Here is a 232,145-nt window from a genome sequence, read left to right on the forward strand (position 1 = left end):
AGAAGAGCTTCAACTGTGAGTCACATGAGTAACATTGTCTAAAGGAAAAATGAATGAGCCTTTTACTTCTGGAACGAGGGGAGCCCAAAATAGCTCTTCCCACTTTGCAACTCAATTGCACAACAGCTGGTGGCACTAGAGGAAAACTCAGTTGATCACCAAAGCAATTGGGATTCATCCTCTGGGCGCCCTTAAAACAAATAATGTCAACCTCATGGTGGGGAAGTCAGAGGATTACCAAAGTCAGTAGGCCTTTGGGGGACATGAAAGTTATTTAGATATTTCAGTCTGGACCGAAGTGGTGGACAGACCATCAGACTAACGCTTCATTCCCTAGAGCCACGCCACTAGCTAAAATAGTAGCCTATAGTACAGCTACAGCAGGAAACAACTTTGTTCCAGTACATCATTCAGAATAATAACTAGAGAGCATCATTAAAGTTATATCTTATATCTTGCTGTTGGTGGTGTCCTGGTGACTGAGCTTGTTAGTAAAACAGAAAAACACCCGAAAAAAATCAATTATTTGTTTTATATATATTTCTGATTACAAAGCTCTTTCCCTCAGGTTTGAGGACATTTTGTGACAAATATTAAAATTGCTTTCATTTTCTCCCAGGTAACTAATCTAATGAAATGGGGCCATTAGCGTGATCAGCAGCATAATGTCACAGACTCTTATTAATGTGTGTCAGTGTGCCTGATAATGCCCCTAAAGCTTCAGTGCATCAGTGCTGGTGTTGATGAAACCATATTAATAATGTGGCAAAAGCTTTTCAGGCTGATCACTTATTCTCTTGGCCTAATGCACAGCAGCATTAGCCTCATTGCATCTATTATAAAATGTCAAGTCAAATCTGTGCTATTCGCCTGCCGAATGTTATTAAGTGCAAATTGGAAAAAGCAGCCTGGAGCTTCACATCTCCGCATCAGGGTGATTTATCACATTAATTCCTCTGACGGCAGCGATTCATTTTGTGATGAACTCCAAACCACCGCCAACAAACATACTCTTAAAACATGTGTAATGGAGCATTAATTATTAAGCAGCCACATTATAAAGCAATAATTATGGTGCAGCCATAATAAGATTAGCTAATCTCATTTTCATATCAGAGTTTCATTTGTTCAAGTTTCTGATTTATGAGGCTTGTTTGGCTCAGACACGCTGCAGCGAGTAGATTATTTCTTTATATTGTTCTTTTGATTCACGTGTCTCATACTTTCCTCATGAGCTCCCCCAAAAAGTATTTTTATTTAAATTAAGTAAAATATAAATCCTTTCTAAAGGTCACCACTCACTCCGGTGTGACTGCTGCCTATGGAAGTCATGGAAACGTGGACATAACTTAGCAGCAAGTGACTCACCTAACAGACCACATCACTACCTCCATCTGTGTGGTGTGTCAGCGACTGTGTGCACCCATCTGTGGACGAGGGAGGGATCTTCGTCTGATGCACCCTAAAAAATATTATTAAAATACAGAACACGCTGAGCTGGAAGCATGGTGTCTGACCTATGAATGACATGTTTCGGAACAGACGAGCAGATCAGACTGCGAAGGCAGGCTGAATTATAAAACACTGTGGGAAATTTAACCCAACAGTTGGTCAGCCGCTCCATGAAGTGACTGTTATTAACATTTGTTGTTGAGAGCTCAGTAAAAAGTAGGATGTTTTTTTAATCCCCCAATCCTGATGCTGATACAAGTTCTGCTCATACTGAGTCTGATTATTTTTTATATTATTTTTCTCCTAATACATCTGTTTGTGTTGCTCCGATCACATCTGACGGGAGAAGTGTTTCTAACTGTTCCAGTCAGCTACAGTCAAAGGAGAGGTGACATTACGGAGCACATTAGCCAGGTTTCCATTTAAATTTAGGGCAAATTTTAGCCAAATTTGCAGAAAATGGGCAAAAGAAAATGCAAATGAATGTGCGTTCCATTCACTACTGTTATGCGAACATTAGGAGTTGGGTGCCTTCAAACCACTGCAGAATTAGAAGGTACAACGAAATAATGTAATTGAAAGAGCTCCAGTCAAACCTCAAATGGTGGAAAAAATGGAAATATGGAATTTATGTTTGTTTCATGTCTTAATTTGTGTTTCAGTTTCCTTATCACTCTATGTTTTCAAATGCCACCATGTTTTGTCTCTCCAGTGGATGTTTAAGTCAAATACTTCATGATTCGTCCATTTTTTGCGTTAATTCGATATTTTGAATTTCTAGAGTTTCCACTCAGTTTTTTTTCATCTATTGTCTTTCCCTAAAAGTATCAGACGTCAGAACGGTGTGGAGGTGGGAGGTTTCAAATGCTGTTCCGTATGTCACTAAAACAGACACAACTACAAACGGAGTGGGTGCTTTGAACCCGGGGTCCTTTTATGTGTAATTTATGTGTGTTTATGTGTTTGAGTGTCTTGTTTTACAAGAAATATCATCATAAAACCCCCAGAGACTTGTTCTATTGTTCTTTTCAGACAGACATCATTATTTTAGGCAGTCATCCAAGCATCATTTTTATGTGGAACTAGTTTAATATAATGCGATGGTGGCATGAAGACACATTTTAATAAAAGGTTAATATTGTATCTGTTTACACATTGAAATGAAGTAGCTTAATATAAAACTTTATTTGCACTTAAATTGAAAGACGTGAGAACCATCCTTTCCCCATATTAACTAGTGAATGAGAGAGGCAATTTTGATTTTAAATTTTTTTTTTAATTTAAATTTTAAATTATTTCATTTTCTCTAAGCAGTAAAAACAAAATTAAATCCACCGATTCAATAATACTTACAGCCAAACAAACTTAAAAGCAAGATTAAAAAGGTGAGTCTTAGCTGTGTCTTTACATATGGTGATTATTACATATGAGCAGACGTTTGTACAGGTTTAGTCCTTAAAAGAATGGGTTCCTATGTTTCTTTTTCTTGATTGTACATGTAAGACAAGGCAGTGGTTGGTGTATAAAAGGAGAAGCAGTTAGCTGAGGCTGTTAAACCATTAAGAGCTTTGTAAACTGGACAAGACTCAATTTCAAGAGGTCCGATTGTAATTAGTGTCATCCTTCTTGGAAAAAATGCTTCAGATTTTTTCCAGCATATATTAATGTCTGTGTCTGGAAATTGGTAATCACAATCATCTTTCCACTTGAAATGATTGACCAATAAATGTGATGAATGCTGGAGAGCCGAGGGTATTTCTCTGTAGTGTGGAGGAGGCATCTGTACATATTATAGGTGACTGATGTTTTCAGCAGTTTAAACCATCTGTTCCCATAACAGATCATCATCAAAGCCTAAACAGATACACACCTGATGCCAAATGTAAAAAGACACCATGTGTTACAGTATGTCATATAGCACATACCGTATATTATAAGTCAGTCCTGGATTGTGACTGAAATTATTTATTTCTGTATGTATTTAGTCAAAATTATCATTGTCAAATTGTATTTATTTTCCTGCAGATAAAGAACGCCCTATGTTGGTGTTCTGCTGTGGGTCTGTAGTTCTGATACTGACTGACTGATGGTAATTTATTGTGTGGGCAGGAACACTAAACTGTTCATAAAATCATTATTCTTTTTAAAGTAAATGATTATTTTACGCTTTCCAGTATTTGCTGTGAGTTTTGACAACCTGGACATTTGCCATCACTACATCTGGAGCCATGAATGAGAGACACCCTCCTTTCTATATTGCCAACATATTCCCAACAGTGAAGCGTGTGCAGGAGCTTGCCAATATCACTCATCAGCTGCTGAAATAACATGCATAAAAAGTAACATCTATTGGGAACTTGTGCTAACTATAGCACACATGGCCAGCTAGGTTGTACTTTCCCAGTGGAATACAGTTAAAAATGTGAAGTGTAAGTTATCATGTAAAAACAACAATTTCACACATAATATCACAGGTGAAACACAATACACGTGATAAATTCATATACAGGAACATGTGGTTTTATGACATTTCACTGTCTGAAAGCCACATATTTAACCATTTAATTATAGTGGTGTATTTTTCTCATTTCTGTAACAACATGCAAAACAGCATAATGTCGCATCATGGTGCTTCTTTGCCCGTAACTTTGCCCGTCTCAACAATAATTGTTCGGAGTGAAAAGGTGAAGACATTTTCTAGACGTAATTTGTACCAATGATCAACAATTGAGAGTCCCGCCCCCGTAGTTACTGTTGCTATGCCGGTCAAGCATTCCATTCCAGCACGGAATGTAGCATTACCATGACAACAGCAGATTTGTCTTAATATGGTTTTAAACCAGTGACCGCCATTTTTGTCAGCTGAAATGATAACTGTTGCTGGCAGATTTGATCAGCTGTGGCTAACTGGCTAACTGGGCTAACGGAAGCTCCATGAGTTGGTTGTCGCCAGCTTACTTTCTAATGCTCCAAGCTGATTGGGTTTTTAATATGCACTTGACTAGAGCAGACAAACACACTGTTAAATCCATTCCTTACACACTTGTTTTGGACAGGCTAAAATAAATAATAATAATACCACCCTTTAAATCCTTTAAATGCTGAGTATCACTCTCACTACATCTCCATGTACACTGTTTCGGCATGTGGAGAAATCCGACAGGCCTAGTCACGGTTACTAAGCTTTGATAGGACACTTTCCGGGGAAATAACCCTAACCAAATTACAGGAGGACATCTGCCTCAATAGACCAATTAGTGTAGTAGGTTACAGCAACGTGTCACATTTTGAGTGTGACTTTCACTTTTGTGCCACATTGGGAAACTGTTGCTAACGCATTGATTTCTCCAATTACACGTGCTGCCTGCTGAAAGTTCAGGATATTGAATATAAATATAAGAAATTACTAACAGAACCAAAAAGCAGGTTGAAGTGCCACAAAGTCCATTACAACACCTCCTCATCAAATACAGAAACTCCTGAACTGACTGTGAATATCAGCTGTGAATTTTAGCTTTCACTATGGTGTGTTGGCTACATTATGAATCATATATGCCCATTGATGTATTCAGTTTCACAGCAATCAATGCCAAGTCTGCTGAGAGCTGTATATGTGTTTGAATGCATGTGTGTGTGTATTTATGTGTGCATGGGGGGTAGCTCTGCTTGCATCGAGGGTGAAAATGTGTGTGAAGTGAAGCTGCTGAGATATGCATCAACGTGCCTATTGATCCTGTCTATTGACAGCTCTCACTTCTCATTAAGTAGCAGGCATCCATCAAAAAGCCAGCGGTTCCCCTGCTGACTGTTGGTGGAGGATCACAACGAGAAGCTTCAATGTACCGTGGAGGACGTGCAGCAGGGGCCGGGACACCTCGCACAGTCCTCGTTGCAGAATAGATCATGGATTATACCTGAGAGCATGAATAAAAGCTTAGTGAATGTGTGTATTTGTCTTTGTGTGTGTGTGTTTTTATGAAACACGTAGTAAACATAAACATAGCTGTGTCTGCAGGGAGTTTCCATACTGGCCGCTGCACTATGCTAGTTTTAAGACCAAGGGGCAAATCATTCAGTACAGAGAGCATGACGCTGTGAGACAGGAAGATTTCTACACGGTGTTTTCTCTGTGTAATATCAGGCTCCAGTGGGTTTGTGATCCGTCTCTTGATTAGATTTTTTTAATATATAGAATTGGATTATATTGACATGAGGACAGTGCTGTTCAACTCAATGCAAAGTCTGACAAAATAGAGTATTTTTTCACAGGGAAAAGAAAGTAGGGCTGTAATATTTTAATGTAATAAAACAGTTGGTAGCAGTTTTCATTATACTGGCATGACACCTACAATATTCTGTTTTCCTGTCACTTTTCTGGGGTTAAAGGACAGTTCCAGTTTATTACATCTTGGGTCTGATTTCATAGTTTTGGCCATCATTTCTATTTGTTATAATAACATTGTTCTCACCTAAGGAATGAGTCTGAACCAGAATTTTCCTTTAAATTCAGGAAAAACAAAAGTTGAGCTTAGGTTAAGTTCTTCTCTAATGTTACAGTATATGAAATAGGCCAGATTCAGTCTCAACAGTCTGCAGTTATACACTGGAAAAGTGAACATGATGCTTTTCAGAAGATTAAATACAAATTTCCCATGAGAACAGGTTGATTTCTGAACTTTTTATAACTCATACATACAGTTTTTCTCTGTCAGTAAAAGCCTCTCGTCCTCACCTCACCTTCCATCACTCCTGCCTCCTTCTCCAACTTTTTCACCACATCAACCCCTAAATTCTCCAACTTTCCCCCTCTCTCTCTTTGATGTAGAGAGCCGTCTGTGTGCGGTCCAATCCCTCGCCCATTGATTGTAAATGTCCCGCTCACTCTCACTGCACATTCAGCATTCTTGGAGATGATCGGCTGTTCCTCTGGGCCATCGATCAAAAGCAGTGTGCCCCGCTGGCTCCACACCTCAAGGTGGATCACATAAACACCCACAGTATGGATGTGCTTTAGGGGGACTTGCATCACATATCTGTATGCGTTTGATTAGAAAATATGATAAATACACCACCGATGTCCTGACAGTAAAACTCCTTCATCTCTTCTCTGTCTTGAACTAAACAAGTCTTATATATCTACATCTATATATCTGATTATATATACAACATTTTAACCAAGTTTTCTTTTTGTTACTTTGGTTGCAGCCACATTGTAAGTTTTCAATGAGGAGTGTTTCTGGTGTATTTACCGTACAGGGTTCAGGACTATAGCTACCAGGACACCAAGGTCATGTCCTCAGTTTTGTTTCTGAGAGTTGGGGTAGTGCTGCAACTTTTTATCAAAGCGTGATAAAACTCTTTTATGATTATGTTCGGGCTCCCAAAACACTTGGTTAAGATAAGGGAAAGGTGGTGGTCTTGGTTAAATACTGAGTGTAGGATGTGAACCTCAGGCCCACCATCCACCCCAACCTCCTCCTTAAAGTAAAAATAGTAACACTTTCTTACCTGACATAACGGTGCCTGTGAACATAATGCAGGCAGCAATTATGTCTGCCATCAAAACGCAATTGGAAAAACAATATTGTAGTGTATGAATATCATTTAAAGGAGACAGGCTTGTGTATGGAAATAACATGAACAGAACATTGAATAGTTAATGACAACAAGTCCTCCAGATTAGACAACAAAATACACAACTGCCCCATTTGTAACGACACATACAAGAGTTTTCTGATCTGATGCCCCCATCAACAGGACAACACCATTTGTTTGTGCCTTACAAAACTAATCGCTGTTGAAAAATAAATCTGTTTTATGATGTGAATACAATACGGTTAAGGTTTGGTTAGGTTTAGGCACTAAAGCAACTTGGTTAGGTTTAAGGAAAGATCATAGTTTGGGCTAAAATAAGTACGTCATGGTGTGACAGTCTAGTTAATGAATGTGTGGTTTTGTCACCAATGTCTTGTCGGCAGGTTTGTGTGGTGGTAATCAGGACTCATGACCTCAGTATTTCTAAAATCCTAGTAGCAAGGCCCTGACAGGACGATAATGGATCAGACTTTGCCTGATTTTTGTCTCCATATTGGGGAACAAAAAAGTTTAGATTTGCTGTGTTTGTTTGGGAAAGTTGAATCAAGGAAGAATGTAAAATCACAACTGTTTGCAGTCCTGGCTCCAAAATGTTGGAACGAGCTCAACATTGACATCAGAAACTCTACACATCTTCACAGTTAAGACTGCACTCTGTCTCTGTCTCTCATTGTTTCTAAATGTGGCACTTGAAGCAGTTCAGCATATTTGATGAAGTTGAGGTTCTAATTTTGGGGGTTTTATCCACATGGTTGAAATGCACTTTGGATGAAAGTATCAGCTAAATAAATGTAATGTAATGCATTTATTGAAATTCTAAAACAAAACAAGGTTGGGAGCAACACTCAACACATTTCAGTCCACTCAGTGACAGATCAGCCGGCTCATATTGAAGAACACAGCTTGCAAGACACAATTTATACCGTCATGTTCTCCTTGTGAGTTTAATTTCGACTTCAGGGATGGTGGAGTATTGATAGACTTTTTTGTTTTTTTCCAATGACACAATAGGGCTTCATTACCTCCTCCAGGTTGGGAGGAACTCTAGTAACTCACAGCAGCAGAACAACACGCTCACTTTCCCACATATACTGTTTGTAAAACCTCCAGCCTGAAATAGCTGCTCTCTCCTCCAAACCTACACATTTTCTCTGCCTCTCTGCCTCATGTTGCCAAGTGAAGCACTGTAGGTAGATGCTCAGTAATACACACAAAAAAGAGAGATCTGATGTGTTACCAAGCATAAAATAGTGATGAATCTTTATTTTTTTGTATCTGATGAGATGATTTAGAAAAAGATATGAATAAGAAAACACAGTGGGTTTGAAAAAACAAAGAAAATTTATTTGCATGCAATATAATGTCCACTATTCTTAATTTTTGAGTAGTTCCTATTTTAAATAGAATATGCAGATTATGTGAGACAAAAAAATAAGCATGCTGAGGTTGTTGAGTCTCTTTTTGGGGAAAGAGCTTCCATGCTTTAATTGGTCTGTCTCAGAAATCCTTTTAAACTATAACTGAATGAATATCAAGGCCGCAACATGTAAAGTTGTCGCTCTGCTGAATCATTTCAAGGACTGAACTTAAATTAGATCCCATATTCCTCTTTGACCCACTCACATCTCTGCGTGGGCGAACGAAACGCCAACATGTTGTGGCGTCCATCTGTCCTTTCATGCCTGTAAGTTCGGACAAAGCTGTGAAAGATACTCCACCGCCGGCCTCCCACACGTCCTCACAAAAGCTGCAAATTATGAGCAAACTGTTAATGTCATCATCTGCGTTGAACATTAGTAAACAGCAAGATCAATTATCTCTCCTGTCAGAAGTGGATCAATGCGTTTTCACACCACACAGTCTTGGTAGTTGGGTTAATAAAGATATCAATAAGTTGGAGGTATCATGCTGAAAGTACTTATTAGGATGGAGTCAATCATAATATTTACGGCTTGTATGGAGTGGTAATATTGTATTACGGTGGGATTTACTTTCTGTCCCTGATCAAAGCATCAAAAGAAATGCCTTGTTTCTGTAGTCGCTCTCAAAATAGCACAAAGCTAAAGTCACATCTGATGCTGTATGTTGGTGAGCACTGCCACAGACTTTCAAAGTAATCTTCTAAATCTATTTAATCCCTCGCTGTGGATATACACTTGAAAAATATACAGAGACTTGTGCAGAATTGTGTGTGTTCACATGTAGACACGTATCTTCCATAAGCTCGGCACAGTATTAGTCTGTGTGGAGGAAAGGGTGGGATTGAATAAGAATAGTAATTTGTTGTTTTGGTTCCTGTGGTGAAATTCTCTTGAGCTTGCTCCTCTACAGTGGGGGTCAGAGGTCAGGGCCAGTTGCAGAGCCAGGGTCCTGGAGGTAGTACAGAGGACTCTTCAGGAGGTTGTTTGCCAACACAGCTTGAACTGGATTTGTTTTGATGAATCAAGGTCTGATCTCTGGACAGATGTGTACAGATGATTAGAGGTCTACAGTAGATTAAAACAGAGATGTAGTTCTACAGCAACATTGTCAACAAGATTCAAACCTTAAATCCACATGTCAGTCTGTTATATAATTGTCACCAATGCAAGCAAATTCCAAAGTAAGTCAATGTGTCAACAGTTTGATGGATTGCTATGACATTTTGTACAAACATTCATGGTTTGGTGCTGACTTTTCCTCTAGCGCCACCATCAGGTTGACGTGTGTGCTATTAAAGAACTACTGGATACATTTAATTTGTTCACATCCCCCTCAAGATGAATTTCAATAACTGACTTTTTCTCTAGCACCACCATCAGGACAAAAAAATACAGTTACAGTTTTTCTGTTTATGACCAAATACCTGCTGACATTGCCATCACTTTTAGCTGTAAACAACTTTGTCTTTAGTGCTAACTAGCAAATGTTAGCATGCTACCTCGCAAAAGTAAGAGGATGAACATGGTAAACTGCCAAACATCCACATGTTAGCGTTGTCATTGTGAGCATGTTAATGCTAGCATTTAGCTCAAAGTACGGCCTCAAATAGCTGCTTGCTTACAACTTACAGTACATGCTCTTTATAATCAATTTAGAAAAATGCTTTATGTTCAAAGATTTAATCTTCTTGGTTCAATATGCACCCTGCGTGATGGCAGGTGGATCCTTGAAAATGTAGTTCTCAAATAATCTTTAATATAGGGTCACCTGTTTGTACACAGCAGATAGAAAATTACACAAAGCAAATTCATTTACCCCCTGATTCAAGGTAATGACTTAGAAGAGATATAAAACCAGCCACTCCATGGAAGACAAATCAAGTAATGACTTTGCGGAGTCATAAGATGCTAATTTTGAGCTGCCGCACCAAAATGAAGTTGTCTAATTAACATTCAGCACATTCAAAGATCAGTTCTCCGGTTTCTGGCTTTAGGAAGAACTTGCTGCCTCATTAGTTCAACAGTTTTGTTAAAAATTGTAACATTTATTGTTTCTAAATAAAATTAGCAACAATTAGTGTGGGTAGATATGAAAATATATATCTGTGGATACTTTCCCATTTCCTTAACTTGAATAACTTTGGCTCCAAGTAATTGACCTGATTGCTACACAGAGACATTTCTATATACACAGAGACTGTAAAGAAATGTAATGAAACCAGACGGAGCAGAAAGGATGAAAGCTCATTCATTACTTAGTTTGAGTCGCCAGCAAAACTGTTATTAAACTGTTATTATATAATTATGTTTTTTCTGCAATAATGACTTTTGACTTTTCATTGGTTTTTCTCCATATATTTACCATAATTACCGACAGAAGCTCACAAATTCATGGCTTCCCAAGAGCCTTGAGGAATCAGCAAATGAGACCTTTTTATATCCTCAGACATTAGCTTCGCTGTAGCAGATCGGTTACTTTGCCGACCGATGACATGCTGAGGATGAGTCACATTATGATCCACCATACATCACTGTTGCATAATGTTCACACAAAGCATCGCCCTCGTGCATCAAATGTAAACATTTGTGACTTTCTTATTTTTAGTCTGATTGTTTCATGTAACGCTGGAGTCAATGCAGCCTTAATGTCTGCTGTCTTTGATGCATGATATAATGTGATATAATGTAAAGTAATATAATATACAGGCTTCCAAAAGAGGAGAAGATGAAATGATGAACAAGACATAGAAGTGATAAAAAATACTCCTGCTTTCAGTGAAAATCAGTTGTATACAGATAGAAAAACTACGAAGAAGGTGACAGTAAACAACTTAACCCTTGTGTGTTGACATTGGCCATACTTCCTCATTGTTTGGGGTCCCACAGGCACACTGCTGCATGTCTAAAAATAATAGTAATAAAAAAACAACAACAATTCTTTTAATTGAATGTGGTATGTGGTTATATGGCAATGCATGAATATATATATATTCTTTTTGTTTGCTTAAAAACTCATTTACAGACAAAGAAGTCTACAGTATCAGTTATAGTTAGTAGTAGTATTGCCCCATATCATTTGATTTGTTATTGTCTTTTATCTATTTAAATGGTTTTTTTTGTATATTTTATTATTTCACTTTCATAATTTCTAGTTCTCATGTGCATTAGTCTCATTTTGTTTTGCTGTTTTGTGCTGTCTTATTATTAGCTTGTCAGTCGTCTGTAAAACACTTTGACTTGTATGAAAGGCGCTAAAGTTTGAGCCATCGATTGACTGATTATGAACAAAGTGTTATAAAACAGACAGGCAGACAGGGGCTCATTATTTATATTTTGTTATAGTGATGCATGCACATGTGTTGGTGTTGATGGACATCACTTTTTAGATGATGAGGCATGTTTGTTGAGCACACCTGGTGAGTCGATCGGTTTTCTCTTGCTGATGTTTTGTGGAAAAGACAGCAAGATCCTCAGCAAAGTCAAGATCTTCAGGCTGGCGAGAGAGGGTCCACTGGAGGCCTCTGTGTTTGTCAGCAGTTGTTCTTCGCATAATTCAATCGATGACAGTCAGGAAGAGAATGAGGGAGAGAATGCAGCCTTGGTTTAATTTTACAGGGAACCACTATGAGATGGTATAAAGCCATTAAAATCCATTATGTTTAACCATGTATGCGTTATTGTCAAGCAAATAAAACAGTGTGTTTTCTGAGCTGTTACAGAGGGACTCCAAACACAACATTAGGATGACAGTAGCTGGAGACAGATGCACCTCACACGTTTGTGCAACTCTGCCATCTAACATAACTTCACTGGCTATCATAATACTTAGTTCACCCAACAGCCTGTGGTGCCAGCATTGCAGGATAAAGGAGAGCTGTTTTCTTGGCACCCACACTGCAGGCGAAAGAAAACTGAGCTCAATACATCAGGCTGGGTAGCTTCAGAGTCTAAAACAACATTGTACGTATAAAGATATGTTTCTCTGCTCTCATGAGAGCATTTCTGAACGTGAACAAATTTGAAGAAGCTAAAAAATGATACAATGAACTGTAAAAATCAAGGGAATTAAAAGGCCATGTTAACAAATCAGCAAGATTGTGAGGTCTGAGGCTGAAGTGTATCAACTTTTACTGTCAAAATGGCTTAAAAGGTGAAATGATGGGTCATCCTGCTTGCTGGTTGGGTGGTTTGAATCTTGCTTGCACTGGACCTTGGTCATATATCATCTCCCTTCTGTCTTTCTACTGGATTCTCTCCACTGTCCACTAAAGCAGAAATACCTCGATATGTGCAGTGCTGTGTCCAGTGAAAGGTGGACCCTCCCCTCTGTCTCAGTCTCACCTCACCTCACCTCTAGTTTAACACACACAGAGAAAAATGCAAAAATTTAATAAGTTGCCACATTTCCATTAAAATTTGCAGCAGAAAATGTGTTCATTTGGCCTCCTGTGACACGAATCTAGATTTTTAGATTTTTAGACTTTTTACATTTTCCAATGCACAAATGGGGGATGTCTTGTTTAATGATGCTCAACAGTTTTTACTCCGCTGTGACATAAGATTGTGGGAAGCTGTGTGGCTGCCTGCAGGTTATTGTCATCGCTTTGTCATCTCGTATTTTGGGTGAAGGATGGCTGTTAAATGTGTGTGTGTGTGTGTGTGTGTGTGTGTGTGTGGTGGGTCGAGCCTGCAGCGCGCCACCTCTCCATCTGTGCGTGTGCACGAGTGTCCGCAAAGCCGCTGCTGCTCCTCTGCAGACGCGCAGAACCAGCCACAAACTTTGATGAGCTGCAAGCTTCACCAAGGCAACAAAACAACCTGAATCGTAACTGGGAGAATACATTGTTTTTAAAGATTTATCGTACATTGTGCGTCCGCTAATTCGGGTTGATCAAGGTGAGTAAACCTGCGGGCTTCAAATTGCAGTGATGTGTTTACAGTGCGCGTTTTTTTCCTGAAAGCCTGGAGCTGCTGTGTGTTTATTTCCTGTTTTGCATGATCTACAAGTGGCTCCGGAACCGAAGGGAAGTTTGTAAGGCTGACATGGTTTTGCAGTAAAGTGATGATATATTTTTTATCAATTTTAGTCAGGATTAAATTTTTTTCACGTGCGTTTTTCTGGCTCACACCGACGTTCATTTTAACAGCTACATAATTGAATGCCGTGTAAGCATTTCTTTTATTTATCCGCTTTAAAGTAACAAACAGGTGTCAAAATGGAAAGCACTCCGGTGGAAATTTTCAAAGAAGACAATAAGTGCCTGTCCACGCTGCTGGAGGACTGTCCGGTGAATTCTTCAGCCTGGGTGTCCGGATACTCCGAGAGCCGCAACGTGACCCACGATGATAGCTGGGAGCAGGAGGGCATGTCTCCCATCATCCCCATCATCACCGCCGTCTACTCCGTGGTGTTTGTGGTCGGCTTGTTGGGCAACTGCCTCGTCATGTATGTGATCATCAGGTAAGGTCACTTTAAAGTGAAATCCAAGAGAATGCAAACGTTTTCTCTCATATATGACCATAAAAACCCATACAGTAATTATATGGGGTGTTCACTGTGCCAGAAATACAGTGCAAGTTTATATAGCAATACAATAGGAACACTGTGGTGATTTAAAGTAGTTTGATTTTCTGACTAGACTTGTTAGAGGGACCTGATCTGTTTTGGCACAGACGAGGAAGCCTAATTGTGTTTTTGCAGAAAACAACAGAGGTCCAGACAGAGGAATGTGTTTCTCCACAATCACTGTAAATGTTATTACTTGTGGAGAAGACACTGGCACCAACTCTTGATTTCACAGTGACCTTTAGGCCATCTGGTCTATGTCATTGTTCTCCTTAATGCCTGCATTTTGTTCTTGGATGCTTCTCTAGTGACAGAATGAAGAAAGAAGGCATATTGAGCTAAAAGAGTTATAGTAACTCCAAAGAGTTAGCATGTAATTTGCATGTAAATGCCTGGGACAACATCTAAATATATATGGATTTTGTAGCTAGTAGGCACAATAGACAAAACAGGAGTTTAATTTGGCAAAGAAAGGGTTAAGTGTTAATGCTGCCATTCCTGATTCAACTTAAATGTGTAAAGCATTGCAATATAGAATTGATTCCGACTCCTTCAGTGGTTGAGAAGTGCCCGAAACCTTCAAAGTGGCCCATTTTATGAATCTAATAAACCCTCAAGACCCCCAAAGTGTAATAACAATATTCCATAAATCTCTCCTAGTCTGGTGGACATGATATTAATCACAGCTGAAACCAGCGGTACTTTATCAAGCTGATAGCTGTCTTGCACCTCATTGGGCGTTATTTATGGCGTGCAAGAGCAACAAATCTCCTCTGATCTAATGTGAAATGCAGCAGTGTCATCCAGAATGTTTCAGTTCATAGACAACAATTACCTCAAATCACATTGACTGCGTCGCCTGTCGGTGGAAGCCAATTTCATCATGTCAGTTCCAGAAAAGACGATACGTTTTACGGTTTAGTAGCTCCGTAGAAGACGATTCAACTGAAGTAAAAAGAGGCTTTATGTTGATTTAGTGTAAACAAATATCTGAAATTACAGTCATCCAATAAGGTAACATAGGACACACATTAGAGCTATAAACCATTAGTAGAAGTACCTAACATGGCAGTATACGTTTTAAGGCTTTAAATGGACAACTCCAAATGAATGTTTGCTAATGTGTTTGGCAAAACAACTTTATAAGGTCAAACATTTTCAACAAGAAAATTGTTTTTAAAAAATAATTGCTGCCCCAAAGTGGCCAAAATGGGAAGATCAATACCACTCTCATAGGCCTATCTGTGCATTAAATATTTAGCTACAGCTAGCAGCCTGTCACATTTACGGTTTTGTACGGATGAAACAAACAAAATGTGACGTGTTAATTAGTGAGTTTTAAAGGTGCTGGTAGGAATATAGCCAGGCTAGCTGTTTCTCCCTCTTTCTAGTCTTTATGCTAAGCTAAGCTAACCAGCTACTGGCAGTAGCTTGATATTTAACATACAGACATGAGAGTGGTATCAATCTTCTCACCTAACTCTTGGCAAGAAAGCCAATGATGAAATTTCCCAAAATGTCGAACCATTCCTTCAAGGCTTTCAACATATAAAAAATCTGTTACGTCATCAGTATGGCTTCATCCAAGGATTTTATCAATGGCAAGAGAAAGAATTTAGGTTTGATTCTGAGTCATCGTGTGATATGTCATAGCTTGGTACTCGCGCCAAGGACATAAATCATAATCCCAACTGGACTTTTATTGACAATAGACAATTAACATGCACATACTGCCTGGTGTTAACACTGGATCAAGAAACATGTGTGGCATGGTAACAACTTTGTTGTTTATTATAAACACAAAAAAATGCATCACTTCCTGTGAGCCATGACAATGTTGCCCAGTCACCATGAATCAGATCAGGCAAAAGCTCGTGTTTTAATCTCAATGCTTCATTACATCCTGTAGGCGTCACCAGTGGTAAAAATTAAAACTTTAAATTAAACTTTTAAAGTTAAACTTTGCAAAGGCTATCACATACTGCTTTAATGATAATTTAATGAAGTGAAAATAGACTACACATGGCCTGCAATCAGACGTATACTATACATAACAATGAAGTGTGAGTCAGAAAAATTACATTACGGATTCAAGGAAGCAGTGTGGACTAATGGACGATGTTTAATTCATAATGAGCCAAGAAGGAATGCTTTTAAAGAGTCAGCCAGGCAATATACGGCTGCCATGGCAGTCAGGATGGATGGTTAGCTCTGGTCATCTCTCTCCTCCTTGCTACTATAGGACAACCTTGTGTTCTGCATGTCTAACAGGTACACAAAGATGAAGACAGCCACCAACATTTACATCTTCAACTTAGCGCTCGCTGATGCCCTCGTCACCACCACAATGCCCTTCCAGAGCACGGACTACCTGTTGAATACCTGGCCCTTTGGTGAGGTGGTTTGCAAGGTCTTCATCTCCATCGACTACTACAACATGTTCACCAGCATCTTTACTCTCACCATGATGAGCGTGGATCGCTACGTGGCCGTGTGCCACCCGGTGAAAGCCCTGGACTTCCGCACTCCGATCAAAGCCAAGATGATCAATGTGTGCATCTGGATCCTGTCCTCGGCCGCGGGGATACCTGCTTTCATTCTGGGTGGCACCCAGACAAAGAGTGGTGAGGAAGTGCTTTCACCATCCCTGAATAAAGTTGACAACTTGCAGCCCATTTTTTAAGTATGGGAGACACACTTAAAGCACGTGCCGATAATATTTAAAGAGCAGAAATATATTCTATAAAGTCTGTCAGAGTTTTCCATTAGCCACACATGATGCGTCATCCTTCCTGAATATAGATTATCTTAAGAACGAAGCAGAGTTTAGAGCAAAATATTCCCTTTGAGTGCAGATTAGTTGTTCCATAACAGCTTGCTAAATTGATAGCAGAGTGGAACTTTATTTTATTTTATTTCATTTTAAGCACAAAGTGCACTTCATCTCTTAATTCACATCTTCTCCCTCCCTCTCTCTTTTGCTCCTGCAGACATAACTGAGTGTGCCTTACAGTTCCCAGAGCCGTACGTGTACTGGGACACACTGATGAAGATATGCGTGTTTGTCTTTGCCTTCATCGTGCCTGTGCTCATCATCACCGTGTGCTACTCCCTCATGGTCCTGAGGCTGAAGAGCGTCCGAATGTTGTCCGGCTCGCGGGAAAAGGACCGCAACCTGCGCCGGATCACGCGGCTGGTGGTGGTCGTGGTGGCTGTGTTCGTGGTCTGCTGGACGCCCATTCACATTTTCATCCTGGTCAAGGCGCTCGTGAGCGTGCCCGAAACCACCGCCATCATGGCCGCCTACTTCTTCTGCGTGGCTCTGGGCTACACGAACAGTAGCCTCAACCCCGTCCTCTATGCCTTTCTGGATGAGAATTTCAAACGCTGCTTCAAAGACTTCTGCCTCTCGGCCAAACTGAAGGGGGACAAGGTGTCAGGGAGCAAGAGGCTCCCCAGCACCGTGCGGGAGGCCGCTGTTCCCCTGGAGAACCCAGATGGGACTAAAAAGCCGACATGACTAGCAGTGGAACTGTCTTCAATTTCCCACATTGGAAAAGAAGACTCGCATGACCTGGGCCTAACCCATGTCACATCAGCAATGTAGACGAGTTCTGACTCTATTACAGAGCTTATTTTCATTATCACCTGGGGTTTAAGCAGTGCCAACACTGACATGATTTCATTTCAGAGATCAAATGAAAGTTGCATATTATACATTTTATTCCATCTTTTTCATAAATTCACATAGAATGACAACACCAAGCTCCTCTGCTTTTTTCCCCTCATGGCAGTTGTTATAAAGAGTGCATTTATTCTTTCAACATGCAGGTGGATGTGAACTTGAGGAGAATTTGGTTTAAGGAGGAAAAAAGACCATTTTCAAACCGTTCCCTGTCCCGCTAGAGAGTACATTATTAAGAAAGAGCTGCTCATTAATTATATCAGTGAGTGGGAAATCACTAAACCATGTGGCCCGTCCCAAACAATATTAAGAGGTAATGAGAATATAGATAAATATGCCAAGATTTCTCAGGTAAATTCTTGATTGTTTAATGGAAAAAAATAGAAAGAAACTGATGAAAATTGAAACATTATTGGCTCCTGTCAAGTTTCATACAGTATACTTATATCAGTGTTTCTATTATTTTATGCTAATTTAATTGCACTTTGTTTATTTATGCCTGTCATTTCCTCCCAGAATTTTTCTATTTCCAAATGTGCCTTAACACTTTAACAGTCCAGGATAACACATGTTTATTGCAGAGGAAAATTATTTCAGTAATGACTACTGAAAGGGGTCAAACAGCACTTCATGCATAACATTTTTTTATGCAGTCAACATGTCAATGGTAGTTGCATGAATCACTGACAGCAGATATGTGCCAAAATCCTATTCACCTCTGTGAAGAGTTTGAATTGTGCTGATTGACCGCAATGTGAGAGAACTGACTCATGATGGACTTTGAAGTCGCTGGGAGGTAAACAAACAAGCATCAAACAGCAAGTGCATCAATGAGGAGAGTCAGAGGCAAAATCCTGGACTTGAATGTGCATTTAAAATTTGACAGAGGGCTCTCTATCAGCTTTGACTCTGGAGCTGTTTCCAGTTTGATAAGTTGTTCAATATATGTTGTAAAACTCAATCACATGTGCTGTGTATGGCTTTTACCATGATACACATAGTCTTATTGACACACTCGTGTTATTATTGTAGAGAAATTTGAAAACATGAATAGCTGTTTAAACAAGTTGTGCACATGGTTAAATACAGTTTATTGTGTCAGCTGTACAGTATGATAGTATGTATACATCAATACATCATTTTGTATAGATAACAAAAAAAAACATTTGCACAGACATCATTGAAATATACTCTATTTGTAGCATGTCAGTGACCATTGCTATACGCTTGACGGACTGTGCTGTTATTTTGAATGTACTGCAAATAGACTCTGTATTATATGAACATATCGTTACCCATTCTCATCTATCTTATTAGAGCAGAATCCCAGCTAATATTTGAGTAATTCTGTGATAACATTCATTTCCATAAACACTCATGTACCTTTACCAGAGCTTTGTGGGTTTGGGGAAACTTTTTTTTTATTGTTGATAAATCTCTAGCCACAACATGTATACTGGCATATAAATAGATAAAACATAGCGCAGAAGTTCTTTTACTTAATAATAAGAGACATTATTCAAAGAAACTTCACTGTGACCAAGACATCACTGTTTTTTTCTTTTCAGTCTCTGTGCTTAATGTTTAAACCTGCTGCTGCTGCTGTATATTGGCTTTGTCTGCTGTCAGCCGAACAGGAGATGTATTGATCAAAACATCCTGTGTGTGAAGTGCTTAATATTAAAGCGAGTTTAACAAATCCATGTTGATTCTGTTCTCTTACAGTGACAAGCTCATCTTGTTGTCAGACAGTAGTGACAGTTTCCTGGGATGCTGCCAGAAATGTCTTACAATCTTTGCTGTGCATCATTACTTTTGAATATTTTATTTCAAAAGAGAACATGGTCCGTCACAGTGGCTTATTTGAATCACATTTTGATAATGTTTCTGAACAGAGATGAGTTTTAGTGGGAGGTCGCGAGTCCTCTGCTGGTGTAGAGTTTATGTTTTAATGAATGTCAGCGGCTCCCTCCAGAGGAAGGAAAATGTAATTACCAAAATACATGCAGCCTGGTTAAAATAAAATCCTGCAATGATTGATAGCTGCATGCACATAACTTGACATAAGCAGAAGGCTCACTACAGCCGTCTACATTAGCACTTACATTATTGGCTGATCATTGATGCAATCAAGACAAGAGAGAGAAGAGAAGGTAAGATCATGTAAATTAAAGTGTTTAAAGGTTTTTGGGGGGAGATTTTCCTTATCCGAATCAGCTGTACAGACTGTAAAGTCCCTTGAGGCAAATTTGAAATAAAATTGACAAGCATGTTGGCATGACTGTTATGGCTTTTCCCTGAAGTGAAGAGGTTCTGGAAAGATGTAGCTGGTTTCCTATCATTAATGTTAAATGTACATATTCCCTTCTGTTGCAGATATGTTTACACAGAAATCGACACAAAAAAGTGTCTTATTACAGCTGCATTTCTGGCAGTAAAACGGACAATCTTGATGAAGTGAAAAAAAGGACTGGTATAGTATGGATAACTGGACCAAAGAATATATGTAAGGGAATAAGGGAATTGACTATTCTCTTGAACTCCTTGAGGGGTGTTACCAGCCAGGACCAAAAGTCGATTCAATCCACATGTAAGAATAAAGTGAGCATTCACAAACTTCCTACATTTTTCTTTTTATTGTAACGCACATGCGTGTACGTGAAGGGTTGTTTATTAAAAATAAAAATGAATCAGAATCAGGTTTATTGCCAAGTAGGTTTTCACATAGTCAAATAATAAGAAAATATTACAGTAATATGATGTCCTTCAGTATCATGAGGTATGATACCTCTCAGTACTGATACCAAAATTATACCTGTTACAATAACATACTGCAAGAAATTATTTTATTTATTTTCTACAAAAATCTTTTTTATGTTATGATTATGACACTCTCAGCAAAGGAGAAAGCAGCTTATACCCTCCGACAGAAAAGAGAAATGTTTGTGGTAATGGACAGAAATAGAACATATGAATTGATTTAGGAAAAATAATATATGTTGTGTGTTGTATTATTTACCATCTGTTTTGTCGCTTACAGTTCAGAAAAATATCAATTAAGAAAATATTTTCTTTTTAGGAAATTTAAATAAATACAAGCAAACACAGCAGATGAAGAAAGGAAGAAGGAATTAAGATACAAACACAAACAAGTAATTACAAAAACATCAGAGCTGTTTGGAGGGCGCGGCTGAGCCAGGAATGATCACGTGGTTTATCTGACGTCATCTCACAGTCTCTTCCGGGTGTTTTCCTCCAGCCGGACGGTGGACGGTGACAGCGAACTAACGCAGCTTTCTTGAAGTGTTGAAGCCTTAATTTTGCCGAAATGAACCGTATATTTGGCAGCGGGAAGCCCAAAGCTCCACCGCCGAACCTTACGGACTGCATAGGAACTGTACGTATGATCCTGAAACAACTTTTTGAACGCTGTCTTGAACAAAGTAAACAAAGATGGATCCCTCCTCGGTTAGCTAACTGTTAGCTAACTTTTATGAGCAGAAAACAGGCCGGTGTTTGACACATATAACTGCCATGTTGTCATGATAAACGAGCATAATACTTAATAGATTAATAATTTGTGGCATTATTTATGGCAGACAGGATTATCCCATCGGGTGTTTTTACCCAACACAATGTATTGTTAGTATCAGTCCATAAGTATTAAAACAAAACAATCGGTTTGTCTGTTCAGATAATGAATCAGCATTAGATCAGTTTGAGCAGGAATTTGAGCTATTTAACTGAAACCATGTCAGTCTCTCAGTGAAATGGCTGACACCAACCAGTTATACAGGTTATTTCTCTGGACAGAGCTATTATTAGCTAACTGGAGTTAAGAAGAAACAAATGATACTGCATGTTTAATGTTACCAAATTAGCCTAAACTAAGCCACTGTATATGTCTACCTAAAGGAAATGCCTTCTATATAATTCATCAGTAAGTTAGAATTGACTGTATTTATTTTTGAAAGACCCCTATTAAGATTATCCTACAGGTATCGATCAGTCACTCAAAAGTTGATGTCCTCTTCTCTGTTTTTTACTTTCAGGTTGATTCTCGGACGGACTCGGTAGACAAGAAGGTCGCCAAACTAGATGCTGAACTTATGAAATACAAGGATCAGATGAAAAAGATGAGGGATGGGCCCTCAAAGGTGAGATTTATTGTCCAATGCTGCTGTAAAACAAAGAAGCGAATTGGCTCTTCTCCTGAAATCCTTGCTTATTAAAGCAATATGATATCCTTCTGTATCATGAGATATGATACCCCTCAGTACTGATACCAAAATTATACTTTTTCCAATAACATACTGCCAGAAATTAAAACATATTTTCTACAAAACTCTTTTTTATTTTACAAAAGAAGTCCAGAAACTCTGACATAGTATTTCTGACATATACTAAAAAAGCATTGTTGTTCAATATCCTGCCTTACTCATCACATACATGTGTCCAGTTAATGAATATACATGATACCAACTGATCATCAGTTGTTTGATGTTTAAGTATTCTCAATATTTTTTTCTTTCATTTTTTAGAACATGGTCAAGCAAAAGGCTATGAGAGTCCTGAAGCAGAAGAGAATGTAAGTGTTTATATTATTAAACATGTCAAGTTAACTTTATAAGCTTCAAATGTTTTTCTCATCGATCACAGTTATTCTCTATGTCAACTGCTGTGAAACTTCATTTCATCACTGTCTTCCAGGTATGAGGGCCAGAGAGATAACCTCATGCAGCAGTCGTTCAACATGGAACAAGCAAACTACACAATCCAGACCCTTAAAGACACTAAAACAACAGTAAGAGAGTAAATTATCTACCATATGATATGTAATAACATAATAACAGAAGGAAATGTGGCTTTCTGCTAACATTTGCTCTTCCTTTTAGGTTGATGCCATGGCAACTGGCCTGAAAGACATGAAGAAAGCATACAAGAACGTGAAAATCGATAAGATTGAGGTATCTGGTTCTTGACTACACATTTACTTCGATAGGGGAGCCACAATAGCCATCTATTGTTGGCTGTAACTAAGATAATTGATATCAGCAGATGGTGTCACAGTCAATAATTATGTATATATTTAAAGACAATGCATTTTTATTTCCTTATATGGAATTCACACTTTAAAAATATTGTCATGGACTCTTGTATACAAGTGTTGAGGGTTAGGGTCATCAATTGAGACAGAAGGTACCACACATTGTTTGAAGCTCACAACCAGAATTTTTTTTTTAGTTATTCAATTATTGTATTAGATACAATTATATGTTAGTTCAGCTCACTATAAGTCTTTGTGACCGTCTTATCGAGAAGATGGATGAAATACAAACGTATAACTTCTATTTTCTGTAATATTCAGGATCTTCAAGATCAGCTGGAGGACATGATGGAGGATGCCAATGACATCCAGGAGGCCCTGGGCAGAAGCTATGGCACCCCTGACATTGATGAAGACGACTTGGAAGCCGGTCAGTAAAATACTTATTGCCAGGATTTTTTTTTTATAGCAAATTAATTATAATACTGAGGTCACAGTAACTGGGGCACAGATAGCAACCAGTGTAGGGCTTATAAAGCGGTGATACTGTATATGGTAATATCATCCACTGAAGGTAATTGTTTCTCCAGTGTTCTCCCTCCCCAGGTGTTTATGAAAGACCCAACATACATTTGATTAATTGCTCATTACTCCAGATATGTTGCAGTGAAGACCCTAATTACATACAAGGTGAGAATTCTAATGATGGGTGTCTTTAACACAGAGCTGGACGCTTTGGGAGACGAGCTCCTGATGGATGACGACAGCTCCTACCTGGATGAGGCTTCAACAGCCCCTTCCATCCCAGAGGGCCTGCCTGGAGACAGGTCGACCAACAGGGTACTTCACGGTTTTAGGATTTTTCAGTTTCATCTCAGAGTTTTCTCATTAGTTTACAGAGCTTCCATTAACAGGCCTTCTTCTTTTTATGTTTCAGGATGGTGTTATGGTGGACGAGTTCGGCCTTCCTCAGATTCCTGCTACATAAAGAAGCAGTCACAACTCTCACACTAGTTTTACATGTTTCATAGCTTTTTTGTATTTATCCAACTGACACTCCCAGCCTTAGAGTGCAGCATCTAAGCTTCTTCTGTCCAATGAATGATGGAAACTATAAATCATCAGGCATCTTTAATTAAAAGCTGATTTATTATTCTATGAGTGAGCTCATGTCATATGTATCTGAGGTGATTGTTGAAATTGGGATTCTCTTAACTTTGTACAGTTTCTGCAGCGTTGAATTGCCAAGATCAAAATAAATTATATTTTTCAAACAATACTTAACTTTGTGTGATACACTGAAGTCATTCAAATGTCATTATTTATACCACTTTATTGTCAAGTTAAACAAGTGAAAGTGCGTAATCAATAACTTAAAACACATTAATTAGAAAAAATAAATAATGATTTCTTGAAGTAAGAAAAGGCCCAACAAAAGTAAAGGCCCCTGATGGCACATCCACAGCACACTCGCCATCATCACCAGCTCAGCCTGTAGGTGTGAGGGAAGATCTTCTGGTGCAGATACTCCACCACACTCCTCTTGTTTTGCAGTTTTTCAAATTCATAGTAAGGAACCTAGAAAAGAAAAAAAAATCCTTTTCATACATTCATCCATTTCATAAAACAGAAACAGAAAAAAATGTCCTAGGAGTGTATGTGCTATTTACCAATATAGACTATGAACATCCAAAGAACTAACTGCTGACCTCTAAAGCTTAAAAGTGAAGGTGAGGGTCTAACCTGGACAACTTCATATCCCAGAAGCCTCAGATGTCGCTGCTTGATGGCCTCTTTTCCAAGCAGCTGCCTCTTGTTTGCAGTGAACCTCTTCTGTCCATCAATACAAAGAGCTATCCTGCAACACACATCAAACAACCCTCCTGTTGTTAAATATGTCTGCTCGACCATCCAGCTCTCAAAGGTGAACTGTACATTTCTCACCACGTATGATACATAAAACCATTTACCTTTTGTATACATCATCAACATGACTGGCAGGCAGCACGTATCCCTCTTCATCAAGTTTTATCTCCACATCTACAAGAATGAAAACAAATGAGCCCCTGGTAGGTTGACTGTAGAAAACGTCAATAAACAGCTGTGTGTGTGTGTGTGTTACCTAGTGTGTAGCAGTATGGAGTCAGAACTTTAGACCCAAAATATGAACGAGCCCCGAGAAATTCCACCAGTCCAGTTTTCACAGAGTTGTACAGATGTGCGTCCACCGGCGTCTCCAGAGAGTGTCCAGACATGAGGAAAGACTTCACGCGGTACTTGGGAAGGAGCCGGGGACCCTGAGGAGTCGACAGAAGGTATGAAGGAACACAATAAAAGCAAACCATGTAGTAGATGTATAATGACTTAATTATTGCAGCTGGAACATTTCTGTATCCATTTACAAAACTGAACCAGCTGTTTTGTGTTGCTCTACAGTCAGTGTGGCAAATGTAGAAAGTCCCGTACAGGTTTTATCACGGATGACTGGAATGCACTGAACCTCAAATACAGATGACATGTTAAGTAAGAGGGTGTGTATTTAGGTTTCTGACTACATTATTCCGCTGCCACTCTGTTGGGCTGGCCTCATCTTAAACACATTCAACTGCTGACATATGTTACCTCATAGAAAGGACACTCCAACTTCAAAGTCATGTAGAGCTGGGTCAGCTGTGCCAGGATGATCCGGTCCATCCCTGTGCCCTGCTCTGGAACACAGTCGATTTTATTTGTTATTTTAGTATATTTTATTTATATAGTCCAATATCACAAATCACAAATTTGCATCAGGGGGCTTTACAATCTGTACAGCATACAGCACCCTCTATCCTTAGACCCTTGAATTGAATAAGGAAAAACTCCCTAAAAAAAAAAACCTTTAACAGGAAAAATGGAAGAAACATCAGGAAGAGAAACAGAGGAGTAATCCCTCTTCCAGGAGGGACAGATACAATAGCGTACAGAATAGATTGTAGAAGGATAAATACACAACGCAATACCTGCATAAATGTCAACATTACCATTATTTGTTTTAGTCACGTGTTCATGTAAAGGTTGTACATATTGCAGGTGTCTGACGGGATGCTTTACCTTGCAGTTGCTGGAGGAAGTAACTGCTGAAAACTTTGGCGACAAAGTTGACAGGGAACCTCTCCACCAGCGTACAGGAGTGGAGCAGGTTGAGCAGCGTTCGAGGCTGGAACTGTGAAAAGCGCGTGTGCAGGATGGTCTCAACTTTCCTGAATACCTCGCCAGCATTGGGAGGAAGGTAGCCGAGCTTTCCCAGAGCCATGATCTGCCTGGCCACCTGGCTGGTGCTGTAGTCGTCTGCTCGGTACACAAAGCTCTCTGCAACAGCGTCAAACACAGTCAGGGACAGGATGTTCCTCCGGCCAAAGAACTGGATCACCTTGGTAACTGTCTCTGGGTGGGAGGTGTAGGTCATTGTGGGCACATACCTCTCCATCGCCTCCACAAAGTAATGATCGCTGTGACCAAAGTGCATTAGAGCGCCAAGCACAACGGTGAGCTCCTCATCAGTGAAGTGAGGCACATGCCGTACAGCCTGCTTACACAGACTGATCACAAGAGGCATGGCCTGCGTCTGATTCAGGGTCACAAGAGCACTGAGCAGCCCACTGACAGCAGCAGGGTCCATGCGAGAAGTGACTGTCACAGCGTGGGTGTGCATTGCATTCAGCAGGTCCCGGTATTTACCATCTTGACACAAGCCACCCTGCAGAAATCTATAAACAGCAATGAGATCGGCAAGGCTCCACTTGGCAGGTTCCCGCTTCTGGATTTGCTCCATCACTTGCTCCAGCATCACACAGCCTGGACCCTCCATGGTCAGCATCGCTTGGCCCAGGGTGCACAGTTGCCCTACACTCATCTTCCCTCTGTCTAGTCTCTCCTGGCTCTCAGACACCAGCCGCACCATCAGCGTGCTCCAGGGATCCAAGAAGAGGCGTGTGCAAGCCAGGAGAGCTGACACCAGCCCAGCATCCATCAGCCGCCTAGAATCCTGCTCCAGCTGGAAGCACAGAGCTCTTATGGTGTCCTTCTCCAGCACGGTAGGATCCTTCAGAGAGTTGCCGTCCTGCTCCAGGTCGGCCACGCGGTGAAGTGCTGCTGCAGCCATGGTGTCAGACATGATCTCCACTGAGCGCAGCAGGTTGAAGACCTGCCGGGATGAGGAGCAGCTCCCTAGACGCTGCTGGAAAGCCTGCTCCTCTGCAGCTGAGGGTCGGTGCAGCTGGGTCAGACGGAACCGAGGTCCTGAATCTCTGTGGAGTCTTACAGAGCTGCTGGCGACGAAGGACGGCTCCTTGGCGATGGTGGTCAGGTTCCTTATCCCGCAGTCCGACTGGAGCTTCCTGCAGCCCTGTGTCCGGATGCAGCCGCCGGCTGAGGTACACAGGCAGGCTACACATAGGGGCTGACCTACACTGCTGATACTCAGGAGTCTGGTGGGGCAGACAGGTCCAACAGGGGGGTAATGTTGAATCCCGAACTGCCCGAGCAGCGGAAATCTCTGGATCAGCTTCAGAGCCATGACCCTGGACCAGGACTCCTCAGACCCAGCTGGTACAATGTAAAACGCAAAACAAGAACAAGTTTCAAGGGTCTGCTTAACACCACACACAGATGCACACTATGTATCTAGCTAAATCAGGGAACTACTAGAAGTGAGAGTACTCAGCCCCCTCCTTCGTGACCCGTTAACTAACCAACCTTGAGGTAGCTGTTAGCTAACATTAGCTACTTGGCTGCTAGCTTCATGGCTAACGTTAGCCTAGAAGAGTCTAACTACTCTGATTAGCGTGTTTTATGCCTGACACAGCGGCTCAGAGAGATACATAAACAACAACTGACGAGATGAAACCGGCAAAATTCATACCTGGACTTTCCGACAACTGAAAGACTCGCGGAGCTGCTGACAGGAAAGACGCCGTCCAAACGTGGCTCCGTCATCGACCGAGCCGTTCAGGGTACCTCGTAAGGATGACTTCCAACACGGTGATTCATGAGTTTTTTTGGTCGGAATTAAAATTGATCATGTATCAGAAATGCTGCAGGAAAACCAAGCAACGTAATGCTTCCACGAGGGCATAAGAAACCGTTAACATGTACTACGGGAGTTGTTTGATTCTTAATAACTTTGGGTGTAAAACACATATCTTTACCATAGCCTAAACTGCTCCCAAGATCTTCACACCTCAAATGTTACACCCCGATAAATTGAGATATCACAGAAAATTTCATACGACCACCACATCACTTTAACAAGTCATTTTAATAACCACTTGAAATTTAAGGGGCTTAAGACCTATCTTTTCGGACGGTATCTGAAGGTAGCACCATGCAGTTTGAAACTTTCTTTCAAACACTAGAGGGCGATATAATCCGTGAATACAAGTTTAAATGTTTACAATTGGTCAATTTTAATTTTAATTATTTGTACACAGTATACTCTTGTCAACATAAATCTTTTTAATTGTCACTCTCCACCAAAAATCAGTAATATATTAAAACGTATGTTAGTAATTTAGACTGCAATTTGACTGTGCTGTAATTCCAGCAGAGCACAGCTCTAATGAATTTGTCTACTACAAGGATCTGTTAACACCTCTGCTGGACTTCAAGGGCCTTCAAAGTTGAGACACGTCGTTCTCAACAGTGGTGAGAGTTCTCAGATCCTTTACTTAAATGAAAATAACACTATGACAGTGTAAAACCACTGTAACAAGTAAAAGTCATGCATTTGAACCTTATTAAATTGAAGCTGGGCAACAAAATTAAAAACACCTGAGGTTATCTATGCATCATATTTAATAAGTTGATCATAGTTTTTTTTATGTACAATCAAAGTAACGAGTAACTATAGCAGTTAAATAAATGTGGTGAATTAAAAAGTACAATATGTCCCTCTAAAATATAGTGGAGTAGAAGTATAAAGTAGCATAAATAGGATAGACTTAAGTACAAGTACCTCAAAATTGCAGTACTTGAATGAATGAATAGTAAATAAAGAACCCTTTTGGCATTCAGCAGTGTAAATTGTGTGCTCATGTACTGCTGCTAAATCAATTGTAAGCTGGAAGGCATAGGGCGGGATTAACGTTATCATGCTTGTCTGACAGCTCGGTGTCCTCACACGTCTGTTACATAAGGATTTTTATCACATACGTCACCATTATACGCAGGTGATCATTTCCCTTTCTCTTTATGGGGTTGATGCACCCTTGTTTTCAGTGTAGGTTGTGTTCATGTTAACTCTGCTTTTGCTCTTTTCCAGAAAGAATCCAGCTAGTTCTAGTCAGCACACGTTGAATGAATTCAGTGAGGAGGGAGAGCAGACTTGTCAAGACTTGACAAGGACCCGAGGAGGGAAAAGTGGTGCATAAGCATTCAAGTTATGCCATGAGAAAATAATGACAGAATAATGCAACACTTATTTCAGGTGTCATTTATGGAAGGGAAACAGTCAGCAAAATACAACTTGATAGAGGGCTTTATTTAAAAAGTTTATATTATAAAATGTAAAAATTCAGCTAAACCCGATCACATGAATTGCAAAGACTTATCCCTTAGAGCTTCCAAGGTGCTGCCACTTCACATCTTTACATGTCAGAAAAAAACATTTCACAACCTATTAGAAGTTTTTCTTTTCATTAGAGATGTGTACATTTGGCAATATTGGAAGTTTACAACAAACAAGAGTGGATAGTTATTGCTTTGGTTTGTTTAAAATGGGGTTTATACTGGAGAGTTGAGACATGCAGCACGGTGATCTAGCTGACGGAAGAGGCGAAGAGGGTGGAAAGGAAAATGCTGGTATGGCTCTTTAATCGTCCTTATCCTTGGCACCGTGCTTAAGGATGCGTGTGAACTCCACGTAGTTGAAGTTGCTTTTCTTGTCAATGGGGGCCTCCCTGAAGAGCTCGTCCACCTCTTCATCTGTAAACCGGTCACCCATTGTTGTGAGCAGCTCTCTGAGGTAATCCTCCTGGATGAAACCTGAGGGGAAGACAGTCAAATCAGATAAGACGGCCTGAAACAACATCAGAATCATCTGAAGAATTTCCTTTCACTTGCTGTGATACAATTACCATTTTAGGCAAGGGAACTTTATTTGTAAAACCTTTCAAAACACAGCTGCAAGTGCTTTATACAAAAGGTGAACAAAACTGAGAAGGAAATTACCCGGTATTTTTCTACGACAAACTAGGATTTTCTGTCTGTCAAAAGTAAAGAAATTACAACTGTCAGAATTTACCTGTCCCCTCCTCATCGAAGCAAGCAAATGCATTTCTGATCACATCCTCAGGGTCTGTGCCATTGAGCTTCTCCCCAAACATGGTGAGGAACATGGTGAAGTTAATGGGTCCAGGAGCTTCCATCATCATGGCCTCCAGGTACTCATCAGTTGGATTTTTCCCTATATAAAAAGACACGTAAAGAAGTCTGAAGGGTTTCAAGTACAGAAGTGGTTTTAAGTACAAGAGACATTAACAACAGATTAAAATATTTGCTTGTAGAACTAGTAGAACAGCAAACAGTGCAGGTGCACACCCAAATGAGTAAAGTGCAGAACTGTGTACAGCTTCTTAATGACATTTCGGTTCAGTTCATCCTGAAGTAAAAACAGGACTCAGAGACTCTCTAACTCACCCAGTGAGGCGAGCATGTCGTGGAGGTCCTCTTTGTCCACAAAGCCATCACGGTTCTGGTCAATCATGTTGAAGGCCTCCTTGAACTCCTGAATCTGAGACTGGTCAAACATGGCGAAGACATTGGAGGTGGCGCGCTGGGGGCGCTTCTTTGTGGTCTTTCCCTTAGCCCTTTTGCTCGACATTTTGACTGTTTTTTTAATACCTGTGGAAATAAATCAATATGTAAATGTTGTTAGATCATACACCCAGCAGCCAGGCATGGTGACAACCAGGAACTTACTCCTTAAAGAAGACAAACATAATTAAATGTCAGTGTAAATAACATTTTCATGTCTTGTCAAAGTTCAGTGAGAATGGGTGACATCCTTCCCATTGCTAGAAATAAGAGCTACTTTTATAGTTAATGTATAGACCGTCCTTCCTTGATCACAAAACACAGAACAACAACAGTGCAGAAGAAAAGAATAGGTTTGGCCTGATAAAACAGACAAAAGATGACAGACCCATGAAAAATCTGATCAAAGGTAAAGTGGATCATGCTGATACTCAAAATAAGATTTCATCATTCATGCCCACAACTCAGTGGCAGGGTATTTTAATTCTCTGGCAGTGAATCCCCAGTGTGGTGTCCCTCTCACTGAGCTATAAATGGAAATGTTCCTCATCTTTCTAGGTTGATCAGCTCACTGCCCTCACAGGAGGGCAGGAAAATTACTGATGTGAGGACAGATGCCCTTATCAGGCAATGTCTTGAAAGTAGACTTAAACTGTCCTACATTCACATCTTTATGTTAACAGATACTTATTGTTTTGCCACCGGGTATTGATAGAAAATGGTCTAAACCAGCTTGGGCAGCAAGTAATGTCTTGAGCTTGGCCATATGTTGCCACACTGTTAATATGGTGATATTGATAAACATTATCTAGGATACTGGTAATTATAAAAGGCTCCATGATCGTTAAGTGACATTAATTATAATGGACTGGGTTAGGGCTGCAACTAACTACTGCTGATCATCAACTGAACAGTCGACTATTTCAATACTTAATCATTTAGTGGATAAACGTCTTCAAATTGATTCGTTGTTCGACTAAAAGCGAAAAACCCACAAATATGCAGTTCACAATAAAAAGAAAAGCAACAAGACACTGATAACAGCAAATAGCGTTAATTGTCTTTTGCTTGAAAAAACATTTTTAGTAATCAATCAATTATCAAGATTGCTTCTTTGAAAGCACCAATTATCAGGTTTAAAATACCATCAAAGTATTGATAAAAATGTCATAAAAATGCTAACGTTTTCGTGACATTTGCATTAGCTTGTGTTGCGCACTTTACAAACCGTACAAACCAATAGTCAGCTTCTAACAAAACCAACATATCCTCTTGTGAATGTATTTTGGGACTTGATCTTATCACAACACATTTCGCATTAAGTACGTACAGTCCAAATTATTTGCGGCCTAGCTTGAGCACCATTACCGCTAATTAATCACTGCGCCTGCTTATCGCTGTTTGTCCACTACAAACACCGAGCAGCCGCTGAAGTTGTCCACGTTCACAGGTAGATTTTCAAATTCTATAAGTAATAATTAACTTTATAAGACTAAAATACCTCGCTTATTGGCAACCGATTTGGTGCCATTACGTTAGCTATCGCGTCATTAGCAGCGCAGCTAACACTTAAGCTAGCCGTGTTTTCACAGCAATCAACCGAACACTCAAAATGGCACAATAGCATGTTGTACAGATCTAGCTACGCCTTTAATATTGCCCATAGCTGTGTTGTATCCTGATAGCAAAGTATTTATAATGTAGCAAACTTGGTAGACAGAAAAGTAAGTGTTAAAACAGTCTTACCTGACAACAACCCGATACTTGTCAGCTAGCCCGATGCTGCTCTTTTTCTCAACCACCGCCCTTTACTTCCTGATAATGATGTTGGGTTCCGTACAGAACATTCAGAACAAACCAACTGAGGAAAGTAGGGGGGTTCATCAAGTGTAACACCATTATTACACGCTTGAAAAACAACGTATGCGTTGTTTCGGTCTGAATACTACAATTACTGAAATTAGTCACCGAACTATATTCGAAAACAGATCCTAATGTTTCATTATTAGTTGTTATAAAATACACAATGGACCTTCATACCCCCGGTGGAGTAAATGTAACTTCCACAAACACTCCTTTGGCTGCGTTGACATTCCTGGATATGCCCTTTTAAGGGAAGAAAGAATACAACGTCCTTTGCATTGTGCAGTTAAGGCAAAGTAAAACATGAATGATCCCGGTGGGAAAACAAATGGGCGTTGCCACCAATAAAACAAATATATGGTATATATATATCTAGTGTCATATTCAAAGTTTTTGTTATTTGATAAATTATTCCAGTCAGATGCAAATTATAGCAAATTGAGTTGATGCTGGAAAATAGTTTACTGCTTTATTGCTATCACTATTTGATCACTCAAATACCTGTATATGCATCTCAACTGGGCATTATTTATGCTCTTTTGTAGCATGTGGCAGTTGTCTCAGCCTGTTTATGTTGTTTGTATTGTATGTATTGCTGTAAAAATGTTTGTATGCTGCCTTCTTGAGCAGGTTCCTCTTAAAACAATACATTTTAAGCTCAATGAGACTTTGATCTGGTTAAATAAAGTGAAAGAAAATGAAAAATAAAAGGAGATTTATCCACTAAAACCAAAACAATAAAAGGAAAAATGTGATAGGATGGATAATTATAGATACTGACTGCCCAGTGTTGGCCAGACAACAGTTGTTACCCCGGTCATTGCTGTGAAGGGAGGCTTAGATATGGAACTGTTGACTCACAGGTTAAAACAAGCCACATCTGTCTTTTTTGTCCAGTTGTCATATCACTTTCAAAGTTGATAACAACATGGCTGAACATGTGTCACAAGTCACTTAGTCCTAGAGAAAAAAACCATAGCTAGTGTTAGTGATGGTTACAATAGGAGTCGAATGATTGAAAAAATGACGACAGATCTGACTGATGGTTGTCTGGACTTTCAAAGCAGCAGGCACAAACTAAAGACGGTATTATTAGTATTATTAGTAAAGGACAAACACAGAGTTCTCCAGACAGCAAAGCAAAATACGTTTTTGTCTCTGTTTCAAAACAGTTAACTTATTATTAATAGTTTAGTTGTTTGGGTTTTTTTGTTTTTTGCGCCACCTTGTGTTGTGATCTAACTTTAATGTCAAGCAAAAACCACTAGAGTGTGCTAGCTTCATATAAAACCTTTATTTTGCTCAGTGATATTTAGACTGTTTGCTTCAGCATGTTATCTAACACTGTGTGAGTGAGCCCATTTAATGTGTTCATGTCTAGAACTCTTAAACTTAAACATTCAAATAGCTTCAATGTGTGGGAACCATACAAGGCAGAACATAAAAATAGTCCAAAGAGATCCCATGAGATATCCAAACAGCTGGAATTTCCTGGACAGCTAAACCCAGTGGCATGCTGCTAACATAAATGTGATTCATTACAACCATCTTCACTCGGACAATCAAGCCACTCATGTATGTAAGTGAGGAATGGACCAAATATATGCCACATCATTCAATATAATGCAGTATAATACAACTCCACCACTACTTATGGCCATTACCATACATTTGAATGAACACCTTTCTGATAAATGTCAACAAAGCTGAATGTTATAGGCTTTACAGTTGCAGGGTCATTGTATTATACACAATATAGTACAGTAACTGAGTATAAATTTCACTGTTCCAGTTTTATAGGGTGATAAAAGTCACTGCTGACAATGGTTAAGCACTAATACTAAAATAGATTTATGTGACATATGATACCCTCTAAATACCATAGAGTACAATGGGATGAAGTCATTAGGCGACTCTGTTATCATGTTCCTGGGAAGAGACTTCTTCTGGAGAGTTTCAAAGAGAGTGGCAGCTGTTTGGTAATTGGGGTTTATAGTCAGATTAGATTGAAGCCCAGGATGTTTGTGATAAAAGCAACAGAGATGCTATTCTTTACGTTCAGTCATATTCACTCAACCTGGAGGTTACTGTACCTTTAGGTGTCTGACAGGGTACTAATACACATACTTTATGATATAAATATATACAATTTACTGTCATGTTATTGTTGCACAGTATAACATGAACAGAGGACAACGGGTCACTTTGACATTGTTTTGTTCAGGGTTTAATAACACAGGATAACTTTTTAGGAAGATACAAACCAATAACCATTTATTTACGATATATATACTATGAAAGGAGAAAAACTACTATCATCGACTGTACAACAAGAGAGGATATTTAAAGTAGGAGGCTAATATGAACGTTTTTTCCAACTCGTTTGCTCGTAATTATGGTCCAAACAATATGATGTGAACTCAGCATTAGTGGTGTTGGTAGTCAGATTTTGTTGCCTTTGGACAGACACAGGCTAGCTGTTTCCCCCGTCTTTATGCTATAATAAGCTAATCAGCTGCTATAGATTCCTATTTACCAAACAGACTTGAGAGTTGTCTCAGTCTTCTAATCTAACTCTCAGCAAGGAAGCGAATAAGCGTCGTTCCCAAAATGTCGAACAAAAATGTCGAATAAAAATGCATTTGTATCAGTGCACTAAAGGCTTGAACGTCAACTGGACACTCCAGCTGAGTGTAACAAGCTGCTCATATCACTGCTGCTTTTCTGATGATTAGTTAACTGTCTTGCATCTCCGTTAATCATAGCGGTTCAAAGCAGTCATGTTGGCAAATGACTTGTGGCTTGTGATATATTATATTACACTTGTAAAACCTATCCCATATTCATTAGACAGCATGTGGTGTTGTGACCCTGCTTAATGTCTTGTATTGTTCTCCTCAGTGTTGATCTCTTTTAATGGGTTTACACCCCAGATTGCTGCCATGACATTTGAGGTATGTTGCCATGCTGATTGTTGTGTAATGTGGGACAGTGGAGGGTGAGGGCCAAAATGGACAAATGTTCAACACAAAGGCCTCATTGACATTGCCATGGAAACTTACCAGGTGTTTTCCTGCCAAATGGCCTCTAACAAACTTTATTTAAACAGGAAAGCCCTTCACCATCTTTGATTTATTTAACCTTTTCTTTTAGTAGCTGTTAATGACTGGAGGGGACAAGAGGGGACATTTGTGTACTTCCACAAATGAGAGTGACACCGAAAGAGAGAGTGACGAAGAGATAGTAACTGGCATTTGTTGTATGTGAAGCTAGTAACAATAGCATAGCTAAAGTTAGCAACAGTCACAGCTGAGACTGCTGCGGTAAAAAGTCAAGACAAAAGCTGCTGGAGTTCAGCCAGCAATGGCAAACTGTAGGCTTACAGCCAGCAAGATCTTCACGTTTATGTGATAGACTAAAAAATATAAAAATAACAGATATTAAATTAAATATTAGGCGGCCACTGGGGGTCACTGGGCCTCGGGAAAAGTAGGACTGTGAGGTGCTTTTGTAGTGTGACATTAATTTAAAGTATGTCGGCGTATTAATAATGGTTCAATACTATGACTTATTCCCTTACTTCTGTAGAGTATAACAAACAAAATAATAAACAAACAAGCAAAAGTATGAACAGAAAGACATACTTACATATAAATATGTACATTCACTCTTACATACGGTACATACAGGCTTTTAGATTTTATACATTTCATACATGTATAAGCTGAATAAAGTAGGCTAAAATTCATATCAAAAGATTAAAGAATATAGATAAAACCTGAGTGTGAGCCTGTATTTACCTGCACATCAGGCAGTAATGCTCATCAGCAGAGACCTGCACCCATAAATGTGTTGCACTACTGGAGTTGACTTGCCCCCAGCACTCTGCTCTCCGCTATATTTATCTCCACCCTCACCATAAAAGGCTGTGACTGCTGCTTGGACACTCCGGCAAGGGCCAATATTATTTTTGTTGTGTAGACCGCAGCCCTGTACGCACCTACCTGTAGGTTGTCTGGGATATCAAGCTTTAAGTTTGGACTTGGAACCATCTTTTCAGTTAAAGTTTGGAGTTTGAGGCTTTTTGTCCAGGGTAAGTAAGCAAGCAGTGGTTGTGCAGGGATAAGATGTGATGATCCAGGTAGTTGTTGTATATGTCCGTCTAAGCATGCTGAGAAAGTGCCTGATTGCCTGATGGTTGAAAGACTTTTCCCTCTTGTTTTCTTTTTTGATCAAGGAAATATTACGCTTTTTGGCAAGAATATTTTTTAAATATACTTATATTGCCATCATGTGGATTAAATTTCTCCACAATGTTATTTTGTTTAAATGTTTTTCCATCGTGAGAGCTAGATTAACTATCCATGTTCAACTATAAAGAACATGTTGAAGTAAATGAAAGCATGGCCAGCTTGTTAATGCAGCCAGTTCAAGTCTGTAAAGTCTAAAATTCGGTGAAAGTTATGATGAACCTACAGTATATCATAACTGTTAATACACATGCTCTTCAACACTAACTAACCACACAGACAAACAGATAGGCAGCAAGAAACTCTGAAACTCAGGGCTCGTACCAGGAGGGGCCTGCAGCATGTCTGGATCTATACCGTTCTACCAGAAGCACCATCGCCACTATGACCGTGGCTACCGTAGCAGGGAGACGGAGTCTAAAGTGAGCCAGTACCAGGCCAGCAGCAGATATACTGCTGGCAGCAGCACCTCCGCCACCAGCAGGGGGTAAGGAGGAGGAAGAGGATCTTCGTCAATCCACTTCTTTGTCACAGGAAAGCCCTGCTGCTCCCCTTAACACCATCACCCAACCCAACTGATCAAGTTCACCTCCATCACTCGTGTTGGATCACTTCCCTGTCACAGCTTTGGGATCATCTTTGCTGCTTTGCTGCCATATTGAACCCAAAGTAACAATCCTTCCCTCCTCTGAGCTCTCTTTCACTTTGATCAACCCTCACACACACCTGAGGATCATTGCTCTTCATACTGTTTTGAATCCTGCATGAAGCTCTTCGCATGTAGGCTCAGTGATGCCCTGTTTGCTTTTACGCACGCTGACGAACTCTTACCTTTAACACACCTATTCCCAAATAACTAAAATTATTATGGGAAAAAAACTTTTTTCAGTTTTTGTCCAGTTTCTGCTCCATTCAGAGCAAAGCCCAGCGTTAGATAAGCTGTAATGAAATGCACAGTTATGTAATGGCAGAGTTATGGTATATGGCAAAGACTGAAATAGAATCTTGACCTGTGCATACCGTGTTGGAGGGAAAGTTACAAGTGGCAGTTTGTCGGTCTTGTCCACTTGAAATCTGAACTCCTGTGTTGTGGATTTAATATCTTTAAAGTCTAATAGCATTTACACTTATTGTCATGTCTTGGAAACTTAGCTGCTTCCCTTTATTTCCAATAGACACAAGGAGAGTTGTTGTTCATTAGTCGTCGTTTCAGTTGCCCAGATTTGTGCGGTCCCTGTTGAATGCATTGGATCCTTGTGTTTTTAATAGAGCATATACACGGGTCAAATTTGTTTTTGTCAGTGTGTGTGTCCGTTGTTAAATGTTTCTGTAATGCATTAATGGAAAAGCACTAATTTTGAAAGGAAAGAGTAAATACTTAAAAAAAAAACAAAAAAAAAAACAACAACAAATATTCCAACAAACATTATGGTAATGTCAAGTAGTTTGGTTTTATAGCTGATTCCCCAAACTCTGGAATGATGTGGATTCTACGTCTGTATAAAAGTGCTTTTTTTTTTTTTTTTTACCATTTGTCAATCCTTTTACATGATTTATCAGGATGGAGTGTATTGAACTTCCTTATCTTCAGAATAACAAAACACCCAGTTTATGGTGACCCTATCTTTTATAGTGCCTGGCAGATCTTTAAATACACTGGCCTGAAGAGTGTGAACAGGTCAGAGGGCTTAGGTTCTACTAACACCATCTGATCTTTGCCTTTACACTCACTGCTGGGCTGGAGGATTATGATGTGATGATGATTTAACAGTCAGGGTGGTAAGATAATGTTCTTATTGCAAAGATACAACTGCACATATGAATATTGTATTTGTCATATGAGATAACTGAAGCTCAACATGTTATGATTAATTTTAATGGGAGTTGTTGCTGCCCTGATCCTGGAAAGTCAAAAGAGTGTAAATGCTCAGAGCTAAAGGGACAGTGACCGAGATAGATACAGGAAATATGAGGGCAGTTGACCAGTCACCCTTTCTGACCCTGCCTCCTTATCAGGTTCCTGCTATCTCCCACCCCCAACTCTCCGGGTGATCATTTTTCAAAACGTTTCTGTTACTCCACTTGTCATCCCTTTCCTAAATATATCTTAATTGTAGTATGACTGTGGATTGTTGAACTGTACAAGGATTTGCAGGTGCTATGTGAGTTGTTTGGGTTATAATAGCCAGTGTACTCTCAGATTTGTGGCTCTGGTATGTGTTACCATCATATTAGATTGCAGAAAAGGTGTTGTTTGGGTTAATGATTGAATAATAGCTGTTTTCAGTGGACCTCAGTGGTGCTCATATTGTCTTTCGAATCAGATGGCCTCATCCTTTGTGGAAATTGTGAAAATGCTAAATATTCCAAACTAAACCATCTACACTACTTTCCCACTCAACCTTAATCTACAACTCATCTTCCCTCATCTTGGCTTCATCCCCACATGTTGATGTTGTGTTATTAGTTGCACTGTCTGGCCGGGCGCCAGGCTGATGGTATTCTATATGTCCCAGACTTAAAGTGTCCTCACATTCTGGGCTGGAGGCGAGCAGACTGAGCCCTGTACCCAAGAGAGCCAAGCCAACTTACTTGGCTGTGGATAGAGAGAACCAAATCATCGGCTATGTAGTGCCTATCTTCAGGGGCAGGTAATAAACTCTACAAGAATGTTTTGCAACATCTGAAATTAATTTCAGTTTTAATGGTATGCCTTACTCCCCACATCCCTGGCTCTGCTCTACAAACTCCTAGTCACGAGTTTGCAACAGGACTTTCGAATACAGAAGAAGCCAGGGTGAGGGACACTTCGGCATACATGGCTCGCAGGGATATGTTCACCAGTGGCCTGGAGATGGAGAGGTCAGAGCAGATCTCCAGGAGGGAGGCCACACGCGAGTCGGCCGAACGCATCTCTCTGAACAAAAGGGTCAGTGGGGAAATGCTACATGTGGCTGTTTTGAGGTCATACAGGAAGCCATAGACTTTTACAACAACATGGGTAACTGCTATATTTTGACATCACAGATCGTGACACTGTCATATCACTGTCCAGTATAGACCTTCGTGTTGTGTATTGGCTTTTCATACCCATGGCATCACTGCAGACAATTTTCCATCTTGACGTCACGGACTGGCTTTTGTTACTTTTGACATCACAGTAGACCATCCTCTTTAATAACATCGCAAAATGTCTTTTCTTAATTGAGACATCGCAGTGAAAAGAAATCCATCATGTAGACTTAATGTTGAGCTACATAACAGAATGATGTTATCTGCATAGTTGCATTACTGAGCATAATTAATTGCAGTACTGCTTAAGAACACCAAGCCTGTGGCTAAGTGGTTACTACTACTCTTTACACAAGGGAGTTATTTATGTCCCCGGGTGATTATGTGAAGTAGTACCAGACCATTCACTGAGCATCATAAAAGCCACAGAGACCCCCTCACTGTATCTGTCTCCACTCTGCCAGATAGCCTGGTGACAAATTCCTCAGGAGATCGTGTTTCTTGAGACACAGAGAAGCAGTGTCCCAATGGTGTTGTCATATTATGTGCTGAGTTACTGGATGCACAACTAGATGGGGCCTCAACACCCCTAACTATTCATAGTACATAGTGAACAACACACACTCAAAACATTTGACGTCGAAGTGCACATATCTTGCATGTTTAAAACAAATAAAGATGTGTTGGGATCTTGCTCAATTTGTGTATGTAAAAGCTTGGCTTTTGCTTCAACTGTGCATTGTGAATTTCGGGGTAAAATTATGGGTATTTTTTGGTTTGTTTGTTTGGTTTCACAGTTTACGGTTGTCAAAAGTACAATCGTCCTGAGTGATTTAATGCTTAAGGACTGTTCTGTTTGTAGATCCATGAACACGAGGAGCACTTTAAGCGCATGAACGAAGACAGCCTGATGCACCCCCCGGAGTTTGTGATTAAACCACGCTCCCACACCGTGTGGGAGAAGCAGTGTGTGCGGCTGCATTGCACTGTCAGTGGCTGGCCCGACCCACGGGTCGTCTGGTAGGTCACATATATCACCCATAAACCTCAAATCTGTCCTTTCTTTCCCCTCAACATCCTGCTTATTCCTTCAAGCTCCATAGCTTTATTATTTTGATTCAGTTTCAACCTTTTCAAGTTTCTTTCTGTTTCCTCTGGTCTGTCTTCTTCCATGTTTTCTGCCTCCCACTACAAGGTACAAAAACAATGTGGCAATTGACCCTCTTGCCAATGCTGGCAAGTATAAACTTGAGAGCAGATACAGCGTGCACTCACTGGAGATTAACAGGTAGGTGTAGCTTCTCCCATCCACACTTCTCAAAATAAACTCTTCTCAAAAAGCCACTGAAACATCTTGTACCATTAATATCTACAACATGTCACCACTGTAATGGGTTTTGTAGATCCAGGGGAAACTTTGCGGAAAGTCCTGGAATTTGCACACAGCTTAGCTTGTGTAGATTTCTTTTTCTTACATCAGCTTGGCTTGTTATTAGCTACAGCTGCCAGGAACACTTGCAGTTCTTTCACTTGAGTTTAAGGCAGCCAGTAAGATTATTTACCTTGATAACAGACCATAAACCAGCGATACTCAATTTATGGTCTGGGCCAAATCTGGATTTCTGCAAAAAAAGTGAATGTACACCTGATCTGCAGGGGACACGCGGGCTTTCTAACAGAAAGTCAACATTGACTTATTATTTAAACCCAAACCATGATCTTTTTCTAAACCTAACCAAGTAGTTTTGGTGCCTAAACTTAACCAAACTGCGACCGTTTCACAACGTTAATCACGTGTCAGAAAGGCTTTCTGGCAGAAAGGCCTATTAATGTTTGTTTAGTAACTGATCCCTGGCCTCCTGCCATTTTGCAAAAGTGGCCCCAGGGCAAAGCAAGTTGAGTATTCCTGCCATAGACTGTAGAATAGACATAGTGTCAATGACGCCTCCCATTGTGTTTAGATTTGGGTTTACTGCTGTCTGCCATCTTTAACACTAAGACGCTAGCTACCCACTAGCTAACGATCAAGTGCAGTTTTTTATATGATGGGCAGGGTTAGCTAGTCACCCCGAATCACATTTTATTGGATTAATTTATGTAACCTTTCATGTACCCACACCACCTGGTGCAGATGACATCACCAGTGGTGTCTATTTATTGCCAGAGTATTCCTGGCCAGGAGTTACGGGATGCTTTACAGTCGGGGCTCACATAGTTGGTATTACTTACATGGTTGAGAGGGCTGAGGTTGAGGTGGGGGAAGGGAACTGTACACGTGAATCCTTAAGCGATAGAATGTGCATATCATGGACATTGATCAGCTGATGCTCTCCTCTTTCAGATGTGATTTTGATGACACAGCACAGTATCGCGTCTCTGCCATGAACTCCAAGGGAGAGCTGTCTGCATTCGCCTCCGTCGTTGTTAAGAGTAGGTTTCACCAAGTCTTAAAACCATCACACCCCAACGCTCACGACACAAACAACCTCTCAAAACTGTTTTCTCATGATCACTAAATTATTTAAAATCACAAGAAAAAAAGCAGTAATTGTAGCTCATCATAAGTCAGTACTATCTGTGTGTAAAGTTTCCAAATGTAGTTTTAAAGGTTTTCTTGGTAATACCTTCTCATTAATTGTAATAAGCTTAATTTAAGTTTTAAGTGTCATGATAATTGTAGGCCCACTATCTTATGTATATGTGAAATGTGACATCTGTAAAGTCGCATGTGATATCTTGTCAGTATAATCCCTGTATGTATTAATAGCAAATGCTGCTATTGTTTATAGGGTTCAAAGGTGAATTTGATGAGTCCCTGCCAGCACCCAGACGTAAGTGTGAATTTAATGTTTATTTGTTTAAAATGTTGTTATGGCTAACGTCTTTGCAAACAGTTGCTTATTTACACATCCAGCAGATGCTGAGAAACATTAGCATTCATTTGGAGTAATGTTCCTAGCTACCCAATATAATATAATAATATAAGTCCTTAATTCACTCTCCTTATGGCTTTGTTTTGGTCTTCACCAACTCTTGAGAAAAACATCTCAGTCTTCACCGGCTAGTTGCTACTTTTGTCTGTCTGCTGTTTAGCGCTGTGCATGTACTGCACAGCTGCTTTATCAGAGCCTATTGGCTGAAAACATCTGCCCTCTGCTGCTGGAGGTCAAAGAGAGCAATAAGACTGAACAGCAAATTCTGGCTGTAAAACCAAAAGAATGAGCTAAAAGAGGCTAAAAAGCTCCAAAAAGCTAAACAGTTGTGTAATAATGCTATGTGGTTGTCATTTGATTCAATGTTAAAATAATGCAGCTTTAATGTTGTCATTATGCATTTATTTGTCATTCTAAAAATGTGATATTATTAACTACTCATGGTGGATAACTGCTCATACATGGGTCTGAAGACAGTGGGTGCTACTGCACTAACATCATTTCTGTTTCCTTAATGCTGCTGCGACAACACAGGGGCCAATAATGAAGGTAACAGGGTCAAAGGAATCTGGTTTGAAAACCTTTTTGGTGAACTTGATGTTTCCACTGAACACTGTGACTGCGTCCGTGCATGACCACTCTTGTCTGTATAGAAGTTCACAGTATTCTCTTTAAATAGTTAACCTGGAAAAATCAACAGATTTTTCAGCATTTTTGGTTGAAAACCAGCAATTTGTGTGCATCAACAATGTTGCAAGTATGCAACCTTGTAAGCGTCTGTTCTCATTAGGCAGAAGGACTGTGCTCTGAAGCATTTTTGCAATTCCTGGCTTATTTGTTTTACACAGCTGTACTGCTGTGAGGATGTTCTTCAGATGCATCATAGAGGACATGTTGTTGCCATTCGATAGTGTCTACCTCAATTAATAGAGCTGATTTTTTATTTTATCTGTATTTAAACATATATTTGTTGCAAATGTTTTTAAATGTGTAAAAGATCTTAATTGTATTTTCAACTAATTCAACAACTGAAATCACTGAATATTGAGTGTTTTTTAAGTATCACGTGTCTGTTGTGCTTTACTGTTTCATGCATGACAACAAGTTGTATATTTCCCAACTTGTTTTTGTGAGTGATTACTGACGTGATAGTATTCTGTCTCTTTTATAGTGTTTTTTTCTTCAACTTGATTTGGACACAGTAGTCTTTCCACTTGCCTGAATTTGCAAAATCCACTGTTATGTGTATGCAAACTTTTTGCACAACAATACCAGTCCAAGCTCTGACTCCACTGCCTCATGCTCTGTCTGTAGATGGCCCCGTGTCTGAGTACGGCATCACCTTCCAGACTCACATTGTTGATAAGTTTGGTGTATCGTTTGGAAGAGAGGGTGAGACCATGAGTCTGGGATGTACGGTCATCATTTACCCTGCCCTGCACCGCTACCAGCCAGAGGTCGAGTGGTACAGAGACGGTAAGCAGCTGTGGACTATTCCTTTCCAGACCTGACACCTGTATGAATATCACTGGGATCAAAGTCTTTATCTATCTGATCTGCAAGAAATATGCATGTATGTTGTATAAGTTAAGATTTTCCGTTTGCATGTCTCTGCTTGGTATATTGTTTTATAAAGAGGGATTATATTAATAATGCATGTACCTGAGACACCCTCCATCTTCTTTCCAGATGTTCTGCTGTCTCCCTCTAAATGGAACCACATGTGCTGGAGTGGAGATCGAGCCACACTGACGCTCACACACCTCAACAAAGAGGACGAGGGGCTCTACACCCTGCGTGTCACCACCAAGTCCGGATATGAAACCTACTCAGCCTATGTCTTTGTCAGAGGTGGGTGCCCCTCCCCTAAAAGTTCTCTTGTCATTACAAAGATGGCTGCTGCTGTACGTAAGATATCTCATTTGGGAGATTAGTCTTCATCCTACCTTTTTTATTATTTGGTGCTTTAGGTATTTGAAACAGGTCACTATGAATATGCCCCAAAACAACTGCTACTTTCCAAAATAACTTCTATGTTGCCTCCAAGCCTGAGACCCCTACAGAGGACTCTGACTCATTGGTGGCAACACTGACCATTGTTCAAATATCAACACATCAATGAAGCCTGTTCTAAAACCAAAGCTATAATCCTATTTAATTCTATAAAATGTTAAGTATCTAAGACGCTCACTGCAATCCAAGTCAACACAAGCTTAATGCCGCCTGAATCCCTCAACCTTGTTTTTGTCAAGTATGTCATCAGATCAAGGTCAAAGTCACAACGGCGCGCCCTCTGGCACCGGATGACAACACCACATTTAATAAGTGTTTGAATGTGCGTGAGTGGTTTTAAATAGGATATCTCTAATAGAGACACCACAGAGTGGCAGCTCCCTGGCATCTGTTTGAATCAGGTGGAAAAAGCTTTCGGTGAAGCTTATCTTTGCTGCCTTCAGAGACAATCTGACCTCTAAAGCTTCAGCTTCTACACAGGAACCATGTTGAGTATGAACATGCTGGAAAATAGACCCTGTTGTTCCCCTGTTGCAGCTCAGGGTCGCCCAGTAAAGAGGAGGCCCGGCACAAAACGCTATATGAGCCTGGCTGTAAGCGGGCTATTCTCAGAGAGCTCAGCTATGGAATGAGTCTGGCTGTGAACTCAGATAGATATTGTAAATATCTGCCTCAAGGGGAAACAATGGGCTGCCCAGTTTCCTCACTGCTCTTTGTGAGTAAACACATAACTTTCCATATCGCCCAGTATGCAGTAGGCCTCATCATGAGAAATCTCAAATATAGTGACCATTCAAGTTGCTGTATTAAGAAAACTCCTCTTTTGTAATTTTTTTGACCTATTACATTTTATAAAAGTATAATTTTGTTGAGTAAGACACTGCCATTATTGTGTTACATACATGCTACATACAGTATGTCCACATGCACCCAGTTAATACATGCTCTTATGTGATGATGCAACTCTTGTCTGTAGTGTAGACATCACTACTGTAGGTGGCCTGGCTTTACCCTAATGTTTCCCTTAAGAGTCACCTCTCTTATCACCTTTCACTCCGAGGCGGGTGGCTGCTAATTCTGTCTCTCATTGCTCTTGGCTTGTGTTTGACTCGAGGACCTGAAATGTTCCTGGCGTGAAGCCCTGCAGCTACACAGTTCAGCACAGGGCACGGCTCACTTTAACAACAACCAACTACAGTAGAATCAGACAAAATCTTTGGCTCAAAGGTAAATATGTGAAAGAATGTATACTGACAATCCTGACGGTGATGTTACTGTTTGTGTTAGATACTGATGCTGAGGTTGAAGGAGCTCCTGGTGCCCCTCTGGATGTGCGCTGTCTGGATGCCAATAAGGATTACATCATTGTCACCTGGAAGCAGCCAGCTGTCGATGGTGGCAACTCCATCTTGGGCTACTTCGTGGACAGGTGAGTCAATATGTTGCTGCCTGTTATCACTCTTACTGCTAAAAATGTGCGTCAGTCGTCTCAGAGCAGTCATCATCTGGATAGAAAACCCTTAAAGAGTTAAAGGAATGGGAGAACTACAGCTTTAAAGTAATGATCTGAGACATTTTGCTTTTCACTGTTGGTGTTTTCAAATTTCTGCTTGATTTTTTTTGCTGCTCTTAACGCAGTAGTTGGTACTGGATGGATACCACAAGAAGAGTTCCAACTACAGAACTTCCTATCAATAAAAACTCAGAGGGAAAAAGACAATACAGTATTGGTGAAGATATACCTAAAATAAAAAGAAAAGCAAGAATGTCACTCACTGATATTTTAAAATCAAACAGCAGTACTAAATCCCCCACGCTGGTAATTACTTGAAACATATGAATAAAAACCTCAATATGTAAGACTTGTATTGTGTGCAGATGTGAGGTAGGAACCACCCACTGGATCCAGTGCAATGACACTCCGGTTAAGTTTGCCCGTTTCCCCGTCACCGGCCTGGTGGAGGGCCGCTCCTACACCTTCCGTGTGCGCGCCGTCAACAAGAGTGGCATGAGCCGCCCGTCCCGAGTCTCTGAGCCGGTGGCGGCCATGGACCCAGCTGACCGCGCCCGCATGAGAGGTACAGCAGCCTTTATATGTCTGGTCAAACACAGCCTACCAGTCTTCTGTCCACATTTAACTCCACTACCACTACCTAGGATACGATTCTGGTCACAGTTTTTGATTTGAAAATGGACCGATTAAAAACTTTTGTAGCAAAATATAGAAATGTTGTAGAAAGAAAATCATAATCCACATCAGATCCATAACGTTTACATGAGGATCATGTACTTGCTGTCAGGTACCTCTGCTCCCTGGACCGGCCAGATCATTGTCACAGAGGAGGAGCCTGCAGGTATGATTTAAACCAGTCATGTCCACGACACCCGGTGACATGAAGGTCACATTTGCTGTGTTCAGGGACCTAATTCTTTATCTTTTGACCATCAGAGGGCATTGTTCCTGGCAGACCTCTTGATCTGCAGGTGACAGAGGCAACCAAGAACTATGTGGTGCTGAGCTGGAAGCCACCTGGAGAGAAAGGCCTTGAGGGTGTCATGTACTATGTGGAAAAGGTAAGTTATTTAACAACATACTCTTACATGTTAAAGGAAAAACCCACACTAAAACACATCACAACCTCGTGTCCTTGTTTGTCAGTGCGTCTCTGGCACAGACAGCTGGCAGAGGGTGAACACAGAGATCCCGGTCAAGTCTCCTCGCTTTGCGCTGTTTGATCTCGCCGAGGGGAAATCCTACAGCTTCCGTGTCCGCTGCTGCAACTCCGCCGGTGTCGGCGAGCCATCAAACCCAACTGAGGCCACCACTGTTGGCGACAAGCTTGGTCAGAAAACACAAACATACATGCATGCATCGTAAAAGCAGCAATGTTACATTCTCAGTTCATGACCCCAAAAAATGTCAAATGTTCTGGTCCACAGATATCCCATCTGCCCCAGGCAAAGTTGTCCCCACCAGAAACACAGACACATCAGTCGTTGTATCTTGGGAAGCGTCCCGTGAAGCCAAAGAGTTGGTGGGATACTACATCGAGGCGAGTGTTGTGGGCAGCAACGTGTGGGAGCCATGCAACAACAAGCCTGTAAACGCTACCAGGTAAAAAAAACTCTGCCTCCTTTTCATGGTTTATATAGGCCAGTTGTTTTATAGAAATGTATTGCCACTATCACATTTGATCAAAAATATTTGCAGGTTCATCTGCCACGGTCTGATGACAGGAGAGAAATACGTGTTCAAGGTGAGGGCAGTGAACGCAGCAGGGCTCAGCAACTTCTCCCAGGAGTCTGAGCCTGTGGAGGTGAAGGCAGCTATTGGTGAGTGAAACTGAGGGTTCAGTACAAGAAGCTAATGCAGGAGTCAGAGGATACTGAGAGTTACAGTTGTTTGTATAAAAGAAAATCCCTTAAATAATGTTTAAAAGTCAGCTGTCGGTGTCGTAGCTTGCATTTCTGAATTCATTTTGCTGTTAGTGTGAATTTTGTAACTTTTGTAATAACACACACAAGATGTGTTATGTTAAGATGTATTATGTTAGGATATTTCTACGATATTTAATTTCACAAGAAATATTTAAGCTATCTGTGGTGCTAACAGAAAAGGTAATTTGTTTAATATCAGTCCCTCAGGCTGAAAACAACAAAAGGCTTCTTTCTAGACTATTTTACATTAACTTTATCAGATACAACTCATCATAGCATTTTCACTTGGGAGAATGCAATGCAGCCAAAACCAATGTATTTTTCTTGTTTAAAAAGGTCAGCTTTAGAAGAGCTAAATTAGAAAGATTATATAAAAGACACCCATTTTCAAAAGGCATTCTGGGAAATGTAGGAGAACCGGACTGAAACCTGAAGTAGAGATGAGTGAAGCAGGTTTAGCTTAAAAGAGGACATTTCACCACAAAATGACTCCTGACATGCAGTGAACACCACAGACTGATGCTTAGTTTAAATACTGTCCCTAAAGGTGGAATTTTCCTTGAAAGTATGACTACATTTTTGGAGAAAAACGTTGTAAAAGGAATTGTCATTTCCCTGACACGTTAACATGATGTTGCTCTTTTGAGACATGTCTTCACTTCTTTATATCATCAGCATCTATACACCATGGTTCCACTCTGTCACCCTGTCACGTTATTCTGCACTGTTATGTGCCCCCACCTACCCACCACCCTGTCCAGCCACATCCACCCACCCACCCCCCACCCCTCCTCCTCCTCCTCCCTGCACAGCCTGGGTCAGGGTCAGGACTTGTAGACTTCCTCTAATTTGGGTCAGTGAGATCCAATTCAGTGGTCGTTACAAACCAGCCCAATATCACAGACCACCCCACATTCCCTCACCTATCCTGGGCACAAGATGTGTCGGCAACCCCACATGGTGCTAAAGGTACCAACACACACACCTCTCCCACCCCCCCGGTACCTTAAACTGCACTGAGTTTCTGTGTGTTAACCTCTCTCTCAGCAGCTAACCTGGCAGTGGTATTGTTCTGTTAAATAGTTGAATCATTTTTAAGAACTAGACTATAAATTATTCATGAAATCTGAGTTTAGTTAAAAATACACACTTACTGTACATCATACACACACAGATTGGACACTTTTTTTCCTATTTGAGAATATTATTTGGTCATAGCTCTGTGATAAAAGACTTTGTCCACATAAATTAATATTTTTTATGTTTAATGTAACGCTATTTGGATTTGCATAATTATACTTTCTTTTATTTTTCTACTTCTTCCTGCACTCATTTTCAGCTGCAAAACATAAAGAGGCTTGAGGCTCCATATATATGTTTGGCATGGACAAAAAATTTTTTTTTTTCTCGATCTAAGATATTTCGTGTCAGTCACATGCTGTGCAAAACGGACCAATGCTGCTGCTGTGATAATTGTCAGAGATGCTCTTTCTGATCTCCTGAATATGTTCCCTAAAGTCTCTCTGCATTATAACTAACATAACTTTCAGCCTTTGGATGTCACTTTGTGCTGAGCAGCATGCTCTGTTTTCCTTTATGAAACACACATGCTAGTGTATTTCTCTGCACTGTCATGCAGGCAGACATACTGGTAATGTACTCAGCATTTCTACTATGTTAAATTACAAAGAATTGGCTGTTATATTACTTCTACTACTACTACTAAACTTAATTTACAGAACATTTCATACGAAAAAAAGTTACAGCTCTACAGTAGTTTTTAATAAAAACAATTACACTACTTCATATGAATTAGATCATCTCAACCACACCAATTATTTCATCATCATTGGCATTGTTATGAAAGTAGAGTGTTTTTCCATAAAGGTTTGGTGCAAAGCCTGCACATCCACTCTCATTGGCTGTTCTACTTCACACGCCTGCATGCTCTCATAATCCCAAATGTAGCCTACTCACCTCCTCACACAGATGTCACTTGTTGGTCATCTTGTCTTCATTTTTCACTCCCAGTCAGATGAAGACATTTCACTGTATTTGATAGGCTGATGTACTGAATATTGCTTTCTGTCTTTCTGTTTCTGCTCGTCGTCTTTTTGCTCTCTAAATGTTGTGTGACTGAGAGGAGCTGTGAACTTGTGAAACAAATCTTTTGCCTGTTTTTAAAAAGCCTCTTTTGCTTTTCTCTGCTAACTCCTGTAGGGGGCGGCATCCCTCATGGTGTGTTGCCGGAGATGGGGCCGGGGGGTAACGTGGGCCAACTAACCGAGCACAGGCCACGCTGGACGGGCACGCATGAAACTGTCCAGTCCCCTCCTGACACAATGCAAAAACGCAATAAAGCTCAGGCTGACACTGAAGCCAGGGAGGGGGCCGGGGCTGCTAGCTCAGGCCTCGCAGAGCCCGATCCCGTGGAGAGTAAAAGCAAGGGGGGTAAGGGGGGCAAGAGAGGCAGCGTGTCCTGGGCCCCTGACCTGGCAAAAGACCTGGTCTCAGAGTCTGTGTCAGACTCAGTTTCGGACTCACTTACTGACAAAACCACAGCTGCACACTTAGACCCAGTCACCGCTGAGGTTCAGGATCAGGCTGCAGAGACAGTCAATGAGCCTGAGGCCAAACACGCACGTAAGTTCTCTGTAGGTGCTTCTGCTAAACGGGAAACCGCGAGGCCCAGGAGAGAGTCGGCAGGTGAGCACTGGTCAGAGATGGAAAAGTCAACTCCAAAACAAATCACAAAAAACTCATCAATTTCCCCTCCACATAGGATCCATGAAAATATTCAACTCTGACTTTACCGAGTAAAAAGAGGATTTCCCTTGTTACATCAGTTCTACAAGGTTCTACTTTTACATTCACATGCTTTTAATATAAGAATCAATAAACAGTAGGTGCTCTACTGGTATTCTTCTCTCTAAGGTAAGTCACTGTAAAACACCAAACTTTAACTCAACACAGTCACGCTTGTCAATAGTTTTGCTGGTCACCACTTTCCCACATCCTCCTCACTTGGTGGCTCGGCGTCAGTCGCCTGGCAGCTCAGGATCTGCCGTCACACTGAGTACTGAGAGCACTTTAACACACAAACACACACACACACACACACACACATAAGTATGTCATGGCAGGAGCCAGCTGATCACACCCTGTACTTGAAAAGTGGGTCATCCAACCAACACAAGAGCAGGACACTTGTGACCTGAGACCTTTTTCGTGGCTCACTGTGTACTTCTTCAGATGTCCACCTCTCAAACACTTTGACCAACTTCACACCCCTAAATAGGGGAGGGTGTCAAGTTCACGTGACTATTTGTGTACGACAGGCCAATTTATTATTGCCATGTCACATGATCCTGTTTATGGAGAGACCTTTTTCTCACAGTCGCTCCTTCATCCAGGTCCCAGAAATCACTGTGTCTTTTGTTGGTATTTCTGTACCACGAATTGTATGTAATATATAACTATTATATCCATTCTGATTACAAGTATGAAGGAATAGTTTGACATTTTGGAAAATATGCTTATTCGTGTCCTTGCTGAGAGTTCCATGAGAAGATGGATACCACTTGTCCGTTAAATATGAAGCTGCAGCTGATTAGCTTAGCTTAGCATAAAGAATGGAAACAGGGAGAAACTCTTTCCAAAGTTAAAAAGAAATCATCTACCAGCATCTTTAAAGCTCACTGATTAAAAAAAGTTTTAAGGGGGGGGGGGGGGGGGGTATTAGCCGCAACGGGTGATTAGCCATGTACAGTAACTCCCTCAAGGCTTCGCTGGTGCCTGTCTTGTCTGGTTTTTGTACTTCGGTTTTTTAACGGATTAAAAAAGCCTTAGTGAATTACCTTTGGACATAGGCTAAATATTTACCCCTCGTTTCCAGTCTTTATGCTAAGCTAAGCTAACCCATCTCATGGCTGTAGCTTCGTATTAAAGACAGAGACACGAGAGTGGTATCAATCTTGCTGTATAACTCTTAGCAAGAAAGCGAATAAGCATATTTCACAAAATCTCAACTGTTCCTTTTAAGCAAATCATAAAACAAAAGCCTGATACAAAAGGTTAAAGGTGCAACTGCGTTGTGGGTTTGATGACATTCTGTTACAGCAGGTATTCACCTACTATTAGTCTTTAAACTCATACACAATCCAGTGGTGAGCTCAGTCATTTTGGAAGAAAGTGAACTGTAATCCAGCCAATACCTGTTGTACATGGAAACATTTTCTGTAAAGGGACACTGAAGCTCAACAGCATCTACAAAATCATGTAATGCATTTTAATAAGAATTTCAAAGAACAAGGATTATAGATAAATTAGAGCAGCTGGTCGGAGGTGTAAAAGTGAGTTTGGGAATTAAAAGTATCACCTCATTTTGCTTCAGTTTCCCATTACTTCACCCTGTTCCCCTACTGAGGCATTATGGTGTTAATTTGAGTTCTCTGTCATCTCAGCCTCCCCTACTCCACCCTTTGGCATCACTGTCCTGGAGTGTGTGTGCGACTCCATGGTGCTGGCCTGGAAACAGCCAACCTTCATCGGCGGTGCTGACATCACCGGCTACTTTGTGGATTACCGTGAGGTCATCGATGGCGTGCCGGGGAAATGGCACGAGGCCAACATCAAGGCCGTCAGTGAGAGGGCCTACAGGGTGAGTTGATGTTCAATTCCTGAACCCAAAAGCAGTTGATACAGATTTTAAAGATCGTGTCCCTTTGTCTCCAGGTGTCTGACTTGAAGGAGAACAGGAAGTACCAGTTCCAGGTGCGGGCAGCAAACATGGCAGGTGTCGGCATCCCGTCACTGCCCAGTGACACCTTCCTGTGCGAGGAGTGGACCATCGCCGTGCCAGGTAGGTTAGACCACCTCTTCAACCTACTTTGAGAACGCTTTCATGAACAGCACAACCTTTTATAACATTAACGGAACAAAAAAGGAAAAATGACCACACACATTGATCTTTTGCTCTTTTTTTAAATTTCATACAGAGATATCTTTATGTCCTTAAAATTTAACATTTAACACACACACGTACTTTAATGTTGAATAGATGGTTACAATCAGAGGTGGGACAAAGTCATTGTCAAGTCAAGATACTTTATTCGTCCCCATGGGGAAGTTAGTTAGTTATGGACTTCTACAATAAATGAACAAATAAAAAATCACCAATTATAAAAAGGAAGTCAAATTCAAAAGTCTTAAAAACCTCCTGGTCACGTTGTGATTGGCTGCTTGATTTGTGACACTTTTGTACAATATCATTTCTAATATTTGTGCCAGGAGAAATATCTTGTCATTTGTTTTTTTCTTTTCATTTCATTCATTTATTTATAGGGACAACAGACATTTCAGTAAACGTGTTAGCCAGCTGACTAATTTTTAAATGCAGTTCTTGGGCGACATATTTTGAAACCAAGTCACCACTTAAGAGATGAAGACTTGTCGCAATATCCTGGTTTATAAAAACGAGATAATTTGACAATGATATCATGATGGTTCATTGCTAATTGTCTCTATACTCATGTGTGTTCACATCCTCACCTTTACCTGAGGAAGTGCAGGCGTTTTTAATACTTCTGTGAACATAATTACAAACACCTGTGAGGAGCTCGTGGACCCCTTGAATGTCAATGTGTTTCTGTTTTGGACCACAGGGCCTCCTCATGACCTGCAGATAAGAGAGGTGCGAAGCGACTCTCTGGTGTTGCTATGGAAACCACCTGTGTACCAGGGCCGCGATCCGGTCAACGGGTTCTACATCGACATCAAGGAGGCGGACGCACCGGAGGAGGCGTGGAGAGGAGTCAACAACAAGGCTACGGAGAAGACGTACATCAAGGTCGCCATCATCCGGCTGAGCACCCGTTCCCTCAGAGAGTCATTCACATGGTGTTTAATCTGGCTGTTTTCTTTCATTTCACAGATTAAGAATCTGAAGGAAGGAGAGACGTACGTATTCCGTGTGCGCGCTCAGAATAAAGCCGGCGTTGGGAAAACCTCAGACGTGACAGAGCCGGTCCCAGCTCAGACCAAACCAGGTAGGAAATAAATATAGTTTGATGAACTGCTGGTGACGAGGGGGCCAGAGAGCTTATTATTTCAACACCACCGTCTCTGGGTTTCAGGCACCAAGGAGATAGTTGTGGACGTTGATGACGACGGTATCATCTCCCTGAACTTTGAATGCTGTGACATGACCCCAGACTCCAAGTTTGTGTGGTCCAAGAATTACGAGGAAATGACAGACTCGTCCCGCCTCACCATGGAGACCAAGGGAAACAAGTGAGATGGCAGTATTCTTTAAATTGAGACTCTTTAATGATCACTCTGTAATCTTATTTATTACTGCTAAATTGTGTTTTCCTTGCAGGTCCAAAGCTGTTTTCAACACTCCTGCGGAGGACGACATCGGCGTTTACTCTTGTCTCGTCACCCACACTGACGGTGCTTCATCCAGCTACACTCTCTCTGAGGAAGGTCGGTTACAGAGAACAAAGAAAACGCACGTTTCAAGAAGTAAATGTAATAAAAGGACTTCACTCTTTGAGTCACTCTCTTTCTCCTGTCTTTGTCAGAGTTAAAGAGGCTGCTGGAGATCAGTCATGACCACAAATTCCCCAGTGAGTGTAGCAGCATCTCATGTCATCACTGCTGTTTTTAAGTTTGTCATGGACTGGACTGTTGTCTTTGAGCTGGCCCTCACTCTTTCTTCAACACCCCCCTCTTCAAACTAGTTATTCCCCTGAAGTCAGAGTTGGCTGTGGAGCTGCTGGAGAAGGGCAAAGTTCGCTTTTGGCTGCAGGCGGCGCAGATGACAGCTAACGGCAAAGTCGATTACGTCTTCAATGATAATGTTCTCTCTCAGGGGGAGGTCAGTGAACAAACAAAGGAAATGAACCCTCTGTGATTTGTATTCATAAGATGTTTAAAAGTTTTTAAAAGGTGTCTTTGTTTTGCAGAAATACAAGATGAACTTCGACAAGAACACCGGTGTGATTGAGATGATCATGGAGTCTCTGACCCCGGCAGACGAGGGCACCTTCACCTTCCAGCTGAAGGATGGGAAAGCTACCAACCAGTCCAGCTTGGTGCTGATAGGAGACGGTATGTTCACTCAAGATGTTCCTGATCAGTCTGTTAAGCTGCACTTCAGTGAGACTTTTCTTTAGTTTAAATACTATTTTAGAGGCTAAACTGCTATTTTAGAATCAGCGGATACTTTTTGTAAGTGGCACAATACATCAGTTGTAGGCAGCTTCAGTACAAACATATTGGTATTATATCAGCCTTGTTTAGTTCAGCATGAACAGACGTAATGCAGAGCTCAGCAACTTCTGGACACTGGAGGGCAGTAAAAACCTCTAAGAAAGCACATTGTGTGAGTTTTGGATGCTTTATTAAGCTATCTGACCAAATATTACAAACAGAAATGTGGGCCTGTTTCTACATATATATATATATATATATATATATATATAAATTGGACTACTTTTATGAGATTAGGCGGGTTCTAGTGTCTGAGCTACTTTTTGTCAGTTCATTCTGGCAACACTGATCCCAAACTACATTCATGTTATCACATAATTTAATAGCAACCAACTGAAGTGTCACATGGTTAGATTTCGTGTTTATCTTAAGTTGGATTAAGGGTTTAACATTGTAAACTCTTCGTATTTGCAGTGTTCAAGGAGCTGCAGAAGGAATCAGAGTTCCAGAGGAAAGAATGGTTCAGAAAGCAAGGTACAGTATGGGACACTCAGTGTTGATGATGACGGTATCATCACTGCAATACAAATACTCATGCATTTAGGTCTGCAGCTAACGATTATTTTAAATATCAATTAATCTGCTGGTCATTGTCTTGATTAAGCAATTAGTTGTGTTGTCTGTAATGTGTCAGATAAACAAAAAATACGTTTGTAAATGTTTTGTTTTGTCTGACCAGCAGTCCAAAACCCTAAAATATTAAGATATAAAGAGAAAAGCAGAAAATCGCTCACACTGGAGAAGTTGGAACCAGCAAATGTAGCTTAAAAATGACTCACATGATCAACTGATTATCAAAATAGTGTCAGCTCTGCTGGAATCACTGTTGCTCTACGTTTGCAATACATGTTATGATTTCCATTATTATAACTGCCGTGTTTGTTCCAGGTCCTCACTTTATCGAGTATTTGGGTTATGAGGTGACACCAGAGTGCTGCGTTGTACTGAAATGCAAGGTGAGACAGAACTTTACAGGTTTTTTTCATGCTGCACTCTCTTAAAGAAAAACTGTGAGTGTCTTAGTCCCTCTGTTGTGTTGCTTTTCAGGTTGGCAACATGAAGAAGGAGACCTCTGCGCTGTGGTACAAAGACGGACACGAGATCAAAGCAGACGAGCATCTGGGCTTCACCGAGGGAGTGCTGAAACTGGAAATTGCTCAGGTAAGAATACAAGAAACCTGTGTGAGGTGTGAATTTATGTTTATATATGTATGTATATTTCTGTACTGTATAACTGTCTCTGAATTCATTTGCATATATGAATGTAAACGGTGGCACAGCTCTGTTTGTGTCTGGATTCTTCTTTCATCTCAATGTTGGTCCACAAGATTTTAGTAAGTTGGAGTAAAGAAAGTATCGAGAAGGAAGTGTTAAAATATTTATCTTTTACTAATTACACCAGAAAGGTGTTGACATAAGTAACCAGCGTTACCTGTCTTTAAAACACATCAATTCCTTCACACTACATTCCTGTTATGACTTTCATTCTATAACTGTTCTGTCTTCTTCTTCTTCTTCTTCTTCTTCTTCTCTGTTTTAATTTACACTCAAAAATTTCATCTAACCCTCTTTTCCATTCTTCATCTCATAACTCACTCCCATCCCACTGTGTCGTCTCTAAACGTCTGTCCGAGTGGCGTTCAGTGACATAACATCCCTCCAGGTAGCCTAACATGTATAAACATTGTGTCACATGTGTCCCATTTCAGCGCGACTCCCCTGCAGACACAGCAGACTATGCCGACAGCCTGATCTGGAGAAGACTGAAAGTTGGGATCAGTTATCTGTTGTCATCGTGGGCCAACGGCCACTTCTGGTTTTGCCGTTCTGCCTGCGAATGCTTTTGTTGATACATGTTTGTTTGTTTGTTTGTTTGTTTGTCTGTTGGCTTTTTTGCTTTTGCGTCATATATGTGTTTACTGCAGCACCCATAGCAGAAGAGAAAAGCTTGACTTTTCAGATGAAAACAAATCATATTCCTTGTTCGGTGTTGTTTTACGACTGAATCTGACGTTCCTGCTCTCTCTGTCAGATTTCCAAGAAGGACTCTGGTGTGTATGAAGTCGTTCTGAAGGATGACAGAGGAAAGGACACTTCCACATTGAAACTGACAGATCAAGGTAACCACTAAGATAACCAATTACCTCATGACTGTAGCAAATATAATATATATAATATAATCACATAATCGGCAATCTTGTTCTCTTCAAGGTTTCAAAGACTTGATGAATGAAGTTTTCAGTTTTATCGGTAAGAACATAAACATTTTGTCCCTAAATAACGTGGTAACTGATTCTTTTTAAATTTGCATCTTACCCAAAATAAATATTTGAATCACCTCTTTGTGGTTTTTATTTCAATGGCAGCTAATTCCTCCACCCCGCTGAAGATCACCAGCACAGATGAGGGCATCCGACTCTATACCTTCGTCAGCTACTATAACGATTTACTCCAAGTGACCTGGCACTACAAGTACGTGCTGCATCTGCGTTGCTTTTTGTGCAAGCATGTGCGCATTTGTTATTGAATTAGTTAAAGCCTCTAACTACTGCAGTTAAGCTGATTTCTTTAAAAAATCTGTGCATTTTTAAGTATACCCATGAATTGACTACATTTTATTACATCAATGTATTTTCTGTAGTTTTGTGCCTTTGTTTTGTGCAGATTTTGTGAATGTGGTACAATAGTAAAATATTTCAGTGCTTTGTCCTCATGTTTCTGTGTTGTCCCTCTGACAGGGACTCAGCCATCGCCTTCTCTGACCGTATAAAGAGCGGCGTGGTGGGAGAGCAGCTGTGGCTGCAGATCACAGAGCCCACAGAGAAAGACATGGGCAAATACGCCATTGAGTTCAACAATGGAAAAGGTGGCCTGAGGAGGACCGTTGACCTGTCTGGTCAAGGTGAGACCGTCGGCATATTTGAAACATCTCTCTTTTGACATATGCTTTACTTGTACTATGGTTTAATATTGCTTCTTTTACTGTTGCAGATGTAATGTTTTAAATTTGTGGTTTACAAATGTGTTTTTTAGACCTTTGATGACTTCTAATAGACTTTATGTGCTATTATGTAAAATTAGAATATAATAGAAAATAAGAATAACTCGCAAATAATAAACCTTTTTTGTTTTGCAGCATTCGACGATGCTTTTGCAGAATTCAAGAGACTCAAGTAAGTTACTAACAGCTCGATAACTATCATATTATTATCTTTATGTAGCTGCAATCACAGCATGCGTAAAAACACACATGCTGAAGTGCTCCGCGTGACATTGTATTACTGTGAGCCTTAACTTTCACTTCTGATTCTCAGCACCTTAGACCTAATTTGTTGTTCCCTCTTTTTCACCTCCTCAGAGCTGCTGCTATTGCAGAGAGAAGTAAGTGATGTTGTGTTTGGCAGTTTTTAGGCCTGGATGAGGCAGCCATTGAATCATCAAGAAGAAGAATTTTATATTGTTTAGAATAAGTTTGTATTTTAACTAAAACAAAGACAGATCATGTAATCTTTATAATTAACCCTTATATTTAATGTCCTTATGTATAAAAGTGTCATCTTCAGTTTAGAGACAAGACTTTCTCATCACTGAAAAGTTTTTAAACTTTTTTAACTGCAAACATCAAGATTTAAATTTTGAATTTAGTCCAACATGGTCGTTTTTACTTTGTGTCGTTGCTTTTTTTCCCTTTCTAACATGTTTACATTTGCTCAATTTATTTTATGGAAAGCATTTCTTTATTGTAATTATTGGAGTTTACATTGTTTCTTTCAGATCGTGCTCGAGTAGCAGGAGGCCTGCCTGATGTGGTCACTATACAGGAGGGCAAGGTAACCTGAGTCAGCTGATTCTGATATTATGTGACCAGCATTTTAGACAGCACAGTGACCGTTATAGGGAAACCTGATGTTGTGTCTTAGTCCCCAAGAAAGACACTGAACCTCTACCTGCTCTCTCGTGGTAGCAGTGACTCTACGAGCCTTACATGTGATTGTTGTAGTGTGTAATGTTATGGGTGTGTGTGTGTGTTCGTCCTCTCACCAGGCCCTCAATCTCACCTGCAACATTTCGGGCGACCCCGTGCCAGAGGTCACCTGGCTGAAGAACGACAGGGAGATCACGTCCGACGCCCACTGCATCCTGAAGTTTGAGTCAGGCAAGTTCGCCAGCTTCACCATCACCGGCGTGAGCACGTCGGACTCTGGCAAGTACAGCATCCTGGTGAAGAACAAGTACGGCACGGAGAGCGGGGACTTCACCGTAAGTGTCTTCATCCCTGAAGAGGCGGGCGGCAAGAAAAAGTAAAAGCGGTCCAAATCTTGTCGTATATATGTATAAATGAAAAACACTGGAAACAGTTAAAGGGAAAAAAAACAGCTTGAGGGTGTGTTAGATGTTTTGTGTAGAATATAAAATGAACTCTAGAGGTGCTGAATCTGAAATGCGATGTCCAACAGTTCAGAGGGAAATCCAGAGTGGTGAAGAGTTTTAACTTAGAATGATAATAAGTATGTACTCATTTGGTCCAATAATAAAAAATCTAACTGAACGTAATTTGTGACATCATGTCCACTCAAAAATGTTGCAAAACTGGTGCAATTATAGTTTTTGTTTGTGTAACGTTGCAGAGAGGAAAATGTTTGTTTTAGAAGAAAAAATGAATCATTACTTGACAAAAGAAAGCCAAAGATAACAGCTAAGTCACAGAAAAACAATCATGAAGTTAGTGTGGAATGTCTTATAAAAAGCCAAATCAATGTTTTTACGTGTTTTATCCCATTTGCTACAACATATGCATACTTTACTGCCAATCAGCTTCAAAAGCACTCTCAGTAACTTTAGATCTTCTCTTTCAGGCAGCAATTAATTCAGTTCATATTGCATTCGCAGAGACTTGAAACATGCTGGAGATACAGAAAGTCATGATTAACAGTGATGAGTCATTGTTTGCAAGTCTTCAGGGTGGTGCATTCAAGTGCTGGTGGGTATGTAGAACACCAGAGTTTTTAGATTCTGCAGCCCTCTATTGTTTCAGTTGAATTACCGAAACCTGGATGCCAAAAAACTAGTTATGGTACCCAAAGCTCCTTAGCCTTGGAAGCAACGCTGGGCTACATACTGCTGTAGGTGGTAAGCTAGTTAGCTGAACATGCTAACGATTCCAGCTTACATTGGCGCAAACACAAGTTTAATCTATTCTTCACACTTTTGTTCTTGTATTTTTGGTTTTGGGAAGACTAAATAAATAAAAAATACCAGCCTCAAAAATCTTTAAATGCAGTAAAAACACATGAATTGATCTAAAAACTCATGGTATGCTTAGGAAAAATAAAACAGTAAAAGTACACAAAATGTGTTGCAAATGGGCTAAAACAGGATCCTTTATTGTAATGTGCCATTTCATCAGATTTTATTGTTATTCACAGTCATTTGAATGTTGTGATCATGACGTCACTTTCACTGTCTCCCTGTCTGTAGTGAACACTGTATGTTCGCCAACTGTCACTCTTGTTATTGATGTTATTCACCATTGTTATGACATCCCCTTCACAGTCCATCATTAATGATTACAATGCCTCCTTTAATCGTGATTATGATGACAACGATGTGATGAAGACTGTTCGATCACTGTTCATTAATAGTGATTATTGCATCACTTCATATTCCCCTGTTTTTTGATGAGACTAATAAAAACGAGCATGTACTTCCCCACTTCCTCCTCCTCCTCCTCCTCTTTGAGTTGTCTCACTTTTGGTGTGAACCTTCCACCCTTCACTATTCACTCTCTCGTTTCAGTCGACTCTTCCCCTTTTTCACTCCCAGTCACGATTTTCCCGAAGATCAACCACCAGCATGGAGGCAACCCCTCTCTCTACTGTAACCAAACGCTGGAAAAAAATAAACTAAACAATTCACCTTTAGATGAGCACAAACAGATTTAACAAAATCAAGCTCCCCTGAATGTAACTGAGAAAAAACTAATGCTCTTTCTCCTTGTTGTCACCAGCATCCAACCGTACTATCATGCAGTAGAAATATATCCAAACAAAGGTTCTTCTGTAGGATAATTGTCATTTTCCTAATCAGTTTTATCACAGCCAAGAAATAGTCCAGCATATAACCCCATAAGTTTTTGTACGGACAACACAAACAAGATATAGCATGTTAAGATTTCTTTATCTTTGGACAGCGCTAGGCTAGCTGTTTCCAGTCTCTATGCTAAGCTAAGCTTCTCCTGCCGTCTCCTGGCTGTAGGTTTATATTGAACAGACATGAGTGAGGTATCGATCTTTTCATCAGCCAAGAAAGCGCATATCTCAAAATGTCAAACTATTCCTTGAACAGACCAGGACTGCTGTAAGTCATAAGGGCTGTATCTATATTACAAAGTGGGCTAAAGTTACTCACTCAGTTATATATGAACAGCATGCATCACATAGGGTGTCCTTACTTTTCTAATTTGAGAATCACTGGTTTAAAAGTGGTTGACAAATCTGTAATAAGACAATAATTGTTAATATGAAACAATATCCTCCCTTGTGTTTCAGAAAGATATATATATATATATATATATATATATAATATCAGGTGAATACAGATTGATTATATTATGAAAGTTTTCATTGTTTGTAGTCAAGTGTATCTGGATTACTCAGTGATATTTCTGACCTCACTGAACATCCTGGGTAAGTAGCAGACATCATTCTTTGGATGGTGTGATGTTTAATTCTGATTAGAGCACACGGTGACGTCTAACTCCAGGTTTTCTCCTCTCAGCTGGAGGTCACAGAGGGATCGCCTGACTTGGGGGTGACTCCATATTGGACTGATGCAGAGGGAAATGTGGTGTTTGGCCCAAATACCCCAAAGGAAAAGATGAAAACCACCGTCACTGGAACGAAAATGCAGAAGCGAAAGGGTGAGAGGGCTGAAACATTACAGTACGGCGTAATTTTGTCTTGACTGAGATTATATGTTAACTAATGATTGCTCTCTTGCAGAATCTGTGACTAAGACTCTTCCCATGGCAAATATTAAAGACGAGGAGAGCAAAAGTAAAGAGTTTGAAGTGTTGAAGGACGAGGGGAAGTGTGATGCTGCAGCAGAACCCAAAGTGTCACATTCAGAACAAACAGGAAACGCAGAAGAAGAGGTTGCTGACCAATCAGAAGCCCCTGAGCAGCCTGCAGACACAGTGGAGGAGCCTGGACCACCACAGCCAGAAACACTGAGTGAATCTAGTGGGGAAAAGTGTTGAATTTATATTATATACATATATATTTATGCTATATGCTACAAGTTTGATGTGGGCTTTTGTGCCTAATATGACTGATGTGATTCCAGTTATTGTAACTTAGACGTTGCACTTGCTCTTGTCAAATATTAATGACAAGTTATTAAGTTAAGTATATTACCTTTTGTTTTATACCATGTACTCATAATAACACTTATAATAAACCACTGTTTTTATGGTTTGCCTGCATCTCTTTTTCATCATATTTGCTTGAATATATTATCTGTTGATGTATTTATTGGTTTAAATGGTCACACTTGGTTTATAGTGCCAGAAAATGTAGGGATAGACAGAGTGACACAGACGTTGAGGCTTACAGAGGTGAGGCACTAACTTGTTGGAGGGTAGAACAAAGCAAACATGAGAAATTCTTGGGGTGAAACGGGGCAGAATTAATTCAAATCAACAGGTGTTGCAGAGGTCCAGTGAAGACAATAGTGCAGTGAAGGGAGCTCGCCTCAGCTCCTTACAAAATTTAGATGTTTATTTTAAATATTTGGTATTTTCCAAATGCTTTGTTTCTGACTTTTAGTTATTACTGAGCTCGGAATAGAGCAAATAACAGTAAATAACTTGTAACATACTGCTGACACATTTTCGAGACACAGCAAGCAAAAGCAAATAAAAACAAATAGTTGAGGCCCTCAATCTAGGATATCACTGCGTCATAGTCTGACTCAGTTGGTGTTTTATGGGGAACTGAAACTTTCTACTTCCCCTCCCGATTTAATGGACGGTACACATCCTCCTTACTTTCATGTATAAGGCAGCTGGGTGGCACACTGCCCTGTCTTTGGTGAGGATTCAGGTTCAGATCAACCTGTGTTTTCAAATATCTGCCCTGCTGAAGTGAGGGCTGCTGCTCTGCTGGAGCTGATCGTGACCTCTGACCTCCAAATGGAGAGCGTGGAAAATACATTTCCTCACTGTGAGCATCATGTGTAAATTGTATTACATCCAAATTGGACACACAGTTAAAACAGGTTAAATATATCTTTGTGGAAGGATAACATGAAATGTTTTAAACTCAACGGTCTGGTTGTGCTTTGTGGAGATTCTACTTTTTCTGCACCAATCAGGCTTTATGTTTTTATTCTGGTGAAGTAATTTCATTGCCTTCAGTGCCTGAAGAAGAATGACTGTATATATGATAGAAACACCATGCACCACAGGTTCATCCAGCAGGCTAGATGATACATTAATAAATACATAAAAATGTGTGATTTAAAGGTAGCTTAACCACATGAATTACATTATATTATTATATATTATAATACATCATCATGTATTTGTTGATTATATTTTGTGTTATTAATCTGAATTTGCAAAGTAACTAGAAAGTAAAAGTAAAAAGTACAATATTTCCCTCTGAAAAGTAGTGAAGTAGAAGTATAAAGTAGTATAAAATGCAAATACTCAAGTAAAGTACAAGTACCTCAAAAAACGAATAATTAACCTTAATAATTAACCTCATCATAATCATACGTCCTCCTGCGTTGTAATCACGTGCAGCCTCGGCGCCGCAGGGTCACGTGGTGCGCTCGGCTTCAGCGCAGCAGCCGCAGCGGAGACTCAACAAACTGCCGGTGGAGGAAGTGAGTGAAGCTGCGACTGCCCGCGGGTGAGCCTCTACTCCAGCAGGTAGGATGATTTCATCAGCTGCTCTCCTCGGTGTCCTCACTGAACACTTGTAGGAAAACAAAAATGAGACATGATGTGTGTTAATGCGGGTTAGTGTCGCTCCTCTGTGCTGCAAAAACACCGGCAGCGGAGTCCTTGAACACATCCTGAGGAGTCATTTAGCGGCTCGTGAGTCCTGTTCGGTACTCAGTGTCGCCTTTCAAGTGTTGTGATAAACATAAATATATCTAAACAGAGCATTTGCTGCTGTACACTACTACAAAATCCCTCGTAAATGTCTGTTTAGTCAAATGAAACCCTCCAGCTGTGTCCCTAAACGCCTCGTCGGTCTTATGGCGAAAATACTTTACTAGGTGCACAGATTGGGCTACCGTTTTTGGCAATATCATGAATATTATGAGATAGATGTGCTTTTTTCTGATATTATAGCTTTCACATTCAATGGCTGATGGTATGCAGGTTTAATCATCTGATTGTGTTAAACAGCAAACTCTCAAATAGAGATAAGAAATAATCAATGAACTGTCTGATATCTCAACTGTGATATGAGTCAGTCCTGTAACTCTGTGTTTCCTGCTGCCTTTTCCACTTTTAAAGTCTGCAATATAGCTGGTTGACCAGTGAATGTGGACATGTTCAAATGAATAATACATCTTTTACCAGAGTCCATATCAACCACACATACTAGATGGTTGAAAGCACCAAAATGTTGTTGTATTTAGGGCTGACATTATTTGTTAATTAATCGATTAGTCATTTTTCAAACTAAAATGCCTAATGAAGTCTGCCTCCAGCTCTTCAAATGTGAAGATTTGCTGCTTTTCTCTGTTTTATATAATTGTATATTCAAAATGTTAGGTTTTTGACTGATTAATTGATAAATAAAAGAATAAATGGCAGATTAATCAAATGAAAATAACTGTGAGATGCAGGACCTAGTTGCATTATCAACACTCAGTCAAAAACATTGTGGTGTTTGATTTGTCAGGAACTGGTGGTTGGTCAAAACCAACACTGGCTGACGCAGAATATCACGTTGGACGTAGTGAGCAGGACAAACGTGCAGAGGCAGGGAAAGCTAGATTTGTCCTAAGCTTGTAAACAGGATTAACACCTCTTAAGGTCCCCTCAGAGTGTCATGGACGAGAAGTGGTTGTGCTGGATTTGTATTATCAAGGACTGGGCATTTTGTAATGTAGCACAGAGAGGACCTAAAAAACAAAAGAAAGCTTTAGGAGTTTGGTGAGCCTTATTCTTATTGTGTTGTATCCATGGAGACGGATAAATTATTGCCTTAACATGAAGCTGTAGAACAGTCATTAGATTTCCTGTGAATCAGGAAGAAGAACAGCCACATGTATAGAAATGAAAATGGAAATACAACAGCTTCTAGTGATTCCAAAGGTCTTTCTTTTTTTCTTTGACCTTGGAAACTATAATAGACAAAACAATCTCTGTTCAAACTTTCCTTTACTCTCAGCATTTTTAAGACTTCTTGTCCATGTTGGCTTAAAAGTTGAACTTGACGGCTCATCTGATGATGAAGAACATGTAAGATGGTAAAAAGCTCCAGAACAATAAGCGGACATTCAGTTGAGATTGTTTTGTCAAATGTGATACATAGTCTATACACAAGTCTAGGCACATTTCAAGCCCACACACAAAGGCAAACTGTGCAGAACATTTTTATTCAGGCCTGAAGAGCTGTAGCAGAGGGCTCTGTATGAAGAGCTCTATATGAAGAGCTCTATATGAAGAGCTGTAGCAAAGAGCTCTGTATGAAGAGCTCTATATGAAGAGCTGTAACAGAGGGCTCTGTATGAAGAGCTGTAACAGAGGGCTCTGTATGAAGAGCTGTGAGAGTTGAGGCTCTTACTAAATTTGTTGTGGTGTGTAGATCGTGCAGACGGTGTGTAGTCAGCTCTCTAGAGAGATCTGCTTGTGCAGTGTTGCTATCACGACTGATGACTGTCATCTAGACACTTCTGCTTTGTCCATTAAAGCATGGAGCACTTTCTCTCTACAATGTGCTGTGCTTTGCTGCATATTGCAGGAACAAGGTGTACACAGTGTGACACTATTATCAACTGCTGCTATAATACACTATGCTTGCAGTGACATTTGTTACTTTGTTAGTTACAGCTGTGACTTAATCAAGATGAACTGTAATAATGTTTTTGATCTGCAAAACTCATGATATTCCCATCAGCCTCAGCTATACCTTTAGTGCTAATTAGCAAATGTTCGCATGCTGACAGGCTAAACTAAGATGGTGTACATGGTAAACGTTTTATCTGCTAAACATCAGCATGGTAATAATAGACATTCATTGTTTCCTGACTGATATTCCCCACTGACTTTTCATGTAGCTCCACCAACTGGTCAAATTTAGTTTAGTTCATGACCTCTAAAACAACTGACCGAATTTCTGTCAGCTTCAGCTGCACCTCAGCTGAGATTAATGCTAACATACCATAGCATTAGATGCATTAGCATGCCAATATGGTCAGTCGTGCACTAACATGCTAAATGCAGCTTTTGATGTGTCTTGTCATTGTTTTTTTCTTTGTAGAGTCAATTATTAATCTATGATTCAAACAAATGCTTGATAGATTAAAATGTTTTCTCTGTAAAGATGTATCAAGCACAGGTTGGTGGTGCTAAAAGAGGTTATGTAAGCGTTTTAGGGCTCAGGCTCGGGGTAATTTTCCCTCAGAGAGTTTATGCTCAGTCAGAGGGGTTAGAGAGGTCGTAGGAGCTGTGGTGCATGGCACAGACCAGGAGCAGGTTGGCTGAGGAGAACAGGGGAGGAGAGGAGGCCTTGTTGGGATGACATGGAGCTCTCTGGGAGGTTTCCAGCTGAGCAACAGGACCAACAGCTGCACCTGAAGTCCCCTTGGACTCTGGTGAGTTGGGCTGCTGGTTAGATCATTTGAATATGCAGAGTGAGTGATGTTTTTCTTTATTTGGCCTGAAATGTTGGTAGCATTTTGTTTGGAAAGTGCAGTGTTGATCTCTAACAATTAGGTGCCAAAAGTCTGCTGTGAAACCTGACTTCCTCCTAACCCCAGTTTTAACTGTAATCTTGACCCAGTTTTTATTTCTAGCTCTAATCCAAACTAAACACCTGTAAAAATGTAAAAATGAAACCTTTGTTCAGATCTTTGTCTGTAGACAACTCATCTCATGGTTTTTATCACCTTATTGCCCAGCCCTAGCAGTGGCTGCCAGTCTTAGAGAGTAAATGGTTTCAAAGTCCATCCAGCTGGTATGCAGCTCTGATTTAGTGAGTGTAAACCATTGTCCCAAATACTAACACACACTGCTGCAGTCTCATTGTTCAGGCCACACACACACACACACACACACACACACACACACACACACACACACACACACACACACACACACACACACACGGCAAGTCCTTGTCTAGAGGCCAGATATGCTCAAAGTTGCGAACATGTGTCGGCTCAAAGCTTCGTTCCTCAGTTCCTCAGATGCATAAATCTTTGCATCTGTAGGATTTACAGGACCGTGGTTTAGTTTGGTCACATTTTAAAACAAAGGAAGGACATCAGCTCATCTTCATGAAAGAACAAGATCTCGCTTTCTGTCTTTTCATCTCTATGTGATTTGCTTGGTCCCTATATTTTCCTAGACATGTTTAATGTTTGTTGATGCATCCACTGAGCATCTGTCTCCCTTCTCAGTGTGCTGAATGTTACTGGTGCTGGTTTAGACTGAATGGCAGCTAAATGTTCATTTCATTTATCATCTGCTGCTCTCCGTCACAAACACCTTAGATCTGCCTCGTTATTGTTGATAAGTCAGAGAGACCAGATGAACTTCAGCTCCTTTCAGTTCAAACTTTAGTGTCTTTTCATCGTGTGATTATATCATCTGATGATCTGATGTCAAGAGGGGAGGTCAGCACCTTGAGCACAAACAGAAGCCTGGTAGAAAACTGAACCTGCCAAAGTAAAAGTCACTGGGTTAACTTTACCCAGTACCACGGATGCAAAACCACTGGAACACCAATCAGACTGAAGGATATTTTGAAGGTGAACGTGTTATTTTTTATATTACTGTTGGCTTATTTTGAGCCACGGTTAGATAGGATAAAACTGTCACAAATGTATTGTGTGTACAAAACAATGTGCACATGACAAAGATACACACATTACTAACAATCAGTTAGTGACAGTGACATGTCAGAATAAAAAGAGACAGAGTAGCTGGCTGTTTTGAGCTAAATTGGCTCAGTTTTCAGTGTGTTTCTTGTGGAGGCAGAAACACACACAGTGTCCGCTCTGCTCTGCTCTGCTGCAGCCTTGTTGCCTGATTCTGTCTCGATCAGCTCAGGACTCTTTTGATGAAAATGGGACAGAGCCACTGTGTTTAGGGACCAGCCTGCGTTTCCTTTTGCAGACTATTCTGAACAACAGGAGCCTCTCTGCCGGGACACTGGCCTAGTAAGACGCCAAAAGAAAGTAGTGTGTGGTTTCATTCTGCTAGTAATTCAGGTGTGCTGAATTTGTTTTAGCAGGTAATACATGCAGACTACTGTAGCTGCATATATGCTAATAAATGAAGGTTTTTTTCTGCAGGTGGACACCATGAACTACGTGGGGCAGCTGGCGGGCCAGGTGCTGGTGACGGTAAAGGAGCTGTATAAGGGGCTCAATCAGGCCACTCTGTCAGGCTGCATCGACGTGATCGTGGTCCGACAGCCTGATGGGACGTTCCAGTGCTCCCCTTTCCATGTCCGCTTTGGAAAACTGGGGGTGCTGCGCTCCAGGGAGAAAGTAGTGAGTGCCCACATTACATCATAATGCTTAGTTTAACTAAAGTTTGCATTTGATTAAGGAAGATTAACTGGTGATGAAAAATAATGCCAGATTAATTGTGCAACTAAATTTTTTCATCTTGAAATAAAAAGTCCCTCACTTTATCACACTGGTATATTATGTTTCACTCTTACATTCAAAACTCTTCTTGACACTTAAAAACATGCAGTAAAATGTGGGATAAAGGAGCAGATTGAAGCAGCCATTTCAGTGTGTTGTGATGGAGCTGCACAATAGATAGTGCTCTCTGAAGCTCTCTGAACATTACCGTCCAATCCACTCTCTGCTTCTCTCAAGCCCTGATTGCCCTTCCTCTCTATTTATAGACCCGGTGTAGTTGTCAGCTGACGACTGAGGTGGGATACACAGACTAAAGCTCAGCTCAGCCTCTTATTCCCAACTTGTAAAGATTCATCCCATTCAAAAAAAGAAAGGGGGCTTTTCTTTCATAAGCTTACAGGAGAGTCGCGCTGTGCAGGAAGTCGTCTGCTGTTGACAGTTTCATTATTTCTGTAAATCATGTGAGTTAAAAGAATCAGCATCTTGCAGATGATTTGAGTAGATTTTGGTTCATTTCTTAACATTTCTGATCATTTAAAGATGTAAAAAAAGCATCGCTGTCCACACAACTTGCACACTGTATGTTTACTTATGTTGCTGGCCTTTTTTTAATAATCTAATCCCACCCAGGCAGCCCAGTTCAGAGTAAAACCCTGCCTCTTTAATACATGGATAGAAACTTGTGGCATATGCTCAAAACAGCAAGCCTTCGTACAAGCTGTTCCCTGTTTTTTCTCTGGCTTAACTCTAATACTTCAGGTAAATCTGTGGCACAGTGTTTTTTATCCACGAGCTTTGTTGTAGACAGGAAAATGCTGCTTCTGTGGTGTAGACAAACCTCATTAAGTGTTTCTTATAGAAATGTGTTGTTTGACTCTGCAGATTGACATAGAAGTCAATGGGGAGCCTGTAGAGCTGCACATGAAGCTTGGAGACAACGGAGAGGCCTTTTTTGTCCAGGAGACAGAGCAGCACAATGTGAGTTTTGAACAGTTTATGATGAAAATGTAAAAGATTTTTACGCTGAATTACAGCTAAATTGATCTTGTTTACTTGTAGAAATCAATTACTAAGATATCAACGTACATTTCCAGGACCTGGCCTCTTGAGCTTGACTCAGCAGGACTCTAGGAATGGCAATGTTGGTCTCCACCATTCATGATCCCCAGATGATGAATCTCATGGCCCTTTTTAATTTGTCCAGAATTTTGGTTTATGTCCAAATACCTGCTAAATGAATCCCATTTCCTTCATCCTCAGCTGTACTTTGTTTTTAGTGCTAATAAGCAAATGTTAGCATGCTAACATGTTAAACTAAGATGGTGAACATTGTAAACCTGCATAACATCAGCTTGCTAGCATTGTCATTGTGAGCCTGTTAGCATTTAGCTCAAAGCACCGCTGTGGCTATAGACTTTCTTAATTTTTTACCTCATCACAGGAGATTGTCCCAGCCCACCTGGTGACGTCGCCCATCCCCACAGAAGAGGCTCTGTTCAGGAGCAGAGAGACCAGATGTGGGGGACCAGCGGCGGAGAACAGTCAGCCTCTGAGTCCAGAAGACCCGGCCTCTGGAAACCTCCAACTCTGCTCCACCACAGCAGGCAAGAAGAGGAAGAGACGCAGGAGGAAGCACAAGGCCGAGCCTCGCAAGGAGGAGCAAAGCGCCCCTGCAGGCGGGGAGCCGGAGCTGTGTGAGCTCAGTTCAGATGAGGAGCACAAGGCGCACAATGGCCGGTCAGTAGACACGCGCCGTTTAAAAGCTGGTTTTGATGTGTTGTTTGTTGTAAACCTTTTGTTCATTTAATTGTTTCCTCTCTTTAGGATCTCCATGATGAAGGACAACATGGACCATAGGCAGCATTCCCCCTTGACCGCCCTCGAATGGGACAGCTACCCTTTCTCTGACGGAGACTGGTCGCCTTGCACGACGTACGCCGCCCCCCCCCCCACTCTGTCCTGTCAAATATTTACACAGAAACAATGAAACATAATTTGCTGAGTAAAACAAATCACTCCCACGAGGTTGTTACAGCTGACTCAGTGGAAATGTGGTGTTTGTTTACAGCAGGGAGATGTTGGAGCCCATGTCACCCAAGAGTGACTCTGAGCTGATGGTGAAGCCCGCAGAGAGCATGCTCAGGGCCGAGTCCCACATGCAGTGGACCTGGGGAGAGTTTCCAGAATCCACCAGGGTGAGGTTCAGGTCTAGACTTGTAGAAACTGGTCTAAACATTGGTCTTTGAGACAAGTGGGATCATATCCTCGTTTATAGATATTTAAAGACTTAGTGAGACGTTTTGGAAATGCATGTGTGTATATTTAAGCTTTATCTTCTTTCTGGTCAACAGGTCAACAAAAAGGACAAATCGGAGCCAAAGACGCTGACAATCACTCCCTCCGAGAACACACATTTCAGGGTTATCTTAAGCACAGAAGCCATGGAGGAAGAGTCGAGGGATCGAGAGAGAACCACAGATCCCATCTGCAGTATCGTAAAGCCAGAGCCTCGGACCATCAAAGTCGATCAGCGCAAGTGCAAACCACAGCCCCCCGAAGCTTCGTCACACGATACGAACATCACCGAGCACAAGCCAGACCTTTCAAATTTAATGTCCAGCTGTTTTACCTCTGAGCCATGTCCTGCTAACTCTGACCTCAGCCCAAAAACCGTGCACAAGACCAGGTGGACGTCTTCGCCCCCCAGCCGCAGGGACAGTGGCTCTGCTGCCAGTGGAGGCTGCAACATGGCTGCAGACTCGGCAGCAGTTTGTCTTGATACAAGAGCCTCCTCTAAACCCACCGACTCCCCCATCAAGAGGAGAGGTAACACGACTTCCTTTACAAGTTGTCTTAAAAAAGGGGTTTTATAGTTTCTGTACATTGTGTTCTTAATTGAAAGGAATCCCAGTATTTTTTTCAGTCTGTAGAACGGATATGAACCTGAAAAAAGATGTGTGTTTCAGTATAATAAGTATCCTAAGTGACTGAAAAACAGAACAAACAATGATGTAGATACAGCAGTTGTTAGTTTGGTTTCTCTACAAAAACAGATCTTATTAGAACTGTATGAACATTTTTGGGGTGGCGAGAATGGCTGAATCTTTTTATTGTATTAAAAAGCAAGGTCCTCCCCCTAATATCCCCCCTAATATCTCAAGATAATATATTTATGGCAAGCATCAGAAAATGGAACAAAAAAGAGCAGCTAAATAAACTCTTGTTACAGTCACTGAATGAGTACAATGAATCTCACAAGGGGAAAATAAATGTAAGGTGAGAAAAAAAGATAACCCTCCCCTCTTTCCTGATAATTTTCATTATGTAATATATGGATAGAAACATGGATAGTTCAGTTACTCTTCTGTTGCATCTTAACTGACGTGGGAAAGGAGTACAACCTCAGATTGTGTTAGTAATCTACCGTTGGTTTAAATGTAAATGGACGTTAACAGGAAGGATGTGGTTTCTATTTGGGCCCTGAGTTCATCCTCTGTCTGGGGCTGCTCTGCATTCACATGCGCAAAGAAAAGGAAGTGGGGAGAAAAAAATGACGTCAGCAACTTCTGAGTAGATGTCTCTCGTCTTGCTTTCATAAAGGTGTGAGGAAGAGGAGCCAACATCAGGGACCTGAAGACATTTACCTGGATGACCTGAATGCACTTGAACCTGATGTTGTTGCTCGGTACTTCCCAAAAAGGTACAAACCTGGGAATCCCTTCAGGGTCAAGTCATGTATGAGTACAACTTTTGGTAAAGAGGTTAGATGCCCTGCCTGTGAACAGAACCACAGTAGTAGTGAACATAATTGCTGAGTGAAACTGAACTGTCTGTGTTTTCAGTGAGTCTGAGCAGGTTCCTAAAGACTGGGTTGAGACAGGGAGGCGCTCTGGATCTCAGTCGCCACAGTCCGTCGGCAGCGCGGCAGCAGACAGTGGCACTGAATGTCTGTCGGACTCTGCTGGTGACCTCCCTGACGTCACCCTGTCGCTGTGCGGAGGTGTTGGTGAGAACTCGGAGATCTCTAAAGGTACCCAGTGATCTCTGTTAGCAGCAGCGTCTTTCCTCTTACATCAGTTTCTTCTTAAAAACAGAATACAGGATGGAGAGTAGATTCTGAAAACAGCAGCAGCTGATTGAACTATATTACTCATACAGGATGTTATTTTGTATTTATTTATTTAATTTTTGCCTGTTTGCCTGTTAAATCCTTTGCACTGCATGTTGGATACTTGCACTTTTGTACATTTTACCTTGTTACCTATATTTATAAGATTTTATCTTTAATTTTTTCCTTTTATATTTCTATACTGCATACTGATGATGTTATTAATATAGAAATATGCGCAGTTACCATCATTTATAATAATTATGATTATGTTTTATTTACTCCAGATAAATTCATGGAGCACATCATCACTTACAATGAATTTGCAGAGAATCCAGCAATAATCGACAATCCCAATTTGGTGGTTAGAATTGCAAACAGGTGAGTCTGCGTACTCCCTAATTCACAATTCATCACAGTTAAACATGAGTCATTAACATGTAATTGCATGCTAAGAAAAGAACATTTTTTGCAGGTATTACAACTGGACACTGGCAGCACCGTTGATACTTAGTATGCAGGCTTTTCAGAAGAACTTGCCAAAGGTATCCTCCTGGTCTAATGTGTTTTTATAGTGTACTCTCTGAATGTAGCTGCACATTATATCTATTCGCACATGAATCATTTATCTTAATGGCAGGCTACAGAGGAGGCCTGGGTGAAGGAGAAAATGCCCAAAAAGTCTGGACGCTGGTGGTTCTGGAGAAAGAGCAGCGTGAAGCAGGTAGTGAATGTGTGACTCTGTGTTTATAGGATAGTGGAGTTCAGTGGGAATCCCATACTGTTTGAGTAACTTTGCATTGTAAATGAGTCCAGACAGATGAGGGCCCAGTTGCCCAAATGCGTCAGTAACCATTACATCCCTGTTTTGCATTATTATGAAGGAACCTTTTTATATCATGTCTTTTGTTGTCAATTGATTTTTAACTCTAGATGTTTGTCTCATACAAGGATAATAATGTCTCTTCCTCTCTACAGCTATCATCAGAGACCAAGTTAGAGAGACAGGAGTCTCTGACCAGAGACAGTCCTGCCCTTCACCAGGCCCCAGAAACACAGTGAGTCAGCAACAAAGCTCTTGCTTCCTCACAACACGACAGTCACGCACCAACACAAGCAGTGTTGGGTAAACATGTCCCACGGAGGCTGGATTAGCATGTTAGTCACTTTATGACTCACAAACTCATCTTTAAGAATTCAGCAGAGAGACTTTAAATACAGTTTGAACCAGTTTGTGTCAGGGATTATTAAGGATGCATCCATATTTTTGTGAAAGTTGTGTAAAGTCAAAAACAAAAACATTCTGCTTATTTACTGTTGAACAAAGACATGAGGAGGTCTGCTGCCCTCTGGTGACTCTAAATGATTCTGCAGGTTTTTTGTTAACCCTGAATCTAGTATTATCTAGTATTATCTATGTGGGTGCTTTGCGTTTGTTAATTTGCTTACTTTGACAAAGATGTGTCTGACACTTTTTCCTTTTGTCCAGTCTTGATATTGTTTGTGGCTCTCATTCAGACTGAATTCTCTCCTGCAGGCAGAAAGCAGCAGAGTGGTCCAGCGACGATGAGACTAAAGAGCTGAACGCTATGGCACCTGCTCTGGCACCTACTGAGCATGTGCAGACAGAAGGCCCGGCCCCGGCACCTTGTCACTCCTACAAGAAGTCCCTCCGCCTGTCGTCTGACCAGATAGTAAGTCAAGTGTTCACTGATGCTGCTAGTGTGACTAAAATTAGGCAAAGACAGAAACTGTCTCATCAGTCTGTTCTTCTTCTGAGACAAAGAGGCAAGAAGACAGCTTTTATTTATTTTGTGTACAAAACAGTGGTGAGAGTCTAGTCTTGTTCCTTCTCTATTTAAATTAACTAGTTTGCCAACTTTCTTCCTGACTATTGATGGTTAATCAATAAAACACTGGTTCTCAGTGAGAGTATATGTTCATGCTTGTATTAATTAAAGTGGGGTGAGGTTACCAGACCTCTGTAGCTCGCTGCTCATCTCTGCTTGAGGCTAGCACCTCGAAGCTACAACAGCCGCTACTAGCACAACACACCCAAATATCTGACCAAACTGTCGGCGGTCAAATTGCATTGTGGGTAATGTAGGCGTCGGACTTTGGCAAAGAAAAAGGTGTGGAATGAAAAAGCCGATATCTCTGGTTCTGCTGCATCAAGTTTTTACTGTCTGTCATGAATCAGACTGTAAATCGATGGATACCCTGTTAATTTTCTGTCTCTTACAGGCCAGCCTGAAGCTAAGGGAGGGGCCTAATGATGTCACCTTCAGCATAACCACTCAGTACCAGGGGACATGTCGCTGCGAGGGCACCATCTACCTGTGGAACTGGGACGACAAGGTCATAATCTCCGACATCGATGGCACCATCACCAAGTACGACAAAGTCTAAATATCTCTTCATTATGTTGTGTTTATTCTCAGCTGAAAAGTCTGCTAATTGCTTAGATTCAGCCTCAGCAACATTATCACAGCTAGTGCTCATGAAATCATGGCTCTTTTAATAATTAAAACTTCCCACAGGTCAGACGTGTTTGGTCAGATTCTGCCTCAGCTCGGCAAAGACTGGACTCATCAAGGAATCGCGAAGCTTTACCACTCAGTGCACGAGTAAGACACAGATGACCTTGATTACTATTCTGTCGGCATAAAAGATGTCAAACAGTGAAGTGGCTCCGGTTAGGTAAAAGATTTCATCCATTATTAAATATCTGACTGCTACAGGAATGGGTACAAGTTCCTTTACTGTTCGGCCCGAGCAATCGGCATGGCTGACATGACCCGAGGGTATCTGCACTGGGTGAACGACAGAGGGACTCTCCTGCCTCAAGGACCCCTCATGCTCTCCCCCAGCAGCCTTTTCTCTGCCTTCCACAGGTAACAAATCCTTATTCTAAGCCTTTGCCTTATTTCAGTCAACAGCATTATTTGGATAAGACACTGAAATTGGATTCAAATAATAGATGTTTATCGACCTCCAAGGAAGCAGCATTGACAGATGCTTTTAGTTACTAGTCTGCAAGCAAATGACAGTGGAGATCAAGCAGAAATGTCTATTTTCAGAGGTAATTTATCCCAATACAGATTACAGTAATTCTGCTTTGTCGTTTGCTGTTTCAACACTGGTTACACTACTTGTCACATCATCCTGCACTGTTTAGCAGCTATTTTGAAAACCAAAAAATCTATTCATCTCTGCAGCGATTGATAACCTCACTAACCTCATTTATGGTAGTTTTGGGTACTCATTGACTCTGTAAGTGGTTATAAATGATAGACAAATTTGACTTTAAGAGTGGCTAAGTTCATTTAACGCAGGCAACTCCAGCACCAGCAAAACGTCAGGGGTTAAGTCTGTCGGTGGTCTGTTTGCATAACCAAACACAAGCAGATTAAGAAAACATCTTCACCAGTTTGACAACAAACAAAAAATGCTACAAAGTGAGAAAACACAACCAAACACAGAAACGCAGCAAGTAGCACAGACGACAACAGAAACCGTTTCCAGGGGACGTTAAAGAGTGATGAACCCGGCTGGGACTCGATCGTTGTATTGGTTTGTGACTCGCGAAATGATTGAAGTCGGCTCTCTGCAAGTGATGTTGAAAATTAGCTAGTGTCCCAGCTGTTTTCATCACTTTTTAGTCTCACTTTGAAGCATTCATTTTCTAAACTGGTGAAGATGTTTTCTTAATCTGCACGTGTTTTTTTTTGTGTTGCAGTGTGTCGAGCTCTCAGGGCCACCATAGTAACCCTTTCTTTTTTGTAATTCTCTCGTTAGAGAGGTCATAGAAAAAAAGCCTGAGAAGTTCAAGATCGAATGCCTCACAGACATCAAGAACCTGTTTTTCCCAAACACACACCCCTTCTATGCAGCCTTCGGAAACAGAGAAAGTGTAAGTGTAACATTTTTGTTGTTGTATTGTATTGAAAGTTTGGGGTTTACTTAAAAGCAGGTATAATAAATCCAGTTGGATGCCATTACTCTGTAAATGATCCTTCTTGTATTTTATCCTGTGTTTCAGGACGTGTTTGCCTACAAGCAGGTGGGTGTGCCTGTGTGTCGGATATTCACGGTGAATCCCAAAGGGGAGTTAATCCTCGAGCAAGCCAAAGGCAATAAAACATCGTAAGTATAAACCATCACTGGTGTCATTGTTTTCGTCTGTCAGCTGCGTCTCTCAGACAAATGTTTATTGTTCCCATCGCTGGTTTTTATTTTGCAGCTACAGCCGGCTGAGTGAGCTGGTGGAGCACGTCTTTCCTTTACGAAGTTCACAACACAACGCCACCTTCAGCTGCCCAGAGTTCAGCTCCTTCTGCTACTGGAGACAGCCGGTCGCTGAGGTGTGTTTTGAGGAGCTGCTTTAACAGACATTAATGTTTTCAATTCATTACCTGAAATCAACGTAAGCAATCATTTCTTTGACTGTATGCACTGGCTTAACACTGAGAAGTCCCTGTAATTGGCAGTTTTGTCGGCCACTGGAATAGTTTGATAATGTCTTAGACACATTCCACTTTAGTGAATAAGTTTGGGGTATTAATTTATCCCTCATTTTGTCATTTAGTATGTAGTACTAAAGTATGTCATGTAGTATGAGTATTCTTTGAGCTTGAGCTACACATTTAAAAGGTGTATTTGAAGGCTTCGTCGGCTAACACTCAGCAAGTGTCACATATCAGTTGTTGTGATTTGCCCAGTTTTTAGTGACAATGCCTATGAGAAGATATTGCCTAAGCACTTATTTAGGCAGTGGAGGTACAATAACTGTATGAAACAACATACTGTATTGCGCTTTCTCTCCCTGACGTGAGAGCTACCATAAAAAAGTACAAGGTAATATTTCTAGCAGCTATGTTTTAATCCCTTATTAGGCCTTATTCACTCTACAACGGTCTTATTTCATGTGTAGAAATCTTACATGTTTGCTCCAAAGCTTAAGGATTTTGCACTAAGAAGAAAACAAAAGTGAAACGATTTGGCTCATAGTCATTTATAATAATAATTGCATCACTGCAATTTGAAAGAAAAGCACTTTCTGAACTGTGGATGCTGCTATTTAGTATCAAGTATTCTCCAAAATGAAGTTTTAGTTCGTTATACTTACAGTAGAAATCTATTTTTGATGAATTTTGAATCTAATCTTTGCTGATGATCTTGCCATTGTGGAAACAACAGTATGTTAATATTATGCCTCTTTTTGTTTTTGTTCTTTCACACTCGGTAACCATTAAATTTTAATGCATTCTTTCTATGAAAGTGATTAACTTTGTGTGACGAGAACACACAGTATTTTCTTAGTTTTTGTGTCATCATATTTCAGTTTTCAGAGAAGAATCTTGCTGCTTCAAGAGTTTTCTGTAGATTGTTGTGATTACTTTATGGTATTCCAGTTTACATTAATAACGTAAGCACAAAGTATGTTTTGGATGACTGTTTGATCTGCTGTCTGTTTGTTAGAGATGTGAGCTCTTGTCTTGTTTAAAGTCACTTTTATAGTGTCAGACTGTAGATCTACTGTACATCAACTCTGTATACATATTTACTACTGTATTAATAAAGTGTTACATCAAATGTCCTATGTTGGATGATGCTTTAATAATAAACTATTTGAAAGAACAATCAAAGCTTGTTTTGCAAATTATTGACACTTTAAATATCAAGTAAGGAAGAAACTCAGACTACTATTACCCATTAAGGCAAAATATGTATTTGTAAGATCAAAGTCATAAACAAGACTTTACAATAAAAAATCTAAAATCATTGCAATGTAAACACTATATATTAGTACTCATGATAGAAATAATCTCATTTATTATTTAGAGACTGTCATTTTTCCACTTCTTGTTGCTTGTTTCTTCTTTCCCTCCTCTGATAATATTACTATTAGCCTTAGTGTGTCCCCGATAATGAACACCACTCCCCTCTTATGGCTTATATAAGGTGTCTTTAAGAAGTGCGGGGCTACCGTTTTGCTGGGCTGGAGTAAAGAAGCACAGCGCTGAAAGATGACAGGATCTCAGAGGAGGCCGAGACGGCGAGTTTTCCAGCCGTCATGATGAGTCCTGCTCGATCTCCTCTCCTCAGAGACAGAACCAGGCTCAGTGAGGTCGAGCTGCTGCAGTTACATCGGTCATGTGACGGCGGGGCTGCCGCTCCTGACAAGAAGCCTGCGGAGTCCAACCTCTGGATGCTGCGATTGGACACGGACAGGACCGCCTCGACCCTCTCGCCTCGCTGGGCTGTGAGCACGGCCGTCACCAGGTAGCGGCCGTCTGTGGGAGCTGTGAAGATACCTGAAGACGCAGGAAGACGCTCTCAATACGCAGATTCTCACTGAAGACAATCCTCTCACATAAAATGATTCTCATGTCCACCACTTTGGCCCAGACTAAAGTATCTTAACGACCATTTGACATTCACAGTCTCCAGAGGATGAATCCGTCTGATTATAGTGATCACCTGACTTCCATGACCTCCATGAGTTTGACGTTTATGGTTTGTAGTAAAACTTCTTGACAACTATTCTATGGATTGCCATGAAATCTGGTACAAACATTTATGTTCTCAAGATGCATTGAAAATCACTTTGACGATCCCTTAAATTTTCTCTTAGCGCCATCATCGGGTCAAATTTTTTATTTGTTTAAATCTTTATGACTTAATACTTGTTTAACTAATCACATTCCGGTCAGCCTCAGCTGTACTTAAAAAATAGCATGCCAACATGCTAGACTAAGATGTTGACAATGGTAAACATTACATCTGCTTGTCATTGTGAGCATCTTAGCTTGCTGAAGTTAGCATTTACCCTCAACATCGTCAAGTGTACATATCTCACGATCACCAATAGCACGGGTGTCATATTTTTTTTTGGTAGAACTTAACAAATTGATTGCTGCAACAACAGTCGATTATTATTATTCACTGAGAGTCAGTTTCGACAGAATAATTTATTAATTGTTTCAGCTTCTCAGATGTGAAGATTCGCAGCTAAATTGAGTATCTTGTGGTTAGTTTTAATTTGGGTTTCTGGTTAATTGTGATGATCATTATTCACATTTGTTCATACACTTTATAGCCTAAACAATTAATCAGTTAATGGACACAATAACCAACAGATTAATCAATCAAACTGAATTAATGTACAAACTGTGGAGTAAAATGTAGGGCTACGCTTCATCATTTGGGCCACAGAGACTGTAGTAACAGTTACCTGTGTGAGCATCATAGTGTCCTCCATCGTTGACCAGCACCTTGTCGAATCGAATTATTCCCATCTCTCCCTGGAACGGCGCGAGAGTCAGACCAGCTGAGAACGACACCGTCTCACCTGAACACAGGAGAGGAAACATCACACGCTAACAGATGTTATATTAACAGAGGCAGGAACCTTAATCTAACCTAATGAATAAATTCTGACCTGGAGCCGCGGCAGGTTTGTGTGGTGATGGTCTGTGGGGCACGTTCACGTCTGTTGATCAAAAGAAACGTTTCAGCCGCTCTTGAAAGGCTCAGTTACGATGCAGCACAACAAAAAACATTAAAAGGAGTATTTACCTGAGATGAGTAGCGTGCTTGACTTTCCCACGTCAGTGGATTTGACTTGGGGGGACGCTATGAAATAAAACAAAAAGATGAGACTTGTGAAACAATGCTGGGAAACATGCAGAGCAGAGTGCATGTACATGTGGGTGAGTCTCACCTGGAGCTCCAGCAAAACCCTGAACAGGCAACATGCTGCCATCAGTCCCCTTGGGCAACTTGGATGAACTCATTTTGCCGGGGGGTCCCGCCTCGCCGGTCTCTATCACAGGTGGCTGCGGGAGGGAGGCATCCGGGGGACCCACCGCTGCTGCAAGGCTCTGACTTGAACCCTGGGGAAGTCCTGCGTCCTCCACAGAAACCTGAACACCTGAAAAAGACAGATAGGAAGTGAGCGATGGGGCTGAGGCTGCAGGTCAGAGAGAGACAGATGCAAGGCCAGATGTTTGGAGGTCAGATGTGTTAACAAACCAGCTGGCTTCATAGTGACACTTCAACCTCCCTCCTATAACTCTGTGAAACATAAATCCCGTCAAAAACCTTTCAATTATGAGCAGAAGAGGGAAACGACAGTTTTTATGTGTTTTTGCTCGCTGACTTCACTTTAGCTGCGTTCCATTCAGGTGTGCCGGTTCCAGTGTCTAGTTTCCTCCATTCAAACTCACTGGAGTCTGTTGTGAAGCCTATTGATGATAATAGAAAGAATAATAGAATCAATTCCAGTCTTGTGTACATATACAACGGGGTGGACAAAATAATATGTACACCTTATCATATAAAGAGGTAAGTGTAACCCTAAATAACCCTCTAAATAGTGGATACAATCTGGCATGGTGTACGGAAATTATAGGAGTATATGATTGATGCAAAATGCTGTATATGCAATATTGCCATTAATGGTCGCGCGTTGACGCCTAGCAACAGCAAAACAGTGAGTGATTATCTGAGCCTGTTATTATGGACATAAACAGAGAAAATGACAGACCATTGCCCCATCTCCCCTCATACGGTGATCAGCTCTGAACTACATGATGTACCGCTGCATTCCTGAGAACCACCACTGAGACGAACCCTGGAGTTTATCAACAAATCAAGCCTCCTGGCTGGGGGCACATAGTCGCTGTTACCCTCTGGTCTACAACGAGACAACAGGCCCCAAAAGGAAAACCGGCACATAAAAGGCATACCAGCAGCATACCAAGGCACGGCCACATGTTCAATCACCACACAGCTTGTCCCCTCACCCCGGGGAAAAGGCTAATTTAGTATAGAAGCCAGAAAAGTCTGCCTGTTAAACCCAACATGTGGAGAGGAACCGGTGTGTAACCGTAAAACAGCACTGGGGGTCTGCGTATGCACACATGTGCATGCGTTTCACTGGTCTGCGTTTGTTAGTCGTGTCGCTCCTCATATAAAGCGAGGTATGTGAGTAGTCTTTGATGGGAAGCATTCAAAACTGATTTCAGACCCAGTGCCACAAGGACAAAAGCACATGCATGTATGTATGCGAGAGTGTTTGTCATGATGAAAGAGGTGAGCTGTAAACAAATGCAGCTGGTTCTGCTGTCGACCACAACTGTGTATCCTTCCACCAAGGCAGCATGGGACACCCTGCTTTGTTAGTCACTTAGCCCCCTCAGTTCCTGCATATAACGGCCCCTTGTGTCACAAGAATGGCCACTTTGCACATTACATGCAACATAATAATGACTGCACAGCAATTTGGTGCGTGTTGACTTTATGAGTCACTGTTAGCCAAAACAAAGCGGGCTCTCAAGGCTTTGATTTAGGAACCAATAAATCCAGCCTCAGACGTCAGACAATGTAACACCTACTCTGTCCGGATAACAGGGTATAAAGTGAGCAGCCACCAAACGACACAGGCTTTATTGTTCTTGAGGGCTTTCTGTCAGGTCCCATCTTGTTTTGGTTCATGGGGTTATCATGTTTGACCGCTGACCAGAGCATGTCCCCCTCCCTCTGGTAGGTCACTGACCTGCCAGCTTAACCACAGCGCCTTGTCAGAGGCAGGAAAGCATGCTTTCTCATCTCAGAACGTCCTCATAATAGAACTCTACGCTGCCGTGTTAAGTGAGGTGAGGCCACCTTGTCAAATACAATGAGAAGGATGTGCTTCAACACAAGTAAAGGGATTAGGAAACGTACATTTACAAAAAGCTATTAGGTGGACCTGGTATTAACAACTTTCTAATAAGTCACTTTCTATGAAAGGTTGTAACTAATGGCTTTACTCATAGTTATTAAATAATTTACTAATGTTTTATACATCAGTTATAAGCCATTGATTTTCAAGAATTTTGGGTTGCCAGGTTGTGGAAAATCCCTTTATCCCTTTGGTGTTTATCGTCCTCTGGCTGGACACTTGATTTATCTTTTTAGATAGCTATCTAGTTCATCAGGTAGACACTCAAATGGGCCACTTACCTTTTGGAGAAAGCCTGCAGAGTATCTGGACCAAAATCTATTTAGTGACAACTTGGAACTCTAGACTTGATGGCTTATTAGAAAGTGTGAAACCTATAAACATTTATTAACTGATTACCAACATTTAAAACTGCATTCCTACCAAACAAAAAGGATAAACAGTAGCCAGAAAGATTTTTCATAACCTGGCAACCCAAAAGCTGCTCTTAATGGAGTATAACTGATCTATAAAGCATTAATAAATGGTTGATTAACCATAAATAAAGCTATTAGTAACAACTTATATAGTGCCTTGTTAGAAACTGGTACCAATATTTGTTTCAAACTACCTCCAGTAATGCTGTAGCTGTAGCAGTAATGCACATTCACTGGAAATATGTGTCCCACTGTTGAATGAAGAAATCGGTTTTCAAGCAAAACCTTTCTTTCATGTTGTGTCAACAAGCCATAAGTTAAAGCGAGACAGTCATGAATAGTTTGCACTGAAAGCAACAAAATAATTTCGAGAAAGACATATTGCATCTCTCTACGTCCCTCTCCTGACCCTCTCATTTAAGGTTAACAACCAGTATGACATCATGGTAAACACATTGATAAATGGCCCCTGAGAGTGTTCACACGGTTTATTTAAACAGAAAAGGAATTCAGCACTGGAAGTTAAAAAAAAGTGTGAGATAACTGCAGATGGAATTGAAGAGACAGGAGCAAAATAAAGCACTGAAGAGGGTGTGAGGAAAGGGAGTGATCCAGTAGCACCTAATCTAAACACACTGAAGCCCTTGGCTCTGAAATAAAGACGCCCATGAGTGGCCTCTGTGAGTGGATCATTGATAAGCTGTGAGCAGATCGCTCTGTAATGGACTCCTCCGAGCAGCATTTTCCAGTCTCTTCAGATAAGCAGGGAGGGAGACAATAGGATGAGGCAGCTAGCAGGGCAAAGACAAACAAGGAGCCAGTGGTCAAAATAGCCCCTGTAACACTGCTGAGCATGAGTGGAAATCATGACTAATTGTGACCCCACTTGCAAAACCTCCCAATGACAGAATGATGAATTAAATACCACATTATGACAACCACCATAGGGTGGAGTGGCAACATGCCCCAGTCATCACAGATTGGCAAAAATTAGAAAACTGGCATCTCAGAAGCAAAACTGGAAACATATCTTGATGCAAAGCCTCTGGTCTGACTTGGACTGGAACCAGAACAAGAACCAGGACTATTTTATTCCAGCTCTCCTCCCATGAGATTCTAGACTGGATCATATGCTGCATCACCTGCCCCATAAACCAGTGACTGAAAACTAGCCGGTCCCAGAGGAAGAGGCTCGGCTCGTAAACATTATGGGCGTGCTCCTAGTCCACATTTACAACTGCCCGAGTCAGAAGTCCAGCTCGGTCTCATAGGCACCATTAATGAGCAGACTCATAGAAAAAGTATGCAACATATACACTGATATGAAAATCTATTCTCTCAAATATGCTTGCAACAACAAAGCTAAGTCTTGCAATAATAACCAGCATTAATGATAAACAAATAGCCACATGATATTAAAGTAGGTGAGATCACCCTGATGCTCACATTTTATACCCAAAAAACTATACGAACACGAGTAGAGTTTATGGACAAACACACACACATATAAATGCAAACTTGGATGCACAAAAAGCAGAGTGAGCAATATTTCTTTATGCCAAAGCATTGCTCAACACAAGTGGGGTCTATTAAAATCAAGCATGTGCCTTTAATAAGTACGGCCTCGTTTAACTGAGAACATGGTTAAATGAAAATCCAACTTCCTCTCACTCAAACACTGAAACACACTCCAATATCGCAGCCTCTCCAATAACACAGCCGGCCTGTGATACGCAAATGGACTCCAGTCCAAGCAATTATCCAAAAGTTTGGTAAATATTACAGCTATTTGATTGATCCCAAGCTTCTAAAATTGAAACGTTTGTGGATAATAGATCAGACTTGGCTTGATATAAAAATTTGGTTTAAAGCAAGACCATGTAACTTTTGCTGAATAGTGGCCACAAGTGATGTTTACAGAATGATGGAAAACGCAGTGGCACAAACAGGGAGTCTGTGAACTGAGTCAGTAATGTCTGTTATACATTAGAAACAGTAGCCATCATAAGCTAGTGGTCATACCAGACCAAGTAAGGCTGTAGCAGCAAAAGCCTTGAGTGTCTTGACTTGAGCAAGAGTGTAATCAATCACACATAAAGGCAATAAAGAGGGTCAGCTTATGTTTGTATTACAGTGCCTGCAGCTTACCTGTCTTCCCAAGATTGCTGTTTGTTAGCACCTGCAGGTCTGTGGCTGCATTAGAGATGTGGTTGTGGAGGTTCTGACAAGTTCCCCTCAGTCCTCCAATATCTCGGGCATGAGCTCTAACTGTACTGTTCAGCTGGTTGACACAAGTCCACAACCCAGTGACGTGTTTATTCAGACCTTCTTTGATCCTCTGGAGGCTACCAGAGATAGGATCCAGCTTGCCGCATAAACTCTCCACATTAACAACGCGGCTGTCCATGTGGGCAATCTCCTTCCCGATATCTTCTGTTTGTTCCCTGCAGCGGTAGGCCTCCGCTTTCACCTCCCTGCCCAGATCGTCCAGGCGGTTTCTCAGTTCATGATGCTGAGCCCTGTGGAGCTCCAAAAGGTCCTTGACCTCCTGCTCAGCCCCTGTTTTAACTTGACCCCAGGTAGAGTTGAGACTATGTAAGGTCTGAGACTGCTGGTGGACTACATCTGATAGCGAGTTTTCCAACCCGCCCACACGCCCTTTCAGGGAGCTCAACTCGCCGTGTACGTTCTCAATGTTCGTGCTGTAGTTAAGGAGTTGCCCCTCCATGGCTCCAAGGCCATTTATCTGGGCTTTTAGACTTGTTTCCATGGCATCTACAGCAGTTCTGAAGCTCTGAAAGTCTTGCTGAATGTTTTCTACAACAGTCAAATTAGCCTTGCACTCCTTTGAGCACAGCTGGTCCAAAACATCGAATCTATCCTCCAGAGTTTGAACAGAGCCCTTTAGAGAGTTAATGTCCCTCTGCAGCGCACCCTGACTCTCTGGCTGACCACCAGATGGGGAGTTTGTGCTTGTATCTACCAACAAGGTGATGAGTCTGTCCTCCATGGAGGACAGCTTGCCCTCCAGACTCTCCCTCAGGTCTTTGATGACCTCTGCCCGTTCTTTCTTCAGCTTCTCCTCCACAGAGCGGCACTGGGCTGCTAAAGTCTTCTCAGATGAGTTCAGACGGACCTCAAGGTTCTCCACTTGAGCCAGAACGGAGTCAGATACCCGGGTGTCTACCTTTCCTGGATCAACCAGCTTGGTCTTAAGGTCTTGGATCTCGTTGCGGAGGTCAGTCTCTTTTGAGTCCATGAGCTCGGCCAGGCTGAGGTAGTTAGCTTCTTGTCCCTCACACTGCTCCCGAACTGATAGGATTTTATAATCGCACGAGTTCTTCAAGTCTGCTAGTTTGATGTCCATGCCCTCCATGAACTCTTCTCTCACAGCGCGGATCTTCTCGTCCAGGTAGGCACGCAGGTCTGCGTCACTGGCTGGGGGAGCTGGGGGGGTTATGGACAGCTGGTTCTGGACAGCCTCCATTAGCAGATGAATTTGTCCGTCGTGACGGTTGACGCGGCCCTGCAGGTCATCCAGGGTATTGCTCTTGGACTCCAGATCGCCTGTGACCTGGCTGATCTTGGTCATGACCTCGTCCATCTTAGTTGTCTCATGCTCAAAAGACAGGTCCTGCACCTGAATGGTTTGGGTCTCTGCGCCTCTTGCACTGGCAGGCTGTCTGAAGTCATTCAGGAGCGTAACCAGCATTTTACTGGCATCCTCTTGGAAATCCAGTCTCAGATTGGAGGACATGTCTGTCATTCTTGCCTGCATGTCGAGGACCATCTGGGACAGTCGTTGCACCTCCTCCTCCAGGTGTTGTGCACTTTGAGATCCTCCATAACCCCTCAGTGGCCTGTGACCTGTCTGACCTCCAAACTGCCCCTCCCCTCCCCATGGGTGGTTCCTCTGGCCTTCTGTTCGCTGTCCTGGAGCTATAGTTACAAATAACAGAGAGAGGGTTGGGAAACCGGAATTTGAATGCTTTTATTCTGACATTTTACCAGCAGTTACGTACTTGTTCAACTTTGTTTCACATATTTTCATGCTAGATTTCATTAGATATAAACATGTCTTTCACCTTGTTGGACTGGAATATGTCCAAAGGCAGAGGGAGCTTGAGGCAAACGCTCCACTTGGAGAAGCTTTAAGTCTTTCACCTCCCTGCAGTCGTGGCCCTGGTACCCCGGGCAGCACCTCCACTGCAGCTCTGTGACAGTCTTGTATGCAATCTTATACATGGGCCTAAAGTGTGTCTGATATCTGGAAGCATTTAACAAATGAAGGCATTAATACAGTCCGTTTTCTAAAAATCCACCCATGCTGTACAATGGTATGGTTTATAGTGTGATAGTATAATAGAAATGCTCAATATAGGACTTGGTGCAACTCTACATACAATACAATGTAAATCTGGAATCACAGCACAATAAAATCTATTTGTTGACAACCAAGACTAAATAAACAATTAATTAATCACGAGTTGGCAGGAAGCAGCTGAAGACTTTCCACCACTTCCACTCATGAGGACACTGTCGGCCCACATGGCCCTGCCACCTGATGATTAACTGCATCTCTCTCATGTGTTTGTTGCTCAGTGAACTCTGAAGCAAAACAAAGGCAAAGTCAGAGTAAAGTGGGTCCATGTTTGCCATTCATGAAGATTCAACACAGATGCCTGAATAATCAGGCTTTTTGCTTTGTAAGTCAGGCTTTTAAGATTCTTCTCATTTATATTAGTCACTATTAAGAGCCATTCATTCCAAGAAAAGAAACACCAAAGGCAAGACAAAGAAGTGCGCTGTAATTATGAAATAATGATGCAGATACACTAGTACACAAAAAAATGTGTTTGAGGTTTTAATCCTGAAAGCTTTGTTAGTTTTGGCCTTAAACTACGATACAAATTACAAGCACAATATGACAACACAACTGTAAAGATCATAGAACGAATGGGAACTTGATACCCAACAAGACTACAAAAACAAAATAAAGTAGACAATAGCTCCTAAACTCACTACCTCAGATGCACAACTGACCAAGCCGAAGATATGCTCAGTAATATCAGTCATTTTTTGCCAGTGCATCAATCCATACTGTATGAAACAACAGTATTGCCTCATGTTGTTAAAAATACTAACAAAAGCAAAGAATATCCGCCCTCCACCCAGTATCCTGGACTTCTGGGAACTTACATCACTTGTTGCGCACAGTTTGGCAGCTCCGGCGGACACGGTAGAACCTCCGGCTGCACGAAACTCTCCGTGCCTCCCACGACGGCACAGCTCACGTTCTTGTGCACCACGTAGGCGCACCAGTTCCTGCAGAAAACCGCCGGTTAAACACTCTCACTTTCCCACGAGTGACCGAATGCTTAAATTTACGCACAGAAGAGAATAAATGCGCCATCTAATCAATTAGCTTTTCATCAACACGCAAACATGATATAAACTAAAGGCATCTATTACTCACTTATTTCTCTGACGTGTGTCGGTGCCAGAATACGCGTTGCCCTGGAACATGCTATGTTGGAAAGGTGATCCACTGATGAGAGGAACAGTTATTAAAAAGTGAAGAAGTGGCAGTCCGCCGAGTCCGCGCTTCATGGTTAAAATATTTAAAAAACCCTCCCGTATCTTTTCAGGTTGTTCTCAGTAGTGAAGGTCTGTGGCCCAGAGAACAGTGAAGGCACCGCGGGTCGTTCCCTCTCTGTGCTGCGCAGACCTAAACAAGCTCCTTCCAGATGGAAGATTGGATGTGACGTTTCGGGACCCCTTCCAATACTGACAGATGCCTTTTTCTAACACACACACCAAAGCCCACCTCCAACTCTTACGGCATCCAAAAACACATGTCATAATACATAATTTCCGGAGGCCTACATTTGGATGATTGTCTTTGTTGGAAAAAAGCACCATAATTATCCCGTGCGTAAAATGTGCGCGCCCGTCAGTTTCTGTACGCCCACATCCCTCAAACTAAGTTTATTTATTACTGAGTAGAAATGAGGACACAGGCAAAGAAGATCTCCTTAAATATGTATTTTTCTATAGAAATAATCCAGACATTCTTTGAGATATATCATCCCATATACAACTTTGTCATAAACTGTTTTGATTATTACAAAATTGTTAAAACATATAAGAAAACAATACAAATAAAAATGAATTCCAACAACTCAATCAACTCCAATATAAAATAAAATGAGCAAAGAGGCTTGTGTTCAAACTATGGGGTTGGACGAGTCCTCTTATGTGGATCACTGCTTTGCTCTCTTTATATTGATGCGGGATGGCTCACCAGCATCTCCAGCACCCCGTTTCACTGGTCTTACTGGGGTTGACACTAGAAGTAGAATACAGACCAATTAGAAATCAACAATACTAAAAGAATAAAAAGCTTGAAATGTATTCTCTGCCCTTAGTCCCTGGCCAGCAAACATACCAAGTTGTCTCTTAATCTCTTCCAGCTGTTTCTCTGTCTCCTCCATTTCTTGTTGGTTTTTCAACATTTTGGGAGACTTCATGGATTTCAAGTGATCGTCTCGGTCCTTTGCTGCTTTGTCCCTCTTCTGCAGAGCTGAGTGGTACTGACTGAGCAGGTCTGTCCAACAAAATAAAGAGAAATTAAAGCACAATCTGACTGAACAGGACCACAAAAATGAACTTTAAATATAAGTATGACTATGAGAGAGAGAGAGAGAGAGAGAGAGAGAGAGAGAGAGAGAGAGTCACCTATTTGTCCCTTAAGAGTGTAGTAATGCTGAGGGAGGGGGGCTCCAAACACTTGTAAAGAGCTCATCGGTGGGGCTTTGTTCTGTGCACCTCCGAACTTTCCCTTGGCACTGATCCTGTCCCCCTGCCTGGTCAGGATGGTGGGACACGATGTCTTATTCTGCACGACCTGTTAGCAACGTCACATTTAGAAGAAAAATAACCACCGGCCTGTTAATTTATGGCACGTCTCCAGCAGCAAGAATCACTCACCGCCCTTCTGTAGTGGTTAGCAGAGTCCAGGTCATCAATCAGAATAGTATCTCCGAGGATGTTTTTAAACACTGCAAAGGAAGCACAAGCAGCAAACCTTCAGACCCGTTGTGACAAACCTAAACATTCATAACCTTAACTGCTTATGCTACAGAAAACCCTTCACAATCACAGAGAAGAGATTAAAGGAGAGTTACGAGTTTATTTGAGATGGCTATTGATACACCAAGTTTCAATGTAAACAAGCTTGATAAAAGCAAACAATGTAAATCAATTACATTAAACCATAAATACTGTATCTGAATAAGGAGAAGGAATCAACTTTTAACTAGAGACGACTGAAAATCCTTAAATTAAAAGTAATTTTAGCGTGGTGAAAGAGGCCCAATTTCTGCTCCAGTGACGAGGCCCCCCGGAGAGGAACCCCTCCACCTCTGTGAGGTTGGATCCAGATGGAACCATTTACCCAATCCTCAACAGGAGTAGCGGGAGCATGAAGGAAATACCCCAACAACAGCAAACACAAAGAGGCCTGGGAAGCCTCTACAAAAACCACAGAAAGCCTGGACTTGGGGGAAATCCATTCAAGTCAGCTCACCGATGTCACAGCTCTCCCGGTCTTGGGAGTAAATCAGGAGCTCTCTGGCGTGGACTGGGTTCCCACGGGGGTCAAAGAGCATGCAGCCATTTCTTATGTGTGGCAGTGGCCTGTAAGCAATCCAAATCTTAGCAGAGAAACTGCAGAGGTGATCTGAGACTTTGCTCCAAATGTAGCAAAATTGTTTGAGGACCATACGATTGTTTTTTGAAATATTGAGCAAAAACAATCATGAACAGCATACTTAACGTTTTCAAATTCATGCCATAAAGTTGTTTGCGATTGACAACCATTAATGTGTGTGTTTTTGACTTGAAACTTAATTGACATTCATTACAGTGAACATTAAGTCAGTATATTTTTGTCATAGTTAAATATGGGCTTAATTTAATAAATGAATCAAAACAAATTATCTGTATATCAATTAATAATGACAATAATCTTTAGTTTCAGCCCAAATAGTAATGTGATGCAGACTTACAGTGCATTACCACGCAACATGATGTCTCCTAACCAAAAATAAATGCTGTTCACGGTGGGAAAAATACATTCTAAAATTTAAAACTGTACAGCATGGTTTAATAAATGGTTTAAACTTGCTAAAACATGCAACATCACTGGTATGGCCCTTTAAGTGTCATCAACACAATCAAACACCACAAAGAACAGCAGGAAGGAAGTTGCTCTCCTTCTTATATATCATAATAATTATACCATTATTTGGCCCTTGAGGAGGAAGATGTCCTTTCAGATTTTCCACATATTATTGTCCAAGTTTCAAAGCATGCATTCATTTACATGATAATGATAATTCCTTTGAATGTATCTAGTTTGATGAATGAAAGCAGGACTTCACTGAAGGAGTCCTTGTGGCTTAGTTGTCTAACAGTCTGTTCAAGAACGAGGTGCCACAAGATCTTTAAATTACTGTTGTTGGAAGACTTGGGTAGGAAAGGGCTTAAAAATTAAAGACTATAATCAAGGACATACAGGAAAGCTACTCAGACGCCAACAGCAATACTGTCAAACTGAACTTTTTAGTGTCACAAAAGACCTTGAGCTTTATTTAAAAAAAAGTCATCATCGACTCATAAGGAGTACCTGTCTCCTGGTGGGACGTACACACTGTCAAGGGCCATGACCTGCTGTTTGCCTTGGGTGTCTTCATAGATTCTCCGTGCAGCTGCTGTTGTTTTGGTGATGACACAATCCATGTCACCCCTGATGTGCCAGGAGATAACCCTCGCAGCAGCATCATCCTCCACAGAGGCCAAGTGGCCAACCTGCATTCAAAAAATAAACCGTGTGACAAGTGCAACCTGTGAGAATACTTTACTTTGGTCTGGCAAAGCAAAACCCTCGTTTTTTCCCCTCTCATCTCAAACTCACACACGGCCAAACATTGATTAGATACATCTGCATGGAGGTCACCGTTTCCTGAAATGACACACTGGGTTTTGAAGGTGTTAAGCCAACAGAAAAGCCCATCTTTCCTATGACATTACCATTCCCAAAACATCCTGCTGTCCCCTGAAGTGATCAGGGAAGGAGCAGACTCTTCTGGGCATGTTCAGGATCCTCTCAGCTTCAGTAGTCTTTTCTGTCAGAAGTCTGTCGACATCTGGGACCTAAAGGGAATTAAAAAATATGCAAATGGTATCTCCTCATAAATATATATAGATTAGATCATAATTTCTCCATATACAGAAGTAAAATGTGGATAGAATTAACATCTTACAGATGCAGTTTGCGCTATTCTCACGTTCCTCTTGATCAGCTCGTTCCTCTGGACAGCCTCTCTTGTACTTGCACCCTGGTATGTAGCTGGTATGAAAGAAATATTTGCAATTAGACACCATTTCAAACGCATATTGGCAGACACAATGATACTCTGCTCTACACACATTTGTTTGGCAGCACAGTGCACAGTCAAATGACATGCATAGACGAAATATTAGCTTATTTGAAGAAAAAAAAAAAGATATAAAATCTTACAGGTCAGCAAATCAAGGAGTTCTCTAGATGTAGAAAACGTTTCTCTATAGGCCGTAAAAGCAGCAGTGAGCTCATCTTTCTTCCTGGACAGCTCAGACATTGTCCGTTGGTTCTCCGCATCTAAAATGGAAAAAGATACAAAAATACAATAGACAAACTTTAAAAGGTTCAAGCAAATACTACTTTGCAGAAAGTTTCCAGCATCCAGAAATAATGCCTTGGACACTCTGGATAACCCAAAGACCTCAGTGGAATTACTTCTTATCAAAGAAAAAAACCCTCGATGCTTGGCTCCTCACATACAGTATTTAAAATATTTGATGAGGGACATGGGAGCTAGGTGAGGGCAAGTTGTGTGGAGGTTTTGCAATGTAGTATGCGCTGATGTAAGGGGGTAGGAGATAGTATAGATGCCAACAACTCTAGGGCACTTTTTCCGCTGAAGGATCATACCAGGTGGAGGACTTGTCTCCACTGGTGTTAGGTCCTCCACCTGGCTAGTGTTGGCTCTTCTTAGCTTACGTAATGATTGCGTTTTTGTCACTTATGGCCATTTTAAATTCAATGCATTTCCAAATATATTTTTCTATGTGTGAACCTGACAACTGTCATTACATTTTCAATTTCTATACATGGTGCAGAAACTGCTACCACAGTTGGGACGGTCAATGCAACGAAAAATCACGATATTAACGTACGCATAATATGCAAGTTCCTCTTTCAAAGCCATTTTTTATGCTGAAAATAACAAAATAACAATAAATACACATTGTACAAACATTGAAAAGACATACATAAAAAAAAAAATAATAATTTAAATTTAAATTTAATTTACTGGAACGTAGGTTGCACATATTTACTTTAAAACCCATAACCATGTAATCACTCAATGTGAGTCAGTGTCAGATGTCATATTCATGCACCAGTTTCCGCCCAGCAGCAGGGCCGTGTTAATGAATAAAGTTTTCATACCATTGTAAAAATGGAAGGGGAGCTCAAAAGGAGCCAGGGGCATGCGAAACATTGGCACTTCAGGTTTGAAGACGAGAGTGTATGAACTGCCGTTCTCACCGGGGCTGTTCTCCATGATAGCCAGCCTCTGTGCAGAATAAACATACACAATTTTCATGTGTGATGTTGCATGCCAAAATATAGAAATTTACAAATTGACAAATGGTCACTCACAGTGATGTTGGCCTTTCCGTCTACCAAGCTAAACTGAATGCCTTTGGTTTTGCCTTCAAACAGAGGCAGGGTTCTGTTACTGTCTCCACTGGAGTGCGTTATAGAAAGGACCACCTTCCCGTCCAGGTCCTGCCCCGCTGGGTTTCCATACGAATCCTGGAATCAGTCAAAGCAACTCAGTCGGGCTGTATATCAGCTGATAAACACCCAAACATATATCTAACTGTTTTTGCAATAAGCAAACATGTAAGTAATGCCTTGTAAGTATATAGGCTCACCATTATCCTCAGAGTCATGTTCTCCACCAAGGTTCGGTTGGCAATGGCCTTACTGTAAGAAACAACTGGGGTTGGTGGCTGAGAGTCAGGTCCCAGTTTGACAGGCTGATTGGCCACCACATTTACAGTAATCTAGGAGACAGGAAACAGTGCTGAGGTTAGTCATTTCTCTCAGTGAGTCAGGATTATGACCTCTGCCCCTGCAACGACTCAAAAGAACAACCACTTTCCTTTGAAACATATATGAAAGACAGCATGTGGCGACCATCTCTATATGTTTTGTAAGTCAAAAAACTGTTGGGTGTCTGGGAACCAACCTGATTACTGAACAGGACTTTGTTTGTGTCTGCACGTAGAGAAAACTGGAGGGTGTGCTTTCCAACATGATCTGGGATCTCTTTATCTCTGCAGAAACAAAAACAATATTTACATTTCTTAAAGGAATAGTTTCTAATTTTAGAAACACACTGATTCGCTTTATTATAGAGTGTTAGATAAAAGGATTAATACCACCCTCATGTCTGTATGATAAATATAAAGCTACCGTGAGCAGCCACTTAGCTTAGTGCAAAGACTGAAAACAGAGGGAAACAGCTAACCGGGAACAAAGTCAACCTTCATCAATCAATCTCATCTTCATATCAGTCTCATCAAACTCTTAGTAAGAAAGCAAATAAGCATATTTCCCTATTCCTTTAAACATCCTACAACAACAATTCAGACAGAACGGAAACAGACAGGATGTGAAGGCATTTTACCTGAAGTAAAAACAGTCGTTCTTTTCATTCTCCATGGGTTTACTACACCTCAGCTCAATGGCCTGGACAAGATAAGTAGAAGAATACAACTCAATAAATATGATATTAGTTGAAAAGAAAAGCAATAAACACTTGTGACAGTCCCTGTTTGTTACTCAGTCACTCACCGTTTGTGGAGGCGTTTTTCCTGATGGTACTCCCTTCCACAGAAACATGGAGGCAGCAGCAGGGTTAAAAGTCGTCATCGGTCTTCCTTCATCAGACACCACGGTCACAGAGAACACTGAACAGACATGCACAGCTGCCCTTAGTCACTAAACCAGTTGCATACAGTGACATAGTGAAACAAGAGCTCCACAAACAGAGAGTAAAATAGAGATAAAATAGAGAGGCAAACCTGGGAATTTGCCTCCGGCAGGAAACTTGGCATTGGTGTCATACTTCACTAACAGGCTGACAGGTTTGTTGGGATCAGGGATGATGGTGAGATTCACTGATGGACCGGGAATGGGTTTGTTGTTGAAGGAACCTTTAAACTCCAGCTGATAGTACCCCCTAGTGGAACAACAGAATAACAACATCCCCCTGGTGACTGATGGGCCATTAAGCTGTGTCCTAATTCAGGATATGTTTACAGTGCTGGAAATGTGGGCATCTGATGATACACTCCATGATTTGGGACTATTACTGCATTGTGGTGATCCCTTTTTAATATTGTTAACTTTGTATTATAAAGTGACACTCACTTTGGTCCGCTCACACTGTTAATAGTGAAAGAGGCTTTCCCTTCTGCATTCACGGGTTGTGAAATAACAGCTGTCGACACCTAAAACAGGAGGAAGACCTCATCACATTTCTCGTATTAGATCATTCTGAATTACTGACTTTTTGTAGTATAGACAGAACAGTGTACATGTTTGTAGCCAACCTTCAGTGTCGTGGGTGAAGACGTCAATTCTACCACAACCCTCTGGTCTAAAGAGGGGTTTCCCCACTTGTCACACAGTTGGACGAGAAAGGGTGTGGCGATGCCGCGGTCATTCAACACCTGCAAAGGCTTATACATAAAAAACATGCGCTTAGTTAGTTACAGTTAGTTTGGCCTGCTGAATACTAAAAATAAAATATAACTGTGAACTAAGAGCATCAATTCTATTGTTCAGTATTATTTAGGGCATTTAGGAAGGTAATGGGGGGAAATGAGGGGAGAGATGAGATCCTTTCTTACCTTCTCTGGCTCACTGACTAGTTTAAGCTGTGCAGGGACTCCAGCGGTCACTTTAACTATGACGCGCTCCTCGTAGCTCCTGTAGGTGAAGTGCATCTCTCTGGAGCCAGGAGTCCCTGACTGGAACTGCACCCCGGTAACCAGAACACAACGGCTGCTCCCCTGATGTCGACGCACAGTATTCATCAGTAATTATCAGTACATCTACACAGTTATGAGTATTCAGATCCTTAAATGTATCACAATCTAAAACATACTTTCTTAGAAGTAAGTTTTGCATTCAAAATTTCATTTAAGTAAAAGGACATAAGTTCAATTCAATTCAATTTATATAGTGCCAAATCATAACAGAAGTTATCTCTATATATTATCTTAATATAGCATAGGTCTAGACCGTTCACTTTATAATATTATTTACAGAGACCAAACAGGACTCGGCAGTGGCATAAAAAACTCCCTTAAGTATGTACTTAAACATCAAAAGTAGTATTCGTTATCTTTATTATTTCTTTTTCAAGAAAGACCTGTGCACAAGAACAAACATACAGCTGGTTGAGGTGGAGCTAATTTTATCTATTTTGAATACTGTTGGGTAGTTTAATAATTGTATGACAATGCATTGCATTTTATAGAGCTGCAACAATTAGCCAAAAAAATTAATCACCTATTTTGATAATCAATTCATTGTTCAAGCAAAAATGCCAAAATATGATGTGATGTCAGTTGATGGTTTCATGTTCTCAGATATGAGAATTTGCTATTTTTCTTGGTCTGACATTATAGTATATTGAATATTTGTAGGTTTTGGTTTTGTTGGTCAGACAAAACAAGACCTTTAATGACGTCACTTTGTGCTCTGGGAATTAATGGGCATTTTTCACTGTTTCCAAAAGATTAATCGAAAAATAATCAGCAGATTTGCCGATAATCAAAATAACTGTTAATTTTAATCTGCAAAGTAACTAGTAATGATGTAAGTAAATAAATTCTAATTTGAGTGAAAAATCTATTTAAGTTCACATAAACAGCTAATAAATAAAATGTGAAATGCTGTACATCCTACAACAGTATAGACAAAGACACTGCCTTCTCATTCTACAACAAAGCCTGTGCACCGCCTGTAAACTTATAAGAGATGGAAACTTCCAGTCAATAAATCAAATATATCTTCCAGTTCTTAGAGCTACAAAGACACTTCCCTCGGTCAGGAATACTTCTTTCTATTCTGACAAAGTCCTCTTTAATCTTAGGTGTTCCTTATCAGTTTTATTACCTTGCTTGCTTAACTCTCTCTGTTGTGTGGAGGTGTAAATAAAATAAAGACGACCTCACAAGTTACATTTTACATTTACATTTTTCACGACTACATTTTAATTCTGGGCTGAAAAATTCCTTTCATTTCTGAACTTTAAGTCAAGTTTTCATTTTCATGTTTTGTGTGTCTCTTTTCCCACCTGCCACGTATAGACGATGGCCGATTTGTCCAGACCCTCGGCTTCCACAGCCATGTCGTTCACACAGGAGGAGGTAAGTGTCTTGGTTACATTGTCATACTGGTCCACAAGCTCTAAGCCTGTATTAGGAAAATGATGTGTGTCATCTGGTGTGCATATCCTCAAAAATACGATTTTTGGATGATTCGGGTCATACTCACTGATGTTTCCAGATAACACTTCACCCAGCTTCACTGTGCCTTGGGGCAGAGTTGCTTTCAGCCGTGCTGGTTCATCTGGACAAGGCCTACAAACAAAAACAAGCAAGGATGTAGACTTCGAAAGATAGGATTCAATGTTCAACATTTTGGGAAATACATTATTATTCGCTTTCTTGCCAAGAGCCAGATGAGAAAATCAATACCACTCTCATATCTGTTCATTAAATATGATGCTAAAGGCAGGAGATGGTTAGCTTAGCTTAGCATGAAGACTGGAAACAGGGTTTTAACAGTTCTTTGTACATATTAAACAAAAGAAATATAACTTGCTAATTAGTAAGCTGTAGAGGAGCAGGTAGGCATCTATCTCTTGGCAAAAACTACTCCTTTAAGGTTGCAAACACTGAATTGCAGCTTTGAGTCGAGTATGTAGCTTACACTATGTTAAAGGAGACAGACACACTCTGGTCTTGGTAGGACACCTGGTAGAAGCGCTCTTCCTGCACCTGCGTGGGCACCTGTACAACAGGCAGCTTCCCCTTGACCAGCTCTTCCAGATTTACGTCTCCTCTCCAGTTCACCTTAAACAAAGTCAGAGTGAACAATGAAAAGTCAGCAATAAACTGGGCAGTGTACAATGAATAGGATAGGGTACCCTAAACACAACAGGAAGACAATGCATCATATTTGCCAGACACACCTTGATCCGGGAGGCTATTTCAGCAGTGAGAGGTACCTCTCTACCAGCCTCATCATACAGTTTATAGAACAGGTTCTCCAGCAAGCCCCCAGCCAGCCATTCTATCTTTTCATTGTTCCTCAGCACCAGATTCTCATCATCCTGACTGCAGATCTCCATCCAGGAGACTCTTGTGCTGGGTACCACCTTCAGCTCCCTCATGATCGGGGCAACGCTCTTCTGACTCTTGTGGGGAAACAAAGACGGGATGGAGACATCATGCTCAAAGTTTGAATCAGAGAAGCAGAGAGCTAATTTTTGTTGATTTTTTTTCCACTTACAGGCATCTCAAATTTAACTTTGAGCTTTTGTGGCTCCCCCTTGATTATCTTCACATTTATGTGCTTTGTCACAAGCTGTCCAGCTCCTGTGCTGCTGCAGTCAGCTGACACCGGAGCAAGCCCATGAACCTGAAATTCACAAATAAAAAGATGAGGATAAGCCAACCAACACAAGCTATTTATTTATCATTCGGATTATGAAACAAAATTAAAAGAAAGAGGGAAAATTAACAGAGTAGGCCCAGAAAGGTGAGAGCACTACCTTGAACACTTTTTATTACATAGAGGAATTAAGGGACTCGAGGCAAAAGCACCATAGCATCAAAGGCATCATAGTGACATATCAAAGGCAGAGAAGAGTATTGAAGTTTCTGCAAAAAATGTCATAATCTTCTATTATTTTCTATTTCTTTTAAGTTGTGAGATTTAAACCCCAATAACAGCAATTCTTCCGACATGTGCTCTCTTGTTTTCCCTTTCTTCCAATAATATGATGACAAAGATGCCTTTAATTGAGAATTTTAATTGTTCCCGCTGGGAGTTTTTCTTTAGTTGGTAAACAGGATGAGCTGTTATGTAAGAGCACTAAAATTCTCATCAGGGAACCATCCCCGTGCTGAACTAGATGAATTGAAATACTGCTGTAAAAACAGACACCACATTTTCAGCCTGTTTGCTCAGTCAGCGGTCAGTTTTCTCATGAGAAGGTTTGTCTGATGAGTGGACAGACACAACAGATATCCCTGCGTTAGGGTTAGTATAGTAGTATAGTACAGTTTTCACACAGACACCTGATGATTTCCCAGCACCCCATACCTGGCAGTGAATGATCTGTTTGGGGCGAGCGGTGTTGTTTCCAGCCTCATCGTGAACCTCAACATTAAACTTGACCGGGTTTCCATTCTCTACTGTGAGTGGGTTGTCTTCTGGCGTCACATGGAGGGAATGTGGAGGACCTGAAAAACATTATCATGCAGCTGAGAAACTACTTTTTAGGATGATTATTTACACATAGAAAGATAAGATGCTAAAGAAGCCCTGCTGACAACATGGTGGTATGATCCTTATCTTAATGATAGTAGCCAACAGTTTACCACTTCCACCACAGCTGGATGACATCTGCTACCTTTAAATTATGGCTGAAATGTTGTAACTACAATGTTTAACTACAATGGCACCAACAACCAAAATCCAATAGCCTGTTTGCTGTAAAACAACTGAAACAACTTGTTGCCTTTTTTTTAATTAATCAATTAACGTTTTATTCTAGAGGATGCTGGAAAATAAGAGAAAAAATGGCTAATCAAATTGCTAGTTTTGTCCAAAGTCCAAAACTCAAACATATAACTTAAAAAGTTACTTCAACCATTAATTGATTAATTTTCTGTTGATTGACATTTGATCATTTGAGTAATTGTGTCAGCTCAAAACAAAACCCTGCTTGTATGAATTATTTCAAGCATTTATCCAATCAAGGTTACTGAAATGACATTATATACTTCTGATACAAGCTCGCTAATTGTTCTAAATTAATAAAAAAGTGTAGTCTTGCCAGGAAGAAGACTGATCTTGAGAGTCTGTGTGTCTTTTTTCAGGCCAGGCAGGGTCACTTTCAGGTCGTATGTCTGCAAAATAAAATATAGGATGGAAATAAATAACAGAGGATAACCAGTTGTTGTCTCTTTGGTATCAATCAGCTTTTCTTTTTATCAAATGTTACACTCTTTTACTCTACTGGTCTAGAACCATCTTTCCTGTTCCTCACTACTGATAAACTGATTAATCCCACAAGATCACTCAGAATTTGCTTACACAAAAACAAACATTTCTTTCAGGACAAAGTCTTTAAGATTAAAAGAGTACTTTAACTTCTCACAACATTTTAGTTACACTATCTTCAACAATGTATGAATTCACAGCCCATACATTTGTACTGCTGTGTGATTTTACTGCATTACTGAAAGGTAGGTGCTTGGGCAAAACTGGTTAAGCAATCCTTCTATTATTGCTATTATAACATAATTATACCTCTTCCATCAAACTTTATAGTACATAGGCAAACTTATGTCTTCAGAGATGAGAGCATATATTTTTCTAACCTTTGATTGTTGGTAGTTCAGGACTTTTCCTCTTGCTTTGACACTTCTGATGGTGAATGTGGTCCCACTGCTGTCCACTGTCTCGTTACTCAGGTCCAGGCCACTAATATTAATAATAATGATAATGTTAATGGGGCCAGAGCTAACTCCCACATCTGGCAAATTAAGGACATTAAAGACAAATTAAAGACATGATGATTGATGATAAACCTAGGAAACACAACAAAACTGTGGTGAACAGTTTTTAAACATGAGCAGATATTTTACAAATAAAGTGGAGTGACCCACCTGCATTTGAGTACAGCTTTGAGATTGGGAGGAGGCATCGCAGAGTGGCCATAACCATCTTTTATCAGCAGAGGAATGTTGAAGGGCACTCCTACATGAAGAGTGGAGCTCACTGCACCAATAACGAAACTCTCAGCACTACCCTCTGACAAAGATAAAAAAACAAATGTGTGATCAGGGTTCAAGTGTTCATTTAATGGTCATTTTACAAAAACAAGGTTGTAAAACAAAATAGCTGAATCAGCTGTTACCTACTGGTTAGGGCGTTCGGAAAGGATAATAAATGTGACTGTAAAGGTTTTGTGGTTTTCCTTACCTGTGATGGTGAACTTGAGTTTGTAGCTTGGCAGATCTCTGTCCCCAAAAACAGTGGCATTACTGTCATTTATCAGAGTGTTCAGAGACAGTGTATACTTCCCCAGGTCGGTCAGATTCTCTGCAAAAAATAATTTGTTTGCAAAACTGATACATGATTTTTCAACAGACAAAAATCAGGGCATCTAAAAAGGTATCCAATAATGAAAAAGTTGACAAATAAAAAAGAAGCATACCCATTTTTCTGAACCAGAAACCCCACTTTGGTGAATGTTGGGCAACATAAGAGACAACCTCTTGATCTCCTTTTGGACCTACATATGGAAGGCAAATAGAGTTTACTACAAATTTGAGAGGAAAGACACAGACTGTTACAGAGAGCTAAAATTAAGTGGCAACACATTTTCAAATGTGAGGATTCTCTGCTTTTTTGTTGTCTATAACAGTAAACTGAATAGTATTGGTTTTTAGACTGTTGGTAAAACAAAATGAGAAATTTGACTACGTCAACTTGCGCTCTGGGAAATTGCAAAAGACATTTTATTAAATTAAATTATTAATCAAGAATATAATCGACAAATGAATCGATAATCATTATATATTGCTAAATTTATTTGTTGCAGCTCAAGAACAAAGCAAGTCTGTAAAAACAGCTTGCAAGAGAAGTAAATAGTCAGTTAGTAATAGTAAGTAAATATGTTACAAATCTAATACCAAAACTCCTAAAGCTATGAAGGATGATTCTATATCGTGGATTTTCATGTACCACTTTGATGATAGCGTTCTCAGTTCTCTGAAAATGCCAATTTCATTGTGTTTTTAACATTGAATTTGCAATTACATAATAACTTGAGCAGTTTTTGTAGCTTTTCTGCATCACCATTCTTACAGCCCCCTTGCTAGAAATGGCAGAAAGAAATACTTTATGTTGACCTTCCCAGCATTGCACTTTTATAAATCAAACCATGTGATTTAACTTTTCAGTGTTTAGAGGAGTGCGTTTCTTTTTTCTTACCGTGCTGAACGACTCTGAACTTAATTGCCAGTTTTTCCCCTCTTTTGTTCCGGTCCACTACTGGCATGCTGGACAACGACTCTCCTCTCTTGTTCAGAATTTCGATTTTGAGTGACCCTGAAATTATGTGAAGTGAAACCACAAAATATACAGTGTGACGTTTGGGCTCCAAGAAAATTTTTTTCAACATTGTCAGTGCAAACTTTTTACCTAACGGAGTCCCAGCTGGACAAACAGCATTCTGTGGCCAGGGGTTACCATCTGGCCAGTCTACTTTCAGTTTCTCTGGAAGCCTGGAACAAACAAATACTATTTACATGAGCTGATAAAAGTCTCATCAGGCTTAAACTACAACCTCTAGTCAGGACATGGAGACAAGGTGGAGGGAAATACAACTTCCAATTGATAACACATTCATTGCCACTGAATCACATCTAACACACTGGGATACTGGAGATGATTGTGCGGTCTAAAGGTGTATAGTGGTCTTGCTTTGTGTTATAATTGCATTGTAATTGTAAAGCACATTAGATGCTAGCAGCATGATAGTATTTCCCCTGACTGGTTACTCACTTTGCAGACTCATTGTCAATGTTTTTCTTGATGGCTTCATCAGTGGCGGTCTTGTCAATCTTGGAAATGGCTATGGTCCTGGTCTTGTTGTGAAGTGCTTTGGGTTCCTAGGAAACAGATTTGTTTATCAATTAATTCTAAATACAAGAAAACTCTAAAAGACCAAAAAAGAAAAATAACTGATAAAACTGCAACAGACAAGGTTTGTATATATGTGAATTTCTATTTTGTGGTATTAGACTTCTACTTAAAAAAAAAAAAAATGACAGTAAAGTCTAGACAGAGACACTCCAGTGTTGTCTTAGTTAAGTTTGTCTCATGCTAAAAGGGGAAATCTTCCCCCCAAAGCATTACCAAAAGAAGGTACTGCCACCACCATGTTTCAAATTTAATTATGACTATTACAGGTGAAACATGTATATTTGGAGGATTTTTCACCAGAACACTTATTTACAAGTGGCAGAAAAATCAAAAGGATATTTGTGTGCAACGCAGATTTCAATCGGAACTGGATATAAAACAAAGTGAGCTGTCAACTGCTTAGTTAGGGGGCGGTACCTTGTTGGCGTTTTGTGGAGCTCATCATTGGGTCAGTTTTTTTTCCCAATTGATGGTGAAATGACAACGACACATTTCACTTTTTCAATACTTGTCTCATTTAACAGCTTGTTGCATCAGTTACTAGTCCCTCTTCGTCTATCTGCTGCAATGAGGAGCTTTTTTGGTCAATTTTGGGGTTGTTGAGTGGATCTGTGTATTGATATTCGGGTTACTGATTCTCCGTCAGTGTTCAGCACAAACAAACTTTTCCCTTTTCGGGTTGAACTTGTATTCATGTATCACATGTATTCATACCTTATTTAAGTCAGTTTAGTAACCGTAACCCTTCAGTTTTAAGGTTTCCTCCCCAAAGATGATTATTTATCAAACAAAAAATTTGACTACAGACAGAAAGGATTGACAGGAAAGAAAAACTCCTGAGTCAGAAATACTTTTATCACTTTTATCCATAAGTCCTTCCTTACCAGAGCCACTTCAACCTGTCCTCCTGAGGCGAAGACATCTTTGTCAAAATTTCCATGCAACAAAAACCGAACCACAGTACCAAACAGAATGGGCAGCGTTTTCTGAGACTTCACCTGTATAAAGAAGTATGTTGGCATCAATACAGAATACAGAATAAGAATATACACATTTGCGTCCAGAAAAAACGAAAGAAAGAGATGCTCACAAGTTGTCCTTTTTTGTATATTTTGCCATCCCATTCAATAGAGGAGAATGACGCCCAGGGATGCTGCATTTTCTTAGGCACATCTGTTCGTGTGATGGTCTCCTTGTAGCCCAGGAACTTTACTAGCTTGTCCAACTTCTCGTGACAGTTTTTTAGCCACTGCGTAAAGTCCCTCTGAATGTTACTTCTTTGTTTCTGTGGACATGGAAATAAAACAGTTTAGTAACACTTGGTGGGAAACTAGTTCTTTAAGTAAAACAAATTGACTAAAGCTGCATTAAGATTGAGATTTTTGACCAATAGGAAATGGAAAGCAGGATGGCATATCAAATTTCAACAGGTAACTTGCAACATGTGCTGCTTGACTTTTCCTCTCAACGTGTTTAAGCACCTTGATTGGGGAAGGATGTAGCGGAGGACCTGTTCTCTTTGACTGATCTTTTCTCTCTGTTACACTCTTGCTCACTAGGGAAATTCAACATACAAAGAACATCACTGATAGGCTTACTTTCCTGTCCTGGTTTATGCAATAGTTAGGCACCTTGATCAGGGAGAGTGGTAACTGCAGAACTGTTCTTTTCCTGTGGACACTTCCAATAATAAATATTAACAACATCAACAGCAAGAAAAGAATCAGCATGTAACTTTTTATGTACTATAATCCTAAAAATATATCTCCACGTCTAATACAGGTGCTACTAAGGAAAACTGAACTTGAATGTGGGGCTGCAATTTGTTCTAATCATCAAAATAAAAAGTGCATTTGTATGTGACCACCTGTCCATTAACTACGCGTGTGAAGATAGTGTCCTTGTTCTTCAGTTTCAGCTCCAGGTCCATGAAGGTGAGCTTGTTCGTGCTGACCTGGAATCTGTCGTCAGTGAAAAGCAACCCTGAAAACCGACTGTAACACTCTGCGGGCACCTCTGTTCCTTTGCTTCTGTGACTCCAGGTGCACCAGTCAAACCTGTAACAAATGGACAGCAAACATGTAAGAAAACTCCTGTGACGATTAGTCTTTGTGCTATGTCATATTTAGCATACACACATGAGAGTGGTACCAATTTTCTCATCAGACTCTCAACAAAAAGCAAATGAGCGTATTTCCCAAAATGTCGAGCTGTTTTCTTGAAAAGTGACCAAACTTTATAAACCTTTACAACCAAGGAAATGAGTTACCTCGTATTCTTAAAGTGGAAAATATCATGTAACAAAATAGTTAAAGTATTTACCCAGACACTGTGGTGTAAGGTATGAGCCGTCCGTTCCAGAAACAGTCAAATAACGGCCTTTTCCCTCTGGCCTGATGCACGACTCCAGACTCATTATCGCAATCATCATCATCTTGAGGGGCTGGTAAATAAAGGACCAAAATAAAATAGACAATTTTAATCCAAAGCTGTCATATGTCATAAAGTACATTCAGAGTATAATTAGAATTTGAATACCTTGAGCAGCGTATGGGTCTTCAGGGTAAGTCTCCTTGTCATAGAGGAAGGGATGATACCGAATCACTCCCTCCACTGTGCCACCGTCTGGCTCAGTGGCGTTAAACTCAAACGTGTCTGCAGCATTACTTATGTACAGAGTCTGCATGTCGTCGTCAACTTCCCTGAGATTCATCACATGGGGACATCTGGGAGGCTTCTCCTTCAGAGTGATCTGATTAAAGATAAAATAATAATATTAGCTGAAATAGACTGCATTAAGTAGAAGGCACTCTCATCAACAATTAAACCTTTTAAGACCAACAACCTTACCTGAATGTCAATTTTATGATCTGCGTTTGTAGAGCTGCATCTCGTGTCATTTCCACCGACTCCATGAACGTAATAGTGATATATGTAACTGATATATGGACAAAACAAATCTTTTTTTTACATGAAATCAATCAAAGCAGTAACTCGGGCCTGTTAAGACTTTTGAGTACATATGTGATGGTGTGGGTGAATGAACTCACGCCAGCTGTCTGGTCCACACTTTGAAATCCTGTTTCAGAAAGGCGATATGCTCAGGCAGGACTCCCGTGATGACCACAGCTGTGAAGCTTTCCTTCTCCGATTCCTCAGCGATGAGGGCATGGAGGAAGCGCTCATCATCTTTAGTCACATGTGAAAAGTCACCAGGCTGCAGGAGGAGGATGAAACATCCCATCACAAATCATGACTACCTTGTTTTGAAGTTAAAAACGTGCATTTACTTACAGGGGATTTAAAAACAGAGCACTTACCTTTCTGTTTGTGATGGTCCCACTGTAAATATCCTCTTTGTTCCTCTCTTTCTTCTCAAAGTCCTCTTTTGACAGAATCAGCTCATGAACATCTGGGGAGCCAACTGGTTTACTGATCATCTAATAAACAAAGGAAACCAATAGTTATCTTTCGCAATGCAGTAACGCTGCAATCTTAACTAATTTCACTGAAGACTTACCCTGGTTGACTCTCCGATGTAGAAAACAGCCTGTTTGCCTCCAACTCCAAAGTAGGATATATCACTGTTGAGACTACGAGGGACAGGGTCAGGCCGAACGTACCCCTCTTGCTTACTGCAGTGAAGAAAAAACAAACCAAAAAAACAGACATGTAATCAAATTTTGTGCATTTAAAACTAAAAGATAATATATTGGAAGCCTTGGATACCTTGGAAGCAATCATGGCCAATCTGAAGCTAGAAAGTAAAGAAAGTAAAGCATACCAACCTTGCAAGTGTGCTGTCTTCCCTGGAAAATTTAGAGAGTCTGTACACTGCCCAGTTATTGAGCTGCTTAGAGGTCATCCCGCACCCGTTATCTAAAACAACCACAGCAGGCTTCCCAAGTGTTTCATCAAACAGCTGGAAAACACAGAGAGAAGGTAAGTCACTATTACAGATTTAGATAAACAAAGTCACAGACTGCATTAAGGTTACTGCAAAAGGAATAGATAAAAAAAACATTTGTTCAGAAATGAGACGCAACCGCAGAACCAACCATCCGAATCTCTATTGTCCTCATTCCAGTGTTTTTAGCTGTGGCCGAAAGACAGTTGTCGATCAGCTCAGCGAGTGCGTATGCTGGAAAAAAATAAAAATAAGTAGCAAGTTATGAGTGAAGATATGCAGCTTAATGTCTTAGTCCATCTCTATGCTACTATTGAGTAAGCACTTACGTAATGATTTCTGGCCCTCACTTGCGTAGTACTCATACATGCCGCTCCGGATCAGCGTATCATAATGAGGCATAAACTTGATGTGCTCCTTCGTTGCCACTGACAGAGCTTGGTCCTCATGTTGCAACAAGTAGAGGGTGCTGCCATCCTGAAGTTTCTCTACAATTAAAAAAATGGAGGACAACTATGTTATCTATCTGTCTTGTGTAAACTTAAGTAAATACTGACTTATTACATCATCTGGCAGTAATGTATCAACATTTAAAACAGACATAGTTACAGCAAATTCAGAACAAAGTCCGAAAAACTTGGGTTACAGGTGATGACATTTACAGGACAAATCAACCACTGCTTAAAATGTATTTGTTTAATTTTCTCAGCTATAATTTATGGCAGCATATTTTTTATTTTTGCACCAATAAGGATTGATTTACTTACCAAATTTGTCAAAATCCAGGACTGTTCTGTCTGTCGTGACCAACACAAATGTTTCATGTGAACGGATTGCAAATTTCTGTAAAAACAAAAGTCAAAAGTGAGTGTCAATTGTTACTCAGCTCTTTATTAGAGATACAATATTGAGTTGATTAATTGATTTGTCAACCAACAGAAAAGTAATTGTCCACTATTTTGATTATAAATTAATTGTTTCAGTCATTTGTGAAGCAAAAAATTCTAACCACTCTCATCTTCTCCAATGTGAGGATTTGCTGTTTCATATTATTGTAAATTGAATTTCTTTGGGTTTTGGACTGTTGGTCAGACACCTGAGGCTTTAGGAGGCTCTGATAATTTTTCACTATTTACTGACATTTAATAGACAAAACGACTAATCGATTAATTGAGAAAATGGTCCAGGCTGCTTGTGTAAACAAGTTAAAGCTGCAGCACAAGAGAAGGAACAGAAAGTAATAGGGAAATGAGGCAGTAAAATTAGTGAGCTTGAACCAGAGAGTTTAAACTCAGATACCTGTTGGGGACAAGAATCTCGTCAGGTGTCCTCAATGTCCCTAAGAAGTCCATAATATTCTTAAGCTTGAATTTAAGACGTCTTAACTCAAATTCAAGCTGGCAGTGCCTTCATATGTTTAGTCAGATGGCTTCCAGATCTACAGTGCAAACCACGTCTGCTGTCACCCTCACTCTCGTCATGAAAGGCCACATATCAAAAGACAGTGATAGGCTTTTCACCATGACACAGTGCAATCTCATAAAAATCAAACTGCCTCTCAACAAGATGTTCCTCTTATTAAAACAGATGTCATGATTTCAATTAGAAATGTCCTCACATGCCATCTCTGCAGAGTAGGGAGCGGCATGCAAAAGGACTCTCTACATAATCACAGACTACCTCAAGGGATGGTTGCACCTGTATAATGGTACAGGATGAATTCTGGCTGAAGTCAGCCTTTAAAAATCTGTATCAGTCTACCAAACTGTGACATACCAATTTATGTGATCTGTTCGAGTATAGAATTTAAAACAAATGTCAAATTAGCATCACAATTAAGAATACTAGGGTGTTTTCTAATCACTTAAATCACCCCCAGATGGGCGTATCTATAACAATTTTCATAGTTGGGTAGCTGGGTAATGTAGGAACCAGGTTTTAGACGATATCGCTGATTCTGCTGCATCGATCACTTTAATGTTGCAGATGGTAACAATGGGGCTCATTTTAACTACTTTATATATTGCTGGGTAGCTTTATCTATAATAATACATCATAGTTTATTTGTGGGTTATATTTTGTTTTAATAATCTGGATCTGTAAAGTAACTATAGCTGTCAAATAAATGTACAGTACTTGTAAAGTACTTCAGTACATTACTTGAGTAAATGCACTTTAAAACAATTATCAAATTAGCATCAGAATTACTAGGGTGTTTTCTAATCACTTAATCACCCCCAGATGGGCGTATCTATAACAATTTTCATAGTTGCTTTTATATGGCTGGAGGAACACAGTGAGCAGTACATTCATAACATTAACGTGAACTTAATAGCATGCAGCACAACCAGAACAGCTCTCTTCATCTTTCCAGTTTAGTTTCCTTCATGAAAATAAAAGAAGCATAACGCATAAACACTCAGTGGCCAGTTTATTAGGTACACCTAGACAAAACTAATGCAGTTTAACAGAACAGTCCTGCAATAAATACTACCTTCATGAAGGTTATAGTGGTCTTGTTATCAATGTTTCAGTTCAATCAGGTTAGTTTTATTTACAGTATATTAATAAGGATGGACTAAATATTACCAGTTTCCATAAAAACTGAACATTATGACTTTTGTCAGGGAAAAAAGTACTGCAGGTACTAGTTTTACTTAGGTGTACCTAATAAACTGGCATAGTAGAGTATACAGTATGTCATTACTGTAGCTAAGGTACAAGTTGCTGAGTGTAGTAGAACAAATATGTATGAGTACAATATGTCAGACCTTAAGTTGGTACCTCTCAACAAATTAAGCCTCTATGGCCACCAAATAAAACCTCACCCCTATAAATTATTACACCTGTCAACAAAACATGTACATTATTTGTACAAAAATTAGAACTTTCTGGTAAGGAGGCATGGAGGTATCTGTTTTTATATTAGCAGTGGCTGGCAGGGGCCTGGGTCACTCCACAACTTCCCACCCATCCTCCAGACTCCTTGCCCTGACCTCCGTGGTAATGAAGTAATTTGAGGGCCTTGTGCTGTCACACCTCAAATTCATTACTGGCCCTCTCCTGAACTCCCTGCAGTTTGCCTACAGAGCCAACATGTCTGTAAACAATGCAGTAAACATTGCCCTGCAGCACCCGGACTTAGGAACCTGCCCAGGATGCTGTTTGTGGACTTTAGTTCTGCTATTAATACCAACATCCCAGCTCTGCTACAGGGCAACCCCTCCCAGCTGAGTTTGCCTGAATGTTATGCACCACAACACCAATGCAAATTTCTTGCATGTGTAAACTTACTTGGCAATAAACCTGTTTCTCATTTGATATTAAAGGTTTACAGTCTTAGTGTATACACTTTCATACGTTTTCTGAAATGACAGACCTTGTACATCCAGGTGACAAGTTCAAATGTAAAAGGTGAGCAATAAATTCTAACTTCATGAAGATTATAGTGTTCCGTTTATGTTGGGACAATTATAGAAAGGAGTTGATTCAACTTTTGAAGGATGTAGTTCGGGAGAAATTAAAATTAAAAACGCATTTATATTTAAATTATGCAGGAAGTTATCTCTGGACAGGTAGTACTCGTACAGTAAGGGCAAGGTTTAGTATTAAGGAGCCACACAGGCATTTTGGCATTTGGTTGCCTTCTGACGACTGTACAGCCTCACCTGTCTTTGACCAAAATATAAGTGAAAGTCAAATTTAAGACTAGCCTAATATGTGTAATGTATAACTTAAGATACGCTAAAACTTTTTCTTTTTTTTACACCACCCTCGTAGACAACCCGTTACCCCAAACCAAAGCAAAGAAAGCTAACAGTGCCTTGTACAGAACATGAAGAAAGTCGTTGAAGTCTCCACTCGTCTCCAGCCATTTCTCCGTAACCTCCTCCTTTTCGAAGCGGCAGTCGTAAACACAGATCCTCCTGCGGACTCCTCCTGCGCCCGGGGAGGATGCAGAGAGGCGCGGAACCCTCGCATTGAACATCTTCTCAACTTCAAAGTACAACTAAGCTACGTGTACATTAAAGTTTACAGTCGCCTTCGTCCCTGTGTAACGTTAGCACGACTTGTCATATTGGGACGTTGGAAGAATATCTTGTAGCTATGCGACACTCTGGTCTCCCTGAAGTAACCGCCTCGCCCTCGCGGGGTCTGCTTGTTATCTGGTTTCTTCCTCGTTTTCTTCTCTGATTTAATGGCGGATCGCAAACCAACGTGTATCGGCGCAAATCGCCACCTACTGGTTTGTGGTTTATCGACGTGCGGTCTTTTCTACGGAAGTTCGTTGGGGACTAACATCGCACTTCATCTACTTCCGCGTAAGGACAACAGGACCGCGCCACTGATCTCTACACCGTACTTTCGGTATCGTTTTCAGGGGAATCAAACTGTTTGGACACGTTGTTGGTGTGGGCGGGACATGGCTGCTACACTGGGACTAACTGTACCCAGCTAGATTAAACATTTGATCGCTTTAATCCCAGTTAAACCAACCAGTTTGGCTATGTCCGTGGTGGTTCAGAACACCCAGGGCTGGGTCTTGGATGCATGCTCGCTCATTGATCAGGGGTATTCGCCTTGCGTCCGGTTTAAGGATAATCAAAAGTCACATGTCAGGTGTCGTTTCAAAAGGCAGTGTTTTCAGATTTTAAAGAGCCATTATAGTGTGAGTGCCAGTGCTGCCGTGGATGGAGGAAACACGGATATGTTGCAGAAAACAGACAAACCACCAAAGGTAAATCCCACTCTAAAAGCTGCTGTCTGGGGCCCACAAAAGTTACTTTACAGCGACAACTGCTGGTCCTATATATTCAGACAGCCAGAATCACTGCTGTCTGTGTAATGACACATGTATTATACCTGTTTAATGCAACAGGAAGTATCTGGAACACACTTGATACAACAAAAACAATTGACTCACTGATACATTGGTGTCTTATCTAACTTCATCATCTTCATCAGCTACTTACAACTTCTCTTTTGCTCAACATGTAATTTTTCATTCTCATTCACCATTATGTTTCAACCTATATAGGGGTCATGAAAAAATAAAGTTTCAATCACTGTTAAAGATCATTATTTCATGTTAATGTATTTTTCTTCCCTACAGACATTTCTCCGAAGTGTGGAGATAGTTTGAGGGTTAAAATGGTGCTATAGCATTGTTTCAATGACTCATGAAGCCATTAAGTCAATCCAATAATTAATTTGGTTGTGTTTGGTACCTGAATGGTGCTGAGCTTACTATTCTTCACCTAATATCAATTTGACTTTCAGAAAAGGAAACGCAAACACAGTGAACTCAACCAGGGAGAAGTTGACTCACAGGCCTTTCATGAGAAGGTATGTTGAATCTTATTCGCTAACTTTTAGTTTTAGCTCTGCATATGTCATCTTTGGAAAGAGATTTGTGCCGGCTGAGGTTGTATTAAACAACTGAAATGAATGTGTCACAGATAGACCAACTTGACGTAGAAAAATTAAACCTACAGTTGCAGTTAAATGTCCAAATAATCACAACCAGTTCCATTTCAGATTCATTTGACTCCATAAACAAAAGGCTTTCAGTATGAGCATGAGCGGTGGAAGAAGTACTCAGATATTTTACATAACTAAAATGAACAATACCAAAGTGCAGAAATACTCAAAAGTTAAAGTCCTGCATTCAAGTTTTATTTATAGGGGAACTCCACTGATTACTGTCTGTTTACACTCCTGAATCTCCAACTGAACTGTCGGTGGTTGAGTTGCCTTTTGGGTAATGTAGGAACCAGGTTTTAGACGATATCGCTGATTCTGCTGCATCGATCACTTTAATGTTGCAGATGGTAACAGTGGGGCTCATTTTAACTACTTTATATACTGCTGGGTAGCTTTATCTATAATAATACATCATAGTTTATTTGTGGGTTATATTTTGTTTTAATAATCTGGATCTGCAAAGTAACTATAGCTGTCAAATAAATGTAATGGAACAAAAAGTACTACATTTGCCTCTGAAATGTAGTGGAGTAGAAGTACAAAGTATCATAAAAATGAAATCACTCAAGTAAAGTACTTACGTACAGTACTTGTAAAGTATTTACGTGCATTACTTGAGTAAATGTACTTTAAAACAAATGTCAAATTAGCATCAGAATTAAGAATACTAGGGTGTTTCTAATCACTTAATCACCCCCAGATGGGCGTATCTATAACAATTTTCATAGCTGCTTTTATATGGCTGGAGGAACACAGGGAGCAGTACATTCATAACATTAACGTGAACTTAATAGCATGCAGCACAACCAGAACAGCTCTCTTCGTTTTTCCAGTTTCGTTTCCTTGATGCAAATAAAAGAAGCACAACACTCAGTGGCCAGTTTTACTTTAAATGCACCGCGGATGGAGCATACGTTTTATTGCATGCATTGTAAATACAGTCTCTGCCAGCACACATCTCAGATCCTCATAATTTCAGTTTAGCACTTAAGTTTAGACTAAGTAATCCCTGTAATGTGCGCTGATGCAGATCAGGTCTGTCATCCTGGAGGGAACCAAGTCCTTGATGGATTCTGGCCGATCCCTGGGGTTTCTAAACGGAGTGACAGACGCAGCGAAGGAGCCTCTTCCCTCTCAGGAGTGCAGCCTTGCCGCTCTTTGTGAAATGGCTAAAGAGCTTCCTCTAGTGGACGATGAGCAGGACGAGCGTGTTCAGTTACTTGTTGCTGAAGATGGCTGCACATCACATGTCGACTTGTTCTCCCGGGTCGCTGAGAACAGGGCGGACTGGGCTACAGTGGTTACACTGATGGGAGAGGAATATGTAATACCACCACACACAGCCTTCCTGCTTTCTGATTTCACAAGAATACAACCTCTAGTCCACTGTGAGTAAAATGTTGGCAAAAGTACATCTGAAAGTAATATGAACTGCAGCTAACTACATATAACTATGTTTTTCAGGCCATCTGGAACAGATCTGACAGATTGCCCCTTAACTGTAGTCACTGCATGATTGTGGTAACTTGTTTTGCATGAAGCAAAAAGCTGTAGAATTGTTGAAAGACAATGGTCGTTGTGGCATAAACAGGACCCCCCCCCGAATGTGTCACTGTAATAATAAAAGTCTGACACAGTGTGTTTCTCAAGTGAGAGCATAGTTTCCCAGCCTGGCATTGTGTGCTAAAGCTGCTTTTTTTCTCACACAGATGGAAGAAGGTTTGACTTGATAGTCATGGATCCACCGTGGGAAAACAAGTCTGTGAAAAGGAGTCGCAGGTAATTTGGCCTTTTAGAAGGTGTAACACAGAAAGGAAGATAAGATGAGACTTTATTTATCTCCTGAGATGACATTCACATGTCATAGCAGCACAAGAAACAGGCAAAAAAGTTTGGAGGAGAAACAGTCAGGTTGTGAGGCTGTACTTCTGCACAGTTGTACGGGCTTAATGCTAACAGCGTGCTACCATGCTCAGAATGTCAATGCTAACATGTTGATGGTAAGCAGGTATAATGTTCACCATCTTAGTTAGTGTGCTAACATTTGCTAATTAATTGATAGAAATGCCATTAGTTTTAGTAATCAGTTATAAACCAATGTATTGGGCAAATAAAGATTTTAACCTGATGATGGCGCTAGATGAAAAGTTAAGGAATCACCAAAATGATTACAAATCATCCTGAGGACGGCATGAATGTCTGAACCAAATTTCATTGAGCAAACGTAGTTCAAGTTATAGTTATCTATTTTATCAACTGGTAAACCCAGTTGGGTTTACCAGTTGATAAAATGGCATTGGAAGGCCAGGTTGGGAGCCACTGCCTTGGACCATATACGTATGTGTGCAAAAATCATTCTAGTCTAGTAGTTCAATAATACATTTTATTAGTGGTTATATAAGGTGGTATAGTGACCTTTTTACGAATCATACTGATTCAGAGAAGGGTATAGTGGTTGCATTTACACATCTTTACTTTTTTAATCTATTTTCTCACTGAAGATACAGTTCTTTGCCATCATCCCAGCTGAAACGGCTCCCTATACCCCTACTGGCATCGCCAAACTGTTTAGTGGTCACCTGGGTCACAAACCGGCCCAGCCACCTGCGTTTCATCCGCGATGAGCTGTATCCACACTGGGGGGTGGAAGTTGTGGCCAAATGGTTCTGGGTCAAGGTACAGAAAGTTTGAATAGGTACAGCTTTCAATCATTGGTGTGTTCCCAGATGTTTTAAGGGCCTGCTCCTTTCCCTCAGGTCACCACATCTGGACAGTTTGTGTTTCCGCTGGATTCACATCATAAGAAGCCATATGAAGTGCTGGTGCTGGGCCGATATCGCTCCTCTGCAGATAACTCCACAAGGTGTGAAATGCTTGACCTTTCTGTGTGTCAGTTTTTATACTCTTTATGCTATATCCCTTTAATGGAATATGTCCAAATCATATTTATTCTCAGACTTGTCTGACCACTTTTAGCTCTTCAGAGACGTCAGAGGTTCCTGTCGAGGATCAGCGTTTGATTGTCAGCGTCCCATCAGCTCTCCACTCCCAGAAGCCCTCACTCTCAGGTAAATGTTTCCAACATTTTTCTGAATGCCAAACAGCTTGGTATATCTAAGTAAAGTATGTCCGAGGCTTTAGAAGTGCAGTAGTGTTATGTGTTTTAGTGTGCCACCAGAGGGCAATGCTGCAACATGAGTGATTGTTATCTTGCTGTACAGCTTCAATGATAAGCTCTGAGTCCTCCTACCGCCTGCTCTAATATACGCAAAGGTACTAAGTCTGAGTCAGTTATTTAGGTTTGCATGGCTGAAAATGTATCATTTTGATTTTATTCCATGATAGAAGACGACAGCAGTTACTATATGCAAAATTATGACTACAACATGTTGTTGTATGAGAACTGAATATACTGAAGTAATAACTTATTGATTTTTTACATTATATAAGTAGAAATATCACACTTATTGACTGTATAACTTGCTCTTCCACTGCAGAAAGTTGGCATTTTCTTTTGAGACTGCTACTTGTTCATGTTGGAGGAGAGAAAACTGCACAAACACAACATGCAAGGTCTCTATTATATTCATAATAACTGGAGGACTTGAATCTTCAACCCATGACAGGTTTGATTTGTCTGAGTGGGAACTTCTGCTGCTCAGATTCATCAAATGTGTGCTTTTTGCACTGATTGTGGTGTGGCAAGACTCAACATGGACTCTGCTACTTAGAATCAATGTAAAACCTTGACAATGAATATGCAGAGACTATGAATACGAGAGGCTTGACGTCATTTCCCTCCCTCTCAGGGGAACGCGATTTATTGTGCAGTATGGAGAGCAAAACACAGCCAGTGTTTGCCGGTGCCCTTTCAGAAACACAGAAAAGCCTCCACCTCATGGAAGTGGCTGGATATTGTTGAAATACATTGATTTAAATCATAATGTTGCCATTGTGGAGCTGTGATACCATAAAGATTAAGTAGATTAGGACACAGATTGTGTTCAATCTCCTTGTGTGATTCAAAGCCCCTCAGCAGGTTTAATCAGAACTGGTTTGTTTATTCCTGTTACTTTATTTGCTGCTGTGGAGGTTTATCATAGCTTTTCATACTTTGTTATGCAGACATCTTTATTTAGATGCCGTAGAGACTTAACTGCACTGTTAGTAAGACAAAATTATAGAACAATGGCTTTATTTGTGGATCATTTTCTTTGCATTTTAAATAAATATGTGCACTACTAAATGGCCAGAAGGAGTAGCATCTATAACTGTGGTGTACATCTGTTTCAAATCCAACTTGACCCAACTCTTGCTGAGATGCCAATGAAAGCAAAACAGTTTATTTTTTAAATATTTGACATGATAATTTAACACGTCAGGGCTTGAAGGATGAATTACGTTTTTCTTTTGTTCACTCAATAGATTATGCAACTGCTAGAAATTTCAAACATCTAGACCTTTGGCATTAAGCAACCTGAGCTTTCTTACTCTCATGCCTGTAGTTCTGCAGCACTTTGTGTTCATGTCGAGCATGTCAGGTCTGCAAGAGCCAGTGGGCAGTCTCCGTGGTGTGAAGCCTCAACCCTCCAGCCTGCAGCGTTTAGAAACCCCGACCCACTTCTGCTCCCCCTCTCAGATGGGGCTCCTATCGCTGACATTCTTGGTTGCTATGGAGAGATAAGGGACACCATTACTCCATTACAGATACAACACATCCTTGCCAGATGGTCAAGCTGCAGAAAAAAAAAAGTGTTTGCGCTTCTCTGAATGGCAAGACGTGTGGCTTTTATTAATTAGGGCCCTCTACAACTTTAGAAATTGTGAAAAATGAAGTCGCTTTGCAAATTGGTATTATAATTAGTGGTTAAATGGCTGTTGCTAATATTCGTCTCAGAAAGAGGCACACTGCCAATTATGTGTGTTGCATGACTGTTAATTGGGGAATGGTTCTCTGACAGTGATCTTTGCACCAGTATGTTTCATTGGCAGCTACAATATTTATTTAATTAAAACAGTCTATTTAAAAATGATGAAAATGTTCATAGCTGTTCATAGTGGTTGTTCAAGAGTCTTGAAACCCCAATGCCAAAGGTATGATTGCCTCTTTTTTTTTTTAGCTCTTTGAGACTGTGACACTGTAGTATGTCAGATGGTTGAAATCACTTTGGTCCAGTTGGGTGTAAGGAGCAGCGTGGCCTCTAGGGGCCGCCTGTAGAGCGTTTGAATTCTCCATATTGACCTACATTTTGGGATCCTCCGAGGAAGATGTAATCAGTGCAGTCTTCGCTGTGCTGTAATTTTGATCTGTGAAATCTTTAAAAAGTTCATTTAAAGTTATGAAACAGCTAAAATTTGGATAGTGTGTGCTTGTAGCATTTATTTCCAGAAATAAGCTGAGCTCCTGTGTTTTCTAAACCACTTGAGGGCAGCTCAACAAGCTGTTTTTTCTCTATTTTGTTCTCCTCCATATTGGTAGAAATTGATCCTAATTAATTGGGAATTAGTGTAACAGAGTTTGGTATGCTAAAAAATATATATGTTAACTTATAAAACATATCTGCTTTTAACAGGAGACAAGAAGGACAGAGAGAGATTCTTAATGTAACTGGGTGTGATAGGCATATACAAGTGGCATCGGCGCATTTGTGGACATTTCTGTTGCCATGGATGATAATATGTCCATTTAGAGGTATATAAATTAAGATTAAGATGGGGCTAAAAACAAGACCCTGTGGGACTCCACATGTGTGCTGAGAAGTCATTGATTATATTGACTGAAAACATTCTATTACTGTAATTGAACTAATGGAGCAGTCCTGTACAACATAATCAGTTTGCTCTTACTTGGTTAATCCTGGAATATCTAACATAGAACATGCTGCTTGTCTAGAGAGTAGTTTGGTAGCACTTCCTTTGCCTCAGGCCTCTCATGGCAGAAGTTTCATAGGTTGTCCCATTTCAGAGTTAAGAGTATAATTAGACCTTTTATTCTCTGTTCAACTTTGAGAGGTGAGTCACCGGTTGGGGTTGAATTAGTCGGAGGGCTGCATGTTTGGCCTTTCCACTCTGTGACTCTCTGACGTGCAAAGAAAGAGAAAACGCTAGGCAGGACACCACATTGTGCAGGTTGGATCGGTTTGGGGATCAGGCTTTTGAGCTCATTAACTTCCTGAGTGTTGGCTGAGGCGAGTGTCAGGGAGGTTTGAGCATGCACAAGAGCAGACAGAGTAGCACCGGGGCAGAGGAAGTGAAACGTATCTGTCAGGTGTGCCGCTCCTGGAATATCATCACTTATAGACTCAAGGTCACTGCCAGTCTCCACATAGTAAAAATCTGTGCTGTGGTGTCAAGGAGCTGGGCAGTTGCCAGTGCTGTCCTCAGCCTATTACAGAGTAACACACAAAGTGCCCCCATAAGGAATGGATGCAGTGCAGTAATCTTACAATTGACTTTCAATGTATTAAAACATCCTTTTCATTTTTTTTTTTTTAGTTTTTCACGCCATTCACACAGAAGGGCATAAACATATATTAATGCCATTGACTGATGTGTTTTTTTATTTAAAGAGTTCACACTAGATTTTGGAAGGAGGAAAAATACCTCCATAAACATCACAGCTGGATGTGGTCCGTGTACGACACCCAGATGTGATGTGTTGATGCACGCTCCATCACTGCTGCAAAGGATGTGGAAATAGCATGTTGTCCCCACTAGTTGGCAGAGCAAGCTAGATTTTTAATAAGACTGGACGAAGTTACTCTTTAAAGAGCCACTTAAACCTTATTTTTGCTGACCTCCAGTGGTTTACATTCTTACCAAGTGTACTCCAGGGTGTGTCAGTGCACCATGACATCACTGTTACAGGTGGGGTTACAGGTGCAACAGACTTGAAGCCTTTAACCATAGAGGGCAGTAAAACACTGCTTCTCAGCCTGGTGTTAAGTTACAGAAAACTAAGTGAAACAGCAAACCAAAGGCAGGAAGAACTGGCTGTTTATTGACTCTCTAGGCAAAAATGCAATGTTGCCTTGTGTAGTCTGCGGTTTGATCTTAATTACAATTTTAAGGTAAATAGGGAAGGGGTAATTAAGGGCAATAAGTGGATTAAACCAGCCATGATCATTCCTCTTCCTCATTTCTTTCTCTCTATAGAAGTGTTGAAGCCCTACGTCGGAGCTGAAGCCAAGTGCTTGGAGCTGTTTGCCAGATGTCTTCAACCTGGATGGACCAGCTGGGGCAATGAAGTGCTCAAATTTCAGCACACGAGCTATTTCACGTTGACACCAACGGACGATCGAACAAACGTTCCCAAAGAGGAGGCCACAGACGACTGCTCAGACAAGCCCACAGTCACACCGGTGTTAAGCTCACCTGGACAATCCTCTCCTCCCCGTCACAGTCCCACCACTGATGACTGAAGACCTTCAACACTTGCCACATCAGTATTTCAATGTGTTTTTAAGATCTTGAATAAATATTTCGATACCAGCTCCTTTTGATCTGTGCTTCTCCTGCATGTGGGACCTTTGATTTCTTTTTTTGGGTCTGGGTTCATTTTTAAGGTAGTGAATCACGGATCTGATGATGCACTTGAAGAGATGAAAGTGCATTTCTGTATAGCTATGTTTTTAACTTCCCACACTGCAGTCAGATAAACATTTATACATTTATTTTTTAGCCTTTTGAGTAATCTTTGGCATAATATGCGTCGTTTTATGCTGTTTTGAAGTGAATTTCAAAAATTTTCCCACTCCTAATGAAAGAAACAATTTCATATTGAATGCATTCGTTTTTCTTGTAACTGTCCTTTAACAGAACTTTAGTGAAAGGCTTTTCACCAGAACAACACACTGCTGTATCCTCCGCTCTGCCTTTGTACTGTCAAGGACACCCAGTTCTACGCTTACATAATTTGTCCGTGAATTTTCCTTGTTTCCACTGAAAGACGCACTCTTCCCTGTGTCACACTTCTAACCGTCAGCACAGCCATTAACCTACCTCCTGGGTGGGGCCTCTCTAATGAGTCTGTGGTCTCCAGAGAGAGGAGAGGCGGTGTGGTGGTGTTGTGGGGACGAGCAGGGCTGTCTTTAAGGCAGATGAGAATGAGTTACGGCCTCTGCAGCACAGTACACATCACAGCTAATGAAGCCAGGGTTTGACTCCAGCAGGATCATTTACACATTACCTTGTCATGTCTCTCTGTAACACACACACACACACACAACACACCAGTCTATTCATCTATTTCTCCTCGTCTGTCCTGACTAAAGTTAGGATGAAAAGCAGTATGATGTTCAAAGAGAAATCAAAGTTTTTAACTTTAACAACAGAGTGAGTTTTTTTAGGCCCTCAAAGTCTTGACATTGTGGGCTCCCCCTCAGACAAAATATAAACACTGCGACGCCCCGTCTAGTATAATGTCAATGAAATATTGACAGTGCAACATGAAAAAAAAGTTAATATTAATGGATTTTGTCACTCCTATTATTATTCTTTGTCTTATATTTGGGGATGATCGTGCTTAAGTAAACACAGAGTATGATGCTGCCATTGAGTACTTATGGATGTACAGACAATTATCAATGGATTTCTTTGATACTAAAGAAAACTTGATGATTCTCAAGCAAATTCTGCAGTTATAAGAAGCGTCTTTGTTCTGTGATTACTATGCGGATTTATGGATGTTTACGTCTGATGGACAACAGAGATAATAATATCCTTCTAAAGTGTAAATATGTGTGTCATGTCTGTTTCTCCAAAGAGTTATGACTCCAATAAGAAGTATGCATTTTGATTCAAATTGTGGTAATCCAGAGCTAAGGGTTTTGAAGTAGCTACATCAATTGTCTTTCACCTCATGCAGCATTTTTTCCTCATGTTCACCTTCATAAAGTGTTGATAGGGCTAATAATTACAGCTATAATAACTATAGCTCTTATGAAAGTGTTATGATGAGGTCCTTGTCAGGGTCATGCATTGAAAATCAATGAAATAGATGGATAAGGGCAGAATGTGGAATAAGATACAGGTGCAAAGTCCTCCCTGAAGGCTTTATACAAATCTGAATCTCATTTGTAAAAAAAAAAAGTGTGTTTGATGACGTAAATTTTTAACTTTACGGATGTGAGTTTGTATTGGTGTACACTCCACACAGTTGCAGTGCTTCCATTTAATTTCGTTCGATGCGATGAAGGACATATCCCTCATTCAGCCTTTCAAAGTTTCAACAGAAGGAGCTGCTTAATATACAAAGGTATGATTATAGGTTACTAAGGATTGAGAACCAACTTAATTAATAAGAGTCAAAAGTCACAATGAAATGCCTTGCAACATGGAGGTTGAGAGGTACTCAACAGTGCCACTCGCGTCACCAAGGATTTCTTGTTATCGTCAGCGTTCCCAAGGAAACGAGAGGAAAATCAAAGACCACTCATCCTTGAATTTGTTGAAACAGTCTATGATATATAGGATATATAGTCTACTATAATGAATTCATTCCAGCACATCATGCATACAAAGTTGCCTGCATGATGCATTTTGTTTCCATCCATCAAGCTCATTGATCAGGCTCACAAACTTCTGCAAAACTTAATTTGCTAAGATTAGAGACGTTAGTGTTTGTGTGTGGTGAAGAAGTCTGTGTGACTGCTTACCTGAACTCTACCTTATCACACTGTCACTGTCCCAAATATCTCTCCCTTTGTTCTCCTTTCTCATCACCGGCTTTGTTTCCCTCAATAGTCATCATCTCTGACTACGCAATCACTCCCTAAAAGCCCACAATGCACTGCAGAGTGATGTCACCACGGCCATCATCCCTCTCCTAGGCGCCAGTGGTTGGAGAGTGTCCTGTCAAACTCAAGATGAAGCACCACAGTGGAGACCTAGTCGTCCCTTCTTCTTCCAGCTCCCCCTCCCTCTCTGCTAAAGGGAGGTTGCATTTGTTTCTTTTTGTTTGAAATCATACATGTCCATTTTGCAGCTTCACCTCGAATTGTCAATCAGTTGAGCACTGATTGCTGTTGGCTTTGTGGGTAGCGTTTGGAGGAGATGGAGGTCTAAGAGCATTCATACATCGGATACTACAGTTTCACCTCATGATTTGGATTAGAAACCCTGATGATTTCTCTGAACCTCAAATGGGAACCGCTAAGAATGTCGTCAGGTCAGCCTCGTTCCTCTTGAAAGTCTGATGGCTTGACACGACCAATGAGATATGTTACTTGACACTTAAAAGTTAGCAAATATGAGCAGAGAGCCGACAGAAACGTCTGGTGAAGAGGTCACGATGCAACGACTCTTCAGTTGGATTCTTACAGTTGTTTCTTGCTTTGGACAATAGCCAGGCTGCTAGCAGTTCCTTGTTCGCACAAAGCAATGCTCAAACTATGTTCTTCTTCACTGAACATGCTTCCGTCTTATCTCTTATTTCCATAGTGGTGGTGTTCGTTCCTTCCTGTGTTGTTGGTAATTTCTAGGCTTTGAGGAAAACAGGAAGTGAGCCGGTTGTCTTTGCGACAGCAACGCCAACAATAATACCACCTGGAAACACTGGTGGAAAAGTTTAAGAGTTGTCTGTTCCCACATTAAGCACAGTTACTTTCCACCACTGCATCAACTGTGTTGACTAGTTCCACTAGTGACTACTTTTATGGGAGGGTGATAAGTAATAAATCTAATGTGTCATATCTTCAGAAGTTGCTTTGACACCCTTTGATCAGATCAGACACTTTGCCCGTTGTACTTAAGTGTGGTAATGAATGATTCTGCGGCGTCCCTCCAGTGTGTCAGTTATCACAAGAGACTATCCCATATTGCCAGTGGTAAACTGCCAGACACATTTCCCATGTAATTCTGGGTATGAGAGAGTTGGAGAAAATGTTGCTGTAAATAGTCAGAAGCTTTGTCAACAACTCCGCTCACAGAGGGGAAAACAAAGCCTTTGGTTTACAGCAAACTGGCAGCCATCACGGCTAGATCTCCCACCGGAGGCTGCGGGGGGATGAGAGAGATAATTATTTCCTAAGAGGTGCTGCTTCTCCTCGTCTGTCTCAGTCCCTCGGCCCTGTCCTCTGCGCTGTCTTTGCTAGACACACACGAAGCTCCGAAACAACCACCACGAGCTGCAACCCTTAGTAGTTTCATCAGTCAGCACCATCAGAGAGAATGTGTAATCTGAAGTTGAGTGTGCAGACCAAGGATCGATTCCCAAGGTATAAATGTATTACCACCAACTCTGATGTTGATGGTAGCAGCTCTAGTATGTTCTTACATTTCTAATGAAGAGTTTGGTGGTAAAAAGAAACACCATCAGTGGATATTATTAGCTGTGAGGTCTTAATGTAGACAGTACAGCAAAATAAGCAGCAATTTAAAACAATTCAAATTCAGACTTCTTCACACCTTCTTATTGAGTTTATCAGGGACACTTTTTGCTCGCTGGCTCTGACTTCATTATTCATCAGCAGAAATCCTAATATTATTTAATATTAGTGATTTTTTTTTACACACTTTGATTTCTTTTCTGATACACATTCAAATGATAATTTCTTCCCCTCAGAGGATCCAGTTACCTCTAAATTTGTGATGAAATGTATTTATGGAGGATGTAGACTCTGGTAATGTAATCTGATTTAATGTAGTGCCATGTATTTTATGAAATGTTTCAAAGTCACCCAAGGGACAAGATATATCTGGCTGTCATTAAATATACATATGAGGAGAGGAGAAAGAACGATGAGCATGTTTCAGAGCTAAATAGAGACACACTGCTCATCATTTTACAAGAACACACTGCAGCTCACAGATCTCACACTTTTATCCTGAACAGGAGTCGCTGCTGAAAAGCCACATTATCTGGACTGGATTTGTGTGACAGGACACACTACGGGAACATCACCAGTGGTTCCTGTAAAGTGAATAGATAGAAAAGTAGTAAAATAACATTTTGATCAAAGTTTAATTATATGAATTCTTCTTTCTTCATAAAGTTATAGCATCAAATTGAATAGGTAAGGGCTTTTAAGGGACCCCTCATACATGTTCTCATGCGTTGCTGTTAACGCTTGCAATTACTTAATTGTGACATGCCTGTGGACATGACAGCGCATGTCTCTTAAACTTTTAAATATTGCAATCCGTGGTCATGACGACTGCTCGTGGCTCCTTTTCATGATTAGCTACTAGCTAGCATTTCAGCTGGTGGTCAAAGTATGGTACATTTCAAAATTCAGACAGTATTGTATTTAAAAAGCAGAGAATCAGTATCAGTATGTACAAAGGAATCTGCAGATGTACCTGGTATTACATTGACTTTCTTGGTGGCCTCCAGCAGCACAGACGTATGTACACATCACATTGATAGTGCGCATGATTCCAAGAAAGCACAGTAAGCTCATTGGATCCTTAAAGCTGCAGTAATCAATATTCTTGTATTAACAATGGATCAAATGACTACATGTAATGTAAAAGGAGTCACTTAGTGATGAAGTGATGAACCCACAGAGAATTACCACTCAAATCTTTAGTTCCCCTCAGCTCTACAGAGCGTTTGAGCCTCTTTCATCTTTTGGTTCAATCTCACCGCTCTTTCCGATTGCAGCAGGGAGCCGTTTTCACTGACAAAGCTCAGATAATCCCACTGGATGCTCCCTGTCCAGCACCAAACTGCAGGCAGACACCACTACTGATTAGCCGGTGAACATAGTGGACATTTATCAGCTAAAGCGCTAAATATATTTGGCAAAACAGAGCTAAAAAGAGAGTGAATATTATAAACTTACATTTGGCAGGTGGCCTATTGATGCTGCTTTGAGGTGGCAGCTACTGCACCTGCATTTCTTTGTGTGCATTTTCAATCTATGGTGAGCCTTCATACCAAAACATGTCACATGTCAAAAAAAGGTTATGGACAGACTGAGCAACAATGCTACTGAGAATGAGGACGTTCTGCTGCCAACCCACTAACAAGGCAACAAGCTGAGACACAGTGAAACAAACACTGCGAAGACACACACGTCTTGTTCAGCAGTTTGGTTTTCTGTCATTGTATCCCACTGAATAACGGATGCTGCATTGTAATTTTTTATTTACATCCTGTGAGTTCAGTTTTAATTTGATTTACGTTAATTAGTCCTCCCTGTCACTGTGTGGGTTTTGCTTCATGCTGCTCCCCTCCAGACACACGTCCAAAGACATGCATGTCAGGTGGAATGGAGGCTCCTAATTGCCCACTGGTCTGAATGTGAACGTTAGTACATTTTGTCTTCTAACTGGCAACCTGCTGTCCAGGGTATATTCCTGCCCTCTGCCCAGTGCATGCTGGGATAGGTTCCAGCTCAATGCAAATATATGAATATGCTTATTTCTGCATCTCTGTGTTGAACCCGTCATCCTCCTCATCTCACCTAAATGTCTTTCTCTTCATCTGCTAATTCTGACAGTCACTCTCCTCATATTGACAGAACGCTCAAAGCTAATATTTCACATGTCGCACCTCCCCGCTCTGCTTTACGAGGAGTAGAAATGCGACTGACACTATTCCTTGAGGCTGACTGCTTTTCCCCTGGGCTTCTTTAGAAATATTGGAGCCTCATTCACATCAAGCTCATTTTCAGATTCCTTCCAGGCTCTCGCTGAGTCCTGTCAACATTCAGTGTCGGCGAGGCCTAATGGCGGATGGACAGATGGACGGCTCCATCCATATTCATTCACAGGATACCTCATGTCTCTCATGTAAAGATCTGTCTGTCAGCACGCAGCGTGTGTCAGTGAGTCAATGAAAAGGTGTCAGAGAGGGAGAAAAAAAAGGACTGTTTGAACATCCAAACATGGTCAGCGAGTCCAAAATAGTCACTGAAGGAGATAAATTGAGGGATATTAGCAGCTTAGGTGTCAAAATGGCTGACAGGTGGATGGCAGCAGGCAGGAAATCACTCTGTGCCAGATTTACAAATCTTTTGGCTTTGTTAAACAGAAAGATTCATGACAGCTCTCTTTCCCTGTCTGTCCTTACTCTGCTTGCTGTTTTTGTCTGTTTCATGCTTTTATACCAATACAACAAAGTACAGTAGTAGATTAGCAGCAGGAAGTAGTAGTAGTAGTAGAAAGGTACATTTCTGAATGCTATTCCCTTTTAAAATACCTCCTTTTGCTCACTTTGTATTGGAGACACTTCATTATTTTGCTCAGGAAGCTCTTCTTAAATATTATTTCTGTGTCAGTGATGGGTCATGTTACGTCACATTAGATGCATAGCTGCAGGGTACTCCACTGTGAGAGGAGTAAACAAACTTGTGGAAGTTTTTAATTGTGTGGGAGGAGAATTAATCTATGCAAATGGATAAAATGCCACAGGCTGCTGCTTAATACAGACTGCAGCCCAGAATCCCTTTGTGAGATGGCATTCGAGTGGTTAAAAGTAGATGATAAAATTGTATTCATGTTTGATCGTCAAGCCAAAGTTGTTCCACAGAGTCTGTCAGCACTAATATAATGATGTTGTTAAATAGTGAGGTGGTACTTTAACAGGTGAGTGAACACTTTGGAAAGGAGGTGGCTTGATTAAGGATTTACAGTATGTTTTAGACTGTGAGATGTGGTTTACTCCACTGATTGACAGATATAGAAAATAACCAAAAGTGTGTCCCAGTTCACATTTGATCTGTGGCTGTTTTTCATGCTTAGTTCCTTTTAAGGTGATCTTAATGTTATAACATACAATGATATTTTAGATAACAGTGTGTTTGGGTAAGGCTCTGTCCTTAAAGAAGTGGTTTTCCCAGTTATGTGTGGAAGAACTTACTGGTCGATGGGGTTGAAGACTTTGAGCAGACCAATAGTAAGAAACACAAACTCATTTAGTTTTTTTCAATTATCAATTGGTTTGTTTGAGAGACATACCTTATGGTTAACCCTTGGCCACCCCTTTTCTAAGTTTCTTAAATCGCCTCTGCATCTAACACCTTTGCAATGAACTGGAACGCCGACTGTGAGTCAGATCTTATCACCCAACATCAGCGCCCAACCTCACTGATGGGGAGCTACTCCCTGCAACCAGGTCCCAAACTCCTGTGGCGAGTCTTCCCAGAGGACTGGAGGCTGTTATATCAGGATGTTCGTGCCCATGTGTTGTAATGAGAGCCTCTTCATATATTTGGGTGTAATGTTCAGCTTTTCACATTCTTTGTTCAGCGTGTAGTAAAGGATTGTCATACTGATTTAATGATGTTATAGGATAAACCAATGTTCCTACTTTGACCATGTTTCAGAGAGACTAGATGGACTCAGGGACTATGTGGACACAGAGGTATTTCTTAACAGGTTTTATGACTCTGGCCAAGCAAACGTGCTGTTCTACTTGAGGACGTAAGATTTGTCCTTGTGTAAAACAAAAGGCTGTTGCAAAACTATTATTTGTTATTCTCTGACAGTACGTGCCGTTTTTTTATTTGTCCATGTCCAATAGTGACACTGAACTCCCTTCATTCATCTTGTGCTTTTCTTCACCTCATTAGGTTTATTGTATTTACCAGACTTCAGCTGTGCCATTACACAGGAAATATAGTCACACTGAATCGTCCTCCCTTCTTTTCGTACAATCTGTTTTGCTAAATTGGCTACAATAAAATACAGCAGCCACGCTGGTCTTATACTCAGTAACGGGCCAGGATTTGTGCAGCCAGAGCTCCATGCCTGCTTGGCTTGTGAATCATCATTGGTCTCTGGAACAAGAGAAGCACGTTGCCAGGTCCAGCTGGAGAATACCAATCCCCCTATCTCTACTGAGGAAAGGTCAGTGGTGTTCCAAACAAAGCTCAGTATGACACTGGTAATAATATGACAGCGGGTGTTTTTCCTCTCAAACTGACACTTGTAAGGGCTTTGTACCTTCACTGATGTTTGTAGGATTTTTTTTAAATCAGCAGGCCAGTGCATGATCCAGAACAATGTGGAGAGGTTGCAATGAAAATCAACAGTTAATGCACAATTTCAGTTGATAATTTGACTGAACTGAATTTGTAATGACTGTACAAACTCATGCTGTGCAGCTAAACAGAGCGTGACTTTACATTCTGGTGAAGATCACAAAGTTTTCTAAAAATACCAAACATGTCAGCCTGAGTTTAAATGTGTTAACATGATGCAGGAGACATCTAGAATATTTCCATGTTATGCTGTTGTGCAGCCATAAAAACACACAAAAACATGTAGTCTTGGGTTTGAATATTTCAAGGCAATGTTACACAGAGGCATTTCCATTTGCTTTACATAAGGGATTCAAAAATGCAATAAAATTAGACTGAAATCAATTAAAATCGCATTAAATCATTATATTGAAATGTTTCTAATATTCTTCCCCCCTCATGCTTGTAAATAGGGTTTGCAAAAACCTCTCAATATAATGTAGCCGAACTACAACCTCAATGATAAACATATATTTAAATCAATACCTCTCTGTCAATCACGAATGAACATTATTATTGTTGTAAAGGTAGAATTCATGGCTGAGGTTTTACATTGGATTGCATTAGATTTAGCTAATATACAATACATTGCCAACAGGAGGAAAATGAATTTCCTTCCTGCAGACCTAATAGCATTTAAGATGCCATAACCTGGCAACAACCAGAGTATGAAAGTAAGCCTTAATAACTTTAATCCAACTGTCCAATACCATCTGTTAGGCTGGCACCATGTAGGGTGAGGTAGGTGTGAGCTGATTTATCTTTAGGCCACAGCAGAACAAAATAAAATGCAGTGGGAAATATGGTAGAAATTGTGTATCGCACAGAATAATGCAGTTTTTCTTCAAGATGTAGTTCTCTCTTGTTTCAGCACAGAACGATATCTCAGATGTCTGCTATGTTTCATTCGCATTCGCATAATAGTAGTGGAGGGAAAAACACATTAATTAGCATTTTTCTTTTGCAGATTTTCTGGAACTTCTGTTATGATTTGGATGGGAGCTTGACTAGTGAATCATGCAGAGAGCTTTAACCACGTGAGGACGGGTGTTATCTGTTGGCCCTGCCCACTGTCTTGACATGCAACATGCAGCTGAGGAGAGGGCAGATGAAGCCACACCTGGATCCTTTCTTGAGGGTTAGTAGTAGTAGTAGTATTTGTTTCAGCTGTTAGTGCCATGAAGTATTAACAGGAAAGCAGAGCAACATCCGTGGCTGTCACTGTGGCACTGGGAGTATGTGAAAGAGAGTAAATCCGTGAGTGTAGGATGTGGGTTTGTGTTGATGAGGCTGCAGCGCTGGCAGATTGCTGCCAGCTACCCAGTTATTCAGAGGGGTTTCCATCAATCACAGTCCCAATGGTGTGTCTAAACTCCCACCTCTGCAGTACAGCAACAACAACCTCTATTTTTTTCTTACCTTGACCTTTAAAGAGTACGTGGACACATAGAGGCAAGATAAATGACATATAAGCTTTATTAGAGAATATAATAATATAATTTTCACAAATATAAAAATGTGCAAATGCGTATCTTTTATAACCTCCAAACACATGGGGAGCTATCACCGTCAGCCTTTGTATCAAAAGCCAAGGGAATAAAATTTAGAGTAATAAAAATAGCTTCAATTCAATAAATCCCTGCGTAAACAAAGTCAGCAGTAGGGCGACTGTTTAAACAAGCTGCTCATACAGCGGTATGGATCGGAGCTTTATGGAAAGAATCCGATGGATAACCTTTGTTAGGTATTGACTCAACCTCTCTGGGTTAGTATTCTGATATTGAGCTGACTGCAGGAGAAGTGATGAAGTGGAAGTAATGTAGAGCTCTGTGAATTTTATTTGTTCAAAGGGGGTTTTAAAAGGAAATTGTACATAAATCTAGTGTATTAATAAGCAAAACATTGGAGGCCTTTTCTGGTCATCTGACGCAAAGCTCACTTGAACAAAGTATTGCACCTGTGTATTTTGTGCAGTTTTTAACTTTAAATTAGGTTTAGGTTTCATTATACTTTTGCATTCTAGTTATGTATTTGTGGCAATAAACGGGGGGAGAAGAGCCTTGTAATGTCCAATTTTTGGCTTTCAATGTTTAGAGGTTCATGTTATTCTGTCAAACCACTGAAGAAATGGAACATCTTTTGACTTTCAGTACAACACTAAAACCCACAGCACCAAAAATCATCTTATAGTTGAATCATCAAATGCTGCAAGACTTTATTTGAATGCATTAACAGGTGTCCCTGTTATTGCATCAATGCCCTGCAACTTATTCTGTCAGAGGACAGTGGTGCATGAACTCATTTTAGATTTACATTACATCCAAAATTACAATGTTCCTGACTTGGGAAATATCACTTTAAGCTGTGTTAAATTTATCACCAATAAAAATGTCTCCGCCCAGGAGATAACTCTGAGGACACACTGCTCACATCTTCAAAAAGACATGAGAAATAAACTGTAACTATTGCCATTTATAATGCCAAGGGATGATGAATCATCGTCACAGAATTTAGTGAGATCTACTGTAGTCTGTAAATTGAATAGCAATGAATAATGTTAATTCACCACACAGACAAGATGCTCTTTTATACATATTGAGTCTGTTCAGGACTGAAAACTGATCAGCTGACTTCTAGAGTTTTAACAATATAACTATTCTTCTTCCTTTTGAAAACCTTTCCAAAAAAATAAACCCAAGAGCAGAAGTGAAAAGGGTGCCATTAAACTGTGTGTTTATCTGCTGTAACGCATGTGGAAATCGTTAGCATGTCCGCTAACTAGCTTACCAACAGTAGTATTGCATCCAAGGCCAGGAGTTAGCATATCAATAACGAACTACATTAGATCTTCTCGTGACACGATGCGTTAAAAAAAGCCCCATTCCTGATACTACATCCGCCGTGTAGCATTCCCCCACTGTGTGGAAGCCAGTCCTGGACGTTATCAGAGTTTAGAGAACCGTTAGCTCCTCTGTCCTGATCTTTATTGGGTCATTGGAAGTTTACATCTCAGCAACCCCAGCTAATGTTACCCAAGATAGCTTTACGTTTGCCAAACACATCGATTATAGTCCTGATCCACAAAGCGTTTTCTCTAGTAGTAGTTTTACTCTACATTGCAATACAAGAACAATGCTGTTATTTATTGACATATCTTCTACATTGATCTTCAACTGGTGAGGATGCTAATTTTTGGCCTGGGACATGTACTGTAGCTTCAAATGGTAAATGGCTGCTTTAGCCTCAGTTTTTTAGCACAATATTGTGTATGTAGCTATAAAGTAAATGTTTAAGATCCCATTTACAAGGTTCTAGTTTCTTTATGAGTCAACTAAAAGTATTTAAAAGTCAGCCAGAGATGGCGTTTTAAACCAACTCGTGGAGCTCACGCTTATCTAGCTAGCTAGCTACAGCTAATAAAAACTGCCAGCAACAGTTAGCCTATTTCAGCCAGACAAAAACTACAGTTGCCAGCTAGAAATTATGAGCCTACTTTTGTCTACCTCTGTGTGAAATAAACAAACCATGTTTTCAGCAGTTGGAGCGGTAAACTTTCCACTGTTCCCACTCTAAACTGCATGTGAGAACGACAAGCTCAACAGGCAAAGCAACAGTAACTTATATGTTATAAACTTGAAATCAGTTTTGCCAGGTAAGTGTCTGCTCTTATACTAACCACAGCCCTTTCAACATTGCTGGAAAGTTTTTATTTTTCTTTCCTGAGCAGATCCAGGTCTATCGTGTCTTGTGATCAATCCTGTTCCAGCCCCAACAAGGTGGGAAGGTTCTCACCAGATTAATGAGTTTCACCTTGAATGCTGAGCGGCTGTGATGGAAACTGAGCCATCTATAATGAATTTCAGGCCAAATAAAGGTAGCCTGTGGTGGCATGCATCTTTTCTAAATGTTAAATCGTAACAGGGGTTTAATTGATCACGACAAGTCAAACTCTCACTAATTTGTGTCTGCTGTTATATGTCATGGCTTTATGTTTTAGCTTTGATTTTGATAACAGTCAAAAAGCCTCTCATACACAGCAACCTTATGAGTAACTCCACTGACTTTACAGGCAAGACACCCCTCTACCTAAAAAACTAAATAAAAGTATTATTTCACTGTTTAAATGGCACTTACACAAGCAGATACATGTCTTAAAGTTTGGCTATACTGGAGACTAATCATACAAAGGACTTAATTCTGCTCCTTATTTTTTCAAACATGCCCTGAGGCAGGCTCTATAATATATTATCCCTGTGTTTTGAACATTTCTATTATTATAGATCAGCAACAAAGAAATGCAGCCACCCACACCCACACTTGTGGCTTTTATTAACCCACAAATTACAATTTCAAATATTTTGCTCAGTATTGGGCACCGGATGCCCCGCAGCACCTGCCATGCCTCATGAAGCTGTTCCCTGTTCAGTTTAAGTACATTTCCAAGTCCACACTATATCACTCCCCTCTTATTCCCCTTGTTACAGACGGCTCACACATCTGGCACTAAGTACATCTCCTCTAATGACAGTGTTTCTTGCAGCTTAGGGTAATCCTTTTATCGGACATTTGTAATTACTCTACCCTCTGGCACATGGGAAGACTGTGGCTGTAAACCAAATTAACTAGCAGTCGAAATTACTCAGGCCGGCCAGTGAGACTAGCATGAACACACTTCCCATGTATTTAGTTGTTTTTTTTGCTGGAGTTAAAGGTTTGTGTTGAAACGATGCTGCAGAGAAAGACAGGTATTTTAGAGGTGCTTCCTCTTGTGAAACTTTTCATCGGGTGCGGATTTCTCTGAGCTGGCTTTAACAACGCAGAGGTGGGGAGGCATCATGCTGCCAACTGGCCCAGCAAGAGAGAGCGACAGGCCGGTGACAGGCCGGGGCACACAGGCCTCAGTGAGTCACTGATATGGGACAGCGCTGACATGCCGTCACTTCAGCATCCGCTCTCCAGGGCTCTGGAGCTCTATTTTAGAGAGGAGGGACTTATGTGGAAACGGACTGCAATAGCAAGGCTAAGTGTGAGAAAGACAAGGGAGAGCAAAAGGATAGAAAATCACCAGCCCCTTTTGTTTCATCTTCAAAACAGCGAGCGTCAGATATAAAGATGATGTCATGTAAAATGGAAGTGACGCGGTTGAAATGCGTCATCGTGGCCAAACAGTGGCACAAAAGGAGACCCCCCCCCCCCCAAAGAAAAATGACCCCATCAAGTGCCCAGAAACGTCATATGTTTACGTTGAAGTGACAAAGCCCTCTAGCGACTGAAGTAATTATGACTGTTGTCTATCGGGAGCAAGGGAGGAAGTAGTGTGACGTTGTTATGTAGCCACATACGGAGGAGGTCGGGGTGTGGATGGATAGGTCAACAAAACATCAGACTTTAACATGGGAGGCCACTGTTCACGTCCTGGTTCTTACCGACAGCCAACGCTGGTTTCTTTTAACCATGACAACGATCCTTCTCTGACCTTAATCACATGATTATCACAGTGAACATGATGATAACCACAATCTTTCCCCATCCCTAACCAAGTCACTTTCGTGACTATGTCGTCCTGTCAATAGTGGCATCAGATCAGGAAACGCTTATATATGTCAAACAAATGATTTTGTCCTTTAATTTGGTGAATTAAAGAATTAAATTAATTATATGCACCACCAAATATAAACCCTGTGATTTAAGTAGAGAATAGCAGAGAATTTGAAATGCATATGAAAAGTAGGTCAGTTACACATGATGGTACTGTAGTAGTCATGTTTTTCTTTAGCTTCTTCACTTCTCTACAACAGAGCAACGCATCGTTTTATAAATTGCCAGAAGCAATTAGTACTGGAAAGGTAATGACATTAGACCAGATGGTTACGGACTACGTGAGTGACACAAGAACTTGTTTACATAAAACAAAGCTATCATCAGCAGTTGTGAACAATCAAAGCTGGTGGCGATCACATTAATGAATGACTTGGTTTGTGCTAAATAGTTTACAGAAATAATTAGGTGAGTCAGACGGGCTTGCATGAATAAACAGGGACTGAATTTGCTCAGTGGCAGAACTCCTCATTACAGCAGAACATGTTTAATATCATGTAATCGAGTTCATTTTCATTTTACGAAGCTTACGAATTCTGTCTGTGTAAAGAGCCGGCACCACATAGAGCACGGTGATATTCATTAATGGAAGTTTAAGTCACTGTAGAAGCACGTAGAAATCATAAACACACTGCTCTTTCATACACTATTTGATAATTATTAAGAGTAATATGCAACTCTGTGTGTTCAGTGTACCTGGAGTATTAGTACTTAGTCCAAAAATAAAAACACACTCCGACCCACTAAGGCAAGCTTGACCTTAGTTATTGCCTCCTCGTTGTGGGTCCTTGTCTGAGTTTGAAAACAGGTAACAGGTTCACACTGTTCGTTTTTTTGAGCTGTTTTCATTCAGTATTCAGCTCCTATTTTCTGATCTGACGTTCCACTGAGGATTAGATGAGCTTGCCATTGTTTTTGGAGAGCTTATTATATTTCCTTTGATGTGGGGATTCACACCACCAGGAGTAACTCTGAAAAGGTGCGAGGGAAGGTTGGGGGCCAGAACCTGTCGCATGAAACCACATCACACGGAAAAATCAGTTAACGTATAAATTCTAAAAACTTAAAATCTGCCACGCTGGAAACACATTTTTTGTCAAATGTTTGATTTAGCCACTAAATAAATGACTACCTACGCTCATGCTAATTAGCGGCACATCCACGTCCCTGAAAGCTAGAGGGAGACAAGCAGGAGATATTTTAAACATCACTTATACACCTAAGTAAAAAATGAGCTTCAGGTGGAGATGTTGCACTGAAGGTACATCTGCAGTAACAAATATTGTCAGTTCCTACTCCAGGGTGAGAGCCTTTTTTTTCGGTGTCATTGGTTCAGTTTGATACAGGGAGGAAAGTGACAGGTAGAGCCTCAAACACAACGCCTTTAATAGTGCAGACACTTTGGACAGCTTGTTATAAAGTTAGGTGAGGGGCAGTTCAGTTTGGCCCAAAACTTCCGATATTCCACTCTCATGCAGCCTCCCGTCTTTGGACAAACTCGGTCAATACATGATTGATGCTCATGCGAACATAGCGCAGGATTTCCTCAAGGACTCATCCATAACATTTTCGTTAATGATTACAGGCCTGCTCCCTCACTAACGGAGGAGATGAAGTGAAAGGCGAAGCTATAATGGTTTGACCACTCTTCACAGTCAGTGAAAGGCTTAATTAGGCACGTTTTGGGCCACTTTGACATTTACTCTCGCCTTAAATAAAGTCTTGTCCAGCAGGAACAACTGCTACACACACACAGACACACATCTCCAACACCTGTCTCTTTTTTATCCTCCAGTCAAATCCAAGCTCACTCTCAAACTCGCTCTTCTTCTCCCCTCAGACCAGTCAGGGATCTGGGTGTAGTGTCTCCGCATTAATGCTAAACTAATTCCTCCATCAGTCAGTGACTTTGTGCTTGTTGCCTGTGACCCTGAGCTAGTTGTTATTACCACCATGCCTATGGTAGGGAGTTCACTAATGACCGTTAGACTGGTTCTGGATCAGTCATGGGAACTATAGTTTAATCCGCAAATGTATAACAAAAATGTGTTGTAGTGAGATCTGTGGAGTAAATGCATTAACTGTGCAGCCTATAACAGGAGACATTCTCATTTTGTGGAAAATAATGTAATTTCTTCTCTGTTTCTTGCTCCTGGTTAGTCCACTTTAATCAACTAAAATGCCAGTGGAGATCTGAATAGTCACACTGAAACCAGTTGCTTTATTATACAAATTGAATGGTGCAAATAAAAGTGCTAGTCATAGAAAGTTTAAAAGAAATCAAACTCTAAATTACACAAACATAGGCATTATACAGCAGCGTATGCAGCATTACTGTATATCTTTTAGTGCTTTCAAAATATAGCACATTACGTTTTTTTATTCAATACATGTCTTAACAAGGCAAGAGCTTCCTCCATCAAATGATTAGATGATTAGCCCAGAGGAAACACCACAGCCCTGCATGGGATTTCATAATATGTTGCATTATCATGAATCTAAAAATGTGGCAGTCAATAAGCAAACACGCCAGAGTCGATTTGGACGAGGAAGAACCAGCAGTTTCGCTGTAAACTCATTTGCAGACGCCGCAGCCAAACCCAAAGTCCTCAGTGATCTTCTGTGTACAAAATGAGAGCCTACCCGGGGAAAAGTGCCCGTGACAACTTGACTTATCGGCCTGTAAAGAAAAGTCTTCAAACAGATGTATCTGGTAATGTGAGCTAGCAGCGAGCCGGGACCTGCAGGGAGCAGCGTCTCGTGCCCTACTTAACCTGTCAAGGCCAGTCTGAGAACTACTCAATCAAGTCTCTATGGGTGAGAAAAAAAAAGGCAGAGTGCAAAGGTGAATGAAACATTAAGGGGATCAAGGGGCTTGTGTGCGGTTTTATCCCGAGGCATTCACCACTCTTGCTCGATAGCACGTAGCTCTACATCTATCTGGGTGTAAAAGCTCTTCATGTTGACCATTTCGTCAGAGCTGCAGAGGAGTGAGCTACCAGGACAGCAGCAGAAATGATGGTTGTGGCTGATGAGAAGACATAAAGAAAGAAAGGCTTCTCAGAACACCTGCACCCCTGGGATAGGGTGTGGGTGATGACTGAGCCTGGCTGCTACGTGGTTATTTATGGAAAGCTTTTCGTATTGTTTCGAGGGTATCCCTTTGATAACAAGAATTCCTGCAAAACAGCAACGCCGACCTGCAACCTGCAACTCTAATAACCCAAAACCCAGGTCGTTTCTTCCTCTTTCTTCCAACATCAAGTTAGAAAAGTGTGAGGTAGGAAATTAACTCCAGAAAACAAAAACAAAACATTGCTTTGATCAAAATATGCAAGAAATCCGGTCTTTTTAGTATTACCTCAAAGGGACACGAGTCAAAAAGCTTGGGAAACTGACAGCACACAACGGTTCAAAGTGAATGTAATGGATTTGAAACAATTTTAGAGAATTTGGACTTTTTTGATAGGAGTTCTGTAAACTCCGGCGATTTAGTGATGCATAAAATGTAAAATTGGTGGAGTGCCCTTTTCATTTTAAAGATGTGCTCCAGCAATTTAGTCGTACACTTTCATAAAGTTGGGGATCATGCAAGAGACAGATTAAAAATAAATAAATAAAAATAAATGGTCAGAATTGAAGCAAGGCCAAGATATCCTGACTTTTAGTCTCTAGTATCTCTAGTGTCAAGCTCAAAAATCCTGTATCCTACATTTCCCACAATGCAACATGTTAGACCCCTCCTGCCCGGCAAATACCCACGTCTTCAAAACTCCACGCCATCAGTTTGTAAACAAGGCTTTCCATCATAAATCTGCAGTTGTATGTGTGCACTTCATAAACACACAATCTTAGTCGTGTAAACTATTACGCTGAACCTTGTGTTCCACTGCTGATAATATTAAATCTCAAAACTGATGCTTATTCACAAAATAGAAGATAATCACAACAACCTGTTTGAATCATGATAACCTGCTTAACCGTTATATAACAATTCTTAAAAAAGGGACAACGCCGGAGTAACCCATGGGCATCCCAGTGGGCAGCGACACAAGAATGACACTCAAATGCTTCAATATCTGGTGGTGTAACCCGACACAGGGCTGGCATCACTCTGTGGGGTGCTCTAGGTGACATTTGAGTACAGCTCCGGGAGGGCCAGATGTGCCGCTTTGATGGAAAAGAGACGTGTCAGCTCAGAATACCAGCGAGACAGAGACGGCACATACGAGGGAAGACCGGTCCCAGCGTTGGGATGCCACTGTCCTTTTTCCAAAAAGGCGGAGGGGAGTTCAAATGAGAGCACTTGCTGAAAACTCTCAATACCATTTCAGGAGGGCTTGAAGGACGCATCATTAATTCACTGATCAATCTGCACTGGAGAATCCTCGACTGTAAGAGACAAAATAAGAGGAGGAAATAAATAAAGCCAGCTTTATCGCCTGCTCGCTGTCAATTAAAGCGAGGTCTTATCAAAAGCCCTCCAGCTTTATTAAAATGCAGTGCACTGACAGGCGAATAACCTCTGACAAATTAATTGAATTTTGACAGACGGCTCATAGCAAGAAGAGAGCAGTGGAGATCATCAAACAGACATCGATAAGCTTGGCTGTTTGGTGGCAATAAAAGCCATTATGGGACTTTATTATACATCATGTTTGCACACATGTTGTGTTCATTATAAAGTCATCCAACAACAGACTTTTATGACTTAAATGTGGTTTTCGAGTCATATTAGTTTTTTTTTATACACGGCTGTTTCTTTTAGAGGTTCAGTTCATTATTGGTGAGTTAAAGCTGCACTCAACAACCTAAAACCTAAAAATAAAATGAGCGTTTGAGAGGGCTAAGTGACACAAATTAGCAACTAAATCAACAACAAGCTCATATTCAAACAGCTTCTAAACAGTGAACGTTTTCCCTTCTTACTTCTTTAAATCAGAAAAACAAAATGTGATAGTTGTTCTCCTCACAAGGACAAAACCAGGATCAATACAAATCACCATTTGTGTATGTAACAGCATAGTACCATGTCTCCATGCAAAACTGATCCTGTGATTTTATTTTTTATTCAAGGTGTCTCATTTTTTCCAGCTCTTACAGCCCCCCCCCCCCCCCCCCCCCCCCCCCCTCCCCCCATGGTGAGACGGCTCTGTGAATTAAACCTCTCATACCATTTCCTCAGGGACAGCCACGGTATCAATAGGCTCGACCACGCTGGAATCTCATCTGTGGTGTCACCCTGCTGCCTCTGCCTGAAGAACATTTTACCACCTCAGTCTCAGTCTACGTGCCTTCACGCTCTCGTCTCAGAGCGCTCAGGGATTTGCATGATTGTTACTTTCGTCATTAAAAACACCTCCTCCCTTTTTTAATATCTTCAGCCCACAAAAAGTTGCATATTTACCGTTTCATAATGTTTCATATTATATTGTTTTTCTGTAAATGAGGTTTTACATCAATACTTTTTTTCCATTTGAGCACCTCTCACCTTGTAGAAGCAGACGTGTTTGAGGAATATTGTCTTTCATATGCTTTCATATGAATATATATAGCTTGTAACTTTTTGTTAAGCGGCCTTAGGTATTAGACACTATTGGAGCAACCACACATTTGAATATTGTTCTCCATGTCTTTGTAGTATGGTGTCAGAAGGCTTAACTTAGATTTATTTTGTCATAAAAGAGGGCAAAAGGAAGGAAAGGGTACTTCATTTTACTTATTTAACAATAGGACCTACATTAAAAAGTGGATAAAAAACACGAGGACCTCCTTGATCAGTGCCACAATTGTGTTATTAACTCTGATTATGAGGACATTTATGATGACACCAAAGGACAATGGAGTAGAATGATGATGATTACAATGGATCAGAGAGAAAGATAAAGAGACAAAATCTGTGCAAGTTGATTTTTAGCTCAGGAAAAGTGGAGACTCTCACTACTGGGTATGAATGAAGTACTTAATATGTTCGTATTATGTAGAGAAGCACCTGATTGGTCAAACTTGTAAACAAGTGTCTGGTTTAAAGATGTTTTTGAACATCAGTCACATAAGGGCATTAGCTTAATGTGCGTGGGTAGTTTCTTCTTATTAGATTCAGGCCGACTCTCAGACAGTGATACTGTAAGAGTTCCTCTCAGTGTTCGGGGAAATGTTTGCCCCAGCTCTCACCTGTGGGAGGGGAGGGGGGAGGAGTTCAGCAGTTTGAAAGGACCTCAATGCCTTTCAGTGACAAACAGTGACAAGACTCACCTCATTTCTACCACATCTGGCCTGGAAGCACCCAGACATCCCCAACAACAACTAAAGGGAGCTGCAGAGTAAAAGGACGTAAAGCTCGAGAGACTGTTCATGTGTTCACTGCAACTCTGACCTGGAGAATCGGGGAAAAGGTGGTTGGATAGATGGATTGAATTCACATGTAACTATTCAGCAATAGTGACTTATTCTCAATGCATACGAGGAATATTGAGGTGGCCATTGGCACAAATTTGAATTAACTAATAAATGAAGGAAGTGAACATTTTGCAGAAAAATGACAATTCTGCCAACATCTGCTCCTGTACTTCTGCTATGAAGCATCAATTTCCCTGCATGAGATCAGTTTATTCATTTTATCTAAGTTATTTTGGAGGATTTAGTTAAAGATCAATATTGTGAAATATTCCAGTGGATTTGTTCTTATTGAGCACATTTTTTTCCATGCAATGCTCTGCTTTCAAACAGTCCCTGCTTGCATTAGCTCCCTCCCTAACACTCTTTCCTAGCTGGAAATGTGCTGAGCTACAGTTAGAGGGACTGTATCCAAAAGGCAAAACACTCAGCTGTTGCGGCTGCGTCTTGGCTTCAGCTCCGTGTGAAGGCTCGGATTTGAGACATGCACTGAGAGGAAAGTGGGCGGAGTGTCGCTGCAGCCATGTTTGTTTGGGACAGTACAAATAATCGTGAGTTACCTGCCTTATGAGCCGTGATGTTACCTGGATTGACCTTTTCCCCCGCAGGTGACAGGATGCGGATCGGCAGGAGAACGCGGCGGTGGGTCCATGATTAGACTAGATCAGAACTGCAGGGTGTGGTGTTCTCGGTAACGCTGTCACACACATCAAACAGTCAGGTGTCCCCATCAGGTACGAAGGAGCAGCGGGACGCAGGGAGAGACTGGAGGTGGAGAGTGACTCAAAGCTTCACTCCTACATTTCTCCTGTGTCTGCACTGCCCCTCTGACCTCTGGGCTTGTTTACATCCTATACTGTGTGTGTGTAGGTGTGTAGGTGCGTAGGCAGATGCAGGTGTGTGACAACCAGGGGGGAGGGTGGGGGTGAAAAATGAATGAGTGTAAATGAATTAACCCTGAGTAGCTCTCACACTAGCAGAAAAAACAAATTTACACCTCTTTCACACTGACCCGGTTGCATATTTCATGAACTTCTCATGTTAAAAGAAAGGCATAGGGATAGTGACGAATTTTCAACAGCCCTTTTAATGCTGAAATTTACATAACTCCAGACACTTTATACTGACTGTACTATGAATATAACAGGCGAGGCTCATGAAGCATAATTAAAATCTGAACAGGAGGCTTTTACATATCAGTTAAATACGTTAAAGGACAGACTTTACTGTTACACAATGAAAAGAATCCCATTTAAAAACGGCAACACACCACTTAATACTGAGCTTTCAGCCAATACAAAGTCATTAGAGCAAATGTAGTAGAAATTTATGGACTGTTGACATACAATAGTATACAACATGCTACACTTAACTTCTTTTTAACTGTGGTGTCTATACTGCTATATACAGATGTTCGTATAAACAGCATGCCATCAGAGAGAGACGGGCAGGACACAAAAAGTTGTGCCCATTTCCATGAAAAATTGACCGATAACGATTGAATTATAGAACATTTTCTCGTTGCATTTGAACGCATTGCTGCAGCATGCCTGTGGCAAAAATCAGATTGGGTTCTTCATTCAGTACCATTGCTAACTGGCAACTTTCCACGACATTCAGCAATCATTGAGTGAGAAACCCGTTCTGTACAGTCCAAACTTTGATGGACACTTTTTTTTGTTAACAGATGCTTTCGCCAGGGGTCTGGGGGCAGTGCTTCTCCAGGGACTGCCAGGTAACCATCATCCAGTTGCCTACATAAGCCGGAAACTGTTCATCTGGCCATCAAGTGGGCAGTCGACTTCTGGTAACCATACAGCTGCCTTGTCATGGGGGACTGAGACTCTATATGTGTTCCCTTGAGTGTCATTGTGGCAGGTCAGTTTGTTCAGTTGTTATATTGAGTATGGTTATGTGGTTGCATTGACCTCTTTTATAGGCCCAATTCTCAACACCTTGTCTTATGTTTTTGCATTTTTTTGGGTAACTAAAAATCCAGGTTTTCAACTCCTGTTTCCTTGTTGCCCACTGCTTGGTCCCTGACAGAACTGTACAAATGAGGATAAAGGGGCACACTTTCGGACAGTCTCATTAGATTTATGTTTGACGAGACGTTCCTGCATACTTTGCCTACTTTGTTTTAACAAGTAAACTTTCAACAATTGAAACCTTCATGTAAACTAAAAATTCCAAGAAAGAAAGTGCAACAGTTCTGGTTAAAGTTGTAGCGTGAACCCAAATGCAGTACGCAGAGTAGAAAAGGTAAAAAACAAACACACTATTTGGTCTTTGCGTAAGTACAAGTACAAAAGAAAGGTATCAGGCAACACTTAAAACAGACAGAGATCATTAGCAAGCATGGAGAGGCTGGACCTCTACGGTTATAAGGCAATCTGGCAAAGAGAGTGAGATGGTCAGCTGGTGTATATATATACTAAGTGATTAATTATGAGCAATGAGGGGCAGGTGTTGGTGCTGGCAGGCATGAATAATGTGCAGAAAATGTAGAAATGAAGAGGACAGAATGTCCACCTTTCTCCTGAAAGTCTTGGATTAGAATAAAAAACAAAAATGTTCCATAAAACTCTCACATACTGTTTTTTTTTTTTTTCAATGAAATAATATCCTGCAAAGAGTCTCTGTAGCAGGCAGACCTGAGTCCATTTTCTGTCTGAATCATTATTCTAATGACAGTCTGACCCGGGTCCCAAAAGGACCATTTCCACCCTCTACACACAAGGAACGAGCCGGGGTGTTTCCTGGCTATTGTAACTTTTGTTTAATGTGATTATGGGAAGGAAAGCAATCATCCAAACACTGAACAGGAATGTGGAGCAGAACAGGAGAAGATATTGAAAAATTAGTCAAATATATGTATGGGGACTTTTTTGTGTAATCTTGCAGAGGACGAAAGGAATGAGAATACAATATTATTGAGTATTCAGATGGTATACGAGGGGAACACACTTTCATTCACACATGCAAATCTCAGCACATTGTGTTCTGCGGGCGGAGTGAAGGGAATTTCATTTCCAGGCAGTGAGAGCCCATCAGGACTTTTCCTCTGCTTGTGTGCATGTGTGGGCGTGTCCCCGAGTGTGTCTCAGCATCTTCTGGGCAGCAGAGAGCCTGATGCCATGAGCTCATCCGTTTCACTGCAAACGTGAGACGGTCACTGGAACATCTGGTCACACTGTTAAGTCGTGAGATTTTAAGCCTCCTGCATCACGGCGGGCTGCAGCCGTGCCAGACAATGAGAGCGTGTTGGTTTCAACAAGCCGAAATAAATGACTTAATGCTCTGTCTAACTCTGAAGAAAGAATTAACATTTGTCGGCGCTCCGCGGGCCGAGAGGTGCAGGGAGGTAATGAAAGACGTCATCTGGGAGGGGCGAAGCACAAATCGTGGTGGCCTGTTAGTCACAACTCAGACGGTGTTTACAGAAAGGCTCGTCCAAGCTGCTGTCAGGGGAAAAACAATTGATTGATTCTCTATTATAGAGAAAAATGATAACACTTACAGAGAAGTGAGTTTGACATATTGCTCCGATTCAATGGCTCTGAAGAAGAGGATAAAAATAACAAAATTAAATTAAATTCAAGAGCTGCATCCTTTGCCAGATTCCCCTTTTAATTAAATATTTCAAGCTGTGCCTTGGCCTGCCTGCGTTTGTACCACTGAATGTTTAACAGTGACAGGAGGAAGTGATCCAAAATACATACATACTTTTCCTGCCCTCATCTTTCAAACTTCATGCCCTTCACAGGAGACATTATACAACTGTTTTCACAGCCTGAGTAGCAAGTAAACTGACCTTCATGTGTAAAATCAGTGGAGTGCCACTTCAAGCTTTAAGGCAACTAAAATTATGTGGTTAAGATGAAGGAAAGATTGTGCTCACGATTATATATACAGCATTGATTTTGTGAGTAGGATGAGATTTCAAGACCAGACTCCAGTGTCAAGTCTAATACATTGTAAGCCCATTCATATATCCTGAGGTTTCGTGGCACTATAATGTCTCATTATTTCTTCCAACAGTTGTTATTGGAAGGGCTACAAGAGGTTGCATGTCAGGAAAGTGTCAAGAAACTTTACAACAAACGACCAATGCTTAGGAGAGTTTAAAAAACATGCAACAGTTTTCATTGGGACTCTTTAATAGAAGCCAGTTCTATCGTATATTGTACAGGAGTGGAGGCAGACATCTCAGAATATCTCAAAACCTACATGGTAAGTGAGAAATTACTGTAGTTTTTTTTTTTTGTAATTTGGGTGGATTGAACCTTGAAGTGCTACAGTATGTGATTGAAGAGCAAGAATCAACGGGCACCACCATCAGCAGCAGTCGGTGGGAAACATGTCAGACAGCTCATCTGCATTTGAAGAAAACCTCTTGGTAGCTCTGCTCACATGCGACCAGCTGAGGCCCTGAGTCTATATGTCAGGGGCGAGGGGACGAGACGTGACGAGGCGGGAGCTCAGACACGCATGCTGCCCGGTGATGTGCGGTGCACCCTCTCCCTGTTCTCATTATCCTCTCTCTGGGTGTAAGACGGGAGGGGGGAGGGTGGTGGTGGTGGAGACTGGCTGGCTAACCCAACATCCCCCGTGGACAGGGAACAGATGGGAACCGACTCCCTCCACACAAATCACTGCCAAAGAAGCTCCGGCCTGCTCCCGTGACCGTTTCCAAATGACAACTACTGTTTACTCAAACAAGAGGAGAGTCCAGGGATGAGGGAATGATGGGAATATTGAGAGATCGCAATCCAGTAATGGAAGACGACACTCAGAGTTTACATTAGCCAAGGAGCATTAAGTAAAGGTGTTGAACATAAATACTACACTATAAACTATAATGATTTTCCTTTTTTCAAAAGAGGATAAAACACATCTGTGGAAACAGTGTCTAAGCCTCTCGGTGGGCGTTTCCCACGGCAACGGTTGAGTGACATTTGAGAGCTGACGTTGCTAGCTGATGCGCAGGGTGCACACCAACTGTAGCATGTGATAGTCCTGAATAGCCTACAAATGTTAAATAATGTGCTGGTCATGTAGTGTTAGCAATATAAACATCTGCTCCTTTACATTCAACGTTTGGGAGGACACAGTGTGCTGTTAAGTTTGTATTCCACTTGGAAAGTGGAAGCTAGCTAGTAAGCCTAGCTTGCTAATGTTAGCACTAATTCTCACCAGACATTACTCCGTGGTGCACTATAACGACTGCTGCACGCCTGTATAGCCTCTTAAGGTTGATACAATATGTTTCAACCCCTTTTTCGATAGCATTACCTATCAACCGTAATTTAAACCGTCAGTCTCTTTACAACATTTGGGAGGACACATAGCGCTGTCAAGTTTGTATTCCACTCAGAAAGTTGAAGGTAGCAAGCTAGGCTAACTACCTTTAACTCTAAAAGGGGAAGTTATTTAGCCAAGCTTGCTAACAATAGCAATGATTCTCCCGAGACATTACTTTTCATTACTTATTTCAAAACCTGCTGACTGAGCTACTTTATGTCATGCTGTGTTGGTCTCACATCATACAAAGGAGGAGGGTCTAGCTAGCATTAGCTGTGTCTCTTTCATTTTTAGTGATATTGGACCAATTAATACCACAACCAACAGCGACAGTCAGAGCCAAAAATTCACGACTTATATATCTATCACAGCAGACAAAAAATAAAACCTTTGCCTTGTAGTAAAAATCTTGACAGCACAGGTAATACAGAAAACAACAAAGAAACATTAGCTCTGACACCATCCCAGTGATTTCTATTCTACTGTGCTGAGACGTCATCCTGATGTAAATTCTACTGTAATTAACAATGGAAAAACACTGGCTCACTCCCTTCCTTAATGAAGTAACTGAGGACATGATTCATTAAGATTGTCATTCATCCCAGTGATAGTCCATATCCAATCCACCCACCCACCTGTCAGAGGCCTGGGGTACCTGGGTAATGTAGTCATCCACTGGGGACATAATTAGAGAGCTGCCACCTGTACTTCCTCTCCTCTCTCCTCCTCCGGACCTAGACAGGCCTCATTAGAGAGACCAGAGCCTGTCTGTGTGTGGAAAAAAAAAGAGTAAATTAATCTACAGTGGAAATCTGACACTAATTAGTATTTTTGGCCAAAACGCTTTAAAGGTCCACAGAGACAATAGCATTGAATCACTGAATACATTTTAATTGTGCTTGTTAGATGCAGAAAACAAAAACACATCAAAACATAGCAATTGGATTTTAATGAACATCTATTAACAGGACAAAACTGCCAGAACAGTGAAACACCCCCAGTCTCTTGAGGATTCAGTGGAAGACGAAGAGGTGAGTGAAAGTGTATCTGCTTAGTCCATAAATAACACCTCACCAATACATGTGTGTTTTTCTCTGTATGTTTTTGTGTGTGTGTGTGTGTGTGGAGGCTGGAGGGGGACGGATGTTTACTTGACCTGGCTGACAGTGAAACTCCTTTGAGACCTTTGTTTCAAAACAGCTCAAATTGACATCTACTATAAACTGTACCTGTACAAAATAGTTGATGTAAGGACGCTGAGCCATAACACCAAATGAGGCAGATATTTTAATACTTCCTTAATTGTAAGATATTGGCTTTTTATCTTCTTGTATTAACCTGTCTTCTGTTGATGCTTGAATTAGGGCCCTGACTGGGAGCTTGACTCAATAAATGACTATTGCACAGATCTCAGTGTGCAGATGCTTTTCCTATCAAGATGTGGTGCATGACTTTGGAATATTTTGCTCTGTTTCCGAGATTTTGAAAGAAAAGCACTCACACAGAGATATATGGGGACATTAAACCACTTTAGCAGCACTATGCCACTGTCATTTGAAAAATTAAAAATGCTCCTTCCTGGAGGTAGAAAAAGTAATACATCTATGAACAAAAACGTAAGAAACAATAAGATTAATGAAAAGAAAATTATGAAAACATAAATATGCAAACCAATCAACATAACAAGAGGTTGATAAGCTACCATATCTCAGTAACAGATCACTCATCAGTAAGGATAAATGTGTCCCTGTGTCTTTTACTGTAAACCGACAGAGAAAAACAACATTTTGTGGCAGTAGTTAATGGCAAGAGTAATGAATTTGCTTATAATTGTAGCTGCGACAAAGCAGATTAATTTTAATGTATTTGGAATCTCTGCAAACCACAAGGTGTTTGCGGATTTGTCCTTTATTTTCTTCTTCCCTTTTCACATATTATTTAGTTTCATCAGTCATTTTCACAAACCTCCAGATTGCCTTAATTGCTAAACATGCCAAAACTGGATAAATTACAGAAAGTTAGGAACAAATATAAAACAAGGTTTAAGCATTTTGACTGGTGCCACAAGTACAGAAATGTAAATGTCATATATTCCACAATTCATTATGTAAACAGTTGCGTGATGCTGTATCAGTTATTTTTTGTTACTACACTGAAAGTTAAGAATAAAATAATAATAAAACTGTAAGAACTCAGTCTCTGTTTCTTTCCAGTTGAGTGAAAAGTTGTGATACTGTGATGTGTATGTGTCAAAGATGAGAAACAGTGTAAATCAAACATTGTATAATCTCAATTATTCTAGTCCTTGTGAGGCACATTGTGTACTGTACCTATAGTTGTCAGGCTTTTCACAGCTAAAATGGCTTCATCAGCTGTTGCAGAAACTACAAAAAACACTTTTTTTAGAGGAAGTTTCTGTCACAGGAACTAATCTGCTGCCACATGGCACGTAAAATATTAAATGTCGCAAATTCACAAATTTTACCTCAAATGTGTTGAGGTGAAGTGTCGTGAGTGAAATGAACAATAAATTTGACATATCACTTCTGTCAAACCATCTTATGAGAACAGAAACATTCAGCTGTTTTGAAAAAGAAACAACAGCTTAACTTACAGTAGATGGCACGGAGGTATAAGGAGAGGGGGGTTTGGCTGAATGGTCCCCATAACAATTCACTGTTGACAGATGATAACAAGCGTCTCGGGGGTTGCCAGATTTGTCATCGATATTACACAGCCAAGACAAATCTGGTGACTGTTTGTTTATTCATCAACTAATAAACCAGCAGAGATGGAACAGATGCTGCTAACATGCATGCAGAGACGGAGACAGACATTGCTCTATCTGCTCTGTGTCTCCTGGGAGGAAGAAGAGATCAAGTAGTGACGAGGCTTTGCAACTTATCATAAGAGAAGAAATGGAGAGAGGAAGAGACCCACTGTGAGAGGGTTTTACTGAAAAACAATTAAAGAGCACAGGGCAAGAGCATTAATTTAATAGATGCCCTGCCCATCATACAGTACTTCCTAACTGCATCTGTCCAGATCTCTACTTCCTTCCTAGTGTGGCATGAAAAGCAAGCAAAGATGCAAAAACTCTTCTTCTTCTGCACGAAATACACTTCTTGGAAACAATTTCTAAATACCAGAATGGTTATCCACCGGATGGCTTGGACACAATTAATCAATACACCCCCATGTCGATGCAAAAAACCCCTAAAAACCCCAGAAAAGAACAAAAGAATTAAATGGTGACTTTGTTGTCTTTTGGTTCTTCTATTAATAAATATGACATTGGATTCAATCAGTAGTATTTTGCTTTCATAATGCACCACATAATAAAAGCAAATTGTAATGATAGGCATTAGACTTTATGACAGATCTATACTGAACTTGATGAATCTGTAATTACATTACAGACATACAGATATTTAAAAGCGTAACGTCGCCGGCAGAGCACGAGGGAGGTTGGGTGACACAAACAAATCAAACTGCAAGAACAAGAGCAGGAGTGAGAGCTTGGTTAATTAACACTCTAAATTTAGCTTCAGCTCACACAATGCAGTTGTCAGCAACATTATGAATGCTCAAATGATGTGAATGAACAATAAACTCAATGAAGAAGTGAACAAAAAGAAAGCGTGTGTTAAATACAATGTCGCCAAAACAGAGCAACGCCGACAAAATGGCCACAAGTGTAGATTCAAGGCTCTTTTTTTTTCACTATGATTTGTACGAACAAGAACAGCTGTCTCTGTCTTGTTGTGACATCTGGAGTTTTGGGAGGGGACGTAGAGAAAGCAGTCATCATGCCAAAGAGAGAGGAGAGACGCGGCAGGGTGGCTGAGCCACTACAAAGAGAGATAAAGACGTGGGAGGAGAGCAGGAGGTTTGAAAAGAGGTGTGTGAAGTAAGATGAGACACTTCAAGATGTCCACGTTTGCACTGACAGCGTGTTCAAAGAGAGGATCATGGTCAGTCTGCCAACAGAGACTGACGTCCTTCCACACTGTTGCAACTAGTTTCAAGCATACTGACACCTTTATTTTAGAGAGAAGACCAAAACTGAGAGATTTTGCTTAGTGTCATCTAAGGGAAATGCATGTATGAATCTAAAAAAGTACAAGAAATGAAGGATACTAATACAAACGTCAGTTGCTTTTGACAAAGTTTCCTTGTTTTCTGCTCTTACAGCCCTGCTTTCACCTTTCCTTTCTCATTTCACATGTTCTAAATCTCTGGCTTGAGGTCAGCTCCGGGCTCAAAGCCTTATTAATCCCATCTCCTCTCTGCTCCCCCAGGTGCATCCCTGCCCCTGGGTGTGCTAACAGCCCAAGACTGGAAAAACCAGAGGAGAAATTGGCAGGTGAAAGGTGCTTTAAAGGTGTGTGGAGCAGCACAAAAATACGTCGTTCTGTGTTTTTTTCAATCACACTTTGATGCAAAGAGCAGCATATCGAGAATATGTGGTCAAAGTTGGTATTTTTCATCCGAGTCATTGTAAAAATTAAGAAACTGTACGTCTTTTCTTGCCACACTTAAGTTGTTTACCATTCGGTGGGTGTTATATCACAGCATATGTATAAGCCTCTGTGTGTGTGTGTAGTGCTACACCATATCATTGGTGACATTTGCGTTTTCCACCTACTCACCACCACATGGAGAGAAAACAAACAAATACATGCAGGAGTGTGAATGTCATATCAGCAATTAAACACATGTTAAGCTAACAAGGCAGGGAAACGAAGCATTGAGCGGCTTCTCTACATCAAACAGGATGAGTTGGAAACAAAGTGTGCTCGGGTTCTCTCTCTGGGGGGCTGTAAAGTTAAAGAGTAGTTATTTGGACATGATTAGAAGGCAAACTGAGTAATTAAGGAGGTGAAATCATCTTCACAGGTAGAAATATATAGTAGACTCTTGAAATCTGAAATCAAATGAACATAAAAATCTTTCCAAGAGTGATTCACACCCAAAGGTCTTAAAAAAAAAAATCATATCACCTACATTTCATAAAAATGTGTTAATATGATTCCTGATGAATATGAATATGATTTCATTTGGTGCTTCAGCAAATAAAAATGGCATCTTTGGGTTTGGACATGAGCGTGATATAACTTCATTGAAGCATCAGAATCAGCAGATACTCGTGCCATTAAGCTCCTTTCTGAGAAGTGTTGGTACAAAAGGTGTTTTTTAGAAATAAAGGCCCCTTTCCCCACTGAAGACGTTTTTGAAAAGTAACCAGCGCAGCCCAGACTAATTTAGGTTTTTCAGTCTCACTGGACACAATCAACACTTGCTCAGGTCACTTTGCATGAACTCTTCTCCTTGTTCCAGACAGAAACACAAAAAACAAGTCGTTATCTGCCTCTAATTCTGGATGGTAGAATCTGAGTCTCTGTATCTACAAAACGCTTATTGTAAAGTAATGCATAATGACATTAACAGCTTCATTTTGCAACATGTAGCTGCAACAATATTAAAAAAAACACTTTTTTAATCCTGTTTTTTCTGGATTTAGAGCAATTTCCTATTGACTTTATAGCTAGATTTTTTTTTACAAATACCTGTAATGAACATGCTAAAGATACCTGTCAAATCTAAATTAAACATTAAATCAAAATAACTAGATTAAATGCAAATGTTAACAACGAATATGAGCATTATCAGATCTGGTGCCCCCATCTACACAACAGCATAGTGACTTCCAAAACCGTTATGATTGACAGTAAAAAATATATTAATATATTAATTAATATATATATATATATATATATATATATATATATATATATAACTTCTGTGGTTAAGGTTTGGTTAAGCTAACCAAACCTCTTGGTTGAAGAGTAACTTGATACCATGCTGACAAGAAGTGTTTCTTTGTTCTCTCTGGTTAAAGTAGGTTGGCTGTGGTCAGAAGTGTTGCACCTGTAACCACGCCAACAACAGTGATGTCATAGTGTACTGACACACCCTCAAGTACGTATCTACATCACAGCAGCATGTTGAAAAGTTAAACCACTGGAAGTTAGCAAATACAAGATTTTTATCTGCTGATGAGCTGCTCTTTAAATCTAATTCTAATGCTAAATGTAAGTGTTGGGCTTGAAACATAAAATATTTAGCTAGATCATCTAGGTCAATAAGTTACAATTTATTGGGATATTAAAGGCTTTTAAGATATTGTAAGTTAGTCAACTTTATATTCTTGCTCAGTCACATAAGTTTTGCTTTTCCTCTCTTCAAAGAAACTGATGCTGACTGAAGCAAAGCTCAGTCTCACTGTTATCAAAGCTTGGCGGACATTGATTTCTCTTAGTTTTGTGGATCTTTGAATCTTATTTGTGAAGTCTTCAGCATCTTCGGGGCAATAACCTGCAGCAAGTTATGGATTTGAGCTGTATTAAATCTGAAATAATAAATAAATAAATGTATGCAAACGTTGGTTTAGCATGAAACCATAGAAATGAAAATCTTCACCACAGCGAACAAAATACGGAAACTGCAACCTTCTGAATTTCAACAGGATGCAATGAAAATCTCACGGAACGAGATGATCTACAATTATTTTTAATACTCACGACACTCTGTCATGAATCATAATTCCACGTCTTTTAATCAAAACTTCATGTTTCTTATTTCTCAACACACTTCATTCATCACATTGCAGAGTATCAAAAAACTAAATTGCTTTTTCTTTGAGAGACTCATGTGGACAATCAACGAGATCTGGTGAGCGCTGGCTCTCTCGTGCTTGACCGGGGGCATGCTTATACATGCACACAGTGGGATTATGAAATTTGAGATGGTCCGTCTTTGGAGAGCACAGTGGAGAGGTTTCTAAGAGGGATACACATGCACACGCTGCCACATATGTCACTGTGTGTGAATGTCTATGAGTCAGAGTCGTGAGCAGTTTTAAGACAAGAAAGTTGCAAAGCTGTAACTTGTTTCAACACACGCTCCCATGGTTCCTTAAAATGCATCACGTATACTAGAGTCTGAGGTATAACTAGGCCATTTAGCGTGTGTTTTTATTCATGAGGCTGAGGAGAGTAGCCCAGCAACAACTTGCTAAAAGTTGAAGCAACAAACCAGCACAATGACCTTCACGGTAAAATAATTACAGCTTGACCGAGGTGGTGGAGTACAATTAAAAACAACCAGGCTCAGTCGCATCTCTGGGTGGTTCCTGACATGAAAAACAAACAAAAATACCCCCCCCCCCTCCTCCTCAGCCTCCCAGCTACTATGAAGTTCTGGAGCAAAGTGCTGCAAAGGCTGCTTCACTTTCTCTGCAGGTTTCCCTGCTATAAGGTCAGCTGTGTTCCCTGACAGCCTGTGCTCAGACTATAGCTCAGCTTCTTATCCTTTGGCCTGACTCTGTCCTTTGCTTCCACAACGTGTCAGCAATCAATGACAGGTCTGATACTCTGCACACACACACACGCATTCATTATGGCCGCAGCATGCCATGAGAATGGAAATCTTTCTCCCTTGTTTAAACACCAGTGGCAATATTTGAAACAGCTGTGAAATGATCATGATGTGTTTGGCTGAAGAGTGACAAGTGAGTGTTACTGATCCAATGGAAACATGACACATATCGTATGTAGCAGAAGAGGCAGAGAGTGTCCTTGTATTAAAACCCACTGATAGAAAGGGGTTGATAAAAATACATGTGTATATTTACCCTTTTATTTAAAGCTGCTCTAATCAATATTTCGATGTTAACAATGGGACAAGTGACTATGTGATGTGAGAGGGCACATTTCTCCACAGAGAAACTTCACCGGACTCTGCAGTTACCCTCAGATCTACAGTGTTTTAGCATCTTTTAGCTCATGGTTTTGAGCTGACTCTTTAAGTTAACATGGTTGCTTAACGTTGCACTAATACACAGTTTTCTGGTGTGTTCTGGTGATTGTATTGATTTTATGTTCAAATTAACATTTAGCAACACTATAGCACCATTTCACAAAGAAGCAGTTCAAGTGCTCTGGAGGGTAATAAAGACCAAAACAGAAAAGACAGAAGGAGAGAAGAGCACAAGCACTAAAAGTAGCAGAGAGACAAAGAAAATAAATACATAGAAACAGCAATGACTAAGACGCAAATACATGATTTCATTAGAACACTAAACCAAATTAAAATGTTAGGTTTTAATCTATAAAAATGGATTATATATTTGATGTTTGAACTATCCCAAATACATCTGAGTTGTACTGACACTGTGTAAGTTCGGATCCACTCTCAGTGACACATTTGGAAGTTATTATACACTTTAATATAAAATCAATACTTATTGAGTTCCCAGTTACTTCTACCAAGAGGTATTGGATGAAACAATTACTGTTTTGACAGCGTCTGAACATCACTCAGCCAATGAGACCATTAAAAATCAATACTGTCGCTAATGTTTCACAACCCACGGTGAAAAAAAGTCACTCACCCCACTTATTAAGCATTTATAAAGCTTTCACTAAGTGACCGCATGCCATTTTATTGAGCCGAGCCCTGTTGATAACCATTTCCAGTGGCAGATATTACATTTTCTATTGAATGGACATTTAAAGTGTTCATTGTTTCATGTTGTAGTGAGGCAACAATAAGAATCTGTTCAGGAAGATCATAATCAACAGGGAATAAACCAAGCTGCACTCAATGTTAACAAAAACATGGATTAAGTCACAAGCAGCTACTTTGTCCGAATTCACAGACAACAACACAACTGGTAACAACAGTAAGAAATATGAAAAAGAGATTTATTAACCAAAAACACATATTTAAAGAAGGAAACTTGCTTCAAACATCCTAAAACGTGAGGAAATAGATCTGTTCAGAGCGAGAGACAGGTGTGATCCCTAATGCATTAAGTTTAATATAAAACCTGTTTCATTTCCCCAAAGCGCAATTTGACAGGATGTCACATGTTGGAGGTGAAATGATGACAACAGGGTTTCAATGTCATCACAGCATAATCACACTGCATATCAATCGCACAGACACAACACGAGGACTCGCCTTTTCCCTGTTTCCCTGCACTGTTTTCTACAGTTTCCTGAATCCTGAGCAGTGAAACTACGATGGCTTTTGATATGGAAATCGAACTGCTAATTTGGTCGTACATTTTACTCCTGAGACGTTATACCCGCTACATGACTATTCAGTGGTCACGTCAAATAGATGAAACATTTAGTAAACATTGACATTTCTGTCATGAAACTCTTTCATCTCCTTTGAAATGCCAGAGGCAACACTGACAGGATACTCTTTTTTTATTGCTTGAGTATTTGTGTAAACTATATTTGGACGTGAATGACGCATGAAGACTTTGGACTTGTCTTGCACTTGCGGATCAGATAAAGTTTCTGAATCCAGAAAGAAAAGGCGTGTGGGTGAGTGTGTTGTCCAATCAGAAATGTCAGACACAGCCCTACAATAAACAGAAATAAGTCACCTGTGACCTCCTGCCTACCACAACTAATGCAATTTTACGCCCTTTTAGTGGAAACCCTCAACATACTCTGTGTTCATATTTCATTGTGACACTAATAGCAGCAATTACATTTATATTACAGCTATTAGCCGCACAATGTTTGCCTAATTTAGAACATGATTTTCAAATTTCCTGTTTGTAATAATTGAGCAACATGCAGCATGTGTGGCTTGTTTGACAGTCATTGAAAACACAATAAACTTTGAGGATGATTGCTTATTTGATCACCTGGATGAACATATGACTTCATCAGTGGTGTATGCTGTACTTAAAGCTGCTCCGATCAATATTTTCATATTAACAGTGGAGGAAATTACTATGTGTAATGTGAAAAGGGTCGCTAGCGGTTACTCTCCAGTTAGTTCAGTCTCAACATTCCCATCAACCGCCTTTTCAGCAAAATAACTCTGATAAGTTCACCGTACACTATCCATCCAGCACCAAAACACTGACAGACACTGTTAGCGACTAGCTGATGAACATAGTGGAGCATTTAGCAGCCTCAGGAGTTTGTCAGAGACCAAAACACAACTAAAAGAGAGTGAAAGTTGGACAACTGTCACTGACATCTACTATAGAACATATATATATATGAATCTTTATGTTAAAACAACATTTGAACAGAAGTTAATCAACAATTGCTTTGAGAGTGTACAAGAAACGCAGGTACTGACGTCAATGTAACGTGGTTTAGTCCATCTCCATGAAATTCACCAAAGCTCTCTTCTTAAGTAATGGGCTTAGTACATAGGTACATATTAAATAAACAACATTAGATTGTTTTTAGGGTTGTTTTTGTTTTTATTACCATTTTCGTCTAGACAAATGGAGTGAACCAAACGGCACACAGTTCGCTACGCTACGTTCCAATGCTGGATTTCTTTGTTATTTGAGTTATTACAAATGTCAAAATGTGATTTTGAACAAGGTTTTCATGCTTACTGGAACAGAACCGGTTCTATAAGGTGATAATAATATGTCAGTGTTGTGTTTACAGCTTCTTGTTGTTGCGCTGCCCCTAAGTAATGTAGGTTTAAACCTCTACAGCATTATATTAAAATATGGTACTATACAAACATTTGTTTGAACTTACTAGTTTATAAGATATGATCAATTTTACAGATTAAAGCACCCAGTAGCATATACGTATCAAAATGAGCTCTGTCTGAACTAGCTACACAATAATCAATACTAATTACCCAATAATATCAAATACCTGATAATATACCAGAAAAGAGACATTCTGTATAATAAGTATTTTTAACTTTTGATACTGTGGTACATTTTGCTGATAATAACTTTACATTTTTACTTATAATGGAATATTTACACTGTGGTATCACTACAAAAAGCTCTGAACATCTTCTTCCACTACTGGCCATTATCCATAAATAATGTGGTGACTGAAACTTAAATATGATAAATTACAGAAAACATGTTTAGTCTGATTCAGTGAAGAATCGATAAGATTGTCCTCCGTCTAGTTTCTTCTTCTAACCGCTGTGGTCTGACAGTGACCACTGCACCAAGCTGCTGATGGACTTGTGAACGTCATTAGCTGTGTGAGTGCTCCCTCGCCGCACAGAGAGTGCCTCAGTAGTAAGCCAATCTTTAACCTTTTGGGGGTCATTATAGGCAAATAGAGACTCATTTTGATCTTATAACTAATGTCTGATATGAAATATTCAAGGACTCAAGCCTTTGCCAATTAGCCAAGCTGTAGGCGGTCGATGATGCTGCTATGACTGCGTTCACTGTGACTGGATATGTGACCACCATACTGTCATGGCCAAGGCTGTTGTCAGTGTCCCTGTCAGGGTGGCAAGGAGCACTCAGAGCAAAAAGTACATTTCTCAAAGGTGCTGTGATTCACCTCACTTTGTTCACCAACACAATGGTGCCATTTTGTTCTGTGGAGGATTTAACAAGGTTTTAGGGTCATGAATGCTAAAAAAAAAACAAAAAAAAACAAAAGGAGATTTTAACAGCTGAGAAAACAATGGAATCTCAGAGATTTTAGCTTTGTTAAGTAAATTGTCCCAACACTGTAAAGAGGAAATTTAAACGTACAATAACTGATTTTTTTGGCCATTTGGGGGCAGCGAAAACAAGTTGTGAGCACAGCATTGAGATATTATCACCTTTTTGAGTTATGTGACAAACTTGTTAGCAAACAGTTGCTCATTTACACATCTAGCAGTTACAAAGCAACATTATCATTTATTTGGAGTCATGTTTGTGTCTGTCTGATAAATGTCCAATATTTGCACCATGTAAGCATAATATCAATTAAGATATTAAAGAGATTAACATTAGATTTTGAGACAGAGCCAGTCTAGGGCCTCAAGATTAGCTGAAAATGGCGCAAGAGCAACCTTTGATAAAATTACACATAATAGAAAAGCATTTGGTTTCAAAATAACCAAAGAGAAAATGATATAATACATAAAACAAAATATTTCCCAGACAGAAAAGGCTTTTATGCCTACCCTTACAATAAAGTATCTTAGGCATCAGAAGTCACAGTAAGAAGAAGCAACAAAGTCCTTCTCAAACTAATTCCAGTAAACTAGTTTCTGAAGTTGCTCCGAGCCCTGAAAGTCTCACTTATCGTTGCTTAAGAAAAGTGTCTAATGTTCCCACCATACCCCTGAACTCACCTCAGCTGGCGGAGGGTGGAGCAGGTAATTGTGTGTGACAGCTGAGACTTGGGGAGTAGTGACGGTGACTTTGACGTGGGAAAAAATCGTGCCACCGCTGAGATTAAACAGCAGCTGAATCAATGGGGAGCTCGCCTCATGAATAATGTATGAGGGGCGTTCTCCCAACAACTCCCTTCAAAGCCCTCGAAGAGGAAGCACAAACAGGTGTAAAATATGCAGGTGGAGGTCAGATTATTGGCCTTTGATCACGAGTATGAACAGGAAATCAGAGAAGTGATTGGTACAAGGACATCAAGATTTACATGCTGTAGCTGAACATGACGTGGGCACTCACCGCTACAAGACAGGAGAAACTCATAAAAATCACACATTTTAGCTGAATGAAAGACATTTTCAAGACAACACATTTTACAGCAACAAAGCTGCTGTGTAAAAGGTGAGGAGAGAAATGGCAGCTTTGAGGACCTGCAGGAGTATTTCCACAACTGCAATAGTTCACATCATCTACAGTTTGATCTCAGTGCAATCAGTGCTACTGCTTTATGACTGAATGTAGGGATTACTGGCTCCATCGAGGGACTTACTGAGGCTGGAGATGTGTGTGAGTTTACATGCATTAAAGATGTGTGAAGATAATGAGACCTAGTATGTATGAATTACTATGTCTCTTGAGTACTGCCAGAGCTGTTAAGACCTTCAATAAGGTATGACCAGATGAAATTTAAATTGAGTAAAACAAGTACATCTGTTTTCAAGGACCCTATTTTCAAAGACATTTAAAAAGTAATTTAAACCAAAATTATAATGAAATAATATTGCCTACTGTAGCTTTAATAATGTATCTTTTATTCCATAAATGTCAAGTTCAACAGCATCTGTATGTAACTGTTAGGCACCTCTCCTGTCTTTTGGGGGAAGATCAAAATGGAAATGGAAGTGTTAATTTTTAACAGCATGTGATAATAAGTGTTAAGTTTGACAGCTGTTTAAACACAAGTAAGTATGTGGGAGAAATTTAGATGAAAGCTGATGACGGTGATGACGTCTACAGTGCTGATGTTGACCAAAGTGTCTTAATTTAGGTTTTATCTCCACAATAAAGTACAAGAGGAAGAATCCTTGAACCTCTGTGACTGTTCTATGCTGTGCGGTGTCCACGATTTGTTTATGTTGTGTGTCTATTCTATTCAGAAATGTTTTAGTAGCTCAGAGTTTCTATGGAAACACTACTTCCAGATGATGCTGAGGGAGGTTGTGTGTTTCTTGGAGGCATTCCTGTAAGTACACAACAGGTTCATTGTGACAAGCACTAACAAGCAGCCTGTTCATTAACGCCTAATTCCAATTAAAGAGCTCACATATGAAAAGAGAAACCCTATTTTTTAAAAGAACACAATTTTTGAGGGCAGAATTATCAATAATTTTAGGTATGAAAAAGTGAAAAATTTCACAATTTCTTCTCCTTAGTCCAGGAAACAGAGTAATTCCACCATTAATTTTCTTGCTTCCTTGGAACTATGTGTTCTTAATGATGCCACATGTGTGTTTGTTGGATTAACTGCCACATGGTTTCAGATAAAGACACATTTTTGCATGCTCCGAGCACCAGAAACAGAATTCTATTTACCTTCAAGTTCACAAAAACGCCTTGACGCTATCTCAGGATCTGCCTCCTTTAATTTGTTTCCAACAATATGGAGACTCCTGCACAGACTGGAGAGCATCTTAGTCTGACCCTTAAGATTTCCATCCTGCCTGATTCAGGCAATCACCGTTTATCTAATGGCCGGGTTTTAGCGCCATTGAGGCAGTTTCGTAAATAACCAAGATGGCTGCCGCTGAGGTGGAATGTTCTGAATCCACTATCGCGTCAGTATTAAACAAACTGGACGGTATTTCACGTTACCTACAAATGGTGTTGGCTTCTAAATCATGTCATGCCAAACATCTGTGTATTATGTTAAACTAGAGGCCATATGAATTGGATGTTGGAACTAGCTACCTAGCCTAGCAGCCTACCACTACGTCACACGTGTCGTTGCTCTGAGCGTCCAGAGGCATTTTGGTCTGCACCCCGAAGGAAATCGAAAATGAACTGAGAGGTTTAAATTTTCAATAATGCCAGACTACAATTCTATAGGTTTACACTTAAAACCAAAGATACAGCACAGCGACCCATTTAAGCTCTGGAGTCTGGACCAGTATGATCCACATTCCTCCTGGATGAATGCTCGTTTGCAGGGACACCATGCTCCACAGTTACATATATTCACACCTGGAAGCTGCCACAAACAACCACAGTCTTCTGAAAACAGCATAAAACCATTAAGAGGTTCACACTCTCATACATCCAGTTGACAAAACAATCTCACCTCAAGGTCCATTAAGTAGCTTTCATGAAGCTTTCGATCACACATTCATCCACAGCAGATAGAGACAGATTAGAGTTTGTCCAGTTAGAAGTTTAAATTTACATTTTTTTGACCATTTTAAGGACCATGTTGACTTAAAAGTTTGAGAGTTCAGTATTTACCTTGGAAACTGTAGTTGACAAAACATCTTCACCACAAATTATATCTAGCAATCCTTTTTTTGTATGATTTTAAAGTTTAATTGTAAGGATAAGAGCTACAGCAAAATGATGATTAAATACAATTTTGAGCCCAAAGTCTCCCAAAATAACACAATCCTCATATGTAACCTCTTGTTATGAAATGTATAGAAAATCATAGATATTCTTTAGATAAAATGAAGAGATAATGTATTGTCTTTTCAGTAAATCTCCAAACTCCCCTCAAATTCCTCTCTTTTTGTCTCAGAACATGCCAACAACTCTGTCCTGTAATTCATCTGTAGATTTCTTTAGGTTTAGTTTGACGTTGCTTTTCCCTGAGAGGACATACCACTCACAAACTGCATCCTACATCTCAGACTTTGATCTCATGCTCTGATTTTGTCTCTAAAATGCAGTGATGTCAGCTGTGGCGCAGGAAGCATCAAAGGCCCCTGAGTGAAACAGTACTTCACAGTACTAGACGGTCACCTGTCTGCGTCTGAGGTCCTGTCCATCTTACTGCAGTAACACCTGGAGCACCATCCTGCTCAGTTAGACCTGGAGGTCTGTCACTGTGTGATGTACTTCAATGATCCATTCACCTCATGTTGGGAGCCTTGTTTCTGAATACCACAGTATATGCACATTGACTTTTTTTCATTCACAACAATACCCAACAAAAAGCTGACCTTGAGCTACTATTGATTTGGGCTGAATCATGTTTATCCAGCTTTGTGTGATACCTATTCAGTCCTGCTTGGTGCATTCTTTTGGTGCCGACTGTTGGTATTCAAACTCATCGTTTTACAATCGATGCTGTATTATCAGGAGGATGAATAGTCGTAGCCATAGAAACCAGAAGTTCAGACTTCAACAGAACAGCTTGTATTTTTTCCTCATTATTTCATTATGAAAACTCTCCCTTAGAAATATCAGGTGTTATTAACCTGGCAGGTGCAGGCACTCAGGCAACACTGTGGTGTTGTTGTTGATCAGATTGGGAACAGGACAGCGTGGGGATTCACTGCAGCTCTGGCCTTGATCAGAGAGCTCAGCTGTTGCTTTTTAATCATCACTAAACAAACCTGAGCTCCATCTCATTGATCGCCCAACTTAATTTAAAGACTCTAAATGCCACCAGTTTGTTTAATTCAATTCAATTCAATTTTTTCAATTCAATTTTATTTATATAGCGCCAAATCACAACAAAGTCATCGCATGACACTTTACAAAATAGAGCAGGTCTAGACCGACTCTTTATAATGTTATTACAGAGACCCAACAGTTCCCACCATGAGCAAGCACTTTGGCGACAGTGGCAAGGAAAAACTTCGTTTTAAGAGGCAGAAACCTCGAGCAGAACCAGACTCTAGGTGGGCGGTCATCTGCTTTGACCGGTTGGACTGGTTTACAATCACTCCCTCCTGCTCACATTAATTACTTCTACTCCAAAGTCTCGTCATATTGTTTTCTACCAACTCATTTTCTCCTGCATGGTTCTATAAGAAGTGAATAGAGACAACAGAGTAAAGAAGAAGCTCCTCAATAATACATATTTACATAATATTTTAGTCATACACACAATGTTTTGCCACATACATGCAAAGTGGCTTATTACTGTATATTGGAACTTGTTGCAAACATCATTCCTCTCTTCTGAATTAATATTATTCTGATGTCCTTGGTGGCATTGAAACGTATATCAGAAGACCTGGTGCCGTGCTGATTATTTAATCTATTTATTGAATTAAATCAGATATAAAATAAATATACTTTTACAGCCACTGGTAACAGTATTTTGAGTCTAACTACAGAAGCAGTGACATTGATAAAAATGGTTATTCAGACCGGATGACAAACTGCGTAACAGATTGTAATGCCTTCATTCATCCATTACCATTGAAACTAGATGAAAAAATGAGGCACTGGATAATAGTAATTTGGATAATAAAAGGGGAAAATATTTAGTGTTCTTTCAGCTTTCTTGACCATTTAAGTAGTTTAAACTTGTAACTTAAAATTGTTCTAGGGACTGGGATTGAAAACTAGCTTAGGCTATGCTGTGGTGTGTGGCATTGATTTATGCTACATAGTTGTCCCTATACAAATAAACATCAAATAAATAAAAATGTCTTTTAATTGATTACAGTTATAGTTCAATACAATAAATTAATGTACATAGCTTAACCATGTCAAATCGCATGAATTCCACTAGAGTCAAGAGTGCAGCATGCTAACGTTATTCTGCTAAACTAGCTAACCTTTATTCTGCGTCATGATTATATTTAGTTACTTCCTCATAATGTGGAGTAACAAACGGAGTTATCAAGATGTCAGTTCATCAAAATGGATATTATTCAATTACATATAACAGCTAGGGGACTAAAATCATCAACTGTATTCAGCATTAGCTAAGGCAAGATGAGGCTATCTCACTAGCTAGCTTTCGCTTTATGTAGCTCTCTTGAGTTACTGCAGTTTGGCTTGTTTTCTAGCTCTGTAGTTACTTCACATTTTTACATGTTGTTTTCACAGAAATTACACTTCTATGGCATAATATTTTTTCATATGGTAAAACAAACAAAAAGTAGGATTCCAGCATTCATTTTGACCAAACATGCAGTTACTGTGTTTTATATTTGTTGGGTAGGTATACTGTTTCTTTATACAATTTAAAACAATTCCTGTGTGAACTTCAAGCCATCCAATTACAGCTAGACAGATAGACCTCTGCATCGCCTCCCACACACACCTTTTCACTTTATTTTGTGTTGTTCTATAGTTTGTTGCTGCAACACATCCATTCAGCTGAGATGAATAATAGTGAAAGTGCAGTCCTATAATGCACAACATTCTTCAGCGGTCCGATCGATGGAGAGCGGTCGGCCTTGACTGAATGGATGAGCGTGTGTGGGTTTAGTGGGATGATGCTGTCATTACATCAGTGAATGCATGTTAATTGACTGTGGTGCGTCTTCCTTTCTTTTAAAGCCCAGTCTTGATGGAAATCATTGCAATCTACTTCTTTACTAATTGGTTGCTTCTAATGTCTTCTTCGAGAGGCGTGACGTGTTGAAGCTCATGGTCGTGCCTGACACTGATGCAGAGGTTAGCCAGCTTGGAAGACGGCAGGAATAGTAATGATGGGTATTAAAAATGTATGCAGGTAAGTTTACTTGTAAACTCTAGAGAGTTGCTCCTTAACACAATTATTAATATTATTTAACAGCACGCGCCGTCTTACAGTTTGTTTTGTGGTTTAATTCCATGTTTCCTCACATTGCAGGTTTAAAATGGAAAGAATGTACCTATATGCTAATTGGTATTCATCTGTAAGCAACAACACCTCCTCTGCACTGGTCCCATTCTCCCATGAGGCCATTGTGCTACGCTTAGTGCAAGCTTAAGTAGCAGGTTGAAGTAGCAAGCTGCTAATGAGCTGGAAAATGTGACAGGTGGACACGGCTTAATGAAACAAAATGCTTGACCAAGGAAAGCGTTAATGATCAAGGGAAATGTTATACATGTGATGTGTGAATCAGATTGTATTTGAAATATGGCAATAAAAGTTTATGCTTTTGTCTGACTTCGGTGATTATTGAAGGTTTAGCCAAATTGAAGTGTATGATTTAATGACAGACAGAAGAAGAGGCTAATCCTAATTACTAAAGCAAAGGTCAACTTATTTTAAAGTGGGGGGAAAAAGTGGAGTCATTCAAGACAGAACTACGTATATAGGGAAAGGAAAGAAACTCAATTAGTATTGAAGTTTTGCACCACTTCTGCATAATTAATGAGATATTAATGAATGAGTGAAATAATCTCATTTTCCTGTTTATCTGTTTATAGAAAGCTGAATGGTTTCTTCATTAGCTGTTATAATAAGCTTTTTTTTAACATGTTTTATGGTCGTGTGATGCATGGCAGTTTTTTGTAGATGAGCATGTATCTCCAGGCTTTAGTGCCAGAATCCAAAAAAACATGACCCATTAATTAAAGATAGTGACATTTTTTCTCTGAGAGAACAGGCTGACATCCAACGTAACTCATCTATTCCTCTTCACACATAATGAGAGACCAGGCACAGCCTTTTTTAAAACCAAATGAAATCAATTGTACCTCAAGAAAATCTGTGTTTCATCATTAGGGTTTATGTCAGTAAGCACTTTTTTATAGAAAGCCGTTCTGATGATTTTTATTCTAACCGTCTTTTTCAATAAAAACAAAACAAAAAATATTTATACTTTGCAGCCTAGTCCGTCATGTCATCTCTGGGAATTTGGACTTCAGCAAGCAATCCTTTCTCGTAGAGATTGAATGTTTGATGAGATTTGGGGTAAATGATGAAATGATGAAAAGAGAGGCTTTAAGAAAGAAACAGCCTTGAACAGATTTATTGACACTTTCTGTGATGAAATAAGGCAACAGTGGATGAAATAGTGCTCGAGTTGTGTGTTGAGGATTGAGATAAAGTCAGATTTTAACATTCAAGAATCTCCCAGGTTAAAACAGCAAAAGAAAAGCGAGCATATTGCATGTATGAAGCATTAAAGCACAACACATAAACCCCTCTCCATACAATGTAACAGTGCATACATGACGAAACGCTTGGGAACATCACATTCACGGTTGTGTGTCTACAGTGTGAGAAGAGTGGTACATGTGCAAAAGTCATAATATTGTTCTGCTACCAATTTTCAAACAGGTCTTGTTTAGCATATCATGTATTTATTATATCCTGAGTGCATCGCTGCACAGCAGTCTCTAGAGGCTTGAGGTTATTCACCAGGAGAGGCTTTGCATTGTTAAAATTCAGCTGGAGGTAGAGAATATGTGTGAATGTGTGTGTTATAATCTGACACATACAGTAGTTTCATTACAGACAGTTTGCTCACACATCTTGAAATTCGCTACCTGATCTTTGGCTTCTCGCAGTTACGAAGCATTTAATGATCTCAGTCACAGAGAGCTGATTGAGGATGACAGGCTCTCTGTGGAAACTGGTGACAATGAGGGAAACTGCAGTGTACACACACACACACACACACATGACTCAGTGAGATCCTTGTTGCCCAGCAGGGAGGCTGCAGGGAGAGTTGATCCGTTCTGCTCTGCTTCCAGAAATGCCAGCAGGTCAAAGCCGAACAGCTCTGAAATCCCATGTGTGGTTATGTGCATTGTGAAAGAATGTACAGCACATACAGGCTGTTTGTCTGAATATAGCAAAATATCATAAAACACAATTTGACTCAAGGGTTTGCTGGTTTTCCTTGTGGTGACACTGGTTGTTTTTACCATTTGGTGATCGGTTGCCATGGTGTTACTATGAATGACATGGTCTTACAAGGACGCCCTTTTTTTCGACAACTGTTTTTGGTTATTTCATTTTTGTATTTCTGTTTTTGTCCTTGTTGGAAAGTTGGGAAAAGGTGATTTCCGCGCACCAATCAGGATTTAGCAACAGTAGTTGCGGGGTTGTTTGCTTACGTTGCAAGCAGATTAGCAAGGGTTAAACTTTTGGCATCAAATAATTACTTAAGATGTTTTTTTCCGACACTTTAACTTAGATTGTTGCTTATGTTTGTCATGAATATTTACTTACTTAAACAAGCCAATTGTTGAAGGTATTTCTTGCAGATAACAAAGGCTGCTTAATAAGGTCGAGTGTATACGTACATGTCCATTTAACTGCACTGATTTGAATGTGTGGGAATATTACCTCCTCTCATGCTGTTTTCTGCTCTTTCATGTAAATGCGGAAGTCAAAGCACATGGGGAAACGTGTCCGATCACCTCGACTGACAATGTGCTAAATGACAAAGACCACTTAGCCTCCTGTGGCCATCACTGCAGGGGCTTCCACCAACAGAGCCTTAATTCCAATCAAGCTCTCTCCTCCTCAGCCTGACATCCAGCTCAGCCTCAAGGCCACCAGACCTCAGCAGCACTCGCAGTACATTATGTGAAGAATGTTGGAAAATATAAAATGAATTAAATATTGTTCCTAGTGTTGCCGTGTATTCTTGTGTTCAAGACGCCCTGACATTTAATGGAAGCAATATTAGCCAAATAGATACACAACCCCCCATAAAACTGATCCCTGATCCCTCCTGGTTTTCGGACTGATCACGATCGAGATTGCACCGTGACTTCTAATTAGCTGGTTCCCGTTTGACACAGAGCAAAAACTGTGAAGTCTTTCATTGTCTATAAATATCCATCAAACAGGAGGGCGACAAAAATATGAGACTCCAACAGTCAAAGAGGTGTTGATTCACTGCGGTGCTAATTTTTGAGCTGTTAGTTTGTGTCGTCTAGTGTTGATTTGCAACTACTATAACCTTTTTACAGCCTTACATCATTTTCTTTATTGGTCTTTTAAATTTGCATTGAAATAGTAGTTTAAGAGCATCATCATGCTTTGTTAATTTGATGCGTTTCCTGCAAAAACAGTATAATGGGGCAGGATGTAACGCCAGGAATGTATCATTCAAACGTGTAAACCAGTGGGACATCTGTCAGACAGGAAGTCTGTGATGTTTTATGTTGGGGCGGGATTAATTATCACAGAAGGTGTAATTGTTTCAAAGTGGAACAATCCAACCAACTAAACCAGCCCTTTTTATTTGATGTGCTCATTATTTGGTCATGCTCATGTCCTCCATTAGTTATGTACTCGGTCGGTCAGTGTTCTCTGGGGGAGACAATATCTCAACAACTATTGGATGGATTCGCATAAAATCTTGTTCAAACATTTATGGTTCCCTGAGGAAGAATCCTAATGACTTTGATGGCCCCCTGTCTTTTCCTCTAGCGCCACCATCAGGTTGGAATGTTAATTTTCCAATACTTTGTTTGCTTAACACAGAACTAATGACATTTCCGTCTCAACTGTACTATATTTTTAGTGATAATTAGCAAGTGTTAGCATGCTAACACACTAAACTAAGGTGGTGAATATTGTAAACATTATACCTAAAATAAAATAAATTAATAAATTAAAAATAATAAAAATCAGAATGTTAGCATTGTCATTGTGAGCATGTTATGCTACATTAGCATTTCGGTCAATCACCACTGTGCATGAGTACATTGTTTCAGAGCTGTAGACTCCTAGTTTTGAAGAGATCCAGTTTTTCTCCTCAACAAACCAAACATCTTTGATTTTTATGTACAAGTGTGAGACAATATGTGCTCTGTCAGTTTGATTTGGGTTTTGCCTGTGAATACTTCAGTCGGTCTCAAATGCCTCGTCAAATATTTAACCTGATTATGACACTTACGAGGTCAGACATACTCAATAACATTTAATGAACAAAGTCATGAAAGTTAACTTCTTAAGCACGCATGCAAGGAGTAGAAGTAGCCTAGAGATTCTGATGATTTAGAAGTTAAAGACGTTACGTAGGTGAGTGATTTAACAGAGAAATGAAATCCAGATGAGTCTACAGCGCGGCATGCCGTTCACGCTACATCTCCTCTGCATATTTAATGCTCACACACACAAAATGAAACCGTGAACTACAATCTGATTGGAGGAGAGAATGTAATTGACTGTCCTATCATTGCCGTGATTGACGGAATAAATCAGACAGTGAGCATGTGTCTGCCCCTCAAACTTTAATGAAGGTAATGAATGGACATGAACAAATTACCCTGCCCCGCTCACTGTCATGGCCTTCCTCTCACAGTCACCGCCTGCCCTCCCTCCGTCTCCATCAGGGAAATTCACCGTAGCTCGGCCGGCTCCACAAGCACCTGATCCATACAGTAAGTGAAATCAAGGCATCGCCCGGGGGGCTGCCATGCGCACATCGAGCATGTGAACAGATATGTTGCTCATAAAAGTGTCAAGGTGTCACAGAGATTAACAGATGTGGGGAGATGTACAGCTCAGCCCGTCTGGATTTGCATTTTCAACATGCAATACAAATTATTCTTGCATTGTTTATTTAATCACGTCAGTTTTGTCTTTGCCACAAATAGCTCACAATCTCAAAAGGCAATCTTCTTAAATCATTTTTTTCAAATCATTAGTAGGAGAAGAATAAAATGTTTAACCTGTTATTTTTTGCAGGGTTACAGGACTTCAACATTAAGGATAGATGGGCTAGATCTTTGCCCAATTAGCTGTATCTGTAATTAAATCTCTTGAAAATCAGAGGAAGACTTCTATTATAATATATTATAATTTCAGCTAATTACCCCCGAGAACAACACTGTGGCATAATTTGATCTCACATTGAGACAATTAGCAAATCTGCTATTAGCAAATTCTTTGACCTCCTCAGATTCAATGATTTTAAGCGAGTTTTCATCTAACAATGAGTCACAAACTAATGAGCTGAGGCACATTATCAGCGTTTTCTCTTAACACTGAATGCCACGTCTCAGGCGTGCGCCCGCAGACCCTGGTTAGCATTGCAAAATAACTTTTTTCGCCACTAAGGAGTCGGCCAAAACCGTCAATCACAGCTGTAAAACCCAGAAATGAGCTCCAGCCATGCAAACAGTTTGTGGCCTTCACATTTAACCTTCTGATTTGAAAGAATCATCTGGAACTGATTGGGAGCATCTAAAATGGCATGAATGCAAGTGGAATTAAGGCGAACTCCTTCAAATTAGCAGGAATATGCAGCAGGTGGTACAAAGACTGTTATTGTTGCTTTTGTTTTTGAAATCTAAATAAAAATAAGTAACTTCCAAATATCACATCTCCAAGCCCCTGCCCCAAATGAAGCTTTACTGTACTGTTTCTGAGATGCAGCAAGGTCACATCAGAGGTGAACCTCATTGTGAAAAGCCTGCCAAATTATTTCACACAGAGAAGGGCGCGCGTCATAAGGACAGGAACATTTTTATCGCTAAATCATTTATGACATTTTTATTCAAATCCTACCCCTAAGCTAAAAATTTGTGAGGCATGTATAACCAGGACACCGCTAGCAGACAGTGAAGGACTCCGATCTGAGCCAAGGCCATCAATATACCATGAGGGCCTGTTTCCTCTGTGGCCCGTAGCCAGGTGAGGGACAGATTCCTGTCCTGCTCTACGGAAACTGGAGCTGTAATACATACAGCAGCGAAAAGTCAGTGATTAACTTAAAATGTAGGTGCAGGTTCTCTGTAAAGCAATCTGATGTAGTTTGTCCAAATGAGAGGATGATCCAAACTGTCCTCCCAAGAAAAACGACAGCATCAGGCGTTTCAGCAAATCCCCCAAAAATGACATGTGTTTACGTTCAAATGACAAATCCCTCTAGCAGCCGCAGTAATCATGACTCCTGTCTATCGGGAGCAAAGCAGGAAGTGGTATAAATAGTCGGGGTGGATGGATGGGACAACAAAATGTCGGACTTTGCCTTGAGACTCAAATGTTTGCTTCCTGTTTCCCACCGATAGTTAACTTAGGTTTCTTTTAACCATGATCATGATCATTCCCTAACCTTATCTGAGTGATGATGATGAAGGACCTTAAGGGAGTAGTAAAGCCTAAACCTGTCCAAGACGTTTTTCTACCTAAGCATAAGCGAACCTTAAACATAGCGTAGACAAATGATGTCGGCTGTCAGGTCAGAAAATGCTTACGCGTGTCGTTCTAGGGGACATGGACAAACGTGTTTTGTTGATTGTATAAAAGGCTATCTATCTTACATAACTGTCCAAAAAACAAGAAACTATGGTTTTATAAGCAAAGAGTTGCCTCACTTTTACATAGCCACTAATTGTCAGATCAGTGAACTCTCCATCTGGACAGGGCCGACATTTTTAAAAACCTTTATCAGGAATTCTGCCCCAAAATCACAAGAGAAGATTTTGCAGCATATTTAATACGTCCAATAAGTCCAATAAAGTCAAATAACAGTCTCTTAAAGGAAACTATCCCTGAGGAAACATTAACCACTATTTTTTTTGTAACTACCACCAATTTCCCTCTGTAAGTGTACAGCAATTACAAGATCTGATCTCTTTATTATCTGTAGCATGCTTGTGCACAAATAACATCTTATTCTCTCTGCCTTTTTGAATGTCACAGATGTATTTTATTAATTGGGATTTGGCTGCATTCATATATAATTACAGAAACAGAATGTCGTTCCCATAGCCTAATTATTGAACTAATTTTGCTCCAGTAGATGCTTTTCTTTCATTGAGTCACAGGTATTACATCACATTTTGCCTTCTTTATATATAACATTGTGTATGTAAATGTTATATCTAATTATGATGGTTCCCTTTATCAGCAGCAATGAAAGACCAACTGAAAGGCGAAAAGTTAATTACATTAGATTGCATAACAATTAAACACAGACACACTGAGAAACTTTGTAGACATTAGGAGGAAAAATGGCATTTTATTTTTGGGTCCAGACATGATATGACTTCAAGATCTACTGTAACAAACCCAAATGATGATTAACGATGATCTACCAGACAAAGAGAAACTGCATGAAGGATTTCAGCCTTTAATATTTTTCCTCTTTCATATGAATGGCAAGACTCACATCAGCTCATCAGTATACAGTGAGGAGATTCAAGTCGGCTCTGTTGGGGGAAAAAATACCACAGCACTGGATTATTAAAATGTCTGTGCGCCTGCTTTATCCATACTGCTGTGAGCTTGTCTTATGAACACATTACGGCCATTAAATGAGATTGTGGAATCATTGTTTATCACCAAGAGGCTGGGGATGCGGTTTAAGGAGTTTCATGAATATAAATTCGCCAGGAGTGAACTTTTAAATTCATAAGTTCCATATGGGAGATAATATCCTGGCAGAACGCATTAGAAAGAAGCATTAATCCTTTCATAATTTCATCAAATATTTACTCATTTTGGCACAGTCTCATAGATATCAAGCGTTCTTGTAAACAAAAAAAATGAATTTCTGTAATCCCCCCCCCAAAAAAAGATATTTAGCTTCAAACAAGACATCAGTGCAGGTTAGAACAGATGAGAGTTGCAGCCCTGTGGATTGTGGATTGTGGATCATCCCCCCCCCCCCCCCCCCCCCCAGCTGCAGGGGCTCCACACTCATGTTGCCCATAACAGTAGTGAGCCAGACAAGAGCAATTATTCACCATAAAGCAACGTAGCGCCGGCTGAGAGTAAATTACAGAGAGAGCCTCGACCAATTACTTCTTGTAATGGTGAGACAAATCTCATTTGACACTATAACACCCTTGCATTGAATGGACCAATAATGAGCAGGTCCTCGTTCCCACAAAACAGAGTGAAGAGAGGAAAACACTCATGCTGGTGATGCAGCCTCTCAATTAAACATGAAGAAAGATTTCTGACATAATTACACCACGCTCACTGAGACTTTTATTACAGCCTTTTAATGGTATTTTTCCATTATTCCTTCTTTGAACCATTGAACACAACAGGTCAAAATGACAGGTGGGGGTAGGACGCTGGCTTCGGGAGTCTTTTCTGCTCCAGGTAGATTTTTGTTTGACCGGATAGCCTTGGGGTATATGAGCTGGTGAAACTCAGCATAAGATGAGGGCGCCGTGCCCTCGCTGTCATTAGGGGCATCACTGTGCACAAATGAAAATAACACACGGGCCATAAGGAGCACTATTAATCATACAGCTTACCTTAAGGTCACATTCTGGTATGAACTTTAACTGTATGTTAATGTTCAGACATTTTCTATTTGTTGTCAGATAGCATTGTCTCATATTACTCTTTTTAATAGGGCAGAATACATTTTCATGGTATTCCAGCTGTCTGAGGAAGAGATTTCGCTTGAATCATCATCATATTATACTAAGTGCATCTCATTTGAGTGCCATGTAAGTAATTAATAAGCCATCAACTTCATCTTTCAGTTTTTTAAATAATATTTTTTGCCTTTTGAGAACCCTTTTCTTACACTTTTTACTTGTCAGCCAAATGTCTTAAGTTAAGAAGTCACTCACACAATACAACACTGTGTGTACATCAGAAAATATACATATATATAGCAGCTCTGGGAGGCTGTACTTTGGCACAATGCTGCTTCGAGCTGAATGCTCATGATGACAATGTTAACAAGCTGATGTTTAGCAGGTATAATGTTGGATGGTCATAAACTGTGTTGAAGTATTGGATAAATCTGTAACAAATTTCTTGGCCATCCATCCAACAGTTGTTGAGACATTTCAGTCTGGACCAAAGAGATGGACAAACCAACAGACCAACGTTGCCATCCATAGAGCCATTACCTTGGCTAAAAAATGTATTAAAAGCTGTGAGGGAAGAGGGGAGCTATAGAAAGTCCACTGTTTGATGAGAAACAAACATGCGGAGTAGAAGATGATATATGCACCGTATATGACGCACCAATATGAAAAGAGAGAGAGGGACAGTATACACTGTATAGTACAGTTATTAGAAAATGGGAATATTCTTTAATCTGAGAGGCTGCAGAGGACCAAGTCTCAAGGGTCTCCAACTTGCCTCCCCTGCATTCAAGCAATGCACCAGTCACTGTGAATAATGTTTGAATAACGTTTGCATGAATTCAGGGTGAATTCATAAAGAGGGCTGTGGGTGCAAAGTAAGCATGTTTTAGCAGCTGTGAGACCTCCTAGTAATACTCATTTCTGCTCTGAAAGATTTTAATGAGGAGTCATTTGTAAGAGTCAAAATATAGTTTGTTATACTGAATTGTTCAATGTGCAATGCTCAGCGGATGATGCATGCCTCAACTTGGACATGTCCTGCATGTGAATAAAGGAAGGAATCCCAGGAGAGGAGAAAAGAGTGTGTTTTATGACCTGACAGGTTTATAAATGAAGGTAAATCTGATGCCCAAATTAGATTTAATGGTCAGGTATTTTAGAGGAGCAACCGCGATTCGCCATAGTGTGTCCCAGCAGATGTTACCAGTGTCGTCACTCACAGCTTTGTCGGACTTTTTAAGGTCATTTTGTAATTCACCCAAAGTTTAATTAAAACAATAGGCCTCATAATTATAGACACTCCTCAGTAACAACCTTTGGAATGTGAGAACAGGAGATTGGTTGAAACAAATGCTGCATCATTACACTGTTTTTTAATTTCTTTTTTTACTTTAGAAGACGGGCTCCCCGAGCAGTATGAGGCAAAAGCCAGTTACAGTATAGATACGACTTTCTCTTCACAACATATCTGTTATTGCACAATGTGGTCATTTGTCTAAAAAAAACGACTCTTTTGTGAGTCTCTCTAAGTCACCATGGCACTTGACGATGTCGTCGAACAAATATATGACATAATTAGTTCGGTTCAAACGGAGCGGCAGGACATAAGGACGAACAGAAAGTACATAGGATGACACCCAAGAGTGTTGCCCCTCCACATGTTCCCAAACACCAAGAAAAAGGCTTTACTGAATGATTCAGGGCTGTCAGCAGATATGGCGTGCTCAGTCTTTTTTAATAAGCTCACAGTGCGGCTCACTGTCAGACAGTAATGGTGCTGATTCTGACATAAAGGGTTGTTTGTTGCTCAGCTGTGATTTTTCAGTGCGTGCGAGGGGACAAATAAACGAGCATCATGCATTTTTCAGGACTTTAAGTTCAAGGAAAGCATAGATTTTATGAAAGGAATACAACTTTTTCCATCCTCACGTCTTTAAATTCTGCAGCTGGTGGGTTGCTGAGTTTGCTCGTGGTTGTCTGTGTTTCTGTCACATCTGTGATGTCTTATTTTGGCATTATTTATCAGCTACAAAATGATGATGTCAATGCTTTTCAGTCGCTGAAAGTGTTCTAGTTTTTCAGTCATTCGCTCCCCGCTGCTTCATCAACACTTCCGCCCGGCAGCATTACCTCAGGAGGAATCTGAGAAGACAAGAGACTTTATTTCAGGAGCAGTCACTGTCTGCAAAGATGAACTGTGAACAGCTAAAGATAGAGGCTCTATTTTAGTAACTGGAGATATTAAAGATATATATGAAACAGGCAGAGGAGAAGATGAATGATAGCACGCTCATTCAGATCGCTTTTGTTAAACATCCAAAGGTCATCTTCAGTCAGCGACACCCAGTGTAATTATGGATGTTTAATTGACACAGGTCAGTTAGTCGCTGATTAGCGGTCAAGCTGCTAATTAGGAAAACGTCTGAGAAACAAACCTGCTATTTTTGGTGATTAACCCACTGACTCATGACATAAATCCTTTAAAATCATGTTGGTATTTCAGGGGCAACGCGCTGACATAAAAACAAGAACATTTGCATAAATCTACTGCAAGGGCTGCACTGTTTAATGTCCGGCTACATTGCAAAGGGATGTTAACAATATGTAAAATCCAAAGAGGGATGGATGACTCATTTGCTTAACCATGAACAGGATAATATTCAGAACAAGTCGTTTAATCATGGATGACAGGAAATTAATTCCTTCCACAAAGCAGATTGTAATGGTAATGCAACCAATTTAGAAATATGTTTCAGCTTGAGTCATATTTAATTACCTTTCTTATTCATCACCTGTTTGTTTGCGTTGTGTGTCATTACGACGCCGGCCGCTTAGAAGGGTTAAAAGAATTCCATGAAATCTTGTTAGGCTGCCGTTCACTTTGGCAACTGGGAAGACTGATGGAGGAAGTCTCCAATGAAGATGAATCACAGGAGCCTTTCTTGAAATGCCAGCCCAAAGCAACTGCTGCTCTGATGTGGAGCAAGAGGAATGAATGGACTCCCTACAGAATCAGTGTAACTTTGGCCATGCACAGTTTTAATGATTTACGGTATGCAACTTTTTGTTTTGAGAGGAGATATTAAGTTGGCCTAAACTTAAAGCTGATGTAATCAATACTTCTATATTAACAATGGATGAAATTATTACATATAATGTAAAAGGGGTCACTTGTAGGGATGAACTTTAAGAGAATCATCACCCGACTCTGCAGTTCCCCTCAGCTCTATGGAGCAATTTAGCGTCTTTCACTATCAATGTTCTCATGTTGTTTCCAGCAGCAGCAGGCAGAAGTTTTCTTAGTTGTTGTTAATGCATAATTTTTAGCTTTAGCTTTGTTTGTTGGCTTTGTACGCCACTGAAAAGCCAATTTGAGTCAAACAACTCAATTAAGGCGTGTATCAAGTGTGTCAGAGGCTAATAACTGGTCAATTTTCTCATATTTTTCCATTTCAAATTGATATCTAAGTTGCCTAATCCAAGCTTTTTTTTGTCTTACATCCTTTTCCTATTAAATACAAATAGAATTATTTGTTGTTCAGGTAAAGTGTGTTTTCAATAGGCTGCAATGGAAGAAAAGCAAAGAATAAGGCTAGAAAAGTGTGTGTGCATGTATCTGATGCTCCTCTTTGTTGACTGGATGCTCTATTCTGGTAGCCTATGATTTATCTCTGCTTGCGGTGTACCTCCTGCAACATCAGAGGACAGGTACATCCACGTCGCGCAAGTGAGATAAATTAACTCTATATCTTTAGCAGAATTTAGAGCAAGCAGCTGAACTGATTTATTGCCACCTCATTGCTGTCAAGTGAATGATGAACGTCTAGATATCAAAACTACCACAACAAGACACTTTATAGCCTTGTTTTTCTTTTTTTTCTATGACCTCCCAGCACAGTGGGCAAGAGCATATTATAATGTGCAGAGGCTTGTGTGTTTTAATTGTGTACATATCTGCCAAATCACCCAAAGTGTGTCTGACCTTCTTCATCCTGTATGCTTGCAAAGTTACAGCCTCTGTCCTTTCTCAGTGATGATTTCATGGGGTAATACGTTGTGCTAATGGACAGATCGATAGTGTGACGTCAGTAGGTGCATATTAATGCAGCTGTGGCCTGTGTGTGCTCAGTAGCCTTGAGACCTACAGTATCTCTAATGATGTGAGGAAATAATGACATCAGGGGTCAGCTGACAGCCCAATAATGAGTACAGTGTTCAGTCCAAATCTAGGTACATGCTCCCCTACCTCTGGCCTCTGAACCCAGACTGCCACGACGTCTGAGCCAGGAGAATGCTAATTGGGCTCTGATGTACTGTACGGTGTCCACAGAGAGAGGGAAGGAGGTGGAGGAGAAAACATGAGAAAAAGGGATGGGTGTGTGCCTCAGATGTGCAGGTTTAAATGTAAAGGTTTAAATATGGGCCTTTGCTCAGATGGCTTCTCATAGAAAACAACCTCCCTTCAGCACAAAAGTGCGATTAAACATTTCAACCGCTTAACGAGGTATGCTGTGAAGCCGATACACTCGCAGAGCTGAGACTAAGAGACACAAAACACACACATACATATGCACTCTGTAACTGAGACTACTGCAAACAAATCGCCAGCTGCTTGGCATTTATCAAATGTCACATATCCACTAGTCATGTGGTCCACTGCCCAAAGAAACCAGGAACAATCTGCTAAACCTGCAGATAACTTTTATTTAACTCTTCACTGTAAATTAAAGACAGTTTAGTAGCTTGTATTGTGGCCATGTGTGACAATTATGTGAAAATGGTAAATTCATAACTTATACATCCTGCTAGCTTGTGACGCAGATCAAAACACACACATCCATACGTTTCTATGGGATGTGCCACTGCTATCCCAGCTATGTGCTGACTGTCTGGTTGCGTCTTACGTGTGCTTCGGGCATCAATTGATGTGAGTAATGTAATGTCATGAGAGTATGTTGCGGTTCACAGTAGCTCAGGGAAAGAAAAGTCAGAAGTTAGCAAATTGTCTTAGTGATGTAATGTAAAATGTATGTTTGCTACTGATCATACCAGCCCGAGTCTGTGTGCAAAACCCCCGAGTGAATTGAATTGAAGGGAGCGTTTTATTGCTGTGAAATCAACTATTTATTTGTAAGAGGAAAAAAAGTTATTTCTTCTTTCAAAAGTTTTATAGTCTAACTTTGAAGAGCTGTTAAAAATGAAGTGTAGAAACTAAAAGCTGAACCAGAGCCTTTTTTACCTTCACGTGAACAGGTTTGTTTTCTGTTGTGAATATAGTATATTAATATATAACACAAGTATTAAAGAGTATTGGTACAAAATGTAGGTAATGCACAGCTTCAATACAAACACATTCGCCCCATAATTAGCCTTAAAAAACGAGTCAAACACAGGGCTGTTCTTCATGGACTTTGTCGATTCAGTGTAAATACAGCGATAGCTTTCCATAAAGGCTGAACTTTTGCACTGAGCCGCAGTCAGTCAACCGGGGCCCAGGAGGCGGCACTGATGAAAGGGCTTCATGTGGATTCCCCCTCCAGAAAGCTGTCACTCACACGGCCCCCAGAGGAGCAGGGGGGTTCCTGGGTTGAAGCTCGGAGTTTGGGTTGTGGAGTAGGAGTTGAACGCGTAACAGAGACAGTCTGAGTATTTTAGGCAGCAGTTTGCCAACAGCAAAGTTGGATTCGACAGAAATAGAAACAAATGTTGAACAAAGGCGCCACATATATTTGAATACATTTGAGGATTGCTTGTATCTTTTCTTTTATCTAAAGGCAGCTCAGGAAATGCAACGATTTGGACTTTGATTTTGCATACAGTGCTGATACACTGTAAGGCTGTTAACTCTTATACGTCTTTTTAGACATGGTAGCTATTGGTAAGTATTTGATGAATTGCTATGAAATTTTGTGGTCCTGTGGTCATGGTCCCCAGAGGATGAATATCTGCAAAACTAATGGCATTCCCATCATCCTCACCTGTACTACGTGTTTAGTGCTAATTGGCAAATGTTAGCATACTGGCGCTACATACGCTAAACTAGGACATTGAACATGGTAAACACTGGCATGTTAGCATTGTCATTGTAAGCATGTTAGCATTGTCATTGTAAGCATGTTAGCATGCTGACTTTAGCATTTAACTCAAAGCACCACTGTGCCTAAGTACAGCCACACAGAGACGCTAGCATGGCTGTGGTCTCTTAGTCTTTCTTGTAAAACATTGGATACTATGAGATCTTCGGGCCTCAAAACCCTTCAAATAAGACAAATTAAGATGGAAAAGTTCCTCTTTAGTTCAGACTCACTGAACTGTAGAACTGTTACAAATGTGTCTTGACTCTTGCTGAGCTGTGTGAGTAATTTGTGAAAGCCTTAGTTACAGTGTGTGTGTGCCTGTCTGTGTCTTTCTTTATGCACTTTTATGAATCACTACGCATTACTCAACCTCTGTTTTCCTCTCTCAGCCCCTCCCTGTAACTTGCAGCCAGTAAAGGACAACATAGCTGAGACTGAAGCCATTTGAGTGAGATATATCCAGCGTGATCTTTGGGTGCCCAGGAAGGCCATTGGCGCCCTGCCCACTCCCAGCGCATCCTCCTGGGGCTGGTTGCCTGGCAACACTGGCTGATTGGGTTAGCAGGGTTAAGAAAGGGTCTGGCACGGGGCCGGAGGAATCAGATCCCTCCCATTGATCATCTTCTCTCGGCACTCCTCTGAGAGCTGAGGCCACGGCCACAAAATCAAAGCCCTGCCATCATGTCTGAGAGGAGGTTATTATGCACACAGGGGAGCGGAGGGAGACACGGCAGGCTTTGTGTGGCTGCTCGGTCTGACATCCCATACCACACATCACGGTGCGATGCTGCGACTATTCACAGTCACAAGTGATGTGATTGTAATTGAAGACGCGCCCTAGAGAACTTGTACAGGCGAGCCTTCAATGTCTAGAAAAGGTCCTGCTCTGTGGTGACCTGTTATCAGATATTATGAGAAATGGGAGACCTAGTTAAGGTCAAAAGTACAAAAAGGTGTCACATGTGGAGAAAAGGGTGGAGGGCTACAGGGTGGGTGGTGGTATTCCAAATGCCACCTGCTGCACCCGCAGTGTGGGAGTCCCCTGGGGTCTCAACAGGAGGGAGACACACTGGACTGATGGGTCACATCACTAGCAAGACTTTTTATCATTATATAATATTGATTATAGCATTATTCCACTTTTAATAATAACATGTAGTTTGTATATTTAACATCCTGCTCCTGCTTATGGATAAAAGTCAATATGAGCTTTAATGTGAGCTCTGATGCTAATGCTAAGTAGCCTAATAATCATCACTTCATTGCCATTTAGTTGCCACTCCATATAGTCACACATTGCAGTTATCAAGTTTACAGAGAAAACAATGTTGTTTATACAAAGACACCAGATCTTTTTTTCACAGCAGACAAACATCTTTAACGATGCAAAGAGCTCTTTTCACTATTCGAGAGCTAGCAGCTAAAGTTGTCCTGAATGGGTCCATCAAGGGGGACCTCAAAGAGACTAAGAAGAAGCTGTGTTTAGATACCTCAAGACAAGATAAAGCTATCAATAAAATGTATTGAAAACTGTCTGCTGGACTAAGGTGGGGAGCTATCCTTTAAGCATTTAGAGCAAAACAGGCTAACGTCTCCTAGCTACCTAGCTAAATTAGCTAACGTAGCATTGTAGCTTCTGTTAGTCCTGCTCCAACTCATGCTTGCTAATGTTTTCTTATCAGGAACAGGCCTCTTATCTTGTGGTTTGTTGTGGTAATGGGTGAAAAATGGATATAAGGACAGAAGCAAGGTTTTAAAGGTACTTAAAATATCTAGCTATTAAGTGTTAGTGAGCGAGCATAGCCAGGCTGTCTGCTAAAACCTGTGTCAAGACTAGCTTTATATTTTGTATCATTTCTTCACTGTTAAGAAATTAGTAAAAATGCCCTTTAGACTAATTGATTAATTGACTAATTCTTCTCCAAAAGAAATGCATACCGCATAAATGCATTCATGCATTTCCACTGGCAGAAATCTGAATGCTGCACCTATTAGGAGCTTATCTTGGACCCTCTATCTGAAAACTTATCCATATAACTTTAAACTTTACAAAACCAAGAAAGAAATTACATAAAAGCCACAGAATTCAACTGCATTCAGTGTATGTTGTGATGTCGGTTGCACTATGGAGGCATGGCATGGCTAGATGGCCTATTCCATAGCAGTTGGACCACCAGATTATTTTATGCAAGACTGCACATAAAAAGGTAGATTTCTATCCCTCCTCTCTGTGCATGCTGAGTTGAAACCAGTTTGCTCCGGCTCTGTTGCTTCACGCGTCGACATTGTTGTTTTTGGCACAAAGTGAATGTACCAGTGTTGAGACCGGCCAACTGTTCCACTAGTGCTGCGGGCCTTTGGTGGCGACTGCTGAAGTCCTGGAGAGGTGTAAAGTGCAGCGAGGCAGTGTGTGGTGCGGGCTGGGTGATCCCTCCCACGTCTCTTTACTCATGCTGTCCCGAGGGGAGGCAGACACCCAGCCAACTGGTGTCACTGTTCCTCCGCCAGAGCCACTGAGTCACCATGAAAATGGGGCAGAGATCTTTTGGTCTCCTCTTCACCAGCTTATCCTTTGTTTCGACCTGGTTTGCTGATTTATTTTGCAACGTCTTGTAGTTATTGACCGTCCAACACATAACACCCACACTGATGAAGAGAGGAAACTGATGGACATTTCTTATTTTAGTTGTTTCGACATGAATTTAATATTTTCTTGGTGTGTGCATGTGTGTTTCTGATTGTGTGTGGTCTTTTTGGTGTTTCATACTGCTAATGTTTCCCACTGTGAAGTCCACAAGCTGATTTTTCTTCCCTTCATTTCTTTCATCTCTCCTTTCTTATGTAACATCCTGTTAAATCTGTAATAATATAATGAGTTTGGTCTTTATTTTCATCCTCTTAAATGTGTCTTAACTTAAAGACTTATGGTGATATTGGCTTCAAAGATTAGACGAAATTTTTGTTGTTTACAAAAATTTATTCATACAAATCTTACAACACTTTTTTTTTTAAACATTTATTGACTTGACCCTTGCAGATCGCCATTTGAAGTAGTAATCTAATATTCAATTTCTACACAGTAAATATATATATATATCTTTGAAGATTATTTCATTTTAGTAAGGCTATTGGCGCTTTCATTATCATACATATAATGTTTCATGGAGAGCGGGAAACTGATCCTTCCCTCTATTTTCACAAAAAAAGGTCTACGTCTAGTGTTCTAAAAACAAAGTGCAACAGAAAGCAGTGCAAGCGAGAACGCTTGACGTCTAAGCTGGAAGCTACTAAAGATCCTATCAAACGTCTGTGCAACACAGAAACAACAACAAAAGGGTGAAATGTAAGCTGATGATGTGCAGCATTGTAGGGCCACTAAATAGCCATCTGTGATTCATGGCGATTTTAAAGTCGATGCAAGGCACCACAGCCGCAAACTGCTCCCTGCGTCACAAAGCCTAGAGGAGAATGCAAAATTAAAGAAAGATTGATACAGTAAACACAGATTGAGTAACGTTACCCTATTGTTTGAAAACTAACTGGCTTTTTCTGCAAAAATCTGTATTCCTTCCTCACAAATTTGGTCAGACGGTGAGAACCAGTCAGACTGCCACTACTGTAACTTTTGTAATGTGATTTGTTTATCATGTAGACTTTTACAAACTTTGCTGATCCCTCAGCTTTTCAAAATCCTTTTTTTGGTCACTCAGCTTCCTTTATTTGCTTTCTCTTGACGTCTCTCTAACTGTGTTTCCCTCTTGTGTACTTGCATCTCATCCTTGCTCTTCTTTAAATGTAATTATGTCAATTAGTCAATCATGGCGGCCTTTGTGCCGTGCTACAGACAGATAATAGGAAGAGACCGCTTTAAATGTCCAATCACAGCTGTTTTCTTCACGTACAGTTTAACAGTTGGTTACAAAACGGCTTAGTAACAGAGCCTAAAAGGTAAAGCATGACATTAGACTGAGAGATTCTTGCCAGCAGTAAAGTACATTCAGATAATTCTTCAACAAGTTCAACATACAGCTTGTGTGGAAATGTCAGTGAGGAGAACAGAACACAAAACAACATCCAGAGATGACAGGTATGTATGTTTGCAGTAGTCAGAAAGCAAGCAAAACCATCTAGTTGGAGTCGTCTGCACAGATGCGGTGGCTAGTGCAATTACTTTAATCATGCAATCTACTGTAGTTTTTACATTGGTTCACATGACAGAAAAGGGAAGCACAATAGACCCAGAAGGTTCAAACACAAAAGTCCAAACTGCCTCATATGTCTCTCACAAAGAACAAATCGATGGATAAGTTTCCATGTAACAAGTATCATTTCTTGGTTGTTTTTTTTTATGCTTTTTTTTTGTATTTGCTTGATGGTGCTTTAGATGTTAGTGATACTTATTATATGGGCAGAGAGACAAGAGATGACCTTCAGCAGGATAAGAGGTTTCCAAACACACAGAAACCAGTTGATAGAAACACAAGAATTGGCACTTTACATGAGTCAAAAGGTGTAAGCTCACTCTGTAAACACTGCGGAAGAAACAGGACAAGAAAAACCTCAGAAGTACTCTGGTCCTCATCTCTGATTTGGGATTTTTGACTTAAAAAATGGATAACTGGCATTTTGAATGTTTGTAAAGCCAACAGGACTCTCATCTGGTCTAACCCAGATCTACTAAAATCCTTTTATATCATCCTTGTATCCTTAAAGAGGACGTTGATGAATCTGTTTGTTTTGTATCAATCAAGAATGATATGTATAACATATCGGTCTAAGCAAAGTCTCGCCACATTGTGGGATCAGGTGGGATTAAAAGTAAAAATCTGTGAGACTCTAGAGAGACAGGAGCACAAATGAGGTGGAAGAAGGTTTGAGTGTTTGGAGCAAGATCACAAGGTTAGGAGTTAAAGGTGGAGGAGAAGAAAAGGGAGGGACATGAGACGCCCCCACGAGGACACGGCCTCAGGAAAGAGCCTGAAACTCACCGGAAATTCGGGAGAGAACTGTTTCAGCCAGTCTCCCATAAAAGCCTCAAACTCATCCCCGTCCGGGAGGGCATCAAAGTCTATGTCTTGGATATGGTGAAAACCTATGTCTTCAAGGCTGTTGTGAATAAAGACAACTAAACTCTTAATGTCACTTTACAAAAAGCAGCATTCAATACATTGATTGTCTTTTAAACTATTTATTTTCCTCACAATCATATCTCTTCACTGAACGTTTAAAAGACAGGGCTGTTGGAGCATATCGTCACGTGAACAATTATCTCCCCTCAATAAATAGGTCTAAAAAAAATAAATCAATGAATACATAAATAGAGAGCTATTCTTTTTTTTTCTTCTTTTTTTTTAGAATGAACAGAAATTGGTCCACAAAGTAGATATGTGTGTCCTCAAGTGCTTTAAGTACAAAATAAAAAACAATATTATTATCAAAATATTCATTTTAATGGCTTACTTCATACATAAATACATGTTTAAGAACACAAAAGCGATCCACTGATTGTTCAGATCTCAAAATGACTTCATCTGGGGCTGCACACACTTTTTGTTTTTTGATTTTTGTTCAGGAGGGGAGGGGAGGATGCTACAAATATGCCAGCCGGCGTCCTTTGTTTCTAATTCTCTGTCTATACCTTTTCCCAAGGACTGCTGCCAGGTATTTCTTGACCGCCATTTGCTTTCGGTAGCGGCTGTAGCTGTCTGTGAAGATCCCGTCTGAGTGTCGCTTGGACAGAGGCTCCGAGCTGTCGTCCAGTGTTTTCCCCCCGCTGTGTGAGAGAGACAGACAGGAGGCAGGTTTCACTACCATCACACTGATGCATTTATATTCACATGACCCCCCTCCCACCCCCCTGTATGTACAGCCTGTGGTGCTGAGGGGAAGAGCCTGGACACTTAAATGAGGGCTTTGTGTCAACCACCTTAAGAGGGGAAATAATTAGATAATCAGATTCCCCATTTGCAGCCTGTAGAGCTGCGAAGAGAGCCAATCTGTGTCCTCATCTTGGAGCATTTTAGGGAAAATAATCAGATTTCACCATTTAGTTGATTCCAGGACAAAGCAGGCAGCCTGTATGTGCATTGTCATTTTGCACCAGACTCTCTACAAAAAAGGCTTAATTTAGGAGACATAGTCATGTTCTCTCTTTGTTTAACTTATAGCCCAGCCCAGGATGATTTGGCATATATCTTCCACTCAATAAGATGTGATAGGCCTTCTCATGAAGCTAGAGTAATTGCACCCCCCCCCCCCTTTCCACCGGGAACCACTGGGACTCCATCCTATAAATTATTCATATGGAAATAAATTTAAGTCTGTGCGGGTTAATTCTTCCCTCTGCGCCTTAACGACACAGCAGCGGGCTCAGAAAATGACACTTCCCAAATCAATCAGGAGCCCGTTTGTGCTCCCCATGACGACTTTATGGCATTAATAAAGGCTGTTTCAGAGGGCGCCAGATTTAGCTGCACGCTGGGAGATAATGGGACCACAGACATATATACAGCACGTATAACAGCGTGAATCATGAGCATTTAAAAGATCAGTCCAAAAGAAACAACAAGGCACAAAGGACAGAAAACATTAAGTACAAAAGAAGAGGTGACAACCAAGAAGGTGTTCTTACCCTACACGTTTTGCCATCAGAGAATGCAGATATTTCCTTGCTGATAACTGACCCAGCGCTTTCCTGTAGGCTTTATTAAACATGCCGTCTGCATGCCTTTCCGTTCTGGGATGATAGATAGCCACACAGTACAATCACCACACACCCAGCGCAAGAGGAAGGAGAACAATTTCAAGTAGCTGCACTGCAAAAGAATACCCATCTTAACAAGTCAATTGTAGGTTCTCAAAGTGAGAAATACGATTCGTTTTTGGATAATTTAGGATAATTAGTTTGAGGTGTTTAAATTAATTATTTGTTTCGCTTATTCTAAGAAAATAACTGCGATAAAGAAGCTGAATTTCAGCGCTTCGTTGTGCAGCCAGATTTCATTGAACTCTTTCACTATTTTCTTGTAATTGAAAGATGTTCATTCATGTCAAGAAAGTACGTTTTTATTGGACTAAGTTCCCCTGGGAGTTCAGTTACAGAGACTAATGTGGCGGAGGCTTGTCTTGAAATAATAAATAATAAAAAAATTAAAAAAAACCTTTTCATCGTGTTGAAAGTTAGTGACAACATTTTGACGATACGTTACATTGATTCACACAAAAACGTACAACATACGTGGACAGAAATAGGACTACAGCGATGAGATGTTCAACATGAATGTCTCCGACGTTGAGAGGAAAAAGAAAAAGTTTGGGTAAAATGGTGATAGTCACCTTTTCTCTGGAGGGTAATACAAAGAGTAGACGTCGTCAGCGACAGACGGAGGGCTTCTCACATCCATTTGGTCTCTGTCATAATCCAGGGACTGTAAGGAGTTTCCATCCTCATCATAAACCTCACTGTCAAGTCTGAAACAATTAGACACGTTTTCACAATCTGCAGCTCCGGGACTGAGGAGTGACGGCACAGTAACATATGGTTTGCATATTCAGGATGAAACCAATTAAAACCAAATTCACACACCATAACATGTTTTATGAACTCATTATTTTATATAATTATCCAACGGAATTGTTACTTGTTGCCATTGTTTCTATTTACATAACATTTCTTGAATTGTTGTTGTACAAAAATGCTTATTTTTGTTTCTATTATTAGTTTTCTATTAATTATCTAATCACATAAATCGGTGGCTGAATGGCCGCAGGACTCATTGAGACACTGTACTTCACTGCCTCAGTAGCCTCAATTACATTACAGCCGCTCCCTGGTGGATGTTTCTCCGCAATTATTTCTGCGAGCAGCCCTATGGATTGGCTGTCAGATGATGTTATCCAGTAATCCAATAGGCTATTATAGCCACAGACACAACTAACTGTGAAGCAGACGCGGTCTTTAGCCTGCACCCTGCTGCTGACTGCAATCACGCCAAGTTCTCCCCTCAAAAGAGAAATCAGCACCAGAAAAGTGGCACTTGGACGACAAGTAAAGAGTGTACGTACCTAACGCTGGGGAAGCTTAGCCCCACAGGTGAGCAGTTGACGCTGTAATGCATTATGATTCCATAGATGAGTAAGGCTAAAGTCGTTTTGCTAGACATTGTCCTGCTGCAAAAGAAAAGAAACGACATTAAGTGAGCGCACAGGTGTGGAATCAAACGTATCTACTCATAAGAACAGTTATATGGTGCATTCAGGTGTATTCTATTGTTTCCTGTAATATGTAGTTACTTTCACAGCACACCTGTGACTTTCTAAAAAGAACAAATCAGCCACACCTGACTTTCCTCCAGAACGCTCCCTATTTTTACGCTGCGTAAAACCGCCTGGAAAGTGCCTCTTACCAGTTGCGAGACGCGATCCGCTGAAGACCTCAACTGGGAGAGTGAGATAGGATCTATATCTCAGTCTCTCTCTCTCCCTCTTCCTCTCCTCTTCCCCTATTTCCTCAGTGAAGCGCCTCTTCAGTGTCCTTGTGCTTGTTCCGTGCGTCCGCAGCTCAGTTCTCGGGGGTTTCTACGCGCACTCGGTCATGGGCGGAATGAAGAGCGCCAAACATTTGTCTGCGGAGAACTTTCCTGCGTCCTGTGAACTTAACTCCCCTTGGTTTTTTATTCATGAATCCGAAAGGCATGCCTTTTTCACTTGTCACGTAGGTGGGGGGGTTTGGAGAGGGGAGGTGGGCGGCTGCGTCATCACCCCCCCCCCCCCCATTGGAGTACATCCTTCTTTCGCGTCAATGAAAGACCCGGAGCCAAGCCATAAAAAAAGGATCTTGGTTTCAAACATGATCATTAATTAAACCGTGTATTAATGTCAACATTTGACGTCACGCCATTAATAGCATCACGTGGCCTCTGAAGCCTCGTGGGACGGGAGGGAGCTGTCCAGTGCTGAAATGTGCAGTGGAGCTGTCCAGTGCTGAAATATGACTGACAGCCTCCCTTCTACAAAAGGTTTCTCTATAAGGCATCAAAGAGACGTCTCCGAGGCAGCTGACATCACTTACCTGCATATTTTTAGTTATTTTTTCCCATGTTGCACCTCTCTACCTCTGTTGAGGTCAGAGGTCAGGCTCAGTTACACAACCAGATACTCAAGTGGCTGTCAGTAAAGGAATTTTTAATCTCAAAATCATCAAATTTGGGAATGCACGATTGTCACTGGACGGTGACGAAGAGCTGACGTGAAGTCTATTTATATATTTAACATTAGCTGTTGTCTCGTGGAGCTGTCCGGTGCTGAAATGTGACTGGCAGCTTCTCTTCTACAAAAAGTTTCTCTAACTAAGACGCCAAAGAGACGTCTCTGAGGCAGCTGACTTCATTTATCAGTATATTTATAGTTTTTCCCCATGATTCACCTCTCCACCTCTGTTGAGGTCAGAGGTCAGGCGTATTATAGAAACAGATACTTAAGTATTGTTCAGAGTTTGAAGCTGAGTCATCGGGTTTATCTAATCTCTTTTACCACTTGGCCATGTCCGTCTTTCAGGTATTTAAGTGACGTATAACACAAACAATTCAAATAATCAATGAATAACCTGAATCCAATTATGTAAAAGTACTAATACAACAAAATAAAATGGCTGCTGTCAGTGAGACATTATAACATGATTAGATTGTTCATACTGATGCATCAATTCATAAGCAGAATTTTACTGTTTGAGCTGGTTGAGCTAGTTTTAACTACTTTATATAAAGTTAGGCAGTCCAGTGGTCACAAGATATATCTGAAGGGGTCGTGAGAAGATGGGGAAGGAACAGAAGAAAAGACAAATTTACAATCATTATTTGGACTTAATTCTAATCTTGTCTTTATTGTAAAATAATGGATCATTTTACTTGTTCGGGTCTCGAATAGTTGTTAAAATGGAGCTGTCAGAGGTTTAGAGGAGACAACTCATAGACATCTGAAAGGGACCCAACTAGACACTGTCAAAACAGATTAACAGATTAAACCACTAGTTTAATCTTTAACAATGTGTTGTATTCTATAAAGTTATCATATGTTTGTTTATGTTAGATATTAATCTGAAGAATAACAAGCACCTAAAGCTGTCAAATAAATGTAGTGAAGTAAAAAGTGCACAAGTTCCCCCTGAAATGTGGTGGAGTTGTATTATAAAGTAGCATAAAATGGAATAACTGAAGTACAAGTATCAAAATTGTACTTAATTACAGCACTTGGTTACTTCACTTAAAATATTATTAACTTTTCTACTCCACTTTTTTCTCATTTGCAGGCCCTCATGACTGCCTTTATGCCCCGGACACTGTTCATTAACAGTCAGCTGTGTCCTCTTCCCACACAGGTATCAGGACCATGTGTTGAATCTTTAGTGGGTGATTCAGACCGGTCGATCCGCTTCTGGCTTCTGACGTCATGTGACGGTTTGCTCGGCGCAAAGAAACGCTTTATTTTGAATTCTTAAGACGTAGAGGGGGGAGAAAAAATGCCGAGTGGAGTGGAGCCCTTGATTTCCTCTGAGAGAGCACTGCACCCAAGTGGTTATGAGAGGAAAGTACAGACTCACCTGACCGAATCAATTCAAATGTAAGGGAGAGAGAAAACCCTCGCCTGATAAACAGTTGTGATCAAAACAAGACAATCATAATATAATCACGATTATGTTGAAACGACTCAGTAATAACAGTAAAATGCCGATTACTAGTCTCACTCATGTGATGTTACCAGGATATCACTTCTTTCATCATCCAATTACACGCGCAGAGCTGAGGACATGAAGTAGATAAGAATATTTATTTTCAGTGATCCCCTGACGCTTGACTCACCACACCATGTAAGTGCCTTCCTGTAATAATCATAGTGGAATATTAATAAACTCGCTGCCCTGAGAAACCATTTATAGAAGCATTTTAATCTCCGGTTGAAAGTTGGCTGAAATGTTTGTTGCTTTTCTGGCTGCACTCTTATTATATGGACCACCTGTGCTGATGTAACATCTGGATTTATTTTTTATGGAACTGATAAACAATCTGATGAATGCAACATAAAGTTTAAAATGGCTCCTTACAGTAACTCATCACATGTGTGTAGTAAAAGAAAATATGCTTCTGTTTGTTCAGATGGGTTTGCAAACAGCAGCTGCCTTAAATTCACACTGTTCAATATCTTTTATTTGGAAATAGAGATGTGAGTAATCATACCGCGTGTGTGTGTGTGTGTGTGTGTGCGTGTGTGTGTGTGTGTGTGTGTGTGTGTGCGTGTGTGTGTGTGTGAGCTTTATTACACCAAACAAGACAGGTGAAGAACATATGACTCACTCTAATTTTAGCACTGTTAGCTTTTTATAGCGCCTGCTGGTGTTGACATGTCGTGTTTAAAGAGTTTTATTGAAGTTAAAGTCTCATGACTCAAGTTTTTTAATACTCAGCTTTTACTGCAGCGAGTGTTGACACAGAGAGGCTTTTTAAATCTAATCTGTAAGGTGTGTGTGTGTGTGTGTGTGTGTGTCCAGAAGGGCTGAGAAGAAGGACTGCTCATTTATTTTCTATATTTCTATATTGATATTGAGTTTTTACACTATGTTGTTGTTTTTTGTTCCTAATTTCAGGTTTATTACTGTAAATAAAAACATGTATCTCCAAGACATACATTTTCCATGAGTTAATAAAACAGATTTGTAATAGTAGTACATTTGTTTGTGTACATTTGTAGTGTAGTACATTTGTCAAATAATTCAATTTGAAATGGTTTATTTAGCTTAAGAAGTAGGAGAATTTACTTAACCTATAAAGGAACTATTAATCTGGTCACAAAAATGATCTGAATCACCAGATCTGGAGATACATGGTTTTCATTGTTCAGCCAGTTCATTAGGTACACTGAGCTAAAACGGATGCAGTCTAATACAACAGGCCTGCAATACATCAAGAAGGTTATAATGTGAAGTTTTACTGTCACAGCAACACAAACATGTTTATTTAATTACTTAATTCATTGTCATTAGTTAAGCTGCTGTATCTGTGAACTTCTGTTGAAGTTTCTATTTTTTCTATTAATCCTCAAGACAGATCCATCAACTACGACTTATATAACTTCAGCTTACGCAGCTTCTTTGCATCAGTAAACAAACGTTTCGTTATAGGTCAGTCTCAGGCGTGTGATGTTAGAAACAAATAGTGGTATTGCCAACAATAAAAAAGGTTTTAAACTATAAATCAGCCTCCATCAGAAAGTCAGGCGAAAAGACACTGTCAATATTATGTGTATATATAATACATTATATACTATATTTATTACGTATTATATATATATACATTGCAGTTATGCTGCTATAGGCCTACACTGCCGGGGGACTTCCCATGATGCACTGAGCTTTCCTCCTCTCCCTCTTCATCTTTGCACATTCACCACAGTCCAATGCATGTTACTAACTTTATTTCTTCCCCGGAGTTTCTTTGTGCTTTGTCGACTCGTAGGTCGCTGTGGATCGTGGTCCTGGTACGCCTGGGTGCTGCTGCCGCCATGGGCCTGCCTGACTCTCATCACTACAGTTATTATGTTTAGTCGTAGTTCTGTCACTATTAAAGCTCCTATCATTAATCTCAGCTAATATTACAGCTATTTCTACTGTTAGTGCTGCCATACATCTTTGCCTACCTATCTGTCTGTCTGTCCGTCTGTCTGTCTGTCTATCTGTGTCTCTATGTCTATCTCTCTGTCTCTGTCTCTCTCTCTCTCTCTCTCTCTCTTCCTAAAACCCAACCAGTCAAAGCAGATGACCGCCCACCTAGAGTCTGGTTCTGCTCGAGGTTTCTGCCTCTTAAAAGGAAGTTTTTCCTTGCCACTGTCGCCAAAGTGCTTGCTCATGGTGGGAACTGTTGGGTCTCTGTAATAACATTATAAAGAGTCGGTCTAGACCTGCTCTATTTTGTAAAGTGTCATGAGATGACTTTGTTGTGATTTGGCGCTATATAAATAAAATTGAATTGAATTGAATTGCTGTACTACATATTAAGTTATACTACATGACAACATTTCACCTTATATATGTATTCTTTATTATATTTAATAATTATTATTATATTGATAATAATATGTCTATATTAATACAGACGAGAACTACGTATCATTATTTAATCATATTATATAGTATTCCGGTGTGTATGCTGTTATAGTAGATGGTATTATATTACTCTTCATTTACTATACTTTGCTGACTTTGCGGCCACTAATGACTCCACTATGTCACTTAACTTGAGGTAGTACTGCAGTATTAGTTTAAGTACAACACTGGTCGTGGGTACTGTGTGTGTACTATGTAATTGCTCTTGTATAGTTTCTATTTTTATTTCTATTCTTATTTTCATTCTATATACATTCTATATTTTGTACTTTTCTCTATTTATCTGTAATTTTTTCTGTCCTTGTGCCGTACTTAAGTGCAATTTTGAGGTACCTGTAATTTACTTGAGTATTTCCATTTTGTGCTACTTTATACACTATAAAGAAAATATTGTACTTTTCACTCCACACATTTATATTATTAATACAAAATATAACCACCAAATAAATTATTATGAATAAAGATAAAAACTTTATTGATCCCCAGCAGTACATAAAGTGATTAAACTTTACAAGCTGCAACATTAATGTGATCCAATGATACAACATTATTCTGAAATGGGCCACTCTGCATAATCAGTACTTTTGGTACTTTAAATGTATTTTAATGCTAATACTTGATGGATACTACTGGATGCAGGACTTCTACTTGCAGGAGTATTTCTACACTGTAGCATTTCTACTTTTACTTAAATAATAGATCTGAATAATTCTTTCACCTCTGCCTTTGATAGCAACTGGAGATGTGCAGCTGTACCATCAGTGGTACAACCAGCAGGGGGCGTTAGAGATCTGCACTTGTAATCGAAAATGGTACAAATTGAGGTCGCTTTGAGTCCTCCTTTTCGTCCATGAAACCACCCTCCAGTCCTCTTCTCCCCACATTATTATCTCCTCATAATGTTCTTTATTCAGCCGGTTCTCCTTCTGTGATCGGTCTCGTCTCCCTGCTGCTCTCAGATCAGCTGCGCCGGACGGATCTTGTGTCTCCAGCTGTGTGGCTCCAGTCCCGCAGGCAGGGTCGGCCATGTTGTTGTGTGGGGGTTGATGTAAGTTTAGTAGTAGGAAGTAGAGGCGACAAAGAGCTGGGACACTTCAGGACCGGACTTTTTGTGTGTGTGAGTGTGAATCACTGTCATGCTGCAGCTGGATTCATCCTCTCTGCTGACAATGACTGTCTGCTCCGCCATCCTGAATCACTGTGACACCGCTTTTATTTAACTTCACCACACAATCTGCACTCACAGGCTCTGCTGGATGGATGAAGTGAGGAGGATGAAGGCGGTTCGGTCCCGGTTGGAATAACTCGGATTTTTTTTTTTTAAATCCCGGATCTGATTCAAGGGGAGGGGGAGAAATTTTTTAAAAAAGGAGAAAAAACAGAAGAGGAACGCGGATTTGTGAAGGTAAAAAAAATCCCAATTTAAACGGGTCTTTTGTCAAAGAGCAGCAGGATTAGATAAGGATGGGCCGAAACGCCGCTGCTCGCCTGTCTGACCTGTCATCAACAAAGGAATGAAGCTGTGTTATGATCAGACACATATATACCTGTCTGTAGCTTGTAGCTTTGCACTGCTATTCCCCCTGCAAACCAGGAGCTGTGTATTAATCCTCCGATCATGTTTAAATAGGTGAAAATATCAGTGAAAATGCAGCATGCGCTTAAAGTCCCACAGGAATATTAGTGCAACCATATCGGACAGCAGATAAATACTTTAGAGGTCACTATACCACAGATATCTTACAGTATAATAACATAACAGGGATTTAAATGTGTTAAGTAGTTCATATTAGATGGTTTAATGTCTATAAATGTAAAACTTAACTTGCCATTGAAGGATTAGCAGTAAAACAAAAGGTTAAAAGTTAAAACTGCAATGAAAAACAGTGATTTAATTTATGTTATATATGTTTCTTTTAAATTAATTTGTGTACAAAAATGTTCTGTTTTCATCTGTTGTAATTTTGTGAAGATGTTTTCCACTTACTGTGTTCATTTAAAGTCTTGTTGTTTCCAGACTCAGGAGGCTAAAGTGCCACCTCATCATTTCAAATATCTAAACCAATCTTTGACTCATGCTGATTCAGATTATTGTCAGATCAGATGTTCAGGAGGAGGAAGAGGAGGAGGAGGAGGTTCAGGCCCTTTTGGTGATGCTATCTGAATTCAAACTTTCTGATTGAACAGCTGAGTCACGGTTTCCCCCAGTTAGGTAGTTCTTTGTTATTCTTCTTCTTCCTCTCTTGAGGGTTTAGGGAGTCGTCCTCATCACCTGCACAGTGTGTGACGCTCAGATTAAACAGACTGTCGCGCTCAACATGACGGGAGAACATGTCAGGTGGAGGATGCAGCTCATCCTGAACTGCTTTTGAATCATTGCTAGTTTAAATCCACATTAGTGCTGGAGAACATGTCAGGTGGAGGAAGTTAAAGCGGACCAATCCGTTGACAGTGAATAGACATTGATTTTATACTTTGCAGTCTCATATCTGAAAAGAGAGATTCATCTTCCTGTTCATATTGCTCACCAGTACAAGTGCAAAGATGATATAACTCTTCTCTTTCAATACAGGTTCTTTAAACTCAGCTGATGCCGAGTATCAAATTTAAAATCAGTAAACATCACTGACTGCGTGGAACTTATTGAAATCATTTCCATTTAACGTACCATGATGCAGAGATCTCTGGATGGATGTAACTGATGGTGGAAACACTGAATGTTGCAATGACATTGACAAAAAAAAAAACCCCACTATTATGTCATTTCAGATCCCTAAACTGCTTAATAAGGTCAATATCAAGCTGGTGTCTGGGATCAGTGACTGCGCCATTTAATCAAAGTCATATCTACTGACCTAAACGGGTCACAGAGTAATGAATTAACACTTTTAATTCTTTAAATGGCTCTCATCTTCTACGGCAACTGCTGTAAGAGCGACCCTCCTGCTCCAGCAGCAGTTCTGTAAAACACTGGTTCCACTGGTCCAGGTCTGAGTGGACATTAAACAGCTGTATGGTCTGCCCCACCCAGTTGTTTTGTAAGGTTTCCCTAAAATTAAGTCGGCAATATTTGAAAAACATAAGCAACCTCTAAGTTTTGGACGAGCACTCACGATTCTTAGATTGAAAAACATGATGTTTTATGAGCAAACATTTTAAGATGGTCTTCCTGTCAGCAGTCAACATGTGATATAGTGAGTTTGGATATCTTTGTGCTTGAATGGAACCAACTTTTCTTCTGTTCTCTTGCAGTAAAGTTGACTTTTACTTCAAGCCAAGAACTGCAGAAAAAAAAAATCAGATTTTAGTGAGTATATTTGTCCGGAGAAAGCAGCCTAATCCAGGCTATCACATGGCCTTTACAGTCACTCTGTTAGATGTTGACAGTTCAAACACCCGGCCCCTGTTATGTGCTGACAAATGGATGATTGTTGACACTCGCAGATTCCCAAAATAGCTCGCATTTACCCAGAAGACTCAGGTGCCAGTATTCAGGTATTCCCATTAGACCTGTTATTCTAGAAAGTGTGTGATGTCTGTTCTCTGGCAGCACAGTAACTCACATGAGCAACGTTTCTATGACAACTTGTGTAAAAGATTCTTAACACAATTTTGTCATGTAAATTTAGTGATGATATTAACTCAAATTTCCAAAAGAGCTGAGGAGTTATGGTGCAATATTTCAAAGTGAAACAGTCGAGCACTCTCAAGTCTCGGCAATAATTTCCGGTGTATTTGATATTTCTCAAATCTAACTCAACAAGTCAAGTTTACAAGTCTTTTCTTGCCCTCAAACTGTTGTAAGCCTCAGGATCTGTTTACTTTGAGCGTGCTTACAACAGAACTGTACGCCCAGAACGGAGTAGATCTCACTATGAGCCATTTATTGATGTTTCTGTAGACTCTCCGAGGCCTCACATCTGAACCATCACATGACATTCCTCCAGACCCAGTTTTAACCCTTTGGCATCAGAGGAATGTGGTAGATGGTGAAAGGCAGCATCTGCTGCAGATCTGAAGCCCAGTAAAGCTCCAGAGACCCTCCCAGTCTGCAGCGTCAGCCGCTAACAGCTGTCCAACGAGATGCTGGGAAGGGTTTCACTCAGACTGATGGACGGACTGTCGTACCCTTCAGCTCGGCTGCCTGACTGTCATCCGGCCAAATGTCAACTTCATTAGAGTCTAGATCGTCTAAACCGCAGGGGAGTCCAAGGCTGTTTAAACAAGAGATTCTAAAAGAACCAAAACTCTTAGAGTCAGGGTTTAGTTTATTTATAATGCATGGTATGCAAAAGAGAGATTTAAAATGCATCTGTTCAGTCAGATTGCAAGTTTTGAGATGTTGAGAAATATCTCAACATCTATTGAATGGATTTACACAAATGCTGTACAGGCATTCATGGTGCCCTCACACATTTCCCATATATCCTATTGGCTTTGGTGATCCACTGATTTTCCCCATACCGCCACCATGAGGTTGACATTTCTGGGTGTCACATCCAAATGGTTGTCTCAAAAACCATTTGGATGGATTGCCATGAAATGTGGTACAAACCACCCAAACCACTTCAGGATGAATTGCAATAACTTTTCCCTCTGAGGTCATCATCACATCAAGATTTTACTTAGTTCAATGTCTGCACCAAATACACTCCTGCCAGCGCCTGCGGTACGTGTTGTTTAGTGCCAATGTTAGCATGCTAGCACCAAAGCTAAGCTGGTGACCATGGTAAACCTGCTAATCATCAGCGTGTTTGCATTGTCATTTGTGCATATAGCGTACTGATGTTAGCATTTAGCATAACGTCAGTTAAGTTAGCATAAAGTTAGCATTAGACTAAGTACAGCCTCAGTCTTGTTGAAAATGACTTAAAATGCAAATATTTATTCAGTTTGCAAGGTCTGGATCAGCTAATACGTAGACTTACGTTTAGATTGGTCCCTAAAAAAAGGTTCATATTATTTGTTTGTGGGACTACAAGTAATGGTTCTTTTTATTATCAATTATAAACGGCCAATTAACCCCCCGTTGCAGGTGAACCTTAGTAAAGCGACAACAGGACTGTAAATGAGGATAACACGGCCCTAAAATAATCCCTGCGCTGTCAGCTTATTCAACTAAACTTGGTCTCTGCAGCCTTCTTTAAAATTCTGAACCATGGCCGCTGCAAAGCACCCCCGAACTTCTTCAGCACTCCGGCTATCAGCGAGAGAAAAAACTGAGCTCTCCTCTGTCTTATCAGCATTTTGTGAAACCTATGTGGAATTCTCACTCTGTGGTCGGAGTGGGGGAAGGAAACCGTAGGCAGGTCGTTGATAAGAAGAGTGCAAGTTAGAGTTATCACTGCAACAGAAGAATATGTTAAGTTTTAGCACACAGAGGGCTGGTTTGAATCAGTCAAATAAATGTGTTTATATCACAGCTGGAGAAGGAAGTGATGCACAGCGGTCTGCTTTTAGTTTAGAGCTTAAAAGTTTCATAGAGGTATGCACTAACTGAAATCAGGATTATATATGAGCACACATAGGCAAAGAGGATAATTAAAAAGGAATTAAAGACACAAAATCTTGTAGAAAACTTTGAGTGAGAGTCTGTGTGAATGTGTCTGTAGCAGGCCTTAAAACTACTGATGTTGTAGGTGAAAACAAGCAGGGACAAGAGAGGTCAGGGGTCAAAAGGAAACTCACATGTTCACAGAGAACATCTGGAGCCTTCTCGGACGTCAGTTAATACATTTAGTTTTTTATGTCTATGATATATACTTTACAGTTTTTTTCAGGTATAACAGCAAGTGGGTTGTACAAAAAGATGCAGAACTGCAATTATTTTAATAATCAAATAACTGTTTTAGTAATTATTTTTCAGCTTCTCAAATGTGAGAATTTGATGCTTTTCTTTGTTGTTGTTTGTTAGTATGATAGTAAACTGAATATATTTGGGTTTTGGTCAACAAAATAAGACATTTGTAGATGTCACCTTGGCCTGTGGGGAAATTGTGACAGGCGTTTTTCCACAATTTTCTGAGAGAAGAAAATATAATTTTGAGTTGCAGCCCTCGACCAAAGGCTTTCAAATATGAAAGCATAAAATCCCCTGCCACAGCTCGCTTTGTGTTAACTAAATCTTGCCAATTCCAAAAAATAATAACCTTTTTTGTGTCCCTGAGCGGCTCCACCCACCAGCTACCGGCCTGGGGTAGTCATCATGTTCCAGGCAGGTTATCTGCCCTGGTGAAGTGTCCTTGAGCAAGACACTGAATCCCTTCCAGCTATCAGTTCTACGGTAGTTTACGGAGCAATCTGACCGGCCTGAAGGAGGAGTATTAAACAAAGATAGTCTGTGGCACTTCAAGCTAAAGAGAGTTTTTGTACAAAAGATGAAGCAGGAAACTAAGCCGGGAATTCATTTTTCTGTAGTTCACACTGAAGAAAAGGCCTCTGTGGGCATTGAATAAAATAATACACATCTTTGTTTTTAAGATTTCACAGTCTTGCTGGCTGAAGAAAGAGCTTCTTTAGCCTTTAGCGGATCATTTCAAACCGTCTGTTCCTAATCACAATGCTGTGATTGAAGCGGAATAAAAAGTTAAGCTTACTTTGTCCTCGTTTTCTGCCTCTGTCTGTCAGAGCGGAGGAGCGCTAAGACAATAGCACCACGCCTTTCCAATCAGAAAGAGGAAGGAGCCTCATGTATGATGTTTGTATTTTGTGTGCGATGACTTCCTAATTTAAACTCTTCACCTTCCTCTCTCATTGTTTCTGTGTGGCTCCTCTCGTGTTTGCATGCTGTGTGCTGTTGTAGGTCATGTTATCATCCTGGGGGCAGAGGGATGTTGTCAGCAATAAGAATAAGTTACTATAATTAGCAGCAGGGCAGATTTTCCTTGTGGCTTCATGGCTCCGCTGTTCAGGAATGATCTTGTGTTGAACTGAGACTTGGATGTAAAAGTTAGGTTTGACATTTAAGATCCAGTACAGCTGGAGTCTGGCTACACAGTGACACTTTTCATTTTGACTGCTTGCTCTTTGTGGTCTTAAATGCCACCCACGACACATTATTTTTGTTGCATCATGTTCCACCTCATCCAGGGTCGCTGCATTCTCACTTTGGTGTTGCAATCTGAAGTGTGGACAAAAGCCCATGGTGTCATTGTGCGACGGCTGGCTGATTTAACCAATGTGGCACTGATAGAGGGTTCGCTTAGCTGATTCAAAGCCGGTCTGCATCGTATCATCAGAGCCAAGAGTCCGAAATGAGCCCTCCAACAGAGATCCCTCTCAGCCCTGACAAGCGTGACAAATATTGAAGGTCACTACAAGCCAAAATGACCATGTGGAGGAGGAGTCTGGGGTCGGCAGTGTTTCAGCTCCAAGCCCTGGTGGTCACTCCTTTTTTTTGTTTTCTGTTATTATCCTCTTAGGGTAAATCCTCCATCCTCATAATCCTCCTAGTAGCTCAAGCTGGTAGAGCTGGCACTGTATGCCTGGTTGCCCCCTCCCTCATTCAACCAACCTGCTGTTTCCCTCTCTGTTTCTCCCTTCGATATTAATCATTTCTTTATGCCCACACAGCCACTAATGGGAATTTCATCAGAGTTATTCTGTTGCTTTGCAGTGCTCTACTTATCATCCTGGATTTGGTGGGAACCAGACTTAGATATTGTGTTTTTAAGTGCGTAAAAAGCAACCATTTACCATATTTTATACATTTCTCCAGAAGAATGAATTTCATCTGTGTAGTATAGTGCAGTTTTAGTTCAGCTCTTAGTAAAGATGGTGGACCATATATCACATTTCATGCTTCTCTCTATTAATATGACCAGGGAGCAGATGTGCCTGTACAAGCTCTGGAGCGCCCTTCTCTGCAGTCCACTGTGTATTTGTTGCTTCAAACTCAGAATATAAAGGAAAAAAATGAATTGTCAACAAGCTAAAAGAACACGAGTCCGTATTACAGTTACTGCTAACACTTATTTTAATCAAACATTGATCTATTTGCTATTTTCAAATAATGAATTGACCATTTGCTCTGTAAAATGCCTTAAACCAGCTCACATGCTTTGACCAGAAGACAAAGTCTTTTAGCCTGCATTTAAGCACAGCAGTGATTTGAGCTAAATGCTAACATCAGTATGCTAACATTCTGATATTTAGCAGGTAATATTTACCAGGTTCACCATCTTAGTTGTGTTAGCATGCTGACATTTGGTCATTAGTACTAAACACAAGTTCTGCAGGTATTTGATCATAAACCAAAGTACTGGACAAATCCAAATTTTGACCTGATGATAGCACAAAGGATTAGTCAGTGGTGGACAGACCGACCTTTCCATAGAGCCACGCTGCTAGCTACCTTGTTTTTTGTAAAGCTTTGGCCGGCATGTTTATGCCTTTATTAGATAGTCGACAGTAGAAAGATGGCAGGAAATGAGGAGAGAGATGGTGAATTGCATGCAACAAAGGTTGGATCTTGCAGTTCATGTTTGGCATTTTGACCTCTCCAGACCAGAATTTAAAAAGTTAGTTAAATCACTCAACTAATTCCATTAACACTAATCCTTTTTAAAAATATATATATATTGTGCGTAATTATTAAGCAAGCTTCTTGTACAGCATGAATGTAAATGACAATATACTAATGTGGTGTTTTATTTTGACATCCCGGGACTTTAAAAGGCTCCATAAGTTCAGCTCAGTATTTGTGCAGTTATGATAATTTTGGAAGAGTGATGTCACTTTTATGAAACGGCTGATGTCTCAGTTTTGGAAGGGAAAAACATCCTCACTTTAAAGTGCAAATATTCCTGGGACAGCGTCCAGTGTTTTATAACGTGGCAAGTTCACTGCTGAGCCAACGAGCCAGGCTCTCGTCTGTCTGATGATGAAACACAAGCCCACCATAGTTGACCGAGCCGCAGACTGAAGCCCTCTGCTTTCCATGACACAGGTTTTGTCTCGAGGTTAAAGGAAAGGTTGGCTCGGAAAAAAAAAAAATTTCCATGCCAACATTCTGAACATATTGGCTCTAGATCTAACATGTGAGATTGGATTTATTGGCATATTCCTTTGAAGACATTTTTAAGAAATCTGTTTCATTTTGACACGTCTCCGGCGACTGACCACTCATAAAATGGTTTTATAGAGGACGACTAGTGCTCAGCACGAGCTGCAACCTGCAATTCAAACGGTTGTACGGTTTTATTTGAGCTAAGGGTTCTGAATCTTTGGAAGGTTTCTGTGGTTTGTCCCCATTTTGTTGATTTCCTTGGCAGTTCAGCTGGAGAACTCGATGAACTCTCAATTACGCCCCTCCTTCTCCGATGCGGAAAAATCCCTCCCACCTCCCAACATCAAGGCCGCTGTTCCAAAATCAGTGAAAGGTGTATTACTGCACCAGCACATCCTCTTCTGTGTCACTGCTGCATGATTGTGACCCTGTAATTCAGTGAGCTGCTGCCCTCGTCACTCCTGTCACCAACTGTGCCACATTGCTGCTCAGTAGCATCGTGTTTGTTTAGTCTGCTTTCATACTCCACATCTCCACCGCGCTGAACAAAAGCTCCTATTTCACTTAAGTCCTCCATTGTTTTAGTGTCTTGTAATGTGTCAGCGCCAATTAACCAAGTCCAACTTCTCCAGCAGCTGTTGTTCTTGGCGAATGAAAACGTTCTGATCTCCCCGAGCTCAGACTTCTTTACAAGCGTGTCTGATTGTCTCCACATTTTCCGGGCCTTCACCTCACAAAAGAATGCCTCAGTGTGACTCCGGCCACATTATGTTAGGAGGAGGAATGACAACCACGCAGATGGAGACACCCCAAGGTTTTAAATCTTGTAGCGTGGTCAGGCTGAGGCGTGGACAGAGTATGAGGCAATGGGCCCCTTGGTACAGACATTTAAAAGGCCCCTCACCCCTCCTGCATAGTAGGAAGACACCCAGACTGTTTCTGTAACATTTTGCAGGTGAACCTGAATTCTCAGCCTTAAAGACACAAAGACGATTCAGAGATGTTGTTTGGAGTCGTTTTGTGTCTCTTTGTAGTCATTTTGTGTAACTTTGGAGTCTTTTTGTGTCTTTGTGTTCCTTTTGTGTCTCTTTGTGGTCGTTTTGTGTCTCTTTTTGGTCGTTTTGTGTCTCTTTGTAGTCATTTTGTGTCTATTTGTAGTAATTTTGTCTCTTTATACTAATTTTGTATCTCTTTGCAGTCGTTTTACATCTCATTAGATTGAATTTCCAAGAAAAAGAAATATTAACTGTCACTTTCTTTCAGAGACTTTGGCCCAAGGAAGCCCTGACCCCTCGGCCCCTGGGCCGGTTCAGTAATTCCTCCATGGGCTGAGGGCCCCAAAGAGGGCTCTGTCAATCACAACAAGGCAGAAATGTAGAACACAACACTGATACTGCATTTCAAGGCAGAATGGCTTTAAATTGGCCAATTTGTATGTAAACTTGAAGTGATCTCTGTACACAACAACAATGACATGTAATAGATCACAACAATATAAAATGATAATCACCTTTTTATCCCTCCATTTTGCACTTATACATACCTCAAAACATGCATGCACTATTGAATCTACACGTTTGAGTCATGTGTGCCTCAAAGCAGATTTAAAATTCATCCATATGTCCCAGTTACCACATGGCTTATAGTCTTAGCAACGAAATGATTCACATGTTGATATCAGGTCATTAAATTTTCATTTCATGACGCATGTTCCTACAGACCTTATGTTGCAGTCGTTAATCCTGCACCTCCCTTGGCCCCTCTCTTTATTTATGTATCATCAAGGCCAGTGATGAATCAGATGCTATATTTTCTCAATTCTTAAATCGACGGATTTGTGTTGTGTCTTTCCAGGCAGGGCGAGACGATGGGCTGCATTAAGAGCAAAGAGGACAAAGTGAAGTATCGGCCAGAGAACTCCACGGTGTCAGACCCCAACACCACCGCCATCACACCTCATGGTCACTATGGGCCGGATCCCACCCAGTCGCAGCAGAATCCACCTCCCACCTCCTCATCAGGCTCTGGGGCTGGAAACTTCAACCACACCCTCATGACTCCCTTTGGAGGGGCGTCATCCTCCTTCTCCGGTCCTGTGTCCGACTCTTTCTGTTGTGCTGTCTCAGGTGAGTAGTGTTTTATTGTAAGATGTAATTACAATACTGATAATGGTCTTCATGCCCTCTTAATATTCATGTTCAATACTTGTTTTAGCCCATTTTCCTTACTGCTGGCCTCTTTATATAAAGCATACCATTGGGTTTTAGTTTTTTAATGTATTTTTCTTATCTTCCAGGCAGACACTCTAATCTCTGTATTCTTTAATCTGCTTTCTGCAGTAGTATTTCCATAATACCATTTTTTTTGGGGTAATCCATCATGTTTTTCATCGTTTTTAGTCATGCTAGCAGCTTTCCTCTGGTCCCCAGGGGATGAATCAGACTGACTTTGGTGATCCCAAACATTTTTGGTATCGCCACCGTGAGGTCGACAACTATTGGATGGATTGCGATGAAATTTCCATCCATCTATTATCTATAACGGCTTATCCTTAGAGGGCCACGGGGGGATGGAGCCGATCCCATCATGGGTCATGGTAAACATACCTGCTAAACCATCAACATGTTAGCATTGTCATTGTGAGAATGTTAGCATGCTGACGTCAGCGTTGAGCTCAAAGTAAGGCAGTGCCCAAGTACAGCCTCACCGATTGGCATGGCTGTGGACTCTTATTTCATCAAAGTTTGGTCACTTTTGCACTTACAACTGCATGGCCAGACTACGATAAGGACAAAAATGTAAAAACTAACTGTGATATAAGTATAAAACACTGTATGCTGAGGAGAATGATCAGCAGTAATGTGATGTATACATGATTTGTATTACAGTAAATGGACTAAAACATGCAAACATACTTAACATTGAGCTTAACTTGGTCAGTATGCTGATCCGTCATGTTGGTGTCACAGCTAATACCCCAGCCATTGTTATTTTAACTAGCTTTTCCGTGTTAGATTCAACACAGGTCCTGTTATCAACTGTTATCAGTCTAAATGTGTCTGAGCAGCTTACAGCCATCCTGAGAGCAAAGAGATGAGATTGAACCCTCCTGTTTTGTGGGATTTAGGTTGTAATCTTCCTCCATGTTGGATTATCTGCTCTCAGAGGGGGGTTAAAGGTGGCACTGCCATGGTATTTGCTTTCTGCAGGAGATAATGGGATTACTGTTGACAGCATTGTTGTCAGTGGTGGGTATATGAAAGTCATCTGTCTGGTCGCGGGGCTGCACAGTAGGCAGAATGTTTTACAGGATGTTGGCATGGGACAGAAAGATGAGTTGACTTATTCGAAAATTCACTGAACTATGTCTTGTAATGTTTCATTTGAGCTCATGTTACAACCTTGTGCCTGGTAAAAAAAAACAAAAAACAAACTGGTTTGATGTATTGACTTTCCTTTGGCTTGTGTCTGGGTGTCATTGTCTGTCTTTCCAGTCACGGTCATATTTCCATGCAGGGGAAGTACTCATACTATAAAATTATTACTCATACAATTGAAATTATAAGCCAAAGAAAATCAATACAGTATGAGCTCTCAGACCTTGGCGAGACAGATTTATGTACCTTAATTGGCCTTTAAACAGTCACACACACAAACAAACCTGCTGTTTCCTGATCTGGTCCCTCTAATGTCCTCTACTTGCATCATTTGTCTGCTCTTATGTGGTTACAGTACTCACTTTCAAAAGCTCGCTAGGTATTTATTCATCCCGTGTTTTGTGTTTTCAGGTGGTGTTACTTTCTTTGTGGCCTTGTATGACTATGAAGCTAGAACATCAGATGATCTCTCATTTAAAAAAGGAGACCGCTTCCAGATTATCAACAATACGTAAGCATCTTCCTAGTTTTTCTCTCAGTTTATGGGGTATTTATTGAGATTCCTTGCAAGTAGTGCAACAGTGATTGCAAAAATACCTCTCTTTCAAGCAGTAATCCCTAAACTGCACCTGTTCCTTGTATATCTCTCTCCATGAATGAGTTTGATTGCAACGTGTTTCCTGGTGCTGGCTTTCTGCACGGTGCGGTGGATCTTTTTTTTAATTCACGCTGTGGCAGAGATGTCGCCTGAGGTTATAGCATTGTAATGTAAAGTAGATTAGTCTCGTTCAATCCCCTTTGTGACTATGTTTTTCAGTCCTACCTCACATTATAAAGACAGTTTTGTATCAAACCTGGAGGTTTAAATGAATGCAGAACAAATTACTTAAAAGTGAAGATAATGTTATACAAGGCTAACCCTTGAATTATTAACCATTGGTAACCGTTTTTCATCCAGAGTATCATACGAGTACCAGGCCTTTGCTCGACTGTTAAATGAGCGAGTCATATGTCTCATCTCTTCTGTGTCTTTGTCCTGCTGCAGAGAAGGAGACTGGTGGGAGGCTCGCTCCATCAACACGGGGAGGAAAGGCTACATCCCGAGCAATTATGTGGCCCCTGCTGACTCCATCCAGGCTGAAGAGTAAGGCCCTGATTCCGCTTGTTATAACCTCATTACTCCATCTACTGCGACTACATTAGGAGACTAATAACACGAGCATGGTCTCATCTCATGTGGCTTGCAGCAAGCACTCAGTCCCAATATGAAGAGCTTCACAACTCGGATGAAGCTTCAAAATGTGATTGTGACGTTCTAAACAACAACATCTGTTAATGGTCTTCAACAGTCAGCTTCTCAGTATTGAGCTTGGCAGTTTTTTTTCAATGTAGATGCTTTCTCTTCATAGGTGGTACTTTGGCAAAATGGGACGCAAAGATGCTGAGAGGTTGCTGCTCAATCCAGGGAACCATCGAGGAACTTTCCTGGTGCGAGAAAGTGAAACTACTAAAGGTGATGATCGCGTCTTCATAAAAAGTAAAAAGTAAAGTGGGAGGTGTAATTTTCATCCGTAAGTAAAAGTCCTGTTCATTTTCTTTTTAGCAGGTGCAGTGCTTACCATGTTCACTATCTTTACAATACACAGCCATACTCAAGTCTACTTTCTAGACACTGAAAGAGCACAGAAGCTGCTGCTGCTGCTCTGCTAACATGCTGCTGACGCTACGCCTCCTGTGTACACACACGGTGTTAGTTTAGTGTGTTAGCTAACTCGCTAATTTGTACTAAACACAAACTACAGCCCAGCCTGATGGGAACGTCATCAGTTTTGCAACCCGGACTCAGACATTGTCGTGCCTGACAAAGAAGTGACATTTATTGGGAGCTGATCTGTTGTCTGACCTCTGCCTTCAGTGTGTTTGTTGATCCAGAATCTCGTAAAGTTGTTATGGATTTTACGTATTCTACGGAGTATTTAAAGCCACTCGCCATACAAAACTGATGGTGAAACATTTATGTTTGAGGAGAAGACGTCATTAAAAGATAACTGGGAATTTACAGTGGTAAAAAAGATACCTGTGGAACCAGCATCGCAGCCCACTTTGCAACTCTATGAATCTTTTACAGTCACCACACAGTCCAATTACTGACACTTTTGTTTAGACGGATGAAGAACATTTCCCTCGTCTCCTCCAGGTGCTTATTCTCTCTCCATACGAGACTGGGACGAAGCCAAAGGAGACAATGTGAAGCACTACAAGATCCGCAAGCTTGACAGCGGGGGATACTACATCACTACACGGGCACAGTTTGACACATTACAGAAGCTTGTCAAACACTACACAGGTATGTAGTGTGCAAAGCTTCCCGCTCGCTCTCTTTTTCTGGCTTCTCTCATTCATTATTCATCGCAGTCTTTCATCACGCCTGAAAATTACTCTCTGTCACACCCGCTGCTCTGTGCCAGCATGCAGTTTCCTGCGCCACCTGCAATAGGCCCCGGAGTGCAACCACGGGAGTTGAATAGCATTTGATTTTAGTAACAATTGATGGTGCAGTTATGATTTTTGAGCCTCCCTCCTCGTCTTGGGTCTGAGGAGGGTTGAGGTTAAATCTCTGTGATCCCACTTCATTTCAGTCTGACTCCGGAGAGGGCTTTTGGTGTGTTTAAAAAGCCACTTCGTCTCATTTATATTTCATCACAGTTTGTATGAGAGTATAAATTCATCCACATCAAATGGAATGAATCGATGCATGAAACAGACTGGCTTTAAAAAGCTGTATCCTGCTGGTTCAAAGGCTCATGTGGGTGTGTGGGTGTATGTGTGTGTGTGTGTGTGGCACTGCTGGGTGTAATGTAGCGATTTGATCTCCGTGTCTCGCTTTATCACAGAGCATGCCGACGGGCTTTGCCACCGGCTGACCACGGTTTGCCCCACAGTCAAGCCTCAGACCCAGGGGCTTGCTAAAGATGCCTGGGAGATCCCCCGGGAGTCCCTGCGACTGGAGCTCAAACTGGGCCAGGGCTGCTTTGGAGAGGTCTGGATGGGTAAGAGCAAGACAGACAAAGACACTCAGGAACGTGTTCAGAAAATGCTTCCTGACATCATGCATTTGTTTAGCATTCAGTTGTAATTATCTAGACGAGGAAACACAAAATCAGCCCAGATTTATGTAGGAAATGCAGACATTATGCACATAAATCGAATACACAAACACTCCATATTTATTGTGTCTATTATCCACTTCCTGCAATTGCTTCCTCTGTTTGTTGTATTCTCTGTGTCTCCAGAGATTGTCTCACTCAGGAGGACAGCTCCAGCCAGATTTATTTGTTCCTTTTTTGAACCATGAGCTTGTTGCAAGGAGTGCACGCATGACAGCACATGTCTGAGCAATTACAAGACCTAATTAATGATATTGTCCTGCTCCCAGCCCATTAACAACACTGATTACCCCTGCGGCCTGTGGGCTTTTTCTCTCCCTATCTTTGTCTCTGCAGGCACGTGGAATGGCACCACGAAGGTGGCCATAAAGACACTGAAGCCGGGCACCATGTCGCCTGAGGCCTTCCTCCAAGAGGCCCAGATCATGAAGAAGCTGCGGCATGACAAACTGGTGCCTCTTTATGCTGTCGTGTCTGAGGAGCCCATTTATATTGTCACAGAGTACATGGCCAAAGGTACATGAGGAATACCTATTACAAGCTCCAGACTGGCATATTTGATTAGCAATCAAACTGATTTCCTGAGACCTCTCAGCCCTGCAGAATAACAAGACTGTTTCCTGTTACATGACACTGATGATGTCTATTTTTAAAGAAGAGCAAAACAACATCAGACCCCGGTGGTTGGCTTGGTTGGCTTGGTTTTTCAGGCACAGCGCTGATGTCAGATATACTCATGGTGATTTCCTTAAAGGAAAAATGTAAATTTTATGGATGTTTTAATTAATATGCTGTACAGATTGAAAGTCCTTGAGAGTCCCTTGAGGTTCCCTGAGGTCTGAAACAGGGATGTTTAATTGAAAGCTGCAGTAGTTTTGTGGGAAGCTGTCATAGCTTCAGCTGCAGTGCGATTTTTTTTTTTTTTGTTGTTGCTTTTTTCAGGATTTTACGAGTAATTAGATTTATGTGTGTGTAAATGTTAAGTCTATGACATATGCCTCTGTGTGTGCATGCATGTCGAAATGCCTGCAGTTTGTTGATCTACTGTGTGTTGTGATCTCATAGAGCAACTGCTGTAGTATTTTCCACAGTTCCTCTACCCTCCCTGCAGAAAATACTTCCTCTGATAGGCTCTAAACGAGAACTGGTGATTAGATGTCACTGTGAATCACAAACCAATTCACTGTCAAGCTTAATTTAATATTCAGTTTAATTTCCTAACCAGGTATAGTAAGGATCGAGGGCTTAATTGAAATATTTCACATTTCATATAGCGGTACATTAGTATGCAGGTGGTACCACAGCCCTTTTATTGCTCCCACAGTATATCATGCATTTACGACTTCTCACCGTTGCTGTTTTTATAGGAAGCCTGCTTGACTTCCTCAAAGAGGGTGACGGCAAGTTCCTAAAGCTCCCCTTGTTGGTGGACATGGCTGCACAGGTGAGACAAACCACAAATTCCTGTATTTTTTTTATAGTGCTGAATTTGTGTCAGTGAATCGTGCCGTTAAGTTTCTATTTTAAGCCTCTGATTTTAAAAAAAGAACGACAGCCTCAGGTAAACATGTCTTCCTCTCCCAGATTTGGCACACTTTTGCTTTTGTTCTTTCATTATTAGTCTCCTCTTTATGCCTGACAGAGGGCTTGATGTTCTGAGTTTGAGAAGCTAAAAATTATTTACCGAAGCGGCCGTCATGACATGCTGTCAAATGTTTTGTTTTTAGATCGCAGACGGCATGGCCTTCATCGAGAGGATGAACTACATCCACAGGGACCTGCGTGCTGCCAACATTCTCGTCGGCGACAACCTGGTGTGCAAGATCGCCGACTTTGGTCTGGCCAGGTTGATAGAGGACAATGAGTACACAGCGAGGCAAGGTGGGTGCACACACATAGGCTGTGTGAGTCACAGGTGAACGAGGTGTCAGGGTAGAAATGGATAGAGCAGTGACCTCACAGCAAGGGCAACTCCCTGTTGTCTCCTATCACGGTGAATTAGGATAATAGTGGAAACCAGATGCTCCTGTTCCCTGTGATTAGTTGCGCCTTTCACACACTGGGAGAGTTTATCTCACTGCTTCCTAAAGGGCTGGTCCACCAAAATTACAACGTTACCTGTAGTGGTATCTAGCTATGTGGATAATTTTGGTTTTATTTACCCAGGTTCTGAGATTTCGGTCTCTGAATAAAGGAAGTTTTCACTGGAAGTCTGTAGTCAAATCAGAAAAAAGATGATATATCATAAACAATATTAGACCAAATGTATTGTTGACTATTGTTGACTAATAGTCTACAGTCATGGTAGCAGCTCTGTTAGGCTGTACTTAGGCACAGCGGTGATGAAGCTACATGCTAATGTCTGCATACTAACACGACCACGGTGTTAATATGATTAGCAGGTATAATTCTGACCATATTCACCATCGTAGTTTAGGGTGTTAGCCTGCTAACAGTAGCTAATGCTACCATTAAACAAAGAGTACATCTGAGGCTGGTGGGAAGGTTTTTAGTTTTGCAGGTATTTGGTTGTATTGGACAAAATGATGGCTTTATATTAAATTTCATAGCAATTCATCTAATAGACATTTCACTCAAAACCACAAATGTCAACCTCATGGTGGTGCTAATGGAAAAGTCAGGGAATCACCAAAATCATTAAACTTCATCCTCTGGGGATCATGAATGTCGTTCCATCTAATAGTTGTTGACATATTTCAGTCTGGAGCAAAGTGGAGGACTGACCGACTGACATTGCCATCCCTAGAGACAAAAATGAATTAGTACAGTAAGAAGGGAACTGGATTCACAGAAGTATAGACTAGCTTTCAAATGTGTTATATAGTCCCTGATGCCAGGAAGTATCATCAGGAAGTAAGATCAACATTAAGTTCCCATGGGAAGTACAACAGAGTAATTAAGCTTGTAAACATACACATAGGGTCAACAGACACTCTTATTCGGCTAGTATATAGAGGCTAGCTTGGTTAGCAGTAAACGGACCACAGAAAAACAAAATCAACAATCACACAGCAGCTGTAAATATAAATACATACAAATAATGTTCCAACAAGGGCACTGGGAGAGCACATAGTCCTTTATCGGTCACAGATTCACAAAAGGCTGAGTGTAGCGATGTTAGCTTGACTGCTATGGATCTCTGTCAGTAGCGGTTGCTACTAGCAACAGAATATTCAGCTGCTGGTGGCGGGACAGAAGATGAATGAAATCTTGTTTGTGTCTCACAGAAAAAGTTACGTTTAAAATATTCAGCAGCATCTCTCTCCAGTCTCGCCAGAGTTTCTTTGATTTATCCACATTTACATAAGGACTACATCTTCAATAGAAAGTAGCTCTAATAAAAAACAGTTCACAGCAAGATCTGTGGATTTATCAGCATTGGTAAAACATACATACTTGAGCAGCACAAGCGGAATTTCATTCACCCCCATCGTACTGGGGTGGCATAACCAGGAATAGCTCAAAAACCTGAGCACAGAAAACATAAAACCTTGAGGTAAGGGGAACCAACATTTTGATTATATCACACTGTCACTTCTGAGGGAAACATCTGATGATTCTTTCATAGATGTGGTAGTTCTGTGCTTATGTTTTCCAGCTGTGGTCTATTGCCTTTAGATAATGACAAAGACACATTGCCAAAGAATACAGTGTCATGCTTGGGCACGCAGAAAGCCACTTTGGGGACCTTGTTTTAATTTGGGTGAACTGACCCTTTAAACACAATATCCTTAATAATATCCTTTATACTAGAATTTGAGAGTTATAAGACTTTTCTCTCTCTACAAGCTTGTATGAACCTGAATACCAAAAGATGATGTGGTCTAAATGATGTCATTGTGGGTCACGATGGCCATTGTGATTTCCTGGAAATGAAGCCAGGAATGGAGGCAGACGCCCTCTAGTGGAGTAACATCACCTCTCTCCTCTCTCCTCTCAGGAGCCAAATTCCCAATTAAATGGACAGCCCCAGAGGCTGCATTGTACGGCCGCTTCACCATCAAGTCAGACGTCTGGTCCTTCGGGATCTTACTCACCGAGCTCGTCACCAAAGGCAGAGTGCCCTACCCAGGTGAGTGACACTGACCACAGACACACTCGTACACACACCGGATGTGGGAAAAAAATAATGGGTGGCGTCGGAGGGCGTTGATTCACAGCCGGAGTTATCAGCTTTCAGTCTGTCAGTCGACGTCAAGCTGGCTTGCTCGTTAATGTCGGAGGATGAAGTGAAGCTGTCTGACATTGTCTGTGCTGGTTGTTTATGCCTCTGCAGGGGGAACAGTGACATCCACGCACACACACTGATACCCTTACACACACATGCACATTTGAGATTAGATGAGGCCATCTGTTGGAGGACGATCAGGAGATTGAACACCACTCTTGTTTATAACCATCTGCCAGACTGATATTGCCCTGGGGAGCAGTGCCTGCAGTGTTCTGCACCACCTTCACACAACTCCACTTTCTGTCAGATGGAGCACTGAAACAACTAATAGATTCAAAAATTAATAAAAAAAACTATTTGGATAATTGATTAAAGGAATAGTTTTGGGAAATACACACTGAAAGTTAGCCGAGAATATCAATGCACTCTCATGGCTGTACGCTTAATATGAAGCTACGGCTAGCAGCCCATTAGCTTAGCTTAGCATAAAGACAGGAAACAGGAGGAAACAGCTAGCCTGGCTCTGTCCAAAGGTAACAAAATCTGCTTACCAGCATCTCTAAGGCTCACTATTTAGGTTGCCAGGCAACAAGCAGGGACTTCTTACACTTCAGTTTTTGAAAGGATTAAACAAACAAAATATAACGTGATAATTAGTGAGCTTTAGGGATGCTGGTAGGATACCTTTAGACAGAGCCAGGCTAGCTGTTTCCCCCTATTTCCAGCAAAGCTAAGCTAACCGTCTCCTGGCTATAGCCAACATATTAATCCATTCTTTTAATTATTTATCAAGTAAAAATGCCAAATATTTGCCTAAGCCTAAAAAAAACAAAATAAAAGCAATTATAAGCTCTGACAGCCCCTTCTGCCTCCCTCCTCCCCCTCAGGCATGGTGAACCGCGAAGTACTGGAGCAAGTGGAGCGAGGCTACCGCATGCCCTGCCCCCAAGGGTGCCCAGAGTCCCTGCACGAGATGATGAAGGTGTGCTGGAAGAAGGATCCGGACGAGAGGCCCACTTTCGAGTACCTCCAGTCCTTCCTAGAGGACTACTTCACCGCCACAGAGCCACAGTACCAACCTGGAGAGAACCTATAGCCTGCCTGGACTCTGCTGCGTATCCCTACGCCTGGGAGCAGACTGCTTAAAAGGCCCAGAGAAGACATGAGCTCTTAAATATTCAACTCTATAAAAAGTCGACTGGAAACCAGGCTAACCAGTCGCAGAAACCACTACTCGCTCTACCCATTCTTGAGGTTTTGGTTTTTTTTGCTTTCAGAGTCCGCCACCATTTCATTTTTATTTTCATATATATTTTGTTTTCATTCATGGTACTACACAAGTCTTATCTGTGTGAAATGTTTAATTTGTAATGTGGGTTTTATCATCATGTACAATAATGGCAGTGGTAGATAGACACACACTCATTTCAGATATGTTTTTAATACACTACATGTGGGATTCTGTCTCGTGAACACAGTGTATTGCTGTGGAGTAAGCTGTGATAATGCCTCGCAATAGAAAAACATATTGTTGATAATGGCGTCCAACTGTTGGGCTTTTATGTGGTTTAATGTGGAGATCTCGCACTCTGCCTCCAAATTGTATTCTTTCGTGGTGAGTTGGTAAATTATGCATCAAAACAATGAATTATTTACAGAGATAATATATTAAACTAATAGGGAGAAGCTCTCAGGGGACTCATTATCACAGTCCATTTGACAGTGATTATTTAAATCCCACACAGCTTAATTACATTTCATCAGCTATGGTGCAATTTTTTTATTTGTTACAAATGGGTGACTAGAGTGAGACTGTGACATGATCTTTTACGCCTTTCAAATCTTTTACAATGCATTTTTTTTTTAAATATTATGTTCTTCTATGTTCCTTTATCATAAGAATTTATTATCACAATTTATTCATATCACATGGACATAGTTTTATAGCTTCATTTGAAGACTTTCTCTACTGTCCATCATCATCCAGAAGTCCCTGCTAAGACTTTTTTATGACAATGCCATAATTATTTCTGTCGCTCGCTGCCCGGGGGTGTATAATCTCACTGTGATCACTACAGAGACTTGCTTACATAAAAACGGTCTGTATAATGGGTCAGTGAGTTAAACAGTGACGAAACTCGTGGACTTGTGGCTTCTTTCCAGGCCCGAATAACACTTAAAAATATGAGATGTCTGCCAACCAAGGACACAGGGTGATTTCACTGGCTATTAAAGTGGAAATCACGAACAAAGCCGCCAAATAAGTTGGAAACAACCATTTTATCTTTTAAAATGTGACTGACCAAGAATCTGGGACTCTTTCATGTTCATGTATCTGAGGTGGCTCTGCAAAAACTGTTTGTATTGCAATGATTTTTACAGTGATTTTATCTTTGCATTTTGTTTCTGTATGGACTCATTGGGGCAGTATTATGATTGGAACTATAATTGACGCCTGAGCTTGTAAAGAAGGGCTTTGTATATTATAAAAACCTCATTTTATAAGATTATTAATGAAAATTGACAAGATTGTTGAATATATTTGGGGGGGGTAGTGGGTGAAGACTCATCTGAGTGAATTTGTACAATAAAAACGTGATTTTAAACAGTCCAGTGTTGTTGTTTTTTATAAATAAGATGTTTGGATTTGTCTCTTTAAATACTCCAAGTAGACCATGTTTAACCAATGACCGGCTGAGGTGGGTGGGATCAACTTCTGCAGGTCACCTGAGAAGAAACTACTCCTGTAAACAATGTCTGAGTCACAAGACAAATGTAAAGTCAGTGGCAAAATGTTGCAGAAAATCTTGAGTTTGACGGTGAGGGATGTGAGATTCCCGACGTCTTTGGAGCAACACGGCTCAGATGCGATGGTAAGGAGGTTTCTGCAGCTGTAGCAGTAGTCTGGATATGTTCATTGTGTTTACATTTGCAGTTGTGAGTGAACAGACTCAAAGTATGAGACCTGTCCTCACTGTGACTTTCCACACTGCAGCACACCGACCCGGATTACTCGGCCGCATATGTGGTCATCGACACGGACTCCGGGTTGAAAGGCTTCGGTCTCACGTTCACGCTGGGAAAAGGCACAGAGATTGGTAAGAGTCGTACAGTTAAGCCCATGCACTTCCGCAACAACACACAATGTAGCTTCATAGCTGAATTACACCAACTGCACGAACTTCTAGGTACAATGTTGCTGCTGCGTTCAAATGCTCAAAATAAGCTCGGAGTTCCCACTTCCTGAATCGGACTTCATGAAAATTTCAATACTTGTATTTGTGAGTGGGACCAAATGGTTGTTGGATGAAATAATATAATATATCAGCTAATTATATTACATTCCAAAATGCCACTCTTTTATTAATAAACGTATCTTTATAGTCTATCTTTAATTACAGACACAATACAAAATAAATAACTTTCGTTGCGTTTACAACCAAAGCAAAACAAATTACGAAACAAAACGCAAACATAATAGATAAACAAAAAAAGAACATGGTAAATATACTACTTAATATTGAAATGTTACATTTAGGTATCGGAAAGGTTGATTCTGACTGTACTTGAAGGTAACATTTCTTTTCTCACGTGCTTGTGTGCAAAGTCGAGCCGAACACCGCCATCTTGTGGTAAAGTTTATTTAACACAGTGCAACCGATTTCTGTTGCTTTCGTTCAATGAGTATGCCCTATTACAGTAAAAACGTATATATATCATATGAGGTTTGGCTGTCTCGAGCTGTGATCCCTTGAGAGAGTGTTATTTTGTGGATTGTAACCCGCAGTGGTGTGCGCCGTGGAGGCCCTGGCAGGACTGGTTGTTGGGAAATCCTTGCAGGAGATTGTGAGCGACTTCCGTGGATTTTACCGCCTCCTGACCAGTGATGGCCAGATGAGATGGGTAAGACCAGTGTAAAAAGATACAACACTGAACAATGAATCACAACAGTCTCATTGGAGAATAACTTCAAAATGCTGGATGGCACAGGATGAGTTTTCTTTTCCTGCCTCCTCTCTGCCTCTAATAATAATAATATTAATATTATCCTTCTTGCTTATTCCAACATGGTGAGAGTGATCCACGTCCTCTTATCTTGCCATGGATTCCTTTTAACTACATTTATTCTTATTTTAAGAAGATCTGGCATCTGGCTTCTGGCTCCTCATCTAGAACACTGTGATTCATGATACTTACCTAGATGCAAACGTAAATCCTGTTTGGTTACAGATTTCAATTTAAAATCATGACTGATGGACCAGGACGAATCAATGTGAAAGGGTTGGCGCTCTTGAATCCAGGCTTTTCAGAAGTAGCGTCAGGCCGCCAAAAAAAAGTAGATCAGGGTCTTTGGATACAAAAGAAAGTGATTTATAATGAGATGCAAAGTCCTGGTTAATTATCACATGACCCGAGCTGGTCAAAATGTTTAAAGTCTGCCCACAAATCCTATTTCAAAACACTTTTTAACTGCATCTTTATTTCCATCATTTCATCATCCATTTTGCAGTTTCACATTCTGCCTCTTTTTGTTGCATGATGCATCATCACTGCTACTTATGTAATGTTGAGCTCATAAAGGGGACGTCAGCATTGACTTTTTAAACTCTTGTCTGTACCAGTTAGGCCCCGAGAAAGGCGTGATCCACCTGGCCACTGCTGCAGTCCTGAATGCTGTGTGGGACCTGTGGGCGAGGGCAGAGGGCAAGGTGGGAACTGTGTGACGAGGCATTATCACAAATCCTCCACAAGTACGACACTTCATGACTCTGTTGTCCTCATTTTCCTGCAGCCGCTGTGGAAGCTGCTCGTTGACACGGTGAGTCACAGGAAACGAAGAAGTTTGATTTGTATCCAGGATGTATTCACAAGGGACGGCACGTCTTATGTTTGCCAATTCAGGACCCCAAGCAGATTGTCTCATGCATTGACTTCAGATACATCACTGATGTGCTCACAGAGGAGGAGGCTCTCGGTGAGACTGGTTAATGTTGTACAGTAATATGTCCAGCACAGTTTGGGGTGCAGCGTAGTCAGAGCAACAGACTCTTCCTGCTTCTCTTCTCATTCAGACATACTCGTGAAAGCACAGGAGGGCAAGCAGCAGAGAGGTGAGCATGCTAAAAAGAGTCATTAATTAAAGGGCTGAATGGGATTTTGCGGAACGAAATTGCCTCTTTAGAACTAACAGGAGTGCTTTTAGCCTGCATAATAGCCCTCTACACACCACCATTTCTCTATTAAAACACACTTCTCCTCAAGTGTTTATTACCTGTGTCGACTCTTTTGCCTCCCAGAGGATCAAATGCTGAAAGAGGGTTATCCTGCCTACACCACCTCCTGCGCATGGCTCGGATACTCAGACCAGCAGCTCAGACAGGTCTCTGTGCTGTAAAATATACATGTCATTTCTCAGGTTGGACAAGTCGTTTTCAGATAACAATGACAAGTGTGTGTTTCTGAAGCTCTGCGCAGACGCACTCAAAAGCGGTTGGACCAAGTTCAAGGTGAAAGTCGGTGCAGATCTGGAGGACGACATACGCAGGTGCCGCCTCATAAGGCAAATGATTGGACCCAATAACACTTTGGTAAGGTTGTTATTGCCCGCATTGTATTTACATTAATAATAACGGTATACTAAAGTGTTTTTGCGTCAGATGATCGATGCCAACCAGAGATGGGATGTAGCCGAGGCCATCAGCTGGGTGTCCAGCCTGGCTGAGTTCAAGCCTCTTTGGATCGAGGAGCCCACGTCTCCAGATGACATCCTGGGTCACGCTGCCATCTCCAAGGTGAGAAAGAAGTTTGATTTTTCCAGCTTGCTCTGGTGTTTGTGTGTTGGAGGCATGGACACAGACACGTAAAACAAAATATGAGCAACACACCCAGGCATTGTAGTTGTTTTGTGTCTCATTTTGTAGTCGTCTTCCGTCTTTTTGTGGTATTTTTCCGTCTCTGTTGTCTTTTTGTGTCTCTCTCTGGTTGTGTTGCATCTCACTGTGGTAATTTGTGTCTCTTTGTGGAAGTTTTGCATCTCTTTGTGGAAGTTTTGCATCTCACTGTGGTTATTTATTTTGTCTCTTTGTAGTCATTTTGCATCTCATTTGTGTCTTTTAGTGGTTGTTTTGCATCTCTAATTAAAGGCGCTTGACTATGTTGTTGCAGGCTTTGGCTCCACTCGGGATTGGAGTGGCAACAGGAGAGCAGGTCAGAGCTCAAGTTTGTTCCAGCACACATATCACTGGCTGATGAAATGGTAGTTTATAGTCGGGGAACTGTTTCCTCTGCAGTGTCACAACAGGGTGATGTTTAAGCAGTTCCTCCAGGCCTCGGCACTGCAGTTTGTCCAAATCGACAGCTGTCGGCTGGGCAGCGTCAACGAGAACCTGGCTGTGCTGCTGATGGCCCACAAGTTCCACGGTAAAACTCAACAGTCACACAAGAGTAATATAATATATAAAGCTTAATCTTTTTTTGTCTTTTCCCCCCTAGTGCCTGTTTGTCCTCATGCTGGAGGAGTCGGTCTCTGCGAGCTCGTCCAGCATCTCATCCTGTTTGACTACATCAGTGTGTCTGGAAGTCTCAACAACCGGTACGAGCAGGATTTATTTTTGTTGGCAGTTCGTGAGCTCTTGACTGTACCTGGTTAGCACATTATAATCAGCACCAGTTTGTTTTATTTCCAGGATGTGTGAATATGTAGACCACCTGCATGAACACTTCACCTGTCCTGTGGAGATTAATGACGCCCACTACATGCCCCCCAAGGTAAGATGACCGATAGGTGCCAACTATAGCTTATTTCTCCTTTACAGCCACACTTGTTTGAGTCCACTGTGCTCATTATTCTCAGGATCCAGGCTATTCTTGTGAGATGCTTGAATCATCGGTGCAGAGACACCAGTACCCTGAAGGAGATGTGTGGAAGCTGCACGTAAACAAATGACTTATGATTAGACTGGGTTAATTCAAGTTAAAATGGATTACACTAATAAACTGTAGCAAAAGTTGAGACACTGTGAAATTCAGACTTTTGTAATATGAAATTGTGTTTTGCTGCAAGGCTTCTGTTGGATCAATAACACGTTTGTACACATCATGTAAATTCTTTATTTACAAATTAGATATTAATATTTAAAATAAGGGAAATGAAACAGATGTAACCAAAACATTCCTCCTGAGTGGACATTTGGTTTTTTTACACTTACAGTAACAGAAGAAAACACTTTTCTGTAAGAACTTAATGTGGTTTAAAATCACAAATTAACCCGCTCACCATTTTTTGTGATTTGGATGAACTGAACTTTTAAAATATACATATTATCTTTCCAAAGATGGGAGTGAAGGACACATACTATACAATACAAATGTGAAAACAACCCCTTCCACCCTCATCCCCATTACATTTTTACACAGCCATCTGCATCTTAATGGAGGGATGAGGGTTGTAGTCGCAGATCTCAAAGTCCTCTGCACAGAAATCATCGATACTCTCCACTTTTCTCAGGATCTTCAGCTTCGGGAAGGGTCGGATCTCCCTCTGAAGCTGCACATTTAGACAGACAAGTTAAATTTGAAATCAAGCAGAGAGCAAGGAGACAAGAAAACTCTTCATTAACTGACCCCACCTGCACTTTGAGAGGTTCAATGTGGTTGACGTAGATGTGAGCATCTCCCAGAGTGTGAACAAAGTCGCCAGGCTGAAGGGACAGAATTTAAAAACACATGAGGCGAGGTGATGGAGAACACGACGATATGCTAGAACTCATATTAGAAGAGTTTCTTACCTCGAGTCCTGTGATGTGTGCGATCATGTAGGTAAGAAGTGCATAGCTGGCGATATTGAAGGGCACCCCGAGGCCCATATCACCCGAGCGCTGGTACAGCTGGCACGACAGCTCGCCGTCACACACGTAGAACTGACACAGGGCGTGGCAAGGGGGCAGAGCCATGAGGGGCAGGTCTGCAACGACACGCGAGAAGACAGATTTAAAACAGAACGCCACTACGATCAGATCGAAAAGAGCTCCAGAGACGCAGTTTTACCTTTGGGGTTCCAAGCACACATGATGATCCGTCTGTCCTCTGGACTCTTTTTGATGGTGTCAATGATCTTCTGCAGCTGGTCAACACCTTGTCCCGTGTAATCTGTGATGAAAAAAGGATCATTTAACACCTGAGGCGCAGTAATGTGTTATGTGAGTGTAGCAGCTCCTGTGCAATATGCATACCAGATATGATCTATTAAAAAGGAACAGTTCTGCATTTTGCTTATTCACTCTCTTGCCAAGAGTTTGAGCAAGATTAATAAAATAATTCTCTGCATCGAACTAAGAAAAAGTCCAGCACATAAAACCACGTGTCATTTTTACACAAATGAGATATCAAGTGTTAATTAGTGAACTTTAAAAAGGTGCTAGAAGGCTAATTTTACCTTCAGACAGAGCCAAGCTAGCAGTTACCCCCCTTTTCCAGTCTTTATGCTAAGCTAAGCTAAGCTAACTGTTTGTAGATTCATGGTCCTACTTTTAAAAATAGAAGCCTAACTGCAATGCTCAGTGGAGATCTACCCACAAGTCTTTACAAAAAGCATCCAATTAAAATGTCCACTAATACTTTGTATGATTAATTGGCTGCATGATGGCCGAGCCAGCAGCATTTCAAAATGACTTTGATGATATAACCAAATCTCACTTGATTACCTCGAGTTATGTTTCAACAGAAGTGCAGGCTTAATGTAGAAAATAAAAACAATATTAAAAATAGAGATAGTGGAAAACAAAAAGGGAATGTGTGTGTCACTGCGCAGTAAACTACCTGCATGCATGTTTGTGTACTCGGCACCAAAGTGCCTCCACTGGAAACCATAAACAGGTCCCAGGTCGCCTTCCTCTCTATCTGTGAACCCAAGATTGTCCAGGAAGTCCCGGGACCCGTTGGCATCCCAAATCTTCACCCCTTTCTCAGAGAGCTCCTTGGCGTTTGTTGATCCCTGCGACCACAAAATAAAGAAAGATCAGAGCCCGATTCAGTGCAGACAGAAATGCTACATGTGAACTTAAAGCTAAAACATCTTATTTTCTCAGAGAAAAGATCATCCTCACCTTGATAAACCACAGCAATTCTTCAAGGATCCCTCTCCAAAACACTCTCTTGGTCGTCAGCAACGGAAACTGATCTACAAATAAACAGGACAGTGTTATTTGATATTAGTGAACACCTAATTAATTACAACAAGTTGTTTCCGGTGCAAAGTACATTTTATAGCATGATACTTGAGGCCAACATATTGATATGATATTAATAATTGAGAGTTTAAAAAAGAAAATCAGATAAATCAACAGGTTTTTTTTCCTACATAAAGACAAACAAACATGATTGTAAAGATCCCTTAAATCTGGTTATTATAAAATTATGACCAGGATATGAACTAACACATAAACTTGGGTGACACAGTTAAAAAACAAATACCACTGACACATCTTTGGCCTTTCCTAGTTACTTATTGGCGGACCTGGATGTTGACACCCAGTGGTGGAATCACGTACATTTACTCAAGTAGCCTACTGCACTTAAGTACAAATTTAAGGTACTTAAATTAAGTACAACTGAAACATCAGTCAATTAGCTCCACCTCAGCCAAATACAACAATAAAATCCTGCTTTTATATGAATGCATGAGTAATAATAATAATAATCTAATGATATAATATATAATAGTATAACAGTCACAGGGGACATTTTTCTGCATTGAGTACTTTTACTTTTAATACTTTCAGTACATTTTCCTGATTTAACTTACTTTTTAGTAGCATGTTCAATGCAGGACTTTTACTTGTATTACTTAGTGTAGTATGGATACTTTTACTAAAGTAAAGGGCCTGAATACTTCCTCCACCACTGTTTGTCACATCATCCTCAACATTTACAGTAAACAGATTACACACAAACAGACGAAGTGAAGCTAACAAACCTCGCAGACTGTATCTGGCCTGAGCCCCGAACACAGAGACGACCCCTGTCCCGGTCCGGTCTCCCTTCCTGCGGCCGTGCTGCATGATGTACTCGATCTGATCCAGATACCCGCGTTCATCACAGAAAACACCGAAGTTCTTCTTCTTCTGCTCCGTCTGGACCTCCTCGTCTTCCTCATGTTTACAGCCGTCCTCCCGGTGCAGCTCCTCGGTGTGTATTTCTGAGGTGGCGGGCATGTTTCTGGACAAAGTGGAGTGTTGATGTTGAGTACTGGTGCAATCAGTTTTCCCGGGTGATTCAGTACGAGAGCAGCCAATAGTAGGCCGGGGACTGCTTCCGGTTTGACAAAACTCTCGCGAGAGTACTGAAAAAAGCGCGCTTTTTTTGGTCTCCTCCACACAAAACGTACGTTGTTTTTTCTGTTTTTGTTTTTTACAGTACTTTATTGTACGATGACTGCCAAAAGTTCATCAGTTCAAATAAAGATTCAATTATAGTACATAATAAATAAATAAAATAAACATGTACAACCTGTGTAGGTTTTTTAAATCTTCATCTGCAAAGTACAATATTTCCCTCTGTAATTTAGTAAAGCAGAAGTATAAAGCAGCCTAAAACTAAAACACTCAAGTAAAGTACAAGTAACAAGATATAACTGTACTTAAATACTCTTGAGTAAAGGTACTTAGTTGCACTACTTTTAAATACATTTGAAAGGAAGGAATATTTTTTATGAATTCTTATTCTTAATCATGTTTACTAAACATCATATTATATAGAATAATATATAAGAATATACAACAAGAATACATGACTAAAATACTGTACAATGGAATCATTATTTATCAGTTAACAAAATTAATAATACAGAAAAAATGTACAATAAAATCAAAAAGTCAGCACAAACTGGCACTGAACTTGTTTTGATTCAGTGAGAAAGACCATTTCACCTGCTTCAAACACAGGAGGCGATCAATAAAAAAAACATTTGTGTGAATAACATTTTACAAGCAGAATCATTTTGTTAACCAGATTTTTAACCTTTTTGTGCTGCACAAAGATTAAAACAAGACTATATCTCTATTTCAAAGTCGCGGTTTAGATAAATACAGACTGTTTCAAAAACTGAAGAAAAACTAAAGCTGCAGAAAAGATGTTTCTAAAATCAGCTTTGTAAAATGTGCAAATATTTCATTCAAAATGACGGTTTAGGGAGTCATTACATAATTTTTTGGACGATTTGTGACAAAAACAAAAGAATAGCTTGAGCAGAGTGAACACAGTTTTATTACAGAAACATTTAAAACACTAAGATTAAACATACATGAATAAAAAGAATATAAGCTGTGCGTGTAAAGTTTCAGAGGTCTAATATTGTGCATTTTCAAGTCACAAAGTTACAAAGATCAGCTTAAAACTGGTACTGGACTCTTCATTCAGCATCTGAAGATAATGTGTGAACGCTGGGATGTTCACATTACTGCATTCCTGTGTAGAGAAAAAATATAAAACAAAGAAAATGAGCCACCATTTACACTGATGAACAGAAGGTCGACTAGCTCCACACGAGCTACAAATACCAATGCTACATTGCATTTGGATCTATTTAGTCTTTTAATACAAAGTCAATGAAGGATGAAGTGTATGATTGTTACCTCATCATTTTGAATTATAACAGCATCCCATTGTGTCTCTCAGAATAAGATTACATTGTAAGAAATGCACAGGGTGTCACTCTGGAGCTCTGCCAGGTGAAGCTGGGAGCCACACAATTAACTAAGACAACAACAGTGCCGGGATCAATACCTCTTATCTGCTGTTTATGGAGAGTCAGAGCCTCCTGAGCTACATATTGGATAAAAGCAGGGTCTTCCACCTCCAACTCCGCAGGGACTGAGACAGTTACTGGGGCAGAGTCCAGGATGGTTACAACCACACTGCTGTCGGCTGTAGGTCTGATATTCTTCATCTGTTGCTGTGGATTCACCTGAAAAATGAGATCTTGTCAGATCTTGTGATGCCAATATAACAAATAATTCTCTGGCTGTTAAACTAAAATAATACCTAACAAGATTCTTGCCAGACAAAAAAATAATATACATTTTAGGGTTTATTATGTAGAGAGCCAGGTAAACTTTCAATAAACAGAATGAGGTTTGGCTTTGGAGTTTTAATTCAAACCTTGTTTTTTAATATTGGGGTTCAAAAAACTGGATTATTTTGAATGCTCTTTGGCAAATAAATTAACAGAGTATTAAAATCTGGCACTTAGCAACCCTCATAACATCAACCAAATTAAATGCTGTGAGATAAAGTTATACAAATCCAACATTACTGCACATACTGTGATCACGCTGAAGATGTCTGTCACTGTGCCGTTGGACAGCTGGCTGACCCAGCCATACTTGTCATCCACGCTGCTGAGCCACCTCTGCGTGTCCGCCGTGTGTCTCTGGACCAGCTGCAGCCTGTCGTCGTACTGCTGACGGGAGGCGTTGAGCAGCATGTGCATCTCCTCCATCTCAGAGTGTAACTGCTGGACGCTGGGACACTCTGTTAGTGTGCATAAAAACAAAGCAATTCACAGATTACTGTATCAGTGCAGACTATTCTGTAGCTAAAAGGCCATTAGTTCTATTCACACTCAAGGAATGTCCAGCAATTATAATCTAAAAAGTGATGAAATGATTAGCTGATTAATTCATTACTTGATCAACAGAAAATTTATCAACCATTTTGATAATCAATTAACTGATAAGTCAGTTATCAAGCAAAAATCTCAAACATATACTGTTCTCAGCTTCTTCAATGTGTTGTTTTTCTGTGTTTTATGTGAAATTAAACATAGTTTGGATTTTTCAACTTTTGGTTCGACATAACAAGCAATGTGAAGACAGCGTGGCTCTGGAGAAGGGTGATGAACATATTGTCCTCTTTTTTTGACATTTTACAGAGTAAATGATTAATCGAACAGTCTAAAAAACAATCAATCAAATGACTGCTAATGGAAATCACCAAAATGTTACTGTCCTGCAGAATGTTTCCCTCATGATGCCAGTTATTGCTAGTTCACGAGATTAAGACTTCAAAGTGAAAGAGGCTGCGCTGCAATTTGTTTAATTTTCCCTCTAGGTAAAAATGTTATTATTTGGGCCAGAATTTGCATTTAAGGTCCAGATAGGAACATTTTTGCATATCTGTACAATGCGACTGTGAGGGGTGAGCAGCTGAATAGTGATAGTATATAGTAATCATTTTTGTGCCAGTTATTTACCTTTCAACAGATAATCTTCGCATGTCTCGCACAAACTTTGGAGCTGCCAGCACTCTGATGCTTGTCTGCGGAGTTGTCTGCACAGATATCTGCTGTGGGACTGCCCCAAAGCAGAGAGTGAGCCTGTATTTTTTCAGATAAACATACAGTAACAGATGTAACAGTGGTTCTCATTACTTTTTATGGAAGTGAATACAACTGTAGTGCTACAAATGACATCGGATACCTCTGCTTGGTTGCTGAAAGTACTCCTCAGCTTCTTGTATCTCCTCAAATACATCAGCCACTGTGGAGCTGAATTCCTCCAGCACATTCCTCCCAAAGTCAGACACTGAATCAAGGATGTGGTCCAGACCCACCGTCCTGAAGAAGCCGGCGCTCGAGTCGCCCTGCATGGCCGACTGCGAGCTCGGCTGGAGCTCTGAGGTGAAGGCCACCAGGAAGGAATGCCCCAACACCTGCTGCATCTTTTTGACCAGGATGACGCTCTGGTTGTGCAGGAGGCTGATGTTTGACAGCAGCTGGCTGAACGACGCATCGGCCTGCAGAAGCTCCAGATCTGCTTCATCCTCTGTGACCTGGTTCTCGGCTGAGCTGCTGCGACCCATGTTCTCCTCGTTCTGATCGTAAACACGCTCTGTAGCTTCCAGCTGGGCGGCCATTTTCCTGAAGAACTGCTCCACCTGTAGAGAGAGATTTATAGAAGAACCACCGTGTTTGGAGTTACCAATGAACTCTTATCACGTTGAAGGTGTCAGACAGTTATAATAGATGCTGAGGTCAAACCTTGAATGAGAAAGAGGTGAAGCCCCGGCGACACGTAGAGGTGTAGAAGGCCTTACAGGTATCTTCAAGACAAGGTCGACACTCCTCAAAGGAAGACCTGGTTAAATCTTGACATTGCTGCTCAGCCTCCTCTAGTTTCTGCTCTGTTTCCCGGGCCAGCTGCATCGCCCCCTGTCACAGAGAGGGCCAGACAGGATGAGATGCGGTTTGGGGCCCTGGCACAAAGCCCCATCTTTTATTTTGAAATGAGATGAAAAAAAAACAAATGAATCTACAGACAGGTCTTTTATCCCGACTGCAGTAAAGCTACACCCCGACTCCATAAACTAGCCTCCCACATGCATTATTCACTGTCTGCTTTGAGGTTACTCTGTGAGGCTTTGTGTGGATTTGCCTTCATGAGGCAGGAAATATGCCATGAGCTTCAGAATAATGCACAAAGAAAGACTGGCATGTGATTGCTCAACTACAGTGGTCATGTTCTGTGAAAAGTTATTGTGTTTAAACACAGCTTGACGTCATGGTGTTTTGATTGTGGGTTCTTAACATCGGGAAGGATTGCTGCAAATATAATAAATCCACAGAGGCTGTGCACAGAAACAGGATTTATACCTTCTTCTTGTCACTGCTGTGTCTCAGGGCGTCCATTAGATGTCTGTGCTTCTCCTCTTTTTTCTCCATCGTTTCCTTCATCTGCTTCACCCCGAGCAACGCCCGCTTTATTTCTTCATCTACGTGCTGCTCTCCTGCTGCAGACAACTCTACACAAACACCAATGAAACATGCTGGGATTCAGTTTTGCAACCTTGAAAGTACATTTAAGTGTTTTCGATCAATGAAGGCCTCACTTTTCAGCATGTCCTCGCTCAGTGGTGGAGAGTCAGCAGCACAAAGCAGAACTTCAGTGATGCAAAGAATCTGAACGAGCAGCGTCCTCATCCTGTCTCGAGAGCTGTAAAAAGTGCAGAACTTACTTGTTATTCTGCTGTGTTGTAGCATCCAGCACCAGATCTTAACAAAAAAAACAAAGGCATGTGCCTGCCACAAGGTGGTGCCATTTCTCAAACATTTTAATTTAGAGACCATTTAAAAACAAATACAAACTAATTACCCTAGTGGACAAACATGTTGATTCATTAGCGTGTAATATCACATCAGTGTAAAGCCAAATAAACAAAAGAGATTCACTAAAGCTTCTGCAGTCAACTAATCTTTCCGGGGTTGAAGTGTCACGTTACATAACAGGGATAATAACTATATTATCAGTACAGTACAATTGAATTATTTATTATAAGTTAACAAAATTACAAAAGCTCAAATTGCTACTTTAATCTTTCCTTAGTGGATAAGTTGGAATACTTTTGTATGCTATATATTACATTTGTGTACATGTATCAACACAATTAAAAGAAAATAAGAACAAAAAAAGAATGATAACATGAATCAAAGTCAGCACAAACTGGCACTGAACTATTTGTCTCTCTAAGACAGAAATAAATAACAAAATCAACGTAAAATATTTACCTTGACAACTATGAAAACATGAGACTCCAGAACAAAAGCAGCAGGCTGTGCTGTTGGAGGGACCAGAGTGAGGCGTCTGCTTCCTCCAAGGATTGTTCTATTTTTATGGATCCACTCACCAGCACAGATCCTATTAGTGTGTTTGCGTTATCAAGCCTTACGGGCGCAGCATAACTACAGATCAGCTTTAGACAGGCGATAATGCACGGGAAATATTACATGCGCCATTGTTTGCAGGTCTATCTCACTTAATTGTCTCCTACATACTTCAGAGTTCTCTGCGGGTGAAACTTTCTGCACTAATCTCCATCAGACTGACAGTAAGCCTGGGCTTCCTGCAGAGACCTGGCACACACTGGCATGGTCTTGGCTAAGCTCTGCATTGTAGGCCAAGGACTGAATGTACATGTGCAAATATGCATGCTAACACAGTACATTTCTGTATTCAGACTTTAATTTTAAGGTTTTAAATTAAGGATTCATTTGGAAAAGTCTATCATTAATCTTACCAATACAGTCTCAGACTTTCCTAAAACATCCTCCATACTGTTTCGACGCTCTATAAGAAAAAGTAATTTCACTTCCTGTCTTTCCGGCCTCTCTCCTGCAGCACACAAGACAATCTGAGTTGTTCTTATCGTGATATCTAAACATGGCAGCAGCGTGCTAAATGTGGAATTCCTGTGTGCTTTCTGGGCCCGCTGCTGGAAAGCCTTGACCCAGCAAATGAGGTCCCAACCTCTGAATGAGGACCAGCAGGAGCAGGGGCTGTAAGATACCTGACCCTCAGCTGCTTTTTATCAGCTCGCCACGATCCCTATCTGAGCTCTAATACCAGCCCGCTGCTCCAATTATAGCCGACAGTAAAATAACAGTTTTGAAGCCTTTAGGAAAACAAGTAATTAGTCCCTTTATCATCTCAGGCTGGTCTGGAATCTAATATGTGGTGGACAAGGTCAAACTCCAGCTATTAGCACTGAGCCCCGGGTTAGAAGACTCTGTTATCCAAAGAGAGAAGAAAAACAGATCTGAGTTTGATGTCTGTGTTGCGTTTTTTTCAAAGCTCAGAGGATTTCAGAGCTGAGACGGTTGGAGTTATCTGTATCTTTCTCCTATAAATCAATTGGTTGGAACTGGACACAGCAGTGACACTAACCTGTATTGTGAGAGGGGTTCTGTCTAATTTCTCTGATGTTTGATGCAGATGTTTCCGGCCTTTGATCAGTGATCTGCATCTACAGGCCGTAGAGATTATGGACACAGGAACTGTTGAAATGATCACTGCACCTGGAGGAGTTAAAGGGAAATGGCCGGACAGATTGTGGTCAGTCTTTGCTGCCATCGGGATCATTTTATGGAACAGAAATCATTGTTATGGCAAAAGAAAACAAATGCAAAGATCTCTGTCACCTTATGAAGGATATTATGTATCACTGCAAAGCAAATCAATCGTGTTTCCTATATCAAAACAGACATACTAAGGAAGATAAAAGTACTATAAAGTATTGTTAAGCAAAAATCTAAATCTTCATCAAGAGATATTTGTCTATAATTAAATCCAAGAAATGTTATTCTCTTCAAATAAAAATGTCAACTTAATCCAAGAATTTCCCAGAATTACTTCTAATTTCTCTTGATTTTAGTGAAGCTATTTGTCTTTGTTTCAAGATACAGACACTTATTCTTAAATTCTTTGTACTCAACCAGGTTGAAATAATTTTACTGTGCTGTCAGATTTTGTCTCCTGTGTTATTGAAATAATAGAAAAAAATGACTTTTAGCAGTATTATTTCAAGAATGTGGGTTTATTGTGATAAATCAGTTGATAAAATAGCCAAAGCCACATGACTGACCTATTATTGAGTACCACAGAGAGGCCAAATGGCCCTAAAGGAATATAATGTGAATATGAAAGTGATTTTTCATCCTTAAAGGAAATGAGATGTGAAGATGTAAAAACACAGGAACTGCACTGAAATGTCGCCGTTTCGGTGTCGCTCCTCCCCAAACCTTTGAAATGATCTTTAATGGGTACCAGACTTTCACCCGGGGACGCGATTGCCATCAACCCCCAGTAACCTAATCTCATCTCCGGCTGGATTACAGCACGACGTCCCGCGGTCTGTGGTGTTGAAAGCAGGCCGCACCTCCTCTCTCCCCACCGGAGGAGGCTCAGCGGGAGGGGACGGGACGGTCACCGCTGAGCGGGACAGTGTTGTGGCCGGAGGATGTAAAGTTACAGACAGAAAGTTAGAGAGAAAGCTAAGGAAAACCCGGAAACGAGGCGCATTCAAAATAAGAGTGTTTTTTTTTGTTGGTAGGTTGGCCTTTGTTTTAGGGGCCAGAAATGGCAAAACGTGTTGTGGATAAAAGTGGAACATTAAAGAAATGTAAATAGATAGATAAGAGGTTAATCCAAGAAACCCATCCACATATGTGCTCCATTATGACCAGCATCATACCTGACCTGAAGACCTGAAGGAAAAGTTCGACAATTTGACAATTAATCTTATTCACTGTCCTTCAAAGAGTTGAGAAGAACGAAACTGATCTGTCTGTTTGGTAAATATGAAGCCAGATTAAGCTAGGTTAGCCAGTTATCTTAGTTTGGCATATTAATACAGCAGGAATTTAGCTGTAAACCTGTCATTTTCCTGCGAAATGTACCATTTTGAATGACAAAATGTGGCACCCTCATGAGTCATAATGTGAATTGTTTTCAGGTTTTGTACGAACGAAACAAAGAGACATAATAAATATAAATATTGCGCTTTAAATGTGCTGTTTGCTAGCTATCTTTGAGCATAGCCAGGCTAGCTTTTCCCCTTGTTTCCAATGTTTATGCTAGGCTAAGCTAACAGGCTGCTGGCCTTAGCTTTATATTAAACTGATCGGCAAGTCTCCAGGCAAGAAAATGAATTAACATATTTCCCAAAATGTCAAATTATTCCTTTAATGACGACGCAACCAAATAAAGGCTATAGGCTAAACGTCTAGGTTGACAAAGTAACTTGATTTCTGTTTTAAATGTACTGCATTTGCGCTTTCTCTGCTGTTATGCAACAGAATCGATTTAATTCTGAAAGGGAAGGCGGAAGTGCATGTTGTCACTCTGTGTAAGTTCACTGTTGGTGTGCTCTGCACTCCTTCCTCCCTCAGCGCAGCGCTGCTGGACACGGCTCCGGCAACATCACATCACTCCTGCAAGAACTCCTCTGAAGCGAAGCGAGCAAGAGAACAGGGACGATGGGATTTTAAACCGAAGGCTCGACATGAAGACATACTTTTAGTCGTGTTATTTCTTTTATTAGCGCGTGTCGTTCTCCGTGGAGCAACTTTACACCTTTGCACTGGATGCTGAGATGCGCAGAAAGTGACAGGGGTCCTCATCTCTTCTACAGTCCTCAACGAGTTATAAAACGCCATGAAAGGTACGTTGCCTTCACTTGTAGCTGATATTTCGAGTTTAGACTCACAGATTACACTCCTTACAGATTTCATTCAGTCTGTGTGTGTTTCTTCTTTGTGGTGCGCGACTCACATCTGGATGACATTACGGTACTGCGGTGCAGAAGTTGTGAAATACTTTTTTTTTCTCCTTTCACCACTTAGTTGCATCCCATTGAAGGATATAAAAGACCAAATAATGTTTGCACAATTAGGCTGCCTATCTCTTAAAATGCCACTTTATGCGTGGAAAACCTCGCATTAAACTTGGTGAATTTGTGATATTTGAGAAACAAGAGGTCAACATGATGTTTCCAAAAGACTTCATCATTATAAAGAAAAGATCCTGCATGTGTGATGATGACCAGAGAACACCACTTCATCACTAACTGCTGTGTTTGTGCTCACACTCCAACCAGTAGCCCCTGAAAGCAACACACCATATTTGTATCATCAATAAGCACAATCTTGTATTCATTGTAGGAACAGAAACTGAGGTGAAGTTGGCTCTTCATCTAGTCTAACCCCCCTCTGACCCCCCACCAACAAACACACACTCAGCTCATCCCTCCCTGCCGCCGCCCCCCCCCCCCCCCCAGTCCCATCTGTTTACCATTAGCAATGATGTCCTCTGAGCTCTGCTGCAGTCTTCAGTGTAGAGCAGCAGAGTGTAATTAGGTTTTACTGTCAACAACCCAGAGAAACCGCAGCCTGTGGCTTTTACAGTTCTCTGGACCTCCTATCTCTACACACACACACACACACACACACACACACACACTACAGATGATACTCCACTATCTCCAAACTAATGCCCTGTGCTCTGTTAAACAGAAGTCATTGTGTTCAAGGATTCTTGGCTTCTTGGCTCTGGGCAGCTGTTGTGTTTCTTTCTGTTTTATGTTGTTTGTGGAGTCCGACCAAGTGCTTTAGACTCAATGTACCCCCAGTAGCGTGCGTACGACCTGTTTATGTCATATGTTTCTGATTATGTCACACAGACGACTTTGCAGACGAGGAGGAAGTACAGTCTTTTGGATACAAGAGGTTCGGTGAGTGAAAAGTCTTCTTCTTCGAGAGAGAGAGAGAGAAAAGCCGACACACTTGGAGCTCTAATCATAAAACCTTGATTGTTTTCAGAATTAAATGTTTTGAATTAAAGCCACTAAGTGTGTGGGCTTGTCTCTTTTTCTCTTCTTTTTCTGCTGTTACCTATAGAATTACCTTGATATTTATGGGCATGTCAGTCCAGAGCCTCATCTGCCCTGATGTTTGGCTCAGTCACTAATGGCTCTGCAGAGTTTGGGTTCAACATAAATGTGGCTGACAGTCTGTGAGGTCCAGCTCCCCACAGGCCCAACGACTGCTCACAGAGCTCGCCAGATCAAGAAGCATCCGAAACTCTCTTCTCTCTTTTATCCACTTAAATTGAGCCACTTAAACACGTTGACTCACACAAACATGCCCTCGGACCTCAAAAAATGTGGAGTTACTCACACTGAACTGTTGTCAACATGTCTTTCTGTTGTGGTGCGACACA

General features: G+C 40.6%; 15 protein-coding genes across 20 annotated transcripts in view; 8 read left to right on the forward strand and 7 right to left on the reverse strand.

Moving 5' to 3' along the window:
- The first annotated feature begins 13,167 nt into the window (after window positions 1–13,167).
- Window positions 13,168–17,554, forward strand: LOC139303997 (kappa-type opioid receptor-like). 2 transcript variants are annotated; one of them, XM_070927815.1, is made up of 4 exons: window positions 13,168–13,204; window positions 13,719–13,929; window positions 16,306–16,658; window positions 17,025–17,554. In XM_070927815.1, exons 2-4 carry the CDS (start codon window positions 13,835–13,837, stop codon window positions 17,552–17,554), a joined length of 978 nt encoding a protein of 325 aa, XP_070783916.1. In that variant the 5' UTR covers window positions 13,168–13,204; window positions 13,719–13,834. The 2 variants fall into 2 exon arrangements, with proteins under 2 accessions (XP_070783916.1, XP_070783915.1); XM_070927814.1 differs by lacking the exon at window positions 13,168–13,204 and having other exon boundaries at window positions 13,685–13,929.
- Window positions 17,555–20,973: 3,419 nt separating this feature from the next.
- Window positions 20,974–24,050, forward strand: chmp5b (charged multivesicular body protein 5b). The gene is made up of 8 exons (XM_070927900.1): window positions 20,974–21,116; window positions 21,772–21,876; window positions 22,261–22,307; window positions 22,430–22,523; window positions 22,615–22,686; window positions 23,088–23,196; window positions 23,491–23,606; window positions 23,704–24,050. The coding sequence occupies exons 1-8, from the start codon at window positions 21,048–21,050 to the stop codon at window positions 23,752–23,754; spliced, it is 663 nt and encodes a 220-aa protein (XP_070784001.1). The 5' UTR covers window positions 20,974–21,047; the 3' UTR covers window positions 23,755–24,050.
- A 31-nt stretch (window positions 24,051–24,081) lies between these two features.
- Window positions 24,082–27,712, reverse strand: fastkd3 (FAST kinase domains 3). The gene is made up of 7 exons (XM_070928341.1): window positions 27,667–27,712; window positions 25,857–27,350; window positions 25,389–25,474; window positions 24,889–25,063; window positions 24,737–24,806; window positions 24,510–24,624; window positions 24,082–24,344 (listed from the first exon to the last, which is right to left on the reverse strand). The coding sequence occupies exons 2-7, from the start codon at window positions 27,319–27,321 to the stop codon at window positions 24,246–24,248; spliced, it is 2,010 nt and encodes a 669-aa protein (XP_070784442.1). The 5' UTR covers window positions 27,322–27,350; window positions 27,667–27,712; the 3' UTR covers window positions 24,082–24,245.
- A 1,508-nt stretch (window positions 27,713–29,220) lies between these two features.
- On the reverse strand, window positions 29,221–32,378 carry myl12.1 (myosin, light chain 12, genome duplicate 1). The gene is made up of 4 exons (XM_070927763.1): window positions 32,304–32,378; window positions 30,441–30,644; window positions 30,046–30,207; window positions 29,221–29,786 (listed from the first exon to the last, which is right to left on the reverse strand). Exons 2-4 carry the CDS (start codon window positions 30,622–30,624, stop codon window positions 29,614–29,616), a joined length of 519 nt encoding a protein of 172 aa, XP_070783864.1. The 5' UTR covers window positions 30,625–30,644; window positions 32,304–32,378; the 3' UTR covers window positions 29,221–29,613.
- A 4,633-nt stretch (window positions 32,379–37,011) lies between these two features.
- Window positions 37,012–59,682, forward strand: myom1b (myomesin 1b). Its single transcript, XM_070928321.1, is given in 37 exon segments — window positions 37,012–37,216; window positions 37,942–37,971; window positions 39,195–39,321; window positions 39,425–39,599; window positions 40,545–40,702; window positions 40,878–40,970; window positions 42,024–42,112; window positions 42,472–42,513; window positions 43,897–44,091; window positions 44,305–44,466; window positions 45,916–46,057; window positions 46,507–46,699; window positions 46,919–46,982; window positions 47,078–47,202; window positions 47,288–47,471; window positions 47,569–47,743; window positions 47,840–47,961; window positions 52,530–52,726; window positions 52,801–52,927; window positions 53,730–53,914; window positions 53,999–54,113; window positions 54,201–54,357; window positions 54,446–54,552; window positions 54,651–54,695; window positions 54,810–54,946; window positions 55,035–55,179; window positions 55,756–55,815; window positions 56,230–56,297; window positions 56,389–56,502; window positions 57,374–57,461; window positions 57,553–57,591; window positions 57,708–57,813; window positions 58,080–58,243; window positions 58,478–58,514; window positions 58,700–58,722; window positions 59,116–59,171; window positions 59,386–59,682. Coding segments are annotated over 37 exon segments (4,512 nt in total). The 3' UTR covers window positions 59,647–59,682.
- A 9,213-nt stretch (window positions 59,683–68,895) lies between these two features.
- LOC139304390 (phosphatidate phosphatase LPIN2-like) lies at window positions 68,896–77,682 on the forward strand. Its single transcript, XM_070928322.1, has 19 exons — window positions 68,896–69,087; window positions 70,069–70,164; window positions 70,628–70,923; window positions 71,011–71,118; window positions 71,255–71,381; window positions 71,538–72,012; window positions 72,787–72,886; window positions 73,029–73,216; window positions 73,582–73,675; window positions 73,770–73,839; window positions 73,935–74,018; window positions 74,273–74,352; window positions 74,832–74,988; window positions 75,539–75,687; window positions 75,835–75,921; window positions 76,036–76,188; window positions 77,093–77,207; window positions 77,337–77,440; window positions 77,538–77,682. Exons 1-19 carry the CDS (start codon window positions 68,896–68,898, stop codon window positions 77,680–77,682), a joined length of 2,820 nt encoding a protein of 939 aa, XP_070784423.1.
- A 1,597-nt stretch (window positions 77,683–79,279) lies between these two features.
- On the reverse strand, window positions 79,280–89,050 carry emilin2b (elastin microfibril interfacer 2b). The gene is made up of 9 exons (XM_070928460.1): window positions 88,917–89,050; window positions 88,640–88,765; window positions 87,526–87,707; window positions 85,589–87,379; window positions 81,021–81,230; window positions 80,876–80,932; window positions 80,739–80,789; window positions 80,532–80,648; window positions 79,280–79,611 (listed from the first exon to the last, which is right to left on the reverse strand). Exons 1-9 carry the CDS (start codon window positions 89,048–89,050, stop codon window positions 79,280–79,282), a joined length of 3,000 nt encoding a protein of 999 aa, XP_070784561.1.
- A 429-nt stretch (window positions 89,051–89,479) lies between these two features.
- smchd1 (structural maintenance of chromosomes flexible hinge domain containing 1) lies at window positions 89,480–111,472 on the reverse strand. The gene is made up of 49 exons (XM_070927777.1): window positions 111,308–111,472; window positions 108,252–108,327; window positions 107,814–107,972; window positions 107,636–107,718; window positions 107,366–107,499; window positions 107,098–107,212; window positions 106,898–107,017; window positions 106,628–106,794; window positions 106,428–106,515; window positions 106,116–106,329; window positions 105,900–106,020; window positions 105,445–105,634; window positions 105,209–105,257; window positions 105,059–105,132; window positions 104,668–104,862; window positions 104,462–104,575; window positions 103,437–103,543; window positions 103,074–103,156; window positions 102,864–102,980; window positions 102,085–102,162; window positions 101,850–101,969; window positions 101,534–101,678; window positions 101,246–101,348; window positions 100,699–100,771; window positions 99,963–100,102; window positions 99,147–99,275; window positions 98,827–99,051; window positions 98,565–98,707; window positions 98,127–98,212; window positions 97,927–98,045; window positions 96,473–96,634; window positions 96,173–96,301; window positions 95,991–96,070; window positions 95,642–95,799; window positions 95,412–95,527; window positions 95,245–95,306; window positions 94,804–94,891; window positions 94,487–94,618; window positions 94,209–94,364; window positions 93,996–94,122; window positions 93,024–93,143; window positions 92,767–92,852; window positions 92,534–92,656; window positions 92,130–92,311; window positions 91,029–91,138; window positions 90,431–90,501; window positions 90,179–90,347; window positions 89,889–90,047; window positions 89,480–89,789 (listed from the first exon to the last, which is right to left on the reverse strand). Exons 1-49 carry the CDS (start codon window positions 111,470–111,472, stop codon window positions 89,704–89,706), a joined length of 6,048 nt encoding a protein of 2,015 aa, XP_070783878.1. The 3' UTR covers window positions 89,480–89,703.
- A 519-nt stretch (window positions 111,473–111,991) lies between these two features.
- Window positions 111,992–120,422, forward strand: mettl4 (methyltransferase 4, N6-adenosine). Its single transcript, XM_070928434.1, has 8 exons — window positions 111,992–112,222; window positions 112,765–112,830; window positions 113,999–114,356; window positions 114,678–114,747; window positions 115,470–115,644; window positions 115,725–115,831; window positions 115,945–116,036; window positions 120,124–120,422. Exons 1-8 carry the CDS (start codon window positions 111,992–111,994, stop codon window positions 120,387–120,389), a joined length of 1,365 nt encoding a protein of 454 aa, XP_070784535.1. The 3' UTR covers window positions 120,390–120,422.
- Window positions 120,423–183,610: 63,188 nt separating this feature from the next.
- On the reverse strand, window positions 183,611–186,865 carry adcyap1a (adenylate cyclase activating polypeptide 1a). Of its 2 annotated transcripts, XM_070928044.1 has the most exons (5): window positions 186,768–186,865; window positions 186,039–186,173; window positions 185,335–185,439; window positions 184,342–184,476; window positions 183,611–183,809 (listed from the first exon to the last, which is right to left on the reverse strand). In XM_070928044.1, exons 1-5 carry the CDS (start codon window positions 186,863–186,865, stop codon window positions 183,611–183,613), a joined length of 672 nt encoding a protein of 223 aa, XP_070784145.1. The 2 variants fall into 2 exon arrangements, with proteins under 2 accessions (XP_070784145.1, XP_070784146.1); XM_070928045.1 differs by lacking the exons at window positions 183,611–183,809; window positions 185,335–185,439 and having other exon boundaries at window positions 184,293–184,476.
- A 15,865-nt stretch (window positions 186,866–202,730) lies between these two features.
- On the forward strand, window positions 202,731–214,191 carry LOC139304151 (tyrosine-protein kinase yes-like). Its single transcript, XM_070928023.1, has 11 exons — window positions 202,731–202,989; window positions 204,652–204,751; window positions 205,286–205,384; window positions 205,650–205,753; window positions 206,438–206,587; window positions 207,135–207,290; window positions 207,744–207,923; window positions 208,775–208,851; window positions 209,135–209,288; window positions 211,369–211,500; window positions 212,487–214,191. The coding sequence occupies exons 1-11, from the start codon at window positions 202,731–202,733 to the stop codon at window positions 212,693–212,695; spliced, it is 1,620 nt and encodes a 539-aa protein (XP_070784124.1). The 3' UTR covers window positions 212,696–214,191.
- A 172-nt stretch (window positions 214,192–214,363) lies between these two features.
- enosf1 (enolase superfamily member 1) lies at window positions 214,364–218,761 on the forward strand. 4 transcript variants are annotated; one of them, XM_070927901.1, is made up of 15 exons: window positions 214,364–214,472; window positions 214,595–214,697; window positions 215,387–215,502; window positions 216,222–216,308; window positions 216,392–216,418; window positions 216,502–216,574; window positions 216,672–216,710; window positions 216,897–216,979; window positions 217,065–217,187; window positions 217,257–217,391; window positions 217,765–217,806; window positions 217,890–218,019; window positions 218,092–218,191; window positions 218,286–218,367; window positions 218,453–218,761. In XM_070927901.1, the coding sequence occupies exons 1-15, from the start codon at window positions 214,392–214,394 to the stop codon at window positions 218,543–218,545; spliced, it is 1,314 nt and encodes a 437-aa protein (XP_070784002.1). In that variant the 5' UTR covers window positions 214,364–214,391; the 3' UTR covers window positions 218,546–218,761. The 4 variants fall into 4 exon arrangements, with proteins under 4 accessions (XP_070784002.1, XP_070784003.1, XP_070784004.1 ...); XM_070927902.1 differs by lacking the exon at window positions 217,765–217,806; XM_070927903.1 differs by lacking the exons at window positions 214,364–214,472; window positions 214,595–214,697 and having other exon boundaries at window positions 215,453–215,502; window positions 216,226–216,308.
- Window positions 218,749–221,810, reverse strand: tyms (thymidylate synthetase). Its single transcript, XM_070927905.1, has 7 exons — window positions 221,573–221,810; window positions 220,704–220,777; window positions 220,417–220,591; window positions 219,646–219,747; window positions 219,387–219,562; window positions 219,228–219,299; window positions 218,749–219,145 (listed from the first exon to the last, which is right to left on the reverse strand). Exons 1-7 carry the CDS (start codon window positions 221,808–221,810, stop codon window positions 219,008–219,010), a joined length of 975 nt encoding a protein of 324 aa, XP_070784006.1. The 3' UTR covers window positions 218,749–219,007.
- Window positions 221,811–223,051: 1,241 nt separating this feature from the next.
- LOC139304625 (clusterin-like protein 1) lies at window positions 223,052–226,573 on the reverse strand. Its single transcript, XM_070928549.1, has 8 exons — window positions 226,483–226,573; window positions 226,247–226,395; window positions 225,635–225,805; window positions 225,075–225,531; window positions 224,849–224,971; window positions 223,919–224,127; window positions 223,381–223,549; window positions 223,052–223,062 (listed from the first exon to the last, which is right to left on the reverse strand). The coding sequence occupies exons 1-8, from the start codon at window positions 226,571–226,573 to the stop codon at window positions 223,052–223,054; spliced, it is 1,380 nt and encodes a 459-aa protein (XP_070784650.1).
- Window positions 226,574–228,464: 1,891 nt separating this feature from the next.
- Window positions 228,465–232,145, forward strand: part of LOC139304626 (collectin-12-like) — a 33,124-nt gene continuing 29,443 nt past the window's right edge. The window contains exons 1-3 of the mRNA XM_070928550.1: window positions 228,465–228,482; window positions 229,265–229,388; window positions 231,607–231,657. Coding sequence (XP_070784651.1) covers window positions 228,465–228,482; window positions 229,265–229,388; window positions 231,607–231,657 — 193 coding nt within the window. The remainder of the gene's footprint in view (window positions 228,483–229,264; window positions 229,389–231,606; window positions 231,658–232,145) is intronic.

Source organism: Enoplosus armatus, chromosome 21 (assembly GCF_043641665.1).
Source record: "Enoplosus armatus isolate fEnoArm2 chromosome 21, fEnoArm2.hap1, whole genome shotgun sequence".
Lineage (NCBI taxonomy): Eukaryota > Metazoa > Chordata > Actinopteri > Centrarchiformes > Enoplosidae > Enoplosus > Enoplosus armatus.

Coding starts and splice junctions, on each gene's coding strand:
- myl12.1 (XM_070927763.1), bottom strand. CDS start 30,624: ATGTCGAGCAAAAGGGCTAAGGGAAAGACCACAAAGAAGCGCCCCCAG. Junction 30,208..30,440: donor CGACATGCTCGCCTCACTGG/GTGAGTTAGAGA, acceptor CTTTTTATATAG/GGAAAAATCCAACTGATGAG. Junction 29,787..30,045: donor CTTCGATGAGGAGGGGACAG/GTAAATTCTGAC, acceptor TCTTCCCCTCAG/GTTTCATCCAGGAGGATTAC.
- enosf1 (XM_070927901.1), top strand. CDS start 214,392: ATGTTGCAGAAAATCTTGAGTTTGACGGTGAGGGATGTGAGATTCCCG. Junction 215,503..216,221: donor GTGATGGCCAGATGAGATGG/GTAAGACCAGTG, acceptor TGTCTGTACCAG/TTAGGCCCCGAGAAAGGCGT. Junction 217,188..217,256: donor TTGGACCCAATAACACTTTG/GTAAGGTTGTTA, acceptor TTTTTGCGTCAG/ATGATCGATGCCAACCAGAG.
- LOC139304151 (XM_070928023.1), top strand. CDS start 202,731: ATGGGCTGCATTAAGAGCAAAGAGGACAAAGTGAAGTATCGGCCAGAG. Junction 205,754..206,437: donor AGAAAGTGAAACTACTAAAG/GTGATGATCGCG, acceptor CGTCTCCTCCAG/GTGCTTATTCTCTCTCCATA. Junction 211,501..212,486: donor AGGCAGAGTGCCCTACCCAG/GTGAGTGACACT, acceptor CCTCCCCCTCAG/GCATGGTGAACCGCGAAGTA.
- tyms (XM_070927905.1), bottom strand. CDS start 221,810: ATGCCCGCCACCTCAGAAATACACACCGAGGAGCTGCACCGGGAGGAC. Junction 220,778..221,572: donor GGCCAGATACAGTCTGCGAG/GTTTGTTAGCTT, acceptor GTTTATTTGTAG/ATCAGTTTCCGTTGCTGACG. Junction 219,300..219,386: donor CACACATCACAGGACTCGAG/GTAAGAAACTCT, acceptor CTGTCCCTTCAG/CCTGGCGACTTTGTTCACAC.
- LOC139304390 (XM_070928322.1), top strand. CDS start 68,896: ATGAACTACGTGGGGCAGCTGGCGGGCCAGGTGCTGGTGACGGTAAAG. Junction 74,989..75,538: donor GCCTGTCGTCTGACCAGATA/GTAAGTCAAGTG, acceptor TGTCTCTTACAG/GCCAGCCTGAAGCTAAGGGA. Junction 77,208..77,336: donor CCTTCGGAAACAGAGAAAGT/GTAAGTGTAACA, acceptor CCTGTGTTTCAG/GACGTGTTTGCCTACAAGCA.
- fastkd3 (XM_070928341.1), bottom strand. CDS start 27,321: ATGGCTCTGAAGCTGATCCAGAGATTTCCGCTGCTCGGGCAGTTCGGG. Junction 25,064..25,388: donor TGGAGTGTCCTTTCTATGAG/GTAACATATGTC, acceptor TCGACTCCTCAG/GGTCCCCGGCTCCTTCCCAA. Junction 24,625..24,736: donor GTTGATGATGTATACAAAAG/GTAAATGGTTTT, acceptor TGTGTGTTGCAG/GATAGCTCTTTGTATTGATG.
- emilin2b (XM_070928460.1), bottom strand. CDS start 89,050: ATGAAGCGCGGACTCGGCGGACTGCCACTTCTTCACTTTTTAATAACT. Junction 80,933..81,020: donor GGGTTTTGCTGGAGCTCCAG/GTGAGACTCACC, acceptor TTTATTTCATAG/CGTCCCCCCAAGTCAAATCC. Junction 80,790..80,875: donor AAGCACGCTACTCATCTCAG/GTAAATACTCCT, acceptor TTTGATCAACAG/ACGTGAACGTGCCCCACAGA.
- chmp5b (XM_070927900.1), top strand. CDS start 21,048: ATGAACCGTATATTTGGCAGCGGGAAGCCCAAAGCTCCACCGCCGAAC. Junction 21,877..22,260: donor TGAGGGATGGGCCCTCAAAG/GTGAGATTTATT, acceptor TTCATTTTTTAG/AACATGGTCAAGCAAAAGGC. Junction 22,524..22,614: donor TTAAAGACACTAAAACAACA/GTAAGAGAGTAA, acceptor TCTTCCTTTTAG/GTTGATGCCATGGCAACTGG.
- LOC139303997 (XM_070927814.1), top strand. CDS start 13,685: ATGGAAAGCACTCCGGTGGAAATTTTCAAAGAAGACAATAAGTGCCTG. Junction 13,930..16,305: donor GTCATGTATGTGATCATCAG/GTAAGGTCACTT, acceptor CATGTCTAACAG/GTACACAAAGATGAAGACAG. Junction 16,659..17,024: donor TGGCACCCAGACAAAGAGTG/GTGAGGAAGTGC, acceptor TTGCTCCTGCAG/ACATAACTGAGTGTGCCTTA.
- mettl4 (XM_070928434.1), top strand. CDS start 111,992: ATGTCCGTGGTGGTTCAGAACACCCAGGGCTGGGTCTTGGATGCATGC. Junction 114,357..114,677: donor AATACAACCTCTAGTCCACT/GTGAGTAAAATG, acceptor TTTCTCACACAG/ATGGAAGAAGGTTTGACTTG. Junction 116,037..120,123: donor CCAGAAGCCCTCACTCTCAG/GTAAATGTTTCC, acceptor TTCTCTCTATAG/AAGTGTTGAAGCCCTACGTC.
- adcyap1a (XM_070928044.1), bottom strand. CDS start 186,865: ATGTCTAGCAAAACGACTTTAGCCTTACTCATCTATGGAATCATAATG. Junction 186,174..186,767: donor CTAAGCTTCCCCAGCGTTAG/GTACGTACACTC, acceptor TAATTGTTTCAG/ACTTGACAGTGAGGTTTATG. Junction 183,810..184,341: donor GCAGCAGTCCTTGGGAAAAG/GTATAGACAGAG, acceptor TATTCACAACAG/CCTTGAAGACATAGGTTTTC.
- LOC139304625 (XM_070928549.1), bottom strand. CDS start 226,573: ATGAGGACGCTGCTCGTTCAGATTCTTTGCATCACTGAAGTTCTGCTT. Junction 226,396..226,482: donor GAGCGAGGACATGCTGAAAA/GTGAGGCCTTCA, acceptor GTGTTTGTGTAG/AGTTGTCTGCAGCAGGAGAG. Junction 223,550..223,918: donor ACATCTTCAGCGTGATCACA/GTATGTGCAGTA, acceptor GTGAATCCACAG/CAACAGATGAAGAATATCAG.
- smchd1 (XM_070927777.1), bottom strand. CDS start 111,472: ATGTTCAATGCGAGGGTTCCGCGCCTCTCTGCATCCTCCCCGGGCGCA. Junction 101,679..101,849: donor ACTCAAGTTCACCATCACAG/GTAAGGAAAACC, acceptor TATCTTTGTCAG/AGGGTAGTGCTGAGAGTTTC. Junction 100,772..101,245: donor TGAACTACCAACAATCAAAG/GTTAGAAAAATA, acceptor TTTATTTTGCAG/ACATACGACCTGAAAGTGAC.